The 288,358-nt window shown below is 40.0% G+C and overlaps 8 protein-coding genes, 4 long non-coding RNA genes, 6 other non-coding genes and 1 pseudogene across 34 annotated transcripts in view; 14 read left to right on the forward strand and 5 right to left on the reverse strand.

Annotated features, from left to right (window-relative positions):
- Positions 1 to 437: 437 nt before the first annotated feature.
- Positions 438 to 4,452, reverse strand: snapin (SNAP associated protein). 2 transcript variants are annotated; one of them, XR_005706708.1, is made up of 5 exons: positions 4,270 to 4,452; positions 3,730 to 3,776; positions 3,439 to 3,557; positions 3,084 to 3,223; positions 540 to 628 (listed from the first exon to the last, which is right to left on the reverse strand). XR_005706708.1 is itself a non-coding variant. In XM_040121789.1 (4 exons), exons 1-4 carry the CDS (start codon positions 4,383 to 4,385, stop codon positions 521 to 523), a joined length of 390 nt encoding a protein of 129 aa, XP_039977723.1. In that variant the 5' UTR covers positions 4,386 to 4,448; the 3' UTR covers positions 438 to 520. The 2 variants fall into 2 exon arrangements, 1 of the variants encoding a protein (XP_039977723.1); XM_040121789.1 differs by lacking the exon at positions 3,084 to 3,223 and having other exon boundaries at positions 438 to 628; positions 4,270 to 4,448.
- chtopa (chromatin target of PRMT1a) lies at positions 4,417 to 9,430 on the forward strand. Its single transcript, XM_040121788.1, has 6 exons — positions 4,417 to 4,708; positions 5,955 to 6,044; positions 7,167 to 7,317; positions 8,205 to 8,379; positions 8,545 to 8,691; positions 8,870 to 9,430. Exons 2-6 carry the CDS (start codon positions 5,980 to 5,982, stop codon positions 9,070 to 9,072), a joined length of 741 nt encoding a protein of 246 aa, XP_039977722.1. The 5' UTR covers positions 4,417 to 4,708; positions 5,955 to 5,979; the 3' UTR covers positions 9,073 to 9,430.
- Positions 9,431 to 11,626: 2,196 nt separating this feature from the next.
- On the forward strand, positions 11,627 to 23,659 carry LOC120786146. 3 transcript variants are annotated; one of them, XR_005706662.1, is made up of 9 exons: positions 11,627 to 11,697; positions 15,868 to 15,937; positions 16,865 to 16,892; positions 17,523 to 17,567; positions 18,593 to 18,654; positions 19,164 to 19,207; positions 20,570 to 20,632; positions 23,063 to 23,116; positions 23,442 to 23,659. It is a non-coding gene; the product is annotated as an uncharacterized LOC120786146 (long non-coding RNA). The 3 variants fall into 3 exon arrangements; XR_005706664.1 differs by lacking the exon at positions 23,063 to 23,116 and having other exon boundaries at positions 11,628 to 11,697; XR_005706663.1 differs by lacking the exons at positions 23,063 to 23,116; positions 23,442 to 23,659 and adding an exon at positions 21,999 to 22,570 and having other exon boundaries at positions 11,628 to 11,697.
- LOC120786968 lies at positions 17,375 to 17,446 on the forward strand. The gene has a single exon (XR_005706802.1). It is a non-coding gene; the product is annotated as a small nucleolar RNA Z40 (small nucleolar RNA).
- On the forward strand, positions 17,769 to 17,896 carry LOC120786971. Its single transcript, XR_005706805.1, has one exon. It is a non-coding gene; the product is annotated as a small nucleolar RNA SNORA8 (small nucleolar RNA).
- Positions 18,711 to 18,843, forward strand: LOC120786980. Its single transcript, XR_005706813.1, has one exon. It is a non-coding gene; the product is annotated as a small nucleolar RNA SNORA18 (small nucleolar RNA).
- LOC120786970 lies at positions 19,271 to 19,396 on the forward strand. The gene has a single exon (XR_005706804.1). It is a non-coding gene; the product is annotated as a small nucleolar RNA SNORA8 (small nucleolar RNA).
- Positions 20,689 to 20,821, forward strand: LOC120786981. Its single transcript, XR_005706814.1, has one exon. It is a non-coding gene; the product is annotated as a small nucleolar RNA SNORA18 (small nucleolar RNA).
- Positions 21,247 to 21,379, forward strand: LOC120786982. The gene has a single exon (XR_005706815.1). It is a non-coding gene; the product is annotated as a small nucleolar RNA SNORA18 (small nucleolar RNA).
- An 11,898-nt stretch (positions 23,660 to 35,557) lies between the features above and the next one.
- On the forward strand, positions 35,558 to 38,849 carry txnipa (thioredoxin interacting protein a). The gene is made up of 6 exons (XM_040122626.1): positions 35,558 to 35,982; positions 36,404 to 36,479; positions 36,599 to 36,746; positions 36,916 to 37,275; positions 37,372 to 37,674; positions 37,792 to 38,849. The coding sequence occupies exons 1-6, from the start codon at positions 35,730 to 35,732 to the stop codon at positions 37,795 to 37,797; spliced, it is 1,146 nt and encodes a 381-aa protein (XP_039978560.1). The 5' UTR covers positions 35,558 to 35,729; the 3' UTR covers positions 37,798 to 38,849.
- Positions 38,850 to 49,800: 10,951 nt separating this feature from the next.
- On the forward strand, positions 49,801 to 52,255 carry LOC120786530. Of its 2 annotated transcripts, XR_005706728.1 has the most exons (3): positions 49,801 to 49,891; positions 50,164 to 50,308; positions 50,697 to 52,255. It is a non-coding gene; the product is annotated as an uncharacterized LOC120786530 (long non-coding RNA). The 2 variants fall into 2 exon arrangements; XR_005706727.1 differs by lacking the exon at positions 49,801 to 49,891 and having other exon boundaries at positions 49,910 to 50,308.
- An 11,693-nt stretch (positions 52,256 to 63,948) lies between these two features.
- On the reverse strand, positions 63,949 to 140,209 carry gatad2b (GATA zinc finger domain containing 2B). Its single transcript, XM_040121486.1, has 11 exons — positions 140,079 to 140,209; positions 87,385 to 87,765; positions 82,536 to 82,665; positions 81,980 to 82,111; positions 78,905 to 79,033; positions 75,037 to 75,207; positions 71,783 to 72,152; positions 71,003 to 71,205; positions 69,531 to 69,641; positions 68,911 to 69,124; positions 63,949 to 65,938 (listed from the first exon to the last, which is right to left on the reverse strand). Exons 2-11 carry the CDS (start codon positions 87,762 to 87,764, stop codon positions 65,802 to 65,804), a joined length of 1,977 nt encoding a protein of 658 aa, XP_039977420.1. The 5' UTR covers position 87,765; positions 140,079 to 140,209; the 3' UTR covers positions 63,949 to 65,801.
- Positions 140,210 to 140,488: 279 nt separating this feature from the next.
- Positions 140,489 to 145,453, forward strand: LOC120786893. The gene is made up of 3 exons (XR_005706778.1): positions 140,489 to 140,610; positions 144,402 to 144,508; positions 145,266 to 145,453. It is a non-coding gene; the product is annotated as an uncharacterized LOC120786893 (long non-coding RNA).
- A 3,712-nt stretch (positions 145,454 to 149,165) lies between these two features.
- LOC120786475 lies at positions 149,166 to 152,449 on the reverse strand. Of its 4 annotated transcripts, none has more exons than XR_005706724.1 (5): positions 152,343 to 152,449; positions 151,814 to 151,889; positions 151,257 to 151,714; positions 149,733 to 149,832; positions 149,166 to 149,624 (listed from the first exon to the last, which is right to left on the reverse strand). It is a non-coding gene; the product is annotated as an uncharacterized LOC120786475 (long non-coding RNA). The 4 variants fall into 4 exon arrangements; XR_005706723.1 differs by having other exon boundaries at positions 149,733 to 149,992; XR_005706722.1 differs by having other exon boundaries at positions 149,733 to 150,012.
- Positions 152,450 to 156,219: 3,770 nt separating this feature from the next.
- On the forward strand, positions 156,220 to 172,114 carry LOC120786367 (annotated as a pseudogene).
- Positions 172,115 to 178,336: 6,222 nt separating this feature from the next.
- Positions 178,337 to 213,462, reverse strand: si:ch211-57n23.4 (immunoglobulin superfamily DCC subclass member 3). The gene is made up of 14 exons (XM_040121802.1): positions 213,459 to 213,462; positions 210,279 to 210,584; positions 208,229 to 208,373; positions 207,119 to 207,249; positions 205,420 to 205,557; positions 205,136 to 205,294; positions 188,415 to 188,580; positions 186,519 to 186,769; positions 186,190 to 186,354; positions 182,405 to 182,593; positions 180,938 to 181,051; positions 179,591 to 179,717; positions 179,258 to 179,372; positions 178,337 to 178,411 (listed from the first exon to the last, which is right to left on the reverse strand). The coding sequence occupies exons 1-14, from the start codon at positions 213,460 to 213,462 to the stop codon at positions 178,337 to 178,339; spliced, it is 2,085 nt and encodes a 694-aa protein (XP_039977736.1).
- A 10,037-nt stretch (positions 213,463 to 223,499) lies between these two features.
- Positions 223,500 to 236,747, forward strand: si:dkey-222b8.4 (uncharacterized protein KIAA0895). 8 transcript variants are annotated; one of them, XM_040122511.1, is made up of 8 exons: positions 223,673 to 224,132; positions 225,514 to 226,187; positions 227,946 to 228,089; positions 230,814 to 230,946; positions 231,504 to 231,809; positions 232,044 to 232,141; positions 233,377 to 233,427; positions 234,854 to 234,934. In XM_040122511.1, the coding sequence occupies exons 1-7, from the start codon at positions 224,105 to 224,107 to the stop codon at positions 233,425 to 233,427; spliced, it is 1,434 nt and encodes a 477-aa protein (XP_039978445.1). In that variant the 5' UTR covers positions 223,673 to 224,104; the 3' UTR covers positions 234,854 to 234,934. The 8 variants fall into 8 exon arrangements, with proteins under 8 accessions (XP_039978441.1, XP_039978447.1, XP_039978445.1 ...); XM_040122510.1 differs by having other exon boundaries at positions 234,819 to 234,911; XM_040122512.1 differs by lacking the exon at positions 234,854 to 234,934 and adding an exon at positions 232,921 to 232,987 and having other exon boundaries at positions 233,377 to 233,397.
- Positions 236,748 to 246,704: 9,957 nt separating this feature from the next.
- LOC120786781 (syntaxin-12-like) lies at positions 246,705 to 259,350 on the forward strand. The gene is made up of 11 exons (XM_040122425.1): positions 246,705 to 246,800; positions 248,324 to 248,450; positions 249,222 to 249,362; positions 251,690 to 251,759; positions 252,183 to 252,282; positions 254,733 to 254,870; positions 255,038 to 255,081; positions 256,373 to 256,478; positions 256,634 to 256,706; positions 258,273 to 258,355; positions 258,441 to 259,350. Exons 3-11 carry the CDS (start codon positions 249,263 to 249,265, stop codon positions 258,531 to 258,533), a joined length of 807 nt encoding a protein of 268 aa, XP_039978359.1. The 5' UTR covers positions 246,705 to 246,800; positions 248,324 to 248,450; positions 249,222 to 249,262; the 3' UTR covers positions 258,534 to 259,350.
- A 14,948-nt stretch (positions 259,351 to 274,298) lies between these two features.
- Positions 274,299 to 288,358, reverse strand: part of asns (asparagine synthetase) — a 16,886-nt gene continuing 2,826 nt past the window's right edge. For 2 of the 3 annotated variants that reach the window (XM_040121769.1, XM_040121771.1), the window contains exons 3-13: positions 286,410 to 286,665; positions 284,700 to 284,937; positions 284,406 to 284,591; positions 284,205 to 284,306; positions 282,748 to 282,875; positions 282,375 to 282,501; positions 281,269 to 281,375; positions 280,035 to 280,135; positions 279,101 to 279,182; positions 278,796 to 278,951; positions 274,299 to 275,410 (exon numbers count right to left, since the gene is read on the reverse strand). In XM_040121769.1, coding sequence (XP_039977703.1) covers positions 275,201 to 275,410; positions 278,796 to 278,951; positions 279,101 to 279,182; positions 280,035 to 280,135; positions 281,269 to 281,375; positions 282,375 to 282,501; positions 282,748 to 282,875; positions 284,205 to 284,306; positions 284,406 to 284,591; positions 284,700 to 284,937; positions 286,410 to 286,665 — 1,693 coding nt within the window. In that variant the 3' untranslated portion in view covers positions 274,299 to 275,200. Of the gene's footprint in view, positions 275,411 to 277,921; positions 277,990 to 278,795; positions 278,952 to 279,100; positions 279,183 to 280,034; positions 280,136 to 281,268; positions 281,376 to 282,374; positions 282,502 to 282,747; positions 282,876 to 284,204; positions 284,307 to 284,405; positions 284,592 to 284,699; positions 284,938 to 286,409; positions 286,666 to 288,358 lie in introns of all 3 variants that reach the window. The other variant, XM_040121770.1, reaches the window with a different exon arrangement.

Here is a 288,358-nt window from a genome sequence, read left to right on the forward strand (position 1 = left end):
GAGCCCTGAGTCCACAAGACTATAATAGTATATATTACACTATTATATTAATAGTATACAACAGTATATAAGACTGATGGCTTCCCATAACCTGTGGGCAGCCCCCAGAGAAAAGATTTTTATGACTATTTCTAAAACATCAGAACGTTGGTGGTGTCGCTCATAGTGGTCGGATGATAGCTCTTTATTTCACAGGTCTGTTATTTCCTAAATTGTTTCTAGTAATTTCTTCAATGTGCACTGAAAATAACTACAAATGAACAATGAATATTTAAAACTGATCCTGTTGTATTTTGCCAGAGGATTAGACAATAACCTATCTGCCTAATGCTGACTAGATAGTAGCCTGGATTTTGAGATTACATCAGACAAAGCAGGACATCAGCATGTGATTAGACAAACGGCTAGGTAAATGTCAAAGGAAGACTTGTCCTCCCTATGTTAGAGTTTTCTTTATTGATGTGTCCCTCCTGGTGAAGACAGTTCACAGTATTTGTTGTGCAGAGCAGGACAAGGAGAGTCAGGGTTTACTGGGGGAGCGGGACGTGAATACTCCTGAAGCCTCCAGCATGGTCTTTCTTCGTGCCGTCTCTTTTGCCACATTGTGGTGGAGTCGCCTCAGACGTTCCTGGGGAAAGAGTATTTAGGTTATGTTGCTGTTTGTATATTGTTTTACTGTTTGGTTTTTGTGGTATGTTCTGTTTTTAAACTTGAGTGGTTGGTAATTGTGCTGATGATATTAGTAGCTCTAGCTGTAATTGTAGCAGTATAGTGGTATTAGGGGTGGTAGTGGTAGTAATGTTAATACAATAGTAATATAAATAGCTGGTATTGGTAATTACTGCTGTAGTAACAATTAGGTGCCACACCTAATACTGCTACAAGTATTAGTTGTAGTACTAGTAGTAGTAAAGGTAGCAGTTGTAGTGAGGAAAGCTCTCTGATTCTACTGAATTCCACAAGGAGATAAATGGTGGGTGTAAAGGATTAACCTTTTCAGAAACTCCCAGGATCTACCAGGTAAACTTCTCACCTTTTAATAAAAGTGTCAGAATCAACATTGAAAAGACATGGAACCACCTTCTCCACCCCAGGGAGGCTGATGTTCTAACATAACAAAATTAACAAGGGACATGCACTCGCTTAGAACATTTTGAGGGCAGCCTGGCTGTGCATTTCAGGAAGGGGACAGACAAGATAAGTGCTAGCGGACCAGAGACTTTATTCAACAAACTTTAATATATTTCACAAAGAAAATTGTCAAAACTAAACACATTATGATCAGCTCTGCCCCTCTTTCTCTCTGTATTACAGAGACAGAGACAGAGACAGAGACAGAGACACACACACACAGAACACCCATTCTCCCCCCTTCCTCTGTAACACCCAGAGTGGTCTCTGAGATCAGCACTTTAGCCTCTGCCATAAATCATATGACATTCCTGAAGTGACATTCCACGATTTCCCCATTGGTTAAGTAATTGTCTGAATTAACTTTAATACACGTCTAACTATTCAGTAACCAAGTTAAAATTACTCAGCAAATGTTCTCATGAAATTTAGTTTAATTCTCATGTCAGGATTTTATAAAATTGCCAAGTTATGAAATGTAAAATTAAATGCATTGTTTACCGTGTGACCACACTGCCACCCAGTGACCATGGATACCTCTGCAGCTCTTGTGTAATCCTAGATGTACTGGATCTATGTCTCTGTAATCATGGTGACTTGGAATGCTTAGACCAGATTTTATTATATCGTAAATCAAATTAGTTGATAAGTTGTTCACAAATTAGCGGTATTGAGAATCACCTTGTTAGTTAACTGGTCCTGTAAACGATTCTGAATGATTCCTGGATGTGCCACATTGATTGTTATTCCAACCATATGCTTTCCTTTACATTATATGTAATAGTAATAATAATAATAATAATAATAATAATAATAATAATAATAATAATAATAATAATAATAATAATATAATGTAATCCATGTAATACACTGCTTTCATGCAATTTATGTATAGAACCACTGTTGATTGACCATAGTGATAAGTGAAGTGTGTGATTTTTTCGATTAAATTGTTTTACTTCACCTTATCTTCGGTTTCTCCTTTTTGCTTTTTGTCCTTCAAGATTTTTGTGTAACTGCTCACCAAGGTTCTTTTCCAGTCTTATTCTACCTCATCTAGACTGGTATTCCTGCCATGCTTTTTTTAATTCTTTGTTAGGCTGCATGTGTATTTTGATCTTTATCTGAAACCAGCCTTGGTTTGTTACTCAATACCAAAGTAAATGAACCTAATTTTTTATATTTTTATACTTCAGTCTCGCTTTGATTGTATTTTGGAAGTTTTGTTGTCCGGACAATGAGATTACTTATAAGACTATTTAAAAAGTCTAGTTAAAGAAAGTGAGTGCAGCAGAGCCTATCCCATTTCAACTACAACAGACCAAGAAACCAGAGACTGATCAACCTAATGAAATCTGTTTCTTCCCTTGGAGTTAGGCGTTCCAGGGAGCGCCAGCTCGCTGGGGAGCTGTTAGTAGAGTCAGCACTGAACCACTTCGGATCCAACTGTAAGGGGCCAGCTCTGAGACGACACTGCAAAAGTAGGCTAAACTTTACCTCTGCTGTCTTTGATAATGTCAGATAGTGCTTTGCATTCATCATTTTAAGTCCTAGAGAAGTAGATTGTCCTTTAGAGTTCTTCCATCTCTGATAGCTCTGAATTCTACACTTCATTCACTATTGCCAAACTAAGTTACCAGTTTATTTTATCATTCAAATATCACCTTTATTCATCTGTTTGATTCTAGTCTTTTTGTTATGTGTTCAATATTAATGCCTCATTTATTCAGATGATTCAATCAATCCTCATTTTGGTCCTGTGTATTTCTTAAAAGCAGGCTGTGATCCATGAAACCCCTGATGATGAGATTGATTAATTTGGTTGTTTTATTTTCCTTCGACTGGAGGTGATGCCCCAAAATTTCAACCACTGCAAATTTAGTGTAGTAGTTCTGCTACACAGTAGTAGTAGTTAGTGCATGCACTGGTACCAGTAGTAGTGGCACTCTCACTTAGCTCTGGTTTGGTCTCTACCAGCTCCCGAGGGAAATCTCTGGCTCTTTAGCTGCGAAATCCTCCACTATGTTCACCAGCTGGTCTCTAACTGTGTCTGTCTGCTGTTGCTTTTGTGCATGAGAGCTGAGTTAGCCAACTAGAAAACCAATCAACAAGTTGAAGTTGCAAAAAAAAAAAAAAAAGCTGTGTAGAACTGAGGGGAACTGCAAAATGGTGGTAATTCTCTGTGGGTTTGTTACTACAAGTGAAAATGTTAAATGTTAAATATTAAACATAGTAATTTTTAAAATATTGATAGTCCTGCTTTAAAAACTCTGAAAAGAAGTCCCACATGAAAAGCTGGCCACTGACCTGTGCATTCTGCAGTATGTTGTTTACTAGCACTACTCTGCGTCTTGCGTTCAGCAGTTTCTTTACATAAGGATCCAGGTCTAGAGCCACCTTCTGATGTTCATTTATCCTGCATAACTCTGCAAAGAATGTACATTACAAGACACACAAAACCAAAACCAATGGTTAGCAAGAATGTTATTTAATGTCACAAATGTATTTTTAAAAAGCTAATTAAGGATAACAAATAATGAAAAAATGTTAGCAAAACACTTGCATCATGGATTTAAAGGACATTGTACAGCGAATTACCTGTGGCCAGGCTGTCTATATGTTCTCTTAATTCTACCTGGCTTTCTCTGCAAAGAATAAAATAGTCACATTCAACCAACAAGATAATACAACATGAATAATGCAGTGCAAATATATTACTTTAAATGCAGAGCAGTGCAGGTTCATTTAAAAACAGGTAGTCTCACTGAAATCAAGAGCAACAACAAAATCAAAATGACAAAGGTTGCCTTTAAACTTCGTGGATATCTACAATTGCATTGTTTCTGGTCATGATTATAATTGTAGATATCCGGATATCCGTAATGGCATTTTGACCAGTAACAAGGCGTTTTAGATATTCAAAATTACATTATGGATATCTGGAATGTGTCTTTCATTTTGGATACCTGAAATTAAAATTATGACAAGTAACAATTTAAGCATCAGTTATATCAGTAACATGTCAGTTCTAGAACTGATACCAGCACCAGTCACGAGACAGACCCACAGGGCAGTTAGCAAGCACTGCGGAGGAGTGGAATGCAGACGAGGACTAAATTACATCCATTAAGGATTTACCTGACTGAGTGTACGTGCAGGTCGAGCTGCTGGATAGCGGGTTTAAGGAGATCGAACAGCCCTTCAGCGACAGCATCTTTACCTGAAGAAGTCTCCACTACAGCCGCCGCAGCCATTTTAAAGAAAGCGTCGTCGCCGCCGCCGGACAGGAAGCTACGTCACTGTGACGGTGGAGTCATAAGATCCTCTCCATTTTCTTCCCGAGGATAGGAGGGCGGACGGCAGCACCATTTTAGAAAGACGCGTCGTCAAACACTGTCTGGCATTTTAGCGTTATTGTGGCTACGTCTGCTTAGTTAGGAAGCTAGCACATTACAATTTCTGTTTAAACAGAACAATATAAGACACCCTGCACGGCTTCTCTGTGCTGCCCCTACAGCTGCTAAAGCTAACGCTAGCCGGCTGTAAGGCTTATCTCTCCACCGACGCAATATTCACTGTAAGTAAAAATTATTAGACATTTCAGTTATTTGGACTTCTTAAAAATAACAAAATACAAATATGTACAACTAGTGTTGATTTGAATATAGTGAATACTATTTAAAGTTTACGATGACCAAGCTGATTTGCTTTTGTTAGTTTGGCCGGTTTGTCGGGATCAAGAATGGTGACACTAATTTTAAAAGGGAAGCCTGTGTTCTTGACCCAGAACTATTTCACCAAATGGCGATGTCCCATTTCGACCGTGGTAGCTGTCCTCCTAGCAGATTGAATCATGTGTCTGTGAGCCGTCCACTGAGTAACTGGTTCAGTAACACTCATCTCCTCTGTAGATGAGTGTTACTGAACCAGGCGCTGGGTTGGAATCAAAAACTACCTGTCCTCGCGGCTCCATGGCACATGAGAAGGAGACACCTATGCTGTCTGTCCAGATTCCGCCACATATGTTTGTCTATCTGTGATATGTGGCTAGGCAGACGTTAAACGCCTGTCCATACCTACCCATTGGCCTTATTATCGGTTACTTCACAGACGATACCATTAAGGTTAGGTCTTCATTACTTGTTAGATAATTCATTTGCTTGGCTGAAGGTTAATATCATTTCTGACTAGTAAAATTCAACTCTAATTCAATCTGAATACTTTCAAATTCCTTATCAAATCTAATTATATTTATCTTCTGGCATTTAGATAACTAAATCCCGAAGATCCTTAATCAGCTTTTGTTGTGTGAGAAGGAGATGAGTGGCAGAAGATAGCGAATGTTGTTTAAATGTTTAGCCTGCTTACTTTACACCTCACAATGAGTTACTTGATCCAAATACTACAGATCCTGATTCAGAACTATAAAGTTGATAAACTCAAAATATTAAAGTTTCATTTAAGTTTAGTCTCAGCTGGTCATTTATCTAGAAACCCCTGATCACTGTTTTTGTCTTGTTAAACTACAGAAACAAGTCCACTCCGATCGTGCAGTGGTGTTACAGAGTGATGTTTTCTTTCCCTCTTGAATAATGTTTGACTGAGCACAGACACCAGTTTGCAGGGAGCATATTAACCAGACAACAGCAAAAGATTTGATTAGAATAAGTAATGCATACAGTCGTAATAACCCTGTGTCAGACACTTGATGTAATTTTTAACTGTCCTCTCTGACCCAATATATTGTAGTCTATATTTTACATACTTACCTTCCTATGAGTAGCAGTTGAACTTGTTTTATTTTCTGTCCCAACTTTTTCCAGGAGCCTGAAAGCAAGGTCTATCAAAATGAGTGCAGCCTCATCCCAAAAAGTTGTCCTGAAAAGCACCACCAAAGTGTCCCTAAATGAGCGGTGAGGCGCCACGCACCCTGTTAGACACCAGATGCAAGGGCCAACCTTGGCTTGTGAAGGTTCTAGTGCTCTCTACGGAAGGCTACTGTTGGGGACCGGACCCGACATGGATGCTATTCTGACTGTCCTCAGTGTGTGCACTGCTCATTCAACTTTGTTGTCAACATTTGTTGATGCAACAGCAGAATTAAATGTGATTGTAACATGGAGCAGAAGAGGCTTGCCTGAGCCAAATATCTTGTTTGAGCAGTGCACACACGTAGACAAGGGGAGAGGGTAGTGGTCATACTTGGTAAGCCTTGTTAAACCTATGCTAGACCAGACCACTGTCCTACAACTGCCTTGGCACTCCTGCTCCCTGTTAATTGCACAGTATACGTCAAGTATACACTGTTAAAGGGGAGAGGAAGGCTTAAACTACACCAGGGAGATGGGGCACCTCTTAATCCTTTCTGCCTCTCTCAAACTTTTCTCTCTCAAACCAGTGCAATTAAAGCACATGCTCCTTTATCCTTCTGCTCTATCGTCATCTTTCTCCTCTCTGCTCCAAGACTATAAGACACTGGGTACTCAGTCCTAGCTTGGACGTGACAAAGAACTCCCTTTCCCCCATCCATCTCTCCTTCCCTGCTTTGAGTCTTTCAGTGGTTTAACCATAAGTCACGGTCCATGCTGTAAGTGGCTGGGTGGCCAAGCACTCCTCGTGTCCAGGGCCTCTGCTGCTGCAGCATGATGACATCCCAGCCAGTCAGCTGGAGGCCTGTAAGTGGCAAATTGTGCTCCTCTTCTGGCACCTTCTGTTTGCTTCTGCCCTTCATTCTGTTTTTTCACTCTGGAGTTTCTTTTCGTTATCTTACTTTGCCTGTCGTCTCGTGCTTGTTTGAAAACACATGCTAAATTCAAGTATTAATAATTCTGGTTTGTCGTTTGATTGAGAGAGAAAGTGAGTGCCAACAGGTGGAACATAAGTCTTACATGACAAAAGAGCCAACAGAGTATGTGTGGCCACATCCGTAACATGAGAAATGACTTGATGTGGAAACCCTGCTTCCTCCTCCTCCTCTGTATATCCCCTGTCCCCTTCTTTTACTTCCTCCCTCTTTTTCCCTCCCACCTCTAAAGCTTCACTAACATGCTGAAGAACAAGCAGCCCACTGCAGTAAGCATACGAGCCACCATGCAACAGCAGCATTTGGCCAGTGCCCGCAATCGCCGGCTGGCCCAGCAGATGGAGAACCGGCCCTCAGTGCAAGCTGCTCTGAATCACAAGCAGGTGAGGCCAAAGATCAGACAAGCTGAGAGTCAGTTATCCTTTTGTGATATATGAAGTCATCTGAAGTAAGAAACAAAGTCTAAACTGTGTGATAATCTGAAAGGATCGATCATGGTTCTAATATCACATCCAGTTGGCACCCAGCTCTTAGTCTCCTTTAGCTCATTGTTTTTACATGCTACAGATTTATGTTCATAACTCCCATCAGTCCTCTGTAGGCAGCAGTTTCCAGCAAAATGGCATTTACAAACCCACCATATAGCACCAGAAGGTGGTGAATATAAGTTTAACATGTAGCAAATAAAGATCAGGTATTTTTTTTAAATAGTCAAGACCAATCCAGAATTAAGTCATTTAGTATTTCACTTCCAACAAAGTTGGGCTTCCTAGCAACTTTAAACCAGAAGTAGTGTTTTAAATCTCCTGCCAAGATAGTTTTAAACATTTCCAACAATAGTAGTGAGTCTGCTTAAAAATTGTTTGGTCTAGATAATGTAGAATTATGCACTCTGGCTTTAGGTGAAATTATAGGTTAGTTGTCATTAAATTGACTTAATAGCTTTACAGTATGGCTGAAACATGTCTGCCCCAAGAGGTGTTTCGTTCCAACTGGAGTATTGTTGCTGGCTCATCAGGATTTGTCTGTAGTACACTGACTGAGTTGGGATTCAGACCAGAACCATCCCCGAGTCAAAACAGTGTGTGTGATTGGCCAACGGGGCGTCTTGCTGGATGACACTGCATTGTGTTTTATCATGCAGGGCCACTGTTGGCCTGAACACCTGCTTAGGCTGACCTACCTGTAGGATGAATTTTCTTCAGTCTTGCCCACCTCATTTGTCTGACTTAATTTTGTCCTAACTGCATCCCTGAATAACTTGCATCAGAGTCTGAAGCAGCGCCTGGGGAAGAGCAACATCCAAGCCAGGCTGGGCCGGCCCATTGGGGCTCTGATGCGTGGAGGACCTGCTGGAGGCAGAGGAGGAATGCGGGGGATGACCAGGGGAAGCCTAAGAGGACGAGCCAGAGGAGGAGTAATGAGGGGAGCTCTGTCCCTGAGAGGTGTATATCCACAATTTCCCACAGTATCTCACCTGTGCATATGGCTCATATTCCAACAGTGTGCTCCTGCTGCAGCAGGGCTCCACTCTCAAGGCTCAAGATTTTTCCTGTTTAATCTATGTCCTGGGTTTGCATCGGGTGATGGGATGACTTTGTGTTTCACAGGGAAGAGAGTGTCTACAGGTGCCCCCATGCGAGGCCGCAGCTCTGCTGGCCGTCTGGCGATGCGTAGAGGAGGCCGCCACCGAGGAGGAGCTGCTGGCAGAGGTGGCGCTCTATCTCGAGGAGCAGCACGAGGAGTAGCTGCCAGAGGTCAGAGGGTTGCTATGTTATTTTTTCTATTGTTTAAGCATGTAAAATGATTGTACTTTTCACTTGAAGTGAATTATAATAAAGACAATGGACTACCTTGAAGCCACTGAGTTATTGACTTGATCAATGCTGTCCAGTCACCATTGCTGTGTGTGTGTGTGCGTGTACGTGTGTACAGGCCGTGGTGGACTGCGTGGACGTGGTGGTTTTTCTGGTCGAGGTGGTCGAGGCCGCGGGCGGGGCCGAGGTGTTGGCCGACCTGCTGTCACCCGTGAACAACTGGACAACCAGCTGGACGCCTACATGTCAAAGACCAAAGGTCACCTGGATGCTGAATTGGATGCCTACATGGCCCAGGCAGACCCAGACAGTATGGAGTGACCCTGAAGGACTGTGAATCTGAAGCACATGCAGAGTCACTGCAGAAATTTACAGCTGAACTCACACATACAGTGTAGTGTTGATGTGCTGAGAAATGATTGTGTTCATAATTTAGATGAGAGTGGTGACAGTCCAGGACTCAGCAGGAAATCAAGTTGTCATCTGAATGTGTTTCGACCAATAGTCCATTCTGCATCAACCTGCTCCTGCCAAACTCTTTTCATTCTGGAATAAATGTGTGAAGGGACCTTTTTAAACATTATCAAACCCTGCTGTCTATACACCCTCAATGCTTTTTGTTTTTTGTTTTAGTTTTTTTTTATGTGTATATGTCCTAGAAAAACTTTTTTTTTTTTTTTTTTTTCAATTTGGGACAACTGTAATGGCTTAAAACTGGTCGATGATCCAGATGATGTTGTGTGTTAACCTTCCGTTGAAACAACTTTTGAATTATACCTTTTGCTTTAAAAATTTTAAAGTTGATTTTTAGCGTTTGTATGCTCAGATCTTTGGGGATTTATTCATTGGCTTATTTTCAAAATGCAAAATTTTTTTAAATTACTTGTTGAAAAAGAATGTAAGCAAAATGTCTTTAAAGCCAAGTATCCATTTGTCTTTGTTTTGTATTTGAAAAATGTTGTACTTTGAAGTTTTGTTTTTTGCTTTTTGTTGTTCCTCAGAATCTTCCACCGGTCAGCATTCATTAGTGGAGTGTTGGCATTCTAAATTTGTAATTGAGAGCATTTGTATGACATTACCCAAGGCAAGTAAAATAGGTTTTAATTAAAAGTGTCAGTTTTATGAATTTTGCCCTTGAGTAAAATGTTGACCACAGATAAAGTGTAATGAGTTGAAATGTTTATCTCAGAGTTAATATTTAAATCAGACAGTAATGGCAAAGTCAAAAACATTGGCTCAAATTTGATCATTCCCCAGTGGACCTGGAAAGACCATGGCCTCAGTTTAGGGTGAAAATAAGGAAGTTCTTTAGTGACCTTATAGAACCCTTAAAAAGAAGCAATGTGTACTTGTGTCCCAGCATCATCAGTTACATACAGTTAAGTCCATAAGTATTTGGAGAGTGACACAATTGTCTTAATTTGCCTCTGCACCACAATGGAATTGAAACAAAGCCATCATGATATGACTGAAGTGTAGACTTTTAGCTTTAATTCAAGGGGTTTATTGAAAATATTGCATTAACCATTTAGGAATTATAGGCATTTTATATATAGTCCCTCATTTTCAGAGGCTCAAAAGTAATTGGTGAAACCAACATAAGTATAAGAATTATTTTAAATACTTGGATGAAAATCCTTTGCAGTCAATGACTACCTGAAGTCTGGAACCCATGAACATCACTGAATGCTGAATTTCTTCCCTTCAGATGCTTTACCAGGCAACCTCAAGCAACCTCAGTTTGGTTCAGGTCAGGTGAATGACTTGGTCATTGAAGAATATTCCATTTCTTTGCCTTAAGAAGCTCTGGTTTTTTCCTAGTATGTTTTGGGCCATTATCCATCTGTACTTTGAGCACTGTCCGATCAGTTTTGCAGCATTTTTCTGAATCTCATGCAGATATTATAGCCCTATACACATCAGAATTCATCCTGCTACTTCTATCAGCAGTCTCTTCATCAATAAACACCAGTGACCCAGTTCCATTGGCAGCCATACATGCCCATGCCATAACACTGCCTCCACCATGTTTGACAGATTATGTGGCTTTGGACCTTGAGCCCTTCCTTTCCTCTTCCATACTCTTCTCTTCCCATCATTCTGGTACAAGTTCATCTTGTTTTCATCTGTTCAAAGAATCTTGTTCCAGAACTGGGTAGGCTTTTTTTTTTAGATGTTTTCGGTAAAGTCTAATCTGGCCTTCCGTTTCTTGAGTGTTTCCAGTGGCTTGCACCTTGTGGTAAACCCTCGGTTTTTACATTCATGAAGGCATCTCTTGATTTTAGACTTTAAAAATGATAAGCTTACCTCCTCAAGAGTGTTCTGGCTAGATGTGGTGAAGGTATTTTTCTTCACCAAAGGAAGAATTCTGTGGTCCTCAACCTTTAGTTGTCTTCCGTGGTCTTCCAGGTCTTTTCGTGTTGCTGAGCTCGCCAGTGCATTCCTTCTTCTTAAGAATGTGTTTTAAGAAAAAGTGATATTTTTGTTAAATCTCTTGAATTAAAGCTGAAAATATACACTTCAATCAAATCTTGATGTCTTCGTTTCAAATCCATCCTGGTGGTTTACAGAGGCCAAATTAGAAATTGTGTCACTGTGCAAATACTTATGGAACTAACTGTCTCTGGGTGAAGAGTGATTTTTTTTCCTCTGTGGAAATGTTACCGTGACAGGGCTGCACTAAGGTGGTCTATATTTCGAAACTTAAAAAGACCTTCTGGCTGAAGGCAGGTAGGGAGCGTAATTTTTTATTATATGTCGGACCGATTAGGCATTGCACAAAACGTTTGTTCGTAGGATTTTCGAGTTACCTTGAACGCAGAATTGGTTGCCATAAAGCGGTGTCAACTGACGTAAGGCATCCTATAAATAATTTTGCGACACGAGCAGAGGTTCTCTTTCTAGTGTTCTCTGTCCTGGATGCCAGTTGGAGTTCGCCTGCAACAGGTAAACTTAAATAACTGAGTTATTCCCCGGACTCTGAACAGACACGGCACAGAATATTGAGAATAACTGCACACGGCCGCCCTGGTAAGGTACAAGTGATTGTATAGGACTTCGTTGTCACATTTAGGGCACCACGTTGTCCTCATTTAGCATGAGCGATTTAGCTGCCAGCTAGCTCGACGCTAACGGGTCAAATGGCTTCTCCAGACCTTCCGTTGAACAGGCGGCCTTACTGCATTCCTTTGTGGCGACACCTGTGTGACTGCTGCTGTAAATAGTAATAGTAGCCTACTCTAAGCATCTAACTGTAATCAGAATGTAGGTAAATACGTTTAATAGATCAAATGCAATAAATTCGACAGAAATAATTATTAATTCAATTTTATTTTTTACCTCCAAATCGTAAGAGGTTATCTCAGGGCACTTTTCATGCAGAGCAGATTTAGATCGTACTCTTTATAGTTATATTTACAGAGATCCAATTTTTTCCCCCAAGAGCAAGCACTTGGCGACAGCGGCAAGGAAAAACTCAATTTAACAGGTAAAAACCTTGAACGGAAACCGGCTCATGGTGGGCAGCCTTGTACTAGTAAAGGTGCTCTGCTTTTAATAGAATAATGGTTAAAATACAGTAATTATAAAATTCCAAATGAACGAGTCGTATCTAACAACGTGTTATTAATTGGTTTCACAAAGCATCACTGATTTAAATACAGTTAGAACTTGTTGACTTAAAGAGTGTCATGATTAACTTTAAAGTTCATTCAGCATTTAAGTTTATTTGGGCTAAGAGATACCATTTCATATTAAAAGTAATACAGGTCCTAATAAAATCAGTGGTTAAACTTTGGATGGTGTATAATTTTTGGCCTTTGTCAGTTTTTATTAATTACCGTAACCTTCTTTAAAGGACGTTATGGTAAATTAAAGTTAAATCAGGGTTATTAGGCAACTCTCAGGTGTCAGTGCATTAGATTTACCAGAAATAAAATTGTGCTGTAATGAACAGCAGAAATCAGCAAAAAACACATTTGACAGGTTGTTGAAAGACTCACTGAAGTGGGCGAGTAACTGAATAGGAAGAAAGTAAGGATCTCACTGAGATGTATACATGTATTTTCAGTCTCTCAGTGGTTCCCACTAATGGACTGAAGGAAGAACTGAAGTGGTGGCAGTTAGCCCAAAGATGGGGCTAACATCAAAATAGTTATGTCCCAGTTACCTACAGCCACCATGTGGTGAACTAACAATTAACAGCAGGTCTTATCAAACGACTCATTTCCAAATGGAGTTTCATGAACAGTCATCACCATTTATAACAAAACACACAGAAATCATTGCCTTTTAGGTGTTTGCTCATCCGATATATACAAAGCAGATATGTATGTATCTATAGATATAGATATATCTAGATATCTATAGATATTTATATCTATCTAATATAATAAAGTGGTTGGATGTAACAAACACGTGCTCTCGGTTTACCCATAGCCATTAAATTCTGGCAGGGCCACAGGCCTTTTGACTATATCTGCTATATATTTGTCCAATGGAAGTCCCAATGGCATACAAGTCCTGATTTAATGTTGCAAGTGTACTACCTCTGCAGTTCATTACATGAAATTAATGTATCTGGTACTAAGAGGAAATCAAAGGTAGCACACATCACTGGACACATGGGCCTTGTCATCATACTCAATTTGGCCTTGGACAGACCCTCCGCAACAACAGCCTCAGAACAGCTTGTAGAACAAAGACACCAATCAATAGCCAGCCAAAAAAACAGGTTCCAACCTAGAAAGCTTACATAAACTTTTAGAAAGATGTGTTGAGTGTGCCATCTACCAGCCCCACTTACCAAGTGTTCCTGCGTAGTCTCCCACAGACTCCAGCTCTAAATCCACAGAATGTGGGATGACCATGCATCCGTCAAGCTCCAGAAAGCAATCTCTTACTATCGGACAGCAGCCTATACCCATATTCATTTCAACTGAACTATCAGAGAAAAGGAAATCATTCATGAAAAGACCAATTATATCATAATGTGATGTACTGTAAGGTGTTTCCGCTACAATTTTCAGATAGTGGTGGTGGTAAAATGTAAACCAACATGATTGATTTTGAAAAAAACACCAACTATTTAACAATAATTGTGAAACCAGTACTGGCTTACCTACTTAAGTTAATAAAATTAAGTGTCTCACTGTGCACGCTTTACCTGCACGAGTAATTTGTCATTTACAGATACATTTTTCAGATGGCATGTATCTTCATCCTTGCTCTCATAGGGCTTCTTGAGATTCTCTGTAAACAGTGATGCTCCTCAGAATTAGCTAGTCTTTCTCTAATACCTCTTTCCTAAATTTTAAAGGCAAGTTAGATAAATGGAACAGTTAAAAGATATTTTGCCTTACCCTCTGATAATTATTCCTGCCATCATTGGTGTTTAAGTCACAAGGACTTGATGAAGACCTTAGGCCGTCCGGTGTCAGGTCTTAGTGAAAGGCTGGAGTTACTGCATTCTGTGCAGAGGTAGACAATGAATGGACATAGACACAGCTCTGTATATTATGAACATTACTTTTATTTCAAATTGAACTTGAAGGTTAAAATATCTTTTTAAAATCTTTTAAAAATGTCTTCACATATTTACAACCTGCAAATTCAAGGTGTGATATTATTTGATAAAAGGGGATTCTTTATTATTCTAGTGACAAGTATTTCAGCACCATTAAATCAGGGTAAGAATTTTAAAAGTACAAATAGTGTTTGGGGTTAATGTGCAGTGTTTTGCCAGCAATATAAAGATTTCTAGTTACCACATACAGTGAATGTTTTTCAAAAAAGACAAACTCTGGACATATTTATACAGACTGGCTCTTGACTGTACTGCAGACAATACGACTGGTCACTCACGTAGTGTCTTGGTCTGAGCAGCTGCTCCCAAATTGAAAGTTTTAACAGGAACTTTTTCAGGGCCAATGTCAGAAATATCAAGTAAACATATTACAGGAGAACTAATTAGTTTAGTAAGCAACAACTGTTGAGTTACCTTGGTAACTGCCTCTGTGACTTTAATTTATTGTAACATCAATAGCAGTTAGTGATCTTTATGTTGTTGTTAGCTATTCTGCACATGTTTGCACACTTAATCTTAGCTAGCATGGGAAAAAAAAAACCTTTTGGTTAAATATTATTTATAACTATTATTTTTGGCTCTCCTAAAACCAAGATGACATCAGCTTTACTGTTTAGGATATCAGACAAATATTGTAAATTAGTATAAATAACACAATTTAGATATTAAGACGTTAATTTGCTAATGTAAGATCATAAAAATAACCTTTTTACAGATTGAAAAAAATATGTTTACCTGTTTGCTAGGGTGTCTTTCCTGTGGCAGATCGTAAATGTATGCAAAACTATACCAAATAGCTTGATTACTTTAAGAATGGGAACACCGCATGAATAACACAAGGGGCATTGCGCTGTTAACCAAAGTTTACAACCCTATGTAATGATGTTTCCCATAGATCTAAATGCAGATGTCACTTCAGTCACTTCCAATTGAAACGCCAGCCAGTTGAGGAGTCTTTGTTACTGAAGCTCCTGCCATCTGTGCCCAAACAACGAACTCTTTCAAAGTCACTTAGATCTTCTCCTCTTGCCATCTTGATACAGAATCAGTCAACTGGGCCTGCTCAGCGTTTTTATACATGCCACAGACCGTGCTTTATATGTTAATTGCTTAATTGTACCATGTAGTGCACCTGTGCGGAAGCATCTGCATTGTTGTATGTTTCTCCACTCATTTATTCAGGTTTTTACTTTTTAACCTTTCACCTGTCTGTATCTGGACCAGTGTGTCTTACACCACAGAGCCACATTGCAGACTAGTCGGTGGGATTGTCCTGTGCAGTGGGCTGATCCAGGACAGCAGTGGCTATAGGAATTCAGGTTTTGCTTTCACCTCTGCAGTGTTGGTTGCTGAGCAGTGACAATGAGGCCTGGCACATTCATATTCACCTTCTGTATGCCAGTTTAGAAATACCCTGAAAATATACATCTCCTAACTAAGCTACAAGGTGCTATAGAGGCATATCAAGATTGAAACTTTGCCAGATGAAAAAAACAACTTTTTTTTTTTTTTTTTTTTTTTTTTTTAAACAGGATATGACATTGCTGAACAGGATGGGGGAGTAGTTACTCAACAGTTTGTGATGACTCTCTGGGACACGAGGTTAGTATATATGTTCTTGGTATTAGTCTTCTGACGAAACTAAATGAACCTTCTCTTCCCAAAATTACTTTCTGAACCATAAGAGTTTTTGGTACCAGGTTCTTTTGGTTCCTTTTGTATTTTAAAATGGTGACGCTTTGTACGTCGTATAAAAGCATGGGGCATCACGGAGGCACATTTTTATGTGCCATTTGGTAGGTAAGTGACGTAAGCAGTTGGAGCTTGATATTTTCTTTCATGTTGATGTGAACATGAGATTATACAGCAACAGATATTCCAGGGCAAGTGCTAGGCTTGCACAGGTTGCTCAGTGGTCCAAAAAAAGACTACTTCATAGCTTTTTAGTTTGGTATAGTTTAGTTTCTAACTGCTGACTTTGTTTCCCAACTACTAATAACCGCCTGAACATGGTGGTTTGACCAACAAATCTTCTCAATTCCTTTTTTTTTTTTTTTTTTTAAAGAATTGGTTGTCCTGCACCACTAACCGGCAGTAGTAAAATACTGGTTACTGTTGTGTTTTTGGTCAAAGAGATGTGACCTCAATCATAATTGACAGCATTGCCCACAACCCCCAATAGTACCCGAAACTAATATCACCTTGTGATCAGCGGCACCAGTTTAGGTCCAGGAACTCGTTCACAAAGGGTGTGGAGAGCAGTGGTAACAGCAGTACCCAGACAATGGATACATATTTCATTAAGTGATAGACTGTACACCGTTGTTGATTGTTGGCACAGTATGTCCTCTGGTCCTGGTAGGTGGGCCATAGAGGGCATACAGTGCATAGAGCAATTCATTCTCTTGCAACCCACTGCTGTTGACTCTGCAGCAGTGTTACGAATGGGAACTGACAGCTGTTAAATTTGGCAAGTTAATGTGTTTTAATGGCAGTGAATGCAAATTGTCCCATGTCAATGTCCTCCAGGTGCTGCAGAAGTCCTGTGGCCAGCTGGGTAAGTTCTATTACAGAATGTATCTACTGTTGACTAAGACTTTGTTCAGACTGCAGGCAAATCTGATTTGTTTTTCAAATTCGATATAGAGGAAAGACTGTTCGCAATGTTATTTGCAAGTGATCAGACTGGATTTGTGTGTGTGTGATTACTACGTAGGTGTAGCTACGCTGGTGAAACAACTTTCCAACACAGAACATGAGAAATGGAGGTCCAGCATCTCACCATCCAAACAATTGCACTATCAAGTCGCAGTACAGAATTTCTGTTGTTGTCCTCCATAGTGCCAAAAAACTATACTCTTGGATAGTGCGCTGTTAGTAGCAGCATTGATTCTGCTCACTCCGTCTGATATGGTATTGCACTGAGTTCCAAAAATCACATTTCATGTGATCCTCCACCCCAGACTTTATAAAACCAATCCGGATACAATCTGGATATGCCAAAAAATTGATTTCGTCTGGCAGTCTGAACAAGGCCCAAGTGTTATGATGATTGGCTAAATATGTTCAACTGCTCTGAAGTGTGAGTGACAGCTGCCTCTCTGAACAACACGCTACACTGATAACTGCATATGTTGGTGGTCCTGGAAACACGTTCTCACCTTTATCCTGCCTCTGCATCCTTCAGTTGTCCTCACTGTCCTGGCCTTCAGCATTGATGCAACAACATAATGTAAGTACAAAGGGTGTGTTGACATCACTTTTTCCCATTACACCACTCCTAATTGGTAAAACAAACCGATAGGTAGCTGCTATAAATGGATACAAATGTGATACTTGGAGGAGAAAACATTTTTTTTTAAAGTAAAAGCCGCCAGCATCAAGTTGTGTACAACATACAAAGGAAAAAAATGACAGACAAGTTCACAGAGACAGCACTGTATGGTATCTGCAGCCAGTGGGTTGATCAGCTGGTTTGTTCATAAGTCAGTGCTAGACAAACTCAACATCTGGCATCGTTGGTCTCTATATGCTGCCTGTGTTTGGAGTCCTGGTATATTTGTTGAAACACACTCATTTTCTTAGAAGTTAGTGTGTTCATCACATATCAGTACTTATTAACCCATAGGAGTACTCAATACTCAGCAGTTGTCATTCAGTGTTTGAACTGGGACTCTTGATTGTTTGTAGTGTTAACTAAAAGCTGTTAGCTGGGTAAAAATTCAGGTGTGAATTTGCTTCTTCTAAAGCAAAATTAGGGGTACACAGATGCCCCTTTCTCCTAGTTCTGAACTGGGATCCAGGATGATGCGGAGTACTGTCTGATACAATGATTTGTTTTGTCTAAAATCTGTACATTTCTGGGTGTGGAACTGATTAGGATCATTCTTTATCTATGTGAGGTAATATGAGACCAAGAAGTCATTACTTGTCTCTAAAAGGGGAAAACCGTGCGTAAGAAATGCGTGTTTATGCAACTAATAACAAAACAGCATTATGAAGGCTACTGGGTTGCATCCTTGCAGTGTCCTCCATATAATCGAGCAGAAAATGTAAGCAAAACCCACAGGCATGCTTTGAATCTCCTAATGGTAATTATTGTAATTAATCAGGACACACATCACAAATGGGCTGATTATAGACTTCTAAAACACACAAAGCGTAGTTCAAAAGAAGTGTCCCTGCACCAATATCTGCATGTGCTTCTGGTCCTCTCTAAACAGATTTCTAACTCTGTTGTACTTAACTTCCTCCAAGTTTGAGCTGCAGCAAAGGCTAGCCTCCCAATCCCAGACTTCAGCAGAGCTTCGACAACTAAGGTTTGTGAACTGAAAGCAGCTGGAAGTGTTTGGATAAGTGGTTTCTACCAGTGAAACATGAGGTCTATCCCGACAGCCTTTAACTATAGGGCTGTGTCGTTGGAAATGCCTCAGAAAGTAAATCTGTAGTTTGGCTTTACCCACATGTTCACTACCATGAGCATGGTGGGATATTACTGCAGAACACGTGAAGTGACAGTATTCTGCCAGTTTGACTAGTAGTAGCAGGCAGGCAGTGCCACAGTCATATTCCCATATTGAGGTTGGTGTTTGACAAAACATTCTAATCAAGACATCTGTGAGCCACAGGAACCCTGACTGCCCCTCTGATACAGAATAAACAGGCTGAAATCTGCCAGATTTCACACAGAATAATACTGAGGCCAGAATCTGTGTACCTTCCGAGTTTTTAAATTTCAACTAGTTGAGGAAAGAAAGATGTCCCTCCATTTAAAATAAATTATATGAGGACTTGCAAAATTTGTTGCAAACATGTCATTTGTCTCTAGGTCACGGTGATGGCAGAAACATGACTCATGCACTTGTGACAGCGGTAAGTTGGTTTGTCTTTGCGAGATTACAGAATCTGTTTAGTGATAGGAATTTTTACAGGTACAGCACTGTATGGTATCTGCAGCCAGTTGGTTGATCAGCTGGTTTGTTCATAAGTCAGTGCTAGACAAACTCAACATCTGGCATCGTTGGTCTCCATGCTGCCTATGCTTGGAGTCCTGGTATATTTGTTGAAACACACTCATCCTCTCAGAATCTCTTCTGATTTTAAAAAGCTGTTTTCATGTCTTAGGTCCAGCATGCATGTGGTTTTTAGCAGAGAGCTCTGATGCAGGAGAAAAGGGGAAAAAAGTTACGATGATTTCAGACAGATAATAACATCTGTGTTCTCCATTTTGAATTGGCGGCAGCAGAATGTAACACCGCTGTTGCTGCTCCCCATGTCCTCCGACCCTACCAGCCTGTACAAGATAGGCTGCTGATATCTGCTCTCCATCTGGTGTAATCAATCATGCAGCTAAATAGTGATTTGGAGCTTAAAACCAAGGAAATGGCTGGCTAGCAATATGACTCATTTAATATAGCAATTTTTACTAACTAATATCATAAATGGTGTATATTGCCCATGACCAGATAATCAGACTTTGAAACTGATGTTGCTTTAATACTATTCCATTCACTGAGTCTGCTCTCTGCTGGTGAAGAGGTATGACCCAGGGAACTCAGATACTATAAAATCAGCTCCTGTATTCTACAATTTTCCCTTTGGGATTATCAAAGTACTCTTTTCATCAGTGTATGTCTCTGTGGTTGTCATGGTTACATAGTGAGCCGAAGTAGTGAGTTGAAAAAGTTGAACCATCATGAACTCGGAATGCAGCGGCAAAGAGACGTGCGTTTTTGAAAGCCTGTGCGCCAACCTCGGGTGTGTGTTTACATTGAAAACAATGGAGGCAGAGGTAGCAACCGTTCTGTCTGAAAGAACATTAGAATATCCTCCTCCGCCCTCGTTTCAGTTAACATATAATAAAACTGCATCATCTGGGGCAGAGCAAGACAGCTGACTGATAACATCTGTATTTTATGGTCATATCGGCGGACAAAATCAGCAAACCCAGATCAGTGATAACAGCTGCGCTGTGTATTCAGATATGTTGTCATTTTGACTGATGGCTCAGTGAAAGTTGGAGACAACAGATAATTCTTAACTGTTACACAGCCCCCAACCTTCACTGAGAAGCTTCCATCATTGTTTATTAAAGTCTGTTCTCCCTGAACGTACTGAACCACCAATCTAGTTTATACACTCTGGAGGCCGTTTTGTTTAAAGATCAGTTTATTGGGGGAGTAATAGCCTGCATGTGCTGATGGTCAGACACTTAAATCCTTATTGTTCTTCCAGGTTTGAGCTGCAACAAATGCTAGCCTCCCAATCCCAGACTTCAGCAGAGCTTCAACAACTAAGGTGAGTGAACTGAAAGCAGCTGGAAGTGTTTGGATAAGTGGTTTCTACCAGTGAAACATGAGGTCTATCCCGACAGCCTTTAACTATAGGGCTGTGTCGTTGGAAATGCCTCAGAAAGTAAATCTGTAGTTTGGCTTTACCCACATGTTCACTACCATGAGCATGGTGGGATATTACTGCAGAACACGTGATGAGCAGTGAAGTGACAGTATTCTGCCAGTTTGACTAGTAGTAGCAGGCAGGCAGTGCCACAGTCATATTCCCATATTGAGGTTGGTGTTTGACAAAACATTCTAATCAAGACATCTGTGAGCCACAGGAACCCTGACTGCCCCTCTGATACAGAATAAACAGGCTGAAATCTGCCAGATTTCACACAGAATAATTCTAGTTTATACACTCTGGAGGCCGTTTTGTTTAAAGATCAGTTTATTGGGGGAGTAATAGCCTGCATGTGCTGATGGTCAGACACTTAAATCCTTATTGTTCTTCCAGGTTTGAGCTGCAACAAATGCTAGCCTCCCAATCCCAGACTTCAGCAGAGCTTCAACAACTAAGGTGAGTGAACTGAAAGCAGCTGGAAGTGTTTGGATAAGTGGTTTCTACCAGTGAAACATGAGGTCTATCCCGACAGCCTTTAACTATAGGGCTGTGTCGTTGGAAATGCCTCAGAAAGTAAATCTGTAGTTTGGCTTTACCCACATGTTCACTACCATGAGCATGGTGGGATATTACTGCAGAACACGTGAAGTGACAGTATTCTGCCAGTTTGACTAGTAGTAGCAGGCAGGCAGTGCCACAGTCATATTCCCATATTGAGGTTGGTGTTTGACAAAACATTCTAATCAAGACATCTGTGAGCCACAGGAACCCTGACTGCCCCTCTGATACAGAATAAACAGGCTGAAATCTGCCAGATTTCACACAGAATAATTCTGAGGCCAGGTCTTAAAAGAGAAACTGGTTCCTATTATAGAATTCAGTCTAAATTGTCCAGTTTCTATGCAGGAAGACTGGCTTTAGCTCAGTCACATCTTCCTCTGTACTTTTCAAATGATGGCACTTTTTTTTTTTTTTTTTTTTTTTTTTTTTTTGTACAAGTGAACCATCAAAGAACATGTTAAAATAGTGAAAAAATGTGGTATTAACAGGAAGGTTTTTTTTTATTTTATTTCTTGGTTTAAGTTATGCAATAGATGTCATGTAAACAGGGCATCTAGATGAAGCAGATTTGCACCCCCCATCCCTGGTTAGGCTTTTAAATTCTTAAATCAGGTGGGGTTTTTTTTTTTTTTTTTTTTTTTAATACAAAAGGAAATTTTTCTGATGATATGCAGCAGTATTTTTATACTTTCTTGTTATTTAGACACTAGGTTTGTGGGAGGTGAACTGCACCTTTCCTCCACAGAGGACGATAGCAGGGGGCAGAGGCAAAAAGCTGCAGTCAAGACAGTTTTCCAGCAGCCTTCATGGTCGGTACAGGAAGCTACAGAAGCAGTGACATCCGATTAGACCTGAAGATGTTATCGGACCAATCTGCATGCTTGTACTCAACCTCCAATAATTGTTTTGATGATGATCTTCTGTTTGACCAGGGAGCCCATTAAAATGCTATGATCATTGTGACAGGGTTTATGGATCAACCTCCATATTAGACGAGTTCTCACCTAAAGCAGCCATCCTATCAGTTTGCTGCTGTGTATGAATGATCTGACCAGAGTTGATTGCTGGGCCTCTCAAGCTACATAAATTAAACATTAATGTTGAAAATACAGAGGAAAGAAATACAAGACAGCAGTTTTTCATTGTTGATCTGTTTAGTTTGTTATTGATCTATCAAATGTTTAGACTGTTGGGGCTTCACATGTTATTTTAAGAAAAGTTGTGTTGCTTAATGCTTTAAGAATTAAATCAGTAATGTTCATATTTTAGACTCAATCTTTGTCTGCAGTCTGAATTATTGGTAATATAAGTGAGCTTATTCAGCGTCGTCATTTATTCTGTTAAAGGAAATCTTGATTGTTCAAAATCTCTCCGATCAAACAAAAAATTACAAGATCCTATAAAATGTCTTTATGTTGATCCAACATATAAACCAATCAGGTGAGAGGCAGGTGTTTCCCATCCCATTCCCTGTGGTCTTGCAGTTGGTGGAGAGCAGCAGCCTTGATCTTGTGAGGTTATCATTGCCAACGTTTGCATGACGTCAGAGCAAGTCGGGATTAAGTCAGACAGAAGCTGACAGCTACATTGTGCAGCGATGGCTGATGATCAACACTATTAATGACATAAATTTTAATTGTCAGAACAAAATACAAAATGGGAGTAACACTACGCCTGGGCTTTTGCAAAGATAAAGGAAAGATGAAATGAGAGTAAAATGAGCCAAAATAAGGGAATTGGAAAGTAACGGAAAGTAATTTGTTTCAGAATCCTGAAAGCATCTTGTCGACATTACATGAGGAGTGTCAGCAGCCTTTCTCTGTAAGTTTGCGTGTGTGTATGTGTGCGTGTGCACGTGCCTACAGTTTTGTTTGGGGTTGGTCATATACCAAGGCTTTCAGGATTCTGTGTTCCTGACTTGCTGTGGAGTTGACCAAAAAGAAAACACCCATCCCAGGGGTCTTCTGTAGCAGTCTGCTGAGAAGCCTTGCTGGGAACATGACCTGTCGTTGTTTTACTGGCAGTTTCATGGTGCCATCTGGAAACACATTTGATATGTTCAGTTGTCCAATGAAAGTGCTGCATTAGTGACTCAAGCACCTCGGACGTGACCGTTACATAACCTTTTGCTTGCTTTTATTTTCAGAAGCAGCAGAATGATGCAGAGCTGTCAGTGAGCAGCTGCAACGACAACTGCCCGCACTGTGAGCTGCTGACACACGTTTTGCAATAAATGTAACTTTGCTTTTTGAGAGTGACTGCATTTGGTAAAAGCAGCTGTGTGTTTACTGCATTAGATTTAGCCTTGTACTTTTGCTACTGTGTACTCTAACTAATAAAATTTTATAACTCTCCTCACTTTTATTCTCTACTATCTTTGAATAAATGAGAATTCAAAATGTGTTTTTAAAAAGGCATATGTGAAGGATGTGTAGGCCTAGTTGTACATGTCCCTGCTACGAGTAGGCTTTTGCCACTGGTTAGGGGAATCATGGCAAGCCAGCAGCTCTTCCACAGCGTCTACAACATCTAACTGCCTTAGTCGGACTCAAATCTTACTATAGTGCAGTTATTTTATGAAGTGGACCGATACTGGCAAACTAGCATCATTTCCTGGGCCCGAATAAATACTGCTGAGACCAGGTTGACGTTTCACTGAGGTGGCCCTTTGTACTGTGAACTGCTGCTTCACTTCACGAGACATTTGTACATATCAAGAGTCATCTCAGTGATAAGATTAATTTATGTTTGTACAGGATAGAACAAGCTGGTTGTATACGTTAATCAGTTTTTAGCATTTTGATGGAGAGTTTGGTAAATGTAGAGACCTTGCATATGGAATTGGTCAATATTACTTGGAGATAGAAATGGTTTTCAAATTATTTAAAACATGGTGTATTGTAAGTGATTTATCTGATCTGCCGATAGTGCCCCATACTCCTAGGATGGTGCGGACACGTCAGATCCAAGTTGAAGTGGTATATTTCCCCCACTAGGGAGCAGTATGTTTCCACTAGTTGAATGACTGGCCCCTGTGGATGAGTTCAGGTTTGGACATTTTTTATTTTTTTGGGTTGTGTGACAAAAACAATTTTTAAAATTCCAACATTTTGAAATCTTTACAGAGTAAGTTCTTTACTTCTGTCCATCCATATGCTTAGTATGTCTTGAAATGTATGAGCCCATGGTCCCTGGTTGGTTTGTGCATGTTACAGCATCCACCTCTAGCTCTTCCATTTGTCAGTCACTCTGCCCCAGCTGACTTGTTGGCTGATGAACCTGCATCCATTTCATTCCTATATCTGACTTATTGTAGTTTACTGATTGGCTCTCAAGCACATCCCTCAAACAGTTCCTTCCCCAATAAGCAAAACACCCAGACCAAGCTATTACCACCTGATTAAATAAGCCTCTCTTTATCTTCAGTAATTTGTGACAGTACACTCAAATCCTATATGCTATTTTTTAATTATAGGAAGTTCGGCATCAGACAAGCCAGTGAGCACAAGTGTGAGTTAGGACAGCACAGTTTACCTTCAGAGCAAATAACAGCCTCCATAGAGTGCCGCAGGGATGATGTACCATCACTAAGCTTCCAATTTATAATTTGATTGAGCACGCTTACCTCTGCTATAGAAGCCATTCCTCTTAGAAAGTTAATAATAGTTTCCAAGAGTGCGAGTTTAAACACAGGCTGTAAAGGCGACTGGTGACTAGATCGGTTTTCATCTTTGGTGTGATGACATTTAATGTCCCTGACCATCTTTGTAGTCTCATTTAGCTACTTGTTAGCAACCAATTTTTTTATGACACACAAAAGCTTAAAAATCACGAGTGGGTTATTTACTGACATAATTAATGTCGTAGAGTAAAATGCGAAAATATCTTGAGTTTGTGTTAACCACAAACCCTTTTTCCAGGCATCCACCCAAAACCCATTCAAAAACTCGTCGACTTCGGGACATGCAAAAATGCTAACTTATTTCCGGGCTCTAGGACTCGTTCCTGCAACCCTCCTTTCCCTGTGGGGTAATGATGATGTAGGCCAACATCACTGAACTGCTGGCCGGCTAGCCTGTCATTTTAGTGGTTTTGAAGATAGCTGTTCTTCTTTCTGGGATGATCCCGACCTGCTGAGAGCAGACAGCTTTCATCCTACCAGAGTAGGCGCTGCTATTTTATCTACAAGTATAGAGAGGTGTTTATGGCAGGTTTGACATTAGAGACTTAGCGCTGGTGATTAGAGAGCCTGCTAGGTTCATAGGAAATAAGGTTTTCGAGTCCACTAGTTTGGAAAATAAGTCCATACAGTAAAATCCTTCAGTCCTCAAATTCAGACTATCAAGCTGATTACAACATTGAGACAGTCTCCCTCACCCAATGTATTACTCACAAGTTTCCTAAATATGCAAATCACCAGGAACTAATCACCATTCCCACCTCTGGTGGTAGTGAAGAGTCTCACAAAGCATCTGATGCAATTCCTTAAAACAGGATGACAATTGTGTCTCCACATTGTCAGGTGCGCAGGCCTTCGAAATCCTCTACTAAAAAACACGAGATGTCTTATCCATATTAATACTTCATCTACTGCCACCTCTAAAAATTATGAATGACTTGATTCTTCAGTTATCAGCAAGTGTATTTTTAATTTAAACTTCAAACTAGATATTACTTTTAACTTGATTGAAGCTGTAGTATTAAAACCATTATTTAACCGATATTTTTGGTTTCACCCAGTTTGTGTTTGAACTTACTCACTGCAGTGGTAACACTCTTAACCTGATTCTATCCCATTCTTATGGGATAGAGGTGTCTAGTCTGACTGTCTCTCCCATCACTTGTTATCTCTGACCACTGTCTTAACAAATTTGAAGCAATACCAGCCTGTCCTCATAAAATTCATTCAACAATACATTGCAATGTATTTACCACTCGACACATTGGTCACTCAACTTTAACTGCTCTTGGTGAGTGATTACCAGTGGTCCTGGCTCCTTTCACTGTTGCCCTGGACCCTATTGAAAATTGTACCAGTGAATTAAATCCAGCTCTGTCTATTCTCCTGGATTTTGCACCTCTCACCACCAAAGTAGACAGTCAAAGAGGTCTACGCCCTAGTTTACTGAAGAAACACATGCTCTAAAGCAGGCCTGCAGGAGAACAGAGTGCAAATGGCACAAATCAAAATCAGAACCACTCTACCTCCAGTGGCTTGAAATACAAGCGTGCTCTCTCCACTGCTAGAGCAGCGTAGTTCTATAACTTAATCAATAACAATAGACATAATCCTATATTTCTGTTTGATACTGTAGATAAACTTACTGAAAAGTAGCCGTCTCTTAACTTCTCGCCCTTTAGGTTCATGCTTTTCTTGAATTTTTCTGTCGTAAAATAGATGAGATTAGATACAAAATCAGCTCTTCTTCTCCAGCTTCTACTGCTGAACCAGTTGAGCACTATGTTGAGCCCCAGATATTTTTTGGTCTAACAAATTTTGAGATTATATCTCTGGAATCATTGTCTAAACTGGTGTTGGCTTCAAAACCAAGTGGTGATGTGTTTGGAGTAATAGCAATGCATTTGATTCTGTCTCTGGATTAAGTATTTTAACAGCTACAGCTAAATGACATTTAATCATCAGATGATTCAGCACTTTGATATATCTTGAATCATAGTCTAAGCTGGTGTCAGCTTCTAAACCCACAACCTGCCTTCTTGACCACCTGCCAGCTAAACTCTCCAGAGATCTCTGGCCAGTTTTGGGACCTAGAGTGGTGAATATTGTTAATTTATCATCGTCTACTGGCACTGTCCCCACTAAAACTTAGAACTGCTGTGGTTAAACCTTCAGTCAAGAAACCACACCTTGAACCAGGGTCTCTAAACAACTATCGCCCAATCTGTAACCCTCCATTCTTTTCAAAAGTACTAGAGAAAGTTGTCTCAGCAGCTTTTGGCCCAGCTGTCTAATAATCTTTTTGAACTTTTTCAGTCTGCTTTCAGGGGCTGTTACTTCACTGAATCTGTACTTACTGAAGTCTTAAATCATCTTCTGCTTTCCACCGTGTCCTATTTAACTTCTGTGCTTCTGTTACTGGATCCCAGTGTAGCTTCCAATTCCATAGATCATTGTATACTCCTAGACTGAATGTAAAACAAATTTGTCGTCCACGGACTGGCCCTCACCTGGTTAAAGTCCCACTTATCTGAAATAACAGTGTGTCTGCTATAATAATACTATATCAATATATTCCGATATGAACTATTGGGTACCCCAGGGCTCTGTTCTTGGCCCTCTGCTTTTCTCTTTATATTACACCTCTTGGCCAAATTATTAGCAGTCATGGAATTAATTTTCACGTTCGCGTAAAGGCTGGTGACTTTTTTCAAATTATGAAATTAGAGGTCTGTTTTTCTGCTTTGGAAAGCTGAGCTCAAAATGTCCTGCTCCTAAATTTAGACAAAACTGAAATGCTGGTAATTGGCCCAGCCCAACATAGACACCACTTTGATCAAGTAACATTAACTTTTGATAACTGTGTGATTTCTCATAGTCTGACAGCTTCTTGGCCGTCAGTCTGGGTGTCACATTTGATCCTACTCTCTCCCTCAATCAGCACATTAAAGACATCAGCAAGACTGCCTTTTTCCACCTACATAACATAGCTAAAATTCGAACCTTTCTGTCCAAGGTAAATGGTAAATGGACTGTACTTATATAGAGCTTTTCTAGTCTTATCGACTAATCAAAGCGCTTTACACAAATTCACCCATTCACACATACATTCATACATTGCATTCACACACACTCACACATACTGGGCAATTTGGGGTTCAGTATCATGCCCAAAGACACTCACGTGCAGACTGGAGGAGCCAGGATCGAACCTTGATGACCCGCGCTACCTCCTGGCCCACAGCTGCCCCAGATGGATGAGGACGGTACACTGTGGCAGCTATACTGTGTTTTCTTTTAAATAAATGTCTGTTAAGTCAATCTATTGCCAAACGAGGTGATACAATTTTAATTGAGCCTAAGGCCCTCTGATGAAAGTATTGCAATTTTTTATATATTTGCAGTATTACGAACTGGGTGTCTGTGGCAACATTCCCGAAAAAAATGTTTTATTAAGTTACTGCTAATGTAAACCGAACATTTCCAACTGCTGCAGCTTGATATTAAAAGCATTTAACTGGCGAAACACGAGTTGACTTCTATGTGAAATAGTCAAAGGAAATACAATGTGTTAGTCAGCGAGCTTAGCACTTACTGGTATCGTTAATTTAATTCAATTTTATTTATATAACGCCAAATTGTAACAGAGGTTATATCAGGGCACTTTACATATAGAGCACGTCTAGATCGTACTCTTTATAGTTATATTTACAGAGACCCAACATTCCCACATGAGCAAGCACTTGGTGACAGTGGCAAGGGAAACTCACTTAAATAGGTAGACACTTTGAACAGAGCCCGGCTCATGGTGGGCGGCTGTCTGCCTCGACCAGCTTGGTTGAGAGGGAGAGAGGGTGGCAGAAGGAAGGAAAGAGAACATAGCACAGTACAGGTACAGAATAAAGATCTACACAATAATGAGACGAATAATAAAACTAGTAATTGTGGTGGAAATTCTGTAAACACTGGATACAGACTCAAATAAAGCACAGACGCTGACAGATCTGAATATTAACGGAGAAGATTAACAGAGAGCAAACCTAATCTTATATAGTTTTCTAGAAAACAATAATCTCATTCTGGTTGGTCAGTACATATCCACGTATATGTTCAATCCAGTGGATAAACCCACTTACTTTTCTCATTTTCTATCACATTATTAAAATAATAGGACTAATAATAATACTAATACAACTAAATATAACAATAATAATGATAATCATAATAATTGAAGCAGTGGGTGTTGAGCAAGATCATGGTGGCAGTAGTTGGTTTGCAGTCACAGGTCCAGACTCTGCAGCACCAGGAGCAGAAATACCTGTAGAAAGCTACAGGAAGAAGGAGGAGAGAGACAAGAAAGCACAAACCTACGGGAGAGAGAAGAAGTCATGTTAGTAACGAGCATTAATGGGATATTAATGCGTACAGATGGAGATAGAGAGGGGGAGACAGGAGCTCAGTGCATCATGGGAAGTCCTCCGGCAGTCTAGGCCTGTAGCAGCATAACTCTGGGGTGTTTCAAGCCAAGCATGCGCGAGCCCTAACTAAGCTTTATCAAAAGGGAAGGTTTTAGCCTACTATTAAATTTTGAGAGGGTGTCTGCCTCCTGGACCAAAATTGGAAGATGGTTCCACAGTAGAGGAGCCTAATAACTAAAGGCCTTGCCCCCCATTCCACTTTTGGAGACCTTAGGAACCACAAGCAAGCCTGAAGTCTAGGAGCGCAGTGTTCTAGTGGGGTAATAGGTACTATGAGCTCTTTAAGATATGATAGTGTCTGACCATTGTCTGGCTTTGTAGATGAGGAGGAGGATTATAAATTCTATTCTGCATTTTACAGGGAGCCAGTGCAGAGACGCTAACAGACAAGAAATATGATCTCTCTTCCTAGTTCCTGTCAGTACTCGCGCCGCAGCATTTCGGATCAGCTGGAGAGTAAATAGAAATTTGTGGGACAGCCTGATAATAAGGAGTTGCAATAATCCAGCCTAGAAGTAACAAAAGCATGTACTAGTTTTTCTGCATATTTTTGAGACAGGATGTGCCTGATGATCGCAATGTTACGTAGGTGAAAAAAGGCAGTCCTTGAAGTTTGTTTTATGTGGGAGTTAAAGGACATATCCTGATCAAAGAGAACTCCAGATTCCTAACTGGTGCTGGAGGCCGGGGCAACGCCATCTAGAGTAACTATATCATTAGATTACGTATTTCTGAGGTGTTGGCGGCCAGGCACAATAACTTCAGTTTTGTCTGAGTTTAACAACAGAAAGTTACTGGTCATCCAGGTCTTTATGTCTTTAAGGCATGCTTGAAGTTTACCTAACAGATTGGTTTCATTGGGCTTCATGGACAAACACAATTGGGTAATTTCTGCATAACAATGCTAGTTTATGGAGTGTTTTTCTAATAATATTGCCTCAAGTAAGCATATACAGGATGAATAGAACTGGTCCAAGCACAGAACCTTGTGGAACACCGTGACTAACTTTTGAGCGTATGGAGGATTTATTTATTTATTTACGTTAACCTGCACAAACTGAAATCGATCTGATAAATAGGACCTAAACCAGCTTAGAGTGGTTCCTTTAATGCCAATTAAATGTTCCAGTCTCTGTAATAGGATGTGATGGTCAATAGTGTCAGATGCAGCACTGAGATCTAACAAGACAAGTACGGTGACAAATCCTTTGTCCGATGCAGTTAGGTCATTTGTAACTTTCACCAATGCTGTCTCAGTGCTATGAAGCACTCTACATCCTGACTGAAAATCCTCAAATAAACTGTTATTATGTAAAAGTCACACAACTAGTTGGTGACAGCTTTCTCAAGGATCTTAGAGAGAAAGGGAAGGTTAGATATGGGTCTATAGTTGGCTAAAACAACTGGATCAAGATTAGGTATTTTAAGAAGAGGTTTAATTACAGCTGTTGTATAGGACCAGTTAATAAAGACAGATTGATTATATTTGATAAAGTGGTGCTAAATAGGGGTAAAACTTCCTTTGGAATGGGGTCTAAAAGACAAGTTAATGGATTAGATGAAGACATTGTTGCAGTTAGTAGGCAAAGGTTGTTGGGGGAAATTAAAAAAGTAGTATATATCAGGTTTTACAGCTGTTTCTAAGGTTCCATGGCAGATGCTGAAATCGTAATTCACGCCTTTGTTTCATCGAGACTTGAGTGTAACGTTTGGTTTTCTGGCCTGCCACATGCTAGTACTAAAAATCTTCAAACGGTTCAGAATGCTATGGTGAGAATTTTAACTAAATTCAGAAAATCTAGCCAAATTACACCAATTTTAGCTTGTCTTAAGTAGCTCCCTATCCATGCTAGATTAGACTTTAAGGTGCTTCCTATGACATACAAAATCCTAAATTGGCTTGCCCCCTCATATCTGTCTGATCTCTCTAAACCTTATATTCCATCCCATCCTCTTCACTCTCAGAATACGAGTCTCCTGTCTGTCCACAGAGTTAAAAAGAATTCTGCTGACTGTAGGGCCTTTTCCTGTCGGGGCACTTCCTCTGGAATATACTCCATACTGTCATCAGACTGGCTGACTCCGTTGAGGCCTTCAAATTCAAACTTTGAACTCATCTTTATGCCTTAACTTTCAGTTAACACCTTATTCCTTTATTATTTAAGGCTTTGTACCTGTCACCATTTCACCGGTGGTGGGTTGTTCTTAGTATCAACTGAATTATTTAAACCCAGTATATACTAGAGTCCATGTTGTTGTGCTGACGAGATTACTGTAAACTTTCTGAAAACCAATGCATCACTGTTTTTTTACTCCCTCAAGCACCCAAGCATCCAGGCTGTGTGCCTCTCTCTTTCTTCTCTCTTTCTCTCTCTCTTTCTCCTTCCTGTCCTCTCTTTTCATCTCTCTCTCTTCCTCGTAGTTTCTGCTTTCTCGTCTCTCTCCTCTCTCCTCCTGTCGCTTTCTGCAGGTAATTCTGCCCCTGGTGCTGCAGAGTATGGATATGTGACTACAAACCAACTACTGCCCCCATGATCCTGCTCAACACAAATTACTATTATTATATTTAGTTTATTATATATAATAATAATACATTTATATATTTTAGTATTTAGTATTTATTTTATTAGTTTTATTACTAGTCTAATTATTGTTATAAATCTTTATGTTGTACTGTGCTATGTAAATGGACTGCACTTAAGTAGGGCTTTTCTAGTCTTATTGACCACTCAAAGCTCTTTATACTACTGCAACATTCACCCATTCACACACACATTCATACAGCGCTCTTTTCTATACTTACTGCCACACACACACAGTCAAACACAGATGATACATCGGGGGCAATTTAGGGTTCAGTATCTGCCCAAGGACACTTTGACATGCAGACTGGAGGAGCCAGGGATCGAACCACTGCTGTTCTCCTTCCTCCCTCCTGACCACCCTCTCTCTCTGTCTGTCTCTCTGTCTCTCTCAACCCATCGGTCGGGGCAGATGGCCGCCCACCATGAGCCAGATTCTGTTCAAGGTTTCTACCTGTTAAAAGTGATTTTTTCCTTGCCACTGTCAACAAGTGCTTGCTCATGGGGGAATGTCTCTATAAATATAACTATACAGAGTAGGATCTAAACCTGCTTTACATGAAAAGTGCCCTGAGAAAACCTCTGTTATGATTTTGAGATATATAAATAAAATTGAATTGAATTGAATTGAATTGAATTTAACTGAATAGGTGGCACTTTTGTAGCAAAATCATGAAATACTGAGTCTCTGTGCAAAATGTGGTTTATATTGGCCACTAGGTGGCAATATTACACAAAGTTAAAAAATATGCAAAACCTACTTTTTGAACTCATCTTGGGTTAGGTTTTCTTAGGTAAATTCAGTCTGCATACATTTTTTCACGTAGCATCTAAGGATCCTAATGATTGTAAGATCACTTACCCCAAAACATTCCAACCTTGGTGGAATGTTTTCCAGTGTCTGTACTGCTCTTAACCTGAGACTTGCATTGCATCTGTGGGCCTAGAGGTTCGACTTGTATCGCCTCAATCGATCAGCTTGCACAGGGTGCTTGGATCCCGTTAACCACCTGCCTGCAGGTCTAGATATTAATATTATTATTGTTATTATTATCATTACCACTACCATTACCATTACTGTTACTTTACATCTCTATGTGGAACCTGCATTGTGCTATGTTCTCTTTCTTCGTGCTCCCTTTCTCTCTCGCCCTCTCTCTTCTATCTATATGGAAAGTGCCCTGATATAACTTCTGTTATGATTTGGTGCTATATAAATAAAATTTAAAATAAATTTTTTTTTAAATAAAATTTAATTTAGACATCCACCTTTCACTTCTGTCTTTTTCTTTTTAGGATAGGCATGGACCGTTTATGAGACACAGACATGTCTGGTCCCCCACCCTTCCTACATAGGAGGAATACCCCCAGACTGAAACAAGGCAGCAGCGTCATTTGAATTTGATTTGTCTTTTACAGTAGCCTTTTTTGGGTGAGCCAGAAATCTCAGACACAAAACTCCTCTAAAGGTTTTATGGTGGAAAATTCTTTTGGTATAATGGCATCTAAAAAAAGTGGGTGAAAGTTCACAGAAGGGAGCGATGCAATTTCATCAGATCCAAAACAGCTTCTAGTCGAAGCCTGCAGCAACAACAGTGGGCTGTCCAGGTCACACGACTGCATACAAATACATTACAAAGGAAACAGCTGTGAAACCAGGGAGTAAATGTCCTGAGTGTCACACACATTCAAAAATTGCTCTTTATCATAGTTTGAATCATAAGCTTCAACGTATATATTCAAGGCCCACATTGAATCTCATGAACATATTTTTCTGTGTGTGGGCAGGCAGCCAGGTGGAGCCACACAGAGACTGTATTCAAGGGGTGACCATAATAACTGACATGCTTGTCATAAACAATACCGTTGCAAAATGTAAAATGTTCATCTCACGCATAAAACTAGTCACATCAAATGACTGCTACTTTGTACATGGATGCATATACTGTATATGTACATGCATAGGTTATCATTTTACTCTGCCTTTTTTACATTATTTGAATTTAAACTTTAAACTTTAAATTTTTTGTTGCTATCAGGTTTTCTGATGGACCTATTCACTTTGTTTTTCTTTCCTGGGGCTTGTTGCAAAAATTAGCACCACCCCATTCCTGCCTCTCTCTTTGCAGCATGTAAAGCTTTTCAATGCCTGGGCCCAGATCAGCTATACAGAAGATCAGATAATATTGCAGGATCCACCCAGAGGCCCCTATCATGTCAGCTGACAGTGTTCTTCAGTGGTGCTTATTCCCAGACAAAGTTTCAATGAAATTAGCACAAACAGTCGAAACACAGTGAGCCTGGAGCTTTCAGGGCTCCCGGAGTCCAGATTCCAGTCTCAGCCAGTTGGGGATCCAACCTTGTTTGCCTTCAACATGAGCAGCCCAAGGTCAGGAATGAACTGTTGAGCCCAACTTTGATATCATCATGGATGTGAAAGTCCACAAAATAACCAAAAGCTTCACTTCTACAGTTCTATGGCAACTGAGAAAACTCAGTCTGCTAATTTGGACTGTGTCCTACGGTTGAATGCTCCAAAATATGCCTGGGAGTGGACCAAGATTGTTTCATTGACTGCTGTTTTCCAGCTCAAGAATCAACTGTCAAGCTCAGCAGTTTTAGCATTTAACCTTGACCTTCACTATTCTTAATCAAATCCAGTATGATCACTCTGTTTTATATGCTGAATAAAAATATAATCTGGGATTTTCCCACAAAATGTGTTTTACTAATGCAGTATAGCTGCTTATGCACAGAACTCCTTCAGGTTGGCTGAAAATGTTAATTGTCAGACAGAGCTGGGTAAATAGTCAATAAATGAAGTAACATATACACATAGTAAATAATCTGTAAAATGTTTAGAGCCCTTTACTAAGGCACTGTCTTGCCAGGTAATAGTCTCAAACATCCCTACAGTTATTCCAGTCCGGTGGCTTAAAATTATAAACCTATCATCATCAGAGCTGCAAAAAAACAGCATGCTGCATGCTATTTCTGTAACCTCTCTACTGTCAAACCTCTGATACAGACGTAAAACTGCCCAAATGAATATTTATTATACTCATAATTTAGTATTTAATATTCATACTGAAAACTTTACCAACTACATTTCCATACAGTAGGCAACACCCACACTGTATTTTCTATATTATGTTATTTAAAATTATTTCACTTACATTATATTAATGAAATTCATTGTGAAGTACTTAACATATTTTCTGTGTGTTTGTGTATATTAGACGCAGGCCTGATGGGTTTTCGGGAACACTGTCAGTGGTAATTAGAGACTTCCTCAGTCAGATGGATACCTGTATCCAGACTGACCCTTCCGTGGTATCACTGTTTACTACAAATGTACTGTTCTTTCTATCTGCCTTCCACTTCCTGTGCTCACATTTGCTCAGCACGGCCGACTTTCTCTCAGCCACGCGGTGTCCACGCGTCTGCTTCGGGTGCTGATTGGCTAGGGTTGACACAAACAAAGGTTTTCCACCAATGGGAGCGGTGTGCACGCGCTGAGCCATGCTGTTCATTCTGGCTGCTCGTGCCCCGCAGAGGCTCGTCATATAAAAGCAGCACCTTGGCTTTGTTTACAGCAAAGTCTAGTGGAAGCGGTTGTGTCTCGGAACACAACCGTCAGTACATTCTCGCGCCCCTGTCCTTATCTTTGTCTTCCATATCTGTACGAAGCAGTCATGGTGGCCATGACGAAGAGAGTGAAAAGCTTTCAAATTGTTATGGATCCCGTCAAGACTTTTTACTGCGGCGGGGATAAGGTATGTGGCCAGGTAGAAGTGGAAGTGAACGAGGTGACGCGTGTGTCCGCAGTGAAGGTCCTGGGTTTGGGCCGCGCCAAGGTGGAGTACCCTAAAGGCAAGCAGCGATGCCGACAGGAGGACGAATACCTTCGATATGAGGAGGTGCTGAAGCTGGACGAGCAGCCTACAGGTACGGACACTCACCACACCATCACTCCCTGCAGTCAGATTTGTTGTCCCTTTCAAATTGGCACGTCTGTGATACATTTTTCTGTGTCACGTCAACTGCTAGCCAAGCCTAGCGCTCATTCTGTTAAGGAAGATGTCTGCTTGTTTTTCAAATAGTGTGAATCATTTTATTGATTGAGAGATGACAGGTTGGCAGTGGCTGCATCCTTCAAATTAAACCAAACTGATTTCACGTTGTTAGAGCAGACTAGAGGAGAATATCAGAGAGGGCTTGGAGATATTTATTGCCCGCATTGAATCAAATAGATGTCAGTTTTATCCAGCCACATAAGAGGCAGTACTTAGGGCCACTTTTATTGATAAAGTATGAAAACAAGACTGTGATTGACAGTGTAAATGAACATTTCATTTTCTCATTCAAGACTCAGATGGATCAGTGGTCTTGAGGCCTGGCAACAAATACAAGTACATCTTTGGATTTGAGCTCCCACAGCAAGGGTAAGGAGGCATTTCTCAGTTCAGATAATAGCATATCATGTGTGGATGTAGGATCTTTATTGAGCTGTATTTTATCAAATACTCTTTAATTTCAACATTCTTCACACATGTTGTCTCAGGCAGCTAGTGTCATCATACAAGGGGAAGTTTGGCTATGTCCAGTACTATGTGAAGGCCCTGATGGAGAGGCCACAGCAGCCCACTATTGAATGCATGAAACCCTTTGAAGTGGAGGAGCCCCTGGATGTCAACACCCCAGACCTGTTGGTGAGTTCTCTGACACAGAACAACAGAAGGTTTATTTCTATGGGCTTTTCTTAGCTTTTCATACTCTGGCTCAGACAGCCCAAACATATTGAGCCCTTTTGTGTCATTTGATAATGCCATAGTGCTGCCTGAGTTTGACATGGAGTCTTGCCTTCCCGAATCTCATCAGTCCCCTACAGGTGGAGTGAAGGAGAAGAAAGTTACCTGCATGTTCATCCCTGATGGCCAAGTATCACTAAATGCAAAAATTGATCGCCGTGGCTTCTGTGAAGGTGAAGATATCTGCATTAATGCAAAGTTTGAGAACACCTGCTCCCGTATTGTGGTGCCCAAGGCTGCCATCATTGCCAAACACACCTACCAGGCCAATGGCCGCACCAAGGTCTTCCGGCAGAAGCTGTCCTCGGTGCGTGGGAACCACATCATCTCTGGCATGTGTGACGCCTGGCAGGGAAAGACCATTAGGGTGCCGAAGATCAAACCATCCATGTTGGGCTGCAACATCATCCGTGTTGAGTACGCTCTGATGGTAAGTCTTCAGCTGCTGCAAGTATCCAGAAATTTTTAGCTGTAACCTTTTCAGAGAAAGCAGCGTACATGTACGAATTCATGATCCTTCTGCCAGATTTACGTCCACATCCCTGGTAGTGAAAAGCTGATCCTGGAGCTGCCACTGGTCATTGGGACTGCCGGGCTGGGCAGCCGCAGCAGCAGCGTGAGCAGCCAGGAGGGTTCGGTCAGCAATGCCTCCCAGAGCTGGGTGTCCCTCAGGATGCCCTCTAACCCTCCCAGCTACTCTGATGTCACCCGCGACTGCTGCCTGGACCAGCCCCTCACGCCACTCCTGGACGACTTTGATGGAGATGACAGCCCCATCTTCATGAACGCACCAGCCTTCCAGTTCCCGCCTCCTCCAGTATACACTGAGGTGGGTGTCTTTTTAAAAAAAAAAAAAGAAAAAAAAAAAGTTTAACACTCTGTCAAGCTAATAAGAAATGACCTCTGTTGATAATCCAGTTAACAAAAGTTTTCATTTTCTTTTCAGGCTTGAAGAGGAGTACAGTGGCAATGCTCGCATGCTGCCAGTCTGCTGAAGTCCAGGAGGGATTCTGAAACTGTGGTCCAGCTCTCAGGGACCGTTCATCTAAGGCACTTGAAAATGAGCAGTAGATCCAAACTCCAGTGGAGATGTGTTGGATGGAGAAGTAAAGCCAGGACTGTGGAGGTGGACAAAAGGATGCTTGCCTGTTCTGTCAGCTGTCTTCACTGCGCTTCTATCACCCACGCTGATCCTCAGTCTTCCTCCTGGTGCTCTTCGGGTCGTAGATGTGGAGGTGGAGCCATGGAGCCTGTGGCGTGCTACATTTCTGAATAAGCTGTCCCTTCCAGAGACTCAAAGTGCTAGGGTCTTAATGTCCATTCAAAGCCACCTTATGACTTTGTTATTGGGGCCAAGCATTGTATGAGTCAGTCCCCAGTCTGTTGTGAAATCTTTGCTGGTTTGGGGTTTGTCTTTTCCTTGTGACACTCTATCATTCCAGTCAAACCCTGTATTTTCAAGTGATTTCACTAGAGGAACCTTCCTTTTTGTCACTCAAGTCCAGTCAGTTTGGGTTGCTGTAAAGAATTTGTCAGAAATGTTGCCCTTGAGAATTACAGCATGTACAATAATCTTACACCAGTGTTTGGGGGGAAAAAAAAGTGGTCTGTATCTTATTGCACTTTTTGATTGACATATATTGCTCCACTCTGGCCTACAAGAGTTTCTGTTCGTTTAGTTTTTTTGAACAATGTTTGTCATGTGGAGAGTGAATTTTCTGTAGTGAAAACACTCTGAACTTGTTAGAACCTGACATTTGATTCCCAAACCCCAGCTTGATGATCAGATCATATCTGAGCTGCAGTTGTCTTCGACAGCATTTCACTGTGAGATCACCACTGTGGCGGTTTCACAACTTCTCTTCTTTCAGGGCTTAGAGAAAATCACTGTTTATGACTGATTTTGTGAGAAAGTATGTTTGCAATGCATCCTTTATACTTACAAGTATTTTTTTTGTATGAAACCCTATGGGTTAGTTTTTTATTAAAGAAATGTTGAAATAATGCAGTGTGTCTGCTCCCTTTGTAACTCAGCCATCAAGTTGTGGTTTAGCCTTCCCTATAGGACCAGCAAGGTGTATGGAAGACAGAGGCAAACTGCAGCATCACTTGGACACTGCAGAGAGCACCTTCATTGTGGAAACCATTATATTGTGACCTTAATAAGGGTTTTAACCGTTTTGACCTCCATAGAAGTCTGAACATGTAGGTCAGCACAGTAAAGTTGTTTTCTCCAGAAGTGTCATACCCTAGAAAACATAACGATACAGTATAACTTCTCACTCTGCCACACAGCAAGACATTGGATTGAATTTCTCGGTCCATTGCTCAAATCTCTTGAGTTCAGAATATTAGTCAACATGCAGAGCTGGAAATTCCACACATAAAGGAAGCATTATCTCTTGCTATGTCTTGGCATTTAAAAGGTTTCTTGTCTTCTCCCTGGATCCTGGTCCAAATGATTTGGATGGTGATACTCAGCTTTGAAGATATCCAGGGGAAACTGCAGAGCATGCTGGAGAAATTACACATCCTATCTGACCTGAGCATGCACTGGATTCTCTAGGAGGAGCTGGAGGATGTGATTCGGTGAGTTGCCAGGTGCAATGATATAAATGGAAATGAAAAGCAGGTCACTTTATTTGAAGATATGAAGAGAATGGTGCCTCAGTTCTACATATACTTTGCACATGGACAATGGTCCATCACTTACAGATAGGTGGAATAATATCAAAGAGATTATTTTTGAATTTCTGAACAAGAAGTTTTAAATTGGCAAAAACTGTCTGTTTTGGTCTTAACTACAGAACTTCAGCACACTGACTTTTTTGAAAGTGGGTGGATTATTTTGGCTTTTGCAACAGCTAAAGCCATAAGTGTCTCAGATACTACTGAGACACTGGAGGAAACGCATCACATGGGTGTCTGGTATCTCTTTTTGACTAATAGGTGTTGTATTGAAAGTTTGAATAAGGGAAGAAAGATAATCAAGGATCTCTTCACTTAATGTGAGACCTATCAGAAAAAGACAGTGTGATCACTAATGGTGACAAGGTGAATCTGTGGCTAAGCCATATTCAATTCGCTGTTAAGGTGCAGCTTAAGAAGAATTCAAAATCAGATGTTTGGAGGTGACGGAGAAATGACAAGTTGGCTGTTGTAATCATTATCCCCAAAAACCTTCACTAGGACCAAAATCAGTCATGATGTTTCAGTCTAAGGCGGCTGTGGCTCAAGGAGGTAGAGCTGGTCATCCACTAACCAGAAGGTCGATGATTTCATTCTTGGCTCCCGCAGCCCTTATGTCGAAGTGTCCTTGTGGAAGATACTGAACCCCAAACTCCCTCCGATGTATCATCATCGCTGTGCGAATGTCGGTGTGTGTGTGTGTGTGTGTGTGTGTGTGTGTGTGTGTGTGTAGAAAAGCGCTGTTTGTATAGAAGAGCGCTGTTTGAGTGTATATGTGAATGGGTGAATGTAGCAGTCATGTAAGGCACTTTGAGTAGTCGATAAGACTAGAAAGGCCCTAAATAAGTGCAGTCCACTTACCTTTGTTAATGGAGTAGCTGCTGGGTAAAAGGGCCAGTAACAAAACATTTCTCACATACCTCTAGTGGTATCTAGCCATGCAGATAGTTGCAGTGTTATTTGTCATTAAGTAACTGCTGGTAAACAAGGGGTTGGTTTGCACGTTGTTCTTGACAGCATCTGTGAAATCCTCTCCCACAAATCCAAAACCCCTAGACAGACCATGAGTGCACAGGGTGCAGTTTTATAACTCTTTGGTCTGGTGATGGTATAACTTTAATTTTATGCAATGTATAAAACTGTGTGTTTTATGTATGAAATTAAAGTGAAGAACTTGATGGTTGGTGCTCCTGGAAGATAGTTCTATGCTCTGCCAAATAAATTGCCATCTTAGGCTGGAGCCATTCGTCAATAGGCAGGGACTTAATGGATATGGAGTATACTGCAGAGACTGATCCCCTGGGGCTGGTCAAAGCTGTGTGAAATTGATGTTTAGAGAAAGGTACTGTATGTTACCTGGTACTTCATAAATCTGCATTGTCGTGCAAGGTGGCAAGTAAATGAAAGTGTTTTTGGATGTCTTGGAATGCTTGGAGCCCCACAGATGTCACAGAGTATGTACCCCTTTACTACTCCATTGAGAGAATGTAACTGTTTGTCCACCCAATCGAAAACTGAAACAGGCAACCAGTTTCATTCTCATGAAATATGGGTGTTTGAAGATACCAGTCAGGAATAGTTTTGCAGATCTTTGCCAAATGGTGAGTACCTCTTTAATAATAAAGCCTAAGTTCTTCTTTGAAAAGATGTTGGAGCATAACAGCTCTCATAAAATGTGAGAGTTCCAAAAGTTGTCCTCCAAAACACACAAGCAGTAGAATTGAGCCAGTGCATATTGTAGAATATGTGGTGACTTAGAATCCAGCCAATGTTCCTGTTGTGGGGTGTACAACCACAGGCCTGTGCTGATTTTTGTTCACTTTAAAAATATGTTCTCTGTTCTGTGCTGCTGATATCCGGTAACTGCTGAGAGCAACAGATAAGGAAACTGTTCATCTTTGAGTCACTCAGTGACCGAGGCTGCTGCTGGCCTGTATCTTCACTGCTTTAGTCTGTAGGGCTGCTTCAGGGACCAAGAACGGCAATTAGGAAAGTTGGTATGGATATTTGTAAGGTTCTAAGAACACTAAATTGTCAATACGATGTTCATTTCATCAACACTTTCATACCTGTACCATTTCTGGCTCTAATCTTTTTTTTTTCTCAAAGAAGCAAAACATTTCCAACAGAAAAAACCCAAATTGATATTTTTAACTTTTTTTTAAAATCACAATTTATGACCTGTTCAGTGGCAATGTAATGTTACTATGACCATGTAAGACAAACATGCATTCTCAACTGCGAATGGTCACAGACGGCTTATATAATGTGTCCCCTTAGTTTTGTGCCCATTTGAAGTTGTCAACACAAAGAAGATACATACAGTGTATGCTGAAATAACATAGCACACACATTTTTCTGCAGACTTGTCTCTTTATTGAATTTACAGCAGTATTTCTAAAAACCAGACTGTCTTGCTCTAACCTATAGATGGTTGACTAACTAAAGGGAAAAAAAGCAAGTTGAGAAGGTGTTAGTCCCTGAACACGTTACCAGCGCACGTTTGATACCTCTACAACAGCTTCAGTGCTCCTTGTCATAGATTCCCCAAGGGTGTGGGACTCTACTGGAGGGATGAACAGCATTCCTCTAAAACATCTTCCCTTATTTGGTCCCTTATATAACCCATAACCCATGGGTGTTCAGTTGGGTTGAGATCTGGAGACTTTGAAGGCCATAGCATATGATTCATATCATTGTTATCCTCATCAAAGCATTCAGAGGCTTTTGACCTGTGTGGAAGCACCTGCATTCAGTATGTTTCTATTCTCATTTATTTAGGTTTTCTCTTTGAATGATAGGTCTGGTGATATTCAAAGTGTTTCTTATTGTCAACAAATCTTATGTGCAGAGTCAGACCAACACTGAATGTCTCCCGCTAACAAGTATTGCATGCGAATCCAAAGCCTGATAGATCATATTCCTTTGTGCCATAGAGATCCATTGTTGTCCAAAAACTATTATACATCTTTCAGACAACAGCGCATATGATGTGAGTTGACTCAACACGCCCATGTTGGACCTGTTTGAATGAGACAACTGTCCACCAGCTTCTTACTGTCAGCAGAGACTCCAGAGTGCAGTGTGGTTCATAATACATACTCATTAACCACAGAATTATATCCAGTAATGACCAGATAACAGTTTCAGTTTTACCAGATAACAGTCTCAGTTTCCAATCTCTGTTTCTCTCTTGATTGCCCACGTGTGGTTGTTTCTCTCTCTTTCACTTTTGGTTGAGTCAGTTAAATGACGTTTAAAGCAAAACTATGTAATTTTTTTATGTACAAAAAATAAATTCTTTCTGATAAGAAACAAAAGTTAGATTTCCAAGCAGTAGAAGTAATGTAGTAATCCACCATTATTTAGTTAGTAGTAGTTAGTAAATAGTTTTTTTCTTAAATGGTCGGGTTAGACCACTTTCTGGATGTGCTGGCAGGACAGATATCGTCATATGTGTGTCCCCAAGCAACAAGGTGTGAACAAAAGTTCCCGCGTAAAAGCAAAGACACTAACAACACACTCCGTAAAACACAAAAAGAAAAATAGGAAGCCATCACCAACACTGAGCATTGAGCGTTACCAGTAAGAAGAAGGTCAACAGGCCAAAAAAGAAAGTGACAGACGGCATATCAAGACAAGAAATACCCTTGCTCCAACAATAACATGGTGGAAAGAAGCGAAGCAACAGCTGGGTTTCTGAGCAGACTTGGAGATGGCATCTGCTTTACTTGACAGGAGACGTAACTTCTAACACCTCCTTCTGCTATGCATTGGTTACTGTGTGGAAGTGGCAGTTTGAGTGAGAATTATATTTTTCTGTCATTGCTGTTTCTGGCTTTGATTCAGTATCTTAATGTTAAGAGAGCGAATGCTGCAATTAAACTAACATCAGAGTTTTATTCAGCAGAAGCAAACGTCACACTAGGTTACACAAACTATCTGTCACAAACTTAGCTGGAGACACAGTAGAGTGCAGTTTAAGACAAAGCAGAGAACATTTGAAGATTGTGACTACTGAGTGCAATCATTGGATAGAAGGGATTCTAATGTTTATGTTTGTTGTTAAAGATCCCTTTATTGACATTTGCTGGACAGTTTGTAAGAAGAAAGTGACGGAAAACTTCGGTATGAAGTTGCTAGGTGACCAGAGCCAGGGCTGTCAAAGTTAGTCATCTTAAACCACCCAGTTTCCAGCACATCCTAACGTATTTTGCCTTGTTTTTAAAATGACCACTGTACTGAATATCTAATCAAAGGGAAAATGTAGGTACATAAACAAAGTGATGCTTCTTCAAATGAATGAATGATTCTTGATAGTTCATTTTCACTGGGTGAAGCAGTTGTGCTTCACACAACTGAGTGTTTTTACTTTTTGTTTCATCAACCTGACTCTTATTTTCTCAACTTTGGTTATAATTCTGATAAATTTTGATTAAATAACTTTGATACATAGTTCTGATAACCTTTCATACAAATGGTTTACATAATTGAGTTTCATGGGGATTTTGTCTGCTTGTCTGGAATCTGATCTCAACAGCTGAATTGAAAGTAAAAGTAGGATACAGACGACTGTATAGACTAAGGAAAGTGACATTGCTTTCAGTGATACACAGTATATGTTGGACACAGATCTTTGGAAATGTTGAATGTATTGTGATAATACAGCAAGGATACACCTTGTACTTTCTTTAATACTTATTTCTGGGACAACAGTGCTGACCTCTTTAAATAAACCTGACACAACATGCTTTTATTTTTAAAGTGTGTGCGTGTGTGTGTGTGTGTGTGTGTGTGTGAGGAACAACATCATTACCATCATGTCATGATACCAGCATGTTGCATGCCTCGCTCTGTCTTCAGACACGGCCTGTGAGTGGTTGAGGAAATAGAGCACTCACCTCCTCTTTGGCTGAGGCAGTTGTTCACGAGGGTTAGCATTCAAGGGCTGCATGTTCACACACAAACACACACACACACACACACACACACACACACACACACACACACACACACACACACACACACACACACATACACACACACACACACACACGCATGCGCGCACACACACACACACACACACACACGCACACAGAGCCTATGAGCTGGTTTCCTCCACGCATAGATTTGTTCATCGTCCCCTGTTCCCTCAGTGGAGGCTGTGATTCACCACAGGAAGTTCATTATGCCTACACAGCAAGTCTGGGCATGAGCCTGGGGTTAGCTATGATACAAAGCTGACTTTTGATAAACATACACACACAAGTTACAGCTAATGGAACATGTATGAGGAAGCACACGGACAAAAAAAGTAGAGTAATGACCCAGGTAGAGAAACTAGAGCTAGATTAAGGCTTACAATTACTTCTGTTCCAAACAGCATCTATGTGTATCGTGCATCGCTGATGTTACACTGTATATTTACCATTTACTGGAAACTTATGTCTTCTCGTGAGATCAAGAAATTATTTAAATAACTCAATATATAGACATATTTGTGACATTCAAGTTAGATTTCTCATTATGGCCTTTAGAACCATCTCATTAGTTATGAAATCAAGACATGGATTCCAGTCAGCATTTTCAAATCATTTTACTATCACTAATCTCATCCAATTAATTCAACTAAAGAACATCATCACCACTTACTGGCATACTTCCCAGCATGTATTATCTTTAGCTTGATTGGTCTTAGTGTGAATAAAGCGACATGATGGAGAGGCTATAAATGTAACTAAAGAGCAGTCAAGCAGGTAAATGCCCACATCTGTCAAACTCCAAACCTTCAGTTTTTGACAGAGGCTGTCTGTCCAAGCTAAGGTAACCCTGAAATGTCATCATGTGGTGTCTCACCAGACTACTCATTATGACTCATCTTCAAGTGTCAAATCAAAGGGCTTGTGATGTTAACATGAAATAGCTCAACATTTCTATATTGATGGTCCCATGAATGCCTAAAATGTCATTTCACATACTGATGACACACACTTAACACTGGCACAAAATTAATCCAAGGATGTTGTGCTTTCTGAATGCCATGTCTGTTTTTCCTCTGTAACTCCCACAGCTCCCAGTTGAAAGGCCAGTATCGTTATACTTGTTATTTTAATTCGACTCGATTGTGTCCTACATCAGATAAAATGCCTGTTACTGTACACTGTACTGTATACTGTACACTGTCATACTGCCATGCTATGTTTTACCCTGAGACTATTGGGTCAGAAGGTCCACAAGATCCATAACTCAGATTTCAACAAATCAGTTGTGTTACTGAGAACACACTGAGAAGCTGCTCAATTTCTACTTTACTACTTGAGCAACAAATCATCTGGACTGTTGTTGAGCCGGATCATTTTTTTCTAGTTGTGTCTCACTTTTTGTACAAAGTAGTCAAGTCAAGTCAGGTCAATTTAACTTATATTCCTCCAAATCATAACAGGGGTTATCTCAGGGCACTTTTCATATAGAGCAGGTCTAGACCGTACTCTTACTAGTTATATTTACAGAGACCCAATATTCCCCCATGAGCAAGCACTTGGTGACAGTGGCAATTAAAAACTCCCTTTCAACAGAAAGAAACCTTGAACAGAACCCGGCTTAGGTGCTCAGCCATCTGCCTCAACTGATGGGTTGAGAGATAAAGGGAGAGAGAGAGAGAGAGAGAGAGAGAGAGAGAGAGCACAAGGAAAGATAACATAGCACAATGCAAGTCCTACGTACAGATATAAAGTAATAATAACAATAATAATAATAATAACTAGACATGCAGGCAGGTGTTAACGGGGTTCAAGGCCCCTGCACCTGGCAGCCCATCAAGGTAATGAAAACCAGACATTCAGGCCCACAGGCGTAATGCAAGTCTCAGGATTAGAGCAGCACAGAGAATGGAAAACATTTCACTGAGGTTGGAATGTTTTCCAGGTTAAATGCTATGTGTAACAATTTATTCAGATAGACTTCAACCTAAGACGGGTTTGAAGAAGTTGGTTTAGCATATTTTTCAACTTTGTGTAAAAGTTGAAAAATATGCCTAGTGGCCAATAAGCACCAAATTTTGTACAGAACCTCATTGTGCCATGGCAAACTACCTGTAAAAGTTTTGCACTTTTTGGAGTATCAAAACACTTTAAATAACTTATGCTCAGGAGAGTACATAGATTATACCTGTAAAGTTTCATGCAGATCAAACTTACAGTATTTTTGAACAATGATTTTAGCATATTTAAGGATGTTGCTACAAAAGTGCCACCTAGTGATGACTGGAACCAAATTTTGTACAGAGCCTCTATGGGGCATGAAGAAGTCATGGACAAAGTTTTGTGTTAATAGGAATAATTGTTGCCTATATATGTAACACTTCCTGTTTTGACTGTAACTTATGGGAAGACGTTCCTTTATTACTTGCAAATTTGTTTGATTATCAAAATTCTCTTAAAACCTTTTTGTCATGAGATTCAATTGAATCAATGTGCTAAGTTTCATGCAGCTCTCACTTACAGCATAGGCGGACTTTGTAAAGGTAACTTCCGCACATTTTGCAATTTTACGAAAAAGAATTAATGGTGGAAATGGGCGTGGCTTGTACCATGAGATTCAGTTACATTCTGGTAATTTAAGGCTTTTAAATGTGCGATGCACAATGTTTGGAGTTACTTGCCAAAATGCGCTTACCTTGATTGTAGCACCACCTGCTGGTGGACGTGTGCACCATTCTATACCTCCCTTGAAAATTTTACATAACCTTTACGGTGTATGCTGCAGTGTGATTATTACCAATGGAAGAATAAAAATAAATAAATAAAAATCAGAGTGATTACAATAGGGTTCACAGCACTGCTAGTACTGGGATCCAGGCTGTTTTGCATGCGTGGCCCCCTGCCCCCTCAGTCTTGGACCCCTAATAATTGTAGCAGTGGGTAGTAGGTAGCAGGATAATGGTGTAGTAGAAGACTTGCAATCGCAGATCCAGACTATGCAGCTATGGAGGCAGAAATACCTTCAGAATGTAACATAAAAAGAGAGGAGAGAGACGAGAAACTAAAAAACTATGAAAGAGAGAGATGAAAAGAGAGGACAGGAAGGAGAAAGAGAGAAAGAGAAAGGGAGAAAGAGAGGGAGGCACAAAGCCTGGACGCTTATGTACTTGAATAAACAAAGTTAGAGTGATGCAGTGGTTTTCAGAAAGTTTACATAAATCTTGTCGGCAGGACAACATGGACTCTATTATATAAACATACAGGCATTAATAGCCTGGAGGTGTGCAAGAAAAGAAGGGAATGAAGAAACATAAAGAAATAATATACTGAGAATATAGACATGGGACACATGAAATACGTTCCATTTCACTGTGTACACAGTCACATCATCACTATTTCTCAGAGGTTTGACAGGTTTCCCCACTTCTCTTTCTCTCTGCGGCTTCATCCATTCAGTCGAAGAAATCCCCCTCATCATGACATTCCTGAAAAAAAATCCCACACAGCACTGATTGGTTGAAGTCTGCTGCCGTGCTTTCTTGATTGGCTGAAGTCTGCTGCCACGCGGTCTGTGACTGGATGAGGTCCTTGTACATGCGTGGGGCATGCAGGCAGGGCATGCCACCAGCCCCTGGAGGAAGTCTGTTTATCTAGCAGCTAGATTCTGTACTAGTTGGAGCCAGGTGCATGATTTCTGATCTACATCTGTTAAAAGATTGTTGTATTCCAGTCTTGAGGAAATAATGGCATGCAGAACCATTACTGCATCTTTGGAAGTCAAAACCAATGGAATTTTGGAGATGTTTCTCACATGGTTAAAACAGGAATAGACACACTTGCCTGATATCATTATCAAACTTTAGGCTGGAACTACTTTTTGATCACAAGCCTGATGTATTGATAAGGCTCCAAAATAGGACTTTATGTGCACATGCAAATTTTCCAGGCCTGTGAACAAGTCTATCTTCTTCAAAAATAGGCTTGATGTCTTCAGATAGTCTGAGGACAATATTTTGGGCAGTCTATTGTCTGATCCTTGAGGAAGCTATCGTTTTTTGGTCATGTTAGGCAGGGTCAGATCAACCCACCATGGGGGCCCTGGGTAAAAATGAGCTGTGGGCCCCCACTGAGCCACTTTTCTCCCCATTCTGTATTCAATGCATTATTTGTTAGTAATTAGTCATTAGTTTGTGGTAACTCATCTTGTAAAAATGCACCATGTAAGCACAATATGTATTGAATTCAAGACAAAGGATCCCTGTTTAAGACAGGGCCACAAGATCATGTCATAATGTAGGTGAAGCATTTTAGATTATTATGTGCTTAATTCGTGTATACAGCACTGAAACAAACAATTTGCTATTGATTAAATCACCATCATCATCATGATGTTTGTAAAGGATGAGCATTCCCACTGCAGGGAGGTTAAAGTCCCTACCCTTGGAGTCGACCCATAGGAGTGTCTCTTGAAATTGTGCCCCTACAGCAGCAGGCATATCATACCTTTGTTGTCATGGTTACAATAATAAACAGGCGATTAAGCTTATGGTTTGGTTAGGTTTAGAAACAGAAACGACTTGGGTAGATTTTGGTTATAATTACTTAATTAAGGTTACAGGACCTACATCGTAAATGGTTAGAATAATAAACATGCAGTGAAGGTTGTTGAATGGTCATGGTCAAAAGAAACAATGATGACTATTGGTATCAAATGGGAAACAAACAGCGGTCTCCTGTGTCAACAGGACAAAGTCCTTTATATAACTTCACCTCCCATAATACCACCACACGAGGTCACCTATCAATAAACCTAACTATGGGTCATGATAAGCTGCTGCACAGACGACCTAATGGTCATTGTTTAGGGGAGGACAGTTTCGAAGAACAAAACCTCTGAGGACCTCTCTAACAAACATCAGTGCAGTCTGACTGATTTTTAAACCACATTGATTATAGGTAGAGAGTTTGTAATGTACAGCAATCACAGCTGACATGGTGGTGATGGGAGAAATTTGAAAATAATGTGGGGGAACAAAATAAAACTATCAGGGTCATGTGAAATGAAATTCACAAAAAATTCGACAGATTTCAGTTTTTCTCGATATAAACCGCACAGAGTGTGTGATCGTCAGTGTGAGTGTTATTAACCTCAGCCTGAGGGCAGTTCTTTCCAAAGACAAAAACATCAACAAATCCCAGTCTGAGCATGCCCAGACTGAAAAGCACCTGACCAGCCGCCAACTGGATCAACAGCTCAGAGACAAGCATGACTAGCTACACTCCACCTGCTCGCGCAGCTTCATTGACAGACGTGACTGGGACATGAGCCAAACTGCAGCTGAATAAAGACTGAGCACATGTACAGATCTTGTACACTGTGTATGTGTTTGTGTTCTTGTAAGGGGCATGTGAGAACGAGTGAGGGAGGGGAAGGAGTAAACCAACTGAGGAAATGTGGAATGTCTGGCTCCACCTTCAGCTAAAAAAAAAGCAAAACAAGTTTCACCATGAGGACAGAACGACCTCCACCTGACCTCAACCTCCTTGCTCCTTCCTCCAACCACCCACTCAAGCATTTATTAGCCTTGAGCATCGTTTCATTTATATATGAGTGGTTACGTGTGAAAATCTAACCACTGCCTTTTTTCTAGGCTGGGAAATGGAGGCGGTCTGATCTGATAATAGGAGGTGTGTGATTCAGGAACTGCCAGTACGTGGGATTTGATGGTGTCTGTGGGTCCTGTTTCCTAATTGCAAGAGGCAGCTGACTGCACCAATGCGGAACTGGGTCATTTGGTGAGTTTCTTTTTTGCCTTCAGATTTGAACTTGGTCTCTGGAAGAGTCATGTGATCTGACAGCCACTGGATGAACACGAAGGACAACAGGGCCTTAATGTGAATAAATATGACTAAAGACCTACAGAGCTATCCTGAGTCATCCTTTTCATCTAATACTGAAGCTGCTGTTACTTCAACTTTTATTTCCTTACACATTACAGCTGACATGAGCAAAACATTGAATCTTGGCTGTGCACAGTGTAGTTTTGCAGGAAATGCCACAGTAGAATTAAGACCTGTAAAATAATATACCATCAAATGTGTTGTTCTGAAACAAAATTTTATCAAGGTTGACAACTCATTGTTGATCTGGGACATAGCAGCTGACAAAACCGTTTCACCTCAGGGCCAACTTACTCACCTGCTGTTTGGTTAAGATTGCACCGTCGAACTCAACTGTTAAGCCAACATGGACGAAAAGTACAACAGGAGCTCAGAATCAAGGGAAGTCTATAGTTCCATGACAACTGAGCAACCTACATCTGCCAATGAACACTGTGCGATACAATCGAAAGCTCCAGAACAAAGGGCAAGTGGATCTTGAGTTGAGACTGTTTTGTCAACAATCTTCATGAAGCTTTAAATGTTTTTGTTGTCAAGTTTTGTCAAGTTTTCAATCAACTCTATGATAATCTATCAGTTTGTGGAGTTGAAATTCAGTCCTCATTCATGTCAGTGAACAGGGGGGTGAGATGTGTTTGCTTCCAGCAGAGAACTGGTCTCACCCTCTTCATGTTGCACAAACTTTGATTGGAGCGAATTGCACCTGTGAAATTGTAAAGTTTTTCAATGTCCAGCCAATTTGAGAGGGCTGTTTGGGGGTTGAACTCTCATTCAGGAAGTACTGAGTGACTGGATTTGGCCAGGGCTGTAAACATAAACTGAAAGAGCTAGGGTTGCTAGTCTGCTAACATCATTTGAGAAGTTGTAACTGAAACAGCTTGTTATGATTTTATTGTCATCAAACTCCATAAGTTTCAACTACACATATGTGCAATCACTGTTTGCTTCATTTCTCAAACTTCCTGCTATCTCCTTGTTACAGGCCTTTACTTAGGAATGTTGGGAAGATATTCTCAGCAGTTAGTTCTACCTCTTCGAGTGCTCGTCTGACTTTGATTCGGTTCCCAGGTTTTACATAATTATATTTTACAATAAACAGACTTATCAAGCTGGCTGCAAACAGAGACAATCTATATGATAGGTTTACTCTTTTCTTCTACCAAATTACAACCCTATGTTTTATTCTTGCCCAGAGATAACAGTGTTTTAGATCTCTTTGTGTACTACATTGTCTAAAACTCTGAATATTGTGCTGAATCTCAGTCCCTTGATTGAAGTTTTTGGTGCAGCTAAGGGTTTAGTTGGTCTTCCAGAAAGAGAGATACTATGGCTTTTGCATCACTTGGTGTCCAAATCCACCCTCAGCCTCGTATTGGCTACAGGATTTGATTAGATAAAATGAAATATATTTTAAGAGGTTCCACTGATAACGTCCAAAAGAGATGGTAGTCTGTATTTGCTGTTGAGTCATTTACCTCCTCGAACTCGGTCTAATAGTTGGTAAATTACCTATTCTATTTTTATTGCCGACAGTTGTGTTGGGTGAAGTACTGAGTTACAGGCAGAAAATACGGAACTTGTTTGATATGCCATTATTGATAAATTCCTCGATGCTCTCTATATATGTATTTTATGCCTTATGTTTTATTCTTTATTTTATTTTATCATTTCTTTCTTAATTATCTTGTGATGGGGCAGTCACTCAGTTGTAGAGTGACTGACAGAATGGGTGGGTTTGATGCTTCTGTTGTTTGGAATGGAGGGGTGAAAAAGGAAACTGATGAAGGGAAATATGTTGGTGTACCATTGAATATGCATGTCCCCAATAAAATTTCTGACTTATGTATCAGTGTCCTTGCTCTTGCTGAAGCCAATCAGCATCTATCCTTCTCTGCTGTTTGGACTATTTCATAGCTACATGAACAAGTATGTAAACGACCAGTACTTTGTGAAGGAGAGATCAACTTCTCTTTCTCTCAAGCTGCTGGGTTAGGGTTAGCATTTGCTGTGTTGCCCCCTTCATCACTGTAGGTTATTACTTGTGATAAGGACTCACATGTAGATATCATTTTAAAAGAAGAGTTGAACATATTGGGAAGGGAGAACAGCTAGCCTGTCTGTGTCAAAGTACAGAAATGCAAAAATTGTGTCTGTACAGAGACCAAATTAAAGCCTGTATTTACTAACTGTATCTGGCAACCTGCACTATAGCCAGAGATGTTGCATATAAGTACTGGGCAGACAGAAATAGTTCCAGAACGTAACTCTGCCTGAAACCATTAATTGTTGTTTTTACTTTTCATTAATTAGGGAACGTCTAAAGGTGTTAGTTGGTGTATCTTTAAACTGTGGACAGAGCCAGGCTTGCTGTTTCCCTTGCTTCCAGTCTTTACACTAAACTAGCCTCACTACCCTGACTCTGGGTTTGTACTGAACACACAGACATGAGATTCATATCCATCTAAACATTTCACTCTCAGAGAGAAAGTGAATAAGTGTGTGACAGACCAAAAGCTTGGAGAGCTCAGGCTTCACACAAACATTAAAGGTGCTTTATGTAAATTTTTGCTAGCGCTACATAGCCAATGTTAGCTTTAATAGATTCTATTTCTATTTCTATCTCTTCTTTTCTTCTATTGAAGTTAGGATGCTAACCAGCTATCTCTGTTCCATCCTGTCTTGTAATACTTCCTTGCGATAGAGTCTCTATAGCATCCAGGCTGTCCTCAGTCCAACATGAGAGGATGAAGAAGTAGCTCTGCTCAGAGGACGTATTCTAGCCTCGTCCTGTAAACAGAATGATGGCTGAAGCTCTTGGTGAGTAAAAAGCTGTTAATGCTAACATTGGCTATAGCAATAGCAAATACCAACGTATAGCACCTTTAAAGTTTGAAGTAATGAGTTCAATCCAAGACATACAGTGTGTAATAGTTGGCACAAAACAAAAAACTGGAGATGAGACAAAGTCAGTAGTTATGGCTGCAGCTTCCTTTACTTGATGCTGTTGTGTAAATTCCTTTCAGGGAAGTTGTATTCCTTCAAATACTTTTGAAGTGTCACAATGTTACTGCACTGGAGTTATACCAGCGGCGACAACTTTTGCATGTTTGATAAATCTCCTGCAGTCTGTGCTCATTAGCAGAATAAATGTCATTTTATTTCCATGTTGTTTTGTATGCAGCTATCTAAATGTGTGACATCTAGCAGCTGCTTTGTGCATGCCCTTGCAGCAGACCTGTGGGTGAACAGTCAAATAACTTCATGTTCCACACTTTCAACAGTGTTCCGTAGAGTAACATAGCTGTCCTCAGACATGCTGTTTACAGCCACACTTAATAGGTCACATTACTGCCTTTGTGTTGCGTAATGTGTTTTCCTGCTGCAGATGTGCAGCTGTTTGTATTCCTGCACGTCAAGTGTTCAAAGCCTGAAGACTTCATCAACATGTTTCATTAGAAATGTTACAAGTGCAAAACAAGCAGGGTGATGAGAAGAACTTTAATTTTAATGTCAACCCGTTAAATGGACACTGTATATTCTACCTGGAAATCCTGAAAACAGCTGGATCTGTACACTATATGTTGTCCAATTGTCTTCTCTAAAAATTAAAGGCTAATTGAATGATACATGAGATGAATTGTTAAAGGAACAGTCTGACATTTTGAAAGTCACAGATACTTCCTGTCTGGCTCAGAATCAGATGAGATTCTCTCTGGGTCTCTTCAGTAAAGGTCTCCATAGAGGAAGCGCTCTGGGCTGGGAGCTGATTTGACACAGTGGTCACAGTTATAATCACTGGTCATATGAAACACTGTGACCCAGAAAGACTTCCTTCTCATACACAACCATCCCAAGAGAAATGACTGTAAAACTGAGTGTCCCACACATTCCTAAACAAATCTTTGCATTATCACGGTTTTCGCCTTTAGGTCCAAAAACAGGATCCGCTTTTTTTGTGATGATTTTTTTAAATGAAGAAAAGCAAGCATATAGCAACAGACAGTACAAACACAAATGGCAGAGAGGTCTGTGATAACCAGGAGACCACTGGGAAAGTACAGAAACAAAAAAAAATAAAGCTGGTCACAGTTGTATCATTTTATAATGTTCATTTCCTCTGAAATATAAAACTTATGATGTCCCTCGATAAGTGATACCAGGCCTCAATTGCAGAGCAATGAGCGCTGTTCCGTCTTGCTTTTGTCTATCCATATTTACTATGTTATGGAGATGAGTTATCCAAAGAGAATAATCAGGAGAGGTAGGATTTTAAGATTTTTTTTGGCAGATGTAAAAGTAATGTTCTCCACTGTATCACCTTCAGATTAATGTAATAATTGTAATTAAGGAGACACAGACAAGGATTTTGATTATAGAAGATTTTCACAAAATCAACTAACACTCCACTCCATGATTCCAAGAGCATACACTCCTGGAACATATGAAATAACGTTCCTTTATAGTCAGAGCTCCATCAGTGACAAGTGTAGCGGAGTTTTAGCTTCATCTGGAGGCTACTGTAGGGTGTAGTGTATGCTCCATGAATATCTTTATAATTAAATCAGTTGGTGAGCTACATATTTAGATGTTACATGAAGATCTAGGCACATATTATTCCAATCAGGTTCGTCATTGAAAACTTGTAACTCCTGGTTCCATATTTATATAACTAGAGGAAACAACAGACACAAGCACACCCTTTAATAACACATTTATAAGTTGAATCCAATGGCTTTATTAATGATTCATCAGTTATTAGCTAACGATTCAAATGTCAGTTGTAAAGCATTAATATGAAGAACCTTTGGGTTGCAAGGTTGTGAAAATACTCTCTGTGGCTGGTATTTGTCCTTCCTGCATGAATGAAGAAATAACCACCAGCAGCTGGGTGTAGTGACTGCACATGGAGTCACTACAGTCATGTCCTGACTGTGGAGCTGCCAGCTTTGATGTAAATCTAAACAAATCCCTCGGGAATCGTGGATAGAAATGTGACTAGGTTGCTAAAAAGACTTGTTAGAAGCAGCTTTGAAATATAATTTCATCCTACTGTAGGTTTCATAGAAAACGAGGATTTCTAGAGATGATGACTTTTGCTACGTTCAAACAACAGCACAATAGTGCAATGTTAAGTGCTGTAACCTCAGAGCGAGAATGTTTGAATCCTCTGGTTGGTTTAGCCTTTCTGTGTGGAGTTTACAAGTCTCTATGAGTCTGTGTGGGTTTCCTACTACTGAGCTGCTGGTTAGGTGAACTGGAGACGCTAAACTTCCTATTTGTGTGAATGTGACTGTTAAGCTTTTGACTTTGTCTGTGTTAAAATGTAAAACATGATTTTGGTTGCCCTACACCAAGTCTCAGTCAGTTTGGGTAATCCTGGATTCAGTGGCGGCTGTGTGAGCCAAACCCATATGGAAGGTCTTTCCTCTGGTTCCGGCAATAAAATTTATCTTTGCTTAATCCTGCCACCTAATGGTTGATATGGGAGCCATCCACCTGGAAGTGATGTTCTGTCAGCTGTTGTTACCAAGCTAAAAAATGAACTTTGAGATTCAACTTTCAAAAGGATTATGAAATTGTTACCTGAAAATAAATATGGAACCTGAAATCTGTGCAGCAGAGATGGAGATATCCTGTCCTTTAGTCCCTAGAATGAGTCAAGCTCCTAAAACAATACAATTCACAAACAACGCAATACATAGCATCTTTCATTAGAATCCACATTCTGTTAAATGCCTACTTCTTTAAACCCCACGGCTTCAGTTTGTGACAAAAGGTTTTCTGTTAAATTTGTTTTAAGGTCTCAGCCCAGTCTGATACAAATGATGATAACACCAGGGTTATTTTCTCAAATTTGACAAATCTCCTTCAGATATACTGAAGATATTATATAACTGCTTTCACAGACTGAGACTGCACTTCATGTGAGGATTATTTCAGGACTATGCAGATTAAAGGGGAAACTGCTAGAATAGTGAAGCCTCAGCAAAAATTAAAAAGCAAAAAGCCATAGCACTTAAAATCTTTGTTATTTATGGGAAAATGTTGGCTTAGTTGTCAGCGTTTAGGTTCACCTAGCCCAAAGAAATAGTCTAATCCAACAGCCCTGCATTAAATCCTCCGTTGTGTGTGTCCGAGAGCTGATCCAACTTTCTAGTCATTTTGGAGGCTGCAGTTTGTGCTCCTATTGAACTGTATTGGTACACTGAGAAGTCTTTCAGATATCCTACTAATAAATGTCTGTCTTTTGATTTTCTCTACAATTGCTCATGCCCATGTTTCTTTTGAATTGAGACACAACGCTTCAATGATGTCACTGATGACATCATCAGTGTTACGGTTAGACAGCGGACTCCACCACAATCATCATCAAAACACCAAATGGGGGAATATCTTTTGGAAGATTGGTGTTCATCCCTCCAGTTGAGTTCCAGAGATTTAGAGAATCAATGCCAAGGAGCACTGAAGCTGTTCTTGTGGCATGTGGTGGCCCAACATTTCGTAAGACACTATGTCAGTTTTTCCTTTAATTTGTCTCACCTAAGTGAGTGACATAATGAAGTAAAGAGTTGGCTGAGAGAACTAAACAGTGTAATGAAACACACATGCACACACACAACAGTTTGAAACACTGTCCAGTGTTTTAACCATATTACAAAAAGATTAATGAAGTCACACTTGGAAGCAAATTGTTTCAACCTTTATTAAACATAGCTTGCAAGAGATAAATATTACAAAGGTATTTCCTCCAAAATTAGCTTATTTTTTCAATCAATGCATAATTGTCAATCAACTGGCAGTATTCAAACAGCATTATTTTCTTTTACTTTTTTGAAGACCGTTAAATATCAAGTATGTGCAAAAGGTCAGGATTGCAAAACAAAAAGGACTTCAATTAATCTCTGGTTGATTTCATCTTCTGTTTCTGATTCCCAGATGTTTATTTCAACATTTTCAACATTATGCAAAAAGAAAACATCTACAAGTAAATCAAAAATTGATATAACTCATTTTGCAGTTACATGTTTCCCTGCATTAGCAACAACTAATAGAAGATAAAACCAAACAGTAGAGGACCATAGTTGTTGTATGACAGTACTGGCAAGAAAAGTGATCACTGATTCAGGGTCAGCTCTTCTTGGGGTTGAGTGACAGCTTTGGCCATTTAACAAAAATACACCTTATAGGGTCAGTCCAGGGTTCCACTGGTGTAAGAGCTTATTGGCATTGACTGACATACATGCCCACAATTTTAGAGTCAAACTTCTGTATACAGATTACTAATTTTTGCCAATAGTGCTGCCTCCAGAAATAGCTTCTTCTTAGTGAGGACGGGCCCGAGGAACAGCATGTGAACCATGGTGAAAAGCTAGAAACCTCTTGAAAGCCCATTTACTACAAATCGTGATTAATAAATTACTGATCATTTATCCTTGTCAATTTAGCAAGTCAGTGATATCTTGTGATATCTGGACATCTTGTATGCTCTAGACAGCCACCAGTTCTTTCATTAGGACATTTGAATTTAATGGCTGGTCCACCAACATTATATATTTGGCATAGAGATGATGTAGTTTGTCTATTATTTTTCGAAGCCGTGAGATTTCTGTGCTGCTCACAGCACTGAAGGATGACCAGAATCAGCGTCCCTGTTGACTTGAGTCACTGAACAGCCGGAACCCTAAGAAGCCAAAGAAATCGTCCTCATGAGAACTGTCTCCAATATGTTCTGTGGATTCTTCAGAGCAGCAGGACATGGGAGACCACAGACTTTGAAAAGAGATGTAATGGTTTTGACTTTTTAAATGTCATCTTTCAGTGCTGTGAGAAGCACAAATGATTCAGCATCCACTGTGCAGTTCAGCAAACTCCAAGTCTTTGGCGTTCATAGGAAGCAAACTGGCTGCCTGAATATGTGGACACATGCAAGTGGTCAGCAGTAATGTAAGTACAGACATGATTTATAGGGAACATGCAGAAAAACCAGCCTGGTTCTATTAGTGAGAGGCCAGTGCCAGCAAAGTGATCCAACAGTGTGACCCTGGACCGAACCATTAGATCAGGAGGGCCATCCAATCAACACACAGTGAAAGATTCAAAGTGCTTTTATCCAGAGCAAAACCATTCTGTAAGAATCAAAGTCACTTCAAGTTTGAAAGCTCAAAGAGAAAAGATAAGAAATGTTCAGATGTGTAATCTGACTGCAGACCCCGTCTGTCTGAACCAATGAGCACTTTCCTGCTAACTAACTAGTCCAAAACCAAAGAAAATGCATCCAGGGAGACTGCTTCAATAAGCAGAGGAGGGGGAAAAAAAAGAATCCCAAACATTTTGCACATTAGTTACACAATAATACACAGTGATCACAAAACGAAATGACAAGCTTCACAATATTCATGGCTTTTTGTTTGCTTTTCTACACAATATACAACCATTTAATTTTTCTTTTTTCAGTACAAGGGAGGAAAAAATGCTTATGTACAATAAGTCATTATTACTTCAAACCTAGCAAATATCGTGTCATTTATTTCATATTCAATACATTTGTTTATTTTTTAAACTGCAATAGAAAGGAAACAGAACTCAATTGAGACATCATTTAAAGAATGACTTTTGAAATCTAAAAATTGACGTTTGAAAAGAATCTGCAGTCCAAATACAAAGGTGTGAGGATGCATCTGCCAAAGAGCAAGAGACAGGAGCTTTTTTTTCCCTCCAACGTCAGATTGGCAGCAAAGGAAATGCATGACAAAAACATTGTAAAGTAAAAATTTACCCCAGACATTAAAAATACATGAAAATATATCTCTACATCCAATTTCAATTGTTCCACCAAAGGGAAAACTGATTAATGTTTTTTATATAATAAACAAAAATGATGTTTTCCATGTGTAAACTTCAGTTTACATCTCTGAATCTAATCCTAGGTAGTGTCATAGTCATGGCCTAAGTCGTTTTTTTTCACTGGGCTGTTTATCATTGGATCGCTGTGACATGGTGACGGATAGGTCTGGATTCCTCAAACACACTTTTCATGTATCATAACGTGATGAACCAAAACATATTTAGTCTGGCTGGAACAAACACCACCAACCAACCATGGTTCACATGTGTAACGGTGGAAGTTAACGGTGCAGGGAGGAAGTGTAACGGTGACACAGAACCAAAAAGGAGGCCTCCAGTTTCACCAAAAATCTCACAATGGTGTGGAACTCCATCAATGACTGGACATCGGTCTCCAGGATACAGAATCAGACACACCTAAAGAGACTCTGCCTTAGGATCAATTTAATGACATTATAGTCACAGTGAGTAGTTTGCCAAGTATATATTACTGTGGTACTGTGTTGGGTTTTTCCTCAATGGTCTTGGCTTGAGAAGAAGAGCTCATAGCCTGTGCCTCACTAGCCTTGGCCAAACGATGTGTTTTTCCCATGAAGGCTTTCTTTCAAAAAAGGCTCAAACTATCAAAGATTCTGCTGCGGCACTAGCTAGAAAAAACTGAACACTTCATCCAACAAAGGACGATTATTTTCTTAAAATGACAGTTTTCCTGTTAAAACGTCAAGTGTTTAGATTTTACTAGCAATCTGAAGAGCTGATACTAAATTAGTTTAGAACATGGACACAAAATGTCAGTATCTTGCCTTATCATGCTTGAGCTTTTCACACAGAATGAAGTAAGAAGCCAACAATGAGAGATAACACCAAGCAACGAAAACAAGTGGAGAAGAGGTGAACCCAGAGATGGGCCTGTGTTAGATCCCTTAGCTAACTAGCTGGTGGGCTAATTCAACAAAGCAACTAAAATGAACACTACTGCAGCTAACCTCTACTACTGTACAGACATTAGTTATGTTCAAATCAAAAGCGCTGACAAGGCTAGCATGTTACACACACACACACGCGCGCACACACACACACACACACACACACACACACACACACACACACACACACACACACACACACACACACACACACACACACACACACTCTTCCACGTGAAGTGCTTTAGTTTCTTTTTCCATTTTATGTTTAGTGAGAAGCTAAAACATTTACTTTTAGGAGGGGTTTTTAACTGCCACCTTAGCATCTCTTGCTTTTTAAGCTTAATGTTACATGTTTGCAACGCTTTCCATTCAGCAGACAACCAGACAAAGTCAAAACCTAGTGTATGGTTGGACCGGCCTTCATCTGTTTGCTTCTCTCCTACTCTCTGTGCTCACATATACAGTATTTTAATACAACTGAATCCCAATAAAGCTGTTCTCGTTTATATGTTTTTCTGTTTCTGTTGTCAGACAACAGAACAAGTATGAAATAGTGACTGAAAAGTGGCCCACCAAGACTACATGTTAACCAGCAGTCACTTCCAAGCCATTTCAAAGCTGCTGCTCTGCTGCTAAAATCCTGATTTTAAAACTGCAACATCATTTGACATCACTAGAAAAATAAGTTAAAGACAATGGCTGTGCTCTGATTTCAGCTCTATTTACCTGTAAAATGATCAGTCAGAGAGAAAGTTAGAAGCTCATTCACATCTGTGTCAGCTGCCGTGCCGTCAACTGAATGAGATGCATAGAGAGGTTTGCCTGTGGAGGGAAAGCCTGACCTTGGGCTTGCGGGGCAATACTGGCGATCCCTCTATTGAAAGTAGCTAAGGTTTGTCCAAAAAGTCACTAGATTTGTCAGTAAAGTCAGTAAAGGCAACACTGCTCGTAAACAGCCGTCTGATGCGCAGTAGAAACTGTTTGCGCCAGTTCATTTTGAAAGAGCAACGGCCAATGGGGAAACTCCAACACTCGGCTGGCCGGCCAGTGACGTAACCTCAGCACTCAGTCACGCAGCATTTGACTGACCAATGTTGTAACTTTATCAGTCAGTCAGTCAGTCAGTAAGTCACAGACATTTGTGTTTATAGGGCTGGTCCTGCTGCTGCGTTCGAGCCATTAAGAAGGTCAGGCTACAGCTAGACTAGCTATGTGGCTTTACTTGGCATAGCCGCGCTTTGAGTGAAATGCTAATGTCAGGAGGCTAACATGCTCACAATGACAATGTTAACAAGGTAGGTAGCAGGAATATTTACCATGATTACAATCTTATTTTAGCATTTTAGTATGTTAAGATTTCCTAATGAACACAAAACACTAAGTCCAGCTGAAGCTGAATGTCATTAGTTTTTCAGGTACAGTATTTGGTGAAAAAACCAAAGTAGTGGACAAAGTGAAATTTTGGAACACGGGTGTCTGCACAAAGTTGTGCAAAGGATTAAAAGTTAAAAAGTGTGAGTCCAGAATGAAGTGACAGTGTATTGTAACTAGACGTATGATTAGAAAGCCAACAAGCAGATATCATCCAAACACAAAAGTTAACTGCGCATCAACTGAGAGATCAACATTTTGTTAGAAACACATCAGCTGTTACCCAAGAACTGAAGGAATCCAACATGGCTGCCAGAACGTGTGTTAGAACACCCGTAAGTCTCTGCGACACTGTCACGTCAATGATGAACCTTTGCCATGATGTTTCACCACGTCAGTCTGGAATGCCTCTATCAATAGTTTATGTGCACCTGCCTAGAAATTGTCTGACATGGTATGGACTTTCAATCAGGCATCATCCTAAAATAAGTCACTCCAACAGTCTTTGCATGGTATGCTTCCAAGCCAGACATAAGATTTTATAAATTAAGTTGTGATAGCTTGAGATGTCTTTGGAAGGGGTGGCTTTCCCCTCTTTATTAGACTGAAATGTGTTGGACAGTCAGCTCAGAGCTGTGTCAACTGCCTGGTTCTCCTGATCTCCAACCCAAACTGACTTCACAGCCTCTTAGTCCGTCTATAAGGAGTCACCATGTTCTTGAGTAATACTGCACACTGACTGAACACTGCTTGAAATGCCTGACCTACTGCAAAATAGGAGCCCAGCACTCCTGGGGAAACAAGTGAAGATTTGTTAGCACACTTTGCATTGGAGTTCTGTCAATACGGGGAACTGACAGCCACTACCAAAAATTGCATACTTTGACTTGACCGGAACACTTTCTTCTTGTTAGGCTTGTGCAATGGTACACTCAGATGGAAGTCAAGGTGTATTCTGTTTTAGTCCCAGTGGTCTAAACCGTGTGTCTTTCTTATTTCCATTATTCCTACTAATGTGTGTACAATGTTAGTGTAGATAGAGATATCAAGGCCAATTCTCCTTCCAACACAACTAGATCATCTGTCACATGAAACACTAAGCAGTTTTTTTCTCCTTCCAGACAGGGTGACACCTAACATGCACTGGAGGGATATACTAAGGACACTCTGGGACATAACTGCCTCTAAATGAAATATTTACACAACAGATTTGATGAAGGAAATGTGCAAATCAAAAGAAATTTAATTTTAAATTTTTTGTAGCTGTGATCAGCCAAGAGCCTCCATGCTGTGGGTGTCCCACATGACTAGCCAGTATCTGAGAAGAAAAATCCACATTACTCTAACCATCATCTGTAAAGAAGATGGTGCTGGTTTGTGTTGCTACAGTAGTGTCTGATGGTGTGCCACTGACTGAATGTCTGGGCTAAATACGTTACTGTGAGCTCAGCACTCTGTATGCTGCTCCATGAGTTGGACAAACAGTTTGAAGACATGAGCAAAGAGACAAACTCTGTGGAAATATGGGATGTTAAAGTTGGTTTTGCCCTGCAGAAACAGTGGACATCTGTGTGATCATGAAAATATCTTTGAAAATGCAACCAGCTGCTGAAAAACAGGCAGAAGTGTGGATTTTACCCTTAGGTTGGCATTAAGAACACTATGTAAATGTATCATGTAGTAACATTCAGAGCGCTGAGGCCACAAAAGAGACTAGTGCAACAACAGATGCACTTATAGTCACTTTAAGTGTATGAAAGTGTACAGAGTAGGATTAACCAAGCCATTCTTACGTCACAGGTGTAAGGTTAGAACTCTGAAACCACAGGGGAGAGAAACTTTCACAGCCTGAATGAAACCATTTTGTTATACTTTTTTTTAATGAGGCAAAGAGGTGAATGCCTCATCCTTCTGACTCAGGACCTGGGTTGGGTCTGTGTGTCAGTATGGCAGCACCAGAGTGGATCCAAGCAGATCCCCATCAGTTCTCATGATGGATTTGTTTGAGATCGTGTCCAAAGACCTCTAGTTCAGACCTTTGAAATAAGAGGTGGGATTGCTTTGAAAAGGAGAGTAATTTAACTTAACTGATTTCTGATTATTTAGTTACTGCTGGGATTATTAGACAATGAGTCAGTCAGACCCTGTACTAATGCTTTGAACTTGCATTCAGGCCAGCAGCAGTTTATATACAGGCTGGCTCTAATCCCAGCACAATGGGCACCAGAAATGTGGAAACTGATACTTGAGGTCCAACATTTAAAGATTAACACTGGCAAAGTAAATTAGGATGAAACGTTTCACCAGCCATTAAAACACACCTTGAGGACATGTCCTGACTCACTGGCTGGCCATCAGCCAGCATCCAGACCTTAGCCACTCTCAATTGTAACATTCTTTTCCTCTTTAAAAAAAAAAAAAAAGAAAAAAAAAAGTTTTTCCAATTGGAAATATGCAAAGTGCTCCTCTGGAGTGAGGGAACTTGTGTGCAGAGCATGCACACAATGATTGATCCATTTCTCTCCCATAAAAGATATAATCCCCATCCTTTTTTTTTTTTTTTTTAATCTGAAGCTAGGTATCTACACATAATCCATACAGATATTTCAATAGTTTCTGTTTTTAGCTATGTTGATTATTATCGTCTCCGGGGGCTAATACCTCTCAGGCACACCACCTATTCATTAGGAGACGCCGCAAAAAAAACTAATAAACAAACCAAAATAAAGAATGGGAAGTGGGGGGCGGGGCAACAATCAGAAAACAATCTATAAACCCAAATAGAAGAAGAAAAGGAACCCAGATTTGTAGGTTTCTAGGTACAGAATCTGTAGTCTGGATTAACAAAATGTGATTCCACCTTCAGATTTCAGTTCGTTTCACTTTCTCACAGAACATGTGATGCCAAGAGGAGCTGCTGGGTAAAAAGGGTTCAGTCTGTGCATACCAGATAAATGGAGGTACTGAGGGGGGCATGGAGCGGGTCAGTGGCAGGTAGTGAGATGTGATGGAACCAGGAAGGAAAATTGACTTGCTTCTCTCTGAGTGGAGACCATCACCCCCTGTGAATACTGGGTAGATTTGTAGATGATGTTCTCCCACTGCCTGTCAACACCCTCCTCACTGGAGTCTGTATGGACAGCTGGTCCACTGATGGTGCATTGGGGATGTTGCTGTTTCTGTCAGTCCTGATTAGTACAGCTGTGGTAAGTCCCACATACATCCATCTGGTAAATGTTCAAATCTTTAACAGGAGGGGCTGACATCTGAATTGAAGAAACCGATGAAGACCTTTTGATGAGGAATGGTGGGAGGTGACTAGCAAAGGAAAACTTCTCCAAACTTTGATCACACAGGATTCTCTTTTGTACACGTGCATCTTTTGTCAGTCATTTCCAGTTAATTTGCTCTGATGCTGCCCTGAACTTCAGGTTAGACTTTAGCTGCATGTCAGTGTAAAAACAGCTCTTGAAATGGACCCTTTCAACGTGATGATATGAGTGTGGGTGCAATGCTTTCAATTCATGCCCCCCTCACATTCACCATTTTTAGATTAGGGTTTTCTTCCTCTTTTCAAGAGCAAGCAGAGCAGTTACTAACTTATTTTGTCTGTTTTTGATCCTATCAGTATTTTCCACTTTGTTACTTCAAGTTAACGAGCTAAAGTTGTTAAACCTTATGTTGCATAGCAACCAGAATGCTCCCTGTTGATCTTCTGTTACTAGCAATAGTCACATCTATGCTTTATAATTGAAAGGAGAAAAAAATCCTATATGACCGTGGCCTAAAGCGACCCTACAATGATTCATTGTCACTCCCCAAAGTAAAGGAGAGACAGCAGAGAAACAAAAAATGGACCAAACACTTACAAAAGAAATAAGCATAATGAGTAATAGTAACTGAAGCGAAAACGGTAGTTGCAGGTATAATAATAGTGCTACCAACAGCGATAATAATGGGAATTATAATTGTTAAACAACGCTGACGAAGAAGATTTTTACTATCATAAGAACATTTGAGATGCATTGACAGTTTAGTGTCTTTGTCTGACTTGGTGGGTTTTCATGGGTTTGTTTAAGGTAGGCACACGGACAGGCACTGCATGCGATGGGGGGTGGGGATGTTGCTTGATCTGGGAGTGCTTCAGTATAAGTGGGTGGGTGGGGTTGGGTGGGGGCGGCTGGGAGGAGGGGTAGGAGGCAGGATGAGGGTGGCATCAGTGGGGCAGGAGGGCTGGTCAGGGCTCATTTCTGTCCGGTGATGGACTGCGATATGGATCGAGGTGGGATCATGTCCAACAGGTACTCTCTCTGCCGGTCTGCTAAGCTGGAGCTCTTATGGGCGCCAACTGCTGCTGGGTTCAGATAGGCAATATTTAACCCTGTGGGAACAAGACAGACACATCAAGAGGATTCTGATATTTTACTGTACTTCAAATACTACAGTCAACAGTTTACTGTGGCTTCAGGCTTTGGAGTTTCTGTCAGTTCTCAAACAGTGGCCAGGGCCTTTATTTATATCCAACTGCAGAGAGAACCATTGCTTTATCGGAAACAGACTTCTATTAGAGACAGACTCTTAGTCCTAATACTACTTGTTACACGTAAGTTTGTGTATTTCATATTTTAATTGGATGTCTCCCTCTTCTCTGATCCACTCACACATCCTCTGTGTTCACATGATATCTTGATAACCTCCCCATCGGCTCCTTTCAGTTTAGTTTGACAGGAATACTCCTCTCACTCAATAATTCATTCTAGTCAGTTCTACTTTTCAGTTTTTGTTTTTTTGTTTAGTGTTAAGATGCTGTCAACAAAAGGCAAAACTTCCTGCTAATGTTTTACATTAAAAGCCTTCCAGCAGTTGCAAGGGCTTACTTTTCCTGCTAGGCTTTTAATTTGAAACATTGGCAGGAAATGTTGATTTCATTACCAGCAATACTGAACAATAAATAAATAAGTGACAATGTGGAGGTGGTGAGAATGAATGAGAGATTGGTAAGAGTAGGTCTTCTGCAAATAGAATGTGTTTTGGGGATGAGGTTAGTGCTGAGGAAATGTTCATTAAACATACCACTTCAGCCATTATATTAAGGGTATATCTATGTGGCCTCAGTGTTTTTTAACTGGCCTTATTTGTTTACTTGAACTGGTCATGACTTGAAAGTCAGCTTTTGAAACTACACGTTGTTCAATCATGGAGTACAAGTGATTACTAATGTGTACATATTTAAGCACAAAGCTAAAGTCTGCCTTTGGATCCACTCTATCGTTTAAACTGAAAGGGAGCACTCTGGTGAGGTAAATGTTATCTATGTGAATATGCAGAGAGGTTCACCTGACTTTAAAATCATCAGCTGATGTTGCACAGTATAGTTTGTGTTTGTCAGGTCAATATAGACACCTTCATTTTTTATTATTCACATTTATCACAAACAGTACATAAACAGACTAAGGGTCCACAGCCATGTCAGCAGCACTGTGAGGCTAATGTCAGCATGCTAACATGCTCAGAATGATATGACATGTTTAGTGTGTTAGCATGCTATAATTTTCTAATTAGCACTAAATGCAAAGTACAGCTGAGGCCAATGGGAATGTCATTAGTTTTACAGATATTTGGTCATAAACCAAAGTATAGGACAAATCTCAATTTTGACCTGATGATAAGATGAGATGGAAAGTCAGAGGATAACTAAAGTCAGTAGGATTTGTCCTCTGGGGACCATGTACAGTGGTGTCCAAAAGTCAGAGACCACTTTCCCACTCAAGTCAATGGGAAAGTGACTTTTGGACTCCACTGTGTGTATGTACAAAATTTCACGACAATCCATCTTGTAGTTGAGATATGTCAGCCTGGACTAAAGTGCTGGACCGAGAATGTAGTCAGTTCCACTTTTGCCTTTTTACTGATGTACACTCAACTGGCAGTTTATGAGGAACATCTAGCTAAAACTAATGCAGTCTAATACAACAGTCCTGTAATAAATCCTCCTTCGTGTAGGTTATAAGGTTCCGTGTGTATTGAAATTGTTTCAGAGAGATTCAGCTGTTTGATCTGTTTGGAGGATGCAGTTTGCAGTGTTGTTGAACAGTATTGAATTATATAGACAGGTGTTTCTATTATTTTGTCCACCCCATTTATCAACGAGGCTAGGATAAATAACAGAAACACCTCTCTGTATAATGAAGTACAGTTCAACAGCACCAAACACATCCTCCAAAAATGATCACAGAGTTGAATCAAAACCTCCCTGAAATAGTTTCAATAAAAACTGAACATTATAAGCTTTGGGATGGAGGATTTATTACGGGGCTGTTGTATTAGACTGCATATGGTTTAGCTAGGTGTTCCTAATAAACTGCCAACTAGTGGGTATCTAAAATGGCAGTTTGTAAAGTACAGTGGAAATGCAAGAAGAACCTCATATCAGAGTCTTACAAGTTCTTAAAGTTCAGGTAATGGGAAAAACGAGGTTACAGTTCCTGTAGTGGAAAAGGGCTGAATATAAATCAACAATCAACAATCAAATTTGAATCCTACTGAACTCTGTTTCTTTACCGTACAATACTGTGTTTTCTTTTACGGGAGCCAAATACTAAAGGTCCTGATTCACGATATTTCACCTCATATGCCAGTGAAAATTAGTTTGAGTGTGTAAAAAAATATTTGGCTGCACTAGCAAGTGACTCTGAGCTCAGACAGATAGCCTGGCAAAATGCTAAATGTTGGCTATCAAATCTGTTCTCTTGCTTTCTCATGATCAAAGCTGAGAATATGTTGAAGCTTCTTATGTTTAGCTTGGCGCTGACCATCACTTTTACCAGTTAAAATGACAAACGTCTCAGACGGCAGGTCATATCAGCTGTCACTAATTAATGTTAATTCTGTGAGTAACAGCATGTCAGAACAAAATTAAACTCGTCCGTTGTCAGTTTGTGCGTCTGTACTTGACCGAAGATCATTTGTGGGGAGGGAGCCCCCAATATGTAATGCCACTGTAAAGTCAGAGTGGACTGAGTGTTTTTCTAGTTCCAGCAACTCCAACAGAGTGAGTCATCTCTAGCTGATCAGTTTTATGTCAGTTTTAGGAGTTGTATCCTCCCAGTGAAATATTTGTCATTATCAGATCAATAACTAAAGCTTATAAACTTAACAATTCTGAATCAGGAACTTCAATATTTGGATCAAGTACAGCTCTAATTTCATTGTGTTAGATAGAAGCTGTATCAGCAGATACTCAATATTAGAGGACTCACGATCAGGGCCAGAAAACACCTTATTTGGACACCCTTGGTGAACATGAAATTAATCCATCACACAAACACACAATAGATACTGTACAGTAGGTACCTGGGATGTTGTAGATCTGGCGACGGCTGTCGTGCTGCAGTCTATTGCTGCTACTGCTGCTGCTGCTTCCTCCACCGCTGCCACAGTGCTTGGCACTAGTCATTCCCATGAGGCTGCTGGCCACTGACAGCTGGGAGGCCTGAGCGAAGTTTGACAGAACGCCTCGTGCTGAGTTGGACAGACCTCGCTGCAGGGAGGCCTGAGGCTGGGGAGCCTGAGGGAAGTACAGACATCCCATTAACTTCACCAGCACTGCCACACAAGTGCACAAATTACAAAATTACAAATTACAGTGGTGTATTACTGGATTTAGTCAATTATCATGCAAATACCAGAGATTTGCTGGTTACAGCATAAAACATGCTTTGTTCAGGCTGCATTTCTTTGTTTTCTTTGTTTCATGTCACCTTTCTGCATTTAATCCTTCTAAAAAAAATAATTGATTAAAGGCGCGTCTCTTGTGATTTCTGAGCAGTGACGTTTAATAATCAACTCGTTAAAAACTCATTGTGATCATTATTTTTTTATAGCCTGATTTCGAATCATCATTCCAAACTAATGTTATAATAGAAATGAAGGCATGTGTAAGGTGGACTGTCAGGTGGCATACTGCAGCGTACCTGGCGGAGGGCATGATGTCGGATCATGGTGTCAGTCTTGGAGGCGTTGGGGCCAGTAGGGACCGAGTTGGGAGAGAGGGCAGCTTGCTGCTGCAGCCTCTGTTCAATCTCCTGGCGTGGAGAAACACACACATTTAGGACTTCACATGGATAATTACATTCACATACATACTGCACATTTATCTATTCCTTGTGGCCCCTTTTTGCAAACTTTATTGTGTTGTAAATGTAATTTTAATTGGATAAAACTGCCATTTTTGCCCATTACTCTACAATCAATAACACATAATGACAAAGTGAAAACATGTTTAGAAATATTTCCCTTGTAGCACTCTTATTTGATTCAAAGTTTGATTTCCGCGAGGTGACAGAACTCACCACTGATCCAGTCCACCCTTCTTTGCAGCTCTAGTCACTGAGTAATGTTCAGTCCCAACCACCAGCTATTATAGTAAGTGGAGTTTGAGTTATCCAAACATCATTTGAGGGACTCAGAGCATGAGGAAAAAAGATTCTCTGGTCTAATGAGACAAAAATTGAACGCTTTGGACAGAACTCATAAAACTATGACTGTTGAACACCAGGTACTGTTCATTAACTGGCTAATACCATCCCTATGGTGAAGAATGGTGGAGGCAGCATCATGCTGTGGGGGTCAGAACTGAGGGAAGGATGAATGCAGCCAAATACAGAGAGGTCCTTGAAGAAAACCTGCTCCAGAGTGCACAAGACCTGATACGGGGGAGATGGTTCACCTTTCAGCGGGACAATGATCCGAAGCATACAGCCAAGACAATGCTGAAGTGGCTTCGGTACAAGTCTCAGACTTTCCCTGAGGGGCTCAGCCAAAGCCTAGAGTTAAAACCCCATAGAACATCTGTGGAGAGACCTGAAGATGTCAGTTCACAGACACTAACAGACATCCAATCTGACAGAGCCTGAGAGGATCTTCCAGGAAGAATGAGATAAACTGTCCAATTCCAGGTGTGCAAAGCTTGTAGAGACTTACCCAAGAAAACCTGAAGCTGTAATTGCTGCCAGAGGGGCTTCTACAAAATACTGAATTAAGGGTCTAAATACTTTTATTTTAAAAAAAAAACTGACATTCATAAATTTGTAAAAATTTGTAAAAACATGTTTCTCTTTGTCATAGTGGATTATTCAGTGTAGACTGATGGGCAAAAATGGCAATTTTATCCATGTAAAGTTAAATCTACAACAAAATGAAGTGTACAAAAAGCCACTTTACACTTGACACTTTAATTGAGTTTGCACCATCACAATTCTTTGCTCTCATATCCTTAAAGGCACACATGTACAAGAAACTCCATACCAGATATTAAAACTTGCCACTTCATTAAGATATAGTGCTGGTTGGTAAAATGATAATGATATTCCGTATGTTGTGATATAAATAAATATGTTGATATGAATATACAACCAACATGATGCAGAGGGACAGTGGTGCTGACCTGCTCCTGTTGCAGGGCCTTCACAAAGGCATTCTTCAGCCTGTTGGTGTGCTCCGCCTTCAGAGCCTTCTTCTGATTGGACGTCATGCACTGCTCACAGAGGATTCGCCCGCTCTTCTCTTGCTTCCAGTGAGGGGTGAAGTCGGTTCTGCACTGGGCACAGAAGAAAGGCTCCATGCGGGCCAGCGTCCCTCTGAGTTTACCTACAGAGAAGACTCTGCTTCAGCCAAAATTAGGGCTTACAGCCAAAGTGACAATCTGAAGCCCCAGTTACATGTTGTCTGAAGGCAGTGTACAGGGGTCACTTTCTTACTGGGGCAGTTTTCCAGCAGTGATTGGCAGAAACACTATCTTTCCACTACCAAACTACGAGAGCAAGAGTCAGGTTGTAAAAAATGACATTTTCTCTTCAATGGAATCTAACAGCAGTAATTGAACTAAAACAAACTTACACCTTTCAGAAACACCTTTTACTTTTGCAAACAGCAGCAAGACTTACTGAACTGATTTTTACAAACTTCTGAATGTAGTAATCTTTTCACATTCTTCTTAGGTGGAGAGGGTGAAAGCACTGCAGCTCCCCTTTAGGTTGTGCTTTCATGATCAGTGAGGTTTGGTTTTACATTTTGGAACACTGTCAAAAACAAATACCCTTTTATATGTTCATGTTGGTGCTTACTTCATCCCCAAGTTTGACCTCACAGGTTTATGTTCTGACTCTAGGAGAATGATATGAAAAGGTTTGCCGATGTTTCGCCCCTCAGAGTGTCACCTGCTTACCCTGACTGTCGAGCACACTCTGCACCACCTCCTCCAAGCCCACCATGTAGATGAACTCGCTATTGGCAGCAGAGGGAAGGAAGTGGAGGAGCGGGGCGGGGGGTTTGGGTGGAGGGATCTCTAGCAGGGTTTTCTCCAGCTGCTTCCTGAGGGCCAGCTTGGCCGCTGCCTGGCTGCTGGCCTGGTCGGCCATGGAGCTCACCCCTCCACTGGCTGACCCGGACATGGTGGACGGGCTGACGGCCGAAGCTCCGCCCAGGCTGCCCGCCACCCCACTGGCCCCTGCCGCTGCTGCTGCTTGCATGTGGGCCAGATTCATGTACATGGCACTGGAGCCTGAGCGCTGGGAAGCTGCCACCTGCTGGCTGGCCTGCAGGGAGACACACATTCTGTACTGCTTAGCAATATGTATTATTCATTATTAAAAGTCACATTTTTAAGGTTTCAACACTACCGTCACAGTTTATAAAGTCATGAGAGATCACTATTAATCACTATAATCGCTATTATTTACCATTCAAAATCCTGAGCTACTGTATGTGTTTGTATTCATACATAAGTGTTTAAATGCAGTTAATTTTTAAGTGCTCCCTGTCCACTCTTGAAGCTTGCCATTTGACTGGCCTCTGTGTGTAGAGCTGGGGACATTTAAATTGCGATTGAGTTGGGTTGTGGGATTGAGGTTTTCACTGGTTCACTCAGGTCTGTGTGTCAGTATTTCTAATACCTGACTGAATCCAAGTAGACTCTCTCAACTCTGATCATGGTGGAGCATAATGTCGCTGCCAGTGATGGTGTTCTCTCTTTGGGTCTGTGTTGACTGCATTTTGGATTTGATCTAATTATTCTCAGGTTATTTTAATACAGTCTGACTGTCCTCTGGTCCCATTTTGAGAATTAAAGGTTCTCTGTGGAGTTTTTGACCTCTTAGTAGCATTATGGAGCTAGTTTTCTGTGACTGGGTCTGTATTTTGTTTCTATCGTGAACATGCATGAGGACTCATGCATTTGGATGATGTGATACCGATGGTGTGTCACACTGTTCCACTATTCTACAGGTGGCAGTAACATATCAAGTTATGCAGCAATGCACCAACAAAGGCATAGAAATAGAAGACTGTTAGCCAGTACACATGGATGTAAACAGTGCAGGATCTAAAATATTTTTAAAAAATCAGCTTTGCAAATGTTTTATGAGGAAGGAAATACAGTCAACACATTTGTTAGAGTTAAAGGATGCACACAATGAATTTTGATGACAAGAAAACTCCACTGACACCTTTAATAATGGTTAGGTACTTAAGTTTTTGGACAGTGACACAATTTTTGTAATTATGTCTCTGTGCACCACAATGGATTTCAAAGAAGCCATCAAGATGTGATTGAGGTGTAGACTTTCAGCTTTAATTCTTTTATACATAGTCCCTCTTTAAGAGACTAAAAAGTAATTGGACAAACCAACATAATTGTAAGTGCTTTTTTAGGCCTTTACTGCAGCCACCTAAAGTTGCTGCTTGTTTGTGGGTCTTTCTGCCTTCAGTTTTGTCTTCAGTTAGTAAAAGGCATGCTCAGTTAGGTTGAGGTCAGGTGACTGACTTGGTCATTGAAGAATATTCCATTTCTTTGCCTTGAGAAGCTCTTGTGTGACTTTTGCAGTATGTTTTGGGTCATATCCATGACAGATATCATAGCCCTTTACACTTCATAATTTATCGTGCTACTTCTATCAGCAGTCACATCATCAATAAACCCCAGTGACCCAGTTCCATTGGCAGCCATACGTGCTCATGCCATGACACTGGCTCTTCCATGTTTGACAGATGATGTGGTGGCTTTGGATCATGAATCTTGTTCCAGAACTGGGCAGGCTTTGATTTTTTTTTTTTTTAGGTGTTTTCTGGCTAAGTCTAATCTGGCCTCTCTATTCCTGAGTGTTACCAGTGGTTTGCACCTTGTGGTAAACCCTCGGTTTATACATTCATGAAGGCGTCTCTTGATTGTAGACTTTAAAAATGACACGCTTACCTACTCGAGAGTGTTCTTGACCTGGCTAGATGTTGTGAAGGTGTGTTCCTTCACCAAGGAAAGAATTCTTTGATCATCCACTTTAGTTGTCTTCTGTGGTCTTCCAGGCCTTTTGGTGTTGCTGAGCTCACTAGTGCATTCTTTCTTATTAAGAATGTACCAAATTGTTGATTTGGCCACTCCTAAAGTTTCTGCTATCTGTCTGATAGGGTTGTTTTGTTATTCCGCCTGATGATGCCTCCTTCATGTGCATCAACACCTCTTTGTACCATATATTGCCTGTTCCCATGAACAACCAAATGTAAATTTAACACTTGGAATCAACTCCAGACCTTTTGTCCGCTTAATTTGTTATGAAATAACAAGAGAATAGGCCACAGCTGATCATGAAACTAAATATCCGTTAACTGTCCAATTACTCTTGAGCCTTTGTAAATGAGTGACTATATATAAAAATGGCTATAATTCCTTTTAACAAAAATATCGCATTAACCGTTTGGTTAATGTGATATTTTTGTTAAGACTACACTTCAATCACATATTGATGCCTTCGTTTCAAAACCATTGTGGTGGTGTACAGAGGCAAAATTCTGAAAAATTCTGAAAATGATGTTGCTGTCCAAATACTTTCTATTTAACAGAACAATATTTTGATCTGTCTTCATCAGACACTTTCAGGTATTGAAAATGGACTTGGCTGTTTCTCATCAGGTCTAAATTGTGAACACCTGAAGAATCTCTTATGGGGAATCTTTAGTGGGAAATTGTGTTTGTTACATGCTGAAATGACATGAAATAAACAACAACACTCCATTGTCTAAAAACTTTCTAGAAAAAGTGAGCACACAACTGTTGACCAAGGCTGTGTTGTTGGGCTGCAATTTTAGTAATTTATGTTGTTACAAACGTCAGTGTGATTTTACTTACTTCTGGAACAGAGCCTGGAAGTTCTGGTATTCACTTTGGCTCAATGTGTTGACTTGAGAACAATTTTACTGCAGATGTACTTTTTCCCCCAAAGTAAAGCATGCTATGGACACTCTAAATCAGTTACCTGTTTCAGTGTGGGTGCTGGGTGACTTTTGTTACTTTAAATTACAATCACAATACAAGAAACAATCCCCACTAAAAAACTATTTCTGTTGCACAGAGTAGTACAGAACAGTGTGACATTAGTGAATGCAGTGCTGGGCTCGGAGCAGTTTGCTGGGCTTGGTATAAAAGCATACCTGCTGGTAGCTGACGGCGTTGGCCATGCTGCTGGAGCTGGAGCGAGACATCCCAGGCTTGGAGGAGACCCTCTGGCCCTGGAGCTGGGCAGGGTTGGGGGCTATCACTCGCTGGGACATTAGCATGGGCGGCAGGTTGGCATTGGCTGCTGACCTGATGACTGTATGACCCTATAGGAAGGAAATATCAGAGAGGAGTTTTATGGAAAGAAAAGGCTCAAAGAAAATAGTAAATCTGCACTTATATAGCGCTTTTCTAGTCTTATCAACCACTCAAAGTGCTTTACACTATGCGCCACATACACCCATTTGCACACACTTTCATAAATCGCTTTTCTATACATACATATACACACTCACACACTTATGATACATCGGGGTCGATTTGGGGTTCAGTATCTTGCCCAAGGACACTTCGACATGTCCGACAGTCTGGTTAATGTCTGGTTAGTCCTTGAAGTTCCAAAAGATATAATTTTTATCGTGTATTCACAAGATGAAAATAAAATCTCATCTCTCAGGACTTCGGGGGTTTCGATTTTAATAATCTCTCTGCAAGCTGGTGTCTGTCATATGCCAAAGATCATTTGTGAAGAGAAAAAAAACAAAAACAAAAACAAAAAAAAACACTACTAGGTAGCAACATTCCACAACAGTGAGTGGACTTGTTTATTTTTGCAGTCCAGCAATGCCAACAGAGTGATGAGTCATCTCAGTGCCTTAGACCACCTGGGCTCTGTTCTTCAAACATGGTTTTAACAACACGTTAGCCTGAGATAGTTTTCAGGCTAAGAAGATTCTGTTAATTCTCATTCAGCTTATTTGGTTCTTCAAACAGAGGATTGATTTGTTACTCGTGGATGATGTTATCCGTTTTAACGGTGCACTTTTATTTTGAAATAAAGGCAACACAAGTAGAGAGCCAACACCTTGATCAGCCATGATTGGCTGAGATCGGATTGTATAATTGCAGTTATTTGAGGTAGGCGTGTAGAGAAGCCTCCCAGCATTCACTGGGGCAATACATTCATGGACATAAGCTTAATTCTACTGTTAAAAAAAAAGCCCGTATTGAAATATTGACAGTCGGGGGCGTGGCCAGCATGAATAAATACAGGTTGGTCGCTATTAAAAGCCAGGTAGCAAAACGCACAGGAGGGAGGTAAAATTACCTGTAGCCTACTACAACAGCTTACATGATAACTTCAATATAATGTTCATTTCTACATATTTAATCATCTGTGCAACTACAGAGTCATGTTATACTCCCTACTCTACTGAGGTCATTTCTTTTTAAATCACAAATCAAATTTTCAGACTGTCAGAAACTCCAGTTGTTTTCTTCTTTTTTGTACTCCTGATCCATGTTCAGCTACCACCAGCAAAAACTCAGCACTTCCTGATGTTTTTCACATTGAAAGCCTATATATGAAAGGAAGGCCTCAACACCTTTAATGTGAAAATTCTGGAGGAAGTGTTGAGTTTCATTCATGGTAATGTATTTCAGGGAAAAAGGCAAAGTGAAGGCCTGATGAGCCTCTGTAGTTGAACCGATTAATTAGTGCTGTGGAAATCAACATTATACTGAAGGTTAACTGAGTTTGTATTAATTGGGAACAGGGAAATGGAAATTTAGGACTGTCTCTAATAAGTAAGTAAATTCAGTGTAAGTAAAGACCTGTGTCTCTCTGCCACTGAGGTAAATAAAGCCACTATTGGAGAGTTTACAATATGTGTACTCTTTCACTGTTAAGAGTGTTATTTTGTTCTATGCTGGCCTCCACAACGCTTCCACCGGTTCCACACTTCTATCATTATTATACAGTTAGTTTTTCTGAGTGACTGTAGTTAGCCCATAAGTGATGTGTGCATGATTAAGCAGATTAAATGACGTGACCAAATTACAGCAAACTAATTTAAAATACTCTGGTTTATAAACCTATTCCAAAGTATATATGGTCTGAACTTATGATGCAAACACAATAAATATATTTTAGTGTTCTAATGAAAAATCATCATAAAATCAGATTAAGTAGACTGTTTTTCTGTCTTCAAAGCCAAGAAAAGGTGATGGGTCTTTGAGTTTCCTTTGACTTATTTATAACTCAAGTTATTTCCATTTTAATTAAACAATAGATCGAAAAGGGATTCGAAATAAGCAGATTTGATTAAATGCTATTTAATTAATGTTACTGTTTTATGTTATTATTTAATGTAAGTACATTCAGTGTCCAGTCTATCAGGTTCCATAAACTAAAATTAACAGTCTAACCTGCCACTCCTGCATTAAACAGAGGTTGTACTGTTTAGAGAGTGTTGATTTGTATTGTGTTACATTGATAGGTGTTTTCTAATATTGAGTCTACCACCACTGATATAAACCAGGTGGACAAAATATTCAACAAAATTCAAAATAAGGTGTACAAGATAAGCTCTTTTTAATAATGTAATAATGCAATTTATTAGAACCTTCATGAAGATAGGATTTATTACAGCGCTGTTGTATTAGCCTGCCTTAGTTTCATCTAGGGGGAACTGATAAACGGACATATACGGACGTATACTACTGTGTTTAAATCTCCTTTTTAATATATGAGGCATTTATGTTGACATATTTTACCAAAGACCAGGTTTATAAGGAGGAAGCTCTCCCTTCATGCAGGCAGATCCGGTGTGCAGTGTTTAGTGTTTAGACAGATATGATACATAGTGTGGGCAGCAGAGGGCAGTAACTTTGTGGTGGCAACAAACCAGGTAGAAAATTACCATCCCTACAAAACAAGCTGATAAGACAACACACACGCACGCACGCATGCATGCACACACGCACACACACACACACACACACACACATAGAGACACAAAGCCATCCATAAAGACAGAGAACTGCTGAATATTTAATACTATCTCAACATGTAATGGAGGAGCAGGGGTACATCATGAAGAACAAAAGCTTCCAGCAGGAGGCTGTCTTATAATCAGAACGGGACCTTCTTCTAACCCATTCATTCCCTAAACTGAACCCAGTCCTAATATTAGTCTACACAAATATCTTAATCCTGATTTAGCCTGAACCTTTACCTGTATCTCACACAGCAGACTTCTGTGTATGCACACTCAAAGAGGGCTCAAGGAAATCTTGAAAAACACCAGGATGATAAGACCTTTAGAGAATCTGAGGCTCTGGATTCTGACTTTTATATGATTCACCTCTGGAAAAAACATTTCTTTTTTATTTTCTGTTAGGATTCATCCAAAGAGAATTCCAGGGTTGTAGACAAAACCACTTAGAGAAAGTCAGGACCAAGGCAACACTTAGCACAATCACATTTAAGTTAAACAGTCAAGAGACTGACATAAATGGAGTCCTCTTCCATTTTGTTCAGTTTGAGAAGTCCTTTGGGGATTTAGAATTGAATTTTAGTCAAGTTAGGGGATTCATCAGAGACAGATTTTCTTTAGTCCCTTGTATGGGTCACGCTCAAAAACACTGTAAACATTAAAATAAAACCTTTAAAATAAAAAGTAATGTAGCTCTACTTGAAGACATATTCTGGTGATGCACTGTAAAGCCAGGTGAGCAGCTGTTAGGTCTGCTGACAACACATAACTGTAGACACTAAAAACTCATTTGTACTCAAGACCACAAATAACAAATATGAGATAATAGAATCACCTGGAGTTCTGCACTTTTGCTCTGTGTCATTTTCCTGAAGTCATGGCTGATTTCTAACCCAAGTGCAATTTGTCCTTTTACTTTGCCATCTTTGAAGAAGATAGGAGTCATCACAACCTCATTCTGGAGGTGCACAAGTGAAATGGTTCCTAACATGTATGAATAATAAAACACAAACACACACACACAGACCTGTGCAGTGCGGAGGTTCTGGGGCTCAGGGTTGTGCAAGCCTGGCCTCACAGGCAGTTTCCCCAGGCCAGGAGAGCTATGGATCGGAGGAGGCTGAACAGAGGATGCAGCATTCTGGACCACTGGGACCTGCACACATCCATCAACACAACATTAATAGTACCATATTCCAGCATAGACTTCTGAAACTCTTACATGCCCTGCTGTGTTATAGATGAGATTTTTCGTCATATCACATATTAAATTTGAAATCATATTACAGTACCCAGTTAGAGTTTGACCATAGTAACAGCCAATCATACACAAGCATACCAATTACATGTTTTGCCCATTTAATACTGATCACATACACTCAGTTGGCTGTTTGTCTAATACAACAATCCTGTAATAAATCCTCCTTCATGAAGGTTCTAATGATCAGTTTTTATTGAAACTGTTTTGGAGAGGTACTGATTTAACTGTATGATCCTTTTGGAGGATGTAGTTTGTGCTGGTGTTGCTGTGCATTGCATTATACAGACAGGTGTTTCACTGTGTCAGATTAGCTTATCAAAGAGTCATTAATTCTTTCTATGACTTAAATAAAAGGCAGTAAACCCTGCAGGGCGTCGACCAATCAGATTTTACCTAACTGTATGTACCTCACACAACTGTTCAGAATTTCGAAAATTGTATCCCTGTCCAAATACTTGGATCTAACTGTAGGTAATGGGTAAGGTGCCAAGGACCGTCATTACTGTTCCACCTGACAACACCAACATCATCATTCCTCTTTTACAGCAGAAGAGTGCTCTGTGTTCCTGTTGGTCAATGTCACCAAACACATCTTAGAAGTTGTCAAACTCTGTGAGAGAAGGGAGATACATTTGTCTATTTTGTCAGGATGTCATGAGATGTCCCAGATGGCCGCTTGTTGCACAAGGACACAATAAGCAGGATAAAAGCATCAATAGTCACTCCACTCATTTTCCTTCCTGACACCACGTCTCTCAGATAGAAACATTACCGGGCTAATATCAACCCATCAAAGAGATCATCCAGTCTGCTGCTGATACTATCCAAGTTACAGTCTAAACTTTTCATATTAATCTGCACTCACAACTAAATTACCATGCAATCCTACATAAACCCATCCAAGCTCCTGGTCTGGGAGTATATTAAAGATACACTGGAGAGTTTGTTTTGAAGGCAGTAAGGCTTGGTATGTGTCCAGTTGATTGGAATACCAAAGCTGGTCATCCACACAGTAAATATCTTAGTGGTCGCATTAGACCACACCAGCTTTCTATAAACTTCATCTAAATAGATGAATTACCAAATATGCACAGAAAGCATTCAAATCAGTCCAGCTGAGGCAGAAATGTTTTTTGTGCCTTAAGACATACAGTAACTCCTAGGGCACAAAACATGCAAAGGCTTTTAAAGAACCTTGAACTCACTATAGATGAGGGATAATCTGAAATTAGTTTTGCAGTTTTTGATAACATAACTTCCCCTAAATTACAGTGTAAATTTCCCCAACTGGACCTACATTTTGATGAAGGCTGCAGGATTTACAGCCAGTGTCCAATTTCCAATTTTGATCGAATTAATGTTCAACAATTGCTCCTAAGCCACATTTCTGAGAATTGTACTCATCTGTGAGCATACCTTGCTTGGCACCAGACCAGACTAATGGACAAAAATTCATACATGGTAGTTCATGGCAAGTTGCTGACTCTTAAGGCCTGATCGCCTAATGATACTAACTTCTAACACTAGCTAAATCATGACGCTTTTAAAAGGGATTTTTATATTTTAGTGAGATACATTGAAACCAACTAATGTTTAGAGGGTAAAAAAAAAAAACATCCAGAGATCTAAAAAAAAAAAAAAATTGGGGTATGCTTTTGGAGAATGTTGTCTTTATTGTGCAGTAAGTGAGATTTGTTGTCTAGAGGCTGTAACATAGACACTGGATGGTCATAAGCCTGGAGATATTGATGATTTCCAGTAGTGGAGCAGTACTCAGATCTTTTACTTCATTAAAAGTAGTAATACCACAATGTAGTAAAGTGTAGTGTAATACTCTTAAAAGTAAAAGTCCTGCATTAAAAATTTTAGAAGTAAAGTAAAAGTACACAAGTATTAGCACCAACACATACTGAAAGTATCAAAAGTAAAAGTAGTCATCACGAAGAATGGACAATTCCAGATTAATATACAGTTTATGATTGGATTACAATTGTTGATGCATCAATAATTATTACTATTGTTGCAGCTGGTAAATGTTGGATGCAATTTTAACTCGTTTATATTAGAGCTTGATGGAGAAATCAGCGGACCGCACTGTACTGACAGATAAATATATCAGCTAATCTCAGCTGAGTGTTCAGTAAGAGTAAATGTCAGTACACAAACACCAAACTAGGATTGAGTTTATTTAGAAATTAATTTTATTAATTTAAATTTAGAGCATGGACAAGCTGATTTTTACACTCTAAACTGTCCTGTCGACAATGCATCCAAGTCACAATTCTTCAAAAAAAAAAAAAAAAAAAAAAAATCTCAGAAATCCATATCAAGATTGTTTGTGTTAAAAAAAATACTACTATAGGCTTATGTATCCTTATCAGATTTTAAAAAAAAATTTCTCTATCAGTATCAGCCTCAAAAATCCAAAATCAGTTGGGATATACTTGATATACTTCTAGGTAGCTTAATTTATAATAACACATTAGCATTTTTTTGCTCTTTTTTTTTTTTAATAATCTGAATCAAAGTAACCAGTAATCGCAGCTGTGAGATGAATTTGGTACAGTAAAAGTTGAAAATTTCCCTCTGAAATGTAGTACTAGTAAAAAGTATGAAGTTGTAGAAAATAGAAAAATGCAAGTCAAGTTAAATAACTTCAAAACTGTACTGATGATACTAAAGTAAATGTACTTAATTACATTCCAAAGTATTCCACAAGCAGGCAGAGACAGGCAGAGGTAAAGCAGGTACTTACCTGCTTTGTCCAGCAGTGTAATGAGTGGTGCTGGTTGTGGATCTGTACTGGTGAATATAAGTGAGGTAATAGGCATTAGCACTGACCTTCTGCACCACATTCTCCTTCTGCATCTGACTCTGTCTGAGCTTCTTAAGCAGCACCAGGCGAGCCTCTTCCAGACGCAACTCCTCTCTCAGAGCTTTGATCATCTGCTGCCTCTCCTCCCCCGTTTTCCCCTGGAGAAAAAAAAAAAAAAAAAAAAAAAAAAAAAAAAACCACACGCACACACACATTTTACTTATATTGTGGGGACCCGTCATCGACATAATGCATTCCCAAGCCCCTTAACCTAACCTTAACTATCATAACCAAATGCCTAACCTAACCCTAAAACCAAGTCTTATCTGTCAAACAGCTATTTAAACTTGTGGGGTCTAGCATTTGGCTCCCCACAAAGCCATTGGACCCCACAAGTATAGTGGGCTCCTGGTTTTCAGACCCCAGGAATATGTGTATAAAAAAAAAAAAAAAAAAAAAAGAAAACGTGATGTAGCACAGCACTATGTAGGGGAACCCTATAGTACATGCTCTATGGCTTCACTATCATACTAATGCATTCATTATGTTGATGACTGCAGTGAGTACTGTTGATGGTTTTACCTTGAAAATATCCAGGTTGGCCTGGTGTAAGCGCTCCTCAGGGCGAGGTGTTGTTCTGGGACTGGAGGCCTCATTGTCTGACAGGATAATGACGTCTGGAGACGGAGTTCGTCTGTCATGCTCCGAATCACTACATGGGAAAACAAAATAAACATGGTGCCAACTTTTTAACATCTGAAACATGTTCATCATCAAAATGCCAGTTTCTCAAAAAGCTGATATGGACGTGAAGCTATAAGGCTGACTGGAAAGTTATTCAGATGTATGCTCAGTTTAGGGCTTAAAATATTTGTACGCTACTTCCTCCCAGAGTTTGGATTTATAAAAACAAACTTAACAGGAGAAAGTTGAACCTGCAAGGATACCCTGAGACAGGTGTAAAGAGAAAACTGGAACGCTAAAGTAAAGTAGTGTAGTGAAGCCAGATTTCATTATGACCAGAGGCATTATGAGAGAGGAGACAAACCACTTATAGCATTTTCGATAGAAAAGTCCATAAAGCCAAAGATGGTTGTTGTATGCCATGTCCCACCCCTTCCCCCCAAAAGCCAATTGTCTGTCTTTATAAGCGCCTAACGGGAAAATATCAAGCCAATTGTGTTGTAGCACTGACGTATGCAAAACCTTGCAGATGCGTAGTAGAAATTTAACTTGTGGGGAAAAAAGCATTTTAAACCTTATTTTGTGGCAAAGTCACCAACTTTTTAAGCTGCTTTCATCAGATTTGAATGGCGATTCTATAAATGCAGTTTATATGTCCTGGTGAACATTGAAAGTAAAGTTATGGCTCTCCACTCATTCAATTAAACACGGGCCTTGTTAGCCCGAAATAGCTCCCTAGCCAAGATGGCTGCCGAGAGACAAGACTTACCTATAAGGACTTTGATACACATTCAGGCCACTTATGTGTTTGTGCTTTTAGTAAGCCTTAATTATTCCATGAGCACCTCTCATTTACAACTGTATTAGGGTTCTAACTCTGAAGGAGTAGGTAAGATCTTATTTACTACATGGAGACTTTGCTGAATCTAAATTTCTTTCAGCATACGTTGTGATGATGAAACAAGTGTTTGATTAATTTTTTTTAAAGGAGTGAGATCAAACGAGCTGATGTGACTTTGCTCGGCTTTTTAAAGCTTGAAACCTGCACGTTGCTGCTCATGGCTTTAATTTTGGGCGATTGAGCTGATTCCTTCTGTTGATTGCAAAAATGTTAAAACCCGAAAGTTGCTGCTTGTAACTACATTTTAATGTAACTCTTTGTTTTGTTTGTAACCCCCACTGCTTAACATGGATCAGGAGTACGACAAAGAAGAAACAACTGGAGTTTCTGAATTTGATTTGTGATAAAAACAGAAATGATCTCAATAGAGTAGGGAGTATAACATGACTGCGTAGTTGTACAGATGATTAAATTTTTAGAAATGAACATAATACTGAAGTTATCATGTAAGCTGTTGTAGTAGGTTACAGGTAATTTTTAATCCCTCCTGTGCGCATTCTACCTGGCTTTTAATAGCGACCAGCCTGTATTTGTTCATGCTGGCCATGCCCCCGACCATTATTTGAATACCTGCTTTAATAGGAGAATTTATGGTAGTTTCAGTTAAGCGCTGCAACAAACAGCTCAGAGTGAAGTCTCCACAGGCTTTGGACAGTTTTGCATCTTCTTTCGGCCTTAATAAGACTGAATGGGGCTGTTTTTAGGTCTCTCCACACATTTTCTGTCATGTGTCTTTTACTCAGATGTGCCTTGTTTAACCTCTTTACCATAGAGCCTGACTGACTGCTAAAATTTTTGTCCTTCCTGCTGGTTCTTCCATCTCTGGCTCTGTTATAGTGATCACTAGGTTCTTGGTCACCTCCCTGACCAAGGTCCCTCTTGCAAGATTAAACTTAGGAGCTGGAGGGACGTCCAGCTCTAGGACGGTGGTTCCAGTCTTCTTCCATTTCATAATGATGAAGCCCATTGTGCTCTTAGGAACACTCAAAGTTTACACATGGTTTTATACCCTCACCCAGATCTAGGCTTCTGCACAGTTTGACTGAAGGTCTACAGAGAGTTGGTTTGCTCTGGCTTGGTTTTTGGTGTCACAAAAACTGTGAATCGTGTGACCTTATATACATACATGTGCCTTTAAATCATGTCCAATCTCTTTAACTTGCCACAGGTGAACTAAAGTTGAAGAGACTTCTCAAAGATAAAAGCTAACAGCTCAACATGAAATGCCAAACCAAAGGCTCTGAATACTTATACTTATAGATTTTTGTTTTTCATATTTTTTAGGAACTTTATTATAGTCTTAATTAAAATCGATAAAGTGTGTAAAAGTAAATCCTTTCTGAAGCCACTGTATATAACAAGTATATAATACTTTCAGAGTGGAATGAAATAATATGAACAACCTTAATATTAAGGAGTTAAACCTTTCTGCCTGTTACTTGAAATTTCGTTTGTTTTTTGTTTGTTTGTTTGTTTGTTCCTTTGTGTTCATTTATAAAAACTAATTTTACACTGTCTTTAATTTATCATTAATTACACTCACAGGTTTCATTAAAAAAACAAAAAAAAACAAAACATTTTTGTGCAGAGACTCAACCCATTGAGTTTTTTGATAATTATGAGACACAATATGAAATCCTCTCTGCTGCTTCATGCCCAGCCCCACAACACAACTCAGAGTTATCCACAGAATATAGATTTAAGATCTGGTTTTGAAAGTTACAGTAATGAGGGACAAAGTGAGGGATGAATCATTTATTTTGATTTCAAAGAGTGTATTCATCAAACCACAAAGTTCTGATTTTGATTATGGCCTATGGTCACACCAGGTTATGAGAACTGAAAGGTTTAGCCTGCAGTCTTCACTGGCTGAAAAGAACTGTCACTAACAAATGTAATGTTTTGTGGCTAATTATGATCTGAACTGTCCAAACTACAGAATGAAACTCTGGGCTGTTGTCAGGTTAACAAACTCTCTACATTGTCTGTGCCTGTACTATTTACCGAGCAAAAGATGGGTTTTCAAGAAAGAAGAACCACTCTGTAACATTATGATATACAAAAGAACAGCAAGTGGGATGTGTGGATTTGCTGAGCAAAAAGACCAACAGAGTGGTGAGTCAATCTTTCGGTTTAAATGTTGAAGTATAAGTTTTTGCTATCACTACATAGCCAACTTTAGCATCAACAGCTGTATACTCGCCAGCCTAAAAGACACGTTGCAAGTTCAGCATCAAACTTCATTCCTTTACTCACCAAAGGGTGTCTCCAGCGGTGGAAAGCAACTCCAATGTAAACTCTTGTTTTGTCTCTATTTCTATCACTTCTTCTATGCTACTGAAGTTAGCATGCTAACCAGCTAGCCCTGTCTCATAATACCACTTTGCGATAGAGAGTCTCTGTAGCGTCAAGTTTGCCCTTAGTCCGACATGAGAAGACGAAGAAGCAGCTCTGCTCAGAGGGCGTATTCTAGCCTCTTGTCTTGTAAATGGAATGGCTGAAGCGCTTGGTAAGTAAACAGCTGTTAATGCTAACGTTGGCTATGTAGCAATAGCAAATAATCACATATGCAGTAGCACCTTTAACAATGTCACTCACTGCATCACATAATCTTCAGACAGATAGTGAGGAGCTGGATTGGTAGTTATCATAGCTGACCAACAGCTGGAGGAACAGTGAACATGATTCAGGGCTTCGCAGTAACTCATTCTGTCTGTGAAGGTCATGTTACCTCGAACAGCTACAAACTGTAATGTTAACTTTACTTCTATGGCTGTCTGGTTAAAAAGTGAAAGATTCTTTTAATTTAGAAACAAGATAGATTGATGCAGATTGATGCATTAAAAGTGTTCCAAAGTAAAATACATCCTAACATACTGGTGAATACCCACAGGAGGAAACAGTAAACCACTGCAAACTGGACACTGGGTTATAACCCACCGACCTATCTGTGTATTAGTCTGTTTGGTTACTTTGTAGGAGCATGGTGTTTTTTGGAAGGGATGTAATCAAGATACACATGGTGAATGTGGGTGTGCATAATGGCAGCACTTTTCAAACTGGAGGATGCAGAATATCTGTCCTGAGCAGGGTACAAAAATACCAAGCAGACAGGTGTAGTAAATTTCAAGGTCAGCAAACTGTCTGGATGCTGCTTTATTGGTTGGAGCACAGCCGAAAAATAGAGCCCAGTGTGTTGCATGTCACCATATAGCAGTAGTGGCCAATGACGGGCCCCTGAGAACAGCAGCATGCATGTTTTCATTCTGACCAAAGGCTTCACCCTTTGGTTAGTACTCCTTCAGGTAGAGGGCAACTCTGTGAATCAGATTCTCAGGTGATCAACAGGCCTCTTTCCACACAACAAATGGTGACATGTGACAGTAAGAACGGGTGGAAATAATAAAAGTAACGATGGGTGAATTAAGTGTCAAGGGTCCTGGTATTGTTCCCGTTGGCTCACTGTCACACTGTCGTGGTTTAGTGGGACACTTCATCTTTCAGAAGTATTATTACCTCCTCACAGTGGTATCTTACAAAATTTTGGTCAAAGAAAGACTTTCTAAAGATACAAAACTGTACATTTTGTTATCTGATAACACAAATTACCTTTGATAACAAGCTTTCACAAGGTTAACATGTCCCAAAGATGATTTCTTAACCCTCATTAACTCCCATCCCTGATTTAATCCCTGGATTACCAGCAGAAATCTTATTTCTTCTCTGAAACAGTAGTTTTTTTTTTATTCCCTTGTTGGCCTTATATCAGGCCGAGAGCCCAAACACCTTCAATTCCCCAATCCCCCATCCACTGTAGTTCTTAATATATAAATACTTAATTCTCACCATCTTCTCCCAGCGCTCATATCCACTGGCTCATCCAGGATGTTCTCCTTCCCATTCTTACTGGGTCCAACATGGCCACTGTGACCTCCCAGCCTCAGACTCCCATTCAGCTTCTCCTCATAAGCAGCACCCATTAGGCTCTGGTGGTGGAGGGAGCTGGCTCCGGCTCCCTTGCTGTCTCCTAGGGGCCCAGCGACCTCCAAGGCTGCTAGATCAGCTAGGTCCTTGCGTTTGAGTAGTGCCAGCATCTTGAGGCGCTCCATGGCCTCGTGGCCCTCCATTTTGAGGCGCTTGGCCAGCGCCTCCTCTCGCTCGCCGGGTGATTCCAGGCCTCGCTTCAGCAGGTTGAGCCTCAGCGCCTCCTCAGACATCCTCTCCATCCTGGAGGACAAGACACAAGGGTTAGCAGATGCACATCAAACATCAACCATCAGGATCTCCAACGCCCAGCTGGATTTAGATCAAACACTTAACTACACTTAGTAGTTAGTCCATGGGATACCTCTTCACAACTGCTTGTTGAGTGGTCAAACGGTTTCATAAACTCCATACCCCCACACCTTTTCAAACTGACAATTTGAGATCACACCAAGCTCTCTCTTTGATTCACAACTATTTCTGTCACTTTTCACATGAACAATAGAGTGAAACACTATGAAGAGAGTAGATGATGAAAATGTGCTCCGTTATCACTATATTTTAACGTCTTACAGATCACGTCTTCCCCCTCTATGACTGCCAGCTTTTCACACCACCTTCCACTGAGAACAACTATAAACACTTGATTTCAGACGTGGTCGGTCAACACATCGTACTAACCTCTCCTGCTCTATTACAACCTGGCCATCATTATTACTTCAAGCTGCAGTAAGTAGTGTATTTCTAACATGTTCTAGTTGAAATCTGCTCCAAAACATATATTGATGTGGAGAGGTGCTGTCAGAGACTGCTGTGACCCAGACTCACTGAACAGCCTGGCAGCAATGCAGAGATGTTCCCTTCGAAAGCTTTTGAGCTCACCATTCTAACCAATCAGAGAAGGCCAAAGTCATGGGTGGGAGCTCACAGCTGTTGATCAAAGTGAACATGCTTCTGGTCTACTACATCTTTGGCACTGAGGCTTCAGACTACTATTAGCTGCTGGAAGACGTTGCTATGGCTGATTCACAGGCTAGCAAGTTCCTGTTTCCTGCATTAGCTGAGAGAGCGAACACAACAGGGATGTTGGTGGAGAACTGGGCGAAGTGTAACAGAGCAGGGAGCGGGAGGGGTGGGAGGAGTGGTTTGCTTTCCAGTCTCATGATAGCACTAGCTTGATTTCCAGAAGCTGCATATTGTTGCAAGTTTTAGAAAAAAGTTATTATTATTATCAGAAGCGTAACGAGTGGAAACTTTATGAAAAAAAGGCCCAGAAAATTAAACCTAAAAGCAGGATTATAGTTCAAACAGACGTGGATAGCGATGTGCGGGCAGGTCTGTTTATTCTACTTAAAGTGTCTGTATCAGTGGAAGTATTCACACAGGTTTGTTTGGTCTGCACGGTCAAACTATACCTTTTAAGCTACACACAGAAGTTCCGCATGGACCCTTGCAAACTTGTGCAGATGATAAAATTTATAACAGTAGCATCAGTTTACTTGGATTGGAAAAAACACAAATCGACTTCCACCCACTCAATGCATCAGTCTGAAGTGCTGACTCTAAGTGGACTCTCAGTACCCTACTTTGGGTACAGCCCTGAGGTCGTGCTAGATTGTCAGGGGATAACCTGAATCCGGGACTCATTCTCTAAGGACCATGAAATCCATTCTTCTTTAAATGTCCTGCTAGATGGACATGGTGAGACAGACCGAGCAACACTGTGCAACGAAGCAGAACATGGAGTGCTCCATATCCAAAACCACCTGAGTCAAATTAAGGTTTTTAACTAATCAACATAGCCCCAATGACCTGATAACCGGTGCTGTGACACACTAGAATGCAACAGGGATAAAGACATAAGCAGACAATATGAGCAGCTGCTGGTAAGCTCATTCAAATGGAAGTGGGTTAAATACAGCTAAGAATAGCCTGTATCTTTTTACTTGATGGGGACAAATAAATTTGAGAAATGTTTGATGTCTTCGTGTGTGTGTGTGTGCTTGTTACCATGTGATTCATACCAGCAAGGAAGGCTTTTGTAAGGAATACAACAAGCTAAGTCTTAGGAGCACATTAGCTTAGTCATGTGACCAGCTCCAGCATGGGGACTCACAGAGCAGTGAACCAATCAAGATGCTGCACCAGAGCAGAAGCTGGACAAGGAAATGACAAAGTACAAACACTGTAACCAATACGCATTTGCAGTATAAATGAAAATCTTGGCATCAAAATTAAGAATAACACAAAGTCCAACACAAAACAGGTGCTTCATTAGGTCTACGGACACCTGCCGTGGTGTCCAGGTGTTTCTCTTATTTTGTCTACCCAATGAAGGTAGGCTAAATAAGAGAAACACCTCTCTGTATATTGCAATACAGCTAAAAAGCACCACACACTGCTGCCTCCAAAATGATACTTATAGTTGTCTCAACAACTCCCTAAAACGAATTTAATAGTGTTGTATTGGACTGGATATTTTTTAGCTAGGTGTACCTAATAAACTGCCAACTGAGTTTATATTTGCGATTATCAGTTGTATGCGTAGGCTGCAAAGTGCCTGACTGGAATTTAGTGGTTGCTTTCGGTGCAGTTTCTCACCTAGGAAAAATACCAATGCATGCTAGCAAAAAGAGGTTCTTTAATTTAATACTTTTATCATATATCATTATCATCACCATATAACTTTTTTACCCCTCCCCTTCCCCCTTTTAAAAATGTAACGAAGTAAGAGTACATTTTACAGAGTACGAGTTACTTTGTACTTTTAACGGAGTACATTTCTACGCAAGTAGTTTTACTTCTATTTTCTTTTAAGTAACAGTAGTGAGTGGCCATTCATGTGTTCCAGTAAGTTTATTGTCACATTTCCGGTTGCCAGCATTTCTGTTACTGGATTCTGTAATTGCATTTTTTGCTGCTCAATCTCAACCCAGCTAATTTTGCCATTTTCCTCATTTCAGCTGCTAATTACCTACTGCACATTTAAACTTACACTAGTCCAACAAATGACACTATGAAGAAAATGAATCTAGCATTTCTGAGACACTGACTATTGTTATCTAAATATCGGACATGAGACGTATGTATAGGCAGTAATTCTAACAATGCTAGTCATGACTGTTACATATTACACTGTTAGCCCAGAACTTGTTTCTACTTTAACAGTTTAAGTAAATATTACTTAGAAATACTGAGTGTGATTGCATTACGTACTAATCTTGGTATACTGTGCTAATATAAAGGAACCATTGTTTTCACTTGGATCTTTCAGTTGAACAGACTTAAATACATAAATTTTTAGCCTAGACCACACCCCCTCATTAGCAATGCAGCACTTTGCCAGCTTCTGATTGGCTGATTAGCTCAACTTGTCTGGGGAAGAGCAATGTTTGTTTAATGACAAAGAAAACAACCCCCTTGTTCTCTTAACTGTTTTCCATGTTATCAGTCTGTAGCTCACCAAGGGCGCCTTCTCAGCAGTGGATCAGTTGTATGGACTAACCGGGTTATCTGCACTCAAAAGCGCTGCCATTTTCTCTGTTTGACATTTTTTCACTGTCACTGGATAAATATGGACCAATCTGACTGCTGACTACGATGAAGTTAAGCAGGCCAAGTCATTTTCTCCCTTTATGTTTTTTCATATTGTTTTAATATTAGGGTTTTTAGTTAAGTTCAAGCTTACGGATTGATTCTGATTGATGGATGATTGTAGATTTAAGATTAAGTTTGAATTTTAATGTGACTAAATGGCATTCCATAATTAATAAACATATTTAAGTAACAGAATTAAAACGAGATACTGTCAACCAAAGATAAAACTGTTTTTTGGATGGAAATGGCACACTGAATCTTTTGGATGATTATGTCAAAGCCAATTTGTGTTTTATTGCTGCTTTTTAACACAATTTTAATAAATGTATTGCACTGTGCATCATGTTTATTAGTTAGTTAACAAATTTCGGGTTTTCTCAGCTTAATTATTTGGCTTTAAATGAATGTTAAAGAACACTAAATGAAACTGGAAAATCTAGTCTAGTCATTGTAACTTGAAATGCTGAACAGTTGGGCAAAAAGTGTATTGAACTTAAATTGTTCCTTCCAATCTATTAACATTCCAGTCACTTTCACTCAAACACATTAGTTTCTCCATTATTGATTGATTGATTGATTGAGTCTCTCTGTCCCTGTTGCTGAGAACCACCCCCATAGCATGATGCTGCCACCACCATGCTTCACTGTAGGGATGGTATTAGCCAGGTGATAAGCTGTACCTTTTGTTCACTAAACATAGTGTTCGGAGTTCTGTCCAAAGGGTTCAGTTTTTGTCTCATCAGATCAGAATATTTTTTCCTCATGCTCTGAGTCCCTCAAACGCTGTTTGGCAAACTCAAACTCCATTTACTATAATAGCTGCTAGTTGGATTGAACACTACTCATTGACTAGAGCAGCAAAGAGGGCTGGGCAGAACTCACCACTGGATCAGTGGTGAGTTCTGTCACCTCACGGAGATCAAACTTCGAATCAGAGAAGAGTGCTACAAGGCAATTTTCACATCAGAGCCATGGTGATGCTGTGGCAGCCAGCACTACTCTTTGCCAGACACATTTCAAGACAAACCGTTTATAAAACTAGTAGTAGTAGTAGTAGTAGTAATTTTCCTGTGTACAGACTGGTAGCGCTCACATCCATTATCAAGTGCTTTGAAAGGCTGGCTTCAAAGCACAATTCTACCCACCATCCCTACCCCCCCACCCAAACAGCACCAATTCTTCTACAGAGCAAACGAATCTATGGATGATGCCATCTCCACTCCACTGACCAACCTTGAACAGTAAGGGACATATGTAAGAATCCTTTTCATTGATTACAACACATTATTAAACACCTTTGTCCCCAGGAGGATGGTCGACAAACTGCTCAAGCTGTGTGTCTCAGTCAACCTATGTGCATGTGGATTAGCGACTTTTTGACAAACCGCCCACAGACCGAGTTGGACCCCACCTTTCCCCTAGCCTGACTCTCAGCATTGGTGCTCCACGAGGCTATGGGCCAAGTCTCTTCCTCTACTGTGTCTACACTCATGACTGTGTACCTGTACACCCCACAAACACAATCATTAAATTTGCAGATGATACAACAGTGTCGGGGTGATCTAAAATGTGGATGGGACAACTGACAGGGACGAAACTGGCAAACTGGCAACTCATAAGAGACTGCAGGAGACACCGTGAGGACCTCTCTCCTCTTCACATCAATGGAGATAACATGGAAAGGGTTTCCAGTTTTAAATTTCTGGGAAACCATATAACAGAGGACCTCACATGGGCAACCAACACCACTGCACTGATGAAAAAGACAGTAGTGACTCTGCTTTCTAAGGACATTCAAGAAAACCACCCTGTCCATGAAGCTGCTTGTGCAATTCTACCACATCTCCATAGAGAGTGTTCATAGAGAATGTTAACTCTTCAGCAGCCAACAAGACAGCTCTAAAAGAGAGCCATAAACACTGCCCAGGACATAATCGGCTTCTCTGTGCCCTCAGTGGATAACATCTTAAGATCATGTTCCCTCTGAAGAGCCAGCAACATTCTGAGAGAGACAACTCTCCACTGCCACCATCTCCTAAACCTATTACCTTCTTGGAGACACCACAGGGCCATAAAAACTGGTACTTCAATACTAAAAAACAGCTTTTACCCCATAGCCATCACTGAACTGCCCCCCCGTTGTCGTACCAAATCACAGGTTTCTACTTATTTCCATACTCCAGTGCATTCAGAGTTTTCAGACCCCTTCACTTTTTTCACATGTTACAGCCTGATGCTAAAATCACTTAAACTAATTTTTTCCCTCATCAATCTAAATTCAACAGCCCACAATGACAAAGAGAAAATAGAATATTAGAATTGTTGGCAAATTTATTACAAAAATTACAGGAAAGACTTTCTGAATGCACTATACATCAAATCAGCATAATTCTTCAGGTATTGCTGTGAAGACTTTTTAAATTAATCTGTACTTGCACACATAATGCAACTTAAAAAAATAACAGTTTTGATGTTCACTGTTACGGATTAAACAACCCAAGCAGGTTTCAGGATTTTGCTAAGAAACAGATATGAATGGTTGCCCATGAGTGACATTCACTGGCATTTTTTGTGCTGTCAAAGGTCATGTCAAACCACCAACAAACACCACCAGAATCCCTCATTATCCTGTCAAGTGGCTAGAACCAGTGGTGTGAACAACTAAATCTGCAGGTCTCTCCTCCATTGTGACAGACCGTACATCATGTGCGTCATGTGCCAGACAATATGCAAATGGATGCTCTCATTGTCAGCACTGCACCACGAAATCAACGACACGGGGGGGGGGGGGGGGGTCCTGTACAGTGAGCGTCAGTGACTGTAATTCAGACAAAGATTTAATTGGCCCATTATCTCTTCATCAGCTCCCTATTAGCAGATTATTCCTGCTGGTATCGTTCTATCATTTCCCCTCATCTACTTTATCATGGTGCTCTAATCTGTTCATTCTGTCCTCCTCTAATGTCTCTGTTATCCTCCTCTCATCTACAGCAACCTCTTTAACACAGGGAGGAGTCTTAAAGATCGCACAATATGGCCCACCCCACCACTACTTCTTCTTCTCTAATTAATTTGTGATGCAGCGGCGGGGCCAAGTCATCGCCTCCATTTGCTGAGAAAAACACAAGCAGCTCCTGCAACCTCTCTGCTGAGCCTCCACCTTTAATGAGACACAGAATGCTGCTGAGAATGGCGCTGATGAGCCAATCAGGGTCGGCCTTGTGCTGAGCGTCAGTAACTGGCACCCCACACCCGCCCCCTACCCCCTCCTCCCCTCCCCGGCCACCACTGCCGCCGACTGCCTTTACATAATATAATGACTGTTTCAGTCAGCTGCTGCACAAGCCACACACTCTCTCTCTTCAACCACACCCCTCCTCCTTCTCCCATAATCCCGCCTACCACCTCCCACCCACCCCAACCCTCTAGCTTTGGGCGCTCTGCCAGGCCAATGCAATAAAGGAAGGGAAAAGAAAAAAGAGTGATGGCGAGAGAGAGGTAGAAAAGAGACGCTCCACCTAAAGACAAAATCATGCTTTTCATAAACCCAATATTAAACCAAAGTTAGACAGGTAGAGATCTTCATCAAAAATCTGATAAAAGACTCCTTCTACTGGTAACAAAGTGAGAGTACTGAAGAAGTAGCCATCTGTCATAAAACAGCATAGAGATGGTATCCAGACATCCACGTATAGCATAGCATTCCAACAGAAGGCAGGATTTTGTAACCCCCTCTCCTGCCCCAGCTGTACAGTACCACAAAGAAAACCCGCCCTACTCCTCTACCCTCCCCCAGTTCCTCAAACCCTCCATCTTTTCCTCCCCACTCTTTCACTGTAAAAATAAACACATGCTTACTTTCAGGGGCCCCTTAAATGTAGCCAGAGCTGAGGGCTTCATTTGTTCATATTACACTGGCCAATCAAGAGTGGATATGAAGTCTGTTTAGGCATCTGTGGAGGGACATGTCTGTGTCTGTGTAATAAAGGAGTGACAAAGCCAAGAGACACTGGGAGTGGAGGTATTTCTTTCTTCATCTTGTGCTATCATCGTCTTTGTGTGTAGGCTGGGTGTGTATGTGTGTCTGTACACGGCTAGAAAGGAGGCAGAGATGGCAGCTCTCTCCTGACATAATGCCAACTCTTAATTCCCTCCTCCCATCCCCCATCCCCCAACACACACGCGCGCACACACACACACACACACACACACACACACACACACACACACACACACACACACACACACACACACAATGTTCTTTATGCACAGAGCTGTCGATCAGATGGCTGCTGCTAAAATGTCCTCCTCGGAATGAAACCAGCGGCCTTCCTCAAACTCGCACTGTAAATCCACAGCAGAGAGCACCCTCCTGTCCTGGTCTATCCCGGTCTGTCCTGTGTGGCTCAATACCAGGTTATCAGTGTTTGCCAAACGGGCCCATTGCCAGCTGACTGAGTGTAATAGTAATAAGGCCATTTGCAGCTGCACTGTGGAATCTGCTGCTAATTTCACGCATGATCTGCATCATGACAATTCACTTGGCTGATGCAACTCCATTCCTCCCAGTCTGCCTTCAGTTTCTCCACCGCCTCCACCTTCTCCTCCTTTTGGACTCTGATTTTTACACACGACTGGGGAAGCGTTCTCTGTTTCACTTTTCAACTATTTGATTCATCGCTGGATGTCAGGCTTAACGCTGAGGTGCAGGAGCCAGATGTGTCAGGCTTGACGTCCCATCTCTACCCCAAGGCAAAAAAAAGGCCAAAAAAGGTGCAACTATGGATCTGGTTCTGCAAATCACCAATCACATCCATTTGTGTCATTAATCCTACTGTCAAAATGGTTGTGATGGGCGCAAAATGGTGGCATAGGCACAAAACTAGCAGGACCCTGAACCAAAATCATTATCATGTTTGGCTACACAGTGCATCTCAACCACACAAACATACTGTACTACAACTCTAACTGTGCTATAAATTAAGATGGCTATGGAACCTCAAAACTTTTTAGTACCAGCCAAATTGTGTTTGTGTCATTGAGAATTAAAAACTAAGACCAGAATTTAAGTACCGAAAGCTGGCATCAACCAGGAGAGCAGGATTTCTCGTTACATATTCTCTGAACAGACAGTTTTGGATTTAAATGATCATTTTTCCAATATTACACTGAATTTTCATTTTTCTTTTCCTTTGAAAGCCCTTCGTATCTACATTAGGAAAAGTGCTATTGTCGTGACACAGGTAGTAAAATGCTAGTAAAATGATTTTAGGTCTAGAGGATTTAATTGACGCTAAGACTTCTAACTATACCAGCTACTAAGTGGAGAGTCTGACTGAAAACAAGCCTATGTTAAAACAGCAGGACGCTGTGTTGTTTAGTGTACCAGTGAGGCAATGAAATACAATCGAGGACGTCCATTTGGAGTAACAGATTCATGCTTTTAAAGGCTCATCAGATGCCAAAACACTGTACAACAGTTATTGGCAGACAAGATTTTAAAGAAAGTTATCACTGTAGTGACTATTTTATCTTTGGTCATGACAATCACGAGGTACAGATTAGAAGTAGTCACGTTACAAAGATCATCCATCAAGAACATTCTCTTGCACATTCTTGGTTGGTCAACACAGCAGCTTGTCAGATGACACTGTGTTATAGCAAAAGTTGAGCCTGGTTCAACTTTCTTGCTAGACGCCCCTGCATTGTTTAGCCGTTTAGAGTCTCCTGTGTTGACACCACCACTGTGCCGACAGACTTGTTTCATTCAAAAAGATGAGAGGGTTGGCTTTTCCTCACAGGGCTTAAATTAATCTGAATGTGGCCTAGTAGGCCATACATATAAGATATGCCATTTGCTGCAAATCAACAAAAAAGTCTGTAGGCCTCTTCTCCAGTCAATAGCAGTGCACTGAGCTCGATGTTGGCTTTAGCTCATTTAAGTTAACAAACAGACACAAACAGAAACTAAACCAAAATAGGTCAAGGATGAGGTTTCTTGTTCACTGTCCATCAATCTTAATTAGTCATTGCATTCATCTGCAACATGCCTCCATATCTCTACTATCTCTCTCTCCTCTGCTGTCTGCCCTCAGACCAGCTCACATTACATAAGACCCGCCCTCTTGAGAATGGAAACCAATCCAAAATAAATTACAACCTGTGACTTTGATACTACACAAGTAAAGGTTATCATTATATTATTGTTATTATAAATGTTGTTCTAAGACATAATTTAAGTCTGTACTGCAGGGATTTTGTATTGCATTTTTCATTCAGTAATTAAAAATCAATGCTAAATTATACTGACTTTTAAACCTCCCTGTCGGGCAAACTCCACCTCTTACTCGTAACAGTATTTTAGTCAAAAATGGCTAAATCCAAGTTAACCCTTATGACATCATTTTTGCCAGAGACACTGAATTCATTACACAACTGCTTTCAAAGGCTGAGTTGTACTAATCATGACAAGTAAGCACATCCTCATGTGTAAGGATGTGTGTAAAATCGGTGGAGTGCCCCATAAACATGATACAAAGGATCTTCTTTGTATCTGCATTGAATCTCAGTTATCATATCAGCACTAGTCTTAGACTTGATTCATTACCAGTATTCTTATCATTATCAATAGTTTGGTCTATGAAGTATCAGCAAATAGTGAAAAATGCCCTTTACAATTCCACAGAGTACAATTTGACACATTAGTGGGACAAAGGTCTATAACCCAAAGATGTTCATATCACAGATGAATTAGTTATCAAAATTGTTGCTGATTTATTTTTTGCTGAGACACTATTAAATGAACCAAATAATCCTTTCTACTCTTATTAGTATTAGAAAATGTGAAATGATATCCAGCTCTAGTTATGAGCATGTTCAGACTAGAAAGATGACAAAAGAAAAGTAGATTTAAAATACCAACATGCTGATCAAACTAAATACCCACATCAGAGAGTGAGGTTTTGATGGGCTCTAGTGTTCCACAATTGAGCATACAACAGAAAGTAAGTGAAGTGAAAAACAGTGATGTTACAGTGCCAAAACAATCACAGACAACAACAAGAAATTTTCTGTACTATCTTTTGTGTTCTCATAAAGTCTTTCTAATTTGAAATGGCAGTGGCTAGTAAAAATGATACAGTATATTCAAATCTTGTATACTGACTGCCAAGGCTAAACGTCAGCACTTTCAGAGCACTGGATGAAATGAGTCTACTTTACTGAGTATGCAAAAACGTCAGCATTGAATTCTTGGACTGAGTGGAAACGAGGAAAAATCTGAAAATATCGCAAACGGTTTTTGTGCTTGGCTGAGGAGTAAAAGTTGGTGAGATAAAAGCATAATATGACAAAGTGCAATGGAAAGAGATTTAGTGAATAAATGCTGACGTACATGAAACATGTGACTTTAACGTAACTTGTCACTTCCTGAGATTAACACATGAAACAAACAGAAATGTCAGATATCCATCATCTTCTCCACATGGTTTTCCATCATCTGAGCTTTGACTGGAGCCCTTTTTAATGACCTCATCTCACTGCGTCCTCTTCTTCTGCAGTGGCTTAATAACAGTGACTGGAGAATCAGCTCCACCAGCTGTTTATCAGCTCTTAATCAGACAGCAGCAGTGGAGGGAAACAAGACTTCAGTTTCATTTTCTTTTGTCGATTTTCTTGAAATTCAGTTAAAATTTGAGCTGCATTTGGATGGAAACTTGGCTGATATTTCATTTTGGTAAAATTCTTAATGTAGCACTGAAGCCATTTGTGGTTTGCCAGATTTTTCAAGTAAATAAAAGGGTTAAATTATGTTTATATATCCAGAACTAATGTAGCAAAGGGTATTGTTTTTGCTATGAGCATGGCGAGATTTGGCCCCTGAGGCAAAAAAGAGCTGCTGCTGGGTCCCTATTTACCCCTTAGCCTCCCTTATACCACTCTGCTTTCCCGAAGCACAACAACAAATGGCGGACTACATTGTCTCTTTATGTGTGTTGCTGCTGGTTTTGAGGGCCTACACTAGCATCCAAAGTTTTTGATTTTGATCTTGAACATATCCAAATTTTTTAAAACGGCAGTCACAAAATTTTAGTTGGTCTTTTTGGTCATGATAATCCTGCCCCAGCCCCTGACATAAGCGGTTCTTGGTTCTAGACAATCAAAGTGTTGGAGCTGCTCTTGAACCAGTTTCCTGGTCGAGAGCCAGTTCTCTGGCTGTCGAAACACGAAGAATTAGTTCAAGATTAGGCCCCCCGGCTCCCTATAAATATACTAATATTAATATTAATATATATATATATACATATACATATTAATATATATATTAGAAGAAGATTAACTATTTAGAAGTGGTCATATTCGCATGTCACGTGACAGCTTCTCCTCAGAAGGGAGATTTAGAAAAAAACAAAAAAAAACAAAAAAAAAAACAAATTTTTTTGGGGGGTTCTCCCCAGAAAAAAGGCAACTGCTACAATTTGGCAGCATTTTGGGTTCCTACCGAATGACAAGGCATAGGCCAACAAATCCTGATGAGGCTGTGTGTAAGATTTGCATGAAGAAGGTGAGTTGCGTTAGGTGCGTTAGAGAACACAACTAAGTACAAAAGGGACAGTGTGCGGTGCAAAACCTGTACTGAGGGGGTGACCATGAACATTGCAACAGAAATGGTCTCTTTCCAAACGGTGGAACAAAAGTCATTTAAGAACATGATCAAAACTCTAGACACCCAGTTGAGCTGCCTGGACGTAAATACTTTTATGAACAGCCATTCCAGACTTATAGACTAAAGTTAGACAAGATGTTCAAGTGCTTCTGTTGGGGGCAGACAGCTATTCACTGACAACTGATATGTGGCCGTCAGTTAACATGACACCATACATGATCTTGACTGTCCACACCATTACCCCTGAGTGGAAACTGGAGTTTAAATGCATCCAGACCACTTATTTTCCTGAAAACCATACAGTGGCCAATCTTGCAGATGCACTCAGAGATGCACTCAGAGATGCACTTCGCACAGCTGGCCCTGAAAGAGAGAACTGCACAAGAAGCAGGTGGAATTTGGACTCCCTGAGCTTAGTCTCATAACTGTAAGCCTACATCATTTTATCATAAGCCTATAGACAAATAAAGAATCTAATGAATGTACATGTGGTGCAGAATGATTAATAAAAAAATCCCATTATGTATTAGTGATGTGCGGATTGCAGTTGGGTGGGTTGGGTCATAAAAATGAACATTGTGGTTGACAGCTGATGAGTTGCGGGTGGGTGAGTTTAAGTGCAACAATCCCACTGCAGCAGAATTTGTGGGTCCCCATTCCCATTAAGAGACGCTATGTGCATTTACGCATGAGGCAAAGCAGCGCAGCTTATTCTGATTTTTTAATTTATTACATGAGACATGCAAACATGTAGGATTTAAATGTTAATTTAATATAATGTAATGTTTGTGTTACACATAACACACAAATCAAGGTTCATACATTGAAATTGGTGGTGGTGGTTGGTGTAAAAAAAAAAAAAAAAAAAAAATGAGAGAGCCATGCATCAATATAATGCATCGTGATTAATTAGAATCATTAAGAAGTAGGTTTAATTAAAAAATGTTTTTTTCATCGTCAGGACTATGCGATTCGCAGGAGTTTTAAACTAGCAATGGTAGAGTGCATCCTGGAGCAAGCGCAATCGATCAGACTAGCCCTGTCTGAAGGAGCAAGCTGTCACTTACATGGCAGGACACCGATGTCCTGCAGGCTGTTCACAGTGCAGGACATCAGTGAAGTTTTGTTTGGTGAAAACTATGTGACCAGCTCCTCTCTCCTCCCCATGCTCCAGCTCTACAGGGAGGATGTGTTTGCTGTGTCAAATGAGGACGATCAGTTAACAAAGTCCATCAAAGCTGGAATTCTTGCCAAGTTGGAGGATAAATACAAAAGTGATGTTGTGCTTGAGTTGATGCGCAAATGCACCTTCCTCAACCCTCGGTACTATTGTGGATATAAGAGCGATGAGGCAAAGAGGCAGTTAGAGGCTGAGATGGTGAGACTGGAGAGGCAAGCAGAACATGCAGCAGCAGGTCCAGGTGCCAACAGAGTGGAGGCGGAAGAAGAGATGTGCAACCTTGACCCCGGTAAAAAGGCTAACTTTGGGCAGTCTCTTGCAAAAAGAGCTGGTGCGGTGGATGCGGCAGGTCCTGTTCTTCAGTCCGAACTGAAGAACAGCCTAATGTTGCGGTTTGTAGGATGCGCTTTTAAGCCCATTTTCTTACTTATGTTATTTGGTTATTATTTGATAAGCCTACTGGATGCTATGAGCTGTGCTTTTAATTAAATTTATTTGCACTGGACTCTAGCCCTACACAGTTTTTTGTTAATGTTGTTAGCATTTGCTATTCCATTTCTGATGTTGTTCAGAGAATAAAACTGGAACATGTAAGACATTTTTGTCATTGTATAAAAATAATAATACTAATGATTATAAACTTTATTTGTATAGCACCTTTCGTACAAGAAATACTGCTGAAAATGCTTTACAGCAAAGAAATTACATGCACTGTGTGCTTCACATAAAAAAGACAAAATGAATATAAAAACATGTTAAAAATATTAATGTAACATAAGATGAAATATGTGCGCTGCAGCCACCTTGATGCGGGAAACAGTATAAAAGTGATTGGTGGCCCTCTCTAAGCCCCACAATGTGATTTTAAATCAGCCGGTAATACCTTATACCATGGGAAAATTTGGGGAAAGTTTTGCGGTATCAAAATTTGGATACCACCTCACCCCACCCTTTCTGGAAAAGGGTTAACATTGAATCTGGGGGTTTTGGAAGCCCCTGAGAATCTGGGGCTCTGGAACAGTTCCCCATCCAGTCTTACTGCCATAGTGCATTTCAAAACAAAACATTTGCTGCATTAAGTCTATGGACGCCCGCCGTGGTATCCAGGTGTTTCTCTTATTTTGTCTACCCCACTTATACCAATGAAGGTAAGAGAAACACCTCTCTGTATATTGCAATACAGCTAAATAGCACCACACACTGCTGTCTCCAAAATGATACTTATAGTTGTCTCAACAACTCCCTAAAACGAATTTAATAGTGTTGTATTGGACCTTATAGCTAGGTGTATCTAATAAACTTCCACCTAAGTGTATATTTGTGATAATCAGTTGTATGAGTAGGCTGCAAAGTGCCTGACTGGAATTTATTGGTTGCTTTCGGTGCGGTTTTCACCTGGGAGAAATACCGATGCATGCTAGCATAAAGAGGTTTTTTTAATGTTATAATAATGATATATGATAATACTATCACCATATAATATTTTTTCCCCTCCCCTTCCCCCTTTTAAAACTGTAATGCTGTAATGTTTACTCAGAGTACATTTTAACTGAGTTACTTTGTACTTTTAACTGAGTACATTTTTACACAAGTAATTTTACTTCTATTTTCTTTTATTTAACAGTAGTGAGTGGCCATTCATGTGCTCCGGTAATTTTATTGTCACATTTCTGGTTGCCAGCATTTCCTTTACTGGATTCTGTAACTGCATTTTTTGCTGCTCAATCTCAACCCTGTTTATTTTGCCATTTTCCTCATTTCAGTGGCTAATTACCCGCTGCACATTTAAACTTACACTAGTTCTGCTAAGTCACTCTCAGCTCTCTCCTTCTTTTAGCAACTTTCTTGCTAACCCCACAGCTGTTTACACGTTATTCAGATCTGCTACTTACTTTAGCTTAGCAGTTAGCAATGGCTTCTCTCTCTCTCTCTCTCTCTCATATGCTCTCTCTTGCTTCAGTGTGTCTTGGATCAACAAATTAACTTGTTCATAAGATTGGCGTGTTTTTGCAACTTCAGCAACATCTGCTGCCTTAAGGTTCAGACATACCTTCAACACACAGCTCCACTTGCTCACCAGATCTACTCCTGTCTGCAAATTCATTTCTCTGAGCCCGCCTGTGCCTGTAGCCATCAGTGTTAATAGGCTATATCTCATGACCTGTAAACAATCACATAGCGCTGTGGCCAGGACATTGCTCAGGATTACAGAGTGGTGGCTACACAGAGAGAGGTAGCTGCAAAGAGTTTTTTTTTAATTAATCTATTTTATCAGCAATCAGTATGAAAAAAAAACAAAAACCAACTATTCCTATAGTTGGAAAAATGCGGAATTGGATCCGTTAATCGACCAGACCAATAACTGGTCGACCCCTATGTTATACACTATAAAAACAACAAAGTCTCTGCTAATCTACAAGTTCATGGTTAAAAAAAAGAAGGAAGAAAATATATACCTGCATAAAAGAGTTAGGAGGCTGTATGTTGCTCTGGCTCATCTCTGCTTTACTGGTACAATCAGACAGTGTGACTGTTCAACGGAGATTTAAAGTCTGAATGGAAGATGGGAACAAAATGGCTGCCGTGGCACAATCCCAGCAAGATCCAACTAGATGCATGATGCCTGCAGTCCACTTTAACAGTCTGTATCATACAGAGTAGCATGAGTGCAGTGATCAGCATGTAGGTCATGTTAACTGTGGCAGTGCTGAGCTTTAGGCTGTGTGTACAGTCGGGCTTTGTACTGAGGTCACACAGGGTGAACAGCAGGAAGCTCTGTACTCTGTCTCATCACGTCCAATGTACACAGCATCCGGGCTGCACTTTGGCTCAGTCAAGGCTCCATCACTGTCCACTGGAAACCATTTAGAACAGAGTGTCTATTCTTGAGCAGACACACTTATATACTTATTATATTAGTTTAGGACCATGGCTAGGTGATATGGACCACAAATATTATAATTTTATGTTTGTGTGTATGTTATTTATTTTTTTATACCTACCTACCTACCTACCTACATCTACATCTATATCTCTCTCTCTCTCTATATATATATATATATCTATCTATATCTAAATCTATATCTAAATCTATATCTAAGATATATATAGATAGAGATATAGATTATCTATATATATCTATCTATATCTATCTATATCTATCTATCTATATATATATATATATATATATTTATAAATATAATATCAGTATTTTCAGCATTTTCTACTAAGTGGGCTAAATGTTCAGTTAGCCACATGTGCAAAGTGCAAAGACAGGTATCCTTCCGTGTTTGAAAATACACAGCTGCAAATGTCAGCAAGAAAAATTCTATAAAATAAATAGCTTATATTAAATAAAAATAGGCCTATCCAGTGTTTCCCACAGGTTCAATTTTCTTGGTGGTGGGTGGCACGGTGTGTGTGACTGATATGCATGCAGAGGCTCATGCAGTGTAGTGGCGGGGAGTGTAACCCAGGTGGGTGGGCAAAAATTAGTTTGAAAATAGTGAAATAAGGTTTTCCAGTGTAAGATTTACCTCAATTGAAACTGAGTGATTGTATCTACCTGGGATGCTCTTAATCTACATGGACGGCTGCCCAAGTAGAGCCTATGAATGGGAAACGCTGCTATCTCTTAGAATACTCCTTCAGTTGTTTTCAACAACAGTAACAGACTGATTACAGTAGAGTACAATTACAATTATCTTCGGCAGTGTGGACCGGTGCTGTGTTCTCCATGTTGAAGGAGAACTTGTGAGTGAGTGAGGCTGGGGGGTTGTGCAGAGAGTGAGAGAGAGGAGACACAGCTTTACGGAAGAAACGGGTTATGTAACGCAACATCAACCTGTCGATATAAATGGTATTGTCTCATCCTCTATCTCATTTGAAAATATATTGATATAACTCCCGACCCTATTTGGACCGCAGCTTAGAGTTGTTTTGCCAATATCTTTTGTGCTTTATACTATAAATACTGCAGATCAACTGTCAATACTATTTGACGGTAATGACAATATTTTGTGGCTTCCAACCTTCTGTCATTGCTCATTTTTAATTTCAGTACAGCCAATCTCACAGCACAGCTGCTGTCATTAACCTGGAATTTTGTTTGTCTGCCCATGTCCTGATTAATAATTCTACCTGCAGGTAAGCAGCTTTTAAATGCCTGCTGGTCATCATTTATGAGCTGTGATCAAATTTTATACTTATTCAGTTGTCTGACAACAGAAACAAAAAAATATGTAAATGAGAGCAACCATATGTTGAATTCAGCTGCACTGAAAAGTGGCGATGACCACAAGGAGCAGGAGGACACTGAACAGAGGTCTGGGCCATGTCCCTCCTTCACCTCCCCCTCTCTCTCCCCCTCTCTCTCTCTCCCTCCCTCTCTCTCTCTCTCTCTCACACACACACACACAATAACTACAAACATGAAAAAATAGTTTTACTGAATGTGTGCAGATTGAAATGCATCATTAAAAGTTCATTTTAAGTCATCTGCCAGTATCAAGTAGTAGGATGGTGTGTACATTAGCCATCACTGTTGTTGACTGCATGTGGTTCACAAGTGTCACATGGAAATGAATGTGACAGTACAACAATTAAATGTCATTTAACTAGCTCCCCAGTAGGAGAGAGAGAGAAGAAAAAAACAGGAGACAGAGAAATTAAAGAAAGAGTATGTGGACCGCATGGGAGCATATGAACAGAAACAGCTCAAACTAAAACTTAACTACTATTTGGTAACTACTGGATATAATTCATTGTATTTCTCTGGTTTATTAGTGATGAGTATAAAATACACTGCAGATGGGAGTCTGCAGTGTATTTAATAATGCATCGGGCTGGATATTTGTGCTGATCTTCCGATTCAATTCGATTTCGTTTCACAATGTGCAGAGTCAATTCATTTTGATTCAATTCGATTCAGATAAATGTCAATTTTGCACAATATGCTTCTTTGAATCTATCTTGTGAACTGTAATTTCTTCTACATTCACCAAGTAAATAACACTGTTGTTGGCTTGAATAAAAAAATGTGTAAAAATGCACTAACTAAACTGTAAACATATTTCCTGGTTATTAAACTGTTGACCAAGGACTGTCAATAGCAAATGCTTCAACTAAGTACTGTCAGCTGGTAAAGAAGAGTTGGTAAAGAAGAATCAAACACTGCTCACTCCACTTCCACGTTCTCATATCTCGTAACTAGAGATCATATCAGAAATCAGTCTGCAAAGTCTTTTTTCAGTCAGCAGAGCTAACCATCCTGAGTTACCACAGTCCTGCAAACTGTGGTTTCGTTCACATAGACTGTAAATATTCACTACACAGTTTACAGGACTGTCGCAACTGAAGGCTACCAGCTATCATCTACATTATTTTTTAACTTACAATAGCCTTTTTGTGCACGTTGTAGTAACCCGATTTCCACAAAGTAGACATTTCACCCCATGATGCAGCCCTGACTGAACCACATACAACAAGTCACCATACATACATGGAACATTTAGCACAGATGTATGTTTACTGCAAAAAGGTGCAGATTCAAAGATTGAACTTCGAATTTTACTTCGAAACCTGTGGCAGCTGTCTCATATGAATGGGTCCAGTGTACGTAGAATCAGGTTGAACAGACCGACACCATGTACGTTCTCCTACATGAGAAGGGCTGTAAGTGAGGTCTCCCATGGCTGGGGACATTATGCCATTGGAAAGAGACAGGAAAGGCAGGGGGAGAGAGGGGATGAAATGCAGTACAGGGTCTGGGTTGAATTTAAACCCCGGGCCGCTGCGGTAAGGACTCAGCCTTAATACATGGTACGTACTTAACCAGGTGCGCTACCGGTGCACCCACAGTCTGCTGTTGTCTTTATGTCTTTGAATGAGTTTCACAACAACCAACTATAGAGCACTGCTGTGGCGTGATGTTATTTTGAAACAGGCCTACATCAAACTATTCATACAATGACAAAGTGGAGAAACCTTAACATGTTGTATCTGCATCTACATCGAGAATGCACAGAGATAAGACAATCCTAGAATAAATATGAAAATTTTTTAATTCAGTTATGCCATGTGAATGTATATCATCAGTATTCATGAGAAATAATGTTGCACTATCTTGTAATGGTAGGAAATTCTTAGTTCAGTATGTGGATCCAGATTCTCACTAAAACCTCACATCCTCAGCTAGACTGAAAAATTAAAAATACAAACCAGTGTATCTGGTGGAGCACAAGTGCAGGTGAGAAGGTGATCCAGACAGAACACCTGTTCCAACAGACAGGTTTATTCCCAAATACAGCATGCCCAAAGACTAAATGGACATCAATGGTTGTTTTAATCGTGGGCCGGTGTCCATGGTATAAGTAACCCAGTAGAGCTATAACAATTAGTTGATTAATTGATTAGTTGATTGGAAAAAAAATGAATCGGCTACTATTTTGAGTAATTTTTCAAACAAAAAATGCTAAATTTCACTGGTTGCTGCTTCCCAAATATGACAGTCTGATGCTTTTCTTTGCCATGCACAAGAGTAAACTGAATATGAGTTTTGGACCGTTTTTCAGACAAAACAAAAATATCACCATGGGCTTTGGGAAAATGTGGTAGGCATTTTTTTTTTTACCATTTTCTGACCTTTTATAAAATAAATGATTAATCAACAAAATAAAAGATCAATCAATGATGAAAATAATCATTAGTTGTAACCCTACAATCCAGTAATTCACTTAGACCCATGTGTTTATTAGAAATAATGCACTCCACTGAAGCAAACAGCATTATGAATTATTTGTAGATATTAGGAATTAGAAAATGTATTGAAATTCAATATATTGTGACACAAAAACATCACAAAATGTATCGTTTGGTCTCTCGATATGTATTGTATAGTCCTGTTACACCAGCTACTTCTTATTTTTGCCCTTATGATAACAGACATGTTTTTCTGTACTTATTCCATACTTTATACTGCAGAAGGCGCAAATGCCTTTATTATACAAAACGGTCTCCTGGGACCTAAACTCCTTTAGGATGGCAACAGCGGGAAGCGATGCTTGTAACACAGAAATAGACAGAGATCCAACTGCATTGAGGTCATGGGTGTGGCAGTATTTTGGCTTTCCTGTAAAAATTTGGAGAAAATAATGAAAGACTTGCTAAAGGAGAAATACTAGCTGTCAATATTGCAAGACAATAATGTTCTAGATAACAGCTAACACAACAACATGAGCACTCATCTCCACCGCTACCATACAGATATGACAAATGAAAAAAATCAGCCACGAGACCAAATAACATTGCTGAAATCATTTTCTACTCCTCTTTCATAAACAACGTGCGAGCTAAAGGAATAACTAAAGTAAACTCAAATACCAATTTTCCAGCAAGAAAACTAGCGTAGTCATAACAAATTTCTACAAAGAAACCAAACAAGAAGTTGTGGAAAGCCTAAAAGCAGCTAACTGTACTTCATTAACAACATACAGGTGGATATCCCATCGTTCTCAGACCTACCCTCACTGACCAGTTTATTAGGACACCTGTACACCTGCTTCTTCATGCAATTATCCAATCAGCCAATCAGCCAATCATGTGGCAGCAATGCAATGCATTTTATCCTGCTGACACAGTTCATGTTCACATCAAACATCAGAATGGGGAAAACTGGACAGTTGAAGACTGGAGAAACGTAGCCTGGTCTGATGGACCCGGATTAATGCTGAGGCACGCAGACGATAGGGTCAGAATTTGACAGAAAGAATCCATGGACCCAACTTGCCTTGTGTCAACAGTCCAGGATGGTAGTGGTGGTGTGATGGTGTGGGGAATGTTTTCTTGACACACTTAATATCAATCAATCATGGTTTCAGTGCCACAGCCTGTCTGAGTATTGTTGTTGACCATGTGAAACCCTTTATGACCATAATTTACCATCTTCTAATTGCTACATCCAGTATAATGCACCATGTCACAAAGCAAAAGTCGTCTCAAACTGGTTTCATGAATATGACAGAGTTCACACAGTGCCCCCCCCACAAAAAAAATCTTGCGGAATCCAGGCCATGAAGGCCTGAGCCTGTTTTGAAAGCAAATGGAGGAATTACCCGGTATTAGTACTAATAAAAGTACTCAGTGAGTACTACATTGCAGAGTATAGTACGTATGTCAGAATAACAGCACACATTATGAAGCGGAACTAGGAGATGGCTAGCTGCGTCTTGCAAACTTGCCCCCCCCTCTGTTTGAATGGCACATGGGAGCTAATGTTTCTACTAGCTGTAGTGGGATGGAGCTTGAACTGTAAAAAATGGAAATAAAAAAGCAATCTTGCTTAAAATATTAAAGAAATTTGTCAAATATTAAAGAAACGTTTCATCTTTAACTTCCTGCCTTTGGAGATCAGTTCATCTTCTACTCACTTAACCATTCAGAGTAACAGAAATTTTGACAAGAGGTGCCCAAACTTTTTTCATGCCACTGTACATTTGAAACTAGAGTTTAGAAGATTTGTGTCTGAATTACCATAACCCCAAACGTTAGGAATTTATTGAGACTACATTTTCACACAGTATATGAAGGCATCAAGAGGAATCTTAACAGATGGATGGATTTGCTGATTTCATGGATGGGTAGAATAAATTTAATAAAACTGACTGTGTTGCCCCAGCTTCTCTATCTTATGCAGTTGTTACCCATTTATATCCCTTAGAAACTAGCAAAAGAGATTGAAAAAGATGCAGATTAAGTATGAAGACCTTACAATTACGAAAAATACGGATGAGGTCTACACTTTCCTAATATTATGTATTATAATTGAGCCTTTCACAGTAGACTTATTCATGAGTGGGTTCATTGCTATCTTAAAGGAAGAGAGGACCCACTTGAATCATGTGGATGTGTTCCCTTTGGATTACTAGTGGAGCTCACTAGCAAAAATAAATTTCATGCTAAGTTGTGAGATAACAAAACACTTCAGAACTCTACCAACTTCTGGCAAAATATGAAGAAGTCTGCAGGTAGAAAGGGTACCTTTTCACACCTGATGCCACTCATGAATAGTAGGGACTTCCCACCTGGCATTAGAAGTGCTGTATTTTTTTTCCAGGTATGGAGAAGGAGTTAGAGTGACAGGAGGCTTGCTTGATGATAATAATGTTTTATCCTTTACACATTTTCAAAAAACACTTTTGGACTTCCACAAAAATACTTTTTTGCTTATCTTCTAGTCCGCCACTTTAACAACACAAATGTCAAGCTAACGCAGGATGCAACCCCTGCTGGGACTAATCGAAGTTTATGATTAATTTCACATTAAATAAAAGTTTTATCTCATATTTCTATAATAGCTTGCAAAATTGTAAAGGGCATAATATCGAAAGGCTTGTTAAACATCACAGTGCTTATGATGCTTATGATGAAGATACTTGGGGGATATATTTGGGCCACCCACTCTGTTTCAGTAATAAATTTAAAGAAATACGGTATAAAATATTTTACAGGCAACACAGGGAACCTCATTTTATGAACAAAATAGATCCTGCTAGATCATCGTTGTATCTTAAATGTAAATTGACACTGGGACATATATAAAATGCTTGGAGTTGTGCAAGAATATCTAAGTTCTGGTCATGCATAACTAAAGAGATTAGAATATTAAAACGCAGGAGCCTTAAAAATTAGAGCCAGTTTCTATTAAGGCTGCCACCTAAAAACAAAATCATGAACATAAGAAGATCTAGGCTGTTGAACACACTTCTTGTTTTTGGCTAGAAAATGCATATCATTTAATTGGATTCATGGAAAACCTCCTACTGTACCAAAGTGGTATAGAGAACATTTTAGGGTTTTTCCAATGGAGAAGCTCCGTGACAAGTTAAAAGGGAAATAATAATAGCTTTGTGGATATATGGCAGCCTCTGATAGACCGCTTGTGCAGAGATCTAAGAGATGTCATCCAAAAGGGAAAGGGTACATTGGATTGGACATTGGAAGGCTCCAAGTTGATTTGCCTGTACATGGCAGTAATGTAAGTAACTGCCATGTAAAACTGTAACTGTAAGTGAGCCCATTATCCTTCACTTATATTTTTGTTTCTTCAATTTTACTTATGTTATATTTCTTTAACCTAATTTATTTTTGACTATTTGTTTTACTTTACCTTTATTTAATTTTTGTATTATTAGAAGATGTCATATTTCTGATAAATATTTGCATTTATGGTTGCTTTTTACTATAAATCAAAGCAGTGTCAGAAAAGGGCAAACTTGAACTTTTAATTGTATCGTGACTGAATGGAATCGTAAAACCCATATCAAGTATCGAATCAAAAGGAGAAAAAAAAAAATGGCGTAGTTCCATCCCAAGTTTATATCCATGCAAATCATCATGCTACCCCGAAAGAAGTACAAAAAAAGAGATAGACTAACAGCATCGCAACACACAACTGACTGGACCACATGGACACTTAGAGCTATATTTCTGTTTCACTGATACTGCAACACTTTTGTGACTCAGGGCAGCAGAATAAAGTCCTGAGTGGCTCATTTCCTCTCCACAGCAGTGCTCTGCCTGTCTGATAGGAGCTGCTGCGTGTGGTGGAAACTACTTGTTGCTGATCATACCAACAGTCCTTCAGGAAACAACCAAATGCAGCTACCATCTGGCTTCTTTAACTAGTGCTAGAAAAGAATGAGAGATGTTTGGGAACAACAAACCCCTCCCTCTGACAAAAGGAGGCAGTGGCTCAAGCATCACAACAGAATGTGCAAGCGCACGCTCGCACGCACGCAGAGTGGCTGTCTCAATGTAAAGGATGTTGATGACAGGACTGCTGGGAATATGACCAAAAATTGCATGTGGCTAGTTTTTGACACAAATGAGGCCAATCAGAATGGAGCCCATGGCAACAGAGTTGTAACTGGTTGCGTGGAGTGGCTCAGGAGTTGATGGTTGTGGGATGCAGATTTGGAGCCAATGAGAGTCTAGAAGAGGATGCTGGTGGTGCTTTGTTTTTGGTTGAAGTGACTGGTGCATTGACCGTATAGAAGTCCCATTCAGTAGGACTGCAGTGTGATAATTACACACACGCACACCTCCACCTTCTGTCTGGATACACAGCACTAAGGCAACACACCTTCCACCTCGTGCTCAGACACAACACTGCTCTTTATTAAACTAGACAACAGCTCATTGTGGGTGTTGCTATGACAACCAGTCGTCTATTTTTATGCCATGCCACTAATCAATTCCTGTTCTGCTGTCGCCTAAGGGGTGGGGGTGTGTATGTGCGTGTGAGGGTGGAGGGTACTGACGAGAGGGGAGGGGGGCAGTGGTATAGGGCAAAGGGGAGGAGGAGAAGGAGGGGTGAAAATGCAGTTGGAGACAAAGAGCAGAGCAGAGGAAGTGAGAGAAAGAAACAGTGTCGAGGATTCATCTCATACCAACACACTCCATACAGCAGAGGTCTTAATCCACAGTACTGTGTGAATGTTTCATATCATTCATCTGTTAACCCGTCAGCCACGGAAGCTGATCTGGTGATCATGTTGATAACTGCTTAATCACTAAATACCAAACATTCACTGGCTGCAGCCTCTCCAGCATCTGTTTGTCATTATTGGTCATACTAAATAAGCTTAATAACATATCACTTCAATTTCTGAGAACTTGAAATGGCTTTTGCCATCACTTTTGATATTTTGTAGACAAAAATAAATCTGTTACTCAAAAGACTAAAAGACTAATTGGCAATTAAACTAATCATTAGTTGCAGCTAGAGATGTACAACGCTGATCCTATGAATCAGTGATGGAGCTGAAAGGGGCATATTTTAATGGAACGCTAAAATTAAGCTAATAAAAACATGAGCCCTTTTTTGCTGTTCCCTGCTTCATTTCTTTCCTGAACTCAGTGTTATTTTGGTGTGTCACATACAGATTTATCCAAAATCAGAACCTCAAATCTCTCATTTACAGAAGTATTCAGACCCTTAATTCAGTACTTTGTAGAAGCCCCTTTGGGCTCCCGTTATTCCATTATTCCAGGAAAGTCCTCTCAGGCTCCTTCAGATTGGATGGAAAATTTCTGTGTAGTGTCATCTTCAGGTCTCTCCACAGATAGGCTTTGGCTGGGCCACTCAAGGACAGTCAGAGACTTGTACCCGAAGCCACTCCAGCTTTGTCTTAGCTGTATGCTTCAGATCATTGTCGTACTGATGCTGCCACATGAGAGGGTCATCCCTCTGGCCGGTTCTCCCATCTCTGCAGAGCACTGAAGCTCTGGTAGAGGGACCATTGGGTCCTTGGTCACCTTCATGATCAAGGCCCTTCTTGCCTAGTTACTCAGTTTGCCCGGACGGTCATCTCTAGGAAGAGTCTGAGTTGTTCCAATCTCATTCTGTTTCACAATTATTGAGGCCATTGTGCTCCTTGGAGCACTCAAAGCTTTAGAAATGGTTTTATACCCTTGACCTGATCTAGCCTCAGCACAGTTTTATAGTTGAGGCCTACAGAGAGTCCCTTGGACTTCATGTTTTGGTTCCTGACAGCAGAAAGACTTGTGGTACCTTATAAAGACAGGTGTCTGACTTTCTTAACTATGTCTAATCAATTTAATTTGCCACAGGTGGAATGAAGTTGTAGTCACATCTCAAGGATAATTAAAGCAAACAGGAAGCACCTGGCCACAATTTGCTGTCCACAGCAAAGGGTCTGAATACTTTTGTAAATGAGAGATTTCAGTTTTTGATTTTTAATACATTTGCAAAAATTTTTTCCTATCACAATGCAATAAAGTGTACAAAAAGGGAAGGGGTCTGAAATCTTTCTGAAGCCACTTTAAGTATGAGATCAGACAACCTATTCAGCAGATAATATTTAAGGACTGTGATCAGGATCAAGGCCAAACACACTGGTTTGGTCTATCCCAGCCTGCAGCTCTAAACCAAAAACTTACAGAGCTCAGGTTACCAATTAACCCATGTGTGGCCACATACAGCCGGTTCTCTCCGATCTATGTGAGATGGTCTTTTTAGAAATTTCTCATACTGAGGTGTTGGGTTCTGACAGCGAATTCTATTGTGGATCTGTACCTGTTTGCTAGATAACCAAGATTCACTAAGCTCCGAAGCTAACAAATAGCTAATCAAACCTTTTACCTTTACTCTTTATCTTTTTATTAGCAAAAAACCATGTAGAAAACATGCAGGGAATGTTTAAGTAGTTTCAATCATTCCCTGGTTGAAATGACAAACATTACCAGTGGTAGGTCATATCAGCTGTTGATGATTAACATTCATCTGTAATGGCTTCACTGAAACTTCTGGATCCGTCTGGTTTTGTAGTTCAACAAAACTAACAGATTGATGAGTAATCTCGAAATGAAAAGATATTGCTGATCCGGTCAAACCAATTTCAGGAGTAGGAGTCTCCCAGTTAAGATTGTTTTAGGGAGGTGTTGATTTAACTGTATGGTCATTTTGGACCCTGTAATTTGCGCTGCGTTTAATATACTGTGTAACACTCAGACTACACTCTAGTATGTGGTCTACCCTAAATGAGGTAAAGTAAATGGGAAGGACTAAATATTAGCCTGGGTCTGCTGGACTTTAGTAGGGCTGCCCCCTGAACTTTGATTATTCAAGAAACCCAATCTGACTGATCCTTAGAATCCAATTTTTTGTCCTTATTCCACAACTTCCAAAAAGATATTTTCATCATAATGAAAGTCAGTCAGATGTAGGGAACCATTTGTTATGGTGGAAGGGATCAGGGATCATATCTTGGTTATTTTTAGGCTGAATGGTGATACACGATAGATAGATATATATATTATATATCTATCTCTAGATCTCTATCTAAATATATATGGATAGATACATAGATAGATAGATAGATCTAAAACATATCGATAGATAGATCTCTCGAGATCTCTCTCTAGATCTCTCTCTCTCTCGAGATCTCTCTCTAGATCTCTCTCTCTCTCGAGATCTCTCTAGATCTCTCTCTCTCTAGATCTCTCTAGATCTCTCTCTCTCTTCTCTCTAGATCTCTCTCTCTCTCTAGGTCTCTCTCTCTCTAGGTCTCTCTCTCTCTAGGTCTCTCTCTAGATCTCTCTCTCTCTCTAGATCTCTCTCTCTCTCTCTCTCTAGATCTCTCTCTCTCTCTAGATCTCTCTCTCTCTCTAGATCTCTCTCTCTCTTCTCTCTCTCTCTAGATCTCTCTCTCTCTCTCTAGATCTCTCTCTCTCTCTAGGTCTCTCTCTCTCTAGGTCTCTCTCTCTAGGTCTCTCTCTCTCTAGGTCTCTCTTCTCTCTAGGTCTCTCTCTCTCTTCTCTCTAGGTCTCTCTTCTCTCTAGGTCTCTCTTCTCTCTAGGTCTCTCTAGATCTCTCTCTCTCTAGATCTCTCTCTCTAGATCTCTCTCTCTCTCTAGATCTCTCTCTCTCTCTCTAGATCTCTCTCTCTCTAGATCTCTCTCTCTCTCTCTAGATCTCTCTCTCTAGATCTCTCTCTCTCTCTCTAGATCTCTCTCTCTCTCTCTAGATCTCTCTCTCTCTCGATCTCTCTCTCTCTCGATCTCTCTCTCTCTAGATCTCTCTCTGTTTCCGGTTGTGAGCGTGAGTGAGGGTGGACGTGCAAGTGGCGGGAGTTGTGAATTGTATTGTGTGTGTTTCTGGAATATCTCTGCACCTTTTCCTCTGTACATGATCAGGTAAGCTTCATTTTTCTAAATTGGTTCATTGATTTGCTTGCCGATTGACCGGTGGACTTGTCAGGGGGTCTTCGGGAGTGATGGCGTCCTCCGAGACGCCACCTCCGTCTATCCGGCAGGGAGTGCGGATAGTCCCGCCGGATAGCACCGTGACCGTAGAGGAAGTTGTGCTGGCCGCCGGTGAACAGGTGGGACACGATCAGCTGTGTTTTGCATCCAGAATGAACCGAGCGGTGGTTGTGTTCCTGAAGGACGAGCCTCAGGTGAAACGTCTCATCGAGAGCGGTGTGTTTATCAGGGAGAATTTTGTACAGGTCTCCCCGCTGTCGGTGCCCTCCACGCATCACCGTATCCGTGTTCCGCTCATCCCCAATGAATCGCTGGAGACCGAACTCCGCAGGTTCGGTATTCGCCAGCGGATTTAAAACAGTGAGTCTGGGATGCAAGGACCCCAAACTGAGGCACGTCCAGTCTCTGAGGCGGCAGGTGTTCATGTTCCTGGACTCGCCGACCCAGACACTGGAGGTGTCTTTCAGGGTGAAGCACGGCGACGGCCACTACCTAGTCTACGCCAGCTCAAATGTTTCGAATGTGGAGACGTTGGTCACAAACGATTTGCGTGTCCACATAGACAACAACTGGTGGAAGCGGCGGCGGGCGGGTCCGCCCGGGCCGAGGTGCCGGCGGGCGGATCCGCCGGGGCCGAGGTGACGCCGGCGGGCAACCCCGCTCGGGCCCGGGAGGCGGGTGGGCCCGCAGCCGGGACTGAGGGGGTGGACCACGGTGCTGCAGATGCAGCAGCCGGTTCAAGGCCAAACTGTAACAGCCAGCTGCAGGATTCTGAGACTGCAGAGAACTTGAGCAGCTCTCGGTCTGCAAGGGCCGAGGCAAAGCAACAGTCAGAAGAAAAAGCTGAAGAAGCTGCTTCCACCAGTTTAATAGTTAAAGATAATACCGAAGGACAAAGCGTATTCAGTAGCCAGGTATCAGATGTAGGAGGAGACATGGAGTACGACTCTTAGTCAGACGCTGTATCCATTGGTGAGACTCCTAACAGGAACACAAACCTCTACTCTCTAGAGGAAATAAATCAGTTCCTGGATGAAACATTTGGAAAATCTGTTAAAGTGACTGATTATTTCAGAGACACTGACAAGTTCATTAGATCTGTTGGCATATTAAAAAAACTGGTTGGGTTTGACATTTTGGACGAAAAGAAACGCTTCCGTCTAATAAAACATGTCACAAATTTGAGGAAAGAAGCAAAAAATAAAACTGTTAGAAAGACTAGAAGGTCGCTGACATGATCATGTACCACAAGGTGTTTCTTCCTCTTTACTGTTCCCTGCTTGTCTTATGTCTGATATTTTTCTCTGTCCTCTCTATGCGGAGCCTCAGAATAGGGTCGCTAAACATCAATGGTGGGAGAGACAAGCACAAAAGAGCTCTAATATCTGAGGTCTCTGCTCAAAAAAAGATTGATGTGCTTTTTTTACAAGAGGCACACACAACTCAGACAGACGAAGTAGATTGGGGTTTATGGTGGGAGAGTACATATGCCCTTAGCCATGGCACAAACTTCAGTGCAGGGGTAGCCGTTTTGTTAAAACCAACCACAAATACAACGGTCCTGTCTACTACTGAAGTAGTGAAGGGACGATTACTGATGGTCAGAGCAGAAATAGAGAAATCTGTGTTCTGCTTTGTCAACATATATGCCCCGAACCAGGGGGCTGAAAGAGCAGTCTTGTTTAACAAGCTACAAAACGAGCTAACGAAACACCATCACGACCAACTCATCATTGGTGGGGACTTCAACTGTACTGTCGACTTTACTGTGGACAGGACAAGCGAGGAACCCCACCCGCAGTCATCCCAGAACCTAAACAGCATTATAACACAAATAGATCTGCTGGACGCGTGGAGGGTCAAACATCCACAGTCCAGACAATACACATGGGTGAGGGTCAGAGACGGCACGGTCAGTGCAGCCCGACTGGACAGAATCTATATCTCCCAAAGTCTCAGCTCCAGACTGGTTGAGAGCACAATTAGTCCAGTTGGGTTCACTGACCATCACTTAGTCAGCATAGGTCTGTATATTTCACCGGGTGAAAGGGTTAAATCTCATCATATCTAGAAGGAGTTTTAACAACAAACTCCTTCTAGATAGGACTTTCTGTCACTGCTTTGAGCAATTTTGGCAGCAGTGGAAAATTAAAAAAACTGACTTCAGTTCACTGAAATTGTGGTGGGAGATTGGCAAAACACAAATTCGTGTTTTTTGCCAACAGTACACCTGCCATTCCACTGTTAAAATCAAGTTAGCAGTGCAAGAACTTGAAGCCAACATTAGGGAAATTGAAGAGGGCTTGCATGGCAACCCAGATCCTGCTAAGGGCCAACTGTTGCAGGAAAAAAGGTTGGAGCTGAGCTCCTTACTGCAGGAGAGAATAAAAGGAGCCCTCGTCAGGTCCCGCTACCTCCAGCTGAAGGACATGGATGCTCCAAGCTCCTTCTTTTTCAACCTGGAAAAATCGGTGCATGCCAAGCAGATGACCTGCCTTAGGCTGCCAGGAGGCAGAGTGACCACCAGTCCGGATGAGATGAGGAGCCATGCAATGGATTTCTACACCGACCTCTTTGGTGCAGGCCACTGCAACATGGAGAGTCGCGAGGAACTTCTGCAAGGGCTTCCTCGACTTAGCCCGGACGAGAAGGCTGGTCTGGATCAGGAGCTGACTCTGGAGGAGTTGACGGTCGCCATCAACCAGATGGCATCGGGACGAGCACCAGGGATCGATGGTCTCTCCAGTGACTTCTACAAGCATTTCTGGAACACCATTGGACCCGATTTACATGGTGTTCTGTTAGAGTGCTTTAGAACAGGATCTCTCCCAGTCTCCTGTCAGAGGGCTGTGCTCTCCCTGCTACCCAAGAAAGGAGACCTGGCCCAACTTAAGAACTGGAGGCCAGTTGCCCTCCTCTGTACAGACTATAAGGTGCTTTCCAGAGCCTTATCAAACAGACTTAAGGACGTCCTGGAAATAATTGTCAATATAGACCAGACGTGTGTGTACCAGATAGGACAATCATGGACAACATTTTCCTCATACGAGATGTTATTGACGTTTGTAAATATTATAATATAAATTGTGGGATATTGTCTTTAGATCAGGAAAAGGCTTTTGACAGGGTGGATCACTCTTACTTGTTTTCTGCACTTAGGGCTTTTGGTATTGGTGATGGTTTTCTGGCTTGGGTTGGTTTACTGTATAAAGGTGCACAATGTATGGTGAAGATGGGGGACGGGCTGAGCGGCCAATCCCTGTACAGCGAGGATAAGACAGGGTTGTCCTATATCAGGTCAACTATATAGCTTAGCTATTGAGCCCCTGCTGTGCAGGCTGAAATCGGCTCAGTGGTCTCTCACTGCCGGACCTCGATCGTCCTCCCACTGTTTCTGCGTATGCAGATGACATTTACATCTTTGTTTCCAGTCAAGAGGATGTTCAACATCTGCAGGACACCCTGACTCTTTATGAACAGGCCTCATCTGCACGGTTGAACTGGAAAAAAAGTGAAGCTCTGATGGTGGGACAGTGGCGGGATCAGGCAGTGCCCAGTCTGCCTGGAGGACTCCAGTGGGGGAAGGAGGGGCTGAAGGTGCTGGGAGTGTTCTTGGGCACTGAGGGCTTTCAAAGAAAGAACTGGGAGGGAGCTAGGGAGAAAGTGTGCGCTCGGTTGTCTAAATGGAAATGGCTGCTACCCCAGTTGTCATATAGGGGAAGGGTTCTGGTTGCCAATAACTTGGTCTCCTCGACTCTCTGGCACAAAGTTATCGCCCTGACGCCACCAAAGGGCCTGGTAGAGGAAATTCAGAAAGCCATCCTGGACTTCTTCTGGTCTGGTTACCACTGGGTCAGAGCAGCAGCCCTATATCTGCCTGTGGCTGAAGGGGGGCAGGGATTGATTAACATCCAGTCCAAAATGGCCTCATTTAGACTCCAGACAGCGCAAAGGCTGCTGTACAATTGTGGCCCAAGCTGGTTCGACACAGCTCGCCTGCTGCTGAGGAGAGCCGGTCGATTGGGCTTAGACAAACAGCTTTTCCTCCTCCAACCGGAAACGGTGGACCTGACTGGACTGACACCTTTTTACAGCTCTGTCCTGCAGGCGTGGCAGATCTTTAAGATCACACGTCGTACAAATGAAACTCCGGGTATGTGGTTGTTTGAAGAACCGTTGTTCTCCAACAACTTTATACAGACCCGGACGTTGCAGTCTGCCAGCTTGCGAGCCGGTCTCAGGGAGGCCGGCTGCACCAAACTAGGACATCTGATGAAGGTGACGGCAACATCGGTGGACGACCTTGGAAGGAGGAGCAACATCACCTCTACCAGGCTGATTTACAGAGTGGTGAAGGAGGTCAGTGCTGCCCTGCCACAAAACCTGAGAGCATTTGCAGAAAACAGAGACCTGTCCAAACAATGGAGCGAAGGCTGCGAGTACAGCTTCCCCTCTCTGTCCGTCACCCCAGCTGTGGGAGAGTGGCAGGAAGGAGGAGGACAGCTGCTGACGTTCACAACCCCACACCTGGACCAGTTCCAGGCTGTGGGGAAAAAAGCAGCCTATCAAATCTGCGTGAAGGTTCTGAACCTGCGCTCTTTGGCGGGGATGAGGGAGTCGAGGTGGACTGAGTTTTTTGGTCCAGGCGCTTCCCCGAAAGGCAGCTGGCGGGCCCTGTACAAGCTGCCCATTGAAAAGCGGACAGCAGACCTCCAGTGGAGGGTTGTACACGGGGCGATAGCTACGAACAGATACAGAGTGCACCTGGATCCTGAGCTGGGGGAAGAGTGTGTCTTCTGCTCTCAGGCGGAGACCCTGGAGCATTTATTTGTTCAGTGTCCTCGGCTGGTGACGCTGTTCGAGCTTTTAAAAAGGTGGTTTCAGGGTATCGGGGAGAAATTTTCTTTTGAGTTGTTCATTTTTGGCCCAAGGTACAGTGCTAAAAAGAAGACGGCACATACACTGGTGAACTTTTTATCTGGTTCTGCCAAGCTGGCCATCTGGCTGACGCGCAGGAACCGGGTCCAGAACACTGGCAATGTAGAACCTGTGCCGGTTCTGCAGGGACTGTTGAAGGCCCGCCTGAGAGTGGAACACGCTTATTATATAATGATGGACAACATGCAGGACTTCAGGCACATTTGGGCTGTGGGAGGGGTCTTATGTTCTGTTGGGGGGGAGGGAGAGCTGATTGTTAATTTCTGAGAGAAAATGTTTTTTTTTGGCGACAGTTTGTTTTTTGCTTCTCTTTGTTTTGATATTTTTCTTTCTGGTCATTGGGTGATGATGTGGGTTTAATAAATGTTTTTTTAAAAATCAAATCTCTCTAGATCTCTAGATCTCTCTCTCTCTCTAGATCTCTCTCTCTCTAGATCTCTAGATCTCTCTCTCTCTAGATCTCTAGATCTCTCTCTAGATCTCTAGATCTCTCTCTAGATCTCTAGATCTCTCTCTAGATCTCTCTCTCTCTAGATCTCTCTCTCTCTAGATCTCTCTGTTTCCGGTTTCCGGTTGTGAGCGTGAGTGAGGGTGGACGTGCAAGTGGCGGGAGTTGTGAATTGTATTGTGTGTGTTTCTGGAATATCTCTGCACCTTTTCCTCTGTACATGATCAGGTAAGCTTCATTTTTCTAAATTGGTTCATTGATTTGTTTGCCGATTGACTGGTGGACTTGTCAGGAGGTCTTCGGAAGTGTTGGCGTCCTCCGAGACGCCACCTCCGTCTATCCGGCAGGGAGTGCGGATAGTCCCGCCGGATAGCACCGTGACCGTAGAGGAAGTTCTGCTGGCCGCCGGTGAACAGGTGGGACACGATCAGCTGTGTTTTGCCTCCAGAATGAACCGAGCGGTGGTTGTGTTCCTGAAGGACGAGCCTCAGGTGCATCGTCTGATCGAGAGCGGTGTGTTTATCAGGCAGAATTTCGTACAGGTCTCCCCGCTGTCGGTGCCCTCCACGCGGATCACCGTATCCGGTGTTCCGCCGTTAATCCCCAATGAATCGCTGGAGACCGAACTCCGCAGGTTCGGTAAATTCGCCAGCGGATTTAAGACAGTGAGTCTGGGATGTAAGGATCCCAAACTGAGGCACGTCCAGTCTCTGAGGCGGCAGGTGTTCATGTTCCTGGACTCGCCGACCCAGACGCTGGAGGTGTCTTTCAGGGTGAAGCACGGCAATGGCCACTACCTGGTCTACGCCAGCTCAGGCCAGCTCAAATGTTTCGAATGTGGAGACGTTGGTCACAAACGATTTGCGTGGTGGAGTCCGCCCGGGCCAAGGCGCCGGCGGGCGGGTCCGCCGGGCCCGAGGTGACGCCGGCGGGCAACCCCGCTCGGGCCCGGGAGGCGGGTGGGCCCGCAGCCGGGACTGAGGGGGTGGACCACGGTGCTGCAGATGCAGCAGCCAGTTCAGGGTCAAACTATAACAGCCAGCTGCAGGATTCTGAGACTGCAGAGAACCTGAGCAGCTCTCGGTCTGCAGGGGCTGAGGCAAAACAACAGTCAGAAGAAAAAGCTGAAGAAGCTGCTTCCACAGTTTAATAGTCAAAGATAATAACGAAGGACAAAGTGTATTCAGTAGCCAGGTATCAGATGCAGGAGGAGACATGGAGTACGACTCTTAGTCAGACGCTGTCTCTATTGGTGAGACTCCTAACAGGAACACAAACCTCTACTCTCTAGAGGAAATAAATCAGTTCCTGGATGAAACATTTGGAAAATCTGTTAAAGTGACTGATTATTTCAGAGACACTGACAAGTTCATTAGATCTGTTGGCATACTTAAAAAACTGGTTGGGTTTGACATTTTGGACGAAAAGAAATGCTTCCGTCTAAAAAAACACATCACAACTTTGAGGAAAGAAGCAAAAAGTAAAACTGTTAGAAGGACTAGAAGGTTGCTGACATGATCATGTAAAACAAGGTGTTTTTTCCTCTTTACTGTTCCCTGCTTGTCTTACGTCTGATATTTTTCTCTGTCCCCTCAATGCGGAGCCTCAGAATAGGGTCCCTAAACATCAATGGTGGGAGAGACAAGCACAAAAGAGCTCTAATATCTGAGGTCTCTGCTCAAAAAAAGATTGATGTGCTGTTTTTACAAGAGACACACACAACTCAGACAGACGAAGTAGATTGGGGTTTATGGTGGGAGGGTTCATATGCCCTTAGCCATGGCACCAACTTCAGTGCAGGAGTAGCCGTTTTGTTAAAACCAACCACAAATACAACGGTCCTGTCTACTACTGAAGTAGTGAAGGGACGGTTGCTGATGGTCAGAGCAGAAATAGAGAAATCTGTGTTCTGCTTTGTCAACATATATGCCCCAAACCAGGGGACCGAAAGAGTAGTCTTGTTCAACAAGCTACAAAACGAGCTAACGAAACACCATCACGACCAACTCATCATTGGTGGGGACTTCAACTGTACTGTCGACTTTACTGTGGACAGGACAAGCGAGGAACCCCGCCCGCAGTCATCACAGAACCTAAACAGCATTATAACACAAATAGATCTGCTGGACACTTGGAGGGTCAAACATCCACAGTCCAGACAGTACACATGGGTGAGGGTCAGAGACGGCACGGTCAGTGCAGCCCGACTGGACAGAATCTATATCTCCCAAAGTCTCAACTCCAGACTGGTTGAGAGCACAATTAGTCCAGTTGGGTTCACTGACCATCACTTAGTCAGCGTAGATCTGTATATTTTACCGGGTGAAAGGGTTAAATCTTACTGGAGTTTTAACAACAAACTCCCTCTAGACAGGACTTTCTGTCACTGCTTTGAGCAATTTTGGCAGCAGTGGAAAATTAAAAAAACTGACTTCAGTTCACTGAAACTGTGGTGGGAGATTGGCAAAACACAAATTCGTGTTTTTTGCCAACAGTACACCTGCCATTCCACTGCTAAAATCAAGTTAGCAGTGCAAGAACTTGAAGCCAACATTAGGGAAATTGAAGAGGGCTTGCATGGCAACCCAGATCCTGCTAAGGGCCAACTGTTGCAGGAAAAAAGGTTGGAGCTGAGCTCCTTACTGCAGGAGAGAATAAATGGAGCCCTCGTCAGGTCCCGCTTCCTCCAGCTGAAGGACATGGATGCTCCAAGCTCCTTCTTTTTCAACCTGGAAAAATCGGTTGCCCAACGAAAGTAGATGACCTGCCTTAGGCTGCAGGGAGGCAGGGTGACTGCTATTCCAGATGAGATGAGGAGCCATGCAATGGATTTCTATGGCGACCTCTTTGGTGCAGGCCACTGCGACACGGAGGTTCGCGGGGAACTTCTGCAGGGGCTCCCTCAACTTAGCCCGGACGAGAAGGCTGGTCTGGATCGGGAGCTGACTCTGGAGGAGTTGACGGTCGCCATCAACCAGATGGCATCGGGACGGGCACCAGGGATCGATGGTCTCTCCAGTGACTTCTACAAGCATTTCTGGAACACCATCGGACCCGATTTACATGGTGTTCTGTTAGAGTGCTTTAGAACAGGATCTCTCCCAGTCTCCTGTCAGAGGGCTGTGCTCTCCCTGCTACCCAAGAAAGGAGACCTGGCCCAACTTAAGAACTGGAGGCCAGTTGCCCTCCTCTGTACAGACTATAAGGTGCTTTCCAGAGCCTTATCAAACAGACTTAAGGACGTCCTGGAAATAATTGTAAATATAGACCAGACCTATTGTGTACCAGATAGGACAATCATGGACAACATTTTCCTCATACGAGATGTTATTGACGTTTGTAAATATTATAATATAAATTGTGGGATATTGTCTTTAGATCAGGAAAAGGCTTTTGACAGGGTGGATCACTCCTACTTGTTTTCTGCACTTAGGGCTTTTGGTATTGGTGATGGTTTTCTGGCTTGGGTTGGTTTACTGTATAAAGGTGCACAATGTATGGTGAAGATACGGACGGGGCTGAGCCGGCCAATCCCTGTACAGCGAGGGATAAGACAGGGTTGTCCTATCTCTGGTCAACTATATAGCTTAGCTATTGAGCCCCTGCTGTGCAAGCTGAGAGGTCGGCACAGTGGTCTCTCACTGCCGGACCTCGATCGTCCTCCCACTGTTTATGCTTATGCAGACGACATTTACATCTTTGTTTCCAGTCAAGAGGATGTTCAAAATCTGCAGGACACCCTGACTCTTTATGAACAGGCCTCATCTGCACGGCTGAACTGGAAAAAAAGTGAAGCTCTGTTGGTGGGACAGTGGCGGGATCAGGCAGTGCCCAGTCTGCCTGGAGGACTCCAGTGGGGGAAGGAGGGGCTGAAGGTGCTGGGAGTGTTCTTGGGCACTGAGGGCTTTCAGAGAAAGAACTGGGAGGGAGCTAGGGAGAAAGTGTGCGCTCGGTTGTCTAAATGGAAATGGCTGCTACCCCAGTTGTCATATAGGGGAAGGGTTCTGGTTGCCAATAACTTGGTCTCCTCGACTCTCTGGCACAAAGTTATCGCTCTGACGCCACCAAGGGGCCTGGTAGAGGAAATTCAGAAAGCCATCCTTGACTTCTTCTGGTCTGGTTACCACTGGGTCAGAGCAGCAGCCTTACATCTGCCTGTGGCTGAAGGGGGGCAGGGACTGATCAACATCCAGTCCAAAATGGCCTCATTTAGACTCCAGACAGCGCAAAGGCTGCTGTACAACTGTGGCCCAAGCTGGTTCGACACAGCTCGTCTGCTGCTGAGGAGAGCCGGTCGATTGGGCTACGACAAACAGCTTTTCCTCCTCCAACCGGAAACGGTGGACCTGACTGGACTGACCCCTTTTTACAGCTCTGTCCTGCAGGCGTGGCAGATCTTTAAGATCACACGTCGTACAAATGAAACTCCGGGTATGTGGTTGTTTGAAGAACCGTTGTTCTCCAACAACTTTATACAGACCCGGACGTTGCAGTCTGCCAGCTTGCGAGCCGGTCTCAGGGAGGCCGGCTGCACCAAACTAGGACATCTGATGAAGGTGAAGGCAACATCGGTGGACGACCTGGGAAGGAGGAGCAACATCACCTCTACCAGGCTGATTTACAGAGTGGTGAAGGAGGTCTGTGCTGCCCTGCCACAAAACCTGAGAGCATTCGCAGAAAACAGAGACCTGTGCAAACAGATCTATCTATATATACATACACACATATATATACATGCACACATTTTCTACAAAGTGGGCTAATTGTGCAGTTATAAGTCAAAGCCACATGTGAGATGTCAAGGACTTTGATCAAAAATAAAATGCAAAGACAGGGTTTCTTTCCCTGTTTGAAAATACATAGCTGCAAAAAATGTAACTGAAAAATTATATAAAATAAACTGCTTATAGGGAATCTATCTAGGTGGGTATTAATCTACCTGGGTGGCTGCTCAAATACAGCCTATGTATGGGAAACGCTAGAATGTTCCTTCAGTTGTTTTCATCTCGTTTGAAAATATATCGATATACCTTAACAAGTTGTTTACCACACAGCCCTAATTGGGAGTCACCTTCAGTCCCTTCCATGTGGCGCTGCACAGGGATGGTTCAGATTCAGCAATTATTCCATTATTTCTTCAAGATGGTGACAGATGTGGACAGTGATATCAGTCGGTCTGCCGAGCAAAAGTCTTCCATGACCTTGATAACTCCTGGCCAGACCTTTGTGGAGTAGTGGATATCTATTGCACCTAGAAGATGTCTTCTGATGTTTTTAGTGACCCTGACTAAGGATGAGGTTTGATAGCATTTTATGGAATCTGACTCCAAATTCAAATCTGCTCATAGAACCCAATTCCTTTTGAATCTTTCAAATCCTTTAGGTGGTTTGTTTAGGGGCTAATGACATCTTAGTTAAAAATATGCAATGTTTATATTTCACTGAATATACAACCTAAATCTTTGAGATTCTGTTGAAATGGTGTAGGGCTTTCAGGACATATTTTGTTACTGCTCTGTAATATTCATTGACCCTGTACTGACAATATTTTTCCCATTGCTGCAAGGAAAAAATGTTAGCACGTCACTGAGAGGCTATGTAGCAGCTGCAGAAGCCATAGAAGCTTAAGTAAAAACAACGCAGTGGAAATAATAATTTTATTCGATCACTCAGTAAATATCAGTTAAATAAATCTGATTTTTTTGCATGCAAAATGAATTTAACATTAGCAGAAAGTGAAATTGTTGGTCTACTGTCTTAGGTCACAGAGTTTGACAGGTCACAGAGTATGGGTTAACGGAGGCTAAGGCCGAGCACTCGCCCTTCTTAGTTTATCAAAGATAACGTTCTTATTTTAACACGATAGAGGCTGGCTAAATATTTTTTAAAAAGATAATGAGAGATTTGATAAGGGATCCGTTGCCCATGGATCCTGATGAATCCACGTATTTTAGCAATTTGGAAATGGATCCAAATTGGAATCACTATCAGAACCCATCCCTAACCCTGACTTTCTCTTTTGCACCATCCTCAGGTCAGGCTGACCAGTTTGTGTTTTGTTATAAAATGTGTTGTAAATATTCATTGTCCACAGGGGATGGTTCCAACTGATATCAATGAACAGCTTTTTTCTCTGTTGCAACCCTTAAACTGAAGTTTCAACTTACAGATATGATACTGCATCACCCAAGTGGCAGTCTGCTATGAGATGCTGAAGCCTTTCGCTGGAGGATGTCCTTCAATTTTCATCATTAAATTTTTTTGATTTATATAATCAAATGGGCAGATTGTCATGAGGTTTGCTCAGCACATTCATTTTGATATGATCGTTCCAAATATATCATTTTTATATTGGATTTTGGACCATGCATTAAGATATGTTTCAAATCATGTTAGAGGGATTGATAAACACCCCTAATTGTTATATTTCATGTGGCTATCACCCAGCAGTGTTAATGGCTGGGAAGCTGGCTACGCATAATATCTTTCCTGGGTTCCTGTGTAGTGAAGGTTGGAGTGTAGATTTGTGACCATGTTATGCCTTCCAGGTGATTCCCCTCAGTAGGGTTAGAGTTTGGTAGCCATTTTGTTGAATCTGAATCCAATATCAAATCTAAATCCTTACCTAACCACATCACATGTTGTTCGCTGAAGAGGCAGAAACAGTTTTTAATGGTGGTCTAATTAATCTTGACAACCTGTAGCTACAACCTGAAAATAAGATGAGCAGGAAAAGATATGATATGTTGATTAAATATGTATAATGAACTATAAAATAACATGAGTACCCGACTGACTTTAACCACCTTGTTTTTCAGAAGATACTTGATCCAAACACTGGAGTTTCGAATCAGAACTATTAAGTTGATAAACTTTAATTATTGATTTATAAAAAGGGATTGTATCAAAATGACTAATTTCTGAACGGTGAATGATATGTTTTATTTAAACCCTTTGAATTAAAAGCTGAGAGGCTACATCTTGATGGCTTTGTTTCAAATCCATCCTGTTGGTGTACAGAGGCAAAAGTACGAAAATTGTGTCACTTTCCAAATACTTATGGACCTAAACTGTATATTGACCAATTATCATCCACTATCTTTGTTAGGATGCATAGAGTCACGTCTCTGAATTGGACACTCCTATTGGCTCCAGTGGGTGCCATTACAGCCAATCGGAATTTTTGGTGGTGTTGCTTGGATACATGAACGGCAGACGCACAAAAGTTGATTTAAGTTTATTGTAGTTACAAAAAAAGATAGAACGATATGGCAAGTAAGATATTCAGTGCAACTGAGGCTTTAGTGCAGATTTTTTCAGGCAGAAGATGTTTTAGAGATTGACGATTGTTCTCTTGCCTCCCTTGTAATGGAGTATGTAGGTTACAGAGCAGGGAAATGTGAGTCAGTACAGTACTACAGACACTACAGTATCTGTAATGATAATACTGTGTGCGTTTTCCCTGTAAGGAATACTGATCATTAGAGCATGGTACAGTAAATGTTATAGAATGTAAAATAAACAGACTATTATTGTAAAAGAGTGTATGGCGAAAGTGAATAGCACGTGAAATAAACCAAATACTACTGGAAACTATTTTAGTCATTTCAATCCCATCTCCCTCAACCAACCACAAATACCTCCTGTGCAGGCACAGACATCCCCTCCAGGATCTCCACCACAGCCAAAACTGATCCGAACTTTTACCAGAGAAGGATTTATAGCTGATCTGCTATCACAGCGAAATGATTAACCATTTTTTACATCAAAAGCACAATTTTAAAGAGAGCAGTTTTCAATTTACAAGAGCCTCGATTTAATTGCACAATAACTTTCTGTGTGTGTGAAGACAACTGTGGCCGGCAGGCTTAGTCAGCTGTAACAAATACAATGTTATTCTGAGTTTGCCAAACATTAGATATGAAACTCTTGGATGTTGCTCTCAGCATACAGATGTGTGTGTATGATTTACACTCAGAAACAATGAAATGTCACTCTGTATCATTTTATGTTTGAAAAAACTGAAAATGGACTGTGTCTATATCCCCTTTAAAAAGACAAACATAGCCTGACTCTTCATCTATGTAGATGAAGAGTCAGGCTATGTTGGTGAGTGCAACACATTCAGACAGTAGTTGAATGTCATGATCACTTTGTCACCACTATTGTGAGACTTTACTAAAGAGGGTGTCATTGTTGCCTTTTTTCCCCAAATGAATTGCTTGTAAAGAAATGTGATTATGCTCTATAAAAACCTTATCTTGTTTAATACAATGCTGACCACCAATACAGGCCTTTACAGGAGTTTAATTCATCAAGAAATAACCTAAATTTAAACTGCAATCACAATATTTATTAGAAAAATCACAATTAGTTATTTGCCAAAAATATGCTCAGCTGTTGTATTGGACTGCATTCATTTTAACTCGGTGTGCCATAAAAAAACTGAGTGTAGATTACAATGTGGGAAATGTTTGCATAATTACATTTACAATAATGAGACAAAATCAAGTAGACTGATAGTTTGCTAACCTGTGGAAAAAAATGGATGTTTGTGGTTTAACAGAATCAAATCATATCTGTTGATCATAAAGAAGTCAGGTGGACTACTGTGATCCTTTGTGTTAAAGTGAGAGGTCTTTTTAAGTGTTGCTTTTATGAACCATCACTAACAAAAAAACTGGCCACTATAACGTAAATGGCGTTAATTTGTTCCCTGAGGTAGAACGAGAGAAACTATTTACAGAAAAATGTCAATAATTATCCTTTATTGTTAGACAACAGAGGTGTGTGTTCCCTGCAAATTAGTCTCGTGTTCCTTTAAAAAAAAAAAAAAAAAAAAAAAAAAAAGGACAGACATAATTTTCTTCTGTTTTTTTAAATTAAAAAAATAAAAATAAAAATAAAAAAATAAATAAAATGAAGTACTTATATTTGCCCGGTGAACACAGCACAGTCAAAATGCATTGAGCCAGTCTGAGCCAGTTTGTAACCTCAGGGTATGGAATTATCTCTTAATATGTAGCCCTTAGTGGTCAAGACGTCACACAATAAGACAGTCGGAGAGAGAAAGCCAGGCTGGGAGGAGGTGGAGGAGGAGGAGGAGGAGGAGCAGCAGCAGCAGCGGTGTTTTCAGAGCAGAAAGAGGAAAATCTCTTCTTTTAGGAGCTGGCACTTTAACAAGAAAAGACTGAGAACAGAACTTCAGACCACAGGGTGGGGCATACAGTGTTTCACCAGCCAAACGAGAGAAAATGAAGAAAGAAAAAAGCAGCGGTAACATGAGTCATTTAGTCAGAGCGAGGCACACAATGGTAGACAGACATTTTAAAATGGGGTTTGAATGTGGCAGCCAGGAGGAGTATGAACACACATCAGACACACAAATATGCCAAAGACAAATCAAATACAACCAGAAGATCACACACGTTAACACACAACACTCATCAGCACAGTGATATTAGATACACTAATCCCTGACACTCAACACTGCTGAAATACACAAAGCCACAGCAGGGCTCAAATTCACCCGAACATCACACTGCATTGTGGGTATTTCAGAGGCTAATGCATCATTGTGGGATGCTGGTGTTTGTTTACATATGGAGCAGATGTGACAGATATCATTTTTACGTACACAATGCTGCAGATTTGAAAAATCAGATTTGAAAGATCTGAAAAATCAAAAGTTAACAATGAAATGGTTGGAACAATGTGAGCAGAGGTGAGTGGTATCAATTTCCATTTACTCTGATACATGTACTTAAGTAACTTTTGAGTAACTGTACTTGTACTGGAGTAGTTTTAATGCAACAAGCTTTGTACTCTTGAGAAGATTTTTAGAAATATATCATTAATATTACACCATTACTGATTATACTCCTAATGAATATTTTTTATTTTTATTTATTTTTAATTTCATGCATTTATGCACATTCTGTTATGAGGCTGGTGGTCTGCTGATTCAAGGTCTTCTGGTGCTCTGTTATTGTATCACAGCCTCATTAGTCTCTGTTCATAGCAGAATAATGACTGAAGCCAAAGCAGGAGATTCAAATGAGACAAAAGATCCTTGGCCCCACTTTTCTTTTTCCAGAGTCAGAGTTTGGCTTTCAGGTAGCAGGGGTAGCTAATATTAGCAAACCACATCGGAGTGTCCAGCAAGCACTGATTGTCAACGCTGGTCTGAGGTCAGTACATGAGAGAACCATGCTGACACTGACCTGGCAGCGTGCAGTAAGTGTGTGTGTGGTGTTAATGCCAATAGGTTTAAGACTTCTTTTATTTTATGTGGAAAGGACTGATACGTTTTAACCACAAATAGGTAATACATGACGAAACCTAATAAGCCTATACGAGTCATCTGATATTAGACATTTTCTTCAAAAATGTGAAACTTACTCTTAGCCTTATGCTCAGACTTGGTTAAGAAATGTTTGAACAGACATACCCCGATAATACATTACAGTTATGCAAGCTATAAACGATTATCACACAGTTGTGCATTACATTATTTTATGATTTGCATGCTCTATTCCAGCAATTGATGTGGATCTCTTAAGAACATGTAAAGACCTACCACTGCACATCACCAGTATACTGACTCGTGTTTAGTGGTGGCAGAGTGGATTGTCCACTGATTGCAGGGTTGGCAGTTTAATCCCCAGCTCCTCCTGTCCACGTGCCAAAGTGTCCTTGGGCAGGACACTGAACCTCATTGCCTCATTTGTAAGTCACTGTGGATTAAAAAAACGGCTGCCAAATGTTTTAATGTAGATGTAATGTTTTACAACTATCCAATCTTAGTATTAGTCTTACACTACTGATCAAACTCTGCAGAACACCTTTCTTAAAAATATCATCCATGTTTGGCCACATTTAAACAGTCATTTGTAGGACTGCAGAAACACCCCACGTTTCATCCCTGATTCTGGATGTGCCCTTCAATGTACAGTGAGCATTAGGATGACTGCATTCAGACAAGTTGTGTGGGGTGACCTTGTGCAGCACCTGGATATATGCAGCACAGCAATGCAGCACTGATGTGCACACTTCTTCACTGGCTGGATAAGTCACAGCTGCACTGCCACTGACTGCTGGGACAGTTCTATAACTGACTCAGAGACAATTGAAACTCTTCTTTCATTTTAATACAGTTAACGCACACCATTCCCTGCTTTACAGTTTTATACATTCATTCATATAACACAAATCAATTAGTGTCAAATTACAGGTATTACCTACACCCATTCCAAAATGAATTTTTCTAATTAAAGAGTTGATTTTACAGATTTCCATCTTATTAAACACAAAGGAATGCATAAAACATGACTCTTCAAGTTTAATAAAATGATGAATACATTCCCATATAATCACAAAATCATGTGCATTATGATAAATAATAAGAAGTTAAAAAAGAAAACTATTACCTATTAGTTAGGGATGTTCCAATAAAGAGCTTTTGGCCTCAGTCCTGATCTGAGTCCTTTAATATTGGGTATGTGCTGATATGGAGTCTAATCCAATAATTATATTTATAGCAGCAGAAGATACCCAGTTTTGATTAAATGTGTATTTGACACATTGCTCGCACCTTGTTTTTTATGAGCTACTTGATCAAAAATCCTGAAGCTCCTGATTCAAAACTATAAAGCTGATCAATATAAATTATAACTTTAGCTCTGATGTGAATGAAAACTGAGAGAATGTGACTCCTGAAATTGGCATGACGCGATCTGTTCGAGAGAAGATGACTCACTCTGTTGCTGTTGTTGGAATCACAGAAACACTCGGTCCACTCTGATTGTACAGCAGTGTTACAGAGTGGAGGTTCTTCTTCCACAAATGATCTTTGACTATGTGGCAATCTTGTTTTTTATGCACAAAGGGTTACATCACACCCACCAGTTCTCCTGTGCCAACTACTGTATATACTTTTTTTCTTGTTCTGTCATCAAGTTACTAACTGAGTTAATGTTAATTAATGACAGCTGATTTGCCACTAGACGTTTGTCATTTTAACCAGTGAAAGTGACGGTCAGCACCAGCTGATGATAAGAAGCTGCTACCTAAAAGGTTTTCCACACTCAGCTTTGATCATGAGAAAAGAGAACAGCAAAGTCGTGTAACATTATTTTGCCAACCTGGATGTCAGACTCACTCACACTGGTGCAGCCAAATCTTTTTTCACATTCCTACACTTTAATTTTCACTTGCATATATGGGTGAAATGCTCTCGCACGGTAGGCTGTGGTAAAGGAGAGGAGCACTGCAACACTAGCATGCTGAGGTGGACAAACACAGTAGAGTTCAGTAAAGATGGGATCAGCATTTGATCAGAGCCCGGACCTGATCCCAATAGCGATCATTAGTGTTAGCTCAGGATACCTCTACTATTAGTTTTTGTCCCATTCAGATCTGACAATTCTGTTTCTTGCTTGCACTCACTCATGTAAATAAATGCGAAAAAACAAAAAAGATAACTTTCAATATGATGCAGTCCAGTACAACAACTCCAGTAACTATGGCCTCAAAAATGACCAGAGTTGAATTTAGAAGTCCTCAAAAGAGTACTCTAAAGACTTGATGGAAGCCATGACTGATTTTTGAACACTGAATACTTAAAGTTGCTGCAATCAATATTTTAATATTAGACGTTGATCAAGAGGCTACTAATGATGTGAAAGGTGTCAATCGTAGTGATAAACTGAGAGAGAATTATCATCCAACTTTACAGAGCTTTTTACCCTCTTTTAGCTAGTTGCTCTGGCTGTAAAGCCCCCACAATGTGCTCCAAGCTGAAAATACGCTACAAGCCTGCTCAGCAGCAAACAACAGTAAGACAGAGACAAGCTAGTAACCATAGTGGAGCCGCTAAAGAGACAAGAGTGAGGCCATAATTAATGTAATTAGTAACACCTGTGATTTTCCTACTATGACGAGTCAAAATGTCTGGTATGAAAAAGGCCTATGAAAGGTAAGAAACTTCCAACACAGTACTGAGCGATGCATCTTTCTGGCAGGACCGCAACAGCAGGGCCAGCCCTATAAATATGAATGTCCATGACTGACTGACTGACCAACTGACCGACTGACTAAAAGGACTGAGTGATGAAGGTACACCATTGGTCAGCCAGCCGAGTGTTAGAGCTTCCCCATTGGCTTTTGCTCTTTCAAAATGAACTGGTGCAAACAGTTTCTATTGCTCATCAGGGGGCGTTTACAAGCTGTGTTTTTACAGACTTTTCACATCCTTAGTGACTTTTACTCAGAAAAGCACCTAGCAACAAATCTAGTGACTTTTTTGACAAAGCTTAGCTACTTTCAATAGAAGGGAGTCGCCATTATTGCCCCGCAAGTGCAAGATCAGGCTTTCCCTGCACAGGCAAACATCTCTGTGCGCCTCATTCAATTGACAGTGCGGCAGCTGCATAGACGTTAATGAGTTTCTAACTTTCTCTCTGACTGATCATATTACAGGTAAATAGAGCCGAAGTCACAGCACAGCCGTTGTCTTTAACTTATGTGTCTAGTGAGGTTTTCAGACGACGTCGCAGTTATAACAAAATCAGGATTTTAGCAGTGCAGAGAAGCAGCTTGGAAATGGCCTGGAAGTGACTGTAGGATAACATGTAGTCTTAATGGACCACGTTTCAGTAACTATTTCATACTTGTTACACTGTCTGAAAACAGAAACAGAAAAACATGTAAATGAGAACAGCTTTACGGGGAATTTAGATGTATTAAATTACTGTATCTGTGAGCAGAGAGAGTAGGAGAAGCAAACAGATGAAGGGAGGTCCAGCCATATACTAGATTTTGACTTTGTCTTGTATTGTGAAGCAACTACAGCTTCCTGTAGCCTTAATCAATGCCGTTACCAAGTATGAACCCCTCAGTGGTCTAACAGGCTGCATAAAGATGAGAATGTTTTTTTCAGCACACAAGTTTTAAGCAAAACAACCACTGTACGCTCTTAAATGACGAGATGTATGTTTCAGGCACTTACTAATGTTAGAGAGAATGTCAAGCAGTGTTTCCATTATATAGATGCGGCCACTGCAATGTCATGAAGTTGCAATTACACAACTCTGCAGGGGGCTTTTAATTTGAAACAACAGATACAGGAGGTGAAGACGTGGCTACACCTGAACAATGCAAGAGGGAGAGAAAAAGAAGTTAACATCAAGTTTGCTATATTTTTTCATATTTTTGCTATATTTTTTCAAACAGTTTGGGACAGAAATGTTCCAAAGTATTAAGCCTACAGATTATTTAAAACATCTTGAGAGGTACTACAGTTTTCAACACAGCAAAGATGTTTTGAATGACGAGGAATTGATAGGAAATATAGGCTCTGTCCCAATATCCACAGACAGAAACCACTCAACATTAATGAGTTAGAATCAAAGTTCATGACATATTGAATTCAGTCTTCTGCACATCAGTGAGTTCATTATTTGAAAACTGCAATTTTTACAAAGATTTTGATGCAATTTTTTGAGATTATGGATGGTAAATTGTGATTTAAATCAATCTTATATCCATGGATATTACAATTGTAAACACCTCTTTCAGTGCTTTACATTTCCATTCACCATCATTTCCTTTAAAGAAGCAAACAACAATAATCATACAGCAAACCAACCAGTGGCTCTACGAAGATTGAGATTTTCTACATGGCAAGATTGAGGTTCTGCTTTTAGAGCACTTGCCTTTGTCTTTTGGGCTGCAGCCATCTCAACAATATTTCACAGTCAACATTAGAGAATTCTAAGAGTTCCAAATGCTTTAAACAAACTACATCACACAATGTGTCATGTGACTGTAACATGTCTAAAATATTTAGTTTTCTGAAAGAATTTCTGGAAAATCTGCCATCATAGCCGCCTCTTAGCTGCATCCCACTGCCTCCCTGACTGCTTTCAAATACCTCTGTGTCGCCTGTGTCACTGTAGTCATCAACACGATGAAGTGTACAATCGGGGATAGCAACACATACTTCCAGACAGCCCCTGTTCCAAGTTATTTGTACTGTTGCACTCAGTTGTTAACATGAAAACTGACAGAATGAAAGAAAATCTTGCCTGTGTTCACAACTCCACACACCTGGCCAATCACTGCAACTGACTATCAGATTTTCATGTGATTCCGACCTTGGAAAAGAGGATTCAAGATGCTTTCTGATGATCTGACATGCACTTGCTTTTAGGTATACTCAGGCTTTAACATGAGGCCCACTCTGGTGATTTTGCTTGTTTTTCCTTGGCAGCTAGGGAAAACAAATCATAAAATGTTAAATTTTTTGCAGAAAAAGACTAATTTTACAAATGTGCTTCTGGGAAGTTTTGGTCATAAAATATGCTAATTTGCAAAACATGAAACAGGAGCATGTTTGTTCCCACCATTATGTTCACTTCCGAAATCTGATGCAATCATTAGTTTCAAGTTTGGCGTACACCTCTGTACAGTATATGTGCCTGGGTCCTGATCACAAACCATTTCCTGTGAAGAGCACAGGAACTTTATCCCTGGTCCACCAACCATGTGCACTGTCAACCATTTAAGACATTCTGCCACTGTTCTGTGTATGTCTCCAACATGCCAAATATTGTTTTACCTGAACCCTCAGCTGTTTCTAGGTTTTGCTTTGATTGAGGGAGTTTCAGACATGGACCACAGTTAACATTCATCGAATGCTACATGTCACAAAAAAAGCCCCTGGAAGTTAAACAAACACTAATCTTCCATTAGCTTAAAAATTATCTGGTATAATTTGAATTCTGCAGAACCTGATAACCAACAACCTGATAAGTGACATCACCTGCTGCCTGCACTGATTGACTGGAATCAAAACCTGCTAACACTTGGATCATAAAGTCAAATGTCTTGGAAATAGGACTGAGAACTGCTAAGACTTTGCATATAATAAATAGTCTAATGGTGCCTTTATGATACCCGAGTGCCGCAAACAAATGTTTTAATTGAAAATGTCATCCTTCTCTCTTGAATCAGCGTTTAATGTTTTCTTAATGGATGAGTCTGTTGATATTCTATTTGTTTCTTCTTGTCAGCAAATCCCATGTGCAGAGCCAAACCGACATTGAATGTATTCGACTAACAAGTATTGTGTGTGTATTAAGCCTGATATATCTGATCACTCTAAGCCACAGAGCTCCACTGGTGTCCATAAACTGTTAAAACACATCAGTGGGCCACACTGTTGCACTGAGTGACATGTTCCTTCATTACCATCAACACACACACTGTGGTTTATTTTGAGTCAGTCCCACACACACCGTCCTGCTGCCCCACATACTCAGCAGAGCACCAAATGTGGATTAATCCGCCGCTGAAAATAGTCCTAAACAAATGCACTATTTCCTCCTCTTTGAATACCGTTTGATAAAAACTACAATGAGCAGCTGTTTTGGTAAAGTACTGAGCCTTTTTAAAAAAATGAAACTTATATATTTGTGAATTGTTTGTGAGATTTACATCTTCAGTAGGAACCAATGGGCTTTGAGCTAAGAGCCACAGACAGAGTAGGGAAGTCAGAAAGTATTGATAGATGGACTAACACATGGTGGGTCTTAGTTTTTCATGAAATTTGACAGTTAGAAAAATATAGAATAATGCCAGCCTTATCCATTAACAAAGTTGTGCAGGAACATTGCCTAAATTTAATACAGAGTGAAAAACTGACAAAAATACATTTTAAAATGGGAAAATTATCAAAAAAGAAGTAAACAAGACTAAGAATCTGACTAAGTATACAGGGATATACTCTAAACTTTCACGCTGATATTAGCTCATTACAGATACATACACGTATATGTAGATGTATATTTGTATCACATAAGTGCATATATCAGCAACTACGTAAGAATAAATTGCAGTATAGAATGTCAACAATATTTCTGAGGTAAATTAGAAAACAGGTCTCGGCTAAATTTTTTGAGCACCACTACCAAGTTTATTTTTAAACTTTAAAATGTCCCCTTAGCACATATCTTGGTGACAATTCTTTAATCACTACATAAATTATTCTTTATCTAAATTGTTAATGCTATGTGTTTATGTTTTAAAATGTATTAGTTGATTTATCATTACCCAAATTTTTAAACACCAAATTATCTTTGTTAATTTTGGCCTCAAAAATACATTATCAGTCTGACTATACTGAAAAAGTACTGAGGTTTCATACCCAGCCAAACTGGGAAACAGTGGTTTAATAAAGCTTAATTACTGCAGATTGACAGACAGGTAACAAAACAAATGGATGTCAGAAATAATCATAACTGACAGATTTATGCATCAGTAGGTTATATACACTTTGTTGAAAGGCCTTTGAAGTGCCACCATGTTTTCGGGCTTTTTTGGCAGGGGGGCAGAAGCCATTCACAAGGAAGCTCTACACCGTAGAAATAAAAAGGAGCATAAACAGCTTGAAATAAAAAAAAAAATGACACTACAGTACTCTATAGGTACTGTAAAAAGCTGTCACAACAGTATGGTGGGCTTCATCTGTATGCTGCTGGGGCTACCTGGGGACTCTGAGCTGGAAATGGGAAGAGGAAGGACTCCATGATTGAGAATACTACAGTTCATTCACACTCTACAGCAAGGACCTTTCATTCATGTAGACCTACTATCACTATATGAGTGGAGGGCTGAGTGTATCAAGGTCCGCCAACTTTTATGTCAAAACCAAAGGCAATGGAGCAGCTTTACATCCAGGCTCACTTCTGTGAAGTGAGCACGATGTCCTGAAGAAGACACTACTAGAAACAAACAGCTGGTTGGAACTGATACACTGCTGAGGAAAGTGACAAAGCTGCTGTCCGTTAACTTTTCCTGTGACAAAAATTGAAGTTTCTATTAACCAAGTTTCCCTTATCTACAGCTACTGTATAAGACAAAACTACAATGTATCAAACTGGAGCTTAAAATGACCAGTTTCTAGAAATGTCTTGTAACCTGTTGTAACGGAGGACGGAGGAACCACTCCACATCTCAAAGACTGCACTGTCAGTTAGGGACAGTGGACAGAGAGACTGATAGCAGTCATATGTGAATCCCTCTGCCTGTGACTTATGTAAATCTGGAGGAGCAGTGCAGTAGCAGACACGAAATGAGTTCCTGTATACTGCAGAATAATAGGCAGCACACATTAAATATTGATTCCCGTTTGGTCTCTAACGTCATCTAGAAATATGCCACCGTTAATCCGCCGCTCAGGAAACAATCAGCCGCTCAGTCTGAATAAAGCCTTGCCCTTACAGTAACATGTTGGTTATGCTGCCAGGCGCCAGGCAGCCATTTAGGTGCATATGGAGCCAGTTGAGTCTCTACGTAAATGGCTGATGCATTTCGAGTTTTTCTTCCTAATTGCTGAAAGCCATCAGCAGCTCCGGCCTCCTACTAGCGCCTTTTAATCCGCCACTTCACACATCTTTGGTCCATTAAAACCATTCAACATCCCATTTCATCCCAGTGCTCTTTAAATGAGCATTAACAAGTATTTGGAGGAACCTGGCTTTTCTCCAGTCTGAGTTAACCCCTAGAGACTCTGGATCAAACAATGAAAGCGATCTGAGGCATTTCCATCACAACGTGATTCTAACATCTCCCTTAACAGTTAGGTTATTATCGAAACACAAACCGCCGGGGAGGATTTAGATATCCATGAATGTTTCTGCTGCGACTCCAGACCTTTACATGTAAATGAACAGTTCGAGGCGACGGCTACTGGTCGCCAACATGTCAGCCTGCATCAATAAATAGCGAAGCAAAGCCGCTCTATTGTCTATCAGCACATCAGCATATTCACCGGCTGCAAAACGACACTACTACTGGCCGTCCTGCCGCTACATGAATCCCACCGCTGCCATTTCAAAACGTCTCAGGCCGGAGCCAGGCCTCGCACACATCCTCGGACTCACCTGTGTCTCCTCTCGCCTGAGTGTGTACAGTCTCCGGGTTCACGGTCCGGTCCTGACGTGTTGCAGCGGCTCCTCACCACCAGTCCCCGGCACCGGCAGGCAGCACTGATCCGCTGATTGGGCCTCGGCAGACTCTCACCCCCTCGGTGCAGCCAGACAAACATATCATTGGTCTGGCAGTCACTCCGTGTACCGCAGACAGACAGCTGATTGGCGGTTTTTTCCCCAAGCAGATCCAGACAGACGGCAGATTGGTCCTCTGGCTTTTATTACTGGAATCATTTAGGCAGCTGATTGGTTGTTACTTTCCGCGGCGGAGACTGGGAGAGAGATGTGACTGGTTGGTACTAGTGTTGTTGTCTGTGTCTGGATGGAGAGCCATATTACTTCCAGTGGGGCTCAAGAAACAATGTATCGGTTAGCATTCGCTCAGTAACGGGTTGTCAGAAGCTCTCTACATTAGTTCTGTAACATAGATTTAACATAGCCTAGTTCCTCGACTTTCAGGGATTAAGAGAAAGCTGATTTCTTGGTATGCCGGCTTTTCAATGGGTTTCTATGTACGCATGTATATGACAAAGACCCAAACAGGGCAAATATAGCCGTGAAAGGAAACGTTATTTCTCTTACCAAACTAATGCAGGCCAAAACATTAGACCTGTGTCTTCAACCAACTTTCGCAGTATTCTGACAAAGAAATCTCTTCAGGCTGCAGGGTCATGCTCTTCAAATGTGCCACACTTCAAAAACATGTTAGGGATAGGAGAGGAATGTGATAACTCAGCAGCTGTATACTGCTGCGGGTTTTGCTATGACCAGGTTATTTTAGTGCAATAAACGTAGACATTGTAAACGATGTATACAGCAACTCGCAGTGTGGGTCGTATACCTGTATTTTAAGTGAACTTAGTTGTTATAGCCTCTTTGAAAGACACTGAGAAGAATAACTGCCTTGAGGTGTTCAAATTATAATAGCTGAATCGGCAATTTTAGATTTGTTTTTGAATAGTTGATGTCCTATGTGAAGAAACAATAGAGTCTTCATCATAAAATGCCAGTGGACTTGCTGACCTACTCTGCATATTGAAATATAAAATAATGTATCATCCACTTAACATTGGATATTTTTTACTTCCAGTTTTGTTTGTGTCACATTCTGTATGTCAACTAGGTGATCGTTTTTCTTTCCAGTCTCAGTCCACACACAGAGCAGAGACTGCTATGTAGGTTACTGGTACTTAATATTTCTGTGTGTGTCATCTGATTCATATGTGGCTTTATCTACACGAGGATCAACATCATCCACAGCTTATTTTTGGAATTGTAAGCAGTGTTTTTCTAAACACAGTGGAACATGCAGTTTAAGACTGAAATCCAGACACACAGTCAGGTTTTGACGCACATTTTAATATCCTTGGTTACTGGCTATAGACAATGATTGAAGTTATATGTTGCTGGTAGCAGTTGTTCACATTCACTACCATGGAGTCTGAGCCCTCTAGTGGCTTCCCATGTTTGAACTTCACTTACAGTAAAGGTCTACAGTATGACTTGTGTTACTATTGTTCATTCATTGCTATTTAGTTATAATGTTAATTTTATGTTTATCAGGACTAGAATAATTGCTAGAATAATCCACTCTGTGTCAGTACTGCTTTTCCTGAGAATCCTCGGTAATTATATCTAAAAAAAAATAATAATTAGATAATTAAATTATATCAAACAGTTTTAACAGCACAGGTTGTTCCCCTGCAGACCCCACCAGAGAGTGGCACCAGAAAACTGAACACCTTAGTTTTAACTAGTGAATTTATAAATGGTTAATAAAGCATATATTAATGCTTTATAAATAAGTTATATCTGGCAGATATTTATATTCCTCCAGCAGAACACTTGTTTTATCAGGTAGAGCGCTCCAGTGGAATTTGACCTCTGACCTGGAGAAGAGCTGCAGAGTATCTGGACCAAAATCCATTTTTTAACAGCTTAATAACATTTCCATTTGCAGACTTAACCCTTTATTTTTTTGTGACTTATTAACATTTATGATTACAGATGACTTACTATCCAACTTACTCCCTAGGATACAGGTCAACATCCATTGCAACACAGCATAAAGCATCCCAATACACTGCATTAGAGTCTGGCATATTAAATGTGCTGACTGGAAAGTTGTGCAGTGTGTTGTTAAAACTGCTCGTTGCCTTCATGTCCCTAAGAGTCTATACCTTCAGGCTAAAAAAAACTAGCCACTAACTGCTCCCTATGTATTGTCTTATGTGTATTTAGTGTAATGTGTATACAGTGTAAATCATTTTGCATCTTGAAAGTATTTTTGTACCATTATGATCCAGGCTAGCTGTTCCTCCTGGTTTCAGTGTTAATGCTAAGCTAGGCTAACCACATTCTGACTCCAGCTTTGTAGCGAGCACACAGATTCAGATCCATCTGAACATCTCACTCTCAGAGAAAAAGTGAATAAGTGTACTTCCCAAAAGGTTGAACTAGTCTTTTAAAGTTTTTCTCCAGATTACCTATACCGTTGAAAAATAGAAGTTAACTGGTGCACAGGCAGGTCAAAGAGGATATGTGCAGCCCTGTAATGGGCCTGCTCTTGGTTAGTCTTTGACAAGGTGTAGTGAGGACACCCCTCTTATTCTATTAAATTCCACAAGGAGAGTGGGTTTATAGAATTATACTTTTCAGAAACTCCCAGGATCTACCAGGTAAACTTCTCACATTTTAATAAAAGTGTCAGAATTAGTATTGAACAGACATGGAATCACTTTCTCAAACCCAGGGAGGCTGATGTTCTAACATGATAACAAAATTAACAAGGGACATGAACTTGCTTTACAACATTTTGGGGTCAGCCGTGCTGTGCATTTCAGGAAGGGGACAGACAAGATAAGTGCTTACGGACCAGAGACTTTATTCAACAAACTGAAATATAGTTCACAAAGAAAATTATCAAAACTACACAGAATTATCAGCAGTCTCCTCCCTCTCTCTCTCTCACACATACACACACACACACACACACACACACACACACGTACACAAACACCCCCACTCTTCCCCACTTCTTCTCCAATAAGAGCCTTAACAGAGCCTGTCATAAATGATGCATTCCTGAACTGATATACTAGTATATTCTCTTTGGCTAAGTAAATGTTTGAAAAAACATGAAAACAGCCATCCAACTACTCAGTTACCCAGTTAATATTACTCAGCAAAAGTTTTTATGAAAATTAAACACTGTATGATATAAAATGGTCAAGTTATGAAATCTAAAATTTAATGCATTGATTACTGTGTGACCACTCTGCCACCCAGTGACCATGGATAGGTATACCTTTGAAGCCCTTGTGTAATCTTCAGTGTATGATTCTGTAATTATGGTGACTTGGAATGTATAGACTAGACTGTAGGACTTTACTTTATTATATTGTTAATCAAATTAGTTGTTATTTAACTCTTTTTAGCAGTATTGAAAATCACCTTGATAGTTAACTGGTCCTGTAAACCATTCTGAATGATTCCTGGATATGCCGATTGTTATTCAAACCATATGCTTTCCTTAAAATAATATGTTATGTTAATGTAATGTAATCCTTGTAATACACTGTTTTCATGCAATTTATGTATAGAAGCAATGTTGATTGACCATAGTGATAAGTGTGTGATTTTTTAAAACTTCAGTGAAATTAATCTCCCTATAATAGGAAAAATTTCTAAATCAGCACTTGATCTGCCCAGAATACATAGTTGATAAAAAGAGCCCTGCCTATTGTTCTTCCTTGCCATCTCATTGTACTCTCATCTACACCTTTTACACTTTACTTCTCTTCCTTTTTGTAGTTCTGCCTTTGTTTTACTTTACTTTTGGCTCACCTTCGGTTCTCCTTTTTGCTTTTTGTCCTTCAAGATTTTTTGTGTAACTGCTCACCAAGGTTCTTTTCCAGTCTTATTTTACCTCATCTAGACTTGTATTCCTGCCATGCTTTTTTAAATTCTCTGTTAGGCTCCATGTGCATTTTGATCTTTACCTGAAACCAGCCCCAGTTTGTAACTCAATACCAAAGTAAATGAACCTAAGTTTTTATATTTTTGTACTTCAGTAAGTCTCGCTTTGATTGTATTTTTGAAGTTTTGTCATTAAGCCAATGAGATTACTTTCAAGACTATTTAACAAGTCTAGTTAAGGAAAGCGAGTGTACTAGAGCCTATCCCATTTCAACTGCAATGGACCAAGAAACAAGAGACTGCATCATCCAACAGATGCTCATCAACCTAATGAAATCTGTTTTTCATCCACTGGAGTGAGGCGTCCAGGGAGTGCCTGCTCGCTGGGGAGCTGTTAGTAGAGTCAGCACTGAACCACTTTGGATCCAACTGTAAGGTGCCAGCTCTGAGACGACACCTCAAAAGTAAGCTAAACTTTACTTTTGCTTTCTGTGATCATTAAGTCCTAAAGAAGTAGATTGTCCTCTAGAGTTCTTCTCTGATAGCTCTGAATTCTACACTTCATTCACTATTGCCAAACTAACTTACCCATTTATTTTGTCATTCAAATATCAACTTTATTCATCTGTTTGATTTTAGTCTTTTTGTTATGTGTTCAATATTAATGCCTAATTTATTCAGTTGTTTATAGTCATTTAACCATAAATCAATCCTCATTTTGGTCCTGTGTATTCCTTAAAAGCAGAGACTGTGATCCGTGAATTGAGAGCTTAAACTTCTGATGATGAGACTGATTAATTTGGTTGTTTTATTTTCGTTCAACTGAAGGTGGTGCCCCAAAATTTCAACTAGTGCAAATTTAAATTCAAAGAGTAGTATATCTGCCACAAAGGCTTTGCCTTGTTGTCATGACAAAGACCCCCCACCCCCCGACTCCCCCTTTGTTTATATGTGTATATTTGTGTATGTGGTGTGGGTGTGGGCGTGGGCGTGGTGCTCCTGACTCCCTCCCAACTGCCTGGTTGCCAATCTGTCTGCACTTTTGCCATCCATCTACTTATCAGCTCTGCAGTATATTTACCCCAGTTCTTCATCCTCTTTTCGCCAGATCTTTGCTTCAGCCAGTTTGGTATCCAGCACTCTCAGCCTTTAGAATTTGGTATTCTAAGTTATCTCCTCATGTATTTGCTTTGAAGTAACTAGCCTTTCTTTGTGCTCCAGGATCACCTCATGCTTGCCTGTTTGCCTGCTCAACTCTGCCTGCCATACCCATCACATTATTCCCCACCACATAGCCTGATCATCTCCACCATCCACCCCTTTCTTTCAGTCCCCTGCCTTGCTAGTCAGCTCCTCACCTCATACCCTTGCCTGCCAGCCAGACAGTCAGCATCGATCACCGTCCAGGCTTTATTCCCCACTCTGCTCTGCCCTGCCATCTGCCATTTTCTTTGGCCCTCAGCCTTCGCCTCCTGGAATCTCTTTCCCCATTCATTGTCATCTAATCAGGTTTTGCAATAAACCTTTACTTGATCAATGTCACCATGAGTCTGTGTTCTGCATTAGAGTTCACCTGCTTTAACATAACACCTAGACCTTGTAACTTCCAGCCGCCCCACCATCTGCTCCCATGACCTTATTCCTCCACTTGTCTTTAGTCTAACCTCCTCCCTGTCCCAACCTAACTTGTAAAAACATCTCTAGTCTCAGGACATTTTTCCAGTCCTTTCGACGCGGTCACTGTCAACCCTCTTCTAAAAAAACAACACTGGAACCCTTAGATGTCAAAACCTACAGACCTGTATCTATTCTTCCCTTTCTTTCCAAGACAGTAGAACATGCTGTTTTTAACCAACTTTCTGCTTCCCTCTCACAGTACAACCTCATAGACCTGTACCAATCTGGTTTCAAAGCAGGCTGCTCAACTTAGATGGTGTCTTTGCGGTGACGGAAGCACTCCATGTTGCTAGAGTGAACTCCCTCTCCTCTCTCCAATGTCAAATACAGCAGACAGAGACCTGTCTGCTGTATTTGACACTGTGAACTACCAGATCATCCTTTCCACCCTCAAAGGCTCTGCATTCTTTCTGTTTACATCTTACCTAATGAGTCACTCCTATAAGTTGACAGAGAAAGGATCAGTGTCTAAGCCACGCAGCCTGATGGCAGGAGTTCCACATGGCTCCATCCTCTGCCCGCTCCTCTTCTACCTCTACACAAGGACTCAAGGTGCGGTGATAGACTCGCATGGCTTCTCCTTCCAATGCTATGCTGATGACACCAAGATATTCTTGTAATTCCTCCCATCTGACACTCAGATGAAGACACACATTGCTGCTTGCCTGCTCCAGTGGATTCCTCCTTTAAAACATCCAGAGGATTAACCCCTTCTTCACCAGGGATGCGGTGCAGGTGCTGATCCAGGCAGTTGTCACTTCCCACCTGGACTACTGCAACTCCCTCCTTGCTGGAGCCCCCATGTTTGCCATCAGACTTCTACAGCTAATCCAGAATGCTGCGGTCCACCTGGTAATCAAACATCCCATGTTTCCCAACACAACTCCTCTTCTACGTTCACTGTACTGACTCCCTGTCTTGTAGCCCTGCCTGCATCCAGCTCAAAACTCTGGTGCTGGCCTACAGGGCAGTGAAGGGGACTGCTCCACCCTGGTCAAACCAGTGCCCACTCACCGTGCTCCTCTTCCTTTCGAAATTGAGCTTTTCCATCACTCAGAGGACCATGTGGTCGCTTCTTTTGGTCAAACTTTTCTGTTCTGTCTCCACAGTGATGTTGAAATCTCTTAAAAACATGAAAAGGTCTTATCTTCCACCACAAATCAAAGTAGAATCTGGTAATATATTGGATAAAGTGTCTATAGTTGAAGCTTTTAATAATCATTTTCTCTCCTCTGGTCTTGTAGTTAATGATATATCTGCAGACTCGAGTGTAGACAATTACCAATTTTGTCCAGCAGAGGAAATCTCAGCCTCTTCTTCTGACTGTAACTTTTCTTTCAGTCTGGGAACCAGTGCAGAGATGCAGATAGCTCTGATAAGGTTGCAAACGCGCAAAACCGCAGGTGCAGATAACCTTGTCCCATATCTTCATCATCTTCACCTTTTTAACAGTTATAATTCCAGCTTCATGGAAAAATGCCATAGTAGTACACTTACACAAAAGTGGTGTTGTCAGTAATATCAAAAGCTACCGTTCAATATCTTAAGTTCCTAGAACTTAGAATCCTTGGATAATTTATGATTATTTGCCTTAATGGACTCACTAAAATTACTACAGTCACAGCAGTCTGTTTTTTCCCTGGTCACAGCACAATAACGGCTGCATTCTCAGTAAATGGAGACAGTGGTGTGCTCCCTGATTAAAAAACAGTTTTGTGCTGCTCTCTTTACTGATACCTCAAAAGCAATTGATACAGTTGATCGTAAAATGCTAATGAACAAACTCCCGTCAATAGGTCTAGATGATGTCCCACTCAGTTGGTTCCATTCTTACCTTATAGAGAGAACTCAAACTGTTGTTGCTGATGGTGCCCAGTAAAGCCCGGTTACCATCACAAATGTGGTGCCACAGGGGTCTGTCCTTGGCCCACTTTTATCTACACTGTACGTAAATAACATCATTCTTCCTACTCAGTACTTCAATGTCCATTTTTTTTGCAGGTGACACGGTTTTATACACCCCGAGCTCCACTCCAGCCCAGACTCTGACTTGTCTCGGTCTGCCTTTGATGACTTCCATGTAGAAAAGACCAAGTGCACTGTATTGTCCTTCTCCACCAGTGACTCTGACTATACTGCTATTAAAAGTATAAATGGCACCGACATTACTCTTGCTGAGTCCTACAAATACTTAGGAATTCAGCTGGACAGCATTTTGTCATTTAAGATTCATATTCAACATTTGAATCAAAAATGAAAAATCAAACTAAGTCCACTATACAGAATTATAGTGTCAGTCCTTTTCAAACTAAAAACTTAAAAGTATTGTGCTTTCAACTTTAATGTCTGTACTTGATTGTGGAGATATTCTGTACTGTCATGCTGCTCCATCATTACTTCAGTACTTAATCTCTGTTTATCATAGTGGTTCACACTTTATCACTAATGACAAATATTTTTACTCAGTCTCTGTACCACAACGTTGGATGGATTCCTCATAGACAAGAAGTAATAATCATCTAATGCTATTCAGTTATAAAGCTCTACTGATAAAAGCTTCCAAACTACCGCTCATCTCTTTTGACATTTAAGTCTTACAGAACATGATCCAGTAACTACTTAACCTTTGACATTCCTTATGTATAGCCACAAACCTTGGCAGAACTGGTTTTAGGTACTATGCACCCTTTAAATGGAACGAACAGCAAACTGTCTTTAAACTAGTCCTTCATACCGCTTGGAGATTTTAAAACTACTCTGATGTTTTTATGGCTCTTGTAATTGTTTCTATTAGTTGTGTTGTATATGTTTTTACATTATGAGTATTTTGTTTTCAGGTCTCTTGAGAAAAAAAATAAAATAAAAAGTAGATAGTGATGCTTTTAGACCAATAAAAACAATCACTGTAGCCTGTAGATAGGCGAGGGCAGAAAGCGGTGGAGGGAACAGATGAAAACAACTTGGCTATCACTTCACTGAAAGATAGAGGGCACAAATACAATAATAGATAATGGTGGAATAAAGAATCAGTGTCTCAGCCTTACTCTTTTCATACAGAGAAGGCAGAAGAGCTAGAGAGTTGATTTCCAATCACTAACTGAATATCCAAATGAAATGAAAAAGAGGAAAATGAACACATTACGAGGCAAAGAAATCAGAGACTGCTATCCCCTTAATGGCCCCTCAGCACAAAATCCAGACAGGTCAAGGAAAAAAAAAAAAAAAAAAAAAAAAAAAAAAAGACTGCCTCCAGCTCTGCAGGTATGTAGTAACAAGTCCCTTGAGAATACATAGAGAAGATAAAGAACATGAATGATGAGTCATCTGCAGGAAAACCGTGACGTAACATACCAGACATGAGCCATGATTTGGCAAAGTTTTTTTTTTTTTTTTAAAAAGAAAAGGGATTTGCCAGTGTTGACCAATGACTTCACCCTTTTGAGCTTGAATGACTTAACATCCTTACTTTATTTCACCAGGACAATCCACTCAGTATAGATCCAACTTTCCAGAGTCTCCTGGGTACTTAGAGTAAAACAATTAACACAACACGATTAAAAACATTTGAGTCAAAAGTTTGTCTGTCACGCACACACAAAATGAGAGGTAATGTAAAGTAAAAATGCAGTGTTGCACGTTTTAGAGCGCTAGGCTGGTGAACCCAAGTGCAGACACAGACTCGGAGATCTGGAAGCAGGTAAAAATAAATTGTCAATTCAGGCTAGTTGGGCAGGCTACTGGAATACTATCTTGGCTAGGGCTGGGCAGACTGAGGAAGCAGATCCAGGAGAGTATGTATCGGTTAGGGTGAATAGAAATCCAGAGAATGGCTAGGAGGGACAGGGCAGCAGACTGAACCAGGAAGTGAGGGAAGTGCTGGGCCGGAATCTGAGGTAGGTTAGACTGCAGGGAGACGGAGAACCAGGATTAGGTCACGGGCAAAAAACAAAACCAATGAACAGAAGTACTCCATGTACAAAAGCTGAGTGGTTAGAGTGTAGATGTACTAACAGTAGCAGAAACTACAATCTGGATGTGGCAGAGCTGAATATTTGAAGGTCTTGATTATTGGGATGAGTTGCAGGTGGTGGTGCTCTGCTCCGACGCACACCTGCAGATAATCCCAAAGACAGACACACATACACATACAGAGAGAGAAAGAGGGATACGGGAGAGCCACTCAGGGAGTGGCAAAGGCGTAGGCGTGTCTGTCCCAGGAATGGATAAACAGCCAGGATGGTCCACCACCAGCCGAGGGGGTGCAGGCGTTGCTGCAGGAGGGGACCGGGAACTTGAGTTGACATGTTTTAGAAGGGACACATGGGAGGTTAAGTGGATCTTGAGAAAGGCCAGGACCTTATAGTGTACAGCCGAAGGGTTAACAACTACCTCAAAAAAAAAAAAAAAAAAAAAAAGTTTCCTGGACTCAACTCTTAAAGCTAAATCTTTAAGAGAGCCATAACTTCTTTCCAGGGGTGTACACAGGAGCCGGGGCCCAGTGAAGGTTAGCCTGGGACTGGGACCTAGCAGAGGCATGAAGATGAAGGAGGGTGGCCCGGGCTTTCCTCCAGGTATGGTGTCAACAGTGCAGATGGACCTGGCCCGCAGAAAAACGCAACTAGGACTTTCTGGGCAGGGGTTGATAACCGAGGGCACATTCAAAAGGGGATATCAACCTGACAAGGTGTTGGTGAGGATGTTATGGGCATGCTCCACCCACGGTAACTGAACACTCCAGGAGGATGGGTTAGCAGAGGTCACACATCACAACACTGTCTCCATCTCCTGGTTAGCCTGCTCAGTCTGGCCATTGGACTCCAGATGACACCCAGATGAAAGACTGATTGATACCAAGAGCAGAACAAAAATGATTTCCATACCTGGGAAGGGAACTGGGGTCCTCTATCAGAAACAATACCTGTGGGGATGCCATGTAGCCAGAATAAGTGTTCAACTAGGAGCTCTGCTGTCTCCCTGGAGGAAAGAAGCTTGGGTTGGAATGAACTGAGCAGCTTTGGAAAACTTATCAGTTATGGTGAGCATGGCTATGTTACCATTAGAAGGGGGAGCCCAGTGACAAAGTCCAGAGCTATGTGTGACCAAGGATGACTGGGGATAAGTAGGAGGACGAAGTAGACCAGAAGGGGGTTTGGTGGTAGTTTTGTTCGGGGCACAGACTGAGCAGGCACCATAAGCGTGGATGCAGGAATGTCAGGGTCCTGTTTATATCAGGACCAGAGGTGGGGACTCAAATTCCCAGGAAATTGAGGCCACACAGGTGGCTGTTGCTCAGAATACAGAGCTGGTCATCCACTAACCGTAAAGTCAGTGGTTCAATCCCCGGCTCCTCTAGTCCGCATGTTGATGTCCTTGGGCAAAATATTGAACCCCAAAATGCCCCACAATGTATCATCTGTGTGAATGTGTGTATAGAAAGTGCTGTTTGTATAAAATGAGACATTCACTGTATGAATGTGGCAGTAGTGTAAAGTGCTTTGAGTGGTTAATAAGACTAGAAAAGTGCAGTACTCTTACCATTTACAATGCAGGTGGAGGGCAAAATGGGATCCGGGTCGGGTCCAGAATCAGAGGTGAACTTGTTGGAGAGGGCATCTGGTTTGATATTTCTAGATGCCAGGACGGTAGGCGAGTGTGAAATTGAAACTGCCAAACAACAGGGCCCACCTGGCCAGGTGTTGAGTCGTTTGGCAGTTTGGATGTAGGCAAGATTTTTTTATGCTCAATCCACACAATGAAGGGAATTGTGGAGCCCTCCAACTAGTGGTGCCATTCCTCAAGAGCCAGCTTAACTGCCAGGAGTTTGAGAGATTGTATAACCTGCTGCTGGGCAAGGATCGCCGGGCTGTAGGGTTATGACAAAATCATTTGGCCGGTGGGGAGGCAGGGACAGGGTGCGGTGCTTGCTAAAAGAGCTGAGCGAGGTCATGGTACTCAGGAGGCACTGCAGTGATATCAGGAGATTCAGGGCAAGACTGCATTGATGGAATTGGGTCAAGAGCAGACAAGTTAACCCAAGAACCAAGGGAGAGAGTGGGCAATCAATAAAATGAACTGATTTTTTTAGTGGTTACCTGAGAGATGCAAGTCCAGGGGAATGGTTCTCTTACAGACCCAAGTGAAGAAGCCGTCCATTATGGGGGCTGGCCTCTAGGGGGGAATCCAGCAGAGTAGTGTTAATACCTAACTGCAAAACTGTTTATTTCATCAGCTCCTGATTCAATGAGGGTTAGCAGAACAATGGATTTACTTCACCACAAGAGGGTACCATTGAGCAGAGAACAACAGGGAGATGAACCAGTTGTCTGACTCAGTAGTATATCTCCCACTACTGCTGAGTCTCCTCTTTTACTGGATAGTTAGAAAAGGAGGGGAGTAAATGGCTAGCTTGCCCACAATACAGACAACTCTTGGTGTTAATTCCACCACTGTCTTTCAGGGGAGATAAACAAGCCTGGCCAAGTGGTATGGGTTCAGGTTGTGGAAGAGATGGGGGAGGAGAGGCGGTCGGGGAAGAGGAACAAGGTATTAAGGCAAAAAATAGCAAAACACAAATGTACTCCATGTACAAAAATAGAGTGGCTAGAGTGTAGCTGTACTTACAGTAGCAGAAACTACAATCTGGCAGGGTGGATGTGGCAGAGCTGAGTATTTGAAGGGACTTGATTATGTAGATGAGTTGCAGGTGGTGGTGCTCTGTTCTGACTGTGGCGCACCTGCAGATAATCCCAAAGACAGACACACATACACCTACAGAGAGAGAAAGAGGGATATGGGAGAGCCACTCAGGGAGGGGAAAAGGCGTAGGCGTGTCTGTGGCTGTCACAGGAGTGGATGTAACAGTGGCATGCTTCTAAGGTTACACTCAGGTCCTGTCAATTCATCTGGAGCAGAGCAATCCCAGTTGATTTCCTTGGAGTGGAAATGGTACCTATAGCCACTCTTCGAGATGATCTGGCTGAGGGGGGTTCAGGCCTATGTGTGTGTGTGTGTGTGTGTGTGTGTATATATATATATATATATATATATATATATATATATATATATATATGAAACAATAACACGGACAGAATCATTAACAGACAGAATAACAGACAGAGCAACACCTCGCGCGTCACCCGCCTTTATCTACAAGGCGGCATTGATCCTTGCGGCTCCTTGTTCAGGTGGAATATGACTGTAGATGGCAGTGTGTGCGGGAAGGCCGGGCTGATGGAGCAATTAAAAAAGATCCCAATGAAGCTTCGATGTATCCAATAGTCAAAGGTGTGCAGTTAAAAATATATGGAGCTGAAAATATGGAAAAAGTGAAAGAAAGAAGAGAATGCATCTAATCAGACCGTTACAGAACAGTTCTGAGGAAAATCTATGTTTTTGTTACCTGAAGATTAACGTCTTTATAGTATCAGGATTTCCTATATGTTTGAACGGGATTAAAGAGGCACACACACAGGACTCTTTCAATGTACATGTGTTGGTGCAATAACACATGTACGGCAGCAGTGGGCACCCTGCGCCGCCCGCAGACCGGCATTACCTGCATGTGATAGCTAATTACAAATTACAGATACTTTACTTTATTGGTGACCACCTGAGAAAAAATGTAGTGTGTGTTTCACATTTTTCTCAATTTGTGCTCTTTAACAGTCATTAGTTTCTAGACATTATGACAATATAACACTACACATTTTTCTCAATTTGTGTTCTGAACCAGTCATTGGTTTCTAGACATTATGACAATATAACACTACAAAAATCACAGACTTGCAGTTAGTTGTTACTTGCTATTGATGTCAGAAACACATAAATTAGATCGCCACAGGAAGCTGAGTTTGGTGTTGACCTTTGAAGAGGTAAACTGTAAAGATATAGGAGGAAAGCCTATGCATTATGAGGTGTGCAACTCTGCTGGGATGATATAATACAAGATATGCTAACCACTGGATATATCACCAATGTCTGGACAGAAAATGAACGAAGTCTTTGTAATGAATGTAAAAAATCAGAAGGAAACCTTGTTGCATTTGGGAATGCAGTGAAAATGAAGACTTATCCAGTAATACTAAATGATACAATTGGATACAATGTTTGGGTGACTCTATAGCTCGGCCTCAAGACATGTATACTGGATATTAAAGAGGGGTTTGCTATTCCTGCACATACGCAACTCTTACAAATATTGTGATATAGTGCACTTTTGCAGTTCCCCAGTGGACTCAAAATGTATGTCTGATCCCTGATCCAGCCTTCTCTACAACACTAAGAAAAAAACCTCACCAGTTTTATAATGGGATTTTTAAAAACTTGATCTGAAGCTATCAAAGCAAATAGTTGTGGGCCTGTCTTGGCTTGCCTGGAGAGTCTGGGCTTGCCTGGAGAGCAAAGGTAGCATGATTTTTTATTGATATATGGTATGTATGGTTGTTTATACAATCACGTATGTGTACATACACATAAAAAGGTAAAATAAATATGTAAAATACACAGCTTATATAGCTTTTGGATTTCTTTTCAAAGAGATCGTATATTGTAAGTGTGTTTTATTTTTTCCTATTCTCATTTGTATTTACTCAATTAATACTTATTTTTCCTCAAATTTTAATTTCATTTTTGTTATTATCTTGTTATGGATGTTTTTATTTTAAACTTGTATACCTTAGCATTATGCTCTCTGCTGCTTTGTTATGGTGGCTTTGACTACACAGCAGCCTGCAACTTAAGAAAACATAGAGAATGAAACAAGAAATAAAGATTAAGAATAAAGAAATTACAAGCAAATAAAGAAAATATTTTCACCAGTTCGATATGTGCAGCATCAAGAAAAAATAGCTGCTAAATGAGAAAATACAGAAGCATGTTGAAAAAGCCAGAAAAAAAAACAAATATATAAATGGCAAGGAAAAGGGAGTTCTGTGGCTACTCTCCCTAGAATTGGGCACCCAGCTAAGATCACGCCAAAGGCACAACGCAGAATGATCAGTGAGGTAAAAAAGAAACCCAGAGTTACAACGCAGAAGGCACAACGCAGAATGATCAGTGAGGTAAAAAAGAAACCCAGAGTTACAACGAAAGGCTTAAAGGAATCATTAGAGCTGCTTCACATGTCTGTTCATGAGTCTACCATACACATATCATAGCCCATTGCTGCATAGAACATGATGTCCATGGCAGGACACCACAGAGGAAGCCACTGCTCTCCAAAATAAACATCACTGTGTTGCCTGAAGTTCACCAAAGAGCAGGTAGACTTTCCAAAACAGTAATGGGAACATGTTTTGTGGGTTGATGAAACAAAGGTTGGATTGTTTTGGAAGAACACGCAGTCCGACACGATAAATAAAGGGTTCTTGAAAACGTCATTCCAGCAGTGCAGTACAATGGAGGGAGCTTCATGATTTGGAGCTTTGCTGCCGCCGGGCCTGGACAGCTCACCATCATCAAGGGGAAAATGTAATCGCAAGTTTATTAAGGTATCTTACAATGTCAAGCGCACGCTCGACATGATCCACACAGGAAGTAAATCAGTTTCTTCACACCATCCTGCATGATCCCATGACAGACTAAGAATTGGACCACCACAGAGCCCTTTTCGACGATGAAGGAGGTGGTGAAAGCAGCCAAAGGCTCCTGGTAATTGTTTGATGGCTGCAAAAAACTGTCGTTGAGTAATTTGTTCCACTTTCAGGGAAGTGCTTGAGTCTGTCATAAGAGGCTGATAGTTGGAAGTACCAGCATTAGATGATTTAGTCCATGTCTTTGGTTTGTGGTGATCTTCGCAACCTCAGAAATAAAGGATCAGTTTTTGCAAGTTTTGGCCCCTTTACTAAGAATTACATACACTGTCTATCAAGTGAACCATTTCCCAAAGCATATTATAGTCAATATTTTTGAATGGATTTTTCTTAAATTGTGGACAGCCACTGTTTCCATTTCTTTAAATAAAGACTGTTTCACACTCTCAAATTAAAAATTCTAGCTTACTCCAAGTTTGGAGTTTGGCCCCTGGATGGAGCGGGGTATCTTCCAAGGTTTACAAGCGCTGTCCAGAGCTACTCCAACTCCTCTGGAACCTCTGCGAACAATCTGGGGCAGGGGTGTAGGTGTCAAGCAGTGGAAATATACTGAAGGGGTGTGGATTCCCAAGGAGGTGAATTCCACAGGCAATGAGTAGTTCAGATTGATCTCACTGCTTAGTGTTGAAGGCAAGATCTTCTTTAGCATCTTGTCCTGACGACTGACAGACTTTCTGCTAAAAAACAAATACATCGACAACTCGGTGCAAAAGGGTGGGAGTCCAGGGACTGTCTGGCTTTGCTGGCTTTGCCTGCTGCTCTCCCTACAGAGTCTATACCCTGCTGGGCATGAGTGGGCCCTTAAAGAGAACAGCCATCAGGGCAGCAATGGGGGCAGCATAGAGAGCCTCCAGGTGGCTGTAGTTAAAGAGGGGTGATCCGTGGTCCAATGCTGCTGGGATCCAAATCAGGGACTGATCAAACCCAGCTGTGTTGCTTGGGCAGGGTGTATGATGTCGTGAGAACCGAAACACCTAATGAACCCAGGAAACATCACCGATGATTTGTCCCAGCACTTCCGTAAGATGTATCTTTTACCCACTTTTTTCTACCAGCACTGTTAATGTTTAATAGGTGTGAAGTGTCTTAGATGCAGATAGCACCACATTTTTTGACCATTTAATGCAGAAACCCAGGTCATTCCAAAGGGTTCATACACTGTACCGTTAATTTATACAGTACTGAGCAAAAGCTTTAGACACTTCTGAAGAAATGCTGTAAAGTGAAGATTCCTTAAAAAATAAGTTCATTTAGTTATCAGTGAACTTCATCCAAAATGCAGCAAAGAAAAAAAAAGGGAAATCAAATTAATATTTGCTGTAACCCTCCTTTGCTTTTTGGGCCTTGGTACACCTGCATACAGTTTTTCATGGTACTTGGCATGTAAGTTGATCCAAGCATCTTGGAGAACTTGCCACATTTCTTCTGTAGATTTAGGATGTCTTTGTTATTTCTGTCTCTTCATGTAATCTTAGACTGACTCCATGGTGTTGAGATCAGGGCTCTGTGGTGGCCGCACCATCTGATGCAGGATGACTCCTTGTTCTTTTTGTCTTTTTGTGTGGTCTTTGCTTGTCTAAAGTCCATCACTGGATGTACGGTTACTTCCCAACTCCTAGATTTAAATGTTGCTTGTTGGTCTAGCTAGATTCAGATCACTTTTCATGGATTTTTCCATAAATCCTGATAGCTGCAAAATTTGTCAGAACCATTCAGTCAAGAATTTGTTAACAGTTTTTGATCCCATCCCTCACTTCTGAGCCACAAATCAAGTGTATCGCAAGTTCTGCCTTCTTTCCCCTATATAATTTAACCAAAATGTGCTCGATTTGAACTATTTCAGATGCTGAAATCCATGTATATGCATATTACTATCACTACTACTAATTTACTCATGTGCATTTCTGATGTAATGCACTCTTCTCTGGCCCATGTCAACAACAGGAGGTCTATTTTTGGTCCAAAATGCAGCTGTCAGAGTCCTCACAAGATCTAAGAAGTTTGATCATTTAACACCTGTCCTAATTTCTTCTTTGCATTGGCTACCAGTACAAGCTACCAATACAAGCAAGGGTTGATCCCCCTTCTCACTGACAAGGCATTTAAATTGATTGAATCCTTTGTACTCCTCTAGTCTGTTTACTCTGTATACCCCATTACGTCCTATACGCTCTCTTATTGCTGGTTATTTAACAGTTCCTACATTTAATAAAAAAAATCTTTTCTGGGTAGAGCTTTTGACCATTGAGATACCCTTCTTCGGAATAAACTTCCACTACGCATTTGGCCTAAAACAAATATTTTCTCTCTGTGCTATGGCCTCTCATAGTTTCCCTGGCTGGGAAATCGTCAACTGATTTCCTCTTTGACAGTTATGACAGTTCTGTTCAGTTCTGTTCATATTAACTTAATTTTTAAATTCCTAACCTAGGTTTTGTTGTTATATTAACATTATTACTTGTGTATGTGTTTATATACTTTTTCACGTAGAGTCATTTTTTTTTAACCTGCAAAGTGTGCAGAGATTCTTTGGATGATGTGCACTTTAAAGAAGCTGAAGTTTAAGTTTAATGTCTAGAATAAACAACTGACAGATGTAATATCAAATTAAGTTTTATCTGAAACTTGTTTGTAAATAAAATGAAAGCAGGATAAACAGTGTGACTCATTTGATGGAGATTTAAACCTGCAACAAACTCAGCCACTCCTGTAGTGGACATAGGCTGGCCTTAATAATTGCTATTGAGGAGGTCGCGGTAAAGACGTTCAGAGTTTATGGACCCAAAAGTTCTCCTTCCTGCATTCACAATTAAACTATCACGTGGACAGGAAACAGAGACATAGGATCTTTCTCCTAAGACCAGAGCAGCTTTTAACATGTCAAAGAGATTTACGACAGAGAATAGGGGAATTAAAACAAGACCAAATTGACACAAGGCAAATAACAGGGATAACAATCCAAAATCTCCACAGAATGAAAATGAGTTAATTCTACCACAAAGACCTCATTCTGATAAATACTGACTGCTTCCCCAGGGAAGGTAACATAAAAAGAACTGTATTGAACACCACCAGGACTGGACTCTCTCTCTGTCTGTCTCTCTCTCATACACACATACACACAAACTAGTTTTCTCATCCTTTTGATAAGAGATGCTTACCATAACTTAAAGGCCACATTCCTGAAGCAATATAACATGAGATTTCTCACTTTTCAACACATCTGAAATAATTTGGAAATAATATCCAATTATTCTGTAACCCAGTTAATATTATTCAGAAAATGTTTTTTTTATGCAATTTAGTCCACTTCACAGATCTGTAGCTTGTAAAAGAGCTGCAATGTGCATTGCAAGGTCTGAAGTAATATCTACCATGTAAACCTACTACCTTCCATGATGGTTAATTCAGCATCCTCCACACAACAGACAATTATGTTTTTACTTTACGATTTTTAATCAAAGAACTGTGGTGTAATCTCCATTCATTTATAACTAGGGTTAGGAACCATTTTGTTCTGTTAATTAGTCATTAACCACTTTTCGTATGTTGACTTTTTGAATAATGTACTATTATGAAATCCACATTTGTATTGTTCCTTTCTGTCATCAATAGCGCTGTTAGGTTTATTTATTATTTTATTTAATATTTTAATGGGTCACGGTGCAAGGTGGCTGTGTGATGTTTGCATCTGAATTTTAGATTAAACGAGTCATATAAGAGTCGTACTACTGCTAAAGTCTATGCATGCCCCTCAGGAATAAGAAAAGTGAGATTTCTTTGCACTTTGCTTTTTGACATTTTTGCCGTTTTGCACTTCCTTACTCTTCTGTCATTTCTGTTCACATGCCTTCCTTTTTTTGCCACATGTTTTCTGAAATAAGTTTTTGTCAATATGACGACCTGTAGCTCATCTATTTTGCAAACCAAGTCAACAACAAATTGAATGAGAGGAGCAGAAATACCTTAAAATACTTTTTATAACTCTTAATTATTACTCTGGCTTTGCTTTGAAGATTTCTGAAAGTTTTGTGTTTGTCCAACATCAATCCCTTCTAAAGTAATGTAGTGAAAGTTAATTACAGCAATTAGAATCATTGCTTAAGAGACACAGGCAGACCCAATCTAGCCTGACATCCTACTGAGAAATCAACACTGGTGCCAAAAGAGAAAGTCAGCTGGCAGGCTTTCAAAGTCTGAAGCTGGAGCCAGTCCCAGCTTACGTTGGGCAAGAGGCGGGGTACAGCCTGGAAAGGTTGCCAGTCTATCACAGCTGGTACGTCTCTTAATCCTTAAATTTCATTCATACACATCTCAGGATCTGGAAGTCTTTAGCCATAACATACATAGCCTAAACGTATCATCTCTCAGAATTGCCCAATTTATCACAATGCTCATTTTACTACTAGTTAATATTGTTCATTGCTCCACTGTGCAGCGTCACTTGATTATTAGTCATTGCATTTCTCCTGCGTTAAGATAATAGTTAATAAATATTTTTTTATTTGGACCCAGCCGTGACCTGTGTGTTCCTTTGAAGTAGAGATTCGGAAATCCATTGAATCAGGAAGTCTCAGCTTTTGGTATTAGACTGATTGTAATCACTGTATTACATTTTTCCCGCAGTAGAAGCTGGTGCACCCATAAACGAGTGCAAATCTGAATAAAAAGTAGTTCACGCTACATATGTTGCGTGACGCTGTTTTTTAAAATCACCGTTCTCTATAAGAAAGGAAGTTATCTTGCACGTTTAGGGAAGATTTATGTCATATCCTTGTATCCTCTGCCTGTTGGCTTAGCTGTTTGCTGCTTGTTGTGTGTGAGCATCTAAACATGGATAAATTGTAACTTTTGATAATAAATGAATGATTTAAGCTTAATGTTTAAATTGTGAAGTTGAATTTGTAAAAATATTTACACAAGTTGTTGAAAATTAATAGATTACTTTGCTTCAAGTAACTCTCTGATTGTCAATAAAAGTTCTATGAGAAGTGTTGACTGCGGCCTAGTTAGCTCTGTGCTATCTTTCAGAATTTTTCCATGCACAGTGTGATTGTATGCTTAGTGAAAAGGCTTGTTGGTGGGTAATGGCTACAGCGTGTCCCAGGAGTCGTTAACCCACCCTAAGTGTGGGTAAATTTGTCTGGAAAATTTAGCCTGCCTAAACCCTTCTGCACTAGGCTATTGGATGAGCTAACTGATAGTGTTAACAGCTGCTTACCACAGCCAAGAAATTATACTGTATCTCTGTCCAGTATGATCAGACACCCACGTTTGTGTTGTTAAAGGGTGAAGATACCCCTGTTGCTTAAATTGTGAAAGAAACGTAGTAATTGAAGTATTTGATTGAACATCCCAGAGTTGACTTGTGTTGAAAAATATAAATTACTGGACATAACACCCACTCGTCGAGCGTGTTCTTGGGGCCACCGCGCCCCGTGGCCTATTGTTTGAAAGGCTAATGACCTTAACTGACAAGTTGCTTTTTCTGTGTTATGAGCGAGACTGATCGCTCCACATCGGATAAAGCAGATTTCTTCCAGTGGGCGGCACTAAAGTTGCCATTACTGACGTCACCTCCCACTTCACTCCTCCCCCACTGCTTTGTAAAACAAGCAGGATTAGAAATTTGGCATCCTCTGTTGGTCAATTGGGTTAACTGACTTTGAGGATGGAAATATGCAAACAGTGACTGTGTGCATGAAACAGATTGAAACTTAATACTGTGAACTTTGTAATCTCGTAAATTATGTCAAAATCATGCTACTAACAACTCAAACTATTGAGTTAATCCCATTTATTAATGCCAAATTTATTTACAATTATTTATTTTTGAAAAATAAAGATTTTTTTTTCCTCTCCCTCACCCTAGTATCACAGTAATTCAACAGCTCTAAGTTAATTTTCCCAGGTTCACTGTAAGGCTTGCCAATTTTAGCTTTTTTGACTCTGTTTTTTTAGTGTGACTACTCTTTTTGCCCATGTTTGCATCGCTTTCAGCTTTGGCACTATAGGGTGGAGGTTACTGCACTTGGACCTAGTCAATTTTGAGTTCTACCCATAAGGCGATCACTGCTCACCAGTGGCAGCGTGGCAGGGTGTTCCAATTTTGACACAGTAACGTGGCCTTTTAACTGTTCAACTTTGAATTCATTCCAACCACCTTAGAGATACTCACTACTGGGGACTACTGATTATAAAGCAAGGCAACAGAAGGACCAGCTCCCTCTGGTGGCTATCACAATAACATAATACATCACTGAACAAAGAACCATTCAGTTTCAGTTGCTCATAACCCCTATCGATTTCAATACTTATAACAAACAAACCAACAATAGAAACATACACAGGCTTTGCCCTAGCCCTGGACTGGAGCCTGCTTCGCCCCAGGGCCAGGCACCAGCAGTCCAAAATAACCATTCGGACAAGTCCCTCAACAAAGATACGTCACGCTTATTAAAGCAAACAACGGGTTCTACCAAACTGGGAGAATCCTGCTTAGCCTGGCAAAATAGTCTTAAAATACTGCACTGCACTGCACTGTGGCCAGGCTGACAGAGAAGCATAGCTCCATTGATCCATGTATTATTATAGCTCTCAGAAGTGACGATTTCATGAGCTTTCTTAATGCTAAAATTCTAATTATTAGAGAAAAAATTCACCACCTCCTGCCGTCAACCTTCATCGATTTATCGTCAAACACAGGAAGCTTTGAAAGAGCTGTAAAACCTGATATGTACTTCGACTTTCGCCAACTAACTTCAACAATGTCTTCATCTAAACCATCAACCTGTCTCTTAGACCCCATCCCAACGAGACTGCTTAAGGACGTTTTACCATTAGTTAGCACCTCTTTACTAGATATAATCAATCCGTCTTTATTAATTGGCTATTTACCACAGTCATTTAAAATAGCTGTAATTAAACCTCTTCTTAAAAAGCCTAGTCTTGATCCAGATGTTTTAGCCAACTATAGACCTACATCTAACCTTCCCTTTCTTTCTAAGATCCTTGAGAAAGCTGTCGCCAACCAGTTATGTGACTTTTTACATTATATTAGTTTATTTGAGGATTTTCAGTCAGGATTTAGAGTGCATCATAGCACAGAGAGCACTGGTGAAAGTTACAAATGATCTTCTAATTGCATCGGACAAAGGACTAGTCTCTGTACTTGTCTTGTTAGATCTTAGTGCTGCATTTGATACTATTGACCATCATATCCTATTACAGAGACTGGAAAATGTAATTGGCATTTAAGGAACCCTCTAAGCTGGTTTAAATCCGATTTCAGTTTGTACACATTAATGATAAATCTACCATACATGCAAAAGTTAGACATGGAGTTCCACAAGGTTCTGTGCAAAAGACTCCATGAACTTCCATTGTTATGCAGATGATACCCAATTGAACTTGTCAATTAAGCCTGATGAAACCAGTTAGCTAAACTTCAAGCATGCTTAAGGACATAGACCCAGATGACCATCAACTTTCTGCTGTTAAACTGAGGTTATTGTACTTGACCCACAACACCTCAGAAACACATTATCTAATGGTAAAGCAACTTTAGATGGCAATACCCTGGCCTCCAGCACCACCGTTAGGAATCTAGGGGTTCTCTTTGATCAGCATATGTTCTTTAACTCCCACATAAAACAAAATTCCAGAACTGCCTTGTTTCACCTACGTAACATTGCAAACATCAGGCACATCCTGTCTCAAAAAGTTGCAGAAAAAGTAGTCCATGTTTTTGTTACTTCTAAAGTAAGGCAGTTACTTTGTTACTGCCGGGGGACTTCCCATGATGCACTGAGCTCCTCTCTCCTCCTCTATCTCTTCAGCTGTATGCATTCATATCCCATCAATGCTCGTTACTAACTTCTCTCTCCCGTAGTTTTGTGCCTTCTCGTCTCTCTTCTTTCTCCTTCTGTCACTTTTTGCAGGTATTTCTGCCTCTGGAGCTGCAGAGTTGGGATCTGTGACTGCACCTACTGCTCCCATCATCCTGCTCTCCATACACTGATTCAGTTATTATTATGATTCTTATATTTAGTCTGATTATTATCATTATTAGTTTTATACTAAGTTTTAGTTAAGTACTAGTTATAATTAGTCTGATTATTATTATACCTCTTTATGTGGAACCTGCATTTTGCTATGTTCTCTTTCCTCCTGCTCTGCCCCCCCCCCCCCCCCCCTCTTTCCCTCTCTACCCTCTGGGGACAACCTCTAGTATGGCACTAACCTCTAGTATTGGTTGGGTTGTTATAATTTATAGGAACTCACTTAAAAGCCAGGTGTCATGTCTTCAGTCAAGTTGACCGTCCACAGTTCTCACTGTCATTCAAAGTTACTCTATTTGATCACCGCATAAACTGGGACAGATGGGGGTGACCCAATAGATTACTAATACACAAACCCAAGACCCTACTCAAGACCACAGGTGCAGTGGACATGCTGCTGTCCATACTACAGGTTGTCTATGCTCACATGCGGCTGGTAACCAGGCTAATGCCTACTATGGTTCTGGATATTCATGCCTCAATTGTCAGCCTAGCCAGTGTAAGATCCCCTCATATCTTGTTTCTCTCCCCCTGGTGTAAGATACCTTAGCCATTGCCACTAGAGACTAAGTTTGGTGGAAATAATGTAATGAATGCTAGATAACCTAACATAACTAGTTAACCCCTGAGTAGACTAGAACCAATTAGTTGTAGTAATATAGTTTGCCTTTAGAGTTTTTCGATTTTTTTCAAGTGATTTTATATTCAGGAGTTACAGTGCATTTGGAAAGTATTCAGACCCCTTCACTTTTTTCACATATTGTAATCTCACAGCCTCATGCTGAAATCATTTTAAATTATTTTTTCCCTCATCGATCTATACTCAATACTCCATAATGACAAAGCAAAAACAGAATTTTAGAAAAACTTCTAAAAATTTATTAAAAAAGAAAAACTGAAACATCATATTGAAATTTATGTGTGTGTGCATCATCTTTGGGACATTTATGCTATTATTTTTCTTTTATTAAATTAAATAGCCTTTAACTTATTCAACTCTTTATTTATTTAATTCATGTATTCATTTTTTTCATTTATTTATATAAGGGAAGTCAATGGGAAAAACTTTACATTTTTGTCAAACCTCTGCTTTTCAACTTCTTCATTTTACTTTGGACTATAAACATCATTTAAACTTTCGATGGTTCTAGAGACTTGGCAGTGTTTTGCTTTGGTTCAGCTTCTTGATATATTTTATACTTTTGGAGCTATCACGGTCAAAGATTTAAACTTTTTAACCTTCATCTTCAAACTTCTCCATTGTTGTGCATTGTGTGACAGGGCTCCTTCCTTTGTCTTTCTTCTTCATTTACTGTGTTCTTTCTTCTCTTCCTCTTTCAATTTTCTGCTTTTATAAACAACTACAATTACAATACATCAAAATGTAGAGACACCTGTCCTCTTTATTTTATATATTATATAATATTGTGAATGACTAAGTACTAAGTACTCATTGATTGGCAATCATGAGCCATCACTGGAGGGTCCCCACCAGTTTGTGTGCAGCTTCTCCAATGTATAGATTGACTTCCGTGGTAGCTTGATTGAGAGAAAATAAGATGGCTGAACTGTGAAAATAAGAAGACCAACTAGGTAACAGCAATTTACTGGTGTGGGAAAGATTATTAAAATAAAATCACCCAGGTGGTTGCAGGAGTGGAGTAGGTAGGAGTTTAAAAATAAAAGCCCGGTGATGGTGATGGAAAGCCCCAAAACAGAGCATGATCTCACAGGAGGTTTCTTGAGTGCTGAAGACTTTCAAAATTAATTCTTTAATTCGTATCTTTATTAATTCAATTCTTTCCTTTTCCTTCCTTTCCCCTTTGTTATCTCTGTCTTTCCCTTTCCCTTCTTTCTTTCTTTCTTTCTTTCTTTCTTTCTTTCTTTCTTTCTTTATTTATTTATCTTCTTCCTTCTTCCCTTCTGTCCCTTTTTCTTTCTTTCATTCTGTTTTTCTTTGTTTCTTTACTTTACTTCATTTTACCTTTTCTTACTCTACTTTTAAACAGCATTTATATCAGTAACTTTTCAATGGTCAGCAACTTCTAAGTGACCAGCAACTTTTCAGCAACTTTCCATGAACTTACCAGCTCTCCCACGCATTTTCTTCAGGAAATGCTTTTTCCTCATTTGAAGAAAGGCTCTTTTAATGTCTGTTGGGGGCAGGGGTTTTACGTACTTCTTTCCCCGTCAAAAATCAACAGAATATGGAATTTGCCCAGTGGTGGCCAAACACAACTGTATATATTGTATGTCCTTCAGATTAACCATAGTTTTCATACTTGAACACAATAGAATGATGCATCCTCAAGCAGAAAATGTTCACTATTATGATTATTATTATTATTTTCATCAATGATTATTTAAAAAAGTAAAATTGTAATTGTTTCACTCATGCCAGTAGGGGGTCTGCAGCATCCACAGTAACACAATAGTGACATAATAATGTCAAATGACTGTGTGCCTGTCCATCAAAACAACAAGAGGAGATTTAATCAGCATTATGCTCTTTTTCTCTGTGTGTCACAGGATGACAGGAAACCTCTCTCTGTGGACTTCCACACCTGCTCATCCGTTACAGAATGTCTCTTTCTTCTCCCTGCTCAACCCATCTGCTCCACCCTCCCCTCCATCCTGGGAGGCTCCATCCTTCACTGTGGTGGCTCACTGCTGTGTACCAGCCACCCTGATGCTGTTTGTCTTTGCTGCTGTCAGTAACCTGTTGGTTCTCATCAGTGTGTGCTGGGGGCAGGGTTATCGCTTGGCAGCACACCTCCACCTGCTCATCGCCAGCTTGGCATCTGCTGATCTGGTGATGACTTTTGTGGTGATGCCACTGGATGCCAGTTGGAACATTACCGTGCACTGGTATGCTGGGGATGTCATGTGTAAGCTGTTGTGTTTCCTCAAGCTCTTTGCCATGCACTCAGCTGCATTCATACTGGTGGTGGTAAGTCTGAAACGCTATCAGGCCATCCTTCATCCTCCATCCTGGACTCTCTCGATGCTGGGCTCAGGAACAGACGCATGCTGCTTGTGGTCTGGACTCTGAGTGTTCTGCTGTCCTCTCCACAGGTACAGTAGGTTCTAGGCCTTTATCATTTTCACCGGCTGGTGCTAAGTCTAAGTACACATGCTCAACACTAGATTGACATTATTAGATTTTAGATGAGGTTATGATTGTGTGTGGACAGTAACATAGATTGCACATGCTTTTTTTCAGCTGTTCATCATGTTGAAAGGTTAGCTAACAGTAATTACATGGTGTACAATAATAGAAAGACTTTTTTCAAGTTGTCAGTCAGTCAGAATGTCAAATGTTGACACGTGACAGCTGTTTTGTTGTACAACAAACAACAACAACAAACAACAACAACAAATCTGGCCAGAAGAGACCTTCCATTTAGTGCAACTAATTCCTTGGCATTACATTTATTGTCAATGACATTATAGCTTGGAAATTAAACATGTTTTTTGAAAATAAAGTAATCACAGAGCTATAAAATAGTAGCCCTGATCAAGGACCATGCATGACTATCTTCAAGAAGTCAGACATTTCAGTCTTTCAGCAGCACATGGTCTGGTTTGCCAACACTGCATGGACCATGTTGTAGCCCAGTCAAAGGCAATCACTGATACCAAATACACGCATAGTGATTACATATAGGTGCATAAACAAAACAAAAGAGGCGACAGACACAGTACATAAAAACACAATGTCATGTCTAAATGATCATGTTTTAAGTATCAATTTTTTCATGCGATCACTCTCGGCTAAAGTGTCTTTTTAGGCAATGATGAACCTTTTTCTCATTTTATGGAAGTTTCTTGTTATAAAACCATACCATATTTTCATCATATAATGAGAAAAGCTTGTTTTAACAAGTTACGTAGGTTTTGTGAAATAACCAGAAATTTATATGATATGACAAGATAAAGTGATATATTGTTATAATGAGAAAACTTTCGGAATAATTTGGTATCTAGTAATAATGATATAATATGTCTCAATAACATGAAAATATCTAGTTATAGCATAAAGGATCCTGTAAAAATCTTATAACAAGAAACTAGGAAAATATTTTTTTGTCATGGTGGTAGCAATATGCTGTGGGAGGTTTTAGGCTGGGCATCTAGGTAAAAGAAAATGTATCTTTGAATTATTCAGTGAATAAATATGAATGTTTCTCCACCAATTAAATTTATACAAAGAGTATCAAATACATATTTATGCAAATGTATCAAAGTAAGTCAATCAGTATGTAATTACATACGTCAGAAGTTCAGTTTTAAAACTTAAATGAGACTCTGATGTGTTTTTAATTCAATTAATTTCAATTTTATTTATATAGCGCCAAATCATAGTAGAGGTTATCTCAGGGCACTTTTCATATAGAGCAGGTCTAGACCGTACTCTTTATAGTTGTATTTACAGAGACCCAACATCCCCCCATGAGCAAGCACTTGGCGACAGCGGGACGGAAAAACTCCCTTTTAACAGAAACCTTAGAAACCTTAAACAGAACCCAGCTCATGGTGAGTGGCTGTCTGCCCCGACCGGCTGAGTTGAGAGCAAGAGAGAGAGAATAGAGAGGGGGGGGTAGCACAGTAGATGTATAACATAAAGATGTGTAATGATAATGAGATTAATAATAAAACTAATAATTATAATAATAAGGTGAATAATAATACAAAAAAAAAATAATAATAGTTGATAATCATAATCTTTGAAGCAGTGGGTGTTGAGCAGGATCATTGGGGCAGTAGGTGGTTTGCAGTCACAGATCCAGACTCTGCAGCACCAAGGGCAGAAATACCTGCAGAAAGCGACAGAAGGAGAGAGACAAGAAAGCACATAACTATGGGAAAGAGAAGACTACATGTTAGTAACGAGAATTGATGGGATATGAATACGTGCAGATGGAGTGGAAGAGGAGGAGAGAGGAGCATTGTGCATCGTGTGAAGTCACCCAGCAGTCTAAGCCTATAGCACCATAACTACGTGGTAGTTCAACCCAAGCCTGCGCAAGACCTAACTATAAGCTTTACCAAAAAGGAAAGCTTTAAGCCTACCCTTAAATGTGTAGAGGGTGTCTGCCTCCCGGAATAAAACTGGAAGAAGGTTCCACAGTAGAGGAGCCTGATAACTGAAGGCTCTGCCTCCCATTCTACTCTTGGAAAATCTAGGAACCACAGGCAAGCATGCGTTCTGGGAGCGCAGTGTCCAACTGGGGCAATAGATCTCTTTTCCTAGTTCCTGTCAATACTCACGCTGCAGCATTCTGGATCACTTGGAGAGTATTTAGAGATTTGTTCTGGCAGCATGATTATACGGAATTACAATAATCCAGCCTAGCGGTAACAAAAGCATCGATTAGTTTTTCTGAATCTTTTTGAGACAGGATGTGCCTGATTTTTGCAATGTTACATAGGTGAAAAAAGGTAGTCTTTGAAGTTTGTTTTATGTGGGAGTTAAAGAAACTTCAAGATTCTAAATGTGGTGCTGGAAGCCAGGGAAATGCCATTTAGAGTAACTATATCATTAGATAATGTGAGGTGTTGGGGGCCAAGCACAATAACTTCAGTTTTGTCTGAGTTTAACTGCAGGAAGTTGCTGGTTATCCAGGTCTTTATGTCCTTAAGGCCTGTTTGAAGTTTAGCTAACTGATTGGTTTCACAAGGCCTCACTGACAAGTAAAATTGGCTATCATCAGCATAGCAATGGTAGTTTATGGAGTGTTTCCTAATAATATTGCCTCAAGGAAGCATATATAAGGTGAATAGAACTGGTATAAGAACAGAACCTTGTGGAACTCCCTGACTAACTTTTGAGTATATGTAGGATTTATCGTTAACGTGCACATACTGAAATCAATCTGATAAATAGGACCTAAACCAGCTTAGAGCGGTTCCTTTAGTGCCAATTAAAGTTCCAGTCTCTATAATAGGATATGATGGTCAATGGTATCAAATGCACCACTAAGATCTAACAAGATAAGTACAGAGACTAGTCCTTTGTTAGATGCAAGTAGGAGATAATTTGTAACCGCTGTCTCTGTGCTATGATGTACTCCTGACTGAAAATCCCAAAATAAATTATTAATACAACTGACCGGTCTATAGTTGGCTAAAACATCTGGATCAAGAGTAGGCTTTTTAAGAAGAGGTTTAATTACAGCTAATTTAAAGGACTGCGGTACAGAGCCGGTTAATAAAGACATATTGATTATATCTATTAAAGAGGTGCTAACTAAGGGTGAAACTTCCTTAAGAAGCCTAGTTGGGATGGGGTCTAAGAGACAAGTTGATGGTTTAGATGAAGACATTGTTGGCGAAGGTCGATGGGACAGAAACTGTATAAGTATACATCAGGCTGCACAGCTGTTTCTAAGGTACCTGCGTTTGAAGATAAATCAGTGCCGGTTGAGGGCAGGAGGTGGTGAATTTTGTCTCTAATAGTTAGAATTTTATAATTAAAGAAGCTCATGAAGTCGTCACTCCTGAGAGCTATGGGAATACATGGATCCATAGAGCTATGACTCTCTGTCAGCCTGGCTACAGTGCTGAAAAGAAACCTAGGTTTGTTTTTATTTTTCTCTATTAAAGATGGGTGATGGCTGCTCTGGCTTTACAGAGGGCCGACCTATATGTTTTAAGACTATTATACCAGGCTGAGAGGGATTCTTCCAGTTTGGTAGAACACCATTTTAGTAGTCTTGGACAACAATAGAGCTCTCTGGCACAGAGGAATGAGATATATCAGGGACTGCTACACACAATATTTGTTAGTGGGAGACATTCAGTGTTGGTTTGGATCTGCACATGGGATTTGCTGACAATAAGAAACATATAAAACATACAGTCATACTTTTATAGCTTTTTAGCCATTATTAGATTTGTACTGTCTTCTCCTGTGGGCCGTCAGTGATGTGTTGTGTGGTCAGTAACACTCTTCTTCACAATAATGCTGTGTAGAACCTTTATTTGCATGCTTGTAGCCTATAAGTTTGCCCCTTCTCTGACATCACTGTCACTAACTATGTTCACCCACAGCACTGCCATCAACAACCACTGACTGCATAGTAGATCAGTTCAAGTGTGACCACTGTTGTAAACTCAAACATCCAACAGAATGTTGCTAACAGTAACATTCAGCCTCCAGTGTGCAGCCTCAGTATCTTGCTGAAAACATTAACAAACAATTCACTTTACCTTCATCACCTTTTTAATCTGCTTCCAGAACAGTCAATAACAAGTGATTGCCCTAATACTATGCTTTTGACATGGTATAATTATGTCAATCTGAGGTGCATTAAAGGACTTTATTGCACAACATGGAGTCAAAGAACCTTTTACACTTTGCAGTTCTTAGTGTAGTTTGTTTGATATAAACAAATACAATATAAATTTGTTTAATAAATACAAACTACACCTGTGTTTTTCTGTGACTGCATGCATTCATTGCTCATGTCTTTAAACTCTATTCATCCTCAGCTTTTCATCTTTTGGGCCATCAAGGCTGATGGAGTGGACTTCACTCAGTGTGCGACCCATGGAACTTTCCGGGATCGCTGGCAGGAGACGGCATATAACATGTTTCATTTTGTATGTCTTCCCCCTGCTTGCCATGACTTTCTGCTACACCTGCATCCTCACCAAGATCAATGGGCAGATGCACAAGAGCAAAGGTGTGTGACCTTGGGTGGAGTCTAAATAAATTTGAACCCTTTCCATCCCTTTACACCCAAAACACAGCTGCTGACAATTTAAAGGAATATTCTAATTTATTAAAACTTGGGTCTTGCTTTTGTGCTTCCACTATTCCTGTTGTTAATAATAACATCATACTCACCAAGTGATTGCTGAGATCTGCAAACACAGTGACATCATTCAAAATATGTCCAATGGTAAAGAAACAAGCAGTCAGATGATCAGACAGGTTGGAAGCAAACCTCCAGCTTAGACAAACTCTTTAGAAGAGAAAAAAGGTGGACATTAAATATATTACCCAGCCTTTCTGTTGTAAACATTCATCACTGTTTACAACCCACTTTCTGCTTCAATTTTGTTTAATCTTGCACACATTGAGGGATTATTACTGACATTATGGGTGTGCTGACTGTAACTGTTGATAAGGTGGAGGGTTATAAAGAACCACAGGCTGTTTTGAGGTAACTCTTATCAAAAGAATAATAAACAAGGTAATTTAGAAATGAATGACTGACTTCATACACTTAAGTACAGTTATTAGAAATTCAAAGTTTGACTTTCTTTAAAATTCTGTGACATTGTCTCCTGAGCAGACGAGACTAACAGCCAGGTCACACTAGAAAGTGTCACAGTAAATGTCCTTCTTGTGGTGCTATGAACTTCATAGTGACTATTCACAAGGCAAATTGGTGAATTACTGTTAACAGGTAGCTTTTCAGCTACAGCTAAAGTACAGTAACTGACTAACTCTAGCAAGCCAGGAACATGCTAGTGTTACTCAGTTACAATAGCTCTCTAAACTTGTGAATTTCACGTTCACTATCAGTCATCAGTGTGAATTCAAAGTTCACCAAAACTTAACTCACTGAGCCCACCCACATGCATGCCCCATGCACACCCCCCACACCTGGAAATAGATGCTCCCCTCCCCAGCATTCGTGTTTGCCTTTGTGTTTACATTTGTGGACTTTAGGCCTTGCTATATTTGAATTTTTGCCCATGTTATGTGTCTGCAGATAGTGAGCACCACTAGAGATGCAGTGGAACAGATATGATACCCAAAGCCAGGATGAAGACCCTCAACTTGGAAAGAGGTTGTAAAATAGTTTACTGGATAGTTGCCCGTGTAATTTATTGGTTATGACGCTTTTGTACACAACTCACATTCCTTGTTTTGGCCACTGAAGTCTGAGAGGTAAGTGACGTAATTTGAAAACTTACCTTGAGCGGTTTGTTGTTGCACAGTACATGTATTACACTGACAAATTTAATTTTCTTTAATATATACATATATATTAAATAGAACATGTAATTTATACACTCAACAAGCACTTTTTAGGAACACCATACTAATACTGGGTAGTTCCTTAACCTCAGTTCTTCGTGATATGGATTCCACAAGATGTTGGAAACATTCTGGGCCATGTCGCCATGATTGTATCACTACATTTCTGCAGATCTCTATATTCATGCAGCCAATCTCCTGTTCTAAACCATCCCAAAGGTGTTCTATTGGATTCAGATCAGGTGACTGGGGAGGCCCCTGAAGTCCAGTGAAGTCACTGTCATATTCATGAAACTAGTTTGAGATAACTTTTGCTCTGTGACATTGAGCATTATCCTGCTGGAAGTAGCCTTTAGAAGATGGTTAACTGTGGCCCTAAAGGGATGTACATGGTCAGCAACAATACTCAGAGAGGCTGTGGCATTCAAACCATGATCACTTGGTATTAAAGGGCCCAAAGTGGAGCAGAGAAAACATTCCTGACACCATCACACCACCACTACCATCCTGGACTGTTGACACAAGGCAGGTTGGGTCCATGGATTCATGCTGTTTATTAGTGAAAACCTGACCCTACCATCTGCTGCCTTAGCAGTAATCCAGATTCATCAGACCAGGCTATGTTTTTCCAGTCTTCAACTATCCAGTTGTGGTGCAGCCTCAAATTTCTGTTCTTGGGTGACAGGAGAGGAACCCGACGTGGTCTTCTGCTGTTCGTGAGCAGGGCTCACTTCAACAGTGGGCAGAACGTCAATGTCCTGCCTGCACCTGTATGTGATCTCTCAGTCAATCTGAAGGATCCCAGAACACCTTGGGTGAGACATGGGGTTCAACTAGACAGGTTGCCAGTCTACCACAGGGCTAACTGAGCGAATCTATTGAATGCTAACAAAAGAAAAATTGTTAGAAAAACATGAATGTAACAAAATTTCTTTATTTGGTTTTAGGCATGTTGAAATGTGATGAAGGAAGAAAAAAAACAGAGTTAAGTCCAGACATTCACATAGAGCAGTCTGCAGTTTGCACACAGAGACCAAGCTGTTTAGTGGGAATTACCAAATTGAAAATCCTGCTATCACAATTAGCAGATGCTTTTAGCTCTGCTCCTCAATATTGCTTAGCTTAAACTAACCCACTTTGAAAAATTTGAATTCTAATACAAACAATACAATACATTGTTTGAAAGAGCAGTAGCTTATGGACACTGAGTATTATAAGAATAATAACTGACAATAAATATGCAATTCATTTCGTTATGAGTTTCACAGTTTCCATGGAAAAGTGCTGGTGTTCATTTGTAATTACCTTCACAACTTAAAGCCTAAATAAAGGCTAAATAAATAAATAAGGAGTCAGTTCGAACAAATCACAAAAAACAGATTTTTCCTATTACCCCTTGTGGTATCATTCCATAAAGGTAACAGAACAAAAAGTAAGACAAATAGCTGCTGTAAAGTTTTTCAAATATAATAAATAGTAGTTTTGAATGTTTAAAAGTGAATCTATGTAACATAGAACAATGGCCACTGTGGCAATGGGTGGTAATTGAGGGATAAAATGCTGTGGCAGGTTTAACAGAGGTGCAAGTAGAGAACAGTCACTGAACTGACAAATTATTGCCAGTAACTAACAATATCTATCTAAAGTTACAAGATTAGCCACCATAAATTATTGCTCATACCAGGCCAACTAAGACTGTAGCTTGTGGATGTGTAATGAGATAAACGTATGTTTGATTCCTTATGATAAATTTGCCATGGAAAGAAAATGTTACTCCTTATTTCGGAAGTTACAATACAGTCCCCATTTTACAGTCTTGTTTCAAGCTACAGAAATTCCATTCACTTCCAAAGTACTGGGCTGGTGACATACAAACCTTGATAAAAATGGTAAAACCCAAACTATGAGATTTTTGTGATTTGTGCTAACTTACACCATTAAAGATTTGTGTAAATGTACTATATTAAAGTGTAAAATAAATGTACTGATAAATGTACTGTGAAAACGTTGTGTCACAGCTTGGGCTCTGTTTCCAGTTGCAACTTATCCACAGTCAGTCCTCCAAACCATTTCATTTTGGCCAAAGACCAAACCTTAGGTACAACAGGCTAAAGCTTTAGTTTTGCAGTTGGCTACAATAAAAAAGTGAAGAGCTTAGGGAACAGAGAAGCACCTGTCATCATTAAAGTATTGTTTCTTGTTGTTACTAGCAGCCAGGTTCTACTTTCCTACAGTTTTTTTTTCTTTTTTTGTAGTTCTTTGTCTTCTAGTCTTCGGGGCAGAAATTGAGTTTGTCTCAAACACAATTTTGTCTCACATCATTTGCTCAAAGACCATCAAAAAGTAACCCTAACAAACATTTTCATATCATCCTTATATGTCAAAATAAGAAAACATTTGAAATTATCATAATTAATGTCATAAGAACTAATGATGATAATAATAATAATAACAATAATAATAACAATAAAAACTTCCAAAACAGCAAACATTTGACTTTTCCTGTGCACAGCAAGAGGAACTAAAGAGGCAAATGAAAAGAGACAGAGGAATTAATCGTTCAAAATAAAGGTAACAGAATTTTAAGAACTAGTTTAACCACTACACACTTAACACTACAAAAAAGACATTAGCTTTTCAGGTTCTTCCATTCAAATACACTTTTTGGTATCGCATTGGTTTAATAGCTTTCAGCTGGGTATGAAAGGAGAAGAGGGGAGAAGCCCCAATCTGTATTGAATAAACCTTTAACACTCATAAAGGGTTAAAGTAGACCTTGAGGACTATAAAAGCTTGAGGCAAAACACACTTTTGGTCTGTATTATATGAGCTTCATGTAATAAGAGGCAAACTCACGGTTGAAACCCTGGTTCAAAGCATTTTTTCATTTAAATTCAGTCTGAAATCAAAACTAGTTATCCCTTTTTGCCCTGAGTCAAAGTTAATGTAAAAGTGACTTTTTAAACCAATTGTTATTATTTATAATTTATCGATGGGTTGGTTGGTCTAAGTGTATTGACAGATCAACCAGCAGTGACTAACAATCTTAGACTTTAAATTGTAGTCTATAATCCATGGACAGACAGCTCTTTCTTAGCGGTGGTGAATAATGAGGCTCACACTATTTATCATATAAACTACAGTTATTGAGCTGTTTAATAGGCTACAACTACCTATCTTGCCTGCAGACTTATGTTAGCAGTGCACGTTTTCCCTGGTGGATGTTTGTTTTGTTTTTAATCAACAGGCCAAGGAGCAACTTATGATATGTGGATAAAAAAGAAACCTTAGCTATTAAGCTACTGTGGATTGTTCAGTTAAAGGCTCATTTTGTGTTTTGTTGTGCCCATATTCTGGCTCTTAGTCACTGTTGGTGATAAAATGGTAACAGTACAAACACAGCATAAAGTGAAATAATTTGATTGGAGCAAACAGCAACCAACTGTTGTATCCAAGAAGAGCAGAATCAAGGGCAACCAGACTTAGTTGTAGATACCTGAAGACGGTTCATGTCTCATCTAAGAGGCTCCTTCAGTTGCTTCCTCCAAGCCTCTTGAATGAAGGAATGGAACATATTCAAGTATCTACAATCAAGTCCAGTTGCCCTTGATTCAACTCTTTTTGGATAACCATGACATGGATGACTGAGAATCTTCACATGCAACTGTTGTGTAACCAAAAAAAAAAAAAAAAAAATACAAATTTGTCCCTTTTGGGCATTGATTTTCTTCTTAAAAGAGAAAAAACATGGAATTAATTTTCAGCTGGACTTTAAATTTAGTTGATTCTTTGGTGATTGAAACAACATTTTGAATCTTAAGTTGTTGTTCCTTCTCAAAGCTGCTGCCGTCAAGGTTTACCTACCTTTCACACACACATGTATATTATCATGCTCACAAGCATGTTTCTGTGCTTTGGAAGTGTAAAGACTATGAATGTTAAAAATGTAGAGGTATTTGGTTACATATTTCTTCAAGTTATCTAAATATTTGGCAAGAACTCAACTACTTTAAAATAGAAAGCAAATATTCCTTATAGTATTGACATAAAAGTCTTTCAAAATATCTGACATCTTCATTTGGTCAGTCTTTAAATGTTAAATGCTAGAATCCACAAAAAAACAATTCCATGTTGAAGGGGTGCACCTGGCATGACTTGTAAACTAAATGACATGAAAGAAAGTTTTTTTTAAAACAAGGTACTGAAATTATGAACAAATTTTTTTTGGCTTGGGTTCAGTTAAAGCACTTTACACATGGGTGACCCATTTCAAACAGGAACAGTCCAAAATTTTAAGTAAATGTAGTCTCTCTTAAAATATTTTTTTTAAAGGAACAAAAAAGAAAACCATCAAAATGTTTACATCTTTGGGTATCATTTAGCTTGGTTTTCATAGAAGAACTTTTTGGATAGGTTGACACAGTGAGACACAAGCCTTGTCCGTGCATTCAGGCAAGTATCACAATAAAACTTCTTTAGCCACCGACTCAATGTCATTGAGGTCCTAGCGTGACCAGTTTGGCATCTGGACAGTTAACGTGGCAGCATTGCCTCAAACAGTCTGTTTTTTTGGCTTATCTTCAACATGCCATCAGGTTTGGGCCAATCAGACAAGTATTGTTTAAGTCTGAACTTGTGTTCTTTGATGGACTTCATAGAAAAAATTGAATGGCTTAAATGTTCATGAAGCACTCTTTGGTCCATATTTTTCTATGAGCTACATCCTCTAAACAAATATGTCTTTGGAGATGGACACTTGTGGGTATTTGAAAGCCATTGATAACCACATAATGGAACATAATAATAAAGGAGACAACACTGCATGGCCTCCTCGATGTCTGCTGATGCCAGATCAGAAAAGATGAAGATTTCCACCATGACATGTTGATGGAAACAAAAGGTGACCTGGCTTAAACAGGAGGCTGTTCAGGCTCTTGTTGATATCTGGTACAGTAAGGCTTAGGTCATGGCAGTGGAATTCAGGCTCTGCCATGGTTATGCTCTCAATGACAGTCATCCTGATGAGCAGCACTCTCTGGACTGGCCTGGTTGGTGGCTGGCACGATACACTGGCACTGACACTGGTCGAGGAAGTAGCTGAAGGTAAAGGGTTTTTTGATTGAGGAAGGCTAGCACAAGCTGCATCAATAGGCTAACATTGGGCTAACATTGGCCGCAACTATGGCTCAGACATTCTTGAGGTATTTTTCTTTGGAGGTGTGCAGCTTTTGGTTGAGGAAGAGTTGAATAAAGAATGCCTGTTTACATGGTTCATCTAAATGGCTCGTATGGTCATTTCTAATCAGACTCTCATCTCTGTAAGGCGTTCACAAAGGCCGCTATTTTTCCTCCCTTTCTTATTGCAGAAGTACTGAAGGCAAAGTCGAGATCTGTCATAACAGATTAATTGATATGTCCCAGTCAATTGAGAATATTTGGCTTAATTTGGGGTTTTAAGACCATTATGCACATCTACAAGTCAGCATACCAGGGGAAATCTTAGAAATAGAATATTTTGGTTATGGAACAGACGCCCACTGGTAAAGTGACATGAGTGTTTCTGGTGTACACACAAAAAGAATTTGAAAGGACCTAATCTGAAGTGGCAAGGCTTTTTGAAGGCTTTTTTCAAAATGCACATGCGCATATGCACAGGCAATAAAGGCAATAAGCTTTGGTTTGAGGTAGGGGTGGAGGATGGGGGTGAAGTGGCAAAGGACCAGTACGTGTCCTAGCTCTATCACAGCATTCAGTCAAAGTTTTGTGGAGGTTGCTTTCAGGTCATTAGCAGCAGGTTTTGGGGAGACCAAACACATGACTGACTCTATCAAAGGACATGGAAGGAGCTCACTGAAGAGAGGCTTGGGTTCCCTTGGTGAGTAGCACACATGGGGTGGTGGAATGGGGGGTGGGGGGTGGTGTTGGTGGCAGTGGGGAGGGGGTTGTTGATGTTGAAATTTTCTACCAGTGTTAGGCAGTGCCCATGCCAGGCAAACCTGATGACTGCTGCTCAATGATGACCTGGCACTGCACTGGACAGACCACCTGCTCACAAGAAGAGTCATAACAGCAGGAGAGGAAGGAGACAAGAGAGAAGAAAGACAAGGAATTATATCACTCAAGTATGGAATTATTTATGACATGTACAAGCAGCCAGCCAAAATGTCAATGATGTTACCCCTGGCTGTCCTCTATGTCACCATGAGACTGTTGAGCCATTGCACCACTGACCTTTGAAAACTAGTTTTACTCACTGTAGAGTGTGTTATCACTGCTGTAAGTAGCTTCTGTAATTGGATCTACAGAAATAATAACTCTTAAAATGATGTATTTCACTATACCCTTATCATCTGACTGCTCACGTTATATGCCCTGTTGAACTTCTTTGTAGTATGGTAGCCACACCCCCCAGAGCTCAGCAGTTACCTTGCTAAATACAATCTTATTATCTATAACTGTAATCATGGAGAAAACTAGAACCAAGGGCCCTGTTGTAATAAATCATAATTTTATATACAGTAAGCTAAATAGTGGTAGTCATGTATTTACTCACCAGTGTTGGTATCATAAACATAGAGAACAAATCTATGATTATACCTGTACCATTACAAACACAAAAGTTGTGTGTTCTGGACTCCTTGCTGGTGAATACTGGGTTTGAAGCAAAGATTGATAATATTGTGGAAACAACAATTGGTATCCTCAGTTGTGTGTGGTAGCCACATCCCCAGATCTCAGAGGTCCACTTGCCCATCTATAGTGTACTTGTTTTATTAAATAAAAAATTTGTAAGTAAATAAGTCCCTACACCAAGGAAATACTTAAAAATCAACAAAACAGTACTTAATAAATGAAGTAAAGTTGAACAAACGGCATATTCTGAGTGACTACCTGAGGCAGTGTCTCCACTCTGGGGCAGTTTGCTCCATCTTTAGACTTGTCAATGTGTCCTGCGTTGTCTCTTGGTACAGACCAGCTGTCCTGGGTCCCCTTACTGCAAAAAAGACTGCAAGCAGATTCCAATTAACAGCACTTATTCTGCATAACTTTATATTAGCGTGGCTAAAGAACATTTCATGAAGGTTGATTATTGAATTAGTCTGGTCCAGTTATCTATATCAGTAACCATGACACATAATGTAATTCACTGGATTATAATTTTACTAGAGTTTTGACTGTATATTGTATGCTAGTAAAAAAGATGTACAGGGTAGTGGCATTTACCTGCGACGGTATCCAAACATGAGGAACAGAACACAGAAGATGATGCAGGCAGTGCCTATATGGATGCCAATGACGATGCTGCCAAGAGAGGCCTCTCCATCCCTGCACTGACACAGATTGTTCACTCCTGGAAACAAACACAGCACTACTGGGCAACATCCTCATGAGGGAAAAAAGCTGAGCTGTGGACAAACTAGCATCTGGCACATATATATATGGTCCATTTTCTCCAGTATTTTACATATTGCTGATATCATAGTCTTAAGGCAAAGGTCAGACACTCCATACAATTCATTTAACTGACAACTGCACTCCGCTGGTCATTGCCTGGAAGTTTGCAAGCAGCCATTTCAGTGTGAGAGGTTTCCTTCTCCTGGCCAAAAGAGGTTAAAAAAAAAGAGGTATTCATCCCGTTCTAGGAGTTTATTTGGGATTCTGTGTAATGTGACAAAAGAACAATCAACTTCTATTACAAATGTCTTTAGCAGGATGAGCCCAGGAAATATAAAGATGACCAGCCTTTTTTTAATATATTGGATTAAATTCAATGTACTTAGCACAATCAGTAAACACCGAAATGCAGTTAACCAGAAGTGTAATTCGACATAAAGTGCATATAAATATATATACAGGTTACAGTGAACAATATGAAATGCTATTAATGAATTACAAATACTTATCTACAGAATATGAATGAATTATAAGCAGCTAGCAAAGATAGACACATGTGCAGTGATGCAGTATCTGATATTAAGTGGCCACACCACCTTCAGCAATGTCCCTCAGAGCCTCTTTGTCTAAATTTGTACTTTAGAGTCACAAAATATCAGATTATGTTCTTCCAACAGAAGTCTTATTAGAAGCTTGAGTTGGTGGTCGTATTGTGACTTATGTATATTATGATCATCTTATGTCCAGGCCTGATTCTCTTTCCCGTTCACGTATATGATATAGAGTGCCCAAATATTATTTTTGTATTGTATTCAATAATTGGGATATTAGACATTTAATGAACCCAATCTATATTAAGTTCATTATCCTTCAACTGTGTAATGTCTTCACTGAGGTACTTTCTGACCTGTAGATATCTGATTGAATCTGTTTTATCAAGGTTATATGTGTTTCCAAAAATGCGGGAATGTTTTTCAACTTGATAACTGACTGACTGAACATGTTTGCAACATAAGGGTTAAAAGTTGTCTATAGGCTAGGAATTAGTAAATGTGTCTCTGTAATGTTGGATTACCAATTAAAATTTGACCTCTCCGTACTTTTCCACAGCGTTCACAGGTTTACTCAGAGTAGCTGCTGAAAGTTTTTTCCAGGACAGTCTGTGATCATACTCACCAGTGCTTTGGTCACTCAGGCCTTCCTCTGCCAGTGACACCAGTCTCTTGGAGCAGTCACTCTCCCCGTTTCCATTGTAGGCCACCAGTTTGACTTCATACACAGCACCCGATTCTGAAACAGAGGGCCCCATACAAAGTCAAGCCAGGAGTTTCTGCTGAGGTTGTGTGTTCTTTTTAAGCACGATCATGCTAACCCTGTTCCAAAAAATCTACACACTGGCTATTGTATTGGTGGTGCAGGGATAAAGATCAGAGGGAAAATTGGATTAACTGGAGTAAAGACATTTTCCAAAATATATAAAAATATAACTGTTTTACTATCCATTTATTACAGGACAGTTTAATCTCCATCTTTGTTAAGTTTGCCTTTAAATAATTTTCACATTGTTGCATGTCCCGACTAAAGACTGTCTACATTACACTAGAAAAAATTAAACAGTCTCAATTTTCCCCATAAATACTCAGGATTACAAAGTCCTTTTCAGCACCTTTCCTATGGATTTACAGTATACAACAGAACTGAGTACACCTCTGGTCAATATTTATAAAATGTTAAGTAATGTTTGTTTTTAGCCAAAGACTAAGAAGAATGACGCTAATTAATTTGAAAAGACAGAAATGCTTGACTAATTGAACTATAATGTAAAGTCCATATTAAAGAACCACCTGCAACAAAAGTCAGTACTTACTTCATTAGTGAGATTAAGTTTGTTTAATGTTCATCTCTGACAGTTTCACTTTACCCACCTACTCATCAGTGTGCAAAACATGAAGACAGACTGATGAATAGACAGGCACAGTGAGAGATAATTATATATAGTCTACAATAAATAGACTTATTAAATCAAATCCCTCTATGAAAGAAGAAAAGAAAAGCAGGATAATTACTGCACACCTCATAATCAACAGACCAACACATCTGACAGTCAGTGGTATAAGTGCCAGATTTTGTTCCACTTGCATTTGGTCTTTCTCAGAGGTGTTATATTTTTCCATTGAAATACAATCAGATAAAAGGAGATAACACAGTTCAGCTGATGTCTTGTTATCCAGTTCAGTCGTATTATTTTGTAAGTGACCAAGGTAAGTGTGTTGTTGTAGATATAGGTATTGAGCCTAGATTGATCATTGTTGAGAGACGAATGCTGCTTTGAGTGAATGACATCTTGATGGTATGATAAAGTGGAAATATTTATGGTTTACGATATTTATTTCCTTTTCTTTCCTTAAGGTAATCTTGTAAGCTTGCAACTGCAACTATGACAGGCAAACACCATGAACAACCAGAGTCATGGTAAAACATGACAAGATTTTATTTTTACACATGATTAAGGTCAGTGTGTGTGATGGTTGAGATCAGAGTGTGCTTAACCACACACACACACACACACACACACACACACACACACACACACACACACACACACACACACACACACACACACACACACACACAAACACTCACCCATGTTATAGATAGTATGGGCATTGATGTGAAAGGGCAGCTGGATAGGTCCCTGGAAGTCAGTGTGGGGGATCTTGCGGTAGAACAGCCTGAGGCCCTCAGCCTTGCCAGCCTTACTGGGGAGCTCCAACAGGACCTGCACAGCACTGGAATTCACCACCTTGGTGAAGAAGGTGGGAGGGGTTGGCACTGGATGGAAAGTAGAGACAGAAAATGGAGAGGGATGAGATGAGCTGATAGATCAGTCAAAAAAAACAGACCTAACTGTCCTCCAAGGAGATAATGAAAAGAAAAAACTCTGGTCATTGCAGCAACTGGAATTTTTAATTTCATAGGAAAGAAATTTAATTTTATAATTGAGTGATGTTACTGCATAACATAGGTATCATTCATAGCTGTAGAAAAATATAAAGACGCATAAACTTGATTTCATGTTCTTGCACCATATGCACCATTTATAGGAAGGAAGCTGTTAAGTTAAGTCTTGGAGGTCTCCATCATTTTCATCGCATCTTTTGTTACATAATGTGCTCTTTAACCATTAGATGGAAATCACAAAAGGTTTGCAAATGATATACAGCACTTGGTTTTGTTAGTAGTACAGAAGGCATTTGCTGAAGAATGCAGAAAACTGGATCCAGGATGGCAAAAATATAATTTGGGCAAAATAAAACATTTGATGCAGAAGAAACCCATTTCAAAAACACTAGGGAGGACATAAAGGTGTACATAATGTCAATATTGGCAATATTAGGCAATATCCTTAGGAACCATTCAATAAACCTCTATTGTTATGCAGATGGTAAAAAATTATACTTGTCAATGAAGCCTGATGAAACCAATCAGTTGACTAAACTTCAAGCATGCCTCAAGGACATAAAGACCTGGATTAGCAGCAACTTTCTGCTGTTAAACTCAGACAAAATTGAAGTTATTGTGCTTGGCCCCCAACACATTATCTCCTGATATACTTACTCCAGATGGCATTGTTCCGGCCTCCAGCACTGCTGTTAGGAATCTGGGACTTTTCTTTGATCAGGATATGTCTTTTAACTCTCACATAAAACAAACTTCAAGCTCTGCCTTTTTTCACTTACGTAACATTGTAAACATCCAGCACATCCTGTCGCAAAAAGATGCAGAAAAACTAGTCAGTGCTTTTGTTACTTCTAGGCTGGATTATTGTAATTCCTTATGATCACGGTGTCCCCAACAAGTCTCTAAATACTCTAAAGCTGTCCCAGAACACTGTAGCGTGACCACTGACAGGAACTAGGAAAAGAGATCATATTTCTCTTCTGTATTGGCTCCCTGTAAAATCCAGAATAGAATTTATAATCCTCCTCCTCACCTACAAAGCCCTTAATGGTCAGGCACCATCATATCTGAAAGAGCTCATAGTACCTATTATCCCACTAGAACACTGCACTCCAAGAACGCAGGCTTACTTGTGGTTCCTAGAGTCTCCAAAACTAGAATAGGAGGCAGAGCCTTCAGTTATCAGGCTCCTGTACTGTGGAACCATCTTCTGGTTTTGGTCCGGGAGGACGACATGCACTCCACATTTAAGAGTAGGCTTAAAACCTTCCTATTTGATAAAACTTATAGTTACGGCTGGCTCAGGGTTGGGTTGAACCATCCCCTAGTTATGCTTCTATAGGCCAAGACTGCCAGAGGACTTCCCATGATGCACCAAGCTTCTCTCTCCTCCTCTCTCTCTCCATACTCATTCATATCCCACCAATGCTCATTACTAACTTGACTTCTTCTCTCTCCTGTAGTTTTGTGCTTTCTCGTCTCTCTCATTTCTCTCCTCTCTCCTTCTGTCGCTTTCTGCAGGAATTTCTGCAATTATTATTGTTATATTTAGTCTGATTATTATTATTATCATTATACATCTTTATGTTGAACCTACATTATGTTATGTCCTCTTTCCTCCTGCTCTCTCTCTCTCCCACTGTGGATCTTGACCACCATTCTTACAGTAGAGTCACTCTAGAGATCACTTCACGGCTACTGTGGAGATGAGGAATTATTACAGCGACCAATAACTCTTTCAGTGTATATGTCAACACCCCACAGCTGTGCTAACTAGAGGTAACACTGACTACTTGAATATGTTTCTCCAGTATGGTGAAGTCTATGGCCATGTTCATATCTGGCCTAAATATGTGTCTCAGGTGATCCGATCAGAGGTGGACAGCTCTAAGTACGTCAGTTCACACCTGGCCTTAGGATGGGTCTCCACATGTGTGAGTGACCGCTTGTGATGGGAGCTCACCTCCCCACTCTGGATGCAAATAAACACGTACATCATTTCTGTTTGCAAAGATCAAATGCTTTGTTGTTTTAACTGGTGGGAGGCAGCAATGCACTTCCAGCGCCTGGTGTACTGGAAATTAAAAGAAGAAGAAGAAATCAAAACAATACAGACTGGGTCTTTTCCTTGGTGTGTTCCAGGTAAACCAAATCGCCCAGGATGTTTGACATGCTCCTAATATATCTATCAGGTTCTTGAAATTTTCAGATGTTCTGGACAAAGCCAGTTTACTCAATATGTATGACTTGTATTTTTTACAAATGAGTCATACATCTGGTTACGCAGAGCACGTCAGTTGAGTAGGTGGTCCTTCACTGTGGCCCAGGACATATTTGCGTTCACACTACTAAAATAATGTGGCCCTATGTGGCCCAGACCATCTCCGAATAAGGTCTGACCGATCAGATCACAATGCATCCTAAATGCATCTTGGGTGCATTCACACCAGTACTTAGAGCTGTCCACTTTCAAGCAAATCAACCAAAACGCATGTTAATGCCACGTTAATGCCGCCCATTCAATTAATAACTCCTAACTCCTTAGCTATCTGTTAATTCACAAGGAAAAAAACTCAAATTTTTTTTTTTTTTTTTTTTTTTTTTTTTTTAACAATATGTACCTACAGACAGGTGACAAATTAAAGGAAAAACCAACATGAAGCATCTTAGTAAGGCGTTGGGCAACCATGAGACACCAGAACAGCTCCAGCACTCCTTGGCATTGATCCTCCAAGTCTCTGGAACTCTACTGCAGGGACGGACACCATTCTTCCAAAAGATATTCCCCTATTTGGTGTATTGATGATGCTGGTGGAGAGCGCTGTCTAACGCGTCAGTCCCAATTCTCCCATAGGTGTTCAACTGGGTTGAGATCTGGTGACTGTGAAGGCCGTAACATATTATTTGCATCATTTTCATACACAAACCATTCAGTGACCCCTCTTGCCCTATGGATTGGGACATGGTCATCCTTTTTCTCACTAATTTTTCTTGATCACCCTGCAGTTTGACAAAATACTTATCCACAACTGCTTTCTTAGATACAGTTAGATAGTGAAGCATCTCCTCAGCTTCGACCTGGATGGCATGTTAATTTGACTGCTCCACAAGATCATGTAATGTAGGAGCCAGAATTTTGACCAACCCGTAGAAAGATTTTCCAGATGCTGGTGCACTGGATATGCTATACAACTAAATAACTACTGTCAAGTATTTCAGGATATTTAAGTCTTTACATCTTTATAACAAGACTTCTCCAGGTTGCCTAATATTAGACTTTTGAATCATCTGACTACTTCAAATATTTGTTCCAGCTGTTTGAAAAAACTGTTTTCACTGACCGCCTCTTGTCATTTGGATGATGACCAATATCATTCACTGTGATATAAAATATTGATAATAAAAATGAATCAGCAGACAGAACAGAAATGAAGTCCCCCAGTGTGGGTAATGTGTCATGTTCTTACCGCCACCTAGTGTTGTAGCCACCACAGTGCGGGACTGCTGGCTGGCTCCCAGAGGAGAGTAGGCCTTCAGGTAGAGGGAGTAGGTGGTGGCTGGTTCCAGGTTGGTCAAATCATGCTGGAAGGTGCCTCTACTGATGGCTTCCTGCAGCTCCAGACTGTCAGGCTCTGTATCACACACACACACACACACACACACACACACACACACACACACACACACACACGCAGACATTTAGATTTATTTATTATTAAAACTATTATTTTCTAATTTGAAATACAAATGGTAGCTCTGCACAGAAGACTGACTGTGTGTGTGTTCTGTCACTTACCTCCTATCTTTCGGATGTGCAGGACGTATCCGATGATGCTGTCAGTGACGTTGGAGGGCGGCTGGCTCCATGTGATCTGCAGGGCGTTGGTGGTCAGGACGCTGGCTGTGAGGCCTCGGGGGGCGGTAGGCAGGTCTTTCGCCTGGGCAACAGCCAGACGGGCGCTGGCCTGGTTGGTCCCGGCACTGTTCTCGGCAATGCACTGATAGATGGCCTCATCCTCTGAGCTGATACGGGTCAGAGCTAGAGTGCTGCAAATACAACACACAGCTACATCAGTTCACTGCTAGTCTAATGTACCCCACACCACAATACAAGGACTGTATGGGAAAATACAGGGATGTCAGCAGCAATTAGTGCTACTACTATTAGTGCAACTAAACCTAATACTTCTTATGCAACTTCCCCTGCTCTATTGTTACTGTTGCTACTATCACTAGTACTCCTGCAACTACTAATATCACCACTTCTGTTTCTACTACAACTTTACTAGTATTACTACTACAATGACTACTTATTAATAATAATACTCATACATCATTATTAATACTGTATGAATTCTAATACTAATACTAATACAATGACATCACTGATACTGTCACTACTCCTGCTATTCCTGCTGTTGTTACTGCTGCTGCCTCTCCCACTAGTGTGTAACTAAAGAATTGATACACTGATTACTAGGTTCCTCATTAAACATTAAAGACTAACTTTTTTTCATCCACCTACATCTATATGTTGATTTATTACATTACATGTTATTATGCTATATTTTTTTCCTCCTCAGATGACACTAGAAATCTTCCTGTAAATCTGGCAAAGGTGTGTTTGTTTTCTGCTTCAGTGTATTATAAGCTGCTGCAGTGCTGCACAAACATACGTGCTAAGAGCAAATTTTCAAAACTATAGACCCATTTCCTGACTTGTCCTTATTTTAAATCATACAGTGAAGTAGAAGACATAAATATGACATACATAAATCTCTGGATTGTGGGTGTAGCTGTCTACTGAACTTGTAAGCTGACCTCCCCTCTTCTATCTCTAAAGCGTCCAGTTGTTACTCTTTTGTTCCCCATAGTCTTGTTTTCTTTCACTGTACCTACATTTAAAACCCAGCTGGGCCCAATAAGTATTTTAATGGTACCTGAACTCTTAGTGATTCATAGTAAGGCCACACTTTCTGTGCAGTACTGCCACCTCGTGGTACAAATGTTAAATGCAGGCCTGAAAAAAAGCTCAGCTGTGTATTAGAGGTTATTGCATAGATGGGGCTTTTCACGGAAAAACCAAAGCCTCCATCTGAGAATACTACCCTTTCAGGATATCTTCCCGTAGTTGGACGTTCAGTTCCTAGACTTCATATGTACGGTCTCTAACAAGTTTGTCAAATACATCTTTTCTCTCTTTTTGCTTCTGCCATATCTGCTTCCTGCTTCTCATACCACCACTATGGTCTGTGCCTCCTTTTGTCTGACTTCTACATTTTGCCTGCTTTTAGTAACACTGTCATGACATATTTCGGTGCAAAACTAACACCATACTTGCATGTAGAGAAAGTGCTATTGCTGGCTCTGTAGCTATGATATTTAACTTGATAATCAATATGTATTCTTCATGTGTTTGTAATGCTGTAATGCATTTTGACTACTTTCCAAACGTTCAGTTCAGTTGGAGAAATGCAAAACTTGGCAGCCTGAGTAACTTTAAACTTCCTGCAGCTACTGTAACTAAGCAGCTTTTCATTGCCTATTGATTTTTTTGAGGTAAAATTACTTCTATTCTACTTTTGTAGGGTTGATAAGTAACTTATCAGTAATTGGCTCTGCAGGATCATACTGAATTAGTCTTGTTGATTCAGACTTTACTTTTTTTTTTCTTTATATTTGAAAGCTTTACCTGTTGTTGTTGGTCAGCTTGATGTTGTGTCCTGGCATCAGGACCTTGCCGTTCTTTAGCCAGATGAGGTGAGGCTCCGGGACACCCTGGGCCACACAGGTGAACACAGCGCTTCCCCCTGCTGGTTTGGAAACAGACTGTGGCCACTGCAGGAACTCTGGAGGAGCTGAGGAGGAGCAGTGAGGGAGGACAACAAAATTAATTACAATGTAAAACTAAAGCACCTAAAAGACTCATGTTCCACATAAACCCTGCTGCACCCCACTGCCTGCTTTCACAGCTGCCTTTGTTAATAGCTAATTGACACCAAGACCTGAGACACTAATATCAAGGAGACATTTATTTAAACAATAGTTAGTTCAAAGAGGCCTTGTGGAAACATTTCTTCTGCAATACTTTTCTGCATTGTTACATTAACTATATATTCAACAGTTCAGGTGAAGTTATCAATATCTCTGTATCTGGTCAGTAATAAAAATCCATCATATCCTCCACACTACGGGACTAATGTCTTTCAGAAAGCCTTTTAATCTTGGAATGTGTTTACATTTATTAATTAGGTAACCATGTTTGGGAAAACCATGACACAGCGTAGAATAGGTAGAATGAAGTTCAAAGCAGAATTGAATAATTGTGGTATACTCTATACCAGCTGGGGTGTAACAATGTAATTACATAGAGACATGCATCAGTGTACATACATATTATTACATGCTCTTGTAATGGTATGGAAATGTATGTATGTATTTATGTATTTATTTTTTTACAACTGTAAAGAGAGTTATGTTGAGCGTCGAGAATAACTGCCCTTAGGATAATTTATTCTTTATCAATTGGGGGGGGGTTTCATCATATATTGGTACTACCCCCTCCCATCTCATAAGTTGGTGGTTGGTGATTGCAATGTTATTATTACTGATAGAAGTGATGGCCACAACTAACAAAACGCTTTGTAAGGGAGAACACTAAAACTGACACACATATAGAACTCTTAATTTTTGACTTCTTAAATACATAGAATGTTTCATTAATTAAATCTGGCTCCGGATACTGTTCAATATTCGAGCCACAACAGACATACATATATATGCTAGGATATAGGCAATGCTCCATAATCTTTAAGGCCCCTTCCCATTTCAGTCGACACTCAGCTTCTCATTGATCTAATGACCTAAACACTGATGTTGACCCCACACCGTATAACCATCCACCTACTGTGTGACCTGAGGGGGAAGTGTCAACGAGATGACCATTTCTGGTCAGACAAATTTGATTAGAACCAGTTCGCAGTTCAACTGAGCCAAACCTAACCCATGACAGAAACAGCCGAAGGAAATGATAATAGCTACCTTTAGGTGTGTGTGGTTTTTGAGTTGTATCATCATAAGAGAAAATGTAGATATTGTGAGGTCAAAGAGTGGTGATGTCAGGTTTTCGGTTTCAAAAAACAGATTGAACAGAAATGGATGTGTAAACAGGCTATAGCAGTTCGAACTGTTCTTTTACATTACAATTTCAATTTTTAGATGTTTTAAAGTTGTATTACAGAGAATTGGAAAAGAAGCTGTTTCAATAACTTGTTTCAGTACATAAATCTGCACTCAGTTGCCAGTTTATTAGTATACTCAGCTAAAACTAAGTAAGTCTGGTCCAACAGCCCTGCATTAAATCCTCCCTTCATGGAGATTGTAATGAAGTTGAAACTGTTTTAGAAAGGTGTTGATTCAACTGGATGATCTTTTTCTAGGATGTAGTTTGTGCTGCTGTTGAATTGTACTGTGTTATACTGACAAGTGTTTCTATTATTTTGTCCACGCCATTTATAGGGAGATAAACTCCTTGTCAGCTTTTGTTACTTTAAACCTTCAAACTATCCCTGCCCCCAAAGCTGCTTCCCTCTAACACCTTCCCAGTGATTAATACCAGCCTATTAAATGCTTCCTTTTTCAATTTAAACTCATACAAAACAAACATAATACACTAATCTTACTTTAAATGTTGAAAAGAATGTTTCAGCTTTAATGTTATGCTGTTTGGAGAGCAGTTTAGCTTCTACCCACTTAACAGTAAGAGAAATTTTGATCAGGGGTGCCCAGAATTCTTCGTGCCACTCCAGAAAATACTGGAGAGACTGGTGAGGCCCATTTCAGACCTCAGGTGAACACTTCTCTAGACCGACTGCAGTTTGCCTATCCCCCTCAAGTTGGGGTTGATGAGGCCATGATCTATCTGCTTCAATGAACACTTTCTTAACTGGACAGAGTCGAGTCAATTTTATTTATATAGCGTCAAATCATAACAGAAGTTATCTCAGGGCACTTTTCATGGTAAATGGACTGCACTTATATAGAGCTTTTCTAGTCTTGTCAACCACTCAAAGTGCTTTACACTACATGCCACATTCACCCATACACCAGCAGGCAGCACTGTGAGAATCATATTCTTTGAATTCTCTAGTGCCTCCAGAAGATGCAGATAAATGCCACTAGAACCACTTGGATAACTGACTACCTAATTTGTGCAGCTACAAGAATGTGGGTCTGAACCGGTGATCAGCAACACAGGAGCACCGCAGAGGGCTGTCCTCTCGCCTTTCTTCTTCACCCTATATACCTTTGACTTTCAATACAACTCTGAGTCCTGTAACCTACATAAGTTTTCAGATGACTCTGCAGTTGTGGGGTATGTCAGTCGTGGACGGCAGACAGAGTACTGAGACCTGGTGGACCGCTTTGTGGTGTGGTGTTGGAACAACCACTTAATCTTGAATGTGGAGTCCACCTTGACAACAGACTGGACTGGAAATGCAGCACAGAGGTTGTCTACAGGAAGGGACAAAGCAGACTCTACTTATTGAGGAAGCTGAGGTCCTTCAATGTGTGCAGCAAGATGTTGCAAATCTTTTACCAGTCTGTTGTGTCCAGTGCAATAATCTTCACTGCAGTCTCCTGGGGCATCAGCATCACAGCCAGTGACACAGACAAACTGAACAAACTGATCAGGAAGGTTGGCTCAATGCTGGTAACTTCTCTGGAGCCCATGGAGTCGGTTGTGGAGAGGATGCTGCACAAATTGTTTAACATCGTTAAGAACATCTTGCATCCTCTCTACAACCTGCTGATCAAACAGTGAAGCCCTTTCAGTAAGAGACTTCTAAAGCTCTGCTGTGATGAGGAACACATACAGGAAGTCGTTCCTGACAGCTGCCATTACTCTGTACAATGAGTCTCCTTTGTGTGGGGTAAGGGGACTCATCTGACACAATAGTTTTTCCTTGTAACAGTCAGACTACTCACCTGGACTTTTTAATCACATTGTGTATCACGTCTGCTATATATAAGATTATTCTGATCTTTCAATGTTTACTCTCTCTCTCAATCCATTCACACACGGATATACACACTCACACACACACATATGTGTATATATATGCGTATCCAACTTGCGGTAGGGTATATTGTATTATAGTATATTACAGTTTTTTTCAATTGTTAAGATACGACAATCTGTACTAAAGCCACTTTTTCAAAACTCTTCATACAGTCTGCATTACTAACATGCATTTTAGCCAAACAGTTAATCTAGCCTCCAAACCACCAACACACTTCATATGTGTCTCAAAAAAAGTTTGTTGGACCCTAACACAATTCCCACTCAGAAAGTATACGTTGTCACTCATAACACGCTGACCTGAAAAACACTAACAACTGGGAGCGTTACATAAATGAGGAAATTTTATCTTTGAAGTTTGAATGATTTTTTTTTAACATAAATCAGTATTACATTATAGAATAATTTCACTTTATAGACTTCACTAAAGTATGTAACAAGAATGAATCAGAAATGCACCAATTTGCTTCAGTATACTATATTTATTCTATATATTTGCATATAGTAATTTACTTGCGAAAAATGAAAAGTTGATACAAAAAATAAAGTCCTGAAATACCAGGGCTGAAATAATAATAGTACCTTCACTGAGTACCTGCTATAGCCAAGTTCACGCATACATGAATACGCAAACTTTGTTGAGCTATCGCAAACGACACATCAGCACACTAGGCTACACCTTACAGCTTGATAGATATCTAGGCGTACGTATAGGAATGTGTTGCAAGCGGAGTGCATGTCCTATTTGGTGTGCTGCAGCAAACACTTACATGCCTACACACCAACAAACACCTGCACACCTACACACACAAGTTTACTGTAGGTCAGGGTTTTTTCATATCCGCACCCACTGGACCCGTTATGACTGACCTGCTCTGACTGACCACCAATAATATGTTTCAATTAGCCACCCGAACCCGACCCACAAACCACCATTAAAGGGCCTAAGGCACATTTAGCTTATTTCCTCACTGAGAAATTCTGATTTTATGGATATTCAAATATGTAAATATCACAGGCCTCCAGCCCCGCCAACCAGCACTGCTTGCGCTAGGTTGACGGATGACGGGTTGACAGGTAATGTTTCTTTAAGTTATTTATAACTTAGTCGGAACGCTGCTTTGTCACTTTTTAACCCGAGCCACACAAAACTGTGATATTTTCTAGTTAAGTCACCCAAACTCATCCAACATGTGGGATATGGGTCGGCCTGCACATCACTAATGTCCAAAAAATTCTAGGTAAGGTGTGTAGATGTTTGCTGCAGTGCAGCAATATGACATTTTATAAGCACCTTAAATCCAGCCCCCCAGACACCCTACATTCCAAAGCCCTCGAAACCCAAGAGCTCTATGTCAGCTGGTGCAGAGACTAACTACATAACAGTTATAACAAATTGTAAAAAAAACCTATTCGAAACACTGACCAAATCTATGCTTAGTGTTCACAACCTGGCAATCCAACAAGGAAGACACAAAAAAATTATGGCAACCAAAAGAAGAAAGAACATGTGGTCTCTGTTGGACAGGTTAGGTTGAGACAGAGATGCACTTTCACCTAAAATGTAAATCATTCAATCATTCAATCATTCAAATGAAAATTTACTTTAATCAGTTCAATTCAAATTTCAATGAGCTAAATGACCTGTCAAAATTAAAAATACTCCTATGAAAAGGAGACAGGGCATATCTTGCTGCCCAATATATATCAACATGTCGCAACCTGACAGACAGTGAATGACCTAGACAGACCAACACACACACACACACACACACACACACACACACACACACACACACACACATGCATATAATTTTCTATAAATTTATAACTGTTATATACATAAATATATCGATCAAGGTGCTGTTTTATTATTCTATTTTTTTGGCTAGATTTAACTTTAATGCTTTGGCTACATTGTTTTTGAAACTTTCATGCCAATAAGGAACCTTTGGCTTTTGAATTTGAATTGGAATATAACATGTGCTCCACTTAGAACACATATGTAAGCACACCTAGATATCTATTAAACTGTAAGGTGTAGTGTATTGATGTGGCATATGTGTACAAATGAGATTACATGTACAGGTAGGTGTGGCATGTGTTGGCCTAAATCGGGTGTTGCATACGTTACGCGCATGTGCCCTGTCAATGCGTGGGAACGCCACATCTGTATGAAATGACCACTGCCAGCGTGACACATACATCCCATGTGTACTGCCTATGTCTCCATTGTGAGTCTATGTATATTGTTGGTGTGTGTTCAGAGGTTTGGTCAGATCTTAGACGTTTTAAGTTGGCAGTAGTGAGGCCTTTGATGTTAGTTGGCTGTATTAGGTGAAACCATAGTAGTCCCCCCCTCTCTCCTGTATTTGGCCACAAGTTGTCACCAACAGTTGACATCTTATGTCTTCTATGGCAATGCATCTTGAGAAGTATCTTCTGGAATATCTAATTCAACCTTGGCAGTCTTCAGGAAAAGTGTCACACCAGGCATTCATGGCATCCAGTAAGGACATCTGGTCATGTGGATGGTTTTCATAAATCTTCCACCTTCTTGCAGACAAAAACTCTTCTATGGGGTTTAGGAAGGGGATGTAGGGAGGTAAGAACAGCATTGACATCCTGAAATGTGCAGCAAACCGGTCTGTGACTGCAGCAGAGTTGCTACATAATCCCACACAACACAACGAAGGTAGGGGAGTTTCTTGCCCCTCAACCTCTCTCCTCCGCTGGCATGAGTCAATTATGTAGATCATCCATAAAAGAAATGAGCCTCTGTATTGTAGGGGCCAATGAGTGGTTTCTGTAACAGTGAACCATCACTGGAATGTGCTGCACATATTGTGATGTTATCTCCTCTCTGTTCTGTGACATCTTCTGGTTGCTATCTGTCCGATCAAATTTCTTCCCCTATGGTGGGAGAAAATAGTTCATGGATTTTGGAAAGTGAGGTCATGGAATGCATTTTGTGTGAAAGAAATGAAAACTTGATTCACAGCTTAGTCTATATACTTCTGTGTTACTGTGTGAAGAGTTTTGACAATAGGACTCGAAAAAACTGTATATTATAATCACTGTACAGTGTATATTCAGCACACAGTATAGCTATTGGTGTATCTTTAGTCTCTATATTTTCCTATTATTTATATTTATTTTAAGTTTTTTACTTCATTCTGACTTTATTTAGTCTATTTATTTATTGTATAGAAATTTGCCTTTAATTGCATTGTTTGTTATTTACCCTATTATTTTTGTGAGTTATGTTAAGTTTGCTATTGCAACAACGCAATTTCCTTTGGGAAAAAACTAGAAAAACCGTTGCTATGGTTACCTGCAGTTTAAACTACCTGCAGTGTTTTTGAACTATGTTTGGGGTATCCCTAAATACAATTTCATGAACATTTACCAGCCAATCATAAATGAAAAGACTAATATTTTTGGTGGCCATGTTGTAACATTATGTTATCATTGCATTGTGATGCAGTTTAAAATGCAGACTGGTTTGACTATAATGGATTAGCTTCCTCAGTGTCTCAGACAGTTTAAAGTCTCTAAAATTGATTTCATGACACACTGAAATGAATGGAACATACAGATCCACAGAAAGGCGAAAAACACATTCATATAGTGTATGTAAAGCACTACATGATGTCTGCAATGAAATGTGCAAACACACTATTGTTTGATATTTCCTTAAAGATCAAGTTCAATGCAGAGTTTCCTTCATTGTCAGTGTCAGATTATACATCAGGTCTTCTTCTCTCGCTGATTGTGTGTGTGTGTGTGTGTGTGTGTGTGTGTGTGTGTGTGTGTGTGTGTGTGTGTGTGTGTGTGTGTGTGTGTGTGTGTGTGTGTGTGTGTGTGTCTATGTGTGTTTTTGGTATCTCTTTGGGACCTTATTGGGACCAGTAGTCCTAATGGGGAACAAAGCCTGATTCTAATGAGGCAAAATGTCATTTCACAGGTCCTGGTTAAGGTTACAGTTAGGGTTAGGCTGTCCACAATAAACTGAAGTCGATGCAATGTCCTAACAAGGATAGTTTTGTGAAATGTGTTTGTGTGTGTGTGTGTGTATGTGTGTGTGTGCATGTGTGTGTGTGTGTGTATGTTCATTATCTCTCAGGGGGCATTGCTGTCCACCCCTTCATCTGTTCAGCTGTCCCACCACCATGTTAGAAAGAGTCAGGCATCATTAGCTGACCGTTTCTCAATCGATCCATACTCTGTATTGCATTAACATTTCCATTTACTCATTTATCAGATGCTTTTATCCAAAGCAACTTACAAGTGAGGAACAACACTAAAGCTTTAGTACATTAAGAGACCTTGAAGTAAGTACTAAATCTGCAGTAAAGGAGTGCACTGAAAGAGTGCAATAAGCGCTAGTTAGGCATGTTAGGGTGTTAGAGGTGTTAGGAGAGGAGATGCTCTAAGAAGAGATGAGCTTTCAAGAGATTCTTGAAGATAGAGAGGAACACTCCTGCTCAGTGATTCTGTTGACCTTGAGTTTCACTGCACCTCAGATGTCTTATTATGTCTTATTAGCTCCTCTTGTCTGCAGCCTGTTCCATACATCTGTCTACTGCTTTGACATGCACTGAACATAGCTAGATTTTGAACCTTACTGTGACATAAAACTGAACATTATATTTTGGAAACTTAGTTGTGTCACTAAAATGTCACTAAAGCACAAGCAAAGAAGTATGAGCATTAGATGAATTTAAATAAAAACAAAGTAAAGTACTTTGAAGTAAATTACCTCACCTAAATATTGCTGTAATAAACTGTAAAGAGTATTTTAATGTGTAAGACTTATTTTTGAAGGTCCTGGTATTTCTTAATAATTTCCTACAACATACCTGGAAACAACTGTGTAATTGGGTAGCAATTCTAAGCATTGTTGTAGCCTATTTTATACTTCTGGTGGGTTTCATCTACACGACTGCATCAAAGACATAATTTAAGGGGTTTACCATATGTTTTGTATGTATGTGGAATCTCAAATCAAACCAGTTCCTTTATATCTGTCAGATACATATTATGGAATAAAAAACATACAAAATTTACCTTTGAAATAAGACACATAAAGTAAGATAAAAAGTAACATAAAATAGAAATACTTTACTAAAGTACCTTAAAATTGTACTTAAGTACTGCACTTCTATGAATGTTCTTTGTTACTTTGCAGCACTGAATATGAAAAGATCAGTTGTCACATTTTGAAACTATGTCTGACTTCCTTAAAGTGATAAAACCCGATATGATCATAATTAGTATATTTATAGCTGGCCCCTATTATGTTAAACTGATTATTTGCACACATGAATAAACAGAACATTATAGTGAAAATAAAATAAAACCCTGCAGTACATGTGATATTATACATACAGGTCATATAGATATTTGTATATTTTTGCCAACACATTTGTAAAAGAAGTTACGTGGCTCAGTGTGTGATATTTCCTCAGCGTGGGAAAGACTTTGGTGCTGATTTTCATATAAAATGTGAAAGTGAACTGAAGTTCTGAGTGTGATTTGCAGGTCATCTTGTCTGGAAAATGTGGAGAAAAATGAGGAGGAAGGTGGGAAGGAGGGAGAAATGGACGTATTTAACGCACCATTCTCCAAAATGGCTGGCCATCCTTTGTGTCTCTCTCTACATGGTGACACTCTGTTTGCCTTCACCCTTCTGCTGGGATGCTATCCATCTTCCAGCCCTCCCTAATTAACCCTGAGACCATACGTCCTTACTCCTTCCGCCTCCTTATGCATCCATCCTGACTCCACCGCCTCCTCCCTCAGTCCAGCTGTTTTCACATATGCCCTGAATCCTTATATCGAGGTCAGGGGTCAGGAGTTAGGGGTTACCGATCATTATTCACCTCCTTTCCTTTCCCTTCCCTTTGCAACCCCCCTCCTGCACCTTGCACCCTGAATTGACTGTCTAGTCGTTCTCCAGTTTTTGTCTCTCTGTACGTTGTGCTCTTTGTCCATTCATTGTGATCATGTGCACACACACACACACACAGAGTGTGTGGTAAATGGACTGCACTTATGTAGCACTTTTCTAGGCTTATTGACCACTCAAAGCGCTTTACACACACACATTCATACAGTGCTTTTCTATACATACAGTGCTTTCTACACACACACACACACACACACACACACACACACACACACACACACACACACACACACACACACACACACACACACATTAGAACACCGATGATATGTCAGGGATTTTGGGGTTCAGTATCTTGCCCAAGGACACTTTGATATGTGGACTGGAGGAGCCGGGGATAGAAACCAGCGACATTTCAGTTAGTGGACGACCCGCTCTACCTCCTGAGCCACGGCCACAAAAAGAGAGAGAGAGAGAGAGAGAGAGAGAGAGAGAGACTATGAAAGTTCAGATCTCTGCTAATCATCACACTACAAACAGACAACAGCCAGTCTCACTGAACTTGACTTGAGCTGGATAACGAAAACATTCACCATTCACGTCTGCACGTTTGAACCTCCAGCTGTAGCACCTTGACAACTGTATTGGAGGAGTTCACTGTTACAAAAGACTACTAGCAATAGAGCAAACTTTTTCCAATGTAATATTTCTTATTGTCTAATGGGGTTAGGGTTAGCAATAAATCAATTATAAACATTTTAAAACATGTTTCTAAATGCTTCAAAAATATATTTCTAAATAGAAAAATACTTAAAATAAGGGTCAATAAGATTTTGATATTGTGAAATGACATTAATAAATAATTTCAAAGCCCGTGGTTATATATCTCAATCTATGAAAAATATGTGTTTGTGAATGTACAAAAAAGATTTGTAAGATGTGTAACATGAGTCTTAAAATTTGTGCACAAACGTTATCAATGGAAAGGTTACTGCTTGTTGCTTTTGTATCCATGTACATGTGTGTTTAATATCAGCGTCAAACACATTATTGGAACTCTGAGTGCTGAGCTTCACACAGTCTTCTACTGTGAATGTGTACTCAGATGATCACAGATGCAATTTTTTCTCTTTTTGTAACCTCACCTTTGATACACCATAATTGGTGCACAAATTTTAATTATATGTTCTCAGTTTATTTTCTATGAATGTAATTTTTTCTGCACATTCAAAAGCATATTTTTACCAGATCAACATCTTGTTGACACTTATTTTAAATTGATGAAATTGCCAAGGTGTGAGCCTTTCTAAACTATGTCTAATGAATTCAGCACAATTCTGGCACATGTGGACTGCAATCAAGTACTAGACACGTCAAGGAAAATTAAAGCAAACAGGAAGCACCATAACACGACTTGGAGTGTCCACAGCAATGGGTCTGAATACTTTTGTAAATGAGAGATTTCAGTTTTTGATTTTTAATAAATTTGCAAAAAATTCTAAAAACCCCTTTTCACTTTGTCATTATTATTAAATCTACAACATAATAAAGTGCGCGAAAGATGAAGGGGTCTAAATACCAAAAAAGACATAATATGACGGCACATCAGATATGATATACAGTATAATTTTCACAATGATTTATTGGAACAAAAGAAGTATTTCCTACAATTCCTACTGTCATTAAAGGAATCAGAAAAGATAGATCTCACCTTGTTATAACTGGAGCGAATTTCAGCTGTTCTACTACAGTTTTTGGGTTATGATCTAATTTGGAAGCTCAACTGCAGAATAATTAGGACATTTTAACCACACTTTGGCTGATCATGTTACCAGATGACCAAAGCCTAAAGTGCTTATCTATCTCTAAACCCCAAAATGAGAGAAAATTGACCTATAGATTAATTAATATATTAGAGATCAGCGCCTTCTCTCTTCTTCTACAACAGAGGCACTGTCAATCACTGTGAGAGAGTGACGGGAGGAAGTACTGATTGATCTGGTCGGACAAAACAGAAACTTAGGGATGGATAAAGGCAAAGCTGAATTATACGAATAGAGATTTATGTCATTGAGATGACAAGAAACCTAATATAATATGCTTCAGTTCTTTCTTTTGGTTTATATATCCAGTGCTGTGCATTGTTTGAAGTTATAAATGTAGAGGATAGAGGATGTACTATAACTTTCTCAATCACTGATTCATTGTCTTAAAGGTACACTCCCTAATTTTATTAAAGCTCCCTACAGCACCAATGTAGTGGACATTTCATATCTCATATTACTCTCACTCTAGGATGTGATAAACCATGGGGTGACTGTTTGCTTTGTTTAACTCTTCAGAAAACTGGCTCATACCTGTATGTTATAGAAAGGTGAGACTGATCTACAAATGCTTTTGCTTAACTCTGCAGGGGTGTATTTCTATTTGTGCAGACACTGAGTGTATCTTAGACATCACAATAAAAACTCTGAAAGACATCCGCTCTGTGCAAGTTCACTTTATTGACAGATTTCCATAGCAACCAACAAATTCCAAAATGTCCTCCCAGCTCACTGTCAGCGCTCTGAAACTCAACACAGGTAACAGCTGAGTCAACGTCAACAGTGGGTCTGAAAAGAAATTTGGGGATTTGCCTGTTTTTGCCTGTTTAATAAAAATCATTACCTAGTTGACACTATACCTAACCATTTTCATTTCAAATGCAGACCCAAAGAATTTTATCTGTAACCCTGATGGCTTGGATTACATTTCATACTGTTAGGTTTATACTGATGTATGTTGTCGTTAATGGGGAGCACCACTGTAAAGTACATATAATGTAGTTTATAGTAAATGGATCATGACAATTTTGTTTGTAATCTGTGTCTTACAAATGCCCCAAAATTTTATGTGGATGTATCATTGTGTTGATGTACAGTGGTAAAAGAAGTACTCAGATCCTTTGCTTGAGTAAAAATAGAAATACCTCAATGTAAAAATACACCTTTAAATATCTTACCATTACAAAAGTTAGATATTTTTAAAAAATGTACTTAAAATATCCAACTAATAAATGGAGAAATCTCTGTCTGTCTGTCCTTTGATTTTCTCTACAACTTCTCATCCGATTGACTTCAAACTTCACGTGTGTATTGCCGAGGACCCATGGAAGTACGGTGTCGCCTGTGAAGTTTTGGTTGAACGGTTCTCGAGAAACACATAAAGAGAAATATTAAATGACAGTCGGTTAAAGCTGGGGCGACGCGTCCATGCAGCCGTCATCGATTAGACAGCGTCTTGTCTCAAAGAGGGCTGCGCCCAGTCAAAGCATTGATTCCCTGGAAAACAAGCTGCAGCTACAAAATCTCGCACAGGATCTTTATACCCAAACTCTGCAAACTGGAATGGCTCATCACAGCAGTACAACTGCTATGCACGTTCACTTGAAGCGAAAGCATTCTAGACCACTTTGTTTAGGACACAGACAAGACATCACTGTTCTGTTTACTTTTTATCCCCACGCAAGCTTGATATATTAGGATTATTAACAGGCGGAACAATTCATGTATGCACCGCTGCTGTTCTGGTAACCTAACTACCATGCATCATCTAATGATGTTATTTTTTCTGTTTCCGACCATGTATGAATGAGTAAATGGCTTCAACTGACGCTAAATTGTTTCAAATATTTTCCTTGCTGATGCAAAAATCTGTCAGTGATTTTCTTAACTTTATATGACTCTAGTGATGAAATAAATCCATGTCAGACCCATTTTAAGTTTTAAGTCATGTTCTTCAGTAAAAATACTGATTAAATTAATCTACACTTACCAGTTTATTACGTACACCTACATAAAGCTAATGCAATTAAATATAACAGGCCTGCAAGAACTCCTCCTTTCATGAGGATTATAAAGTTCAGTTTTTATTTAGAGGTGTTACTAATATTTTGTCAGCCTTAATTCATGTAAATGGCATGGAGGAAATATTAGGAATACCTTTCAGTATAACCCAGTACCACAAATTACAGCCTCCAAAATGACCATTAAAATAAATCAACACCTATTTCAAACAGATTAAATAAAAACTGAACATTATAATGAAAGGAGGCTCTATTGTTCTGTTGTTTCATACTGCATTAGCTTTATCTAGATGTACCTAATAAAGTTGCAAGTTAGTGTTTGTGTCACAACAATCCTTTTGAATTTCTAGTCCAGTATTTTCTGATAAGGTATCTGGCAATTAAGGTTATTATGAATTTTGCAACACAGCAGTGATCTGGAAATTAGATGATGATTATTGAATAAAGATATTGAACTATTAATAAGATAACAAGCACATTTTGAACAGGCACTGCACTAGTCAAAAGAGTTATGCAGAATTACCCTTGTCACAGTTTATTATATAACATCCGTTTTAGTATTGAAAGATTAAGATGCAAGCAGCATTTTGGCACTGTAGCAGGTACAACTGGAGCGAATTTTAATAACTTTATACAGTATATAGTAAACAATAGTTTAATTAAAGGATCATATGTTTTGTGAGTAAAATCTTAATCTTAAAATCAACTAGTAACTATAGCAATCAGCAAAATGTGCAGTAAAAAGCACATTCTCTACTTCTGGAATGCAGTGGAATGGAAGTATAAAGTACTTGAGTGATTGTACACATTTATTCCATCCCCACTGGCCTTCACAATATCTCTGTCTGCATGCAGTGCACTGTAGAAACTGGATGTTTTTGAGGACTGAGGATTTATAGTATGTTTTTATAGTGTTTTATAGTGTTTAATCGTTTCTGCAAATCAAATTTCTCAACCATGACCTTCAGGGGCATACATCATCTACAGAGAAAGAAGAGACGCTCCATGATTCTGTCTCGTCCCCTTGTGCTATCCTTTAAAACTCTGAGAGGTGAGCTGCTAACTGAGCTGGCCTCATACCAGCCAGTTAAAACACAGTTAATGACAGTGAGAAATATAAGTGGGCTGAGTGTATGGACATCTGCAGGGTGATGGATGAATCTATGTCATGAGAACCCCCCCACCCCCTCATCCAACACACACACACACACACACACACACACACACACACACACACACACACACACACACACACACACACACACACACACACACACACACACACAGGTGAAGACTGGTGTCAGTGCTTAATAGTTAGAAAGGAACTGGAAGGGGTGTGCATATGTGTGGAGGAAGTAGGGAGGGGTCCCACACCATCAGTAGCCCCTTTTAAACAGAGATCCCCCTATATTGCTGTTAAGATGACCCCTCATTATATCAGCTGTGCTTGTTTACACTGAACCAAACAAAGCTGGCACAATGCTGCCCCTGTGTGTGCTTTTAGATAGCATGCCAGTGCTCTGGAGTCAGAAGCGTGATGTGTAACAAGACAACGTCGGACGGCTCTCACTTTTAAACAGACGATGATCCGGCGCCACTGCAGGCTTAAAGGCAGATGAGCAATGGTCCCCCCATCATTCCGTGTTCATACCTTTTATACAGAACGGCGAGGAAGAATAAAGGTGCAACATTCCCCCTTTGAACAGGCTGTATGAAAGGGGCTAGTGTCACCATACACCACACAGCAAGCACAATTTCCCAGCCTCCACCCCCACTAAACATTGCTTTTTTGTGGGGGTGAGAAGAAAGGGTGGAGTTTTGCTATTGACCCTTTCTTCCTCCTCCCCTCACCAACACCACCAGTTAATATGATCAAGTGACACACACACACACACACACATTTCACACAACTGTCCTTGTTAGGACATTGATTGACCTCAATTTACTGTGGACAGCCTAACCCTAACCGTAACCTTAACCAGGACCTGTGAAATGACATTATGCCTCATTAGAACCAGGCTTTGGTCCCCATGAGGACTACTGGTCCCGATAAGGTCGATGTTTATACAAAGAAAAAGGTTCCAAAGAGGTAACAGAAACACATACACACACACACACACACACACACATACGCACACACACACACACACACACACACACACACACACAAAAAACACTCACACACACAAAAAACACTCACACACACACACACACACACACACACACACACACACAGGACATGTCATGGAAGTCTAGCAAACTCAAGCATTAAACAAAGGCAGTGACAATGGCTGTATGTTTGCTGGAGAGGATGTATCTTAACAGTGTGTACAGAATGTATATAAAATTCAAACTAATTTATCTTTAGTATAGCTTTACTCAGCCTGTCCTTCCCTGATTCCACAGTGCCCTGCACTGATATGTTTTCATAATAAAGGAACAGTTCAATGTTTGGGAAGTATGCTTGTTTATCTTCTCCGGATTCCAGTGTTTCAGGGAGACGTCAATTTCATGTCTGTATCCAGAACAGAGATGGGCCATGACATGTTTAGCCTAGCACTGCACTGAGACTTGGATAAAGGATAAACTATTTGCCTTGCCTTTTCAAAAGTGAAAAAATACAACTTCTAACAACTTCATGACAGTGCACAACATTTCTCAAGTCCTATCCTTAAAGTAGTATTGAACGGTTAAAGAAGCACTGCTGAAATTGAGGGGAAAAAAAAGGCAAATTTTATCCAGTAGTAATAATTAGCTTTATTAACCACAAGCCAGCTTCTAAATGAGACATTTTCAGACTTGTTGGAGTTGTATGTTTTTGCTTTTGACAGCGCTAATCCAGCAGAGCTAAGATAGGCTAAAGACATCTTAATGTGCCATGGCCATAGCTAGCAATGAGAACGAGTCTCTGGAAATGTGGGGGTCTTACTGAGATTTACATTCTTCACTTAAACATATGATGGATTAATAGTAAATGCTAATCCAGGTATATATTAGTCTCAGCAGGGTTATTTCACAGTTTTTAGACAATGACTTAAATTTAAGCAAAATAAAGTGATTTATTGATTAAGTGATTTTCCTCCAGAATTATATTTCTGACTGTGAAGAGGGTTCAGACCACACCGAAGGTAGATTAAATTTATAGAAAATATAACAGAAAAGTTAGATGTTTAAAATTTGAGACATTTGATACTAATATGAAACTTTTATAGATGTTGTTTTTGCCAGCTAGGCATAAATTTGTGAGAGAGGGGTTGCTCTGTGGAAATTTGGATTCATAACCTCAGTATTTTTGAAATGCTGGTTATGGCCCTGTCTGTACTGGACACAGAGAGATGATAGCTTCTGACAATTTTTTCACCTGATGTAGATCTGACAGCAAAGAAGTTTATATCCCTAACTGTTCCAGAAGTAAATAAATCATTGCTCGCTAACAAAAAAACCCTTGTATGTAGAGTTATACAATACTAAATCAGTGGCCAGTACTGATGGCTACTGTTTGAGCTCTACTGTGCCAGTAGAGAATTAAATGATTTGCTCAAGAACACTTCAGCAGTAATCACTGTATGGCCTCACCTTGTACAACAAGTCGTCCAAGTGCAGTACGTCTCATTCTGGTGCCGGGCCGATTGGCAGCACACACATACACGCCAGAGTGCTGCAGGGAAACATCTGAGATCATCAGGTTCCCCGTCCCTAGAACCTGGATACCCTCCACCCCAATGGAGCGTCCGTCTGATGGACACACAGCAACAGAGACACGCAGAGATAGTTTATGAGATAAAAGTTAATACATGCTGCATGTGATGAACTAATCCTCCTGTTATCATATAAATTCTATTAGAATTGCCCAGTGGTACCTAGCCTGCTCCAGGAAACAATGGGCCTTGGGTTTCCTGTGGCGATGCACTCCAAGATGGCCGTCTGATGGACACTGATGGTCAGATTCTGGGGTCCTGACAGGATGACCGGTTCCTTGTAGATTCTAGGAGCTCCACCTGCAAAGATGAAGGAAGACAAAAAGTGAATGTGGATGAGATGACAAAACACACTGACACAAAGATGATCAACTGTATGATGCTGCAGTCTCCATGTCAATCTACAATAAAATCTTTTCAATTACTTGAGCATTTGTCAGTTATTTAGATATCACTTTAAAAAAACACTGTGTCAAGCAGCAGTTCATAAAGTTATTGTTGAAAATGCCTCTTGGACGGAGTCGGCGGTTTCAATTTTTCAATTCAATTTTATTTATTATAGGGCCAAATCATAACAGAGGTTATCTCAGGGCACTTTTCACATAGAGCAGGTCTTTATAGTTATATTTACATAGACCCAACATTCCCCAATGAGCAGGCAGTGCTGTTTCTGACAGGCTTTACTTTTAAAATGCTACATAGGCTATCTGTGATCATCATGACAGGTCTTTAAGGTTTAATATCATATTATTGCATTATTTACACGTGCAGTTAGATGGGCTGAATTCTCATGTAAAGTGGCCATCATATCAGTTTGCTGCTGTATATAAATTAGCTGACCAGGCTGGACTGCTGAACCTGTCCCTCAAGTTTAAGTTTAATATCAAACTAAATGAATAAAAAACTTTAAAACTTCACAAGACAACGGTCTTGAGTGTCTGTGCTTGAGACTGCAGAGAAAGCTCTGTTTTGAAAGGTGTCTCTGTGTTCAGCTCTCAGTACTTCTGTAGTCTCTACCTGAATCTCTGTGGTTCAGAGTTTCACTTCTTTGCTCATACATCAGTCTCATATCACTGTTTGCTGATTGTTTTCAACTTACTGCTGATGCAAACCAAATCGTTCCTGCTGTTTCTGCTTCATATTAAAAGCTTTCCACCAGCAGATGCTTTTATTGTGAAGAAATTATAGGAAATGCAACGTGTTGGTCACCAAGTTAGCGGAACTTCATTACCAGCTCAAGTGAACAATTTTACAATACATGTAGTCGCACACCCCACAACTGAAAAACCTTCACATTCCCAGTGGTTTATTTATGAAGAATTAGATATTTGAGAGGGCAATAAGTGTCTCCTTCATTCTAGACCAGATGCCTGTGCTCGCTCTAAATACATGTAACTGAACAAAAATTAAAGGGTTTTTGTAAGAACTTTGGAATAGTTACAGAATTATAAATGAATTCAACAATTACAAAAGAGGACAAAGGCTGAGCCAAAGTCCAAATATTATTTAAAAATTACTTAAAAAAGGAAACAACATTTACAAAATGGTAAAGATATCTGCTGATCTAACACTTTCCAAATGTTGTCAGTTGTAAAAGCCAGAATTTTTGATTGAAAAATTCATTTGAGGACTGTTGTTAGGAGGACAACTCAAGTTGTAATGGTGAAGAATTCTAATATATACTGCTGTCAAGACCATTACCTCTACATGGACCCATTCCATATATCCTTACAGTTAAATATATATGGGGATTAATGATGTGGGTAGAGCCAGAGGGACTAGAGCTCCCAACCCTTGTTCACTCCACAGAGATCTTCCTCTAACTACTTGTATATTGCATGTTACATGTGTGTCCACCTACCAGTGACGTTGAGCATGGCCTCATGGCTGTAGCGAGTGTTGGCTGGGTTGGTGGCGACACATCGGAAAACCCCAGCGTCTGCCTGCCTCACACCTGTCACCTGGAGAATACCCATTGGCAGGAGGATGTACCTGGATGGGGGTGGGGGTCAGGGCGCAAGTGTGTCACTGAAAACTATTATAAATATGCTAAACAAAACAAATATTTTAAACAAATGCATACACATGTATATACACTATACTATAGGTCCCGTCTTTTTTAACCATAAATGAAGCCACTGAAATATGGAAAGTAACACCCTAAATCAGCACACAAGGTATTCAAATAAGTAGTCAATCTCCAGTTAGTATATGCAGTCTGTCATGTACAAATACACTTTAATGTACAATATCTGATAAGTTCAGTTGAAAATTTAAGTGTAAATATACAAACAGAGCAAATTTTTTTTATTATTTTACATTAATTATTTGACTTTCATAATATCTAAAATGACATTTTAATGCTCAATTTTGGCCCTTGAGGAGATCCTAAGTTCATGGATGTAATGTATATGACCATTAGAATCTGACTGGGCCTTTGGAGAAGTTACCCTTCTACAAAGATAAATGCAATATTTAAGTTTGATTTTCTCTTTTTTCCTATTAAATGCTCACAACATGGGCTAGAAAAGTTACTATTTAAAGCAATTCAGTTTAAATTGATGACAGTTATGATGGATTCCAATTGTGACAACCTTTCATGGTGGAAAAAAGTACAGCCAGCTCCATTAATTATAAACAAAAACAATGTGACCCGCCATATGTAGGCAGCATATGAGAGGATGTAACATACAGAGCATACAGTTGAACAGTGGAGATCTGGATTATGCTGCAGGAGAGGTTTTATGGATGTTTTTGATGATTTTAGCCTTGACTTACAAAAACTGAAAAATAGGGAGGATGTTTTCGAAAAATTAGAGGAAAATAAAAATTTGTAGCTGTCACATATTGTAACTTACGATACCTGCGGACAGTTGAATTTTTATGGTCGTAACTGAGGGTCCTATGTACATACTGTACATACTGTCCAGTACATAGTCCTACACTGTAGTGTATGTGCATATGGTGTTACCTGATGTCAGTGGTGTTGAGGGGTACTCTGTCTCTCTCCCACGTGATGTTGGCCTCAGGTACTCCATTGATCTGACACTGGAAACGAGCGACACCCCCCTCATCCACAGACATGGAAACCGGATGGGTGTGGAACTTAGGAAGAGCTGAGAAGCAAACCACACAAACATCAGCTTTAATGAGAGGAAAATGCTGTACATGGATATTGTGTTGAAACACTGAAAGGAAACTCCACTAATTCTACGGATGAAAATCAGTTTAGGGGTAATAGTTAGCACTACTTAGCCTGTGAAAACACTTGTATGATGCCGTATGTGGCTCTGGAGGAGCTTTGTCAAGTCTAAGAAAATGTCCCCGATGACATCATAGTGATGTCATTAGGGTTATTTCAGCTTGGATTTATAACAGAAAGTCTGCCATATAAACTGTGGTTGTGGAATTTTAAAGATTTGGGAGTGTACAAGACAGGGAAGGTCAAACAAAAAGATGCTACTGGTTGTATTAAGGGAAATGTAGGATCCAGTTTTTTTGGAGCTGGACCTATACTGCCTGTAGGGACTTTGATTTTGACCCTTTATAGAAGTGCAAAAGCTAATCAGTGGAATGTCTCTTTAATATATCACTATCCTATGGAGCCCCCCTGGGGTCATGTGGTAGAAAAAAAATTGAAAATCCATGCGCACTGATTAATAATCCGTGGGAAGGAATTGCTAAATCGTGCATGTGAATCGGGAAACTGTGTGCACAGATAAACTCTACCTGCGGATTCAACTTCCTCACCTTTTTAGCTTTTATTTTAGCTGCCTTTCTCCAAAAGTTCTCTTCTTAAATAGCAAACTGAAAAACGCGAAAGTCCACTGTGTCTGGATTGGAACATAATTTATCAAAATATTGCAATAAACATCACTAGGTGGGGCCAAAACAGGTAATGTTAAATGAAAGAGTATTGTAAAGCTTAGTGCTCTTGAAAACTTACAGTCTAACCAAAATAAGAAATTAGCTGGTCAGCCCACTGTACTTCATCTCACCAGCCATAAAAGCTTGTGCTATATATTATTAAATAAATTAGTTAGCTAGGTTGCTTGCTTTCTAAGAATATTACAATCATGGCCACAATGACCTTTGAGCACACTGAAGTCATGTCCTTGTAATTTTCTTTCTTTTAGATTCTTTTACAGTTTACATTCTGCAATTTATTATTGCAGAATACATGTTTACTTTACAAATTATTACATACTTTATATTTTGTTGGCAGTTTCCAGTATTTTTAGGCCCAGTATATTTCAGTTTGACTACCTGTAGGCCAATAAGTAGTCAAGTAATAAATGCAGGATTTCTCCACCGGAATTTGGCAAGCTCGGTGGAGAAGGGAGAAGGTCTTCATATAGGGAAAGGAAGATGTAGAGAAAATATAATTGAAAACAGAAAATACTATTTAATAGTTAACTGAATAATTAAATAAGGAGAATCTAAATGACAAGAAAATCTGAATAATTTTTGGTTTCTCGCCAACATTTTCTGGAGGGATGTTTGTTGGGAGACTCATGTCTCGAGTATTTCTAAAATCCTGACATCGGCCCATAATTACAATGAATGTCAATTAATGGAAAACATGTAATTACTTTTAACATTAATTTAAATTTTGATCAGACCTTTACAGAGGAAAATTGTTTTAATCAAGAATCAATTTCAATCAAATTTTGTTCCTGGAATTATGACTTAGCATCTCCTGATTAAACAAAAGGATCAGTATGATGTGATCTGGTAGATAATCTCAAAATTGTAGCTGCAGTGAAGCTGCAGGAACTGATGATGTAGGATGATGTAGTATTGAATGTAATGCACTTCCTCTCCTGTCTCCTATTCAACCTATTTTGCAAAGAAAGAAACTTGATCTGCTCACCAGGGAATCAGCTAAGCAATGAAATGATTTTCTCCTGTCACTGAGTGATATTTGCACTGATCCAAAGCACATGTAATTCGATGGCATAAATAGTATATAGTTATATATTGTAACAGCCCTGTGTTGTATTGCACTTTCAAACACTTACATGCCAAATGGACTTTGGCCTTGCGGCTGACCAGCATGCCATAGCGATTTTGGGCAGCACAGTCGTACTCGCCCATATCCGCATCACTCCCCTCTCTGCGTTTCTGGAAGCTCTCGATGAGCAGCGTGCCATTAGCCAGCACCCGAACCCGCAGGCTGGTGGGTAAAGGCACCCCGTTTTTACGCCACGTAACCATGATCGGTTCCTCACCCTGCACCCGACAGTCCAGCATGAGCGGGCGATCCCTTACTGCAATCACATCACTGGGCTCAAGCAGGAAAGATAGCTCTGAGGCCAGACAGTCACCTGTAGAGGGGAGAAAGAGAAAGATAGGTCATCAGAAAGAGATTAAGAGCTTGCTTAAAATGATCATTTGTTGTATGATCCAGAGGGGCATTCAAACTCAGAAATGTAATCAGGTTTATGTACTTTATATGTGGGTTTACGTAACTAAAATAACTGAGTTACATGTCAGTGGTAGGAACCCCTCTATCTCTGACCCCTGTGTCGTGATGCTTCTTTAAAACAGCAAGGGGGAAATAATAAATGTGGTTGTATTTTCAATTTGGTCAACGTGCTTTAGAAAGATATCTGAAACACCTTTTTGGTCAAAATACTGGGAAAAGTATTGTGTCTGAAATGTCACAGGCTGACAGTTAAGAAAAATTTTTTGTAAAAGACCTCCGATTGAACTAGATGCGAATTTCAAAGTTGACATGACTGCATGATGTAGTTGTTGTATGACTGTAATTTAATAATAATCAGAGGCAGCAGCTTCCTGTTGTCTCTGAATTTGCTTGAAAATTCTGAGGTACTTGAGGAAAACAATGGAATGATTTGGTGTTCTGGGTCACACAAACATGCACAAGGCCATACTCCACACACACACAAACCCACACACACACACGCTCATGGTTGGTGTGTAAGTTGCTAGCTAGTCAAATCTAAAATACAGTATATACAATAAATGTCATCTTGGGTCAACTTCAACTTCAGTTTATTTTATGTGCACATTACCCAAACAGTCAATTTATCCTCTTGATTCATTTTACTGATGGTGCATTTGGTTTTGCAGCCCTATAACACTTTTACTGAAGAGGAGTCACAGTAGAGGCTGAATGCCAGTGAACCATCCAGCCAGAGAGGGAAACAACAATAGCCAAGCTGGAGCGAAGACTGACTAGCTGGGGTCAAGTTAAGAAAGGAGCCTAAATGAAGCAGGGACCAACTCTGACAATAGTGTTGTGACGATGCTTATTTGCACCAAACCCCCAATGACCTCTGTAAAAACTCCCATCAGCCACCATGCACCCAAGGGCAAAATCTGCCCCTTCATATGCATTCCCCCCACCCCTTCCATCTCTTCCCATCCTTTCAGATCTATCTCTGAGGTGACTTTCCCATGCCACCAGATCTCTCTTTGTCACCCTTGTCCCCTCTCCTCCGTGACCTTGGTGACGCTCCCAGTCGTCCTCATTTTCTTTCAGTCTTTTTTGGTGTTAATGTTCTCATATGCAAAGAGCCTTGAACCCTTGCATCAGCTGCTTTCCTTCCCAGCTGTGAAGCAGTAACAATTGCAGTTGCCCTTGAACCTACACAATGCCTTATCAATGTCACTATGGAGTCTTGCATCTGTTCAGCCAAATCTATCCTTTCCAGCCACACAAACAACATTTATTGTTGTCCTGGCACCATCAAGCATCACATCCCACACACAGCAGCTTGCAACTGAACCTGACTTTACTCGATTTGTTTATTTCTGTTCTGAAGGCCAGCTGGTGCTATTTGTTAATGAGTTCATCATCATTCACTGATTTCTATTTTTCATTAAAAACAAAATACAAATATATTTTTTCACTCATCTTTAGTGGTAACAAGCAATGTGGAGGCAGAAATCTCAGAGACAAATATCTGAAACCTGGACAAGTAAAACCAAAAACATCTGCATTGCTGGAGACCTCTTAAATGCCACCAGAGCTGAGTGAGAAAATATGAATTTTGGTTCAACCCACCCTTTAACAATTTCACTACCTGCTACCTTGTCTTACATAAGCACATGCAAATGAAGTAAATCAGTGGTAACATGGATAAAATCCCCAAACCAGTTACATTAAGCAAAACTGCTTTCTGCTTGCTAAACCTGACAAGTCCTAAATGGGCTGAAGTATCAGGGCATTGCATATACATACCAAAAAGGTGGCCAAATTGACATTACAGCATTCAGCTGTAATTCCTGTGGATATCAGCAGGTTAATGGTTCTTTGTTGACAAGGGAGTCCTTCAAATGATAGATTTTCACTTATAGAATACAACCATGGAGCAGCCTTAAAATACAGCAGAGCTGTTCCCCATCCCGATGAAATGTTATTAGCTTTATTGATGTGTCACATCAAGAAACCCCCATCATGATGCGAGTGTTTGTTGACACTGTATCAGAGAGCAGTTACTTAAACCTCAGTCATTTTTAGTTTTGGGTGGCTTTCAGCACAATGCAGTATAATATAACTACACATCAAAGTAAAGCTCAGAACACCGCTGTCAACAAAAACTGAGTAGGATTATATTAATAAAGGTAGAGTTCAGTGTATTAGATTGCATTAGATTGCACTAAATAAACTGTAATTCAATGGTAGTTTTGAGCTAACCTCTGAGATTTGTGCCTTGACATGTTGGCATCGCCATGGGATTAATCCTTTGTCTTGTTTCTAGATTGAAGCCGCAAATCGAGTGAGACTCTGCATCAAGATGGATGAAGAATGATATCTCTGATTAACCCTTTACAAGTATAAAGGTTAGGTTTGGGAATAAAGTTTAAGCTTTAATGTTAGGATTAGGGTTGGAGCTTTATATGTTATGGAATAGCTGCACATATCTGGATACATAACCTCAGAATAAATGCTTGTTAATTGATTCACATATTAACAAATCAGAGCACATTAAGAATTTGCAACATATGCAGTATTATATATTCTAAAAATCTATTGTCCCATACATCCTCTATTATTATATCTGTTTCACATGAGGAAGCAGTTTAAACAATGAATGTGCAGTTGAATGTCTGGGCTGGAAGATGGGAATAGCTGGGCAGATATGAAACCATTGCCAAAGGCTTCCGGAGCAATAGTAAAACTCTCCTTGCTCCCCTTGCTTGGACAAGGCGAGTTCTATTGGCTGTTTTACCCATGTCTGCTGTATGCCCAGATGATGGTCATTTAACAAGTTCAAGAGTCATAGTCAATGTCTAAACACTGTGTTTCTGAGAAATGAACTGAGAAAAGAAGATGCATGTGTCCATGACTCAAAATGCAGTTTGATGACAAGCAGTTTTAAAACAGCTCTTACTTATAAAAGTTATTTCTATATTCAATGATTAAATGAAGGTCAGTGCGGTCAAAAACGGTCTTCCAACATCAGAGTTTGAGGTTTTCTGATACTGGTGGTAATACCACCAGTTATCAGAGTTTTGGGATTGATATAAAAACAATGCTATTTTCTGTGCCTTAATTTACTTACCTACCTACAAAACCCTTTTTTTTTAAACCTACAAAATTTGTATTATATGCTATAAAAAAGTCTTATTTTTGATTAACTGCAATGACATTAAGGTCAAATTTAGTGTGGGATCAGGCTTGCTCTTTTTACAGCAGCATATCTCAGTTTCCTGACCTATTGATAACATGCTTTCTATCTTATGCATAAACTAATACTGACCCTACCGGCCCTGGGGCCCAGGACATCCCATCTGCATTTGGGGGTTGATCTCTAATGGTCAGTGCAGATTTAAAAAGCCTGACCCACCTGCAATGTGGATCAATAAGCAATAATCTCTAATGTGATGGCGAGGAGGCTTCTTTGTTTGTCCTGTGGTTTTAATCAATGAGATGTCAGCTCACAAGAGTGGGTGCAGCAGCTCTCATTAGGGAAATCTCAGTAAAAAGAAAAAGTATGTCAGGGCACTGAGACTTCACAGGCTAATAAGACACACAGAGTGGAGAAATGAGCAGCCTGGTGAAGCAGTAAATCTTACAGGTCAGAGACTCATCACTGCGCAAGTGAGCTGCTACTGCACGATCAGCTGAAATGCTACTAGATAAATAAGACTGTTATCTAAATAATAGTAGTATAGGAAGATAACTGAGTTATAGGCTCTCATTGCCATTGCTACAACCTATATAGAACCTCTGAATTTACCAGTTAAAATTCAAAATTACTTACAGCTTAAAAAAGTTTTATTATGCAACTGGTGCTGCTCCAGTTATGGCTAAACATCTGTTATACAGAGTGTCCATCCTATTTACCCATGTGCAATTTAGATAGATTGAAATGATATCAAATATTAAAGAGCTGGATTAATTTTGTTTTTTTCTCAATCATTGGTGCTTATTGCATTTCTATGATATCTTTCCTTTTTTAGGTGAGCAGTGCTTATTATTGTTTAATATATATATATATATATATGTATAGTTTTTTTTATGTCTGTTTGTGGTTTTTTTTCTTTAGGTTGTGTAGATTGTTGTGTGTTGGTCACGACAACGTTGTCTTTTTTATCCTTGGATTTTCTGCTAATAAAGTTTGTCATATGGAGAGGTTGCTTGTCTGTTTGTACAGTCATTGTGGCCACTGCATCTCCTGATATTTGTCTCTCTTACATTTATTACAAGAAAACCACCTTTATTATTTTTTTCCATGACATGGAGCTTTTGTATAAAAGGGAGTATGTCCCCAAAGACTTCCAAATGAAGTTGTGATTACATATGGCTATGGGAGATTATGAAAGTTTGACATTCATGACTCCAACACTGAGACTGATACTGCTCATGAGCACATGATTATATTAATGAAATCAGCAACTGTGTATGTGTTTGCGTTTGTGTGTATCCTTTCACTCGCTAAACTAGTTTTAAGCCATGAAGGAGAGGTTCACAAGTTTCACAAGCAAAAACTGTTTTCATATAGGCACCTGACTATTGTTTAAGAAAGACTTGAAAAAATTGTGAACCTATCCTTTAACCTGACAACCGAGTTACTATAGACTATTTTCAGTCCAACATCAGAGAGACAATTTACACAAAAACTTTAAAACTTTTCCAAGCGTCACATTTAAGATAAATCATCTGAGCTCCAAGCTCTTCAACAGCAGCACCATGTTTCACAATTATAGTTTCACACAATCACTCTGGGAGCAGATTAGTAAAACCCCAGTGTTCCATTCTGAAAAATCAGCAGACGAATAGTAGACTTTGATGGTCTAGGTGCTGTTTGAGAGTCAAACACTTGATGGTGATTGTGGTCATAGACTAGTATCGTGCTAGTCAAGCTGGTTAAAAAGCAGGCTTTGCTAACCAGCTGGAAATTTAGTGGGCATGATCATATTATAACTATTGGTGAAACTGATGACCAGCTTTACATTTATATTTAGCACATATTCATCCTGTCTGGTCAAACGGTCAGTTACCAGAAGCTGCTCAGTCATTTCTGCTGTCAACTGTTTAGTGGCATTGAACATATCGCTAAGGTTCTACATGGATGGAAATATAAAACATTTAGGATTGCACAAACCGAGTGGTAAACCAGTTATGAAACACGTTAAATAGACTCTTATTAAAGTTCATATAGTCAGGTTAATGTTGGATGAAGGCCCCTCTACAAGAAGTCCCATCAGCCTCATAATCATACCTCTATGTGATTAAAATCCTGTTAGCATTAGCCTAAACTCTCCGCAGATTTAGACATAAGCCTATATTCGTTCACACTGCAGGAAACAGCAGTCACCAAAGGCCGTTTGTGTCTCTGCTGTGGATTAAACCAAAGGGTCTCTCTGCTGGTCTACTCTATCATAGACACAGTGTGCGTGTGGAACTGAGTGAGGAACCCTTATGGAGGTGTTGGGGACTATTAAGGGCACGGTCAGGGGCAGCTGTCGGGGGATTAATTTATACAAGCATATCTTTAATAAGGTCTCAAACTGAGCGCAGACTGGGGGCAGTGTTATGGAGATGACGGTGAGAGGGTCGGGTCACTGAAAATTTAGGGCTTGGGGGGGAGCTATTGTGTCCATTGTCTGCCCCTCCACACATGGTTCCGCTGACCAGAACGACTCAGAGCCCAACCCCCTCCAAAAGGTCAGAGGTCACTGACTCTAAGCCCTTTACTGTGTTTGGACCTAAACACAGAGCCTCCTAAACCGTCTGCACCACTCCACTTCTCATGCAAAGTTGTTCTGTTGTCTCTTGAATAAAACATTTTTGTTGACATCTGCAACTTTGTGGGATATTTTGAGGGTTTATAATGCGATGATCATGCCCTGAAAAGCAACGGTAAAATTAAGATAACTTGACCTTCAGGTTTCCAAATTTCTTTAAAATGTTCTTTTAGTGGAAAAGAGTCACAAAAAAGATACCCTGATGCAAACAGTTACGTCAGGTTACACAGCAAATCAGTCTTCCTCAGCAGATTGAGCTTATTCATTTAAAATCTCCAGAAAAATGTAATGAGTGGACCTTTAGTTATTTCTCTTACCTTTTTATTTTTACTGCTGTTACCAAGTTCAGCGCACTTACTCGCTTGGTCAAACAGTATATGATGGTCTTCCAATTCCAAACCTAGTTTAATTGTTAGATCTTATCACAAATTCATATTACTATTTTTTTGGTTATTTGGAGGAGACCCCCCTCCCTCCACCCCTCAAATAAATAGCCATTCAATTACTTTCTACTTTCACTGTTTTGATAGGAAGAAAGTGACACAGTGGCCAGTGATTTTGCAAAATCTTCTCAAGGCTAAAAAAAGTTATTCAATATTTTCAGTGTAACAACTTTAAATGGACTATGACATATGTTTGCGTTTTCATACCACAACATTGTTCATTTGTGTTGAAAGTTCATCTTTGGTCTTAGCAATAGCAATCTGATTTTTATCATATGCTCCTCTTTGTGTTTCTGAAGCTTGCTTTCCTTCCAGGAAAACCACAAGATGTGGTTGAAAGCTTAGGAAAGACCAAGTAGATGTTGTGATAAGAATTTTTGTTAAAATATAGATGAAGTTTATCCGAACCACAGTTCTTGTAGAACTTGATACTTAGCTATAGTTTATAAACAGACATTTACAGTCACTTCGAGTTTGCATTTTGTGCATTTTTGTGCAGGGGATCAATGAAAATCAATTCACATCGATGTAGATATTGACAAGTGCTTGCAGTCATCTGACTGAGTGGAACTGATCATTCATTTTCTTTGTTGGTAATACCTGGGTTAGTAAATGAGGACAGAGAAGAAAACCTGTTTCTCCAATTCACACTTTAAGTATCTTAAAATACAGTGATGGTATAACCAATTTTGGTGGAACATAGTTCTAGTTAAACTTACTTACAGGTCTTATGGATAACAATTGGATCTTAAACAAGGAGGCAAGGTTATGATGGTGATTATGGATTTCAATATATATAGACTGGATGATGAATAACTTAGGTGTCATTGCAGGTGCACAAGATTGGAGTTCCAGTTTACTGAAAGTCAAAGTCAAAGCAACAACAGAACAATAGGAACTCAAGCAGCATCCTCTGCCCTCTTGATTTGGCAATATAACCCCAGTTCTCATCCTTGACTATCACAGCTGAACCAAGCTACAGTACTGAATTTAAAAACCAAACCATACTTACACAAACAGTAGAAAACTGCCAGGCAGATGAGAAAGATTCTTGATTTCCTTTTAATTTTCTTCGTTCCAAACTCCATGATGTTGAAGCGTCTAAAAAAAGTAATCCAAATGGAAAGGTGTCTTATTCTGTAAACTCCTACTATGTATCTTCTTTGACGATAGAGCTAAAATTTGTGTTTTTATTTAAGCATTGCTATTCTTTAGATTCCTTGGTCCAGCATCTGGCCCACAGAAGGCTGCTGCTCATGTTCAAAGCTACTCTGTGAATAGAATGAGGAAGACACCTCAACCCGGACAGAGCTCATTAGTTATTTAGCCTCATTGTTGTCAGTGAATGGACACTGATACAGCGGCTTTCACCAGCCTCTCGCAGGTTGGTCTCCTATGAACCAATCGCAGCCCCAGGGTGACAGAGGGGTGGTAGCTAAGCCTGGGAGGCATGATTGATATTCATTTAAACAGAGGGCTGCTGGCCGGCTGTTTTGCCCCTCCCCACCCAACTGCCTGAAGGACCAACTGTGGCCTGACCTGGACATACTGCTCCCAGCCAGGCTGAAGGAGCACACTCTGACCCTAAGCAGCTTTTATTAAAAACCAATACATAACCTTTTCAGGTAACCATGATCAGACTGGAAATCATTCTGAATACACATGAAATGCTTTCTTTAAAGAAATTCAAACATTTTGGGGGATAAGGTGCAGACTGGAAGTTCTTGGACAGGGACGGATTTTCTTTGCTTAAGTTCTACTCCAAAAAAAAATCACGACCAGGTTAAAGTGGTGAGTTTTAGCTATAAGGGTGTTCGAGGGTAGTCACATCTATATTAGATGAAAAGCTGAGTACTTTATATACCAGTTCAGCATCATAGGAATTAAGTCCTTAAAAGATTATTCTGCACCTCAAAATTTAGTAGTCGTAGTGTGTCCTTTAAGAATTAAGGCAGAAAGTTTGGGTGCTGAGGTCAGGGTAGTGGATGGACTGACTTTGATGCAGGAGACTAGCATTTGTGCTCTGTCACTGGCCTGCACTTAATGTTTGCCTTTTTATTAAATGTAACCACAATCTTCCCTTACCCTAACAAGGTATCTTAGTTGCTTAACACTACTATAGTTTATTTGCTATACACTCCAGTCTTTCCTTAACCTTAATCATACTGTAGCTGTCATGCGCAGATTTTGTAGAAAGCAAGAATTTTAAAAACGTTGGCATGTTAAAAAACATTGTAACTGAGTGTAATCCAGGGTTTTGCAGAATTGTCAGAATTGACAGTCTATCTGTTGATAGGCTTACTTGTCTAATTTTAGGACAGTGATCTTAAAATTAAAATATTATTCATGTATAATATTCTTGTAGCAGGTAATTTAGTCCAAAGCAATTTCCTTGAGTGAGTCACTCAAGGAAACTTCAGCACATAAACATGATTTTAACTCACACATGACTCTTTGCACATTTGCATTTTTACATTTTTTCTATTCACTTCTCACTTCACCTTCTATTTATTGTTGTATTTAATATTATTACTATTTTGTGGTAGGTTTTTAAATTATTTTTTAAACTTCTATACTACCTCTTTAAATAAAAATAATGAACTCAGTAATGCCATAAAGGATGTGCAGGGATTTGATTAAGTGCAGCATATCTTTAAACCATCTCTACCCTTGGTATCCTTTGACCAGTCAGCCAGAACAAGTGCTGTGATCTTCCCTGAAAAAGAGGGAAGAAAGCCAGGATAAAATTTAAGCGACGTAAGTTTGGACCAAAGGCTACTTCTAGCTAATGTCTGGTCACAGGAAAATAAAATGGATGAAATAAGACTCAGGCTCACTCAGAAACAGGAAATCAGAGACTGTTGTGCCCACATCTTTACAGAAACCTGGCTGCATCACAACAGCCTGGATCAAGTCAAGTCAAGTCAACTTTATTTATATAGCACCAAATCATAACAGAGGTTATCTCAGGGCACTTTTCATGTAGAACAGGTCTAGACCGTACCCTTTATAGTTAAATTTACAGAGACCCAACATTCTCCCATGAGCAAGTACTAGGTGACAGTGGCAAGAAAAACTCCACTTTAACAGGTAGAAACGTTGAACAGAACCCAGCTCATGTTGGGCGGGCGTCTGCCTGACCAACCCAGACAGATGGAGGGAGAGAGAGAGAGAGAGAGAGAGAGAGAGAGAGAGAGAGAGAGAGAGAGGGGGAAGCGAGGGAGAGAGAGACAACACAGCACCATGCAGGTTCCACATAAATATGTATAATGATAATAATATTGATAATAATAATCACCATCATCATCATCATCATCATATCATCATCATTGAAGCAGTGGGTGTTGAGCAGGATCATGCAGACTCTGCAGCACCAGGGGCAGAAATACATGCATAAAGTGACAGAATGAGAGAGGAGAGAGATCAAGCTATTGCACTTGAAGGCGGACTGGATTTTACAAGGTCATCAGCAGTCACTTTACAAATCAACCGGATGGTATTTTATATTGTCGTTGGTGATTTTAAAAAAACAGACTTCAGAGCTGTTTTACCTAAATTACACTAGCATGTCCACATCCCAACCAGGGGAAGAAACAGCCTGGACAATGTTATGAACATTCCTGGCAGCTACAAAGCCCTCCCCCATCGTCATTTTGGTCCATCAGACCCTATTTCCCTGCTTCTCCTGCCAACTTACTCCTAGCTGATAAAAAAGGGTCAAACCATCAGTAAAAACTGTTACAGTCTGGATAGATGAAGCTACAGGAGCTGTACTGAACTGTTATGAGTGCACAGACTGGCACATGTTCAGAGTTGCTGCTTGAGCGATATACGTCATCATTGACATCATACATCAGCACGTGATGATGATGATGACCCAAAGGATACTAAAAAAAAATACCCCTCAGCCACAGTCTGTTTACCCTGCTGCCGTCTGGCAAGTGATACAGAAGTGTTGGCTGCCATACCACCAGACTTCAGGGCGTGAGGCTACCGATTTTGTCCTGCACACTTCACCACGAAAATAGTTTTAATTTTATGACTTGATTATTTATTCTTTCATTTGTACAACTTTTGTTTTTGTGATTAGCATAAAGGGACTTGTGTTGCATAATGGTAATTTTTCCTACGGGAATCAATAATGTTCTAATTCTAATTCTGAAACAGGAGAAGCTTGGGTTTGACCACCAACCTTATGATTAGGAGCCAACCTGTTCTACCTCCTGAGTTACAGATATCGCAGCTACTGTCCCACTAGAACAGATTGAGGACAAAAAGTGCCTGGAACAAACAAGAAGTGAAGTCAACTGCAGTACAGGTCCGACAGAGCATCAAATGCGAAGAAATCTGTGTCTGCTGATTTGTGTTACAAAGGTCTGCGTGGGTCCTCTCAGCTCCCATTAACCAAACCTGGTTGGACTGGGTCCAAATTAGTGTATATTGCGATCCAGTCAGGACCAGATTCTCAAGTGTGTCATGATTATCACAGGGGAAAAAAATGTGTTTTTTGAGGCAGACACAGAGTGTGAACAGTGAATTGCATGAAGACTGGTATAGACTCTTAGCCTATAACAGGCCTGCGATAAAATTAATAAAGCAATTCGATTGATTATTTGATTTTGGTCTTTAAGTTATGGAGACAAGACAAAATCAATAATGAAAGACAAAAAAAGACAGAACTTGGGCATGTCTTAAGGCTAAATAGTTCTGAATTAAGAAAATGCAACATACATCACAGCTTCCTGTATCATTTTGTATGTTGTAGTTGTGGCGTGGAGGTCTAGATTGGATTTAGATTGACTTTCTTTAACCCCAGAATTAATGTGCAAAATGTCACTGAAATGGATGTCATTAATCATTAATTCAAAATGCTGGCTGTTGTATATTTATTTTGTGGCTCCTATGTTCACTCACTCACTTCTGTGCTTTCAGTGTTTTAACAGAGCACAAGCAGGAAGTCCAGAGAAAACCATCTGGCTTTATAACCAATCTCTAGGCTAAATTAATCAAAAATGCTTGTATTGCCCCAATCTTAACCCTGTAGAACAACTCAGCACATCTTTACTTTCACTTTAATTTCAGTGTACATCATTATAACGTTTACATTTACATTTAATCATTTAGCAGATCTAGGAGAAGTCTTTCAGAAAGACTTTTTTAAGATTTAAGCCATTATTTTATTATGTTAAACATTGCTCCGTTTGATGCTTTACTATTGTGAATCTTTATCCACTGCACCTTCTGACTTGTAACTATCAATATGTATCACCAGTCATCAGTGGATAGATACCCTTTGTTTCTAGATCTGATAAATTGGGGACGAAGGTGTAGGTGCACAAAGGTCTCAGGAAATGGGCGAAAGGGCACAATTCTCATATTAAGTCAATATTTCAGACATATATCCCCAGTCAATTTATTTTCAGACAGCACTCTGTTCTGTCACCTGTGGAAGATTTTTATGGATGCATTTGCTGTAACATAATTAAACAAAAACCATACAGTATGTTAAATGACAGTTGTTTAGCTTTTGGCTTTAATAACTGAATGAGTTGCTTTTCATTGTGATGTGAATTCTGATGCTACTTTAAAATCAAAATCACAACCAAGTGGCAACCCACCATGCCATTACTAATTGATTTGTGAACTGCCGTTTTGAAGCCTCAAGTGTGGCGTTCTGTCCAAAACAATCCCTCTGCAGTCTGCAATAGAGTTACGCCCACTTCAAGTTTCTCAATGTCGCTGCTCCTCCACACAGAAAGGAGCCACCTGAGGTGGTTTGAGCATCTGTGTAGGATGCCTCCCGGACTCATCCTAGGTGAGGTGTTTTGGGATGTCCAACTCGGGGGAGACACCAGGGCAGACCCAGGACACGCTGGAGAGATTATGTCTCTCGTGTGGTTTTGGAACGCCTCGGAATCCCGCCAGAAGATCTGGAGGAGGTGGCGGGGGAGAGGGACATCTGGGCAGCCCTGTTTAGACTGCTGCCCCCGTGACCGGGACCCGGATAAGCAGTAGAAGATGGATGGATGGCAAATGATAGTTTATGACAATAAATTAATATATATTATTATATTTTTTGTGGAGTGTTGGCAATTATTCATCAAATCATTAGTTTTTATAATGTTGTTTTTCTCTATATTTATGTGTAGTGGTGGCAATTATTTATGAAATCATAGAGAAACAGGCTTATGACAGTAATATTTGTCCTCTTTTTTCCAGTTAAGCAGCTGCTTAAAATACATACAATGAGTGCATAATTGATCAATGTAAATCTTTAATCAAAATGCTTCTGTATGTCATCTCACGGCATGGAGTGTGGTTAAGGTGTCTACACACCTAAAATTCTTCTCAGCAGGTGTAAAAAGTGAAAGGCAAAACTGTGCAGAGCATTGTGCATGGAGGTCCTCCCCTGCTCTGCCATCTTGCCGACAACATCTCGTTTCGACATCTTATGTGGTTCTGTGTGATTTGGACAACTTAAAGTTACTCCCACTTAGAATTACGCCCCTCTCTTGCAGTCTCTCCTCCCCTGCAAACAGACCCCCTCTAATTTTGGCAGTCGCCATCTTGCTTTTTTGTACCAAGAAGTAACCATATTTGGACGAGAGGGCGGAGCTGGGGACGAGCAAGGGGTGGAATCTGAATGAGACCCCGATGACACTTTGAATGCAACCTATACTGGCAACCTATACTGGCAACCTGACGGCACCACATAGTTAGCTTCCATAATTCGAGGTAAACTGTGTAGCTGTTAAAGTAATCTTGGTAGCTAGTTGCATACATGTAAGATAATTGTGTGTAACCACTGGTTGCAAAACCATAGAATCTCTCTGAAGGACTTCATTTCCCATTAGTGTCCATTTGTGTTGCGTAGCTGACAGCGAAACCATGGAAACAGATCGGTCAGTCGAGAGACAGCTTGGCCCTTTCTTGTCAATCTGGCTGTGGATCGGTGCAGGAGGGACGTTTAGTTAGCTAATAGCCACTGAAAATGTTTTAAAAGATTATTTCTGCGTGTCGAAATACGTAGTCACGACAGGTAGCTGGCCTTCATCGTTGAGATGCTATTTGGACGACATTAGCCGGCTTATTTAACTAGGTAGACTTTGCTAAGTAACGTTAGTATATTGCGAACAGCTTTGTGGTATTTCAGGTTTAGCTAGATACCTTAGCTAGAACAGATGATGCTGGAGTCAATACAAGTAACAGGTAATGTTATGCTTCTCTTAATCCACTGTGATTGTAGGTAGGAGCTTGTCTCCTTAACGGATTAATAACATATCAGGAACATTAACGTTAATGACCAAATGTAATGCCGTAATCATATCAGTTTGTAATGCTTGTAATGTAGCATCAGGTATCCTAAGTGTTAGCTCAGTTAGGGTTGGTGAGTTAAAATATGAGCTCCTGTTGGCTATTTATTAACTTTATAATACTAGAGAAACGTAACGAATAAACGAACATAAAGAAAATAGATATTAACAAAATAATAAAAAAATAACAGAATTTATTCATTAATATCATTATACAACCCAGCTACATTGTATTTTATAGTGCTCATTGTATCCTAGGCATTTGTGTTTAGGACTCGTGGGAGTCCGAAAAGCAGAGTTGTGGTGGCCTCTCTCAGTGCTGAATCATGCTGATTATTCCTAATCATATGCTTTAAATTAATAGTAGTGCTTTGATATTTTGATTAATGGTGATGGATGAGATGGAGATGTTTGAGCATTGATTGGTTTTATTATACAGTTGAATTACATCCAGGTTCAGGATGGTATTTTCTGTCGTACATATAATTTCATATATGGTAACTGGCTTGGAAATATCTTGAATTAACTTTGTAAAAGTTTCACACATCCAAGTATTCACTAGATAAAAATACTTCTTTGCCTACAGTATGATGTGATCCCATCAGTTGAAACCAAATGATGAGATACCCAGCCGATGTGTTAGGAAATTGTGTTTGATTAGATGGCTGAGCACTTAGCCAGCCAGTGAAGCTCTAATTTGTACTTTTTCCCTTTTCCACTCGTTACTTTGCTACTGAGGTAATTAGTTTGTCTGTGGCTCAATGAATTCCACCTCAGTGCTCCTGTTGCTCCCGAACAGAGAGTCTGCTCTTAGGGTGATGATGTTCCAGGTTGCCTTACTAGAAATCACACGGCCCCGGACTGTGACTCCTGTGCTGTACTGCCAGTCTTTGGAGACATGATGAGAATAAAACTCAAGAAAATTGTGAATAGCCACAGACTGCTGACATAACAGTAGTCCAGGACAAGTCACTTTAGGTCTATTTGAGTCAGATCACATAATTAGGATTCTATCAAGAAGGTGGGAAGAGAAAGTTGTTAGTTTGCTTATAGAGATGTAAAAACACTGTTCATCACGCTGATTACAAGTTACGGTATCCATATATTTATTACTTTTTTTGCTTGGCACTGGAATAGATCTAATTTTATCCTAGCTTGATAAGAGGATTAGGCTATCTAGCTTTCTATAAAAGGTCTGCATGTGAAGGTGATTCTGAAATAATCAATTTACACATTCACTGTCGTTACTTAATGGTCTCTCATACTATCTATTTCAGAAAGACTTCACTGGCCAGAAGTAGAAATGTCCAAAAAGTACATCTTAAACTCTACTGACAAGGCACTGAGTCCAAGCCAAGTATACCTGGAGAAGATTTCTTCTAGTGTCCTCAAAGACCTCATCAGCGCTGGCTCCAGCAGCTACAACATACTGCTGCAGGCTGAGGAAGAAGAGTGGGATAGTCCAAAGCAGTCTCTGTACAAGAGGCCAAAAACATCAGTGAAATGTGGTGCAACACTCAGTAAAAGAAACCATCCAGGCATGGCTTTTAAAAGGGTACGTGCTCAAGAAGGTGACGGTAAACCTTCACAGACAAATTGTGTCCTCTCAGGCACCAACTCCAGTTTCCCTAAACCAGCACGGAACATTGCAGTAGTGGGCAGCACGATGGGCCTAACCCCTCGTACAGTTTCACAGTTTAGGAAGATGTGCCTCCCCAACTCGCCTCGCACCAAACTTCCCTCGTTGCACAAAGATGCAACCACACGGGAAGTGGAAAATGCCAGGAAGCTCTGCATCCTTACAGCCATTAAGCCATCTAATGTGGAGAAAGAGAAGGCCAAGTTTTTAAAGTCTGACTTCAACTACAATCCGCAGTTTGAGTACAGCAATCCCGTCTCTCCGCTTGTCTTGGCACGGCACAATAATGCCTCAGATCGCTTCCTGACACAGGTAAGGGTGTGTTTCCACCAAACACTTTTGGAACAATTCAATTCCTCAGTTTAGTTCACTTGCCCAGGTGAGAATGAGACCATCTGCAACAAATGACCTTGATCAAAATGTTTAATAATGTGTTTTTTGGCAGTCTACCTAGCAAGCCACTATGTATGTGATTCATTTGAGGCAAAAAAGACCCAATAACTATAGCAGACAACCTCAAAGTATCAATATTTGGGATAAAACCAGAGACATGGCTCCAGAGACATGACTCCAAATGACTGCAAATGGTACGCTATATCTGGATGTGTAAATAGAAAACCGGTTGCTGAACAGCCATAATAACTTCATAAGGTGATAATATGTCAGAACAGTGTGTTATGTTAAACAAGGTTTCCGCTGTTATGCCCCCATCTATCTTCCCCTGTAATACCCCCATCAGAGGCGTAGGACATTAAAAAAAGGACATTCCATCCCTGGTCCTGAAACCAAAGTCTGAACACTAAATTGTGGTTAAGGTGAAATAATTTATTACTTCAAAGGTGAAATGGTGACAGTAACCTGAAACAATATAGCTCAGGGTGAACCAAGATCAAAACAACAAACAAAAGAATTTATCTCCTTAAAAAGTGCCAACTAATCCCTAGGTGAAACAAACAAACAAAAAGAAACATGGAGAATTTACAAAATTACTGACAACAACCAGGCCACTTGGCCCAACAATCTTATTTATAATACACACAGTCACTACACAAAAAAGGTTTGGAGGCCAAGGACAGAATCAGCTGCTGCTGTCAGAAAGCATTTTAAAAGGCAGGATGTTATGAATGAACCAATCAGTTGTAGACATTCCCCAGGCCGAACCCATGAATCCATCCAGTCAGAGAGACAGGCCTTTATTTTCACACTCAAGGACCTCACAGAAACAGAGCACTCACTCTCACTCAAGCACAGTCACACAGAACACAGGAAAAAAATAGAACACAGGGCCAGGGCCATAACATCCCCCAAGTTGACAAAAAAAAAAGATTAATATAGCTTTAGAATGTTGAATGATGATAAGTGTGGAAACAGCATTTAAACTTTCATTTTGGCAAATAAAACAGAAAATACAGCTGAGCAGGTAACTGAATAGATAAAAAATGGAAAATCCAAATAGTTAACACAAGGTGCTGGGGGGACTTGGAATCATGACCTCAGTATTTCTAAAGCCTGGCTACAGCCCTGCTTTGTGAATGTAAAAAGCAGGATTTCTGTCTGAAGGGATTAGATGTCTTAACCAGTATCTTTTACAGTGTCATAGTAAACAATAATAGCCCCATGATAATCTTATTTAGAAGCCCCTGTTTTTCTTTGATTTTAAAGTGTCGGGCCCACGTAAACTGAGGTCAGGAGCAGGGTTTAAAAGCCAAGTTAAATATTGGACTGATTCAGACCAATTTCAAACCCAGGTTTGTCCCATGTCTGGGAACCCCATAGGATGATGAGGATTTGCCAGTTAGTACCAAATTCTCTACATCCCATAGTTGGTCTGTAAAAATAATTTCACTGTTTGCCTTTTTTTTTCTTCAAAATATGTAGTTTGAATGTCTGGTGTGTGTTTCTTCCCTGTTATACTTCTTTTTAGTAATATGTTTGCAGTTATCTTTTACTACCACTTCGGAGCACCACAGTGAAATGTACTGCATTTCTAAAGCATCAGCAACTGAACATGTCAAAGACAGTCATTAGTCACAGGCAGCTATTACATCATGAGTTTCTCATTTCTCACAGGCAGTGCACATCATGGAGCTTGCCCTGCAGCGATATGGCAGCTATGAGAAGTTTGAGCAGGTCACTGGGGGCAACCTCCTCACCAAGAGTCGCACGTTGCACAATGTCAAGAAATACATGGAGAAGGAAGGCTGCATGGGAGAGGTGAGAGGACACATGACTTGGGTGTATTTGATCATTACGGATCCTTCTTGTTTATTTGTACACTCATGTTTTTGCAGGTTTGATTTTTTTTTTTTTTTTTTTTTTTTTTTTCAGTTTCTTTCAAACACAATGACAAACAAAACACAGTTTCTGCAGTTTCCACTGCAGAGCATATTACATACAGTAAGAAGGATCCTTGTATTTTTCTGTGGCTGCCCTCTGCAGTCTGTCAGGGGGGACAGGAGGGCATCAAAGTGAATGGCTTCTGGGAAAAGTAAGACCTTGCAAAAAATTCATCACAACTAGTTTGCTTTTGCAGACCAGTGTTTATCTAACCATCAACCAGTACATGTTATATCACCCCGTTAGTAATGGTCAACTGAACACAAGATATATCAATGCACCTTTGTATGCTTGGCAAATTCCTAATGGGTTTAAACATACAAGACAGCAGAAAGAAAATACAAGGGAGTGTAAGGAGAAATCCACCCCAAATCTCAGACACCGTCCAGCATAGGTGATGTGACATGTAGAGATGTCTCTGGTAGAGTTATGAGGAATAGAAAAACATATTTCAGTAGTAACATAAAGCATGAGAACAGAATAGGCCAGGTTACATTAACTCTTGACACTGTGGTGAAAAGCAGGCAGAACAGGAAACAGTGTGGGCATGGTTGCAAGAGTAAGTGGCTGGAGATCCTATGGCTGGCATTTTAAAACCAACAACATTCCACAAGTTGAAAAGAATACACCTCTTTATAAAACATTTCTATCAGTTTCCTTTATTTGCTGATGTTCTTGCTGCATCCCTCCTGCTCTGCTGTGTATTTGTCGTGCAGTAATGTGAACAAGAGTATCAACAGTAATACTTCCTGCGTACTACCTGAACAACAAGTCAATCTCAAATTGGCTGAGTAGCGGAGAGCTACACTACGTCAGCCAGATTAAACTCCACAGGGTACCTTTAAGTTGCAGTTACATTGATGGCCTGGACATTCTTCTTCCAGCAATATTCACCAGGATTCCTGGGGATTCAGTGGCATCAACACCTGCACCATCTAATGCAAGCTAATGCAAGCAAATACAACAGCCTTGCAATACATACTACTTTTGCCAAATGGTGTAGAGCTCAATTTAGTTCTCACTCTGTCAAACATGCTGATTTATAGAGCCCACAAAAATGTAATTTTCTATGTTATCATCGGATAGATAACTTGTACATAAAGGTTATTGTGAGCAAGCTATTTAACACTGCATTGTTTTTATTGTAGGCATTCAACTCAATGGTTTTCAATGAAAATCCAGCAATCTACACATAATAAGGTTTTAAATGAGTTGATTTGATGCTTTTGAGAAGTACTGCTTGTGAAGTTGTTGCTGTCTGTGTGCTGACTGTTCAGCTAATATGATTCTTACTTTAAGTTTTTAAGGCTTTTTAAGGCTTTTTCATAAATTCACTTCCATTAAATTTCATTCAAATAGCAAATAGCGGCCTGTGGGCCAAATCCGGTCCCCCAATGAAAGCTGAAGTTTTCCCTTTTTGCATCAAAAATTTTGCATATTTTTTCAGAAATGTATGTTAGTTAATAGTGTAAATTACTCACTTGTGTAAATCCTAATAAACATGACATTACAACATATATTTGTTGTAATGTAATGTTTTACATGAACACATTGAAGGCTACGGTTTGTCAGTTGTGTTGACAGAGAGCCAGAATGGAGAATTGTTCATGGAACTACTGCCCGTTGGCAGGCCAGCTGTTTGGTACGTCTGATTTCCCACATTGCAATGGACAAAGAGGTGTTGCAGGTCCAGAATACCTGGCATTGGTGTCAAGGTTTGTTTACAAACTTGGACACGAGAGAATGACCTTAAAGAATCCAGCTTGTGCTACATTCATAATAGGACACCAGGAGGACACAGTTTACAGATAGATAGTACACATGCAGGTGTAGCGGAGGGCACCTCATGCCCGTGTGACCAGCTTGTTCTAATGACCTGTGAGGACAAAAAGCTGTATGCTTGTGATGGAGACGAGCTGCATCTGGTGGCTTCAAGCCTGGAGCAGCTAAGTGACGAGGAAATAGAGTATCCAGCATCCAAGAGCTATTACAATGGGGAGGCCTTCAAAAGATATGACCAAGGAGGAGTGGGCAAAAGTGAGGAAGGGCAAAGTGGGGAAGAGGTTGGACGAAGAGCTCATTAAACTTGTGATATCAGTAAAGTCCAGATTCCTGGAGAATCTCAAAATCACCAGACAAGGCGCAGGAGTCATCAGCTGATGTTTTTTGCTTTGTGTTTTGTTTGTGTTTTTCGGTTATTTTGTTGGTGTTGCTGCTGTTTGGTGGTCATCTAATACTTGTTAATATTACATAGATAAAACTAATATTTTGTATTCTTTTTTTTCACCCTGGTTGTTTGCAATACTTTTTAACCAGAAAAGTCAACCAATGTATCTGTTTAAATATCATTCAACAATGATGTTTTCAATCAAAGCACAAAGTGATAACTACAATATTTTATCAACAATTTGCGTCTCTAACACAAATAGGTGTCTAATACACATGGCATGCTGATTAAAAAAAAATTCCAAGGCAACAATAACAACTATTTTCATTCAATCAGAAATGGAACCAGTCACTCTTTTTTACGAGTGTATATCCCATCATGTCCGGGTGGCTAATTAAACTAGTTTACTAGTTCTATTGATGTTGTGTTGATAGATAGTAGTCCAGGTGACAGACGACCTCCTGTCCAGAGCCTCCATGACAGTTGTGAACAGCAGACCCACACTTACAATCAACATCTCCACTGCACGAGAGCACTGGCTGGAGGGAATGCTGAGGCATGAGATCGGTAGGTACAGTAGTTCTGATAAAAGTTTTATTTTTTATTTTCAGTGTGGAGGTCCTGGAGGTCACCAGCTAAATGGGAAATTATTTAAATTTGACTGTAATGCAGTTAATCAAAAGGCATACAGTACAAATTACTCACAGGTCTGATGGGCTGTCATCCAGTATTTAACAAAAGACTTGCTGATATTGATACGCTATTTCAGTAGACCATTGCATGGATCTAATTGATGTTGCTATTAATTCAATTCAATTCAATTTAGTTCAATTTAATTTATATAACACCAAATCATAACAGAGGTTATCTTAGGGCACTTTTCTTATAGAGCAGGTCTAGACTGTACTCTAGTTATATTTACGGAGACCCAACATTCCCTCATGAGCAAGCACTTGGTGACAGTGGCAAGAAAAAAAAAACTCCCTTTTAACAGGTAGAAACCTTGAACAAAACCTGGCTCATGATGGACGGCTGAGAGAGGGGTCAATAATGAGACTAATAAAGTTGGCTTGAATTTGAACTTGAATATAACTGCATAAATAGTCCTTGTCCGGTTCTGTCAGGCACACATTATTTCCGTGGTATCAACAACTACCATCAGCCATGGAGCAGTAGCATGGGCAGGAAGAAGCACAACCTTAAACCCCTGAACCCCACAGAGGAGGGCCTGGCCAGCATCCACAGTGTCCTGTTCAGGAAAGACCCCACTTTGTGGCGCGCTGCCCTGCTCTACTATACCGTCTACCAGGCCAGCCACATGTCCTTCTCTCAGCTCTTCCACAACCTGGGACGCTTCGTCCAGGACCCCAACACCCGCTGGGACTATTGTGTCAGAGCCAAGAGAGGACAGACTGATACAGCACAACCAGGTCACTATGTCACTGGACAGGAATTAAGATTCAAAAGAATTTGCTGATATATGCAGCCCATGTTGGGCTTGATTACATATTTAATTTAGAGTCAGACAATCTTAACACTGGTTGTCTTAACCTGAATTCACATATGATATGTTCAAAATAACCTTTAGAATTTTAATATTAGCCTTTAAAAATTCCTACTTTCAAACTTACATTGGTCCTCTTCTCTGACCTCTCCCATTGCAGGGTGCTTCAGTAAAGACCAGGTCTACCTGGACGGCATCCTGAAGATCCTGAGATACAGAGACAAGATCAACTTCCCACTGCTGATGGCACTAGGAAAGGTGAGGCATCTCAGCTATCGTGTCTGGGGTGATATGAGTCAAATTACAGATTTACTAAGCAGCAACTACATTGAATAACTGCTTACTGGATTATCCACAAGTGAGAGTCTATTAGATATTTTGATGCTGTTATTCGGAACCTGAATCAAGCAGGTTGATCAGACTTGCACCAGGTGGATGCCCAATCTTGCCAATGCTTCTTCCTCTTCAACCACAGTTACTGGCTGAATCCGAATGTCCCCCCTCTCCTGGCAGACTTCTGTGATACATAATGCGATGTGTTCCAAAAGTCTATGAAAAGTCTGCTTGTCCGCATGTGTGGTCAAGTCTGAACACTTGGATTTAGCTGCCACCTCCCATTTGTGGGGCCACGTCCTTCATAGGACAACCTACAAAGGTGTGGCTTTCAGAGGACTGACGACTAGTGGGCTGAGCTGGTTTTGATTGCTTGATTGCAAGTTCCCATACCTAGCCTCAAAGAGACCAAAACTAATGCTGAATTCATCCATTTGTCACTGCTTATCCAGATTCAAGTTGCCTACGTCAAGTACCTGGGGATCCCAAGTAGTTCACTGGCCAGATGGGATGACGAGAGTATAAAACCCTCTGTTGCATTCAGGGTCTTCTCTGTGGTCCTTCCAGATGGACATGCCTGATTAGGCATCCTAATCAAATGCTTGAACTACTTAAACTACTACTGACTCCTTTTAGTGTGAAGGAGCAGAGGTTCTATTTCAATCACCATGTAGATATCCACACCTCCTCGCTTTGTCCCTAAGGTGGAGCCCAGACATCCTGCGAATGTGAATTAACCACCAAAGCATTGCACACAACAGCTCTAAAATGGTAAATATTAGAAGTGTTTGTTCCCACCCATACCCTCCACTGCCAGGTGGCTGTGGCTCAGGTGATAGAGCGGGTTGTATACTAATTTCTGCGTCGGCTCCTCCTGTCCATGTGTTGTCAAAGTGTCCTTTGGCAAGATATTGAACCCTAAGTTGGTCAGGAGTAACTTTCTAAATTGTTTGTACTGGTGAGCCTAACTTTTTCATCTACAGTAGGTGTGCCCAAAGTTTTTCACCACGCCTTTTCGCGCCGCTGTTAGACATTTTAGGTGTTAACTTTTTTTGGCCATTATCTCATCTGAGCCACAGAAATTGGACAAGCTATTTTTTGCGAAAGGCATATACAGTATTTTGACTTTTTTGTATGTTGTGGGGTCTGGCTCTGGTTAGGTGTCAGATAAGGCTATCTCTGCCCAAGATGTTTGGCATCTTACCCAGTGAGTAAGTACGTTTAATCACGTTTTTTTTAACTACTTGTAATTTACTTGAGTATTTCAATTTATGCTACTTTATATATACTCCACTACATTTAAGATGGAAATATTGTATTTTCTACTTCACCACATTTATTTGACAGCTTTAATTACTAGTTACTTTTAAGACTGTACTTTTACATCAGTAGGAAAAATCCTACTGATGGTACTTTTTCTGAAGTAAAGGATCTGAATACTTATTCACCACTGATCTTACTGAGGAAAGGGGAGACAGGTGGTGGAACAGTTACCTCCGCTGATTATGTCAGGTCTGAGCTGGACCTTTCAGGGACGGGGACAGATGTGATGGGTACCAGAGCATTTTTTTTTTTTTTACAAAAAAATACTCAATAGTTGTCTTCATTTTGCATTACCACTATGTTTTAAGGTTGTGATGTTGCTTGAGGAGGAGAACAGAGCGCGGTTTCACACATACATTAATGCCTTATTTTTTTTGCCCATCGGCATTCAGTGAAAAAGAATATCAGGGCCAAGGCTAATCAGAGGCAGAGTAGGAACAGGTCTTCGCAGAATGCAGGTTTGAAAAAAAATGAAGCTATACACATACAGACACAGAGACAGATATGGTGAATGTTGGGCGCACCAATGAAAATCTTTAGATGCACTTGACAGATTTTTGGTCAAATATGTTACCAAAATGGTTGCACTCTGGAGTTCTACTGGCGCAGGCCAGTGCCTTTCTGTGTGATCTGTACTCTGTATCCGAGTAGCAGATTAGGATTCAGAGTTGTGCTTACTGCGTCTTGTAGAAAAGTGAACACTTTCTTTGTCTACCTTCCCAGTCAGTAATGTTTCCTTTAAAAGCTACTTTCCCAGGTTTTCGGGCTCTCTCTCCCCTCCGTTTTTTCGATTTTCCTGTCACTGGTGTCATATTTCTAGTGGTATTTCCTCTCACTCAGTGCTTCTATGACACTATTGGAGTACAAAGTAACACCAGAATACAATCATTTGTGACATTATGTTGGATGATATAAAAGTTTAATTACAGAGAGGATGTTGAAGTTGAAGATCAGACATACAGTAAAATAAATGGAAAACAAGGTTGAATGAAGCTTATGTAACCTGTATGAGGAGGAAACAGACCATGTTCTTCTGCTTCAGAGGATATGAAGGCACAGATGATTAAATAGTGTTCCCACTGTAGATGTTGAACATGATTTAGGAACCGATGCATTTGTTACATCACCTACCCAGTTTTACAAAACCAGTGGTTTGAGGGCACGAGGCCCATTAATAGCTCTTATCAAATAATAAAACTATTAAAAACATGACATTAAAAATTGCAATGTTCTAATGGTTCATCATATATAGTTTCATAATTTCACTTGTGTGTTGCAGCGCAAAAGATTGTTAAATCTGTCGCTGTTGCTCAGGTGTCATTCGAAGACGTGGACCACCTGAAAGCCATGGCTCAGGTGGAGAACATTCGCATCCCACACTTCATGCAGGACCAGGTGAGGTATGCCGAGCAGCTGACGAAAATCATGATGGTCAACCAGCTGACTGACGAGGAGCTCAAGACCATCATCTGAGCCTACTTCACTTCCTGCACAATTCTGATCAGAGTTAAATAAAAGCTATCACACTACTGCCGTCCATGGCCTACATGCCTCAGCACCATCACCATCAGTGTGCATGGTTGTACAGTCTGTGACCTTTGCAGTGTGCTTGTATTGCATGTAGTGCAGACTTGTGTTAGATTTGCTTATAATTAAAAATCTGCTTTTGCCCAATCATATCTCCACTCATAGAGCAGATCACCCTGAGAATACGTTTTGTGTTTAGGGCTTTATGAAGTTTGACAACATTTTCTATACCAGTGCCAGTACAACACCTGTATTACTTTATCAATACAAAAATGACACTTTTTACTCTACCATACCTTTACTTTTCTATAAATTTTCCAAGCTTTTGGTGCCGATGTTTTTTTTTATTACTTGACAGTTTCTGATACTCAGTTTGGTTTGGGAGGATTTTCTCTCTAGTAGTGTCTCAGCTACATTAGCATGGTTTTCAAAATAGAGTTTTAAGGGGTAAGGGCTGTCACTCTATTTTGAAATTTCAACCACCCTTCAATTGTTGTAAAAAGCACAACAGGCCGTGTCTTGTTCTAGTTTAACCCGTTGCATGCCCTATTGCCTTATATGTAAACTACTGTTTTGCTAACACAAAATGGAGAAAGCTAGCAAGCCGTGCTAATACAGATAATCATGACACAAAGCTATTTAAGAAGTAATGTGAGAAAACATTTTGGAATTAACAGTATAGATGAAAAATGCAACTGCCTTACAGTAACATTACCTTGTTACTCAGTGAGGTAGCTGAGGCACTGTGAATTAACAGCACAATGTTAAATTTTACAAGATGTAGGATTTAGGCTTAAAAAAGTGGGTTGCATTTGAATGATTTCAAACAAAATACGTTGTAGTTCAAATTTGTTCAAACTTCATGTTTAAAGAATTCATAGCCATAATACCAATATACAGTACATTTGTATATCTGTGATAAGCTCAATCAGCCAGTAATATTGGATATGATGATGGATCAGTCGGGTCCTAATCCAAATGCTGCCCCAAGACTTTTTCAACCTGACAACAATGAAATTCTTGAAGAATACTTTTGTGGACTCTTGTGCATGAATATGGTTAAATTTAGACATGTGGAACATCCATTAGTTTTAGCAAAATCTTACTGGCCTAATACTGAAATACAGATTATTTTGTCTCTTGTTCACCTATTGTATGATCTAAGTGTACTTGCCTACAGTAGTGTTTTATATCTTTGTCTGTAGTGAAGATGAACACGTTCTTGCTCTTTGTTTCCTTTAGATACCACTGAGGGTTACCATTGTTTCAGTGCATGTGTTAGGCATTAAAACAGAGAGTTGTTGCAAACCCTAGTGGTTTGACTGCACTGACTTGAAGCCCTGTAAGACTATTTGCACTTTCTTACCTTCGATCTACCTTTTGAGCTGCACTCATATATGTATATACTGTGTTGAATTCATTTATACAGACTGATATATCTATGTTTTACAGAACAAACAAAATTTCTTGTGTTTTCACTGTAATATTTGATGAGTTTTGTGATGTTACTACCAAGACTGACCTGATGTAGAGAGCATCTCTGCTTCCTCAAAGAATCCTTAAATGGTACAGTTTAATAACATGGCATTTCTATGTGATTTTTTTTATTTGAATTATTTTTTGGTGATATTAATAGGTAGAATCTTAAATAAAAATAAATAAAATAGTAATACTAAATAAAATGGACTCCCTGCAAAAGAGTAGCTGTGTGCTTTGTATCTCCCAAATTAGTTGTGTGTGTTCTTCCCTTCCATTTGTACATCAGAGAATTATCAATACCATACAGCTGACTGGCGTCCATGTTGATTCCATGCATGTTTGCATCAATGCATCATTACTCTTTTGCATTTTTTATTTACCAATATAACACAATGTGTATGGGGTTAAATAAATATATATACAGCGCTTTCCAAACCCCTTTTCCATCCCTAATCAAATTAAAAACAGAAGCAAGGGAACCCAATGAAAATACATGAGTAGCTCTCTTGGAGAGAAAGAGGAGAGAGAAAAAAAATGTAAAAAAATTACAAAAGCATTCACTTTACATGTAAATCAACGAGTGTGTTTACTTATACATTACTACTCTGCTGGATTTAAGTGATGTGATCAACGGTAATGGAAAACGACTGACAATACAATTAATGATCTGCAAGTTACTACTTATCTTGAGTTGATGACACACGTCTGAGCATGGCAGAGAATTATCAGAAACCTGGATCAGGTGTTTACAGACCACAGTAGTAACAGTACTAATACAACTATGTAAAAAGTTATTGCATTCAAAAGCCTGTCTAAGTGCAGAAGTATTATCAACAAAATAGTAGTAATATGTCCCCTGTGACTCATATATTGTTCTATATGACATTAAGTAGATTGCTAATGCTGATGCGTGAGTGCTTCAGCAGCATCTTACTGTTTTAGCTGGCTGAGTATTTTAGTCCACTGGTACCTGACTTTAGGGTGACAAAATGAATATGTGGGGTAGTGAGATGATTAAGGCAAGCAGAAAGAAAGACAAATCTGTTTTCATTTTCGGACTGTTCTAATCTTTTTATGAATTGTTAGATATTTTTACCTTTTTGAGTAGTTATTTAAATGAAACCATGTAAGAATTTTAAAGGGGAAATGTCTCCAATCAACTCAGACATATGAAAAGTAACAATTATAGCAGTCACTCTGAAGTATAAAATAGGTAAAATGGAAATACTCAACTGCAACACAAGTACCTCAAAATTATACTAAAGAACAGTACTTCAATAAATCTATTTACCACCAGTGAAACCAGTATATGGTGTTCAAACGCACAACACATTACCAGGATACTCAAAAACAAAACAAAACAAAGAAACACAATCCGACCCAGAATATAGTTGTGTGCAGGTACAGTAAATGCACTCACTGTGATCAGTGTCCTTCCCCCTTATCCTTTCACTTTCACTGCATTTTTAAGCTTAATATAGAGTACATGCCTTTCTTGAGGAAATAATAGTTGTTCTCAACCTGGGATTCAGGATCCATCCAGTGTGTCACAAAATAAATCTGAGGGGCCACAAGATGAATAACAGGTTAGGAAAGAGGAAAATACATTCCCTTTTTAGAAGAAAAAGCTGAAACAAACACCATAGGGGCACTGTGGCTCAGGAGGTAGAGCAGATCCTCCACTAACCAGAAGGGCAGTGGTTCGTTCCTTGGCTCCTCCGGTCTACATGTTGAAGTGTCCTTGGGCAAGATACTGAACCCCAAACTGATGGCTGTGTTTCAGTCATGTGAGCGTATGTGAATGCGATGAATGAATGTGTATGTGTGAAAAGTTGAATGTGGCATGTAGTATGAATCGCTTTAAGTAGTCGATAAGTCTAGAAAAGTACTATATAAGTGCAGTCCATTAACCCTCCACCCCCCAATAAAGCTGAAAGGAACTGCAGAATTGGTGATGATTTTCCATTGGTTTGTCAGTATGAGTGACATCTTTCACATTTTACACAGTACCATTTTACATGGTAAAATTGATCCATCCCACCTGGTGAACTGCCTCTGATGTTTGCCCCCTTAGCAGGGGTGAGAGTGAATCTATTGAAGACAGGTGGCCGTGTGCTTAGATTCTATGCAGGGCAGCTGGCCAGGGTATTAGTGGACATTTGCAATCTGTCCCTAGCCCAGGCCGAGGCATTAGAGCGCCCAGTTGCACTCACCCCCATCATTGTAAAGTGCTTTGATTGACTATCACATCTCAAATCCCGTCTGCCCACTACTATGGACCCCCATCAGTTTGCCCACTGCACCAATAGGTCAACAGAGGACACCATCTCTACGGCACTCCACTCTGCCCTAACCCACCAGGACAGTCCCAACGCTTACGTCAGTATGCTGTTCACTGACGTCAGCTCAGCATTCAACACTGTGTGATGCAAGCACATCTCCAAGCTTAGCTAGCTTGGTAATAGCCCAACTCTCTGCAAAGGGACTTTGGACTTTCTGACTAACAGGCTCCAATCTGGGATCAACCTCTCCTGCTCCACTCTCACCCTGAACACCAGCGTGCCACAAGGCTATGTGCTGAGTCCTCTACTACAGTAGAGGACTCAGCACATAGCCTCCCTCCTCATCCACGACTGCGTTCCTGTTCATGGTTCTAAAACCATAATTAAGTTTGCATACGACACCACAGTGGTAGGCCTGATCAGAGGGACGGCCTACAGTAACTAGGTCCAGCACCTCGCAGCATGGTGTGTCGACAACAACCTGGCCTTTAACGCTAAAATGACCAAGGAAATCATTGTGGACTTGAAGCAAGCTAGGAGCCACAAACACACCCCCATCTACATCAATGGAGCCTTAGTGGAGTGTGTATCAAGCTTCAAATTCCTTGGAGTGCACATCTCCAACGATCTCACCTGGTCTCTGAACTTCATTAGGATGACGAGGATGTGACTGCTGATAGAAATAGCAGGATGAATTCTGAAGTGTATGGTTCTATACTATCTGCTCATATTCAGCCAAATGCAACAGAACTGATAGGACAGTGTTTCAAAGTACAGATGGATAATGAGCCAAAACATACTGCGAAAGAAACCCAAAAGCTTCTCAAGGCAAAGAAATGGAATATTCTTCTATGGCCAAGTTAGACACCTGACCTCAACCCAACTGAGCATGCTTTTCACTTCCTGAAGACAAAACTGAGGGCAAAAAGACCCACAAACAAGTAGCAACTGAAGGCAGCTGCAGTAAAGGCCTGGCAAAGCATCTCAAGGGAGGAAACTCAGCATTCGGTGGTGTCCATGGGTTCCAGAGTTCAGGTAGTTATTGACTGCAAAGGAACTGTCAAGTATCTGGTTTTAATGTTGTGGCTGATTAGTGTACTTACCAACTGCATCTCAATGTGGTATAGTCATTTCTCTGCATCAGACCATACAGTACTCCAGCGCGTGGTGAAAACTGCCCAGTGGATCACTGGCACCCAATTGTCCACCATTGAGAACATTAACATGTTCAATTCCATTCAATTTTATTCATATAGCGCCGGATCATAAATGAGGTTATCTCTGGGCACTTTTCATATGGAGCAGGTCTAGGCAGGTCTAGGGCTAGGCAGGAGGAAGTAAAGGGAACATGGCACAATACAGGTTACACATAAAGATGTATAATAATAATGAGGCTAATACTAAGACTAATTATAATAATCAGACTAAATATAATAATATTAATGATAATAATAATATTTGAAGCAGTGTGTGTTGAGCAGGATCATGGGGGCAGTAAGTGGTTTGCAGTCACAGATCCAGACTCTGCAGCACCAGGGGCAGAAATACCTGCAGAAAGGGACAGGAGGAGAGAGGAGAAAGCACAAAACTATGAGAGAGAGAAGAAGTCAAGTTAGTAACAAGCATTAATGGGATATGAATGCGTACAGATGGAGAGGAGCAGAGAGGAGTGCGGTGCATCATGGGAAGTCCTCCGGCAGTCTTGGCCAATAGAAGCATAACTAGGGGGTGGTTCAAGCCAAGCCTGAGCCAGCCCTAACTATAAGCTTTACCAAAAAGGAAAGTTTTACGCCTACTCTTAAACGTGGAGAGGGTGACTGCATCCCGGACCCAAACTGGAAGATGGTTCCACAGTACAGGAGCCTGATAACTGAAGGCTCTGCCTCCCACTTTACTTTTGGAGACTCTAGAAACCACAAGCAAGCCTGCGTTCTGGGAGTGCAGTGTTCTAGTGGGGTAATAGGGTACTATGAGCTCTTTAAGATATGACGGTGTCTGACCATTTACAAGGAGACAATGCAGAGAAGCTAACACAGGAGAAATATGATCTCTTTTCCTAGTTCCTGTCAGTTGTCACGCTACAGTGTCCTGGGTCAGCTGGAGAGTATTTAGAGACTGGTTTGGGACACTGTGATAATAAGGAATTACAATAATCCAGCCTAGAAACAAGAAAAGCATGGACTAGTTTTTCTGCTCCTATTTAAGAAAGGATGTGCCAGATTTTTACAATGTTACGTAGGTGAAAAGAAGCAGAGCTTGAAGTTTGTTTTATGTGAGAGGTAAAGGACATATCCTGATCAAAGAGAATTCCCAGATTCCTAACGGTGGTGCTGGAGGCCAGGGAAATGGCATCTAGAGTAACTATATCATTAGATAACGTGTTTCTGAGGTGTTGTGTGCCAAGTACAATAACTTTAGTTTTGTCTGAGTTTAACTGCAGAAAGTTGTTGGTCATCCAGGTCTTTATGTCCTTAAGGCATGCTTGAAGTTAAGCTAACTGATTGGTTTCATCTTCATTGACAAGTACAATTGGGTATCATCTGCATAACAATGGAAGTTTATGAATTGTTTCCTAATAATTTTCCCAAAGGAAGCATTTATAAGGTGACTAGAAGTGGTCTAAGTACAGAACCTTGTAGAACTCCTTGACTAACTTTTGAGTATATGGAGGATTTATTGTTAACGTGCACATACTGAAATCGATCTGATAAATAGGACTTAAACCAGCTTAGAGCGCTTCCTTAAATGGCAATTAAATGTTCCAGTCTCTGTAATAGGATGTGATGGTCAATAGTATCAAATGCAGCACTAAGATCTAACAAAACAAGTACAGAGACTAGCCCTTTGTTGTATGCAATTAGAAGATAATTTGTAACTGCTGTCTCAGTGCTACAATATAAACCCTGACTGAAAATCCTCAAATAAACTATTATAATGTAAAAAGTCACAAAACTGGTTGGCGAAAGCTTTCTCAAGGGTCTTAGAGAGAAAGGGAAGGTTATATATAGGTCTATAGTATCTGGAGCTCCTCTCAGTGTCAGATCAATAAGGAGAATTTCCTGAACTGAACATGCTGACCCACAATCCGAGTGACCAAGATAGTGAATAACCAAAACTGTCACAGCACACAAAGCTGGCTTCTTCAAACCTTGTCCAGAGGTGTCCAACTTCCCATTCATCAGTGTCTGGCTTCACTGGGAAACTGGAAACCATTCAGGGCAAGAGTGGTGAGGAGGCCTCACACTCCCAGCTCCTTACACTTGGCTCGTGTATGATAAACACAATGTGCAAAAAATGTAGTGTGATGAAAATTGAGTTTACTGTGGTGTTCAAGTGTTAGCGAGAAGAATGTCTTGCGAAAATAACTAAATGTTTTTAATCAGATGAGGAGACAGCTGAAGTGTTTATGGTGAAATGGAGCCACATCTCCACTAATGGACAGTAGCACATAATGCATTTTTAAGGATTGACCCATAACTGCAGAAACATCCTGAGAAATCGCTGAAGTCCACCAGGCAGTCATTATAAGCATCTGTTGACATCTCTGACAGTTATGCAATACACAGGAAATGATGAGCCCACTGCATAAATGTAGAAGCATCTATAATCAGTGAATGTGTTTTATGGGGACTGAGGAGTGCTTTACAATGGCTTCACAGTGGACGAAGTGTACCCGATATGAAAATGTGATATATGGTTACGTATGAACATGTAATATACTCACTGAATGCTACGAACACCTTTACACCCACTGAATCATGTAATTATCCAAACAGCCAATTTTGTGGCAGCAGTGCAGTGCATAACATCCTGCAGATACAGGTCAGGAGCTTCAGTTAATGTTCACATCAAACATCAGAATGGGGAAAAAATGTGAACTCAGGGGCTTTGACCGTGACATGATTGTTGTTTACAGACGGGCTGGTTTGAGTGTTTCTGAAACTGCTGATCTCCTGGGATTTTCACACACAAAAGTCTCTAGAGTTTTTACTCAGAATGGTGTCCAAAACAAAAAACATCCATTGAGCAGGTCTGTGGACAGAAACACCTTGTTGATGAGAGAGGTCAAAGGAGAATAAAAATAAAAATAAAAAAAGAAATAAAACAACAAAAATCCGGGCAGGAAGTCACATACTGGACAAATCATGACGTTTGAATATACTGTGCAATATAAAATAAGATAAGATAAGATAATCCTTTATTGATTTGCAGGTGGGGAAATTTGGAAATACATATTCCAAATGAAAATATTTAATGTCATAAATAAATTTCAAATATTTGATTTTAATATGTTCATACCTTGTAAGTATATAAAACATGCCTACATATTACTTAATATAGGTACACACAATATGAATAAAACTGTAACTCATAGGGAAACCAAATTGTCAATTTCCCTCCAAGGGCCCTTCTTGCCTGGTTACTCAGTTTGCCTGGACAGCCAACTCTAGGAAGAGTCCTGGTGGTTCCAAACTTCTTCCATTTCGCAATTATTGAGGCCACTGTTCTCCTGGGAACAATCAAATCAAAACAGAATTCAATTTTCGATTTTAAATAAATTTGCAAGGAATTCTAAAGAACGTTTTCACTTTGTCAATATGGGCTATTGAGTTTTGGTGCTAAAATAGCAATGTTATCCATCTAAAATTTAATCTACAACACAATAAAGTGTGCAAAAAGTGAAGGGGTCTGAATACTTTCTGAAACAACTGTATTCTACAATCTGTTTCTCCCTCTTTAATGCTGATATTATTATGAATGATAGTAAAATATTAACCGCTGACGAGTGACATAATTAAAGGAAAAACCTGATAAAATTAGTAGAGAAACAGGATGACAATGCCCCCATCCATAGGACACGAGGGGTCACTGAATGGTTTGATGAGTATAAAAATTATGTGAATCATTGCTGTGGCCTTCACAGTCCCCAGATCTCAACCCAGTTGAACACCTATGGGAGATTTTGGACCGGCATCATCAATACACCAAATGGGGGAATATCTTTTGTATGAGTGGTGTTCATCCCTCTAGCAGAGTTTCAGAGTATTGGAGAATCAATGCCAAGGCACATTGAAGCTGTTCTGGCAACACCGTAAGACACTTCTCACCTGTACATACACCTGTCTATGTATATACAGTGCATTCATTCGCTTTTTTCACATTTTGTTATGTTGCAGCCTCATGCTAAAATCATTGAATTTTTTACCTCATCAATCTACACTCAGTTCCCATAATGGCAAAGAGAAAACAGGATTTTAAATGAAAAACTGAAATAAACAATTGACATAGGTATTCAGACCCTTTTCTATGACACTAGAAATTTAGCTTAGGTGCCTCCCATTTCTCTTGATCAACTTTTGAGATGTTTCTGCACCTAAATTCAATTTATTGGACATTATTTGGAAAGGCGTACACCTGTCTACAGAAGGTCTCACAGCTGACAATGCATATCAGAGCAAAACCAAGCCATAAGGTTGATCAAAGACAGGATTGTGCATTGAAGGTTACCAAGAGCACAGTGGCCTTCATAATTCTTCAGTGGCAGAAGTTTGGAACAACCAGGACTCCTCCTTGAGCTTGCCACCCAGCCAAACTGAGCAATCAGGTTAGAAGGGCTTTGGTAAGAGAGGTGACCAGGAAGCCAATGGTAACTCTGGTTGAGCTCCAGATATCCTGTGTGGAGATGGAAGAAACCTCCAGAAAGCAACCATCACTGCAGAACTCCACTGATCTGGGATTTATGGCAGAGTGGCCTGACAGACGCCTCTCCTCAATGAAATACACATTAAAGCCACTTGCACCTTGCAAAAAAGCACCTAAAGGACTCTCAGACTGTGAGAAACAAGATTCTCTGGTCTGATGAAACCAAGATTGAACTGTTTAGCCTCAGTTCTAAGAGTCATGTCTGGAGGAAGCCAGCTATCGCTCATCACCTACCCAATACCATCCCAGCGAGGAAGTATGGTGGTGGCAGCATCATAATGTGGTGGTGTTTTTCAGTGGCAGGGACAGGGAGACTGGTCAAAATTGAGGGAAAGCTGAATGGAGAAAAATACAAAAATATCCCCAATGAAAACTTGGTCCACAGCACTCAGAACCTCAGACTGGGCTGATGGTTCACCTTCCAACAAGACAATGAACCTAAGCACACAGCCAAGACAACGCAGGAGAGTTTGAGGGGCAACTCTGTGAATGTGCTCGAATGGCCCAGCCAGAGCCCTGACTTGAATCCAGTCAAACATCTCGCGAGAGACCTGAAAATGGCTGTCCAACGACGGTCTCCATCCAACCTGACAGAACTTGACAGGATCTGCAGAGAAGAATGGCAGAAAATTCCCAAATCAAGGTGTGCAGAGCTTGTCACGTCATATCCAAGAAGACTCCAGGCTGTAATCACTGCCAAAGGTGCTTCAACAATATTATATTTCTGTCTTTCCTTTTTAATAAATTTGCAAAAACTTCAAAAACTCTGTTTTCTCTTTGTCATAATGGGAACTGAGTGTAGATTGATGGGGGGGGGGTGAATTTAATTGATTTTAGCATGAGGCTGCTACATAATAAAATGTCGAAAAAAATGAAGGGGTTTGAAATCTCAAAATTTTACTTTTTAAAATGTAATTTATGACAAACCAACTACTGCTGAAACAATTACAATACTTTGTTGTTGTGCCCAGCTTCTCAAATGTAAGAATTTGCAGCTTTTTTTTAACTATTGCTTAATATTTTATAGAATAAACAGTTTCTGATTCATTTTACAATCTTTCGACAGATTTATTAATGAAAATAAATGTTACTAAATTTACACTCAAAGACTGACATTGGTAAAACAAACCAAAATGAATTTTAGTTCAATATATGCATCTTTTTGACTGAACACCCGCCAAAATCCATTGTCAGAGGATGACTGTAGGAACACTGTTAAAGTAATTTGTTCTACTGCTACACAATGTTTGAAGACTGACTGTGACAGGCCATATTGTCGGACAGGATGGAAAATATGGAGGCTTAAAAGGGATGTATTCATATCACACATTAGGTTGCAGGGTAGATCATACACAATAATTTTTTTATTTGAATAATGAATGTACTTTATATATTGCCTTGGTAGAGATGTTATCAAGTAAGTCCCATGACTGTTGCTAAAATATTGTGATTGGTAATTTTTTTTTCCAGTCAAATGTTGATATCCAATAATCTTTTCTCTATTTAGTTTAATTTCAGTTTTTTATCTTTTGAAGATGCATTGGTATGAAAATGGAAATAATAGTATGTACTGTATTTCAGGCCAAGTAATTACAATAAATTAATTTACTTCCCTTAAAGAACTCCTTGACATTGGTAGCCTAATATGAATTTCTGTTCTCTTGTATTTTAGTTATTTTGTACTTGGACACAAATAAGTTACACCTGCAAGGGTCATGTTAGTACTGGCTGCATATATATTTACAGCTTCAACAGCCATACCATGCTGGTAGACAAGCATCATTATCGAGACCATGCACGGCTATCCTGGTCCACCAGCTAAACCAGCAACCAAACCAGAAGGGACCTGTTTTTCAAGTTGAGCTTTAGCTTCTCTGTTTTGTGGACAAATGAAATGTGAAGAGCAGAAAGTGCCTTAGAATATTTGTGTAACTTTTCAATTATTATCACGGCTTTTTGAAGGTTTTGTGTTGTTTGACCAACGCCAATCCCTTGTAAAGTTATCTAGCGTTAATTGCAGTAATTAAATTGGACACAAGCAGACCCGTGTGTCCCGAACGCCTACTGAGAAATCATCACCGGTGCCCAAGGAGAGAACCTCCCGCAGACTTCCAGAAACTGAAACAGCGGAGGAACACTGGCAGAGCGTGTCGTCTGGGTAATCCGCGACGCGTCAGGGAGGATCCACCTGGAGTCCGCCGTGACAGGTGACCGACTTCAACCACCAGCTGCTTTGGTTCCAGCCGGGAATCTCTGGACCGACAGCTGAAGTAGGCAAAACCGTCTTTTCTTTTGCTCATGACTGGGTTAATGTCGAAGTACCGGTAACATCTTCTAATCCTTAAATTTCATGTATACACGTCCTAGGATCCCAGGGGTGATGTAGCCATATCATCCATAGCTTAAACGTATTCTCTCCCACCACTGCCCAGTTTATCTTATTACTGATCTTATTAGCTATTGGTTAACATTGTTCTTGTGTTCCACTTTCCGTCTAAGTTATCAGGCACTGCATTTATCCTATGTTAGTAGACAGTAGTTCATAAGTTGTCATTATTTGAGCCCAGTCATTCCTTTTGAAGTAGAGATCGGAGATCCGGCTTCTACTATTAGACTGATCCATTTGATTTATTCATTCGTTTTATTAATTTCATCTCCTGCAAAAGCAGGTGGTGGCCAACGAGTGCTTACTTAATACACTGGACCAAAACGCTACAAGAACATAAGTGAAATAACAAATGTTAGAGACTGAGAACAAGCTGAATACAGTGGTCTTACAACATTTTTATTAAATCGGATCTAACGGGATGTAACAGCTTCTGTGGTTTCCTGTACAGACCGTGAAGGCTGTTGGAAACTGTTTGTCTTGACTGCAGCTTTTTGCCTCTGCCCTCTCCTGCTGTCGCCTGCTGCTGCCGCCTGTTCTAGTCCTCTGTGGAGGAAAGGCACAGTTCTCACTTCCCATTAGATCCGATCCTGATTTTTATGAAATGTTGTCATACCAGTCTCTTCAGCTTGTTCTCAGTCTCCAGTTGTTTTAATTATGCTCTTCTGTATGACTGGAGAGACTATTAACAAGCTATAGACGATCTGTGATCTCTGTTTATGGTTCAACCTCCATATTAGACGAATTCGCACCTAAAACAGCCATCCTCTCAGTTTGCTGCTGTATATGAATCAGTTGACCAGACCTGATTGCTGGGCCTCTCAAGCTACATAAATAAATTCAGAACATTAAGCAATACTCAAAGTACTCAGGGAGAGGAGAGAAACACAATACAATAGTTTTCATTATTGATTTGTCAGATATTTAGATTTTCAGGGCTTAACATCTGCACAATGTTATTTTAACAATCTCCACATCCCACTCACCGAAAGTTTTTGTGTTGCTAAATGCTTTAAGAATTAAATCAGTAATGTTCATATTTTAGCCTCGAACTTTGTCTGCAGTCTATGTGAATTATCTGTAATATTTGTAGGCTACTGAATGTATCCAGCCTCTGTGGCTGATAAAAGTAACCATCAGCCACACAACACTTATTCTGTTAACAGAATAAACCTTCATATTGTTAATTCAGAATCTCTGCAATTAAACAAAAAATGAAAAGTGTCTGTAAAACATCATGTTGTTGATCCAGCATCTAAACCAATAAGCTGCTAGATCGGAGGAGACTTAAGCATTTCCCACTATGCAAGTTTCGCGGTCTTTGTAGAAATTGAATTCTTCAAAATATTTCTAAATAAAGGTAATTTGAGGAAAAAAATGTTATCGCCGTTCATCGATTCTGCGCAGGCCTGGTGGGCGTGGTCTCCGAACATGTGAGACGTTACGCCATAACGTCACAGATCAGGAAGGGCAGTATCTTGACAGCGGAACGAAAAACATTACGCCTGTGTGTTCATTTGAAACAGCCAAATAAGTAAGTATTACGTTGTTCTTTTAAATTAAACGCTGTAGTCTAATTTTCGATATGTTGTGTCTCTACGTCCTGATTGGCGAAGAAAAGGCTCAGCTATTTCAATATAGTCAGTTTATCCTAATCAATTGAAAGCTGACAACTTAACGTCATTTAGCTAAACGCTAACAGCTAAGCATAGATTAATTCTGTACACCCTCCCGTAACTTTTTGTAGCTAAACAGAGGGAGGTAGCGTTGAGCTAATTGCCCTGATATGTAGACCACAAATGTGTATACAGACCACGTTAACAATACATTCGCATTATGGTTCAACAAATATCATTTGTCTTACGTGATCTCTAATTTCTGTGAGCTTGAATGATTCGACGTTAGCAGGCTAACTTGTTAGCAAGCTAACGGTTGTCATTCGGACTAAGTCACCTAGATTTAGGTCGGTCACTCTCGTCACTAAAACAATGAAGTCCTCATTATTCTGGAACCTATAAGCATACTATGTGACACGTAGCAAGAGTGACTAAGCAACTCTGCCATTATGTAAAAAAACAAACTTAACGTTAACTGACACTGCTCCCCAGTTTCTTGTGTCAGGATGTCAGTTAGTTTACAACAATTGTACTGATGCTCTTTTTACAAGTAGTCAGGATTGTGCCCACGCTATCATTGCCATTGTTTTGCCTTTTCAAATCCTATGGCAAACATGGCAATTGTCAAGGAAAACATTCGGGGAAAAAAAACCCAACAACAACACACTTTTTCCTCGGTTTGTCTACAGATAAAATTCAGCTCCAAAGGCAAGAGCTCATTTTGGCAGACATGTCATACGGCAAAGCAGAGAGCTACCGCCCTGTGCCACGGGACTTCAACACCCTCATACAAACATGCAGCTCCAACATCCAGAAGATCACACAGAACAGTAAGTGCTCCCCTGCTTCACAGCTGTAGCAGTAGCTCTTTTTGCTACAGTGTGAGCAAGACCATAGCCAAATAAACGCGCGCACTCACTAACTGATTAAGGGACGATGTTGGAGAATGCTGTGTCAGCCTGCAGTCTGCCTAACTGTGCTTAACCTGTTAGTTGTTTTAGCCAGTGGAATTTTTTAAAGAGTAGATAGAGCAGACTTTTCAAAGTAATATTATGATTAATTGGGATTGACTATAACTCTTTCTCTTCACACAGATGTTGAAAATAACGGTTCAGTTTAGTTAAGCTTTGTTCATATCATTGTTAGTGTGATACCACGTAGGGCTGGGAAATAAAGGAAATGTTAATAATACATTGTTGATAATTTTGTTAGATACAATGTTGGTGTGACAAATTTTTTTAACATTTTTATAATTTGAATGCTTTCTCAGGTCACTTATTTTATATTTACTTTTATGTAAGAAAGCTTGTACAGTTTGGTACTGCAGGCCACCAAGATATTTATGCTGAATCTGTATTTCTGACTTACACTTGTAAACTCACAGACTCAATGGTCCTCAAAAAGTCAGTGAGTGACAAGGGCTGTCCAAACCCTTCATCAAGTCTGCAAGGGGCCTCAAGTACGCTTTCTGTAAAGTAGATCGCAGATTCTACAAGACTTTGCTTGGAAGATTACTCATAATTCATAGAATATGGATGTGAATCCAACTGGGAACACTGGTAACACAGTATATGGTATACTTCTCAACCACCAAGCCATTAAGAGATACCATGTTTATTTTTTCAAACATCTGTTTGGTTTTAGGGTGGCATGGTGCAAGGGGCCTCAAACGGCCTCTCTGTGTTGAGTTTGCATGTTCTCCCTGTGCCTACGTAGGTTACCCCACAGTCCAAAGAAATGCAGGTTAATTGGCAACAGTAAATTGCCCGTAGGTGTGAATGTGCACCTACGGGCACATTCATGAATGGTTGTCATTCTGTATGTGTCAGCCCTGTGATTGACTGGGCTGTCCAGGCTGTACGCCGCCTCTCGCCCAATGTCAGCTGGGATTGGCTTCAGCCCTCCTAGGATAAGCAGTATAGCTAATAGATGGATATTTGGTTTTATTTGTTCATCTTTGTTGTATAACTTTGTCCAAGCTGCAGTTAATTAATGTAAACATTAATTAATTAAACAATGAATCCTCTGTCATTTTTTAAAATCAACAACACCAAACATTCTCTGGTTCCTTACACCTCCAGTGTGAAGATTTGCTACTTTTCTGTTTTATGTCATTGTAAACTGAATATCTATCTGAACATCTAATATCTCTGTTGGTTCTACAAAACAAAACATTTGAAGATGTCATCTTGAACTCTTTATGACACTATATAACATTTTTTAGAACAAACAATCTATTAATCTACCGATGTATAACATTTATAGACCTAATAATTAATCAATTAATCATGGAAAATACTTTGCAGATTAATTGATAATAAAAGTAATCATTAGCTGTATTATACACATACAGAACATGCCTAGACCTAATAAATGTCGGCTTTCATCCAAGTAAAAGAAAAACTATGACCACCTCGTCAATCTGTTTGTATGTATCTCTGTTCTATGTAAAGCTGCAGGCTCTGCACATCGTCAACAAAAATTGTCATTTTCAGTACTGTTAAGAATAAATTTCAAAAAACCCAGATCATTTACACAGTCAAGAACTTGCATTTATACTAGTCAAAACGACAGAGGTCCCATCTTGTAGTGCATTGGACTCACAGAGGTGACATGTTGACGCTGAAAAGGGCATGGTACATATGATCATAGTCCATGAGGGCTCGGTCTGCAAGTCTGGGGGTGGACATTTGGTTTCAACCTGAGTGCGAGTATGTGTGACACTGGAACAATAAACTGAAGACCTAGTGAACTGTTCAATCAAGTTCAGGATTTCAGTGTGTATGTCATCTGATAAAATGTTTTCGGTGTTAAAGGATAGATTCACATTTTCAAGTCTATCTCAATACAACACTTGCATGCCCATTACATAAATTGAAAGTGTAGTAGCTCACTGTGTTGTTGTTCCCAACCATACTGGCTGCAAAACAATCCTTTCTTTAAGGTATCTTACTAGGAAGACTGCAACTTTGAAAAATACCCAATTGCTTTGTCTAAGTCAGACTGCTGAAATCGTATATTAACTTCAGCTAAACTTCAGAATGTGTTTTTTGCAGCTTGATGAGGACTGATCTAAGATCTAATTACAGTATGTATACACAGATGAGTTCTTCCATTACAAGACATAGACTTATCACTGTGTGTGTTTTCATAACAGCTGCTCATATCAAGAGCATGGTGAACCACCTGGGGACCAGACAGGACACCAGTGAACTCCAGGATCGTCTGTATGTAGCAACCTTATCTCCAGTAACTCCCATATTGTTTTCTCTCTTTGCCAAACACACAGACTGACTCTGTCACTTTTGGTTAGTCACCTTGATCTGTTGACAGTTGCAACTGTGTCAGAGCTGTTCTATGCCAATATCTCTGTTTTCCAAAATGAAATGTGCCTCTATGAGTCTCTGACATCAGGGATAGTATCTTTAAACACATGTCATTTTCATCCAGAAAGCATGTCAAAACAGTTTTTGGTTTTCACTTGAATTACACATGCACTACAACACTGTATTGTCACATATACTAGAAAGATGTTTTTTATTATGCAGGATGATTGGGGATGGGTAGTTTGGAGCTCTGGCTGTAGAGCAACTCACTCATCAGATTGACTAGTAGTCTTTTGTTATTCTAAACTGCTGATGTCTCCACAGGCAGCAGATGCAACACTATACTAACCAACTGGCAAAAGAAACCAACAAGCATCTGAAAGAGTTGGGATCAATCCCTTTGCCCTCATCCCCCTCAGAACAAGTAAGATCAGTCAACATTTATTAATACATCAGTAGATTCATCACTGATGGTGGGAGTGAAAGTGACTGTGCCTTTCAACTATCACTCCAGCCTCTGCACTTAGCACTAATAATGACATATCACTCTGCCACACTTTGTCAGTGGTATTCAGCATGGTCTCTTATCTGAAACTCAAATCATTCTTTGTCTATGATTTCCCAAAGCTGAGAGGCTGCCCAAGTTGCCCCATTGGCTATGCTGTCGGCCATACTGTTTATTTTATAGTGTCACTGGAGCCAAAAAATATAAAAGTGCTGGACTAAAGTTGTAAATTTTACCTTGCGTGTGACTTCAATGTTAAGATATCACTCAAAAGTAGATTAAAAGCTTACCAAAACACCCCCAATTCAACATTAAATTATATACCCAGAAACTACCCTCATGGCACACCAGTTGTCTTATTGGAACAGCAGAAAATGAGTAAATGTCATTTGATTATCAGCAAAGAGCAAAGTCCCTCCATGGTTATGACCAACAGCCAGTAAACTGCAATTTAAATCAGTCTTGGCTCACCAGCAGTCACACCTTAATGCCTTTATTACCTCAGCAAGGGGCTCTGGTTAGGCTTTTTTTTTTTTTTTTTTTTTTTTAATTACTTGATTGCAATAGTACACCAGTCAAATTTCAATTTCCTCACACTGACTGTTCTTTTAATTCTTGCAGTATTAAATATATTTAGCTCCAATAGAAAAGAGAGAAGAAAAATATATACATAAAAATATTACACATAAAAAGAATTATAATGAATTGAATTAAGTAAATATTCAGTTAATGAGATTCCCACCTGTTGATTTGATTTATCATTCATATTAATCATTCACTCCTATCAGTTAGTTATTCAGTCCATTACATTTGCTACTTCTTCAGGCTTTACCTCTATTGGGGGCGGATGAAAGAAATCAGTTCATATAAGAATTTCGATTCTTATCTTCTGTGATTCTGAATTTACAAGTGCCAATAATACATTTTTGTAATAATGTTAGTAACGTTATGTTGAGGAATCGAAAAAGGCAGAACTCAACTGCAGCAGGGGGGCTTTTCTCTAAAGAATGCACATAAAAATAGATTTCCATCAATGTATTTTTATGCACATTTTGAAGTATCACATTAGAAAAGTCGATGGAAATGGGGAAATTCGAAAAAACGTCCTCAATTACAGAAAAGTTTTTGCGCTTGCTTGAGGTGAGTTTTTTTTTTTCTCGAAAGAGTTGTGCTTAATGGGAGATGGAAACACATTTCCCAAATATATCCTAAAGCAGTGAACGTTTAACTCACATGAATGATCAGCTTCTTCCGATTCTAAAGAAGGAGTAAGCAGAAGCAGCTGCTGTTTCCAGCATCTTCCTGTCTCCAGACAGTGTGAAACACGGCCAATATAGCTGATATGAAAGAATAATTACATCTTACCCAACTGAAAAAAAATTCTTGAAGCCCCCTCTCTCATTTTCTCTTATAGATGGCCAAGGTGACTGATTTTGTTTCTTCTTCTGCTCCTTTGAGGTTTTTTGACGGTTGACAAACAACTTCTGTTTCCAGTTCATGACCTCTACTTCTTCTACTCTGTTTATTACAGGCATGCATAACATAGCCTATGGCGCCACTTTCTGACGACACTATGCAGCCTAGTTATTCGCTCCAAACCAGTTAATGGAAACACGCCTCATTTGCATTTTTTTAAAATTTGCGTCACTTCAAAGGTTCGCTTCAAATTTATTTGACAATTATATGGAAACATGACTACTGTCAGTTACATTTCATTTGCAGCTTAGTGGGCCATTGACAGGAGTCAGTGCTTTGGCACACAGAACCCTGGAGTAAAATAAATTGGCCCCCTTTCTTTTTATTGAATCAAGAATGGTTTTGAATTTAGAATCGATTCTGAATTGAATTTTGAGATTACCAAAGAGTCCCACCCATAGCCTCTGTTATATGATTCCGACATATGCCCAAATCCAGTAATAAAACCCTCTATACTTTGCATGTGTGGGTTACAAAACATGTATTCTGTTGTGGTCTGATGCTGTAGGTTATTCCATTTCTAAAGTTCCATATACTCATAACTGATTTTGAAAGGAATGTGGTGTGGTTTTTAGTAAGATTCAAAAACAAAATTCTTTTAATAATTGCAATTTTATGGATCCTATATAGTTGTTAGTCTATTTCTAGAGTTAACTCTGGTGAACTTATATCTATGGTATGTTATAAGAAACATTTGTCTCTTATACCTACAATACATTTTTGTAACAACTGATTGTTTAATTTGATGATCAAAGTTACAACTGACGGACAGAAAGTTTTGAGTATTGGAAAAAACAAAAATATGTCGATGTTTTGGATTCTTTCCACCACAGCTTCTCAAAGAGTCTGATTTATTTGTTGCTGTATGTCTCCCTCTGCTCTGTGGTGTCAAGAGGCAGCAAAAGATCCAGAGGGACCGGTTGATGAATGATTTCTCAGCAGCTCTCAACAACTTCCAAGCAGTCCAGCGGCGTGCAGCAGAGAGGGAAAAGGAGTCAGTAGCCAGAGCGAGGGCTGGATCCCGCCTATCAGTAAGTAGAAATCAGTGGTGGTTTCACACCTCAGGATGGCAGATAAAGAATTCACCTAAACGCATCCATGAGAAAGTAGTGATGAAACATCACATTCAAGTGAGCCATGTCTTGATAATCTGTTTTGCTGACTTCAATTGGCACTGTTGGGTTTCCTTTTCTTTCAGACTGAAGACAGTTCACGGGATGAAAAGCTTGTTTCTTTTGATAAGTAAGTGACTTTCATTCATTCAGAGTATCCTTGTCAGGCAATTTGTGGAATCGGAAACTTTGCTAGGTGTATCATGGAGACCCAAGCTGTGCAAGCTTATTTAAATTAATCAAGACATTATGACACTAGAAGGGCACTCACTCTTCCAAGGTCAGTGTCAAACAACATACACCAGACTTCAGAGAAAAAAATATCATAGTTCATTCATAGTGATTGATTCACATCTGCCCCTAAATTTAAAGGGTTCCTCCCTGGCCTATGCCCTATCCCTCCACCATATTCGGTGCAAATGGTTTCGGCCCTTTTTGCATAATCCTGCTGACAAACAAACCAACAAACAGACACGGGTGAAAACATAACCTCCTTGGTGGAGGTAATAAATAATCGTATGAGTAAATACAGACAAGGATATGACCATTAATAGCCTCTAATGCTGTATCTTCCTAATTTGACAAGTAATGCACCATGGTTAAAAGCATCTGTAGCTTTTTGAGAACAGGAAATAACTCCACTGTGTATTTATTATTTTCTAATGCAGATGATATTTCCCATTACATCCCATAATTTCCCAATCCCATTAGTGTCAGTGAAGTAGTCCTTTTAATTCTAAAATCATATTACACTGTCAACATTGAACTTGTCAACAATAAATATGTTTTTGTTTGCCAGAAATATTAAACATTTAAAATACCAAAATGAAAACAATGGAAAACACTGAAATGCAATCAACTCTTAACTTGGTTTCTGTGTTGGGATTTCATTCTATTGTGGCATGGAAAATTAATTTCAGTGAAAAACAAATTATTCATCTATTAAAGACAAAAAGTAAACCCTTGTGCTTTAATTGATTAAATTATGACATTAAATGCATACATAAGAGTGAAATAGAATACAGCAATTTGAATTGTATTTCTCCTCAGCCACAACATTAAAAATTAACATTAAGTTACTGGTTTTAATTTTGTGGCTGATTAGGTGTGTGTGTGTGTGTGTGTGTGTATGTATATATATGTATATGTGTGTGTGTGTATATATATGAATATATGAGTGTGTTTGTGTGTGTGTGTGTGTGTGTGTGTGTGTATTATATGTGTGTGTATATGTATTCAAAAGAAAGAGAAAACAAAACTAAAAACAATGTACAATAGACACTGCAGGAAGGAAGATCAGCTTTAATTTATGGAGACAATATTTTCGAGCTGTGTTCAGTATTCTTCTGTAACAGTTAAAGTCTGTGTTTACACACATTATTCCAACTTTTTACGTGTATTCCAAATGCTGTTCTGTCAAGCCAAGAGGATTGGGGTCAGATGACCACCCAGACAGAGGAATTGGCCGTCACAGAGGAGGACCTGGAGCTCATCAAGGAGAGAGAAACCAACATCAGACAGCTAGAGGTCAGCCTTTGCTTACTCTTTCTAATAATATTACATGCCAGGACACAGAGGAAGACCCCACCATGGCTACTGGCCTCTGCTAAAATCTACTGTCATGTCCTGGGACCACACACAGTTGCCACAGCTGATTGTAGCTTTTTGTCTGTCTGTTTCAGTCTGACATCATGGATGTAAACCAGATCTTCAAGGACCTGGCAGTGATGATCCACGATCAGGGAGAAATGATTGGTAAATAGCACTAGGGTTATTATTCTCAGGGCTCTGTAGAACTGTAAAGTGCACAATATATTAACAGTAGACAACACACCTCAAAGCAGCTGGTCCTGGTATTTTCTATTCAAACCCACACACCAACAGCAGTGAGACCGAGTCTACCACTACAGAACAGTGCGTACGGAAAGTTTTCAGATACTTTTAAGTTTTCATTCAATTTATTTTTTTTTCTCCTCATTAATTTACACACATACTCCATAATTAGAGAGCAAAAAAAGGTATTACAAATGTTTATTTATTAAAAATAATAGACTGAAATATCTAATTTACATAAGTATTCAGACTGTTTGTTATGACACTCGCAATTGAGCTCTGGTGCGTTCTGCTTCTGTCAGTGGTCCTTTAAATGTTTCTATAACTTGATTAGAGCGCACATGTTCATAATTGAAACGCTCTCAGTTGATGGTGTATTTCTGAGTTATAACCATACCATGAGATCGAGAGGGACAGGTGGGACAGGATTCTGTCAGGGCACAGATCTAGGGAAGGATTCAAGAAAATTTCTGTAGCATTGAAAGTACCAAGCAGGGAAGCCACCATCATTCTGAAATGAAAGAATTTTGGAACCACCAACTCTCTTCCTATCTCTGCCCACCAGATATTAGTAATCCTGACTAAAAACCTTTTCCAGAGTGCTCAGAATCTCAAGATGGGGTGAAGGTTTACATTTCACCAAGAAAGTGATCCGAAGCATACCACCAAGAAAACACAGGATTGGCTTCAGGAAAAGTCTGTGAAAGTCCTGGAGTGGCCCCGCCAGACTTCGGACCTGAATCCTGGAGACGCCTGTAAATGGCTGTGCACCAATGCTCCTCATCCAACCTGACATATCTTGAATGATTCCTCCAAGAAGAATGGTCAAAAGAAAGGTGTGCCAAGCTTGTAGGATCATTCACAAGAACACCTGAGGATGTCAGTGCTACCAAAGGTGCTTTAAGCAAGTACTAAGTTAAGAGTCTGAATACTTATGTAAAAGGATATTTCAGGTTATTATTATTTATTTATTTTCAATAAATTTACAAAATATTCCAAAAACTGTTTTTGCTTTATCACTGTTGCAAGTTTATTGTGTATAGATGCAAACCGCAACTTGACTGGTTAGCAGAGGCGTAGAACCACAAGGCAGTAATTCAAGTTGTTGTTTAAACAAACCAACAGTGACTGTTTGACTCTGACTCTTTGGACGTCTATAATTACATCACCTTATTTCAGTCTTTGCTTCTTATAGACAGCAGTCATTATTTACACAAATGTAATATCTTGCTTGTCAGGAAAATGTAAACATAGGTCCCTTTTAGTCCTGAAGAGGTTATCGATCCTTTCAGGATTCTTTTTTTGATGGTATCCTTTTTTGTGCTCACTGATAAGTAAAGTAGGAAATTATGAAAATAGTGTCCACAAAAATTCCGAGAAAGTAGTTGTGAAAGGAGGGATTCCATGAACCTGTAGAGTTTCCACTGTAAGAATCCTGGACTTCATTAGCTCCCATTTTACCTTTATGCTGTATGTTCTGTCCTGCAGATAGCATTGAGGCAAATGTGGAGAATGCTGAAGTGCATGTAGAACGAGGAACAGAGCAGCTCCAGAGAGCCAACTACTACCAGGTGAGTCTGCAGCAGTCAATCTTAAGTGTTGTTGTTTAGTGAAGTCTCTACCAGTAACCCTCCAGACTATGCTTCTTTATCACAGCAAAAGTCTCGGAAGAAGATGTGTATCCTTGCTATGGTTGGTTCCATCGTACTCGTAATACTTGGCATCATTATCTGGGAAGCTGCTAAGTGAGTTGACTCCACACAACCAGTGTGGCACTACTATATTTTACTCTGCCACCTCTCACCTACAAGTACCTGCTTGGAATCATGAAAAGTGCAAGAAGAGGCTGATCACTTCGTTAAGGTCAGCGGAGTAAGTTTATGCAGAGGGCTGGTCGGTGTGGAAAACATACTCATCTGATCTGACCAAGCCTGTTTCTGTAAAATAGCTGAAAAACATGAAAACTGAGAAATAGAGGGTGTAGGACTGAGGGGCTCTAGAGGCCGATTTAAGATCTGAGATTCCTTAATTTGCCTCATTCATTAATTTCTTGTCTTATTTACTGCACTAACACTAGTTGTCACTGTATTTCAAATGTAAAAATGATATTGGGAATGGTTTCAGAATAGGCAAAAAAAAATAAAAAAACACAGCTTGTTAAAGTGAATAAATCTGTGGTTTTTAGGGGTTGTAAATTATTTTTTTGTTACCTGTTGCTGTGTTACCTGCTGATGTAAAGTGTGTGGAGTGCCACAGGCTCTGCTTTGACTCTTGGCCTTCACAGTAACGTTACATGGGACTTTTATGACTTCTGGTGGTGAAGGCAGATGTAGTTGTACTATCTATGTTGTAAAATGACAGCTCTAACAGATTACCAATATAAATCAAATCCATGTCTGTAAATATTACAAAGTGCTGCATTATATTCTGCTAGGATCATTATGAATGATAAATAATGACAGTAACTCAAAAATGAAACTCTGGTCTTCAAACAAAACATATTTAAATTGATTTCTATGACTCCTGACAGTATGCATAATAAATGTTTTAAACTCTTTTAACACTCCTCTGGATCTTGTCATCAGTTTCGTTTTTCCAACTGAGTGTCTACATGTTTGCTCTGGTTCTCCTCAAGGAGTTTCAGGCTTGTGTTTGGGCTGGAATGTTTAATGCTACTTAGAGTATAAGTTTGATCTGATTGATTTTGATAAAAGCTATACTACAATATATTACAATTTGGGTTTTATTTTCATGATATTGGCCATGAATTCTGTCAGTTATGATAATGTTGAACTCACCAAAATAAATGCTATGATCTGGGAACATCAGCACAAGATGGGACAATAGGATGAAATTTCCCATTACACTTGCTGTTATTCTTAAAATTAACAAGAAGTGCAACACATAAATGTTTAAGTGTTAAGACTTGGTTCCAGTCTCCAAATGACTTTAGAGAGCTCTCTTAAGTGAGTTAGTACTTGGAGTGTTTAGCAGATGGCTGTTGCATACCCACAACACACACACTTTAAACTAAAAAGAAATTTTGGACATTTACGTTGATAACTGGGAAAAATATATAAAGTGTCTCACACTACCCACATTAGTCGTACATGGAAAAAGTACAGTGAGCCAATTCATGATATAATGCTTTCAGCATTGTTACCTGCAAATGCTCACGTAAGTGTGATTGAAACAGCAGCATATTGGCCAGGCTCTGAAAAATATGAATTCTGGTAGTTTGAAAGAACAACATTTTTAGAAAATATTGATATGTTTAATACGATGAGAAATTGAAAAATTGTATTTCCAAATGAAATCAGATAGGTCATTTAGGGTAAATGTAATAATTTCTAATTAAATAAAAGGATGTATAGAGGACATAATGTGTTTTTAATTAAGCAGGAAATCAGGGGACAAAATGGAGATTGAATGAATCAAGATCAGTTGTCTCCCTCACATGAACTTTAAATATCCACTATGTAAACTTAAACATTTGATATGTAGCAGTTGTTGCAGTACACCACCTCAGAGGAAACTCTGCTTGGGAGACCCAGGCCATAACACTCCCTTTTCCACGCTGAACAGGAATAAGTCTGTACGGGTAATAGATGGTGTAGTAAGAGATGAATGTATTTCCTCAATACACTGTAAAAAGAAAAAGTGTATTTTTTGCATATCTTCTTACAATTGGCTACACGCATTTTTCAATTGAGTTCATTTTTTAAAAATTCTGTACACAGCACAATAGCAGTCAATACTGACTTAGCTGTGGATTACTTTTCATTGTTTTAACAAAATGCATTAATTTTGTTAAAGCAATGACTTTAACAAAATGTTGACTATATCATTCAAATTTCATTAATTGTCACTCGACCACCACCAAAACTGTATTTACACCTACAAAGCCCTTAACGGTCAGGCACCTTCATATCTTAAAGAGCTCATAGTACCTGTTAGCCCACTAGAACACTGGGCTTCCAGAACACAGGCTTACTTGTGGTTCCTAAGGTCTCCAAAAGTAGACTGAGGGGCAGAGCCCTTGGTTATCAGGCTTCTCTACTGTAGAACCATCTTCCAGTTTGGGTCCAGGAGGCAGACACCCTCTCAACATTTAAGAGTAGGTGTAAAACCTTCCTTTTTGATAAAGCTAATAGTTCAGCTGGCTCAGGCTTGGCCTGAACAACCCCCTAGTTATGCTGCTATAGGCCTAGACTACTTGAGGACTTCCCATGATTCACCAACTCCCTCTCTCCTCCTCTTCCTCTCCATCTGTATGCATTCATATTGAATCAATGCTTGTTACTAACTTGACTTCTTCTCTCTCCCGTAGTTTTGTGCTTTCTCGTCTCTCTCCTCTCTCCTCCTGTGGCTTTCTGCAGGTCTTTCTGCCCCTGGTGCTACAGAGTCTGGATATGTGACTGCAAACCACTTACTGCCCCCATGATCCTGCTGAACATCCACTGCTTCAATTATTATGATTATCATTACTATTATTATATTTTGTCTTATTATTAGTATTAGCTCTGTTATTATAATTATTAGTTTTATAATTAGTCTCATTATTATTATACATCTTTATATGGTACCTGTACTGTGCTATTTTCTCTTTCCTCCCTCCTGCCCCCTGCTCTCTCTCTCTCTCTCTCTCTCTCTCTCTTTCCCTCTCTCAAACCAGCCAATTGAGGCTGCCCACCTTGAGCTGGGCTCTGTTCAAGGTTTCTACCTGTTAAAATGGAGTTTGTCCTTGCTGCTGTCGCCAAGGGCTTGCTCATGGGGGAAGGTTTGGTCTCTGTAAATACAATCATACAGAGTATGATCTAGACCTGCTCTAAATCAAAAGTGCCCTGATATAACCTTTATTATGATTTGGCGCTATATAAAATTGAATTGAATTGAATTGAATTGAAAGGAACGATAGTGATATAGGTTTACCTTTTTTAAAGGAGTAATATAGAGATTTACTATTGCACTGACATAAAGTTTGGAGACTAAAAAGAGAAAAAGAGATTTAAAAAGAGATCAATCAAAATCTGTACAGCATAGACGGATATATAGTTTGACTTTCAGTCCCAAGTATGAGTGAAATTCCAAAAAAACTGAATCCTACATTTGCCATAAAACAACCATTGGCATCTTTTTATTAGATTAAAAAAATGTTTTTTTAAATTTCAGTATGGCGTTATGAAGCAGCAACAAATGTGAATCAGTGAAATATTAAATACATCCGAAATGTATCTAGTCTGGAAATAGTCAAAGCCAAGCAATTTCCACTGATTTATTTAGAGAGCCAGTTATTAACCCCACCACAAGAAAAGAAAAAATAGATTTAAAATTTATGTTCAAGAATCATAAACTGAACTCTATAGGGAGCCAGTGTAATCCAGTCTCTGCATGTAGTGTTTGATGGAAATGTTTCTGCTGCAGACAGTGGGCAGGTAAATAATGAATTGCAATAATCAAGACAATTGGAGATGAAGGCATGGTCAGTGCAAATAAGATAAAACATTTTAACCTGTTAACGGGAATACCGGGAATAGGAGAGGATTTGGGATCAAAATTAGTTTTTCCATTAGCTTATGGAAATTGTTATGGTAGTCTTCTTTTTTGATAGATTTATTTTTGTTAATATTTGCAGCAATCAGTGTCAAAAAAGTTTAGTGTCCAGAATGAGGTCTGCATGTCATTCAAATTTTTGGTGATTTGATATTAAGTCTGAAACCGCAAAATGTAAAAAATTAAATTAGTCTTTTTTTAAACTACTGTTGGACAGTACGACAGTTCCACAATTAGTTAGTTTGTCAAATATTTTATTGTCTACATTATTGAAAACTGCACAGGAGGCATAGCATGAGCAGCACATTAGCAGAGCAGCAGCAGCAGCTTCAGTGCTCTGTGTCTATACAGGATGTAATCAGGCACTGTATTGAGTATAGTTCAGCCATCTACTGGGAGTATCAAGAGCCCAATACACAGTCACTGTAGTTGTGTGCATAAAATGGAAGAAAATAGACTTGAAGTATAAAGATATCCTTCAAGTAACGTTTACTGGTTTTTAGCATGGCTGAAACGCAAGCCATTACGTGACCTATGAAGACAGCAGGATTGATTCAAATTGAAGCCTATCTTCAGAGACATGTGATACGGACGACTGAAATGCTTTCTGTGTAGACACGCTGTTAAATTAAATTAATCATACATCCACTGTAGCTGTGGTTGACTTAAAGAGGTACTGCACACTTAAATGTTTTTTAACTAAACGATATGACTGTACTGTAGTGATGCACATCAGTACTGGTGTTGATGTTGACATTTCTTACATTTCTTACCAAAGTTATAAAAGCCAGCATCTCATGGGTTGAAAATGGCTCAACACGCCATCTACTGTTTTAAATCATCCTGAACCTTGCAAGACCAATGCCGGAATAGAGTCAACTGTTTTGGACTTCTTACCTCATGAAATATATGTAAAAAAAAAAAAAAAAGAAAGTTAAAGCCCTCTAATCAGAGCTCGGTGTCCCACCTCTGCAGCACCCGTCCTTGAGTGGGAGTCTGTCAAACTGCACTCATTTTCAAATATAAACTGATTGAGACTCATAATTTTCATTGTTGGTGCAGTAGTTCGGACTTGTGTTTTGATGGCTGTAGAATCACCACTGGACTGCATTCTTTGCCCTCAGACCCTCATATGACTCGACAGTAGCTGCAGATGGCAGCAGGTCCCTCAATAGCAATTGCTAAAAATTTGCTCTGTTCATTTGCCCTCAATATTTTTCAGAGAGTGCTATTCTAACTACATGCTCAGCTCCAAGAGCTCCAGCTTTGGGCGTTACTGGGTCTGGATCCAACGGCTCAAACTGATATGGCTTGGGACCACCATGGTCCTCCACCTCACAAATGGCCACTTCGAGGGATTATGGAGGGGACAGGACCTTTATCTCAAAGCGCCCTCAACACAGGTGCCTTGCAATTCTGTATCACTCTCCATTCTTCTCTGGCTAGGGGATGTCACTGATCAACTCCTGCCTCACACATCCATGCCCCCCCCCCTCAGCACCTTGCCCACTTTTTAGCATTTTTCAAATTTATGGAGTCGGTGGAGTTAGGCTCAAAGCTGGGGATGACATTACACTTTAAACCTGTGCTCATTTTGACAGAGCACTTTTAGCACGCAGCCAGTTTAGTTCCATTCCAAACTGCAGCTAAGATGTCCAGAGGCTAAGTGACAGAGCAACAGCCCCATTGTGTGTATCCTTTAGGGACTATGTTACAACTGTGGTTACTTTTTGTTGCAAATGTATGTATTATATCCATCATTGTGAATGTATGTATGACATGACAGGTGTGTGTAACTGGTTGTGGGTGAATGGTGTATATATATATACATATGTATATTGCAAGTATGCAACAGCCATCCCCTGCAGCATGACTTACGATAGATTACACAGATTCTTGTTACCAATTTGAGTCAATGTAACAGGCTACTGCACAGGTCTGTTCAGTTCTCATGTAACCACGTTGGTATGTTCCAGTAGTTTAGTTGGTGTTATAATATTTTTATGCATTTTACAAACAACATAAATACAACTAAGAGACTAGAAGTCCTCAGCTTCTCCAAGGATATCACTTTGTCTATGCCATCAGAAATAAATAAAAAAATCAGCATGACATAATTACCCACAAATACAAATGTATAAAAAGAAAAAAAGAACAAAAAGATTAGACATTATCAACTTTGAAGAAACATCCTGTTTTACATATAATAATTGCATTTCAAAAGTTTGAAATTATTGCAAGCGCTGTTGGCACTCCATATTTGTGCTCCACAGTATCTCAGTGAATACTGGCCATGTCTGGTTTTACAAAAAGAAGGTGAAGATGGATAACTTATCTGGTAGTGTAAAAATTAATTTGAGAATTAAAATTGATGAGCAACTAAGACAGGATGGGATAGAAAGGGACAATAAAATATAAACATGTATCTGCTGAATGTGTATGTCATAAAGTGATAGAATGTTACATTTTTTGAACAGAGGATAATAAACTTTCTGGCAGTCTTACGCAGCTTTTTCGCAGTACAAGAAACTTGTGGATATCAAGGGGGTAGGTACTGGTCTAAACAATAGTACCATAAGTCAATAAAAAAAGTGAAGTAATATAGTTAATAAACAACACGCATTACTAAAACAGCATAGATACATTTTATAGAGATAATCCCTGGCTTTACAATTTCGTTATACACAAAATAATCATTGTAAAAAAAGTACACTAAATTGCACTCAATTGTACTTATATTAGAATAAGTATACTAATGATTAATGTACCTAAACTGTACTAACATTGCATGTTATGTATAACAAGATGTAAATTAGTACAGTTTAACATGATTACACTTAAAGGTGGAGTTTTCTTGTAAACACATTAACTTTCTGTTGACAGTTGTTTCTCACCAAAACTCATTGTGTGTATCCTTGAGGCCTAACCAGCATGTTGTCTGTTTTAGCCATATAATAATATTTAAATAAAATTAATTATAACATAATGGTTTCTCAAAAAGGAGCACTCACGGGTACTTCAAGTATGTGTTAAGTTGTACTACTTACATGTAATTTAAAAAAATGTATATGTTGAAAATAGCACAGTCTAAGTACAGAAATCATAGCAAACGTTTGAGTACAAATCGATACATATACACTCACGAGCAGTTTATTAGAAACCCCTGTACACCTGCTTATTCATGCAATTATCCAATCAGCCAATCATGTAGCAGCAGTGCAATGCATAACATCCTGCAAGAAACAGGTCATGAGCTTCAGTTAATGTTCACATCAAACATCAGAATGTGGAAATAATGTGATCTCAGTGACTTTGACTGTGACATGATTGTTGTTTCCAGACGGGCTGGTTTGAGTGTTTCTGAAACTGCTGATCTCCTTGGAATTTCACACATAACAGTCTCTAGAGTTTTCTCTCAGAATGGTGTCAAAAACAAAAAACATCAGTAAGAAGCAGCTCTGTGGATGGAAACACTTTTTTGATGACAGAGGGCAGAGGAGAATGGTCAGACTGGTTGGAGCTGACAGAAAGGCTACAGTAACTCAGATAACCACTCTTTACAACTGTGGTGAGCAGAACAGTAGCTCAGAATGCACAAGTCCAACCTTAAGGAGGATGGGCTACAACAGCAGAAGACCACGTCAGGTTCCTCTCTTGTCAGCCAAGAACAGAAAGCTGAGGCTGCAGTGGGCACAGGCTCACCACAACTGGACAGTTGAAGACTGGAAAAACATAGCGTGGTCAGATGAATCTGGATTACTGCTGAGGCACGCAGATGGTGGGGTCAGGTTTTCACCAATAAACAGCATGAATCCATGGACCCAACTTGCCTTGTGTCAACAGTCCAGGATGGTGGAGCTGGTGTGATGGTGTAGGGAATGTTTTCTTGGCACACTTTGGGCCCCTTGATACCAGTTGATCATGGTTTGAATGCCACAGCCTATCTGAGTATTGTTGCTGCCCATGTGTAGCCCTTTATGGCAACAGTTAAGCATCTTCTAATGGGTACTTCCAGCATGATAATGCTCAATGTCACAAAGCAAAAGTCATCTCAAACTGGTTTCATGAACATGACAATGAGTTCAGTGAACTTCAGGGGCCTCCCCAGTCACCTGATCTGAATCCAGTAGAACACCTTTAGGATGTGGTAGAGATTGGCAGCATGAATGTGCATCTGAGAAATCTACAGAAATTATGTGATGCAATCATGTCAACATGGACCAGAATCTCAGAGGAACGTTTCCAACATCTTGTGGAATCCATGCCACAAAGAACTGAAGCTGCTTGAGAGCAAAGGAAGGCTGAACCCTAAGTATGGTGTCCCTAATAAAGTGCTCAGTGAGTGTATTTTTACATACAGAACATTTTTTAATAACCTACCCGATTTGATTTGAGTAGATACAAGGTTTCTCTCCAGATGTCAATCCCATCAACCAGTATGCTTAAAAAAGGTAAGAAGCTTGGTAGAATTCTGCTCCACCTACTGACACTTAAGCTTCGACCCTAATATTTTATCTACTTTTTTCTTGCAAATATAATAATTTTGTCTTTTTAATATTTAATATTCTAAGCCCATGAGGTTAAAACCATCTTGTAACTCTCACCATTTCCTCATTAGTCATCAGTATTAACTTAATGTACGAGATGTCATGGTTTAGGCATTTACTTTGTTTTTTATCCTTTTAATTATCAATAGCCTATGTATAGCACAGTATTATTCTATTTATAATACTTTCTGCAAAGTGATGCGACTCATGGCAGGTTGGACCTTTTCAAATGTGCATAAACACAAGTGTTTTAGTAAGTCTCACTGACTTGAAGTAACCGAAAATGTGTAGCACTGATGATTGTCCTTTCAGACAGGTCCCTGAAGTTCAATCCAGTCAGCTATATCTACAGTAACTGCCACTGTGCAGAGACACTTCCAGGCCATTTGTGTAATTGGATGTGTGATTTGGTTTGAGCTCTTGATTATAAAACAGATATGGTAACTAGAGGTTGTCTAAACACCCTCTCACATACTCCCTGAAGAGAGGGAGAGAGGAGAGAATGAACGTATATATGGAGAAAAGTGTAGGCATGAAATGAAAATATTCAGCTTACTGTGCTGTGGCTGCTTTTTGTTGATGTTCAAGTTTGCTGTCTGTTGTAGTGTGAAACACTGTAAAATTGATGTAAATTGTTTCCAATAACTATTAAATAAATTTATCCCGGCTATTCAAATTAATATAAAAACATGAATGTGACATTCATGTTTTAGGATACACTAACTTTCTCTCAGCACCCCCAACTCTGACTGATTTCCAGTGTCCCCTAAACACTTTTGCCTTCCCTCATGGTTAGGCAAGTGTTTATAACTGCAACACCCAAAGCCAGAGTGAAAAGCTATCCATTAGAGAGGGGGGTTCATCAGTTCTGATGGAATATAATGGTACCTTAAAGGATAGTTCCAGTATTTTTCCACCTGTTGTATTTCCCATAAATGTGGGTATTGTGGCTCTATTGGTTGTGCTAACTTTGTGCTCACCAATTCCATTGCTGAGATTCAGGGAAACGAGGACTTGTGCGAAACAGTGGGACAACCAACACGAGCCTCCCACAGCTAATGGAACGGCCATTATGCTAACTTATTGGACTCTACATCCAGGTCAACTTGCTGGCTGATCTAACCCTGGACCCCGCATATTCATCCATATGCAGGCTTTTACTGCAGTGGTACTGTCTTAAGGGGGAAGCTGATGAATACTTCTGGGGAAAAAGCTAAGTGCAATGGTGAATTATGCTGTGGACAATTCTGAGGACAAGTCATTTCACTACGGTGGTCGACTGTATTTATCTGAACCAGCGTAAACAGACGAGGAGCTGAAAGAAACAGGCAACAGGACTGTCCTGAAAGACAACATACCTTGAAAAACTAGTGGTGTACCTGCGGTCTCTGCTCTCCACAGCTCACTGAGAAGGAGAACTTTCACTTCAGAGAGTGGGAAATGTTGATAGTAATTCCAGGAGTGTATCTACAATAAATGAATTTGTACTGCTTTTTAACATTGTCGTCCTGGAAACTTTATTTAACTTCCCAAAAACTGACTGAAGAAAAGACAGAAAGCCAGCTGGACAAATGCAATGCTCAGCTCTCCATAGGGTAAGAGACGCAATTACAACACTTAAAACACTATGTGAGGATTACAATATGTGTGTCCCACCAGCAATTAACATTAGCATCTGGTTAGATTTCTGGACCCACTATGAGCTGAAATTACAATGGAAGTTGAGAGGAAAAGGTCACAATTGTGTTGTAATTAGCCCCAGGTTAAAAAAAATAATAACTCAAAACAAAAAGAATGTGATATCTCAGTGCAGTGTTATGCAGGGTGCTTAGGTCAGCCAACAAGTTGCCCTGGATGTAGATCCTTATAAGTTAGCTATAATGGTTGTTCCTCAGGCTACATTGTGTGTTTACTTTGGGTCAGACTCAGACAAATGTTTGAAACATTTGTTTGGAAAGCTGTAAGAGGCTCGTGCTGGTTGTCCCTTTATATACTGTTTTGCAGAAGTCTTTTTTTTCCCCAGAATCTCAGCAATGGAGTTGTGTGCTGAGTTTTATTCTTTTTTGTGCAGCACAGTAAACCGCAGTTATGTAAGACCCCGAGGTCTAACATGCTCTTGGATTGGTTTCCTAATTTTATTATTTTAGTCTGTCTTTAATGTTTTGGCGTCCATGTTGAGCAGGTTATTGGTACCACTCACTGCTGCCAGATTCAATCCTCCATCTGTCTTTTAGTAGCACAGAGGTGCACGAGAAGGAAGAACGCTGGTGTGGAAAGAGTTTGACAACTTGGGGGAGCTCACATGTCTTGACTGGCACAAGGTTTCTGGTGTCTTGGTTTTTTTCCTTTCTGTCTGGTTGAGTTACTAATATGGATATTTGACTCAGAGCAGAGGGGTGGCAGGACTCTTCCAACATACTCTCTACTAATGTCCACTTTTGAATTAAATCCAGCTGCTTCACCAGCTCAACAGCAGCTGAAAAGCTGGAACTAAATTGTAAGATGCAGACAAAAATGTAAAACATTAAATATAACACCAGCCTTCATCTTAACTTTTAGGAAAAAGGAGTTCAGTTTTTTGATATAACTGCATTATATTACAGTGATTGGGACAAAAAATTATGGCCAACAATTTCATTCCAGCATATTGAACTTGTATTTCAGTTTTTTAAGTTTATGATATTAAGTGTAGCAAGTTCAGCTCTGCAGCTGCACATCAGCCCAGTGAGACTGATCATATCATAAGCTATTACATTCTCGCATTGTTTTTCATTCTAGGTTAAACATGAGGTTTTGCTAACTGGCATCCAGCAGTTCCCACCCGCTCTTTTCCAATGTGAAAACTTATAGAGCTTTAGGAGCATGTGAAGCTGTTGCCCATACTTACACACTCAGCCATTAGTGGAAAAACAGGAACATTTTGCTGGAAGGTAAACAACTCAGCATCACAAAAAGCAGCTGTCCTGCCGGCTGGAGGGAACTGTGCGTGTGTGTGCACGTTTACAGCATCCCTGATTAGATATCTTGTTTTCACCTCATATGAAAGAGAATAAAGCAGGACTGTTCAAAGTATAACAACTACTCAGGCCAAGGAGCATCAATAAAATGCCTTTGAAAATAATATGTTCTGATATTAGATTTGAAACACTGAACATAGTTTGCTGACCCAATGCCCAGAGGCAGACCGGTCCATTTCAGTCCCAACTTGCCACAAATTCTCAGTGACACATATTTAGTCCTACTTTTAGACCTAGGAGTAAAAGCAGGTGAATGTTTCCTATCCCTATTGATATTTAGGTGAGATTCACACATCTAACCTGTCAGAAGTTGCCACGAAATTGGCGAATTACACATTTTGTTGATTTTTGAAGTGAAAATAAGTAAATACAACCCCTGCAGCAAACAGATATTAAAAATAAGCCATTGTCTCACTTCAAAGGACATGACTACCTGTACATTAGCCGTCTGAGATTTGGTCAGTAAGGTGGACCATGTCGTGGCTGAAGCAAGGGGCCTATAGAAGAAGGTTCAGACCTGTATGTGGGAGATGGATAAGATAAAAGAAAAAATAGCTGTCCTGAAAGACCCCATAAAGGCACAAAAACATTTGGCTGGTTAATCTGGCACTTAGCCCTGAGGGGGACAATGTGAAGTATGATTTCCGCAGAAGATACAACCCAAGTCGAGTCCCTCCTTTAGTACTGAGGCCATTCCGATTGAGCAAGCACATGGGATATACAGTTAAGTCCATAAGTATTTGTATAACCCAAGGTAAAAGAACGCAGAGAGCTCCAGTTCCAGGCGATCATCAGATGATCTTTATCATACAGTCCTGGTTGAAATTATTGGCACCTCAGAATTTTATGTAAAGAATTTAGAATATCTTCATAAATAGTTGCAAATTAACAAATTTTTTATATTCAGAACATTTTCATAAAATGTCTAAATTTAATGAACAAAAGAAAATAAAAAAAACAAAACTTTTTATTTCATAATAGTGAACTCATACAAACACAAAATGGACCCTAAACAAAATTATTGGCAGCCTCATTAATATTTGGTTGTAGAACCTTTGGCAACAGTGACAACCTTTAAACAATTCTTGTAGCCATCTAGAAGCTTCTTACACCTGTCTGCTGGTAGTTTCTTCCACTCTTCCATTGCTATGCATTCAAGCTCTTTTAAGTTTGCAGGAGTTCTTTTTTGCAATGGCTGATTTCAGCTCTCTCCAAAGGTTTTCATGGGGATTTAGGTCAGGACTCATTGCTGTTTAAAACTGTCCATCTTTTCCTTTTCAACCATTCTTTTGAGCTGCTGTCCTTCACCTCAAACTTAGTTTTCTGACACTGGGTAAAACATTTTATTCTAAAGTGCCTTGGTAATTTTCTGATTTCATCGGACCTTTGATACATTCAATACCTCCAGCCCCAAAGCCTGATAGAACCTCCACCATGTTTTACTGTAGGTAGTGTGTTCTTTTCCTTATTGGCTTGATTTCATCACTTATGAAGAACAAACCGCAACTGCAAAGAGCTCTACTTTGGTTTCATCTGTCCATAGAACATTATTCCAGAAAGACTGTGGCTTAGCTATGAAAGTTTTGGCAATCATTAGTCATGCCTTTTTCTTCCTTTCTTTCAATAGTGGTGTCCTCCTTGGCCTTCTACTTGGTTTTGTGTGGTGTATGGTGCAGGCAGAAACCACCACTCCAGATTGCTCCAGGTCAGCCTGAAGCTCTTTAGATGTCTTGCATGGTGTTTTTTCCACAATCCACATCAACCCTCTCAGACTCCTCTCATTCAGTTGCTTCTTAGCACTATGTCCTGGAAAAGTCTTAACAGTTTTATGACTGTGAAACTTCTTGATAACATTACTAACTCTGGAAATAGGGATTTCAAGATCTTTGGTGATTGTCTTGTAGCCTTTGAGACTTGTCATCCTCTCAGACAGCTCTCCTTTTTTAAACCATTGTGAAAAAGAAACCGGAAACAATCAGCTCCTTTTTATGCAGTAAAAGCATAATTCATTGGATAATTCAGGTCATGTGAACACTGAAAAATATACACAGGTGAGTCTTACTTGTTTTTTATTTTGTTTGAGGAAGTAATTTAAATTCATTAAAGGGTGCCAATAATTGTGTCAAGTGTACATTTTATGTCTGCTTTTTTTTAAAATTTCACTATATGAAAGCATTTTCTTTTGTGCATTAACTTTGGACAATTTATTCAAATATTCTGATTATACAAAATTGGTTCATTTGTATCTAAAGATATTCTAAATTCTGTACTTAAAATTCAGGGGTGCCAATAATTTCAACCAGGACAGTATATGTATATGTATATTGGACTTAGCATTAAATAAACTTGGGAAAGAGATCTGTTAGTTGGAGGAGAATCAACTGGGAGACAGTTTGGGGAAATATCTTCAGCTCATCCAAAAATCCAAATCATAAATGATTTCACTTCAATTTTGGCCCTAGAATCTATTGCCCCCCTTTTTTGAGATACAATGTGAAATAGGTTTCAATTCCAAATTATATGTGTTCCCAAGTAACAGCAGCAGATAACAGCAGCAAGAAATTAATTGTTCATCCAATGTCCAGCAACATGAGGAGCAAACGCATGGACTCAAGGAATACCAATTTGGTTTTCAGTCCATCAACGCAGAAGGTGCAATAGCCCTTAATGAGAGGGACATCATAGATGCTCTTTCCTAAAACCACAACAGGAGACGCATTGTCCTGCTCTGACAGATCTAACATCCACCAGTGAGTAAGCTCTGACCTCCTCAAATCTAGTGTGTGTGTATGTGTATGTATGCGTGCTTGCTTGGTTAAATGCCACAGCATACCCGGTTGAAAAAGTCAATGATCACCACTTTGTAGGTGAAGGCTTAGGCTATAGTAACGCTACATCTGCTGTGTTGATAATGACAGCATTAACAAGCTACAGTTGCTTGGCCCACTGATATTGTATTTATTTATTTATTTTGAAAATAGAGTAGCGACTCCGTGCTGTCACACAGCAACTAACTAAGCTACTGCAGTGAAAAAATCCTGGCGAATGAATATAGTAACCTAAACATGATGAAGTGTTCACTGTGATTGATTAGCTATTTTAAGCAAGCTTCAAGTCACAGTAGGTTCATTATCATTTCAGAGTAATGGAATTAACTGAAACCAGTGACTGGAAAGAAGGAAACGCATCTCATGGCAAATGTTATGCTTTAGAAAATTAACAACAGTAACATGTATTAACTTGGACTTTGATGGAGTTTGTTCGATTTAGCTGTAAAAGAATGACTGCTGATTTGCTGCAGCCTAGAAGCTTTCAACTTAGACTGATTCTTTTGGCTACCACGCCATTCTGGCTACTATCTCAAACCAACAGCACATGGTACATGTTTCGAATTGGATGTCATGACAATGTTTGGTATTTGTCTGGCAAGAGGTGCAAAATCTGTGCTTTCATTTTTGAAATCTAAATATGAATCAGAGCAATAATGGTTACAAACCCAAAACCTAACCCTAACCTAACCTAAACAAGGACATGTCCTTTGCCTCACACATAAAAAAGTCTCTAGGACTGCCTTTTTCCACCTGCACAATATTTTGAAAATTAGAAACATTCTGTCTCAAAAAGAAGCCCAATAACTAAGCCATGCATTTGGTCCCTCTATACTGGACTACTGTAATTATTCATTATAAGGATGTCCCAATAACTCTGAGAAAAGTCTCCAGTTGATCCAAAATGCTGCAGTGTGAGTACTGATAGGATTTAGAAAAACAGATCATATTTCTCATGTGTTAGCTTTTCTTTATTGGCTCCCTGTAAAATCCAATTCAAAATCCTTCTTCTGTACAGAGCCCTTAAACCACGAACCCTTCTGTGTTTGTACTGGTTTATTAGTATCTGGTTTATTTCAAATTGCCATGAATGGGTTATACTAATATTATGTCCATCCTGTTTATATTAATTAATGTTGGCAAAATATTAGGAACACTTTTCAGTATAACCCAGTACAGTGCAAGAGCACCACCAATTACACCCTCCAAAATGACCATTTCAGTTAAAATCACTGGCAAATGTATTTTTGCATAATACTCCCACACTTTAGATGATCCTGTGCAAGGTTTTGTAGCTACAGCTGGTTTTCCAGGGAAACCATGTTTTGACTGGGTGCAGCCATCTTTGCGACGCACCTTTGCCATAATCGATGATGTCTATTATGTGGATGCGTTGCCCAAGACCTAACCAACTTTCATTTAAATTTTTTTCTTTTCATGATTTTTCATGATCCAAAAACTTCGCAGTCTATACTGCACTTGCTTGGGTCCTCAACAATGCAAACGTGAAGTTTGAAGTTGATTGGATGAGTAGTTGTTGAGAAAATTAAAGCAGAGGTAGAAAAGATGGACAGAGATTTTTTGATTTATTAGTAGGATTTATCAACTGGCCAGACAAATCAGATCATCAGAAGGAGTTTGTTATACAGTACAGATTAAAGCAGCAGTCCCAAAAGTTGTATTTCAACATTTTCTAATAAGTAACACTCAAGTGCACTATACATTAACAGTGCATAAAAGGAATCTTTATCTACATACAAGACAAACTTAACCTCAAAAATGACCATCAACTTGCTTCAACATCTGTTATTTTGTGCACTAAAATGTGTTGCCAAGGATGTCACGCTTTCAAAACCAGACATGTTTCAGGTGCCCTCTTCCAACATCTATTTCATGGGCATCTTACTAAACAGATCTTGAATTTTAATCAGCACATCTATTACCAAAGGGGCTTTCACAGTTCATAATTAACATGTTACTGCAACCCAAGACGTCTTTTTATGCTTAAAGTTTATTTTCTTCCAATTTGCGTAGTTAACTACATTGTGTATTAAGTTCAGTGCACAGCAGTACTATGGCTGAACAGACCAATGACAGAAGAATGAAGCTGCCAACGTGTGCTTTCACCACACTGCTGATTTTCAAGGTCTGACTTTTGTGCTGCACACGAAAACCGAAACCTTCATCAGTTTACTTACTAAAGAGCCTGTAGCAGGTTGTAAAAAGTGCTCACAATGGATAAATATGCACATGAATATCCTGAAATGATATGCAGCCGCTGGAGCACACATATCAGCCTTGCTGCATACGAATGGTTACAAAGCTGTGACATCCCAAAATCTGAATAACTAACTCTCTAAACATTAGGTCTGACAAAGAACAGCTAAATTTGAAAGTCTGAAAAACTCCATCACAGTCCCACAAATTTCATTGCTGACTGAGATATACAGGCACACAGCTGTTCCAGTGAATCACTGGTCTTTCTCAGGTTCATAGATAGACAGGGTACGGGCTGATGGGTCGGTGGCGCTGATCCAGTGTGGCATCCAGTAATGGGAGAGCCACTCAGCTCGGCCTGGAAAGTGCTTTTCAAAGACCTGTCTGAAGTAGTAAGCTTCCTTGGTGCATGGAGGGTTGTGAGGGAATGTCTTATGAGCCTTCTCCATCTGCTCATCGTTCACCTGAGAGACAGAGAGCAGATCAGATACTGTGGGACTACAGTTAGTTAATATTGGAAAACCTATCTAGGGGTGACTCCAGCATGTACAATATTTAAACATAATCAAATTAGCTTGGTGTTGTCCATATAAAAATGTACATCATACACATTTAAGCAATGATCATTGACTATAAGCACATTTTCCAAATTCTAACTAAAAAATTATATAGTATATAGTATGCAGATGATTGTTCAGACTTTCAGTGTTATATGCTTTACAATTAACCCTATAACACCTGCTGCAATTCTGTGAAACTTTGGCAAACTCTATCTGCAGATAAAGACCATGTGATTTCATCAAAAACTCTAGAAACAGCTGCTATGTGGACATTAAAGTGATATTGTTTTGTCAACTGATGTTTCCAAGGTCAAGACTGAAATTTAATTTAAGCTCCACTTTTAAGCCAATGTGGACTTAAAGTGCCCTGCAAATGGAAACTTTAAAAAAAAAATAAAAAAAATCCATGACTGAAGATCATGTAATATGACTGAAAGCTCCATAACAGTCTTATATGGACCATGAACATGGAGTGAGATTGTTTTATCAAAAAATAAATAAACTGAGGTAACTGTCATAAACTGAATCCATTGTTGACATTGGACCTCCAGGCAGCCAACAATGTATTTAAACTTACACATGCTACAAATTATGGGTATAAATAATTTTAAAAAATGTACATTTATGCTATATATCTAAATTGTGTCTCAATTTATATTGTGAGGCTTAGCATCAGTCACATCAGTGTCATCAACTGAGGTCTTAAGTGCTGTCTCAAAGTGCATTTTATCCCCTCACAACCCAACAGCAATTCAAGCATGTCACATAACATATGATTGTCACAATCTGTCCCTGTCTTCCCCTTGGCCCCTGTCTCCAGCCTCAGCTCACTGTTCCCAGGACATGTTTCTCCCTTCATCTCACCAGACCCACCTTCCTCTTGTCAACCACAAGTCGTCAGACTTGCCTCCCTGTTTCCAGTCACCTGACTGCCCCGCCCATCCACACACCTGTTCCCACTTGTCTTAAGCCCTGCTGTCACCTGAGCACTCCCCACCTGCACCTCAATTCCCTAAACACCCTAGGACTATATGTGCCAGTTCACTTCCTAACTCGGTTAGCCACTTGCCTGTTACTGCTCCACAGCTAGCTAGTATACAGTCTGTTCCTGCTCTAGAGTCAGCTATCATCCTACCTGTACCACCTCCTGAGATCGCTTGCCTTCTGCCTGTTCCTGATCCTCCACTGCCCTGCACCTGGAGCAACACCCCGTCAGGACCCCAGCCAGACCTTGAGTTGGCTGTCCCTGCTGACGTTCTGTCTGTTCCTGGGTTGGCCGTCCCTGCCAAAGTCTCTTGCCTGTTCCTGAACCGGCCGACACCAAGCCTGTTCCCGAGTCTGTTCCTGAGCCGGCCAACATCAACCCTGTTCCTCGCGCCCTGTTCCTGGTCTCAAACTGCCTGCCTCCTGCCCTGCACCCTGTTTCGACCTGCAGCTGTATCTTCTGGTGCCAGCTGCCATTCCCCATCTCCAGCCTCTTCGACAATCTCCAGAGCGGTCTTGCCTGCATCAACAGTCTCAGCCATCCTCCAGAGGCTCCATCTGTCTGGTTGTCCTCCAGCTTTTCCTCCTGAGGGGACCTACTTTCACCCTTGCCCTCCTGTGCCACCTCCTGAGGTGAGCTGCCTTCCCCTTTGTCATCGGCCTCCTGCTCAACCTCCAAAGCGGTCCTGCCGTCGTCCAAGCCTTTGGGCAGACAGTAACATAAGTGGAGTCTCCTGTTCTTTGACTCTCCAGCCCCCAGGCTGTCTGCTGGAGGGCTCCTGCTCTGCCTCTGTCCCCAGGCCATCCGCTAATGTTACTGCTCATGTTCCAGTGTATTTTTCCTGTGAACATACTATCTGCGTGTTTCTCTCTCTTGTCTCTACCATCCTGTTCAGGTCCAGAGGCATTAACCAGGATGTTGATGTCTCAGTAAGCCATGTCAGTGAGTGAGCATGCAGAGGAATGAAGGTACCTGGAAGTAGCTCACCTAAATGGATTGCAGCCATTTTTAATTTTATTTACTCCTGTGCTTTTCCCGCTTTGACAAGTCAAAATGTCTGCTGGGTAAAGGGTCTGTCCACCTTTGGCTGGGAGAGGATCCTGCCTGTCCCCAGTGTGGAATTTGGCAACCCTCTAAAAACATTTTGGTTGGTTGTGAGACTAGCCTAACTCAAGACAGATACAACTGGCAACACAATCCAGTGCTAAGATGTCTGGCAGCTTAAATTGAGCACAAGAGGGTAACCACCAACATCATTCCTCCAAATGCCCAGATAACATTCCCACACATCTTTCATCCAGGAAGGAGAGAAATGGGGTACTAACCCCTAACCTCCAGACTCACACCCACTGAATGCAGCCAGGGACTGGTAAGTGCGTGTCGACCTAGACCAGAGACTCACCCTCCCATCCGAAATTGCAATGACCAACCTGCGACCAGATCCGGTCCTCTGGTGCAGCTCCTGCCAGCGTGTCTTCATCAGTGCGCTGACGGTCGCCTAGGAGGATGCTATGGATGAGGGATTTGGACGGAAAAGGCACCAACCTTATAGCCGAAGAAGAGGAGCGAGGTTGGAATGTCAAACTGCAACCAGTGGAGGTTGCAGGGGCTTTGCAGCCAGTTCCAGCTCAAAGCTCCTGAGGGAAGTATGAGTCAGAGGGCAGGCCCACAGGAAGGCAATCAAAGAACTTGCCAATGCTGCCGAAAGCAGGAGTCACTGGCTGTGACTGAAAAGAGGACGCTTCGGGCCTGCCAAATGACCAAATGGAGACTTATCATTTGACACACACCGAGGTCTGATCAGCCTGCAAGCAGGCATGTCTTGGCCAAGGGTCTCTTGTGATAAATTGCTGAAACACTAAATGATGCCGGGGTACACAACTGAAGATGTGTCATAATGGTAGTAACATCATCTAGAGGTCATCCTTCAAGTACAACCCCACTCATGTCAACTGTTGTGCAGAAACCTCAGGAATTGTAATAGCCAGTCCTACTAATCAATCAAGTCATCACAGTATGTGGGATTTTCAAAATTCAGGGACACTAATTACTCCTAGATGTATTCTCTGCTTTGTCAAAATTCACTACTGAAGCTGCTGTATGTACAATAAATACAATAAGAGGTCATTCTTAATAAACATTGACCTATTTTAAATGATTTAAATATTCTACTATCAAAATGGCATGTCATTTCTATCTCATAGTTATTTGGACTGATTCCTTCTACTTTCAACATGAAATTGATCAAATTGAACACCATATCATTTACTGTATTATTGGTCTAGATCCTACAGTAACACATACCATAGATTCTAGATGTTCCTGCAGGCAGGTGTACCAGGACTTCTTCACAGACATCACACCATCACTGAAGGCTTCTTTGCGCCTCCACAGGATCTCATCAGGGATCAAGTTGAGACCTTTGAAGGATTCCCTCAGAAGGTGTTTCTCCACTCCATGCTGCTTACATAAGGCACATAACACTATTAAAAATAATTATTTCACTGCTAGAAAACTGAATCAAAGATCAGTTGCTGTATTGGACATCAGGCGTCTGGAGTGAAATAAATTGTGGTTTGACAACACAACAGCTGCAAAGATCAACTGACCTTAGGAATCCTCATCTCCTCAGGCAGGGAGAGGTAGTATGCTGTAAATCTGTGGTCCAGGAAAGGCACTCTGAGCTCCAGACTGAAAAATAAGAAGTTTTGACAAAAAAAAATAAAAAAAAATTGCTTCCCACAAAACTTAACTATGTTAGCTGGTATGAAATGGATGAATCCATTACTATCAATTATCAGTGTCATTATTTGTAATTAATTTACTTATATCAAAATCTGTTTCAACCTTATCAGTTTTATTACTGCAGTTGTTTAGGCTTTTTGGGGTTTAAGAATCACATTTTGCTGTAATTATAATGCATTATTAATGTTATTATGTTATTATGTATTATTGATGTTCTTCAATCATGATGTTGTTGAGCAATTTGTCTTTTTCCTTTCATGAAAGGTTTACCTTTTTGTGGTTAAATTGAAGATCAGCTTAAAATCTTTAGAGCTTTCATCAAGGCTACTGAAAATCAACATTCCTAATAGCTGTTGCACAATACCACAACAGTAACCTGTTAAGTCAGTCTTTTTCGGCCAAATTAAGCAAGTGACTTCCTGAATAAAAACACAAAAAAAAACAAAAAAACAAATTGCACTGATGGAGCATCCTCTGTTTTTGATTACAGGAATGCAAGCACAACAAACAATACTTTCATTGAAACAACAAAAAATTAAATGTTTTAAGAGTTGCCACTAGCATTCTTAGAGAGTAACCTACAATTAAACAGAGCTGAAATCATTCGGTCGTAAGAAGACTAATGGGCAATGATTTTAATAAACAATTATTGATTTAAGTTGTTTTATCAGGCAAAATAATTGCTGTTTCAATATGAGTAGGAAGGGAGATAACATTTTCTACCAGAGAACTAACTACACATCTTTTAATTAATTCTTTAGTGATGGCAGTGGTTGGAAATTAAGTGAAAGGTGTTACCCATGGGCAGCAGTGGTGCGATCAGCACGGAGAACATCAAACAGGTAGAGTTCGTTCATCAGTCGAACACTCTCCTCTGCAGCTGCTTTAGGAGTAGGAGCCTGGGAGGAGGAACACGGATCATATCATCATATCAATATCATAGCCCCTTTCGGACATGCAAACCTTTACGTTAACGTGATGGAATCTTACTAGGTCGGCCTTACTGAATAAATGCCCAAGTCACATTTACAAAAAGTCATGACAGCAATCTTACTAGGTTGGACCTGGTAACATATTCATCACTCTGAACACAGCACTAGTCTCAACCGAATGCAGTCAGAGTAATGTAAAGACCATAGCAGCACAAAGTGAAAAATGCAGCGAAAGATTAAATTTGTGTCTTTTTCCATCTACTAAGATCACAGTATTTAATGTATAATCTAAATCATCATCTATTATGCAAAAGGAAAATGCGGTCCAACTATGAAACACTTTGAAAGAGCCAATTTGAAGTTGTTGAGATTCTTTTCATGTCAGATCAGTCTATAAAAACTATTTAACATTGCGGTGCGACTGGAGCAGACAAGTTTAAAAACCTTCATATAATCACAGTAATAATCTGACAACACTCTCACCCTCTATCTTCAATTTTTATTCATGTCAACTGCATGCTACAATAAATGAATATACAGCATAATGCTTACATACAACACGTGACCGAAATTCTTCCTTTTCCTCTGGTTCATTTTGTGAAAAAAAAGTTAAACAGTAAATGGTCTCCACTTAAATAGCGCTTTTCTAGTCTTATCGACCACTCAAGGCGCTCTACACTACATGCCACATTCACCGATTCATACAACTCACTCACTCACTCACTCAAACTGATGGCACAGCCATCAGGGGCAATTTGGGGTTCAGTATTTTGCCCCAAGGATACTTCGACATGCAGACTGGTGAAGCCAGGGATCAAACCACCAACTTTCCAGTTAGTGGACGACCCACACTACCTCCTGAGCCACAGACTCAGTAAACAAAATGAAAATCAAACATCGATTTATGGTTTACATTTTTTACTGCTTTATCATTTGCACGAGCATTCAACATTTCGAGTGTTAATTGTTGGGACAAAACAGGAATTAAATGAGTCTCAATTTAACATCATGTCATTCAATGCTTGTGTACTGCTGGATATTATTAATCAAACCGTAGTTTGACTGATTCAGCTACTGTGAATGGTTACTGGAGGACTTGCCTTGTGGAAGTAGATGTATCCCTGAGTCAGCTCATCTGAACCCTCTCCAGAGAAGATCACCACACTGTCTGTTTTCTCCCTGATGTACTTTGAAACCAAGTACATCCCTACAATGGAACAGAAGTACGTGCGTGATTACAAGGAGATAGCACACTTCATGACCTAATTAGAATACAAGTTCATATGAGTTAATGGGGAATGAACCAGAAAAATAGTCACACCACAAAGCTAAGTCCCAAAAATTACTGTAGTGCATACAGGATTCTCTGAAAGTTGGCTAATGCAATGCATTTTGACTCCAAAACTGGTGATCAAGGGCTACACATTACATCCAATGTTCATATGACATTCTCTGTGCCAAAATCCAACAATAAATAATGAAATGGAGCTATACAAACTTAAAATTTTCAAATCAACAAATATTCATAACAAATGAGAGACTGATGAGCCACAACATTAAAACCACCTCCTTAATATTGTGTATGTACCCTTGTAATGCCAAAACAGCCCTGACCTGTCAAGACATGAACTCCACAAGACCTCTAAAGGCATCCTGTGGTATCAGGCACCAACACGTTAGCATCAAATCCTATAAGTCCTGTAAGTTGCAAGGTCGGGCCTCCATGGATCAGACTTGTTTTCCCCACACATCTACAGATGCTCAATCGAACTGAGATCTCAGGAATTTGGAGGCCAACTAAACACCTTGATCTCTTTGTCATGTTCCTCAAACCATTCCTGAATATATTTTGCAGTGTGTCCGGGTGCATTATCCTGCTGAAAGAGGCCGCTGCCATCAGGGGTGTACTTTGTCTGCAGCAATGTTTAGGTAGGTGGTACCTGTCTTAGCTTGATTTTCAATGCATCCAACTATAATAAAAAACACAACTACATAACATCAAATACATTTGTTTCCAAATTGTCTTTTGGCAAAAAAAAAAACAAAAACAAAAAAAAAACCACTGCACTATAGACACATTTAACATTTTCAGTTGGCCTAATTGTTTTAGTTGTCCAAAGCCAATTTACATTCATACGCATAAGTAAGTACGCTTGTTTTTGTAGTTTTCTCATTCATATTTTTATATTTTTTATTTTATACACACCAACAGAGGCACGTATGGTTGTGATGTCATAGGTCTCCAGGTGGAAGATCACTTCCTCTAATGCTTGGATGCCTTCTTCTGCAGTGAAGTTCACCTCATGGTGTTCACTGCCAATGTGAGCTGCAACCTGACACACAAAACAACTGACTAAAAAACACATCAAACTCCACATTTTGCTTTCCAAGAGAACCAACCACAAACACTTCATATCATACTCTTTACAAAAAGTAGCCAGAAAAAGTGTTTGGCTATTTAACTAAAAGTAGATAGTTCACAATTAAAACTAGTTCACAGTATGGACAGTTATCTGTGGACCTTTAACGTTGATGCTAAGGGATGTTACATGATCTGAAAGTCTATCAGAAGAGCTGACCTTGCGAGCAGCTATAATGTCTGGACTGTCCTCTGACCCGATAGAAAATGTCTGGATGGGATACTGCAGCTTCTCCTCTTTGGCCAGTTTCACCAGTGTGGCAGCAACCAAACTGGAGTCTAGACCACCTGAGGAATAGACAACATGAAGGAGGACCCCTGACACAAACCAAATTGATTCCCACCTGTTTCATCAATAACACTTTGCAAAAAATAACTAAATTCAGGCTAAGCTGATGACAACATAACATGGACAAATACCTCAATTTCATGAAAGGAAATGTGCAGTAAACTGTTCGGTAAGTGTGTTACACACTAAAAATATACTGAAAAATCTGTCCTGTATTTTATATTATCTTACCAATATTCATCTTATGTTTACTGTATGTGTTTAATCAATAAATAACTTTAGCATAAGCCCGTCAGATTCTTAAATCTTGACAAAAAGTTAGCCATAGGTCTAGTCACACCAACATTTTTAACAGTGAAATTTTGGAACAAAATAAATTTGTTTAAATGGAAATGCTACAATTAGTGGATTGTAGCCAAAGTAAATTCTGGACAACTTTTCACACAGAGTTCAATATAAAATTGGGTCCAAATGTTCAAGACCACTTTCCCACGTGGTCTCAGACTTTTGGACCCCACTGTATGTTAAATTTGACACATGACCTTGACCCATTGACCAACAGCAAAACATTTTGACAGCACTGACCTTCAAAGGACCGGAGAGAACTAAAGAGTCCAAATTGGAGTAAACTGGTCAACTAGTTATGTCACACCATCCAATTTTATACTTCCGTTCTCTGCTGCAATATAAACTTTACCATTAAAGGACAGGAGACGGGAGCTGATGGTTACAATATCTCTCTTGAATTAAATGTATTTACTTATTGTCTGGTCAGCAACCTTGCCGCCAATTGGCTAACCAGCTAGTTGGTGGGCTATACTGAATCCAAAGTTTTCCTTCCTTCCATAGGTTAAATTTAGATCTGCAATTGTTTATTGTTGATGCCTGAAACAGTTTTCAATGGTAGCCTCATTAACATTCACAACTTGTAGGTACAACCTTAAAATGAGATGAGCAACAGAATATATGAAATGTTGATTAAATGTACCTGACGTTTACAAATTTAGCTGTATCGTACTTTTCCCATTATTTTTCATGGAGGTTCTTGATCCAGATATAAGAGGTCCTAATTCAAAACTATTAGGTACAGGTCCTTTGGTACAGGATGCGGTGTACAATACCTAAGGAAAATACACTAAAAGTGCATGTTGGTTTGATTCATTTACTCAATGAGAATCTACTTTTGTCACTCAAAGTATTACTGTAGGTTTTTTATAAGGGCTTCTCTTAAAGTATGTAAGTTGTTTACTTTTAAATAATTCGTTGCTATAACTTTTTCATGTAACAAACAGCAACAACAGCTTTTTCAGTACAGAATGTTTTATTACCTGACAGAAGACAACCAATTCTCCTGTGAGCCATTAGACGTTTCCTTACAGCATTCTCAAACAGGGTTCTGATGTTGGTTTTCACTGTTTCCTCATCAAACCCTGTGGAGACAGTTTTTTTTTGTTTGTTTTTTTAAATGGCATACAAAATGCTTACCAAATGACTAAATTAACATTAGTTAACTATGAACAGTTACATACTTGTAGGTAGTCTCTCCAAAGTGTCGCAGATGGCATGAGCAGGCTCTTTTGTGCAGCAGTGAAACTGCTCCATTAAAATAGACTGAACTTTTCCATTCTGCTTCAAATCAAAGGCCTCAAAGTGCCCAGGGAGAAAAGGGACAATGTTGGCAGGAGTGGCCATTGCATGGGTAATGTCTGTAAGGCCTTTGATCAGAATGACAACAGGTTAAGCAGTGCTGAAAAGGTGAAAAACATTTTTCAAAAGAGTATAAAAGACCCAGATTTAAGACGGGTAATAAATGATCAAACTACCTTTAGCCTCTGAGCAGACTGCAAGGAATCCATCATTTGTGAGGAGTTTGAACAAAGGCCGGACACCATACGTATCCCTTCCCAAAAAGACTTTTCTGTTGGCAGTGTCCAGCAGAGTGAAAGCAAACACACCATCCAGGAGAGAAGCCATCCTCTGGATGCCAAAGCGGTCATACAGGTGGAGCAAAATTTCACCGTCCACTTTAGTCTGGTAATCAAACTCAAACTGCTTCCTCAACTAAAACAACATTAGAGAGATAGCACACAAGGGGTTAATTTTGGTTATCTGGTTTCTTCACATAAATGTTCATCCTTCTCTATCATTAACATGACACTGGAATAGACAAAGCCGATATTATTTCGGCATGGGGAGATTTTTTTTGGTTCCATGTCGTAGTCTCAGTGAGGCCAAAGTTGATCTTGTAATTCTAGTTATTCTTGCTGTCACTTCACATTATCTGCATATTGTGGTATTAGAGCAAAAGCTGAATTTTTTCAATGATACAATAAAACCCCCTTAATTCAAAGGCAGATCCCTTTAAATTGCAAAATCATGTTGATCCATTATAGCTGAATGAAGAAAGGAATGAGTAAAAGCTATGGGTCGGCTGGTTATCTGCCTGGCCGATTATCTGATCAGATATGCAACATTTTTGATTATTGGAATTTTTTTTTTGTAATCCGATGGCTGATAAAAATAAATTTAAAAATACAATACTTTAGCTCAAATGCAGCTGCCTATCTCTGTCTATAGTCACCACTCTATGGTCTCGAGCAATGTCCCGCCTGCAGCACTATCTGATTGATTACACATCATGAATAATAGCGTATCAACACTGAAGGCTACTGTGCCAGACAGGCACAGAGGAATGCATTTGCAGACTGGAGCAGCTCCGGTGAGCAAGTGGAGCTGTGTTTCAATGGTAAGGCAGCAGATATTGTAGAAGTTGCAATAAACATCACAATCTTATGATCTATTTCTATGATGACAAGCAGGCCCAGTTTCCCCCTTACACTGAACATACCCGAATGATGCAATTTGTTGCAGTGATATACAGTTAACTTAGAATAAGATAATACCATATAGCGAACATCAATGACGTAAGGTGCCTGCGCAGATTCTAAAGGATAGTATAAGACAGTAGCCACCCCAGCCACAACCTGTTCACCCTGCTGCCATCTGGGAAGCAATACAGAAGTATCATAGGTGATATTGCCGAATCACCAAACTTTGGAGCAGTCTCTTTCCTCGGGCTGTGGGACGATGGAATTCTTCCTCCACACTCCACAACCAACACAGTTTTATTTTTATGACTTGATTATTTATTCATTCGTTTATGTAACTTCTGTTTTTGTGAGTAGCATAAAGGAACTACATCTGTAGTTTCGTTTTACAATCTTGTGTTGCATAACAATAATTGAATTGAATCTTGAATCACAAGAACAAGTGTTCCCTTTAACTTGCTGCTCTGTGTCAGTTTTTCCCAGAAATGTAGAGCAGTTAAACCAGTGGGTTTTGAAATTTTTGCTTTGGGAACTTTGATGTGAGCCTCAGTGCTCTGTGATACAACATTCCTGTTTTTTAATACAATATGTGACTTTTTCAGTTTCACAGTATAACTATGGGACTGAACATGTCTAATCTTATCCAGGGCAGAGTTTCTGAAACTACTACCAAAAAATGCAGATGGCTAGCTACCATATGCTTACCGTGCGATGGTTGTAAATTTCTCCATTGTAGATGAGCCACAAGAACGGAAACTTCTTGATGCGTAAGGGTTGCATGCCATACAGCTGGTCCACAATAGCCAGCCGGTGGAAGCCAAAGCAGCAGTTAGTGAAGTCATTGACATTCTCAAAACGGAAGGCATCAGGGCCCCTGTGAGCAATCTTCATGGCACTAGTACACTGAACTGAGAGGCACTCATCACTGCCAAACAAAGCCCAGATACCACACATTTCACAGCTGTGGAAGAGGGATGGAAAAAAGAGGGACAGACGGATACAGTATTGATTCATATAAAAGAAATGTAAAATAACTGTGGCATACTAACTAAATGGAGTCCAGTACCAACACCTACTTGTTGGTACCATATCCAAACAGTTTGAAAGTCTTACATTTCTAAGAAATGCTTGTAAAAACACTGAAAAATATGTGATGAGTAAGGATTTGTCAAATCTGCTGTAAACCAAACTAGAAAATTAAGATATTCCAATGACACTTACACCAAAGAGCTATTGTGAGCATTAACAAGGAGTTACTGCAACAGAAAGTGTTCAATAGTGAGGTTATTTTACCTATTCTACAGCTGGTGAATTACAGAAGATCAATTACACATTGTGCATAAAAAGAACCACTCTATTCTGCAGGGACACCCTGACTGGCTAGAGTTTGGTGGATGATTCATTCCCCACCCCTACAATGAGCCTTAACATGAACTAAAGCTGTGCCCAGCCTCTGTGAGGTTCAAGAAAGAGAAAGGACTGTTGCCTTTTAGGGGTACTGCTGATACACAGGGTTACATTATTATAACATAATACACCCAGTGAGAGGCTCCTAAATAACACAGAATTACTGTGGATTTTCAAATTCGCAAAAAACTAAGGACACCGGGAACCTGAGCTAGGAGAAATCCCCCCTCCCCCTGAGTGCAGCAAAGCTGATATATTAGACATCAGCAGGGGTTAACATCAAACTTGACAAATTATAGTCGAGCTACATTTTTGACCTCATCAGACATTAACTACTTTTCTTCTCTCCTTTCCTCTCGGCTATGGCGGCAGAAACAGTCTGACATTTCTTTAACTTAAAAAAAAAATAAAAAAAAATAAAATCAGCATCACAGTCGTAATGGTTTCTTTATCATCAGACAAATGAGAAAAAATACTCTAAGAAATGTGATAATTTAAAATTTATATTTCACCTTTTTGAATATCACTTCTGGCTGTCGGTATAACCAAATTTACCTGCAAGTAACACCGTTCCTTCTCATATCATATTAAGTACTTTTTTCAAAACTCAGAGTTAACAGCCAGTTGATAACCGGCTTTATGATACAGGTTATCCAGGATGGCCAATCTTGGGATCAGTGAAGCCACATATCGAACAGACGCGACACGTTTAGCTTGCTTCGTAGTACAGTCCTCAGGTCCAGATTTTAAAAAAAAAAAAAAAAAAAAAAAGTACTCATTTAGCTTACTTGTGTTCCGTTCTCGTGTGTCAAGGGCACCTAACGCCGATCTCCGTTTATACATTGTACCAAATAAAAGTCTGCTTCACTATGGGCAAAAACTTTAAAAGCTAACAACATCATACGTAGCTGTCATATATTATTACGTTGTGTTCCATTTGCTTTATAGTCTCAAAGTAGCTCATCCTTTATTCTCACCATCTTCCAACTCATGGTGTTTCACGCCGGACAAGGGAGAGCGGAGGTTAGCGATGTGAATTTAATATCCTGCTAAGATATCTGACATGCTGCTTGTTGGGTAATATATACGAGGAGCTCTCAAAAACACCCTACTAATTTGGAAATTAGTCAGTCAGGCTCTATGTGTGTGGATACTTTTTATTGACAACATATTAGAGGAAATTTAAAAATTAAAGTTTTTGAAGAAAAATTCTGCTCCAAACTCCATTCAAGTGAAAGTCGCTATTT

The sequence above is a fragment of the Xiphias gladius genome, chromosome 24 (genome assembly GCF_016859285.1).
Source record: "Xiphias gladius isolate SHS-SW01 ecotype Sanya breed wild chromosome 24, ASM1685928v1, whole genome shotgun sequence".
In the NCBI taxonomy this organism is placed as follows: Eukaryota; Metazoa; Chordata; class Actinopteri; order Istiophoriformes; family Xiphiidae; genus Xiphias; species Xiphias gladius.

What these genes read in the sequence shown, in the direction of transcription:
- snapin (XM_040121789.1), bottom strand. Translation starts at nt 4,385, where the DNA reads ATGGCTGCGGCGGCTGTAGTGGAGACTTCTTCAGGTAAAGATGCTGTC. An exon ending in CTGCACGTACACTCAGTCAG is followed by an intron (nt 3,777 to 4,269) that starts GTAAATCCTTAA and finishes TATTCTTTGCAG; the next exon opens with AGAAAGCCAGGTAGAATTAA. An exon ending in TATAGACAGCCTGGCCACAG is followed by an intron (nt 3,558 to 3,729) that starts GTAATTCGCTGT and finishes CATTCTTTGCAG; the next exon opens with AGTTATGCAGGATAAATGAA.
- chtopa (XM_040121788.1), top strand. Translation starts at nt 5,980, where the DNA reads ATGAGTGCAGCCTCATCCCAAAAAGTTGTCCTGAAAAGCACCACCAAA. An exon ending in AAAGTGTCCCTAAATGAGCG is followed by an intron (nt 6,045 to 7,166) that starts GTGAGGCGCCAC and finishes CCACCTCTAAAG; the next exon opens with CTTCACTAACATGCTGAAGA. An exon ending in GGGAGCTCTGTCCCTGAGAG is followed by an intron (nt 8,380 to 8,544) that starts GTGTATATCCAC and finishes TGTGTTTCACAG; the next exon opens with GGAAGAGAGTGTCTACAGGT.
- txnipa (XM_040122626.1), top strand. Translation starts at nt 35,730, where the DNA reads ATGGTGGCCATGACGAAGAGAGTGAAAAGCTTTCAAATTGTTATGGAT. An exon ending in TCAACACCCCAGACCTGTTG is followed by an intron (nt 36,747 to 36,915) that starts GTGAGTTCTCTG and finishes GAATCTCATCAG; the next exon opens with TCCCCTACAGGTGGAGTGAA. An exon ending in GTGTTGAGTACGCTCTGATG is followed by an intron (nt 37,276 to 37,371) that starts GTAAGTCTTCAG and finishes TCCTTCTGCCAG; the next exon opens with ATTTACGTCCACATCCCTGG.
- gatad2b (XM_040121486.1), bottom strand. Translation starts at nt 87,764, where the DNA reads ATGGAGAGGATGTCTGAGGAGGCGCTGAGGCTCAACCTGCTGAAGCGA. An exon ending in AGAACCTCCGCACTGCACAG is followed by an intron (nt 75,208 to 78,904) that starts GTCTGTGTGTGT and finishes TCCTTCCTATAG; the next exon opens with GGTCATACAGTCATCAGGTC. An exon ending in AGGCCCTGCAACAGGAGCAG is followed by an intron (nt 69,642 to 71,002) that starts GTCAGCACCACT and finishes TCTCCACGCCAG; the next exon opens with GAGATTGAACAGAGGCTGCA.
- si:ch211-57n23.4 (XM_040121802.1), bottom strand. An exon ending in GGCCATGCTCAACGTCACTG is followed by an intron (nt 205,558 to 207,118) that starts GTAGGTGGACAC and finishes TCATCTTTGCAG; the next exon opens with GTGGAGCTCCTAGAATCTAC. An exon ending in GGCTACAACACTAGGTGGCG is followed by an intron (nt 182,594 to 186,189) that starts GTAAGAACATGA and finishes CTTTCCATCCAG; the next exon opens with TGCCAACCCCTCCCACCTTC.
- si:dkey-222b8.4 (XM_040122506.1), top strand. Translation starts at nt 224,105, where the DNA reads ATGATGCTGGAGTCAATACAAGTAACAG. An exon ending in AATGCTGAGGCATGAGATCG is followed by an intron (nt 230,947 to 231,503) that starts GTAGGTACAGTA and finishes CGGTTCTGTCAG; the next exon opens with GCACACATTATTTCCGTGGT. An exon ending in TGCTGATGGCACTAGGAAAG is followed by an intron (nt 232,142 to 234,853) that starts GTGAGGCATCTC and finishes GCTGTTGCTCAG; the next exon opens with GTGTCATTCGAAGACGTGGA.
- LOC120786781 (XM_040122425.1), top strand. Translation starts at nt 249,263, where the DNA reads ATGTCATACGGCAAAGCAGAGAGCTACCGCCCTGTGCCACGGGACTTC. An exon ending in AAGCTTGTTTCTTTTGATAA is followed by an intron (nt 255,082 to 256,372) that starts GTAAGTGACTTT and finishes TGTTCTGTCAAG; the next exon opens with CCAAGAGGATTGGGGTCAGA. An exon ending in CCAACATCAGACAGCTAGAG is followed by an intron (nt 256,479 to 256,633) that starts GTCAGCCTTTGC and finishes TGTCTGTTTCAG; the next exon opens with TCTGACATCATGGATGTAAA.